This window comes from Carettochelys insculpta, chromosome 12 (genome assembly GCF_033958435.1).
Source record: "Carettochelys insculpta isolate YL-2023 chromosome 12, ASM3395843v1, whole genome shotgun sequence".
Classification (NCBI taxonomy): Eukaryota; Metazoa; Chordata; order Testudines; family Carettochelyidae; genus Carettochelys; species Carettochelys insculpta.
This window is the reverse complement of record NC_134148.1, coordinates 42075761-42356291: the sequence shown is the minus strand read 5'-3', so window position 1 is coordinate 42356291 and position 280531 is coordinate 42075761. Positions and strand designations below refer to the sequence as shown.

Here is a 280531-nt window from a genome sequence, read left to right as displayed (position 1 = left end):
GCCTCGTACCGCCAAGGCTGGGAGTCTGCTGCCCCCCTGCCAGAAGGAGACGCACAGTAGTGGTGGTTGGACACTCTTCTGAGGGGGACGGAGGCGCCCGTCTGTCGCCCGGACATCTCCTCTTGGGAGGTCTGCTGCCTGCCGGGCCCGTACCCGAGACGCTACGCAGGCATTGTCGAGGATTATCCGGCGCTCTGACTACTACGCCATGCTTCTCATCCATGTGGGCACCCATGGTACTGCGGGGTGTGACGCTGAGCAGCTCAAGAGTGACTTCCGGGCTCTGGGGGCACGGGTCAGGGAGCTTGGGGCGCAGGTGGTATTCTCTTCAATCCTGCCTGTCAGAGGTAGGGGCCCAGGCAGAGACAGGTGTATCCTGGAGGTGAATGCTTGGTTGCGTAGATGGTGTCGCCAGGAAGGCTTTGGTTTCTTTGACCACGGGATCCGTTTCCGGGAAGGACTGCTAGGCAGAGATGGCGTTCACCTTTCGAGGACGGGGAAAGACCATATTTGGACACAGGCTGGCTAACCTAGTGAGGAGGGCTTTAAACTAGGTTTGACGGGGGCAGGGGAGCAAAGCCTGCAGGTAAGTGGAGAGCATGGATACGTGGGAGATGAACTTGAAATGGGAGAGAGTATGGGCTACACTGGGAGAGTAAAAAGAGGGCCAGGGCAAAACTGGGAGGCAAGACCAAATCAGTGTCTGAGATGCCTATATACAAATGCAAGAAGAATTGGAAGTACTAATAAATGAATACGACTATGATATCGTTGGCATCACAGAAACTTGGTGGGATAATACTCATGATTGGAATGTTGGTATTGAAGGGTACAGCCTGCTTAGGAAGGACAGACAGGGAAAGAAGGGAGGAGGTGTTGCCTTGTATATTAAAAGTGTACACACTTGGACAGAGGTGGAGATGGACGAAGGAGATGGACGGGTTGAAAGCCTCTGGGTTAGACTCAGTAGTTAAAAACAAGGATGAGGTCCTACTAGGTGTCTACTACAGGCCCCCTAGCCAGGTGGCAGAGGTGGATGAGGTTTTCTTTAAACAGCTAACAAAATCATCCAGGGCCCAGAATTTGGTGGTGATGGGGGACTTCAACTATCCAGATGTACGTTGGGAAACCAATACAGCAAGGGGCAGACTGTCCAATAAATTCTTGGATTGCATTGCAGACAACTTTTTATTCCAAAAGGTTGAAAAAGCTACCAGGGGGAAAGCTGTTCTAGATTTAATTTTAACAAATAAGGAGGAAATTATTGAGAATTTGAAAGTGGAAGGATGCTTGGGTGAAAGCGATCATGAAATCATAGAGTTCACAATTCTAAGGAAGGGTAGAAGGGAAAACAGTACGGCTGCGTCTACACGTGCACGCTACTTCGAAGTAGCGGCAGTAACTTCGAAATAGCTCCCGTCACGTCTACACGTGTTGGGCGCTATTTCGAAGTTGAAATCGACGTTAGGCGGCGAGACGTCGAAGTCGCTAACCCCATGAGGGGATGGGAATAGCGCCCTACTTCGACGTTCAACATCGAAGTAGGGACGTGTAGACGATCCGCGTCCCGCAACATCGAAATAGCGGGGTCCTCCATGGCGGCCATCAGCTGGGGGGTTGAGAGATACTCTCTCTCCAGCCCTTGCGGGGCTCTGTGGTCACCGTGGGCAGCAGCCCTTAGCCCAGGGCTTCTGGCTGCTGCTGCTGCAGCTGGGGGTCCGTGCTGCATATACAGGGTCTGCAACTAGTTGTTGGCTCTGTGTATCTTGCACTGTTTAATGAAAGTGTGTCTGGGAGGGGCCCTTTAAGGGAGCGACTTGCTGTTGAGTCCGCCCCGTGACCCTGTCTGCAGCTGTGCCTGGCTCCCTTATTTCCATGTGTGCTACTTTGGCGTGTAGACGTTCCCTCGCTGTGCCTATTTCGATGTTGGGCTGAGCAACGTCGAAGTTGAACATCGACGTTGCCAGCCCTGGAGGACGTGTAGACGTTATTCGTCGAAATAGCCTATTTCGATGTCTCAACATCGAAATAAGCTATTTCGAAGTTGGGTGCACGTGTAGACGTAGCCTACAATAGAGATAATGGATTTCAGGAGCAAGATTAGAAAGGCTAAGGCACAAAATGACCTCAAGCTAGCTACAAGCATAAAGGGAAACAAGAAGGCTTTTTACAAATACATTGGTAACAAGAGGAGGACCAAGGAGAGGGTAGGGCCTTTGGTCAGTGACAAGGGAGAAACAGTAACAGGGAATTTGGAAATGGCAGAGATGTTTAATGATTTCTTTGTTTCGGTCTTCACTGAGAAATCTGAAGGAATGCCTGATATAGAGAATGCTAGTGAAAAAGGGGTAGGTTTAGAAGTTGAAATACGAAAAGAACAAATTAAAATTTACTTAGAAAAATTAGATGCCTGCAACTCACCCGGGCTGATGAAATGCATCCTAGAATCCTCGAGCTGATAGAAGAGATATCTGAGCCTTTAGCAATCATTTTTGGAAAATCATGGGAGACGGGAGAGATTCCAGAAGACTGGAAAAGGGCAAATGTACCCATTTATAAAAAGGGGAACAAGAATATCCCAGGAAACTACAGGCCAGTCAGCTTAACTTCTGTGCCAGGAAAGATAATGGAGCAGGTCATTAAAGAAATCATCTGCAAGCAATTGGAAGATGGTAAGGTGATAGGGAACGGCCAGCATGGTTTTGTTAAAAACAGATCATGTCAAACCAATCTAATAGCTTTCTTTGATAGAATAACGAGCCTTGTGGATAAGGGAGAAGCGGTGGATGTGGTGTACCTAGACTTCAGTAAAGCATTTGACACAGTCTCACATGATATACTTATCAATAAACTACTCAAATACAACTTAGATGGGGCTACTATAAGGTGGTGAACAACTGGCTGGATAACCGTACCCAGAGAGTAGTTATTAATGGTTTTCAATCCTGCTGGAAAAGTATAACTAGTGGGGTTCCACAGGGGTCTGTTTTAGGACCGGTTCTGTTCAATATCTTCATTAACGATTTAGATATTGACATAGAAAGTGCACTTATTAAGTTTGCAGATGATACCAAGCTGGGAGGGGTTGCAACTTCTTTGGAGGATAGGCTTATAATTCAAAAGGATCTGGATAAACTGGAGAAATGGGCTGAGGTAAACAGGATGAAGTTTAATAAGGACAAATGCAAAGTGCTCCACTTAGGAAGGAACAATCAGTGTCACACATACAGAATGGGAAAGGACTGCCTAGGAATGAGTACAGCAGAAAGGGATCTAGGGGTTATAGTGGACCACAAGTTAAATGAGTCAACAGTGTGATGCTGTTGCAAAAAAAGCAAACATGATTCTAGGATGCATAAACAGGTGTGTTGTGAACAAAACATGAGAAGTCATTCTCCCGCTCTACTCTGCGCTGGTTAGGCCTCAGCAGGAGTATTGTGTCCAGTTCTGGGCACCGCAGTTCAGGAAGGATGTGGAGAAATTGGAGAGGGTCCAGAGGAGAGCAACGAGAATGATCAAAGGTCTAGAGAACGTGACCTATGAAGGAAGGCTGAGAGAACTGGGCTTGTTTAGTTTGGAAAAGAGAAGACTGAGGGGGGACATGATAGCAGTTTTCACGTATCTAAAAGGGTGTCATAAGGCAGAGGGAGGGAACTTGTTCTTCCTTGCCTCTGAGGATAGAACAAGAGGCAATGGACTTAAATTGCAGCAGGGGAGGTTCAGGTTGGACATTAGGAAAAAGTTCCTAATTGTCAGGGTGATCAAACACTGGAACGAATTGCCAAGGGAAATGGTAGAATCTCCATCACTGGAGATATTTAAGAAGAGGTTAGATAGGTGGCTTTCAGGGATGGTCTAGAAAGTGCTTGGTCCTGCCATGGGGGCAGGGGGCTGGACTTGATGGCCTCTCGAGGTCCCTTCCAGTCCTACTATTCTATGATTCTATGATTCAAGGGTATGAGCTAAGAAGTGGGAGTGACTGAGACGGGCAGTGGTAATTCCCAGTTTGCAGTTCCAAAGGGGGGCAGTAAAATAAGCAACTCGCAGTTTCCCACAGGTCTCATCAGGTTCCCAGATTGTCATCTCTGCATTGCATGTGGTACGCTTCCCGCCCTGCAAGACTCCAGTCCACAGATGAAGGATCTTTCCTGGAATTCCTATGTATAGCTTCTCCACAAAAACAAGCTGACAGGGTCACTACTCACATGGACTTTTCCTTTGACCACCGAGAGTGAGGAAGGCATTTAGTTTAGCTTCTGATCATCACACACAAACAATCACTTGCGTTGAAATAATTTTTTTTCTGTAAAAGTTTTGCACGCTCCAAGGCTTCTTTTTCCTTTAATGGGTTATTTAGCTAGAGGGCGAAGCATAATTTTGAACTGGATATTGTAGTTTGAATACTGTGTTATAAGCAGGACTTTGTGACAGTATGCGCTGGTACACTGCAGCCTGAGCCCCGGGATCCCTGCAGCTGAGATCCCGGTGGGGCATGGAGCCCCACTGGCAACTCCAGCCCCCAGAACCTGGTTGGGGGAGCAGCAGTCCCTGACAGCCTTGCAGCAAGGAGCCAGCTGGGGTATAGAGCCCTGGCAGTAGCCCCAGCCAGTGAAACCGGAGCTGGGGTGGGAGGAGAGTCAGCTGCATACTGGCTCCCTTGTTGCGTACAAGAAAGCACTGGCTACAAGGTTTGTCTATACATATCTAATATGTCACCTTGAACTCCTTGTGATCTTTACCTGACAAAAAGAGATCAAAACTAGTGGTGGGAAAAGATCTGGAATAGACTGGTTGTAGCTGAGGGGTGGACAAAGTATGGACTGTGGGCTGGATTCAGCCCACTGTGATTCTCTGGGCTGTCAATGTCCCACAGGCCAGCAGGACCCTTGGGCAGGCTCCCCGCCTGCCACACTCTCACATGCTGCTCAAAGCGGCCCGCTGCTGGGGCCCTTGTGTGTATGCACTATGCAGCTCCTGCAAGGGGACTCAGTGCACTGGCCCATCCCCGTGTACAATCCTCATAACTCCCATTGGCCAGAACCTGGGTGTGGTTCACTTCACTGTCCCATGTAGTGACACCTAGACCACTTGCAGAGATAAAGAATGGGTCTCCTCTACAGCCATAGCTCAGAACCAGCTGGCTTTTAGCTCATGCTGTAGAGGCTCATGCACTAAGCTCCAGAGGTCCCAGGTCTGAGTCCACTTAATGATGGTCACTCTTGCAGGTGCAGGCAGCACATAAAACCCCACTCCTCTATATGGCACAGAGAAACACACAGCCCCCTCAGCCAGCTACTTTGAGTGGCATGTGGGGAAGTGGCATGCAGGGAGCCTACTTGCAGGCTTCTAGCCAGGAGCTGCATCTGGTAGGTGCCTATTGGCCAGAGTCTATCCCTGGCCCTTCTATGCTTCAGCTCCCTGCCCCAGGTCACAGCCCAAAACCTCTGAACCCCTCCTGCACCTCTGCCCTGGTCACAACTCCCTTCTAAACCTTGCACCCCCTCATGTACCCGTTGCCCCAGGTCAGAATTTACTCCTGCACCTTTACCCCTTCTGGACCTTGCTCATGGTCACAACCCCTCCTTCATCCAAACTCCCTCCCAGACCCTACAATCCCTCCTACACTCCACTCTGCTACCCAAAATTCCCTTCTGCACCTAGGCTCCAGCCCAGACTCCACACCTCTTCTGTTTATATAGAAGAGCGCATCCCTTGATGACTTACCAAATTCTTGGACTGCCCACCATCAACAATTATTGTCCTTCACCATTCTAGCTGATTGAGGGCTAACTGCTCCCTCAGAGCTTTTGAGTCCTTGAAGCTATATAAGCTCGGCTCACCTGCCAATTTGTTGCTGTCTGTCTTGGAGGCAGCCATGGTGAAGTTGCTTTGCATAGCATCACACCGGGCTCAGGATCAGTTCTCAGAACACCATATCCTGAAGACGGGAAGAAAATAGCATTATTAATATGACTGAAGCTATGTGTCTACACTTGCCCCAGACTTCGAAGGTGGCATGGTAATCAGGCTGATTGGAGAATCGTAATGAAGTGCTGCAAAGAATATGCAGCTCTTCATTAGGCTAATCCTCCCCACAGCAACTTTGAAGTGCCAGCATACCATGTAGCTGTGGGAACTTCAAAGTTTGACACTTTGAAGTTGCCACAGTGAGAATTATCCTAATGAAGTGTTGCATATTCATCGCAGCACTCCATTAGCAATCTCCCTCCACCTGATTACCATGCCCCCTTCAAAGTACAGGGCAAGTGTAGACATAGCCTGAGAGAACTGTACTTAAAAACTTACTTATCGATAGGTAACGTCCTGCAGATCACCTGCCTAAAAACAAGCCAGCCCTAAGCAACTGCAGATCCAGGACTCAACCTGCCCTCTTTCAGCCCTCTGATCCTGTTGATCTTTTGCCTAAGAGTAATAGAAAGCCAGGAACTGATTCATCATGAGCCAAGTCAACATGGGTCTATCTGCTGCTGTGACACACTTACCTGTGATGTATCAGTTATTTTATGATTTAGTTTGTTTTATTGTTACCAGTGGTTTTATTTAGGCCTGGTTTTCAGACCCCCTTTGTCAAACCATAGTAACAGAGAGTAAGCCGTGCTAGTCTATACACTATCAAAACACAAATCAGTCAAGTAGCACTTTAAAGACTAGCAAAATAGTTTATTAGGTGAGCTTTCGTGGGACAGACCCACTTCTTCACACCATAGCCAGACCAGAACAGACAATATCTAAGGCACAAAACATCAAAAATAGTAGTCAAGGTTGACAAATCAGAAAAAAATGATCAAGGTGAGCAAATCGGAGAGTAGAGAGGCAGAAGGCAGGGGGGAGAGTCAAGAATTAGATTAATCCAAGTATGCAAAAGAGCCCCATAATGATCCAGAAAATTCACATCCTGGTTCAAATCACGTGTTAATGTGTTGAATTTGAATATAAAAGAGAGTTCAGCAGCCTCTCTTTCAAGACTGTTGTGAAAATTCCTCTTCAGTAAGACACAAACTTTTAAGTCGTTAACAGAATGGCCCCCTCCATTAAAATGCTGGCAGATTTTGCAACAATTGTTTCACCCTAACCAAGGGGGTGAGGTGGAACAGTGTGTTATACATGATGTTAACTTCAAGTACAGCCCTTTTGACAACCACAAGCAGATGAACCATTAACAGAAGAAATGGCTCCTTATGCCAAAGTATTTAGCTTTTCTGACATATTTTGTATCTCTGCATCCTTCTACAGACAAAGCTGATACAGATCCATTATTTCTACATTTTGGGTTTCACATATACTGTACATAGACTTGACGATAAATGAAAAAAGCTTCCATCTTTAATATATGCTAAGAGCTGTTTATATGCAAATAATTTGGACTCCTCTCCCTCTCAGACTTCAGGGCTGGGATTCATGGACAAGAAAAGGCTTTGTCTACACACTGAGGATTTTCAGAGATTCTTGCATGGTTGCTCTTGAACTGATGCAGCTCCACTGGTAGTATTAACAATGGAACACTAATTTTAGACTAGCCGTCGATATTTTTACCTTCGTATCACTTAGACCTGTACTTTAGATATTGCAGTTGGCTTGTAAACAGAACTGGCCAAATTGGGGAAAAAATTGTTAAGTTTGAAAGGGTTTCCATTTCTCAGGGTTCAGAAATGGAACCATTTTTCTTCTGTTTTTCTTAGAAAAAATGAACTGTTTCTTCCCAAAACATCAGGTTTGAGAAACTTCCATTTTAAAATACTCAAAATCTTTAATGTTCATTCCCTTCCTTTTTTTTTTATTACCATAAAATGTCAAGCGCCCACTCTCACCCCTGACATTTTCATTTTGCTACTCCGAAACTTTTCTAAATTTCCTTAACTTTGTAAAAGTTAGAGCAGCAAAGTTAGTTTCATTTTTCATTTGCTACTCTATTTTTTCAACATTGAGGAAGCTGTGAAAATTTAGGTTTTGTTTCAATACACTTGGAAATTTTTAAAAAAACAAGTTTTCATGAAAATTATGGGCTACTTTTTAAAGTGAAAAGACTTTTCATCAAAATGTTTCAGACAACAAAAACTCCAAGCAACTGTAATTGTAAACATGTTTGTGCATAATAAAGTTGATTCTTGAAAACAACTTATGCTGGTTTTGAGTATCAATACAACTTCAGTGCGCTCCGTAAGAAACTGACTCATGAGTTTAATCAGCTGACACAATGCTGAAAATTGTGCTAATCTGTACTGATCACTAAGATATAGTCAGCATGTTGTCATCTGAGTCAGCGTGTTGAAAATCATATTCAGACAATATTTTCTAATGTAGATAAGCTCTTGAGTATATACAGCAGGTCAATCGGGCCAGCTGAGGTACGCAAGCAACCCCAAGGTTCTGCTCTGTGAGATGGGAGCAGTGCAGAGCTATATGGTCAGCACAGGGGACCTCTTGGCTCCCCTGCAGTGAGCACCAGGGTTCCTCTTTCCTGGAGGATGGATTCTCCTCCCACTCATGTCACTGTAAATCAGTAGTAACTCTACTGAAGTTAATGGACTGAGTTACAGTAGCAACTAGAGTTGATTTCCAACAGCTTATATAAAACCAGCAGTGCTAATTATACTGTAGTAATTACCTGAAAATTATATGTATGTTGTTTTTCCACCAGTCAATAGACCTTTGCTTTGTTCTCATGGATTTGGTGAAATCACGCTGTCTCTAAATGTTCTTCCAAGCTCACCATTAATACACATCATACCCAATACAGCCATTTCCTGAAAAAGGCGAGTTGCAGATTGTGCTGCTGTTTATTCAAGATCTTTTGTACTTGATTTCACTCTCCTCCTCAACACATGCTCAGCACTTCAATTTTGGAAACATTTATGTGAATAAAATATTTGTAACAAAAATTTGAGTCTGAACTGCATAGGATGCTAACTTGGCTAAGAGTCTAGACATGGCACCCAATGAGGATTTACTCCTGTTTGCCAGAAGATACATTTGCATCGCCGTCAATTATGTTCTGTTAATTGCCCCTTTCCTGCCAGCATTTTTTGGATAATAGAGAAGTCTCACTACTCTACTGTCATTTCAATGAGAAAAGAATTTTAAACAAGATTATTAAGCAAAGTGGAATGTCTGTCTTGACCAAACTTGCTTGGTATGATCCTGATCCTAATTCCAATAAAATGAATGTCTCCATTAACAGCAAGAATGATTGCAGTTTAGAAGGGTTGGCAGGCGGAGGGTTGTTTCTTTGTAGGTGAGAGTTATTGATGTTGTTATGATTTTTCAGTAGCAACCAGTAAAAGCAACTAACCACTAATGGCAAGCACTGGAAACACAGTCATCATAATGCTGTTCTGTAAAATGGGGATAAGTAATGTTATCACATTGAAAAGCAGCAAGTGATAATTCATTATTGTTTGGAAAAGGTTTTGAGGTTCTTGGAAGAAAGGTGACCAAATTGGAATGCCTGCAACATGAAAATAAATAGCAATAATTTTAACACGTATTGCATCTATCGTCTTTATCAATAAAATATTTATGCATTGAAATTATTCTTCCACAGCATAAATAACTCAATCTGCCTCCAGGGCAAAAACAATTATTTAAAGAAAACCTAAGTGACAACTCTGGTATCAAAGTGAAAAATCCCTGGTGGCACCATCCACAGAAGATCTACTTTGAACTAAGGATTATTGGTTTACACTTTTAATTAGCATAATTGGACCCTGGGCCCAATCCTGCACGACTGAGATCAGTGAGAGTTTTTATAATTGGCTTCAGGTAGAGCAAAATTAGGTTGTCAGTGAGGAAAACAAAGAACATTAGACTGTATCTTCGAGAACAACAAGAAGTCCTCTAACACCTTATAGACTAACAGATATTTTGGAGCATAAGCTTTCGTGGACAAAGACCCATTTCATCAGATGCATGAGCTGGGGGGGCAGTTTCAGAGGGGTAAGTCTAATGTCAGTACCAGGCAAATTAGTAGAAACAATAGTAAAGAATAAAATTGTCAGACACGTAGAGGAACATGATTTGTTGAGCAAAAGTCAACATGGTTTCTGCAAAGGGAAGTCGTGTCTTACTAATCTATTAGAGTTCTTTGAAGGGGTTAACAAGCATGCGGACAGGGGGGATCCAGTAGACATAGTATACTTAGCTTTCCAGAAAGCCTTTGGCATGGTCCCTCTCCAAAGGCTCTTATGTAAATTAGGTGGTCATGGGATAGGAGGAAAGATCCTTTCATGGATTGAGAACTGGTTAAAAGACAGGAAACAAAGAGTAGGAATAAATGGTAAATTTTCACAATGGAAGGGGGTAACTAGTGGCGTTCCCCAGGGTCAGTCCTGGGACCAATCTTGTTCAACTTATTCGTCAATGATCTAGAGAAAGGGGTAAGCAGTGAGGTGGCAAAGTTTGCAGATGACACCAAACTATTCAGGATAGTCAAAACCAAAGCAGACTGTGAAGAACTTCAAAAAGATCTCAGCAAACTGAGTGATTGGGCAGCAAAATGGCAAATGAAATTTAATGTGGGTAAGTGTAAGGTAATGCACATTGGGAAAAATAACCCTAATTATGTATATAATATGATGGGGGCAAATTTAGCTACAACAGATCAGGAAAGGGATCTTGGAATTATAGTGAATAGTTCTCTGAAAACATCCACGCAGTGTGCAGTGGCAGTCAATAAAGCAAATAGGAAGTTAGGAATAATTAAAAAAGGGATAGAAAATAAGACAAAGAATATCTTACTTCCCCTATATAAAACTATGGTACGCCCACATCTTGAGTACTGCATGCAGATGTGGTCTCCTCACCTCAAGAAAGATATATTGGCATTAGAAAAGGTTCAGAAAAGGGCAACTAAAATGATAAAGGGTTTGGAACGGGTCCCATATGATGAGAGGCTTGAGAGACTGGGACTTTTCAGTCTAGAAAAGAGGAGACTGAGGGGCGATATGATAGAGGTATATAAAATCATGAATGGTGTGGAGAAAGTGAATACAGAAAAGTTATTTACTTGTTCCCATAATATAAGAACTAGAGGACACCAAATGAAATTAATGGGTAGCAGGTTCAAAACTAATAAAAGAAAGTTTTTCTTCACACAGCGCACAGTCAACCTGTCCTTACCAGAGGACGCTGTGAAGGCCAGGACTCTAACAGAGTTTAAAAAAGAGCTCGATAAATATTTGGAGGTTAGGTCCATAGATGGCTATTAGCAAGGGGTAAGGTATGGTGCCTAGCCTTTTGTCGAAGGCGGGAGATGGATGGCAGGAGACAAATCGCTTGATCATTGTCTTCAGTTCACCTCCTCTGGGGCACCAGGCATTGGCTACTGTCGGCAGACAGGATACTGGGCTAGATGGACCTTTGGTCTGACCCAGTATGGCCATTCTTATGTTCTTATGTATTTAAAGAGTGGGATCCCAGTCAAAGGGAGGGCCAGAGCCGAGAATGTCTATTCAGTCAGGGTGGAAAAGGCCTATTATCAGTAGTATGTATGAAAAGAGAAAAAAAGCAAGTCAGGTAAGACAGGAAGGGATATGGCCCATTGTCAGTCTAACATGGAGATATTAACACGTAGGGCAGAGAAGCTCCTTTTGTAAGGTGCGAGCCACTCCCAGTCTCTGTTTAATCTATGGTTAATGGAGTCAAATTTGCAAATAAATTGCAGCTCAGAGACTTCTCTCTCCATTTGATTTTTGAAATTTCTTTGTTTTAGGACTGCTACTTTTAAACCTGGTACTGAGTGTCCAGGGAGACTGAAGTGCTCTCCCACCGTTTTCTGTACATGACCGTTCCTGATGTCTGATTTATGTCCATTTTCTCTTTTACGTAGAGATTGTCCAGTTAGGGCAATGTAAACTGCAGTGGGGCATTGCTGGCACATGATGTCATATATTATATTAGTGGATGTGCAGGTAAAGGAGCCCTGATGGTGTGGTTGATGTTTGATGAGGTATAGGTATGTGAGCAGAGTTGGCAGTGAGGTTTGTTGCAGGGATGAGTTCCAGGCTTAGAGTTACTGTTTTGTGATCTATAGTGGCTGGTGAGGATTTGTTTAAGGTTGGCAGGCTGTCTGTAGGTGAAGACAGGCCTGCCTCCCAAGGTCTGTGAGAGTGAAATATCATTATTCGGGATGGGTTGCAGATCACTGATGATGCATTGGAGAAGACTTAGGTGGGGGCTGTATGTGATGGGCCGTAGTATTCTCTTGTTTTCCTTGAGAGGCCTGTCTTGCAGCAGGTGGCTTCTGGGTAGACTGAGTGACCTGTACTACATTAGACTGAGTGATCTGTACTACAGAGTTTCATTGTATTGATGTGGGCTGGAATAAGGCAGCCTGGCTGCTGGACGGCTTCCATCAGGGAACCTAACAAATAGCAGATATCTAGTCTTGTGAAACAGTGAGCAACATTATGAATAAATACATATGCTTGTTGTGTCTATGAAATAATGAATCAGAGAAAACACTGCATGAGGGGCATTTTGGTGCCAGTGTTCAGAGTATTATGAAAAATTCCCCGATGCAAGCGTAGGATGACAGAGGTTAGAAATCATAACACAAAAGACGAACATTAAAACGGTTCTTGTAAGGAGCTTCATGCTGAGGGATTTCCTCTGAAATTCCATATTTCCACTTCCACTAAATGAAATGCACCATCTCTGCAGAATAACAAAGTCCGCCCATTTACCGAAGTGTTCATAGGAAACTAGACACTCAAAAATTATTTTAATCAATTTTAAACCACTAAAGTATGTGTATAGTACACAGACTGTGTTCCCACTAATTATTTCCATCCATGGGCAGAATAATTTTTGTTATGTGCACCACCAATACAGACACAGACTGCCCACTGCGAGTGCTCTGCTAGTGAGCTGGGTGGTACCGGAATCATTCCTGGGCTACCACCCACGGGCTCAGCTTCCAGGGAACACGGTCTGTGGCTGTTATTTTCTTTTGCTCCATATTCAACACATTTCTGTAGATCTTCTTTATGACAGAGACTACAATGACATGCTCCGACCGTGCTCCCAGCAAACAGCCCAGAATGCAATGGGCTATAAGATTTTACAAAAATCTGACTCGCTCCATGTACTCTGCAAGTCATTTTCGGCAGCAGTTTGGTGTTCAGTAGAATATTTTTTAAGCATGTTCTCAGTGATTGATAAGATGATCTTGCCAGAAGTGTCCTCAACAAAACCTAAACTATTCCCTAGCTTCTTCTGCCTTTTCGGCTGACTTTTCATCCGAGGAATATGTTTTGTACCTAGTCAGTTTCAAATGGTTGTTTCTCCGGAGTGAGCTGAAGGCCCTACAAAGACACTCATCAGAAATCAAATGTCCCAGCTCATCTACCGAACAGTGGCATGCAGGCTAAGCTTTGAGCTTGTTTGGATAGAAATCACATATTACCTCTCAAAAATCCTCCTATTGCCTCTGTTAACCAGAGGGTTTGGTCTCCTTCCAGCAATTTGGTTGAAGTGGGAGGGCAGGATGGGACTTTTGATTGTTTTTAGTTTTTTACACCTTTGCACTAACAACAATCCTTGCAGTTACTATACATAAACTACATATAACTGAAAATATTTTACAAACGTTAATTAAGCTCCACGACATCCCTGGAGGGCAGGCAAGTTTCCAATTAATTGTATATCTTATTATTGTTATGGCCCCAAAAGGCTGGCCTGTTTAAACTTGAGTACAGCCAACATGTGAACTGAAGACAAAGATTTTGTTCATAAATATGCCATTGCTACAGAATGTTTCAGATCAGAGTACATTTTAACTGCATGAACCAGAGTTAGATCTCAGGACAAACTGTCAAGAGAGCTGTCCCTCCACGTGCTCTAAGCGTAACCTTTTGCTTCTCATCTACCTCCACAGGTTCCTCGGTTTGCAAGTTTCAGCTCCCAACACAAAGAATTCTTTGTCCATAACTTCCCCAAACACCTAACCTGTGGCTATTCTTGACCATATGGTTTCAATGGACTGATGGGATTCCAAGCTATCAACAGGAGAGTCCAGCCCTGGTTACATGATTAGGATCACTGCAAATACTGTAGCAGCAAAAATTCACCACTGACACTGTTCCATTGGCAGACAGAATAGTAGACTCTGTGCAGCAGACAGGGCAACATTGGTTGAGCCTTGTCTATACTAAAGCCAGTGTTTTTGCTACCACTGCTGGTGCTGCATCTGTGGTGAATTCCAGCACTAAAACTTAGTAAATTAGCGAAAGCCCAGCACAGCTAATCGAAGAGAAGCTATACATTCTTTAATGTCACTAGCACTGATTTTATTACACCCTTTTTTGTCCCAGATTGACCCATCTTAAAAACAGTAGTTTCTCAAATGGACTCAATGATGCCAGTGCACACTACAGCTAAAACCATGCGAACAGCATACCAGGACATTCAGCGTAGCTAACTCACAATCCCCACAGGGTTCTTTGAGCAACACGGGTATTTTTCTAAGTCCTGTTACAGTAAAAAATAATAATACTCTTGTATAGCACATTTTCCATAGGCAGGGCTCAAAGCACTGAGACGATGGCCATGACAGTGTTATTGTCCCCAGTTCACAGACAGGGAAACTGAGGTACAGAGAGGGGGCGTGTTTTGCCCAAGGTCACCCAACAGGCGGGGGCAGAGCCAATTAATTGAGCCATTGCTCCCTGATTCCCAGGCCCTGTTGCCTAGCGCGTCTTAAACTACTTAGCTGGGTGGATTATAACATGACATTCACAATGGTCAGAAAGCCCTGTTGATGCCATACTCGTGGCTGAACTATTTGAACTCAGTAGCCTGGTGGACCAGAGCTTAAATTCTCAAAAGGGGTGTCCACTGAAGTCAGCCTTGTGCCTCACTCTTGTCAGGGTGCCCTTGGTTTCCCAGCAGAAAGTGTGATCTAGCACGGGTCGAGCACAGGTCCAGGCCCAAAGTCCTCTCTCTCATTGATTATTTCTTTCCCCTCATTTTATCACCTTGTATGGCATGATATAGCTTAGGTCACACTAAAGCAGGGGATTGGTTTAACCACAATAGCTCTCCAGCTGGTATCTTCCCACCTACCAATATAGAAGGGAGGGGGAAAAATACAGCTAGCCTTTGTGAGATTTTTCACTTTGCCAATGGATGCCTTCTTTCCTGGTTTGTATGTCCCCTAAGCTCATTTAAAACACGGGAGATATTTGGGGATGGTTGTTTTTCACCATCAATGCCCCATCTGCTTAACATGGAGTTGCGGTGAGATTTCGGAAGATGAACCTGAGCATCTCCCAGTGCTCCAGAGGGGCAATGCAAGGGGAAAGAATTTCTTATCTGCCATGCAACATGTTATCTAAGTCAGCCAGCTGCACTGGAGCACAAGAAGGCTGCGGGGGGATGGACAATGGAACAGTACAGGCAGACATACCAATCCAGGAGGAGAAGGTGCAGAAAAAGCCCTTTCCAAACTGCGTGTTATCTGCGTTTACAAGCTGTTCAGATCACAAGCCTGGGGGGGGCCACAGGATCAAAGCTGAACATAGTCACTCCGAAGTCACCAGCACCTCCTGACACTGACAATTCATCACCTTATTTTCAAATTGCATAGTCACATCCAACCCCGGGACTGCAGTCTCACATAAGCCTTCCAATCAAAGTCAACGGGATTACTGAATCATAGCGCTGGAAGGGCCCTTGAGAGGTCATCTAGTCCAGTCCCTCACTCAGGGCAGGACCAAGCACCATCTACACTATCCTTGACAGGTGTTTGTCCTGCTCCTAAAATTCTCCACCAACAGCGATTCACAACCCTCCCTGGGCAATTTATCCCATTCCTTCATCACCGTGACAGTTGCGAAGATCTTCTAATGTCCAACCTAAACTTCCAATGCTACAATTTTATGTCCTTCTTGTCCTGTCTTTAGAGATTAAGGCAATGGAAGACCAGGCCTGCTGATAGGGGAAGGTAAAAGCAGCAGTTGCCTCCAGGCCCCTTTGAACTGCTGTGGCAGTGCTGTTCCAGCGGCGCGTGGCTGTGAGGAAGTGAGGTGGGGGCTCAGCGCTGCAGTCCATTGGTACTGAGGGATTAATGCCCTGGGCCCTGCCCCTTCTGTCTTGGCCCTGCCCCTTCTGGGGCACAGAGCCAGGCATGTCTCCCACCTTGCCCCAGGGCCTGAAGTAGCTGTCGGTGCCGCTGCATAAGACTCAGGTAAACAGCTCTATAACAAACTCACACACTGGCATACTTGAAGACCCTATTCAGGTTTCGCATTCACAGTCACAGTGCAGCCACTCTAAAGACATATCCACTACTGAATAGGGAAAAACCTTCTGCCTGTGAGGCACCACTCCCAGCCTTCCATCAGACCAGATCCCATCCATCATTTCCTTAGGATTCCAGCACTTTAGTCCTTAACGCACGTCTTCCTCAGGTGGTGAAGCCAACGATTGCCAAACTAGCTCAGTGAGCTCTGAGTTCTTTAAATACAGAGACGGTTTTAAGAGGGCAATTTGATTAAAATCCCCTCAGTCTGAGTTCTATCACATCCCTTTGGAAGAGAGTCTTTTAGCTTCCATGAATGCTGCTGAATCAACAAGCCTGTTTGCAGTGAGAAAATTTATCCTGGAGGCTCTTTCAAACCACGTGCAGATCAGGCAAATGGAAGCTTGAATCTAATTTTCATAGAACTAATTTTGAAATAAATATTATATACACACCACCTTCTGTCAGCTGTTTTTGTCGCCCTGGGCTGTTGCTCCTATCCATGGTAGACACATAGTTTTCAAAAAGAAGCATGATGACAGTGGATCTTATAAATGCCTAATCCTTTCAGTGAGTTTGCTGAGGCAAAGAAACAGAGCCATGGGAAGAATTAGGATTAGACCTCAAAAGCAGAGTTGAGTGAATTCCTTCCCCCAGAAAATGCCACTTCAAACAAAAGAAAAAACACTGAAAAGAAAAAGCTTCCAAGGGCTCTAATCTGAAATAGGCTCTATTGTGTGTGGACACACTGTTTTGGAATGAGTTTTACTTATTTTGGGGCTTCCCTGCAGTGTAGATGCATTACTCCAGAATAATTACTCTGGAATAAACTGGTCTGGAATAACTCTGTAGTGTAGACATACCCTGGAAGTCCTGAACATCTCATCCTGTGTTCCCAGGTTAGCTTCCTCCAGCAACAAATACAGATATTCTTGAGGAAGCAGTGACACTATGGAGACCACTATTGGTGAATTTATGCCAAGCACAGATATTATGTATCTGCTAATATAAATGGGAGCCTGATATGTGAATTTGAGGACAAAATTTGGTCCTTTGCCTACTGAATCCTTGTGTGGGAATAAGGCAATTAGGAAAAATTGAGGCCAGGAAAATTCAGGACCAGGAAACAAACAAAAAGCAGGAGTAACAAAGATTTCTTTCAAGTTCAACAGCACAGTACTAGCATCTCAGGATATAGTGCTGTAGGTCTTGATTTAAGTACCTCAAGATCACAGTGTTCAGCACATAATGTTCTGCAACAAAGGGACATGAATTGTTACTGGTTAATTAGAGTCCGTTCTTTTTCAGTTCTGTGCAGTTACAGAACACACATTTATGAACAGATTCTGCTTTTATTTGAGCTAGTCAACAGTGAAGGCCTGTTACCAGCGCTGCAGCTGAACTATTACTACGCCACAGTACAAACCATAATCCCCCAAAGCCTGAGACTCATACAGGGCACAGGGGATATTAACTGATCTCCCTGCCTATTGTACACCCTGGGAGAACCTGGGGGTGGGGAGGCACGGGGGAATGAAATGCTGAAGATTATGGTCACGTGACCAGACTACTCCTCCAGGCTCAGGTCTCAAGGTTGAATTTTTGCCTTCCCTGAGCCACACATCATTTGGAAGAGTCCTTTCTATCTAACTTTTAAGTAAGATGGAGGTTGCCCACCGGTGAGGTAACACTGTCCATACAGTTGGAAATAGAAAAGGCCTATGCAGTTATTTACTCCACATCCCCACTTAAATTTCCAACAGTTAAGGCCTAGGTTCCACAACTCTTCCTCACACGGAGCTGGCTTTACTCACACAAGCAGTCCCGCTGCAGGAGTCTGTAAACACAGCCATCAAAGCACAGTATGATCTTTTTATTAGCCCCTCTGCTTTAGGCTGCAATGTCTTCTCTCTTGCCAACCATACAAGACATCAGCAGTTGAAGCTGCAACTCTGCTTACCTAATCTTATGGGAGGTCTTCCAGCTGCAATGATAACCAGAGGTAACCAGAGTTCCCTGTAAGCTGAGCAGTTGGTCATCCAAGCAAGAGAGATTCAAATGCCACCCAGCAGGATGTGTTTCAACTACAGGTTGAACCTTTCTAGTCCAGCACTCTCTGATCTGGCTACATCTGTGGCCTGGCATGATTTTAGTTAGCCGGATGTACAATTATCATAGGTGTGGCCAAGCTTCCCGGGGTCCCGTAAAGTTTGTTTACAGCCACCAGTCTTGGCTGTCAGTGTCCTGTGCTGTTATTCAGCTCTAATTTATCTCTAAATGTCTTGTAAGAGCCCCATCAGCAGTGGAAGTGTTGGTAATGCTGCCAGATAATATTGAGCTCCCGTGGCCTAGCAAAATCTCTCGTTTGGCCCAGTGAGGCCGCAAGTGCGCCAGACTCGAGAGTGTCAACCTGTAGTGGGCACATCTGCCCATCCTTTAGTGCACATAAGATTAAAAAGAAATCTTCAGCTGCTCTTCAGTTCTTTACGAGGCTCCGGGCTTTTAGGCACTCTTTCTGCTCAGAGAAGTCTTTGCCTGTGGACACTATTTTAGCCAGCTCCACTGGTTTTTCTAAAAATTGAACTCCTGAAAGCACTCAGGATATGGTTCCAATTGGCCACATCTGTTATTTTTGATGGCCCGTTTTACTGCACACAGATTCGCAAGTGGCGTTGCACAGCTTCGCATGGTATCACACCATTTGACGTGCTTCCACAATTAGAAGCACACATGGACACTCAAGCAATGCTTCTGCCCCACTTTCTTACGTCGTCCAGCCTAGCCAGCCTGGGAGGCAAAGATGAGCTGTAACTGTGGTTTTCTTGTTTTTTCCAGGAACTACATCGTCATTTATTAATTTCCAGGAAAAATAGTGGTGCACTGCCTCATGGATCGCTTCTGCATTTTTAACCCCCCCGTACGCTGTTGAACAAGAACCATTTTGCGATGCCAGCACAAGCAGACACATATCCGTGAGGTTGAGCCATCCATTTTATGTACACTAATGAGCTAATGCTAGTGAAATATGTTAACATTATAAACATGAATCTTAGCAGAAAAAACTTTCGTGCACGCAAAATCTTTTTAACAGATGCTATAAATAATGAATCACTATTGCTGCATGAAAATGAAATGTAACATTCTTGTGGACCTTCGCTAGTAGCAGCATGTTGCAAGGTCGTTCTTATAATAAGTGTTTTTCATCTTCTAAATGCTGTGCAAACACTCACTAATCCATCCTCATGGCCTCCTGTGAGGCAGCTGCAGAAATCTTAAGTTTTGCTTATAAAGGCAATAACACACTCGCAATCTGGAAAACAAGCTTTTCAGAGTCGGAGTCCAGAGAGCCAGACAGTCTAAGTGACAGTTTCATGCCAGATCAGCTGGTGAACTGACATAACTAGCAGAAGCTGATAAATATGGGCCCTTCTAAAAGCTTAGCAGCAAAGGGGCATACAGCAAATCAGAGATCTCTAGATCCCGGGTCATGTAAGGAGAGATCATGAAGAATCAGTAGCAGCTTCTATAAAAAATCCTGTGTGTGGAAAGATTGTGGAGAGTTCTGCGCGGCTTAGTTTATGGAGAGTTATTTTTGCATGGGGTCCATGTAGCCTTCATGACCGCAAGAGGCATTCCGCCTTCAGCCAGAGAGTGGAAGGCCAGACTTGGAGCTTGAAGGCAGTGATTGATAACCCAACCACTGATCAAGGGGCCCAACCCTGGAAGGAATCCAAAAAACCACCAGTAAGTGGGCCCATTCTGTGATTACATCAAGAAACAGATCTATAGCCTGAATCAAGACACCAGGATGGCACACTGCTTGCAGTGCATTGGGTGAAAGGATATGCTGGGCATTCCTACTCATTGTGCTAATCTAGGAACCCATTACCAGAATGAAGGAAGAGTGTGTATAATAAATGGACCCAAACGGAGAGCTCAGGACAAAAGCAATGCAGAGATCTCCTTAGAGAAGCTTCCAGTACCAAGCACGAGTGTAGGACAACAGAGAACGATACTGGTGAGCAACCAATGGCTACACCAATGTGGTAGAAGAGAGGGTTTGGGACTTGCGCTCTGTTGCCTTTAGCAATGAATGTTCACCTTTTAGGTTAGGGAGCAATCCAGTCTATCTTGCCATCCAGGGTTACACCCTCTTACCCACTACAGGGTCACGTTACATGAAAGATCACAACAATATTCAGGGTACTTCCAGCTCCAAAGGATAGTCAGGTCACATACTCAGATCTCAAACCAGAGAGAATGGTTGTAACCAACCCTGTCATCAGCTAACTAAAGAAAGTTGTTTGCAAGGCTAAAAAAAGGCAATATACACACACAAATGAGTCACTGTCTTAGAGTTCAAAAGATAATATAAGGTTCTATAATTAGCAGCTCTATATGTCCTTTAGCACAGAGTCAGGTCAAGCAACATAAGAATCTCTTCTTTAGGGTTAGGAATCTTTCCCCCTTTGGAAGCAAGAGCCCAGTTACTCCTTGTCATGGAGTTAATCCCCTCCTCACCCCTGAATTCGCACAGATGTGCAGATCTCACCTGCCTCGAGGAAGTGAGGAACAGAGTGAACAAGGTCTCAGTCCTTTGGTGCTACGCAATGCCTTGTTTGCCTTCAGTGGGGGCAGAGGTCCTGTGTTCAGGACAAGCACTTCATTCACTTTCATGCTGCTTTTCCTGTTTGGCCATTTACACAAGTTACAGAGGTTTCACTGCAAACACTGACTAATTTTATACCCTGGGTTACAGAGGTTATAAGTGAGATCAGTATATGCATAGGGTCATCCCTAGGAGGACGCAGGGCCTGGGACAACCACTCCTCTGCCTCAGACCCTGCCTCTTCCCACCCCTGCTCCACCCCTTCCACCAAGCTCCCCTCCTTTCCCATCCCTGCTTTACCCTCTCCCCCCTCCATTCAAACCCTTACCCGAAACCCCCCTGCCCCAACCCAGCAACCCAGGGGATTGCTGGGGGGGCCTAGGGTAGGTTGACAGCCTGGGTAGCCCCCCAGCCAACCCCACACTTACAACAGCAGTGGGAGCCATGGGAAGCAGAGTGACTCAGCAGCCTGCTCCACTCTGCTCCCCATTTCCCAGCTGGGTCACTCTGCTTCCCTGCGGCAGTGGGAAGAGATGGTCCATGGAGCAGAGCAGATTGCTTCCATCTGGGCCCTACCCAGCCCCCCAGATAATCCCCCAGGGCACCCTAGCTCCAACTTCATCCATGGAAAAAAATCTCAAAATGGGGGATCATGCTGTCCAAAGAATGGTTATGGTGGCCATGGTGTGACCCCCCCCCCCACAAAGTGCAGAACCCAGGGTGGCCACCCTGAACCACACAATGAACACAATGTCTCTATGTATGCAGCATCCTACACTAGTCCTAAGGTCTAGACACCAAACACGTTCTTGCAACTCTAATATTTATCTGTGGGTTAATGTTGTTAAACCAGACTGGTTTCCAGCTATGCATTTGTCAGCGTGTAGTGACTTTGCATGAGTTGCACCTGGTCTGCCAGCATCACAGGAACAAAGCTGCTAACTACAGTTTCATTAAAAACAGCTGTCCTACCAGAGGAGCGAATGTTAGACAATGTCATACCTATATTTTTTAAAAGGTGCTTGAGTGATCTGGGGAGCGCATGACTACAGAACTTTGCTGCTGTACCCAGTATACCCACTAAAAGAGACCATTTGAAATAGAATCATAAAATACTTCAATAAGCATGGTATGATCTAACCAGCATCATGGCTTCTGTGAAAAAAAAATCATGCCTCACTAATCTACTCAAATTCTTTGAACAGGGCATTAAAATACTGGGTAAATAAACAGGTTTATTTGGATGGTCAAAAAACCTTTCACAAAGTCCCACACAAAAGAATGCTCAGGAAACTAAATAGTTGTGGGGTAAGAGAAAGTATTGACAGCGATTAGAAGCTGGCTAAGAGACAAGGAACAAAGTAGAAACCTGTTTTCCTATGGCAAAGTTAACAGAGAAGATATAAATAAAAATGGATAAAGAGACACTGAATAAAGAGGACAAAGAGATAGACTTTCAGTCCCTTGTAATTCAAAAGCAAAGGGACATAAATAAAATTGAAAGTTGGCAAACTTAAAACTGGAAAACAGCACAAAATTAGCCAGTGGAAATAGGTGGCATGTGATGTAATTGAGATAGAGGAGAATCTGAGGAAAGGACTGGCCATTGCTATGGACAAGAAGATAACCCACAACAATAGTAGTAAGAATTAAAAGTAACCAAGAGTTTTGGGAATAGGAACCCTCATGCTTCTGGCATCAGCCAACCACTGACTAATGAGAGTCAGGAAGAAATCTTCCTTGCAAATAGATTATGCCTCAACTGCCTTTTGCATAGGTTCTTGAGCCTCCAAAGCAGGTATTGACTGTCAGGGACAGGAAAGATAACTGACTAGATGGACAATCTGGCAATCTGACAATCCCTTGTTTGACGAGTGTAATTCGGGCACAAGATTTAGTGTGGCCCAGGTCTGTCTTGCAAATAACGAGTAGTTCTTGTTAGCTGAGAAAGTAGTCTGGTTTCATAGAACAAATCTTTTTCATTTTCCTCCCAAGTTAAACAGCCAGCAATCTACCAAAGACTTTTCTTTACAAGTCGGTAGATAGTTTTAAAGGGCCTCCCCTGCACCAACAACCTCTGCTAGAAGAGAATCCCCAGAGGCCATTTTACTTTGTGACTGGAGAAACCAAGTCTGAATTGGATTAAGCTTTCTAGTTGAAGACTCGGGCTTATTAAGAGGTAATCTGACTTTCTTGTAGGTGAACCATTGAGCTCCCTGGAAATTTCCAGCTGGGCACCTCTAATGAAAAACCGCAAGCTCTCTCTCTTAGGTCAAATATTCTGCATGCAGTTTCTAATTTGGACCACTGCTCTGGAAAACTTGATCAGGGCTGTGAAAATGAGTTTTTATTAGGCAGGACTCAGTTATTTCCAAGATTTACTTTTCAAGGGAGTAGTGCTAATCCCATCAACAGTGCCAGGACTGTATTATTCTGGATGCCCTTGCACTGGTATATGGCAAATATGCAACCAAAGTCTGGCTTAACTTGCGGTGTTTGCTTTGGATGAGTTTGCAGTGCTGTGGCAACAAGTGCTCGCAAACTTGGTGCATGTATCATTCCACCTGGTTTCCTTTAATGTTTTTTGCACAGTTTACTCATTTATTTATTGCATTTCCCAAGCACTAAGACATGCACAGATAACCCAAACAGGAAGACACTGGATTGGCTCACAGCCACAAAGTACTCACCCACTCTTAAAAGCCAAAATAAATATGAAGCTCATGCCTGTCTGGACACTTTTCATGGAATGGTGGGGGTTCAGCTTTCGCTGGGGAATTCAGGGGTTTATACTGTGTAGTGACTCTCCAGAAAGGGTGTGAAGAGGGTATCAACCCCCACCCAAGACAGAGCAAGTTAAATTGGGTCAATTAATCTCAGAGCCTGTGCCTGGAGGGGAACCAGTAAAGCCTGGTAGAAGATGATGTTCACCTGGGAACCAGAAGGTTAGGGTTGTGTAAAGGGATGAAACTGAGAGCAGAAAGGGGATATAAGAAAAGGAGTCTATGATCATTCCCTGGGCTGGGAGATACAGGTTGAGCCTCTCTTGTCCAACACCTTCAGGACCTGACAGGTGACGCATGACAGAATTTGCCAGAAGTCGGGAGGTCAACAATTTCTAGCACATTACCGACACGTCCACTGTTTACTGGGCCCTTAGAAGACATTTAGGGGTAAATTACAGCTAAACAAAAGCACAAAACACTGAGAGCCAGGGCTGGTGGCTGTAAACAAAGTTTACAATACTGCAGGAAATCTGGCCACGTCTATGATCAATGGTCATCTAGGTAACTAAAATCATGATGGATTATGGAAGTTGCAGGATGAGAGAGTGCCCAATTGGAGTGGTTCAACCTGTAGGAGTTTTGTTTAGGGACTAGGGAGTTTGGCAAGAAATCAGCATGGGGATATTACTCTTTAGTTACTCCCTGCGAAAAGGGAGTATGAGAAGCAGAAGCTAGAGGTGGAGTCCAGGAAAATAGCAATATCAGCCAGTAGAAAAGTGGGCCAGCACCTGGCCTTGGACTGAAATGGCACAGGTAGCTGGTGCTATGAGATTTTAATACACCAGAGCAATGCACCTGCTCATCTTCTCCATCAATGTGTGTCATGAATGAATGCCTGTAAAGGGTTAATCCTAGAGAGCAGCCAGGTAAACCAATGGAAGAAGAGGGATTTGTGAATTGAAGCAGTAGTCTGCTGAGAGTCCTTTGTACTGGGCTGAAGCAGAAAGACACAAACAAGAGGCTTAAACCTTAAGGAGGATGAATAATCCAGTAAAAATCCTGGCCTTCTCATCATCAGCACAGAGATATGCAAATTAAGTAGAAAGGAAATGTTTAGTTAGATGCTATCAGGTTATTTTTATTTTGGATTTGGTGTGGGACTTCTTAGGCTGGTTGATCACTTCCCCCCCCGTACTCTGTAACATTGAAGCTGAATCCCAGGGAAGTAATTCTCTGTGCTCCAACTGCAATGTTTTGGGTTGTTTTATTATATCCAGCAACCAAGTAGGCTTATTTACTTTTTTGGTATTTTTCCATCTTTTGTTTTGTGAATAAATTACTTGTTTTAAGGCAATGATTTGATTCCTATGTCCTAGAGGTCTGTCTGTGTATATGCCTAGGCCAACCAGGTCAGTTAGCAGATTACAGCTTTTTGTTTCCAAGCTATCTCCTAAGGAAAGGGTGAAGCTTGGGGGTTATCCCACAGGGAGATATCCAACTGTGTCTTCCTGGGATTTAAGGGGGACTTTTCACTTGGTCTCCACCCAGCATCAGGGAATATGTGACTTAGGGAAGTTTTTTAAGCAGAGCCTGGAAGCAAGGTATTTTTAAGGCCCCACTTTCTGCACTTGGAGTGTCAGAGTGGGGAAGCAGCCCTGACAATGTGCAAAACTCTTTTTATGCACACCAACGCATGAGCGAACGCACACCACTAATAGAAACATAAAACTCACTTGTGGGTGCTCTGCTAATCAGCTGGATGGCATTGAATCCTGCCTGAGTGGCCACACATGTGCAGCTTACAGGGAACATTGCCCCAAAGACAGAGGGCGGTGCAGTGCCCTGGCTGGTGGGCTGAGTCACAGAGCATTGAAAGTCAGGGGGAGCAAAGTAGCCTGCAGTGTGAGCCCCTGCCAGAAGGGGGCATCAGATCCCAAGAGCACTAATCCCAAAATGGGCCACAAGACAGCACCCCAGCAGTGAGCCAATCCCTTGACAGCAAGAAGTCACAGACTAAAATAAACCAGGAATGCCTGGAGAAAGAACCTCTTAAAATGTGCTGTGTTTAACAGGCTTGTCAGTAAATGTAGTGCCCAGCAAGGGGATGAATTGGAAGTCATAGGGACTGAAGGCCTCTGCTTACCCCAGAACATGGACAAGCTTCCCCCAAACTGCCCCATCATTGTACTCTGGCCTGTCCTACAGAGGCCACTCTTGGGGAAAGGCTACTTGAGCCAGTCAGCCTCTGCTGCCAGATCCTTCAGGGAGCCAGCAGGTGCCAAGGTAGGTGGTGGTGATTAGGGCACGTGTCTATGGGGGTCCAAACCCAAATTTCCTTTTCTATCACCTGGGCCTAAAGAGAAACCCACCTAAATGTTGTCACCAGGAATGGCCTCCCTGTGGGAACTGTCAGCATGGAAACCTTGTGTGGATTCATAAGAACGTCCCTGGCATAAGAATGGCTGAGGTGCTGACTGCACCAGGCCCTTCCTGGTGCCACCAAGAGAACGACTGTTACCCACAATCGCATCCAAGAGAGACAACCAGCACCGGCAAAGTCATAGCGGAGAGCTGGACTGAAAGTAACCATGCTCCACTTAACCTCTTCAAGCCATCTCCTGTCAGCACCAGCACGAGATCTGGGCCCATGTACGTTTGAAGCAGCCGCCCCAAGAGCAGGCTGTCAGTGGGAGCGCATCAGAGCGATTCGTTCCCAGGGCTCCAAAAGCAATGTGCTGTGCAGGTTTCTCTGGGATAGGAAGTTCTGGGATCTGCTTATATTTTATCTGTGCTAGACCAAAGCAGGGGGCTTAGTGCAGGGTGTGGTTTGAAGGCTGAATCAGGGTTTGGATTGACACAACTGATGGTGTGGAGCCTTCTGAAGACTCTCCACTCAGACAAGCTGCCTCACTGTTGGCTCCCAGCTGGAACCTGCTTCCCACCTGCCAGCTGCGATCCCCAGGTCTCTCCCATAGCAGAAGCACCCTCATGCCACAGAGTCAGGTCCTCTGTCCCCTCCTGTGGTCTACTGCTGGCTGTCCCTACTTTCCCTTTTCTGTCTACCTCTTCTCATCCTCCCTCTCAGAGCCCAACAAGCCAGGTCTGTCTGGAAATATCAGAGACCCAGAAGTTGCCGTTGTGCTGGTATCATGTACAAAGCAGGCCCTTCTCAGTGGAAATGAAGGGTCCATAGAAGGGGCCTACAATCTGCCCATCCTTCAGGCCATATGCATCTGAGGTCGCTGTAGGCCCACTGGATTGATGAGAAACAGGTCTGCAGCCCTTAAAGAGCAAGCCCCATCAGGTGAGTGAATGCATACATAGGTTCCCAAACTAGGGGGCACAAGGCAACCCAGGCCCCCCCACCCATCAACCTCCCCCACCACAAGAGAGAGCCCCCACCGGCATTACCAGCTGCAAAAATGAAGGTAGTGGCAGCTTCCTAACTCTATGGGGGAGGGATAGCTCAGTGGTTTGAGCATTGGCCTACTAATCCTGGGGTTGTGAGCTCAATCCTTGGAGGCCCTTTAGGGATTGGGGCAAATAGATGTCAGGGATGATGCTTGGTCCTGCCAAGAGGGCAGGTGACTGGACTAGATGACCTCCCAAGGTCCCTTCCAGCTCTAGGAGATGTGTATCTCCAATTACTTAAAAAAAAAAAATTAAAGATTGTGGTGGTGTGGGGGAAAAGGCCACCAGCTGCACGCCAGAGCTGGCATCTCAGGAAGTGTGCGCTGCTTCCCGTCCCCAAACAACCAACACATTTCCTGATAAATGGGGTCTGCCCCCTACTGCTGCCTTCCTGCATGGTGGGCAGAGAGGGGGGATGGGAGTACCAGGTGCACACCAGCTCCCACTGCTCAGGCAACATGCACCCTGCTTCTTACTCCCCACAGCAGCCATGTGCAGCCGGAGCGGTGGGAGCTGGCACAGACCCAGGACTCCCTCGCCTCCCTGCCCCCGGCCCAGGAAGGCAGCAGGCAGAAAGAAATTGCTGGTGGGCAGCAGACCTGGCTTTTCAGGACATGCACCAGCTGTTTGGGGAGGGAAGTAGCTCATGCGCTTCCTGAGACCCCAGAGCTAGCACGCAACTGTGGGACCCCCAGGTACCAGCCAAGCTGCCCCCTCCCCTTGCCCAGACCCCCATGAGTACCCTCCTCAGGGTCCCATCTACCCCGCCAGCACCCTGTCCCCACTTCTACCTCCTGGCCAGATACCTACTCCCAGCTTGCACCTGTACCCTATTTTCCACCCAGATTCTGCATCCCATCCCTGTCCCACTCACAGGCAGCTCTGTGCCGCACACTAGATCCCATATTTTTGGCCCCACCTCAGAGTGTGGCAGGGTCCACAAATTCCACTAACCCTGGAACCCCAGGAGAGTTAATCTGGCCTGAGGTCTTGAACCTCAGTGGTACCTACCCTCCGTGGGGCTGGGGTGCCAGGGGAGGGAGGTGTGTCAGTTGGGGCTGCATCAGTAGGATTTGGTGGGGGAGCTTGGAGAAGTTTGGTTTTTTGTTTTTTGGGGTTTTTTTTGTGCCTACTGCCATTTTTCTGTGGGTCAGTAACCCCTGTCCTAAAACAGGTTCCCTACCCCCAAAGGAAGACAATGCCAAAACATTTGTTGGACAAATTTTCTTTAAAAATGAAGCCTGGCCAACAAGCCCCTTTCTGGGCACAGCATCGTAACACCTCTGTATCCCCTCCTGCCCCCCCACCCCACACACACACGCACCTCAGTCCTGAGCCTATCATACACCAGAACACCCTGTCCTGAGCCTCTCACAGCTGCAGTCTTCTGCCACAGCACTACTGCACAATCCGCACACTGCAAATCTGTGTCCTGAGCCCTTCATATATCCCAACCTGAACCCTCACGTCCACAAGCCTGTGGTTTGATCAGCACCCCAAGACACCACCTGACCCCAACACTCTCCAGCCTGGCACCCCCTCCCTGAGCCAGCAGCCCCTTCTCAACCTCCTCCTGCACCCCAATTCCCTCCCAAGCTTGCACCGTTCACCCCTTCCCACAACTAAATCCCACAGGCTGCATCCACACTCACTGCAGAAGATCGAATGCCTACGTTCGATCTTCTGGGTGTGAAATGGCACATTCCCGGGTCAATGTCAACCCAGGAACTTCTTTGGAGCAGTGTGGTATTAAGGGAGGTTGACACTAGGAGCGCTCCCATCGTCCTTCTGCTGTGAAGACAGGCACAGAAGTCGATGGCTGCAAAGTCGATTTTTGGTACGCAGTTGGCATACCAAAAATTGCATAGCACCCGTCGACCTGCCAGGTAAGCGTAGGCATAGCCTCATTCCCACCTGAGAGCCCATATCTCCTGTCTCAGCCCAGTGAGAGTGAGTAAGGGCTGGGGACAGCAAATGGTGGAGAGGAGGGGAATGGAGAGGGAGGGGCCTTAAAGGGCAGGCCCCAAGACCCTGCCCCTGACTTATAAGAGTGAGCTTGGGTGTAAAAAGATCGGAGACCACTGCTGTAAAAAATTTGTAAAATTTCAACCCACAAAATGTGATTGTTCCTTTTGATGTGTCAGGGTACAAATTAAATTTTTTTGTTAAAGGGGAGTTGGATGATGAGTGGATGAAGAGGTGGTGGGGTGCGTGAGGGTTTCTCAAAAATCAAAAAGGGGGAGCGATGTCGAAAAGTTCAGGAACCACTGCTGTAATAGGCCATAAGCATAAATACTTTCTGCATGGCAGTCATCATTTATAGCCTGCCTGGGCACAAGCTGGCTCTGGTGGACATCTGCCCCGCCTTCAGAGGCTTGTATGTCTGCACCTCCACCAACGTGCTATATGCCTTCATGTGCCAGCAATGCCCCTCTGCCATGTACATGGGACAAACCAGACAGCCTCTGCGCCAGAGGCTGAACTGAGATAAATCTGATGTCTGGAACTGGAACACACAAACCTGTAGGGGAAACTTGAACCTCCCTGGACATTCAAAAATGGATTTCAAAGTAGCCATTCTTCTACAAGAGAGTTTTACCACAAAATTATAGAGGGAGACATCCAAATTGGAATTCGTTTGCAAATGACATTTAATCTTGGGCTTAACAGGGCTCTGTTACCTCGTGCATTAGAAGGACAGGTATCAGGGGGTAGCCGAGTTGGTCTGTATCTTCAAAAACAACGTGACTCATGCATCCGACTACGCGGGTCTTTGCCCATGAAAGCTTATGGTCCAAAATATCTGGTAGTCTATAAGGTGCCACAGGACTTGTTATTACAAGGACAATTCCCCACCTTTGATATTTGCAGGAATGGGACACATCCTATTTCCCCTATTAGTTACAGGGGACCCTTTTGTCCTCCCTGCTATACAAACTCTGGATTCGGTTTTTCCTACTCCAATAATCTGAAGTGGGCCTTACCCACGAGAGTTCATGACCTAATAAATTTGTTTTCTCTAAGGATAGGTCTACAAAGCACAATTATTTCAAAATAGCAGCTGCTATTCAAGTGTCTACCCAAGGAAACCGCTATTTCAAAATAGTGGGTGCCTTATTTCTAAGTTGGTAACCCTCATCATATGAGAAATAGCACTAGTTTCCAAATAGGTATTTGGAACTAGAGGCTGTGTAGATATGGCTTATAGACTATTCCCTAGTGTATCCAATGGCTTTATTTTGAAATAGGCTTGGTGTGTGTAGCTGCTCTATTTCAAAATGCATTGTGTGTGTAGCTGTGCTATTTTGAAACAAACTATTTCAGAATAATGCAGCTGTGTTGACTGTATATGACTGCTTGTTATTTGGGATACAAGATGGGTTCATTTTGGAAGGAAAGCCCTCTAGTGGCTGATCTGAAAGATACAAAATGGGCTTCCATGGTGGGGACAGTAGTGGCTCCTTCTTAAATGTTTCAACCTTATTTTCCCCTGCCACACACTTGGACTTGACTTGTAAGTGATTTGTTCACTCAGCTCTTTTTGCCCTGTGTTATCACTAGCATGGGAACAGTCGAGCTTCTCGCTATAGCTGTGCTGGAAAGCCCAGAGACTCTTATTTCACACCCTATCCAACTACGGCTTTTCCCCCCAGATATTGCTAATTGATGCAATGTCCATCCAGTTACCGTACAGGACCAAGGCAGCAGGGGGAGCGTGGTCTAGCAGGTAGAGCAAGTCAATCCCTGGCAAAGGCCTTCAAGCAGCAAAAACAGCTATTTTGAATGAGTGATTTGACTGAGTACAGAAACGTGGCCCATGCCATAAGCTGTGCGGTTCTGTGCACTTGCGTAGCCAGCTGCATAACCAAATCCCAACATGCCACAGACCCAGCCCCACGCAGACTTGCACCAGTTTTACTAAACTGATGCAAACATCTGTCGGGGATGCTCTGGTTTCAGTTTAAATGCAGCTTCCTTCAGTTTAGCTTAAGCCTATGCCTCACCAGCCTAAGCAACATTGAAGCATGAGTGGCCAGGCTGCCTTCCACACAGATTTAACGCAACTGATTTAAAGCTGCAACTTAAATGCAGCCATTGTAACGCTGCCTATAGACTAACCCAGCCCCAGCATACACTCCTTCTACGACCCTGAGATGAGTTCTGTCACAGGAAGGTCCAAGCCCCAGGAAAACAGCCACTGGCATTTCTGCTGGATTAAGAGCAATCAATTAACAGATGCTTGTACATGTGTCAGAGCTGGAAGCTTTCGTCAAATTTCCAGTTGCTGTTCTCTACACTCTCCCTCCTTGGCTTTGCTTCTTGATGTGCCAGGTTTATTTGAACCCACTGAAGCTAAGGGGAGAATCAAAGTAAAGGCAGCAAATCTCATCAAGCTTTAGGGATCACAGGAGTTTTACCAGAGTGGAGGGACTGGAAAATCTAATATGTAACCAGCTGTTAGACAAGTTTCATTAGGAAGCCGAACCAAAGGGGAAAAAAGTCACAGCTCACTTGAGTCAGAGACAGCAAGTAGCTACTTATGCTGCACAGAAACTTTTCCAGAACTGCTCTGCTGGTTTCATTTCTACATCCAAACCCAAGCGGGCCAAGTTTCAGAACAGGTTTTCATTTGCAAATGTTGGCACTGCCAGTTGGAAATTTAAGGGGCTGGGGGAGTGCAAGGTAGCCATCTTGGTCCCAGAATTAGATGAACTTTTGAGCCAAGGAAAGTTCTGTAGTTCCACAGCCTCTCTCTCTCTCTCTCTCTCTCTCTCTCTCTCTCTCTCTCTCTCTCTCTCTCTCTCTCTCTCTCTCTGAGTGAAAGGTTATCCGATAAAGATATTACCTCACCGTGTGTGAGGGAGGGAGAGAGAGACCACAGTTCTGCCAACAACGTCCTATGCCCACAGATCGAGACGTGTAAATCAATATCATTCCAGCTACACTATTGTGTGTGCAAACTCCTTGGGACCAGTACCACCATTTTGTTCTCTTTGTACAACCACTAGCACACTGGGATCCCGGTGGTGGCTGGGGGCCCTAGCTGCTACCATCATACAAATAAGCCCACCACCATATGAAAGCTGCCCTACTTAGGACAAGGATCTGTCACCAGGATCTAAGCCCTCTACCCTGTAGCCTGCCTGTGAGAATACAGGATTGCTTCTCCTGCATGGACCATGGGACGGGGCACAGGGATGCTGGCACACTGGAGAAGGTGGGGCAGGGGAAGAACGTAGCACAACTTCCCCATTCTACTGCACATTGAACAAATGGTCACAAAACCCACAGCACTTCCTTCTCCTGAGCTGGCTTCCAGCACGTAAGCTTTTCAGGGGAAGCAGCACAGCCCTGTTTGTGCAGCATGATGCTAACCTGCCCTGTGTTCAGTACCGCTGGGAGAAGCCACATCCCTGCTTCCTAGGGACCAATGGCTCTCAGTCAGGCATCTCTGTCCCCCTCCCCTGAGGTGCCGCGAGCAGATTTCAGAGGGTCCATTGAGCACAGAGTAGTCCCGTCCGGAGGATGAACTGGGGCAGCTGCCCCAGGACCTGTGCCTTTGGGGGTTGCCCAGAGGCTACTCCAGCCATCCTGTGGATGAGGGGGGGGCTTTCCCAGGGCAGGGTGCGGCGCTGAATGGTGCCAGCAGCAGCAGGGGGTCACCTCCCCTCACAGGCTCCCAACCCCGGCACTCATGTGGGCAAGACAGGCAGAAGCCTGCTCTGCTCCACACCCCACCCCCCGAGCCCGACTCTCCATGGCAATGGGAAGCAGCCCCTGCTCTCCGCCACCAGGCGATGCAGGGCTGAGCAGGTCAGGAAGGTATGGTAGTTCTGACTCCACCACAGCTGACCTCTGAGAAAGAGAGGAGCCCCTGGGAGGGAGTGGATCTGTATCAGTCGCTCCCAACGCAGGTTACATGAACACGCTGCGTACACGATAACCCATTAATGCCCATGCGTCGGGAGCGACATACAGCTCCACTCCCTCTCGGGGTGTTCTCTGCTCTAGCGGGTCGCCCTCGGGGGGGTGGAGCAGAGCAGAGCAGAGCAGAGCAGAGCAGAGCAGGCTGCTGCTTGAGTCGCACACATGGTGAGTGCGGGGAGGCGAACCCCTACTGCTGCCACCACCCCGTCCCCCAGCTAATCCCCGGGCAGTTCAGGGAGGGGATAAGGGGGCAGCCAGGGTGGGGCCTGCAGTAGAGCTTCACCTCCCCCCACTCACCATGTGTGCAGCACGAGCCGCAACCTGCTCTGCTCCGCTCCTCTCCCCCTAGGGTTACCCTATACAGCAGAGAACACCCGAGAGGGGTGTCTACAGCCTGCAGTCAGAGGGGTGGGGGTTGCCCCAAGCCTGGGGAAATGGAGGTGGGGTTGCCCCAGGCCCTACCCTGCCCCTCAGGATGGCCCTGAGGAAGCAGGACCAGCATTAGAGTCACTGGGGCAAGGGCAGAAAACCAAAGCCCCACCACCTAGGTCTGAAGCGAGGGCCCTGAGCCCCACCCGGCCAGCACTGAAGCTGAACCCTGAGCAGTGTAGCTTTGTGGTGTGGGGGTGAGGGGCACATGTAGCAAGCAGGCAATTGCCTCCTTGATGCCTCCTATCGTAGCCTTTGCAAGCGGGAAGCCATCGGTGGCACAACCCAGCTGTGGAGTGTTTAGGGCCTGCAGTCGGAGGGGCTCAAAAAGGAAGTCTGAGAACCCCTGCTGGAGACTCAGGGAGAGGGAAGCTGGATTGTTCTGGCACAAAACCCCAGGCCCTCAGCTGTGGGACACTGGTTCGGGTTCCGGCTGAGGGCCTTCGCCTCGCGGACACAGTTTCTGGAATCACATCCCCGCCACTCACATACAGTTCACAGCTCAGAGCGCTGGTGCAGTCTGTTAAAACAAACTCCAAATAGCGAGCCTAGTACTCCCCATATGTGTGCCTGTCCGGGCTAGTTATAGCCCCCTCCCCTTTGCACACCAATGAAGAGAAATTCTTTCTAGCTAACACCACTGTGTGATTTTGGTTGACTCAGCTTTGCCCTCTGTCTTCCAGGAGCGCCACCAAAATCCCAAATTAAGGGTCAACTTTTCAAAAGTTCCCATGGGAATGAGGAACTCCAGGTCTGCTTTCAAAGTGACTTAAATGCCAAACTTTCACTGAGGCGCCTAAGTGCCTAAATCCCATTTTCAAATGGATTTATGAATCTAAAGTGACTGGGGCTCTTGAAAATATTACCCAAGACAATTTCATCTCACTAGCCAGCTGGAGCTAGTGTCACAATTGCTCCGGTTGCGAATTCTTAAAGTGATTGACTAGTGCTGACTCAGTAATCTGGGTCTAAAGTAGGCCAGATACATTCAAGGACTCAACAAAAGCAAACCACCACACAAAAAACAAACAAACAAACAAAACCAATTCCTCCAACACTTGGAAAAAAATCTCAAAGGCATTTAAAAAATGCTTACTTTCTTGAAAGGTTTTCTTGGGACACATTTGTCTTTAATCCCTTGGATTTTCCAAGGGATTTGTTTCTTGGCAACACAGCAGGTGGGAGCTGAAGAATTCCTAGAATAGAAAAGGAGGCTGTTAAAACGATATTGTCTTCATTTTTAACTTAGCCATGCACCTTGTACTTTAAGTGACTAGAGCACTATTTATTGGACGCATTTGTGTAATTACAGGAGCTGTTCAAGTAACAAGCAGACCTGGAGCACCTCAGAGACTAAAAAATCTTTGAGGTCATGAGCTCTGTTGGGTAAGACACTTCTTTGGATGATTAAGAAAAGCCGGGGTTTATATAGTGGGGGAGGGGAGGATCAAGGACAGAAGAAAGAAAAGGTTTACCTCTCACCTGTAGGACCAGTTGATGAAGCAAGTTAGTTAGGATGTGCCCACTTTTGATATTCACGGGAATGGAACACACCCTATTTAATTTGCTTCATCAACTGGTCCTACTAGTGACAGATAACCCTTTTCCTTCCTCCCTCCCCACACTATGTAAACCCTGGATTTTATTGCTAGGATGGCTTTGGTGTGTTGGGGTGGGGTGTCACCAGGGCCCCACTTTTTTTTTTTAAAAAAAAAAAGAAAAACTGAAAGGAGCCAGTACTCAGCCAGATCCCCACCCCACAGCCATTCCTGCACCTAGGGCTGCTGAAGTACCAGCACCAGCAAGTATGGGCACAAAAAAGAGCACTGGGTGTGAGGGGTTGCGGTATCGCCCGCCCGACTTCTGCGATGCTGTCACAGCATGTGGTTGGGGTGGCGGGTGCTGGCCGAGTGCCCAGCTCTGAAGGCAGCGCCCCACCAGCAGCAGCAGCACAAAGTAATGGAGGTAATACCATACCGTGCCGTGCTTAGTTCTGCACAGCTGCTGCAGATGGCGCTACCTTCAGAGCTGGGCTGCTGGAGAGCAGCAGCTGCTGCCTGAGGGCCAAGCTCTGCCTTCAGAGCTAAGCTGCTGGCCAGCAGCCACCCCTCTCCAGCTGCCCATGCCAGCAACATGCAGAACCAGTACTGCCATCTTCCCTACCACAGCCTTGCAAACCCCTCCCCGCAACGCCTTTTGTGGGTCAGGACCCACAGTGCTTGGAATTTCAGAATGAAATGGCTGAAATCCAGAGATTGTGTTTGAAATCCCATGACCACGAAATTGACCAAAATGGACCATGAATAGGGTAGGGTCCCACAGGTGGTTGAGCTTTTCATTGAAGCTTTGGGACCTGTCTCCGCCTGATGGACAGCAGGTGAAGTGCACCCAACCCTGCTGCTTGTTGTGTGGGAATTCAGTGAGCAGAGATGGCTACAGAGTCCAGGGAGGGGGGGGGACTATCCCCCATCCCCCATTTCTGCTGTCAGATCTACTTGGAGATCCTCTCCCTCATCCTCCCAGTGCCCACCCCAGCTGGCATCATTCTCATGCTATGCTCAGTGCCAGTGTGAGCCATTAAAACAATAGTTCCACCACCCAGTTTACCTCACTGGCCTCTCTGATGATGTTCGAAAGTCCCTTCCAAGGCAGCTGGGAGTTTTCCCACGGCACTGGAATGAGCATCAGCACTTGGTCCGACCAGACTCTTTTCTCCCCCAAGCGCCAATTAAATTCTCTCAGGTGAGGCCAGGAGTTCTGTGTGTTTCCCGGAAGCCCAAACCACTTCACCGCAAACCCATTGCTTCCCTCATTAGCACCAGGGCAGCCAACCCAGGGACCAGTTCAAGGGGTTACCCTGTGGACTCCTGAACAAACTCCCCATTGGCAAATGGCATGTACAACAAACATTTCTCCCAGTCACTGGGGCGTTGCTCCATGTCACCAGGTGACCTCACCACCTCCTGCTGGTCAAGGAGGGAATTGGCGCCTTCTCCAGTGTGGCTCCACCTTCTGGCTGGTTGTCATCTGCCGCCACTCCCTACTCTACCATATGCTCTCCTCGAAAGCCACAGCACTCCCAGCATCACCAGGTCCTCTTTGGGACACTGCCTTCCAGTGGTGGCCGCTACAGTCCCTTGCTCCCTAATGGGGTCCCAGCAGTCCTCGCCTACAGAACCCACCAACGTGGGCAGCTGCAGCCTTTACCTAGTCCCCTACTTCAGGGGCAAGCCACAGCCCATACTGACCGCAGTTGGCACCACCACCCCCTACTCTGAGTCCCAGCCCAGGGTCCCTCTGGCAGCAGCCTGGTCCTGCCCTCCTCTTCTCTCTGCTTCACTGCTTAATCCCTGAGCCACTTCCCCTGGGACCTCCTGCACCTCTCTATTGGGGCCCACAGCCCACAAGGCATCAGGCCAGAGTCACTCCCTAGCTCCTCTTAGCCTGCCCAGTACTGCTCTGCTGAGGCGTTTATTTATAGTAGGACCTGACCCTGCACCTTCCCTGGTCAGGCTCTAACTGATTCATCTCTGCTGGATTAGCTCCTTATATGCAAGGCGGCTCCAGCAAGCTGCCTTCTGATTGGCTCCTCTGCCAGAAGCCCTCCACTCATTTGCTGGTGGAGCTGCCCAGAATCCGTCCAGCTTGCTTAACCCCTTCCCTCGCAGTAGAGAGGCACTCACCTCACTACACTCCCCAAAAGCTTTCAATGTTTTTAAGGTGATTAAATCATTCACTTAGTCCACTAATGGGAGGATGGTAGAGAAGTGATGGGAAGTGTTGAATCCCACATGCAGGGCAGAGTTTCACCCCAATCAGTCAAACCACATGGGCAGGGAGGCGGGACCTGACCCAGCTGACTTTGGCTACTCTGCCTCCGTCCAGCATTGTGTCATATCTACTACAACCAGGAAACACTTTTCCCTGTCCAGGTGACATTGCTAAAGGACCCGACAATGACCACAGCTTCCTTTACAAGGGGATGGGGCAACCTTGCCCTAGCTCATCCTTTTCCCACACTTTGACTCAGGTCATGAGTTTCACAGTGTTTTCATACTGCGTCAAAATCCCGAGGCCTGTAGAAATTTCGGCAAGAGTGCTGAGAAGGGGGCGCAGGGGCCAGGTTTCGTAGCTCTGCCCCCTGGCTCAGCATTCCCAGAGAAACCTCTCCCAGCCTCTCCTCTCAGCAGGCTGCCATGACGTCTGGTGCAGCCCTAGGTTCTTCTCAAGAGGGGTCAGCCAGGTGCTCCAATCAGAAAGCCAAAGCGGGAACTGGGGGTCACGGCTCTGTCTGGTCAGTGGGGCCCACTCTCCTGGCCCCCTGCCAACACCAGCCTGGATATCCCTACACAGCCCAAGGAAGCAAGCCACCCAGAGTGTACCCAAATCGCTCTGCAGGCAGCAATGGGAGTTGTGACCAGGCCTGAGCTTGGGCTCTGAAGCCTCTGGAGGAGGCCCACACACGGCACTTGTGAGCAAATATAGGCAACACTGCCCATCGCTAGGAAGTCAGGGGCTAGCGGTAGCCCCCTGCAGGGCCAGGGGTCCATGATCCACACCTCCAAATCTAGAAGCAGAACTGGCCCTGGTGCTCCAACCAGTAACCCTGGCCCTGTCAGATCCCAAAGGGGAATTACTTAAACTTGGAGTGGGTGAGAGAGGGACACTGAGGCCCAAGAAAAGCTGGCATGCCCGACATTATTAGACCTCTTGAGAATCATCCCTGACGGACAGAGCAGTTCAGAGAATAAGAGAACCCCCCCGTCTAAGTCCAAGTGGCTCAGAGCCGTCCAAAATAGGGTGACAATGAAGGGACTACAGAGGCTGGGAACGCACCTCAATGACGTCCCATTGTCTGGCTGTCCTGCACTCAGGACACTTGCATAGCGACTCAGAGCCAAAAAGCAAAAGGAGCTTTGACCCTTCTCTCTGACCTTGCCTTGCAAAGCAGCTGGGGGTGGGGAGCCTGCCTGACAGCCTGAGTGCACAGCCTGGGTCCCAGTTTTTTTGGGATACACCCAGACAGCCCTTGGGCAGGAGCCCCCTAGCCTGGGCCGCCAGCCTGGAGCTTGTCGCACTCACACCAGGACACAAAAAAGAGCTGCTTTGCCCTTCTCAAAACCAAAAAGCCAGTGTGATTGTGTTTGCTCAAAGCTTCCTTTCCTTACATGTAAAAATATAACTGCTTGAAAATGAACTGAAGCCTAAGAGTTCATGGCCCCCAGCGCCCCTGGGCCTGGCAGTTCATGGCCCCCAGTGCCCCTGGGCCTGGCAGTTCATGGCCCCCAGCACCCCAGGCCTGGCAGTTCATGGCCCCCAGTGCCCCTGGGCCTGGCAGTTCATGGCCCCCAGTGCCCCTGGGCCTGGCAGTTCATGGCCCCCAGCACCCCGGGCCTGGCAGTTCATGGCCCCCAGTGCCCCTGGGCCTGGCAGTTCATGGCCTCCAGCGCCCCCGGGCCTGGCAGTTCATGGCCCCCAGCGCCCCCGGGCCTGGCAGTTCAGGGCCCCCAGCGCCCCTGGGCTTGGCACTTCATGGCCCCCAGTGCCCCTGGGCCTGGCAGTTCATGGCCCCCAGCGCCCCCGGGCCTGGCAGTTCAGGGCCCCCAGTGCCCCCGGGCCTGGCAGTTCAGGGCCCCCAGCGCCCCCGGGCCTGGCAGTTCATGGACCCCAGCGCCCCTGGGCCTGGCAGTTCAGGGCCCCCAGCACCCCTGGGCCTGGCAGTTCACGGCCCCCAGCGCCCCCGGGCCTGGCAGTTCACGGCCCCCAGCACCCCTGGGCCTGGCAGTTCATGGCCCCCAGCGCCCCCGGGCCTGGCAGTTCAGCTATGAAATTAAATGTTGCTTGAGCTCCTCTACACTTTCATCACAAACTACGCATGGCCTGTAATGGCCTGTTACTGCCCTCTATTGTCTGCTGCCCTCTGGCCAAGTCGCAGGCTAAATTCAATCGCTTTCCAGGGTGACCAGAGTCCAACTGAATCCAAACCTCCAAATCAGCAGGTGTTCTGCCCCTCTTCGGCTACGCCAAAGTTCCTTCCTCCCAGCCAGTTCCCCCCATGCCTCTCCGCAGGGTCCACTACATCTCCTCTGAATTTACAGGCTCTGTCTCAGCACCTGCTCCCTGAACGCCCTCTGCAGCTGCCTTCTCCAGGCCCCACTCAGAGGGAGAAACCAGCAAGGCCTTCTCGTCGCTCCCTCTGTCGGCCTCTTGGACCCTTGCGCAGCTCAGGTCACCAGTGGTAACTCAGATACAGAGAAACTGGGGCATAGCTGCTGCTCACCTTTAAGGGGCAGCTGGCCGGGGACAGGTGTGGGGAAGGTCAGCCTTTCTTCCCCAAGAGGACATTGTGAACCTGTGTTGAGAGAGAAGAAAACACAGCCTTAGCACAGGGACATGCATGGTACTGGAGAAGCTAATGGGCAGTTTGCCAGGAACCTGAGGGTTACACCTAATGGCAGAGAGCACCGCTGAACTTTATTTGTGATCTGGAGCTGCTGCCTCCAGACCTGTCTAGCATTCAAGGCTAAGTCTTGAGCCAAGCGGAGGGAGATCAGTCCAGCTCCACATGGGGACTTAGGCCTCTATCTTCTGTTGAATGCAATGAAAGTTGGGAGCCTAAATGATTTTGTGGGTCTGCGCCATAGTCGCGTCTGGTCTCCTTTCATTCTTTCCAGGCAGCAAACACCATGGTGTGCTGCCAGTGCTACAGGACACAGCCCTTGTGAATCCACCTTGATCACCCAACCCTAACTGAACTACTTCTCCCCTTTTGCCACCTGCCGACGTGCTGTGGTTGAGCTCCCAGAACTACACCCCCAAAGGTTTCTCATCAATGGTTCTAGGGTGCAGAATGTCCTAGGGCTGGAAATCAGGACGCAGGGCCTTGGCCCAGCAGCGTAGAGACACAATGGCCAAGACTCGCCAGTGTGGTCAGAGGATTCAATGAGTGAGGGGCTAATGATAATGCTTTACAGGGAGGGACCTTAAAAGCACTCAATCCATTTAGCACAGGAAAAAGGAAATTGGCAGGCGACTGGTTACTATGGACACCAGACTTGGCGGGAAGGCATGGTGCTATAGGACTCTGCAGGCCAGCAGAGGAAGGCATCACCACCACCAGCAACTCAAAGCTGAAGCCAGACCAGTGCCGAGAGGAAGTTAAGCAGGAGGATTGATTACCGGACCAAACTACCCAGGGAAGTGGGGGATCCTCCAACTTTTGGCTGCTTTCGTGGATGTGTTAGCCAAACACGAGGCTCAGGAATGACCCAGTCGTCCCTACTGGCATAATGCTGTGAGCCACTCGGTGGCACAGAGACTACAGCAAAAGAAGGGGAGGTGTTTAGAGCCTGATCTCCTCAGAACTCAGTGTGATCCTCACGTAAGTGCTCAGATACTGTGGGGCCAGGTGCATGAGAAAGATGACTGGTTCCCAGTTTTCCAACAGGCATATGCCTGGCCTCTGCTTTTGGCTGGTGCTTTGGTGCCTGAGAATAATTACAGGCATAACTCAATGCATTTACATAGCCATTAACCTGCCAGCACCCACCACAAGCAGATCAGATGGGGTGTCTAGTTTTCATGTTCTGTCAGCAGCAAAGTAATCTAACAACAGAGAGGAAGCCGTGCTAGTCTATACACTATCAAACCAAAAAGCAGTCAGCTAGCACTTTAAAGACTAGCAAAATGGTTTATTAGGTGAGCTTTCGTGGGACAGACCCACTTCTTCAGACCATAGCCAGACCAGACCAGACTCAATAGTTAAGACGCAGAGAACCAAAAACAGTAAGCAAGGAGGACAAATCAGAAAAAGATAATCAAGGTGAGCAAATCAGAGAGTGGAGGGGTGGGGGGGGAAGGTCAAGAATTAGACTGAGCCAAGTATGCAGACGAGCCCCTATAGTGACTCAGAAAGTTCCCATCACGATTTAAACCATGTGTTAACGTGCCGAATTTGAATATAAAAGTCAGCTCGTCCAATTCTCTTTCTAAAATTGTCGCACCGTTTTACAAAGAGAAGTGGACGAGCTGATTTTTATATTCAAATTTGGCACTCTAACACATGGTTTAAATCGTGATGGGAACTTTCTGAGTCACTATAGGGGCTCATCTGCATACTTGGCTCAGTCTAATTCGTGACCTTCCCCCCCAACCCCTCCACTCTCTGATTTGCTCACCTTGATTATATTTTTCTGATTTGTCCTCCTTGCTTACTGTTTTTGGTTCTCTGTGCCTTAAATATTGAGTCTGTTCTGGTCTGGCTATGGTCTGAAGAAGTGGGTCTGTCCCACGAAAGCTCACCTAATAAACTATTTTGCTAGTCTTTAAAGTGCTACTTGACTGCTTTTTGTTTTGATAGTGATCTAACAAGGCGTTTTCCCAGTTAAGTCCAAGACAGTCACAGCTCTGCCTCCGGGAGCTGTTACATACACTTCCCCCCGCCCCAAGCAAACAGCCATGCATACCATAGAGCAGTGGCCTTGGGAAGAAGTGTGGGTCAGACTGGAGGTATGGCATGAGGGACAGCTCACTAAAGCCATCCGCCATCTCCATCACTAACAGACCTTCAGCTTTCCATAGCCTAGTCTTCGCCCCGGATTCCAGTGCAAACCCTCCAGGGCATGTCTGGTTTAAATATTTAAAATCCCCAACTCGGGTTTAGTTTCAGAAACTATTGACCACATTCATCTATTTCAGAAGTCAAAAAAAAAACCTGAAGCCTTTCCTCCCTTCTCCTTCGAAAGTTTAATTCACTCTAATTATTTCATATTACATAGTCTATAATAGTTTCATAATTTCTAGTATATTAAGCACTTAATATGTTGTGTCATTTGAAGTCGCATATTAAATTCAGCAAAGTACATTTTAATGAGAGTTAAGTGGTGTGAAAGTATTAATACCACATAATAGTTCATTTCTGAGCCCATATTTGTTAAGTTTTACCACTAGATACAACTACCGATTAAAGAGGTGATTGTGTTGATTGGCTTGTGGTTTCCCTCTCCTGGTTCCCTGTTGCGGTGAAGGTAGAACACAGTCACAGGGGAGGAGGTGGGCATAGGATGGGGTCAGCGGCTTTTCCAAGGTGGAGCGCCCAAATTGGACCTTTCGACCTCGATGTACGGTCTGAGTGCCAAAATACAATAGACACCACCGACCCCCACCTATCTGTGCAGGGGGATACAAGACACACCCACCTCTCAAACTCCAGGGGAGGCACAGGGCAGGGCTGGGCCACTCCCCACCAAGGTCCCTCTTTGCCCAGTGCCCACCGCCCCGTGCAGAAACTTACTGGGCTGTAGGTCACCTTCCTGGGCCAGATGGGGTACCGTCAGGGCCTGGTCAGCCAGCCGGCTCCATGGGGAGGGTGCAGGGCTGGAGTGAGGGTGGTGACACAGGCACACAGCCCAGGTATGCGCCCCTCCACCAGCCAGCTCATGGGCAGGGCGTAGCTGGATCATGGGCAGGGCTCACCCATCCCACTCTCTGCTCCCCCGGCGCTGGGCTCCCTCCCCATGCAGTTGAAAAGCAGCTCACGGCATGCGAGCCGGGGTTGCTGGCCCCTGCTGTAGGGTTTATGGCTGATGGGGTGAGAGTAGCCTGAGAAAGTTCCAAGCAAGACAATCACTTTGTTTTGGCCTTTTCACTTCTTTCACGTGTGGCCTACTTCAGCCAAAGAGCTGCAGGCGCCGAGATCTTAATGAAGGACCATTAGGGTTCAACCTCTTCATCCACCCATCTCAACACGCTCTGTGAAGGTGGGGCAGGTGCATCCAGGTTTGATCTTCCAGCGGAGAGGAGGGAGGCGCAGAGAGAGCCACTGTCCTGCCTTAGGCCTGTGACAGGAGCAGACGTCCTCCCCCTCCATTTCTCCCAACAGCCAGCTCCAGGCTCAGATTCGTTCTGCCTCCACTGCCATTTCAGCTCAGGTCTAAGCTGCCTCTCATGCATCCCCAGATCAGGGCTGGCAGCTTCCTGGGTCGAAGCCCCATCTGAGCACATCACAGTGATGCAGAAAGGGGTGGCGATGACTCGAGCACTTTTCCCAGGATAAGGCTGAGCCAAAGCCCCAGCATGGCGCTATGGGGCAGTGTGCCAAGCCAGGTGCTCGCTGCCTCCGGAGATGCAAAAAGTCAGGCACTGGGCATTCAGCGCTCCAGAGTAGGGCTGTGAGCCCAGCCTTCTGGCCACGCTCCAATGCAGTTAATTACATTCTGCCTAGTGGAGGGCCCATCCGGAGGACACTAGCCAATGCCTCCCAGGCAAAGCAAGCCCCAGGAGGTCTGTGACGCCGGCTGCCCACAAGCTGACCTATCCAGAGACTGCTATGGGATGGAGGAGGAGAAACTCCGGCTGCTCCATCTCTGCACTCATGAGCTGCAGGTGCCAACCAGGAGGAGAGTTCACCTGACTGAGCCATCAGGCCTGGTGCCCTGCCTTTCCCAGCCCCAGCCTCAGCACAGCTGCTCACCAACCCTCCGGTGAGGCAAAGCCCACAGGCATTTCTATGGGCCGCAGGCTGGCGTGACGACCTGCGTGGCGTCCAGTGCAGAGTGCCCCATGCTTAGGAGCAGACCTGGAAGGTTCAGTGATCCTTCCCTGCCTCATGCCCTTCCTGACCACATTCAGACCTGTGCTGACAGACAGCTCCTTCCAGTCCCACGCTGCAACCGCTCCTGAGGCCATGGCGGGCGGCTCCTTCCAGCATGGTTTGGCGGGGGGGGGGGGGCGGGGGTCACTGAAATGTCTTGTGGGCCTGCCTGCTGCTTGTATCAGTCGGGGAATTGGGGAGGTCCACTGTCGTGGGCGGGGGGCAGGGCTGCAGGTCAAGTAAGGCCATCTCCATTGGCTCAGCAAAGAAGTGGTACAGCCCATCGACCAATCAGCAGGACTCTCAGTTCGATCAAGCGATGGCCGTTAGCAGGCACACACTTGGGCTATGCCTCTGGAGCCTCCTGGCTGGGGCAAACCATCACAGCTGGCCTCTGAGCCGCTGGGCAAGGCAAAGCAAACAGAGAACCATGGCTCCTGCACCTTCTGGTTAGGGCAGCCAATAACAGCAGATGGCTCCGAAGCTCTAGGAAGAGCAGGGCAAAGAGTCTCTGGCTGTGCACCCACCCCTGACGCAATAGCCACACCTACTGGCAAGTGCTGAACAGGGGCAGGGGATCCCAGGCCAAACCTACCCCAGCAGGTTCCAGCCCAGGGCCCTGTGAAGCCAGGAAGTCCCCAGTTAGGCATTTAAGCATCAGCTTCTAATACAGTCCCCGGCTCACCTCCTACCATAAGGCTCGTCTGGGCCCTCTCCTCAGCTGGCAGCAGCACAGCAGCCTTCTCCATCGTCATCTGCATCTGGCACATCCTTCCTCCTCCTCTAGCCCTTCCGCCTGGAGTGTGTACGGCGGGGGGCGGGGGGTGATCTCCTGGGCTCATATTGGTGCAGCCCCATGGACCTGGTGTGGGATTGGTGCACCCTGTAACAGGCTCCGAGCACTACCTACAGGTTCGTCTTATTCGCACAGCAGGTTAGCAAGGTCACTACTCAATTCATGTGGCTTATGGGCAAGAGAGGAGCTGCTCTCACAGTGAACAAGCCAATCTTTGAGCTTTCAGCGTGGGGCGGGGGGGGGGGGGCTTGATGACTTCCTGAGGTCTTGTCTGGCCCTATGATTCTATTGTTTTAACTTCATCATGTCTCACCCAGTCACAATGACTTCTCTGCAATGAGAGGCTGCACGAGAACTGGCCATGAATTCCTGCCCATGCCCCAACCTCTTCCTCCCTCAAAGCACAGCTGTTTACGCCGCTGGGGTTTTTTCCACCCCGTGGAAGCAGCAACAACACCCTTTGTGGGGAAACGTAGGTTCACCAACAGCCCCAGGGGGCAGCTTGTGAGCAAATGGGTCAGATGCTTCTCTTCTCAGAACGCTTAACAAAACTCCCGGGAGCTCGCCAGCTGCATTCAGCATGGGCAGCACTTCGCTAGCAAACAGAGCCAAGAGGAGCTGGTGATGGGTAGTTAGCTGCAGGGTGTGGCATTGCCCTCCAGGTCACTAACAGCGCAATATTGCCAGCCACAGCACTGTGAACTCATGAATCAGCCCCCTTCCTCCGAGGGCTTAGAACTTACATAATATGTTCGCATTTGTTTTCTTTCTCGCCTGGTGTTTGCCATTTGGGGCCTCACTCCCATTACGTCCACGAGTTTCTCTCCCCCCACACACAAACCAGAAACTTGCAGGCTTTTTTCTCAAAGAAAAGCTGAGGTTATTCGCCAGTCACTGGACTCCTGGAACCAGAACTTTAAGTAAAACTTCCAGACTGTGTTTTTATTGGGGGCGTCTCACAGGCTGGCAGCACCGCTGATGGAAAACCCAGGGAAAGGAGATGTGTTGGTGCCACAAAGAAAAGTGTCCATTTTTTAAATTATACGTTACCCAGTATTACATCCTACAAATGCAAAACCCCTTCTGAAGGAGTCCAAAGTGCTCTGAAAATCAGGAGGCCCTTTAAAAGCCACTGAAATGCTGCCGCCTTGCAGGTGGAGAGCAGTAGCTTTTTAAGCGCACGCTAACATTGCAAACCATCTAAACCCTGGGGCTGAAGCAGGCATTTGGTATTGGGCTAAAACTTTCAGGAGTGACCAACGTAGGCAGGACATAATTTCCACGCTGAGTCTTATGCTAAAACCTGTACTGTGAAAACCAGCCCAGGATCTTTGATAATCACAAAACAGTCTAGGTCTCTGGCTTATGATGCATCTAACAGTGCAGCCAGGCTAAGGCAACAGCTCAGTGCAAACAAAGAGACAAGTATCAGAGGGGTAGCTGAGTTAGTCTGCATCTTCGAAAACAACAAGTCCCGTAGCACCTTATAGACTAACAGATACTTTGGAGCATAAGCTTTCATGGGCAAGGACCCGCTTCGTCAGATGCATGAGTTCCAGAGGAGGGTCTAAATTTATAGGCTCATGAAAAGGCAGAAGTCCCAGTCAAGAGCAGGACCAGAGTTGACAAGGTCAGTCCAGTCATGGAAGATGTGGCCCATTATTAGCAGCTAACATGGAGTTGTAAACATCAAGAGAGGAGAAATCAGGTCAATTCAGTCAGGGAGGATGTGTACCATTAACAGTAGCTAAAGTGAATGTATGAACACCAAGAGAGGAGACACTGCTTTTGTAATTGTCCAGCCACTCCCAGTCTCTGGTCAATCCTTGGGTGATGATGTCAAATTTGCAAATGAATTGCAGCACTGCAGTTTCTCTTTGGCATCTGGCTTTTTGTTGTTGTTTTATTTTCCCCAAATGGCTACTTTTAACTCTGCTACTGAGTGTCCAGGGAGATTGAACTGTTCTCCCTCAGGTGTTGTATGTCACCCTTCCTGATGTTTGATTTGTGTCCATTTATTCTTTTATGCAGCGACTGTCCAGTTTGGCCCATGTACATTGCAGTGGGGAATTGCTGGCACACGGTAGCATCTGTGTTACATTAGTAGATGTGCCGGTGAATGAGCCCCTGATGGTGTGGTTAGGTCCTGTGATGAAGAAACAGTGCCACCTGCTGTGCATTAGCCACATGTGTGGAGCAAGTGACAAATCAACCTGCAGTGTTTGCGGATGATTCTCCAGAGGCTTTTACCTTGTACAGGCTGTTTGCAGCGGGTGCAAAGTACTACCTAGTCACCTTTGCAATCTCCCCAGAGAAGCAATGACATAAACATTGTTGGTGCGTTTTATTTCCAGATCATTGCCTATCTGTTCCCTTCTTACAAGGGAAAAGAATCCCTTCAAACAGGTAGGGCCTGATTCTCTGTTGTCCTCACTTTGAGCCATCAGTGAGCCCTGGGACAAATAAATGCAAAAGGTGAGCAGTTAAGATCAAGTGTTTGCTCCATGGTAAATGAATACACAGGGTACCAGGTAATGGAGCATCTGATCCTGATACAGCAGTTTACGCAGATAAAGCTATTCCCTTTGATGTACTGCACCTTCTCCTGCTGAGCCAATGCATTTTGAAACAGCAGCTGCATGTCCTTCCGCCTGTATACTCTCCCCTACATAGCCAAGACACTGGCTGTTCAGAAGCCAATGAGAAAGTGCAATCTAGAGGTCACCAATTACCATTACGTATTTCCTTAAAACGGCCCTTAATGTGGGATTGCATCCCTGAAGTATGATTGCAGTGCTTTTTTTACCTGTTAATGTTTACCTCTACTCGGAGGTGAAGTAAAGGGAAATAGCCCTGCAGAGGCTGGATTAGACGTCCACTTGGCCATCTGCTGCTCAACCTCATGGCGATTCAGCAGCAACTCCAAAGCTGCCAAATATTAACTGCCAGTTGCGCCTGCCAAGGAGCAAGATGCCCTGATTGGGTGGGGGGGGGTTGGTGATCAGCTGGGTCCTATGAAAAGGGAGATGATGAGCTGGAGGACTGTACATGGGCAGAAATGAAGCTTATGGGCCACGCAAGTGCTTTTAAACCCATCATTTAATTGTAGTGTTATAGGGACACTAATGGCTCAAAAAAATCAAAACTAAGACATGTTTATATGAGAACACGTCACAATTTATCATACAAAATAACCAATTTAATATACAAAGGAGTGTGTATTTATACATTTATATTTAGTATACAGGTTGAACCTCTCTAGTCTGACATCCTCGGGACCTAACCAGTGCCAAACGAGAGAATTTGCTGGACTACAGGAGGTCAGTATTGTCTAGCACATTACCAACACTTCCACTGCTTGCTGGGCTCTTAGAAGACAATAGGGGTAAATTACACGTAAATAACAGTGCAGGACACTAAGCCAGGACTGCAGGACACTTGGCCACATGCGTGATGTGGTCATTCGGCTAACTAAAATCATGCTGGGGTATGGATACTGTCAGACTAGAGCGGTTCAACCTGTATAACAATGCTATGGGATTTTAAATGAATGGCCTCCTACATCATTTGGATTGCAGTGCACCTCTGCCATGTGCTCTGATGCCATTGCACCAGTAGTGGGACAAGGTAGGTTGGAACCGAAGTATTTTTGGCTTATGAAATTTAATGTGAAATGCAATAGTCTTTGATGGCAGATCTGCTTCTTTGTTCGGTGCCAACAGAACTGTTGTAGGGTCGGTAACAGCTCATTAAAAAACCAGGCAGCAGCTCCTCTTCTCCGGAAGAAATATTCTGGCACCTGCAGTGTGATGTGCCACAGGATTTTTTCATGGGTGGGGGGAGGTTTGCACTCTACTAGGATGACTCCAATATTTGAGAGGACGGTGTTGAAATTATTTTGTTTCTTTTGCAATCAAGCTCTTCTCACCAAGCAGAGGAAAGGAGAAGTGCTCTCCTATGTGACAAAAATGGCATAAAGCCCTCCTACGCAACTGGCTTTCACAGGTGCTTGAATGCCTTGGAATCCTGAGCCTGGGCCCTACCTAGGGTGACAGGAGACCTACCTGCAGTTCCTATTTAAATTCACAAGGTGGCAGCCTTAGGACAAGAAATACATTTATTAAGGCCAGTAGGCTCCAGTTGCTGTTGTTAATAACACCCTGTTTCCCCTATTAATATTTCATTTTATTTAATTAGCATCTGCGAAGCTAATTAAAATAGATACCAGCACCCCACAATCAGCAATAAATTGTATAATTATCAATAATTGTGCACATACCACTAATTCCGCTCATAATGTCATTTTTTAAAAATAATGACAGCTCTTGAAACAGCTCTCATGGCCAGATCTCTCTGGTGGGGGGGGAGTGGGATGCTGAGCCAGGGCCTCTCCCTACTGACAGGTGAAGGTCACTGGGCTATACTAAAACTACACAGGCAAGAGATGCTGAAGCTGGGGCCAGGTTTGACCCACCCCTCTGAGTTTCAATCGCTCAACTGTTTGGTTGAATAAAGCACAGCTCAGTCCCTCTCCTATTGCACAAGGATTTGGGCTGGTGGCAGCAGCATGGGCCAGGTCACCTGGGGGCAGAGGCGGTTAAAAGCAGGGGTAAGAGAGACTTCCACTTCCTTACATGTACTGTCCTATCACAGCCTGGGTCCTCACCAGCTCGCTGCTGGTTTTGCTGCAGCGCAGGCAGCTCTTGCTGGAGCTGTGTACCAGGACACAGCCCATCCTCTCACCTCAGCTTATGCCCCTCAGCCCAGCAGCAGGGTGGAGGTTTGTTTAAGGTGAGGGGCCTGGGCGTGGCGAAATACCACTCCCACGTTTGCTGGAGGAGGGTTGTTTACGTCGGGCCTGCCTGAGCCCTGGCAGCTAGGCCCAGCCCGGGCGCGGGTGTTTTAAAGATGAGCATCTGGGAGAAACAGAAGGCTGGTGTTTGGGACAAGCATTAGACCAAACGCTGCTTCCAGGTCCCAGGGGAAGAGCCTGGGCCCTTCCTGAGGGTGCAGTTTTAGCCCCTCTCTCCTGTTAATAACCCAGCCCCACCAGGCCCTTTAGCGAGCTCCGCCCAGGCCTCCTCTTCAGGGATGGGCCACCAAACCTGCTGAGCTTGGAGCAGCTGGTGAAGGATGCTGGGGTGCCCCACGGAGCTCCGAGGTGCCAAGGCCCCTGCAGCCAGTGGGGTAAGGGGTGGACCAGCTGACTCTCTGCCTGGCTTGCAAGCTGAGCTGTGATTCTGCACCAGCTCCCCCTGGGCTCCGCTTCGGGGGCTGATGCTGGTCATTCTCCAGCACCGAGGGCAGCCAAGGGCCAGCCCGGGAGAGCCCCTCCCCCAACCTCCCCTTACAGCCGAGGGGCACCGGAGCCACTGGTGCATGGCGGGGACCGGTGGGGCACCCCACTTAGCCATTAAAGTGTTGCTGGGAGCCCAAGAGGGTGTGCAGCTCCCCGGTGCTACCAGGGTCACCCAGGTGCCCCACCGGGGCTCCCCCACTTCTGGCTGCCTCCTCCCCTTCTGCAGCCCCCAGAGCCCCCCCAAGCTCCCGGCGCCACAGGAAGGAAACTGCAAAGAAACACCCCTCGCCCCGGGCCCAGCCCTCAAGCCAGGCCGCCCTCCCGACAGCTGGCCCGTGGAGGGAAGCAGGCTCGCCCTCCCCACCCCGCCCCGTTCTCCGGCTCTCGGCCGCCGCGCTTGGGGGGAGCGGGCGCGCTGGGGCCTGGGCCGCCAGGGAAACGCCCTAGCTCCGCGATCGCACCTCGGGCCGGCTCGGCTGTGCGGCTGGCTCTGGGGCGGAGCGAGCGGCGGCGGCCAGGAACCCGCCCCAGGAGCTCTGCTTTCGGGGCTCCCGGGCCCAGGGCGGCCAGAGCCGGGCGCAGCGGCCCCTTTCCCCCTGCGCCCGGGGCTGGGCTCCCCCAGGCAGCCCCGGCTGAGCCCGGAGCGGCTGGGCGCGGCCGGTTGCTCCCGGCTGGTTCCATGAAAGACCCGGACACGCCTGGAGGTGTCTCCCCCACCGGGGCGGGGGTCGTTTAATGTCTCCTGGGGGGCCCCGGGATCGCGCCCCGCCCCATAAAGTGCTGTCGGGTCCCTCGCGTCCGGGGGGGGGGGTCCCTCGCCATCGGCAACGCACCAGCCAGCGCCCCAGAGCCCCGCGCGAAGCCCATCCATTGCACGCGGGCCCGGGCCCGGCCGGCGGCGGGGGCAGGTGGGGCGCGCCCGCTGCGTGTGCGGGGCTCGGGGGCGGCTCTCACTGGGGCAGCAAGGGCGGCTTGAAGGAGCAGGTCCCCGTGCAGTGGCGCGGCGTGAGCATCTTGCAGGAGAAGTGGTGCAGCGCGTCGTGGGCCTCTGCGAAGCGAACTCGTTAATGCGGAGCGGCGCGTTCACACTGCGCCAGCAACTACCCCCCCCCGCCGCCCCCCGTGTCCCCCCCACCTCGGACCTGGGGAGGTCACCCAGCCCAGTCCCTGGCAGGACCCAGCACCGTCCCTAAGGGACCGAGCCCCCAGGCCGGGGGTTAGCAGGGAGCTGCCCCTGCCCGGCGCATCCTTCTGGCAATCCATTTGCCTTTCCGCCCGCCCCTTCCCCCGGGCTGTCGCTTCTCCCCACCCCGCTGCGGCGCGGCCTTTGCAGCCGAAGGGGGAAAACGCGCCTGCCGCCGCCGCCCCAGGGCAGCCCCCTCCCGGCGTCGGGCCGATACCTTTCAGCTTCTGCTGGATGGCGTAGCGCGCTTTCCGCTCCTGGTCCAGCTCGTTACACAAGGTGTCTGCGGAGGAGCGCAGCGGGTCAGCGCTGCCGTCCCGCTGCGCGAAGGGGAGCAACCCCCGGCCCGGCGGCCGCCACCACCGGCGGGGGCCGGATTCGTTCGCTTTGCACCCCCCCCCCCAGCCCTTCCCCCGACGCGAGCGCGGGGAGCCCGGCCGAACGGGAGCGAAGGCGGCCGGAGCGTCCCGGGGAATTCCGCCGCGATTTTTTAATCGGGAGGCCCCGGGAAATGCAGCGGGACCTCCGAGTCGCTCCCCGGTAACGGCAGCTCCCGGCAGCAGCGCCCCGGCCGGGCAATCCGAGCGGGGCCGAGCAGATTCGATGCAAAACGAGAGTAAATTCCCGCCCCCCCCCCCAGGGTCCCGTGCAAACGGCTGCGCTCGCCTTGCCCGGCTCCTGCGTGCGCGGGGGCGCCCACCGACCTCGCACGATCTGCAGCTGTTGGACCATCTCCTCCCGGTAGGCCAGCTCCCTCTTCATCTGATCCTGGAAGTTGTCTGTGCGGGTGGCAGGCAGAGAGCAGTGAGACCCGGGCAGCCCCGCTCCCCCGCGCGCCTTGCTCCCGGAGCAGCGCGGCAGGGGAAAGCGCGTTTTAAAGTCCTTACAGAAACCGGGCTCTGGGCCAGGCGAAGCAGCGGCCAGGCCCGGCGGAGGGGTGGGGTGGGGGGGGCCCCGCAGGTACCTTTCAGGCTTTGGAATTCCCGTTCCAGTTTCTTCCTGAGCTCCATTTGCTCCAGCAGCAGTTTTTGCAAGTCGTCTGTTTAAAAATAGAGCCCGGCGTGAGACCCCCGCGCCCCCCGCTCGCCGTCCGGAGCGGGACCGGCGCGGGCTGTAATCGCATTAGGTGCCCATTCATCACAGGAGTTAATCACCTCCAGCCTAAGCAAAATGGGAAGGGGCGCACGGGGAGCAGGGAGAGCTGAGATCCGGGGGTGGCGGGTTTAGGAGCTGCGCGACTGTAGCAAGGGCAGGTACAGAGACCCCCGTGTTTTCCATCACCCGCCTTTGGAAGCTTTCAGCTCCTCGGAATGAATCAGGGGGAAGCTTTAAATCCCGGCCCATTAAGGACAATGCAAATTATCCTCCGGCTCCTTGATGTATGGGAAGTGACAACAGCAGGTGGAGGTGAATTAGCTCTCGCCCCCACCCCCCACCTGGTCCCTTTGCAGGGGCTCTGCGCGTCCTGGGCATCTCTGGTCAATTACAGCGCGGAGCTCCTGGTCTCCGAGAAAAGAACCGAGCCCTGCGCAGAGCTGGCACCAAGCGGGTCTTTGCCCACTGAAGGTTCTGCTCCAAAAAACCTGGTCGGGCCACGGCACTTCCCGCTGTCTCCTGCCACCCAGGTCTCTGCCCGGATCGCGGCTGCCTCCACAGCGCCCAGCCCCTAATCTTCCACGGGCCCCGCAGGGCTCCGGCTGCTTTCCCTGAAACTGACCAGCCCGGCAGCCCCTCTGGAGGTCGGCTTAGCGGCCACTGCTCAACCAGCCTCTGCGTCCAGCCTGAGCGGGAAGCGCACCCCCAGCCGGGGGGGTGGGTCTGTGCCAGGAGCTCCCGCGGGGGGGACGTGTCCGAGTCGTTGCCGGACACTCCCGCGCCCGCTTCCATTCCGCCCGCCGCGGCCTCGGAGCCTTAAAACGGGGCTCAGTCGCCCTCGGCGGCTGCGAGGCTGGAAACGTGCAGGGGCCGCTTTATAACGGGGGCTGCACCTTTCCGTGACCCTCCCCCCAATTCCTGCCTCCCCCGCCGCGCCCGGGGCTGCTGCGCGCCCAGGCCCGCCAGGCGCAGAGCGGTCGCCGGGGGGCCCGTGCCCCGAGGAAAGGAAGCGCTCGGGGGGCAGCGAACGGACCCGCCCGGGCAGGGCGCGGCCCCTCACCTCTCGCCAGGTTCTCGATGTCTTTTTCCACCAGCGGGGTCCCCAGGAAGTCGGTCCCGAGCGGTTCCTCGCCTGCGGGCAGAGCGCGCCGGGGCTGAGCTGGCCGGCGGGGCAGGCCGAGCCCAGCCCGCGTGTGAGCGCCTTGCTGGGGCCAGGGAGCGACCCGGGAGCGGAGCTCCCGCAGCCACCCGCCCGGAGCCGCGCCGGCCTCACCCTCCGCATCGCGCCGCGGGGGAACTGCCGAAAACGGGTCCGGCTCAGCTCGGCTCCCGGGGGAAGGGTCGGGCCGGGCCCCGCCATTGGAACGCAGCCGGGTACTGAACCGGCTGCGCCTACAGCTGCGGGCACCCAGCGCCTCTCCCCGGGCATGTAAACGAGCTCCCGGCGGGGGAGCGGCAGACGCGGCCGGGGGCCGGGGGGGCGGCGGCGGGCGGGGGTCCGGCTTCTCCCGCGGGGTCGCGGCCGGCCGGGCGCAGCGGCTCACCTCGCTCGGCACTGCCCGGGCTGGGCTGCGGGCCGCTCCTTTGCTCCTGGTAGGATTTGCTGCTTTCCAAATCCGCCGCCGGCGAGTGATTGTCCTCTTTGTCGGGCTCTGCGGGGCGGTAACCCGATTGCCGGCCGTAAGCCGGGAGCGCCGGAGCCTGAGCTCCCCTTAAGCCCCGATTTAGGGCCGCAGCGCTCCGTAAGCCGCCTCGCCCTAATCGCTTCCCGGCGGCCCCGGGAACCAGCTCTGCTCCGCCGGGGTCTCCCCGCCCGCTGCCGGGCAGCCGCGGAAAAGCGGCGGAGTTTGCGCGGGGCGCTGCGGGGAGCAAAGATCCGCCCGGCGGGGGGGGGGGGTCGGGTCGCCTCGCCCCGCGCGGGGAGGTGGTTACCGGTGGCCTCGGGGTTGCAGAGATACGGGGTCGCGGGCCCCAGCGCAGCCGCGGTCTTCAGCGCCGGCAGGTGCTCTCGGCGGTCCTGGGGGAAGGCCTTGGGAAGCAAGCGGGAGATTGAAGGCGGTTACCCGGGGGCGCCGCGCCCGGGGGGAAACGACCCCCAACGCCCCCGCCGGGCCGGGAGCCGGGCAGAGCCGGCCGGGCTGACGCGCCGGTGAGGGGGACGAGCCCCGGGCCCCGCGCGGCCGCAGCGCCCCACCTCGTAGCCGCCTCGGCTGCTGCTCCTCTGCGGGCTCCCCGGCGGCAGCGGCTGGGGCCCGTCCTGGGCCGGGGCTTTCTCCTCCGCCGGCGGCTCCTCAGCCTCCTCGGCCGCCGCCGCCTCCTCCTCCTCGTCCTCGGGGAAGCGGTTGGACTCCACGTCCACCTCGGGCTCGTCGGCCGTGTCGGCGCCGGGGGAGAGCGAGCGGTAGCTGGAGCTGCCCTCGCTGAGCAGGTCCGGGGAGAGGTACCCGGCCCGGCCCGGCGCGCCGTAGGCCTCCCGGGTGCCGTAGAGCTTGGCGATGCTCTCGGCGTCCTTCACCACGGGCCGGAAGGCGGAGAGGTAACTGCCCTTCCTGGGCAGCGGCAGCGCCAGCGGCAGCGCCAGCGGGCCCGGCAGCGCCTCGTCCCCCGAGCGCTCCTCCTCGGCGGCCGCCCTGGAGAGGGCGCTGGAGCAGCGCTCGCCCTCCGGCCCGGAGCCCTCCTGCGGGGTGGCGCTGCTGCGCCCGCTGCCCGACGGCTCCGAGCCCTCCAGCTCGCCCGGGCCGGCGGCGGTGGCGGTGGCTGCGGCGGCCGCGGCGGCAGCGGCCACCACCGCGGCGGTGGCGGCCGCCTTGGCCTGGCTCTGCGCCGGGTAGGGCGGCACGGGCAGGCTGCCGGCGGCCGGCCAGAACATGGGGAAGGGCGGGTAGACGCCGCCGTCCTTGGCGGCGGGGTGCGGCGGCGGCTGGGGCTGGGGCTGCGGCTGGGGCTGGGGCGGCGGGTGCGGGTGCCCCCAGAACATGCCCGGCGGCAGGGCGCCCCCCTTGCCCGCCTCGTCCTCCTGCTTCTTGGGGCAGAGGCCGAAGGCGGCGGCCGGGAAGCCGTAGGGGTGCGGGAAGAGGGGCGGCGGCAGCTTCTGCAGCACTCCGAAGCCCTTGCTGGGCACCGGGATGACCGGGTAGCTGCGCACCGCGCCCGCCCCGCCGTGCGCCCCGGCCAGGCTCAGCGCGCCGCGCTCCCCCGCCGCCTCCTCCCCGCCGCCGCCGCGGAGGCTCTTGTGCGCCGGGGCCAGCTCGGCTCCGGCGGGCGCCGGCGGGTGCAGGGCGGCCTTGGCGGCCGGGGAGGCGCCGCTGGCGGGCGCGCCGTGCAGGGAGAAGGTCCGCTTGCGGGTGCCGCCGTTGAACATGGCCTTGACGTCCTCCCACGCGTGGCTCAGCTCCTCCGTGGCCGTCTTGTCGCTCAGCTTGAGGTGGCGGCGCCAGGAGTTGAAGTTGGCGGCGTCGGGCTGCGTGTACTTGGCCTCGGGCGTGCGGTGCGAGTGGAAGATGAACTTGTTGGGCGAGAAGTACATGCTGCAGTAGGCGCACTTGATGCACTTGGCGCGGGAGCTGTTGTAGCGGGCGGGGATGAAGCTGCCCCGCGAGCCCCAGGCGCACTCGTGCACCACGTCGAAGGCGAAGTTCTCGGGCAGCTTGGGCGGCTTGTGCTCGCCCAGGAAGGACTTGCAGAGCCGCTCCGCCTCGCGCTTGGTGATCATGCCGCAGCGGCGCGAGGAGATGGGCATGGCCCCGGCGCGCCGCAGGATCTCCAGCTGCACCGGGGTGCACTGCACGCACGTGATGCCCAGCGCCACGCGCCGGTTGTGGATCTCGTTGTAGCTGTAGGTCTTGAGCAGCGTGTTGGAGATCTGCGCCAGGCACAGCCGCTCCTGGCCGTCGATCACCAGCGAGACGATGGGCACCCCGTACAGCGAGGTCTCGCCCACCTGGTTGGGCTTCAGGGCACTGGAGCCGGCGTAGGGCTGCAGCTCCTGCTTGGAGTGCGGGGAGGAGCCGGCCTCGCCCCCCGCGCCCAGCTGGCTGCCGATCGCCTCCATCGCCCCCGGAGGAGCCCTGCAAAACACAGCGCGGAAAGGCCGCCGTGAGCCGCCCGCCCGCGGCCCTGGCCTGGCTCGAGCGGGCTCCCCGCGCCGGGCGCAGCAGCGATCGGGGGGCTGCCGCTCCCCCGGGGCCGGGTTCCCCCCCCCCCAGCCCCGCCGCCTCGCACAGACGAGGGCCCGGAGTGCGCCCTGCGCGGCCGGGGCCTAGCTCCGCCCCGGCGCTCCGGCCGGCCCCGTTTGTGCCCCGCTTCCCCGGGGGCCCGCAGCCGGGCGCGGAGGGCAGCGACCGCGGCGCCCCCGCGGCGCTTGGCTCGTCCCCCTTTTCCCGCGGGGGTGTCCCAGGCCGGGTCCCCCTTACCGGGAGCAGCCGCCCCGGCTCGGCGCGCGGGAAGGCGGCAGAGCCCTTCGCCCGAGCGGGTCGGCCCCGCGCTGGTCCGGCTGCGGGTCCCTGCAAGGCCGGCGGGGTGAAGGAGCGCGGCGCGGGGCCGCGTTTACCGCCCGGCCGCCCCTCACCTGACCGCTCCCCGCTGGGGGCCGGAGGGGCCGCGCGAAAGGGAGCGACCGGGGCCCGGCCTGGGGCTGAACCAAGCCCCGGGGCGGGGAGAGCCAGAGCCGGAGCCGGAGCCGAGCCGAGCCCCGCCAATTAGCTTATCCCCGGGCTCGGCGCACTAAGCCGCTTTCCGCCCAGCGCTGCCCTCCCCAGCCGGGAGCCGGGGTCCGCGGGCCCGGCCGGGGCAGCCGGCGCAGGGGCTGGGCGCGCCGCGAACGAATTCAGCCGCTGGAAGCGGCGCCGAGCAGCGGCGGCAGCAGCCGGGCCAGAGGCGCGGCCGCCGGGCAGCCGCGGGAGGGAGCAGCCGCCGATCCCCGCGCTGGGCCGGGGCTTTTCGTTGTCCCCCCTCCCCGCCGGCCGGCGGCTCCTTACCTGGCGCGGGGCGATCCCCGGCGCGGCGCGCTGGGAAGTGCTGGCCGGAGAGTCCCGGGCGCTTCCCCCTCGCTCGGCTCCGCCCGCGCCCGCGCCCGCCTCCCCGGCCGGAGCGGCTCATGAGCGGGGCCGGGCGCTCGCCCTCCGCCAGGCTCCTCCGGCGCGGAGCTGCAGCCGGGCGAGTGACCGCATGGCGAGTCCGAGGGAGGACCCCGAGCCGTCGCCCGAGACGCGGCACGTGGCGCCAGTGACAGCTGGGCGCCGGGGATGGCAACACCCCCTTCGCGGCGCGCCGCGCCTCGCCATTCGCCGCCCGCGGCCCCGGGCGGGCCGCCGTCAATCACGGGCGGGGGGAGGCGGGGAGAGGCGCGCAGCAGCCAGTGGCGAGCGCCGCCGGCCGGGCCCAGGTAAGCGCTTGGAGATCCCCGGCCGGGCCCCCCCCCAGCCCGGGCAGGGCGCGGGCACCGATCGGCCGCTGCGCTCCGGCGCGCAAGGGGAACCCGGCCCGCTCTATCCGCGCAACGAAATCGCGCCGCCGCCCTTCCCCGCAGTCCCCGGCGGGCGCGGGGCGCGGATCCCTGCGGGGCCCCCGCCGGCCTGGGGGGCTGCGGATTGAACCGGCCGAGCCCGCGCGGCTCATTCGTTACTTCACGTGCCCCGAGCGGGGCTGGGCGGCCGCCGCGTCCCGCAGCGCTGCGGGGAGGGGAGGGGGCCCCGCTGCTCTCAGGCCCGGGCCTCTGGGGCCGCAGCGGGGGGCTCCAGGCGGGGTCCCGCTCGCGTTACAAAACCGGCCCCAGCCGCTGCGGGAAACACCCGCGGCCATCCCGCTCGCCGGACAAAATGATCCCGCCCGGGGGCCGCTCCCGCCGCTGAGCGCCCTTAATGGCCGCGTTAATTGAACTGTAATTAATCCTCCTGCCCGGGCCCGCTCCGAGCAATGACACTCATCGGACACGCGTTAGGAACGGCCGCGCCCGCCGCCCCATGCGGAGCCGGGCAGCCACGCGTCCTGCCACGGCCTGAGCGCCCCACCGCGCGGAGCCCGCTGGTCCCCGGACGGGCCCCCGGCGGCCCTCTCCAAACGCCGCCCAGGCGCGGGGCAGGGGCGCTCGCGGGCTCTGCGCTCGGGTCCCCCAGCCCGGCTGGATGCGGGGTTTCTACCGAGCCGCGCAGCCGCTGCCCCGGCCGCGGAGAGGCCCCGGCGATAATTCCGCTTCGCCTTTTAATTATGTCAAGCAGCCGGGGCGCGGCGCTGCAGAGAGGGGCCGGTCGGTCCCGGCTGCGGTGCCAGCGCCCCCACCGCTGCAGTTAACGAGGCTTTGCCGCGGGCCTCTCAGCCCAGCCCCGGCCGCCCGGGCACGTTTGCGGAGGACAGAGGCTGCGGCCCGGGCTGGGAGCGCTCCCCGGGGCTCAGGCCGCTCCCACCCCGGCGGGTCTAAGGCCGCCCTTGCTCTGCGCCACGGGCCGCGCGGCTGGGGCGTAAACTCCGCGCTGCGGAGCGGGCAGGGATGGGGGGCGCGCAGGAACCGGCGGCACCTGGGGGATCACCCGGGGGGGCTCTGGCTGCAGCCAACCCCACGGCTGGCCCCCCCCCAAGACCGGGGCCCCGGGACTGCCAGGGCGGGCTGAGCCCCCGGGCCATTCTCGGGGAGGGGCCCAAGCCCTGCGCCAGCCACGGCCTGCGGCCCCCTCGCCCCAGCGCCGGGCGGGCAAGGGACGGGGCCAGCCGCTGCAGCCCGGCACACGCGCGTTGCACTGAGCGCCCCGCGCGGCCTTTGCTCCGTTACAGCACCGGGCCCAGCAGCCAGCGGGGCTGGGGCTCCCCTGAGTGGGGCCGGGCCGGGCCGGGCCGCTGGGGAGCCTGGCTCGCTGTCCCGCCCGCGCAGGCAGAGGTCCGCGGACGCCGGCTCCGGGCTTGGTCCCGGTCCCCGGGGGACGCGGCCCGGCCCGGCCCGGCCCGGCCCCTGCCTGCAGCAGCCGCCGCGCAAGTCCGGCTCGTGGCAGCTTTTGGCAGTTAATGAGGTTTAATTTGCATAATTAGTGCCGTCTACAGCGTACTGGGGCTAATCAGGAGGCGCGGCTCGCTCGCTGTGTAAACACGGGCTCGGAATTAGAACGCAGCTGTAATTAAGGCGCGGGGGCGCCGCGTTCCATTGTAATGAATTTCTAATTAACGCTCAACGCGCGCCCGGGGCGGGAGCCGGAACCGCGGGGGCTTTTCGCCGGCCCGAGGCGATCGGCTGGGCCCGGCGCACAGACCGGCCGTGTGCAGCGCCGAGCTCCGGGCCGGGCTGGGAACGGGGGGAAGGAGGCGAGTTGCGGCCCAGGCACAGTGGCTGGGGCCACTGGGAGCTCAGGGCTCCAGAGCGCCCGGACTAACCCCGCGGGCCTGACCCTGACCCTGACCCTGACCCTGACCCCGGCCCCGGGGCGGCCCGGCGTGGGGGCAGGGGCAGAGGCCCAGGCAGCGGTGAGCGAACGGGGCTGGGGTGGGTGACCCCTTCCCAGCCCCAGGGGCGCGCCCGGGACCGGCCGAGGCAGCGGCTCTGAGCCCGAGTACTGCGCCCCGCCGGGCGGCTCGTTTCCAGGGCCAGCGCTGACCCCGCGCCCGACACCCGGGAGCCCCTAACCCCGGCTGTGCCCGGGGCGCCGCTTCTCCCGGCCCAGCGCAGGCGGGAAAGCTGCGCGCTAGCTCCGCCTGGCCGCTCGCGCCGGTGGGGGGCCCAGCCGGGAGGCCGCTTGGCCGTGAGCCCCCCCGAGCGCACCCGCGCAACTCCCGCGGGTTCGGCTTCAACCTCCGGCTCCAGGCGCGGCGCGCCCCCTCCCTGGCGGCGGGCTCGGGCCCGGGCTAAGCAGCGCTGCGGGGTCCGCGGGGGGGTCCCGCTTCCCAGCTGCCGCGGCCGCCCGGACCCCGACCCCGACCTCATCGATCGCGGGCCGGGGAAAATCGCCTTCGATCGGCCGCGGCGCGGGGGCCGCGCTTTAATCACCGGCCGCTGCCACCGGGACGCGCCGCCCGGCCCGGCCCGGCCCTGCCCTGCCCGGCGCGGGAGCTCGGGGCTGGTTCTCCTGCCCCCCGGCCCCGCCCCGCCCGAGCCTGGGCCCCCCGCGCCGCCCCCAGAGCGGCCGCTGCTGCCGCGGAAGGAGCCGCAGCCGGGCCGGGGGCAGGAGACCCAACCCGAGCGATTCACCTCCGGGCTGCGCCGGGCGGGGAGCTGAGCGGCGCAGCCGGGGGCGAGAGGCAGGGAGACCGGGGGGCGCTGGCCCGGCCCCGCTTCCCCCCACGCCCAGCCCCGGGGCAGAGTCACTCACCGCAGCCGCAGCTCCGCCGGCGGGTTTGGGCTCAGCCGCGGAGCAGCTTTTCTCAAAGGCCCCGAACATCCATTTCCCATTAAAGATCTCCCGGGCTGGGCTGGGCTGGGCTGGGCAGGGCCTTACCAACCTTGACCTCTCCCGCAGGGTGGCTCAGCTGCCGTAGGACGGGCTGGGATGAAGCTGCAGCGCCTCTCTCAGCCCTAAGGCCCAATCCATAAATCCTGTTCTCCCAGCACGCGGTAGTTTATGGCTGGACCCTCTGCTGAAGGTAACCCCCCCCCCCCCCCCGTTAGTACAAATCTCCAGCGGCTGTGCAGGCCGAGGCCAGATGCAGTAGCCTAGGGATAAGGAGGTGGATCTGAGCCGAGATGCTTTGGCTTTTCTAAAAGGACACCACCTATTCTGGGCCATGGGAAGATTTCCTCCAAAATAAATCAGCCTTGCTTAAGAGCTGCCCCTGGTTTGTATTTCCTCAGCACCCTTGGCCAACACTGAGCCAATGGCATTCTGAAGAAGAGGCCCCGCACCCGTTCCGCATTGCTATGGGGCAGGACGTACGTAAGTCATAACTGAATTCCCATTCCAGGCCTGATTTGGGTTCCCATTCTGCAGGGGGACATCTCTGGGCACAGGTGGAATTATCCTACAACTGCTGCAGCCATTCCAAGAAAGGGGTCTGATTTCCATACAAGTTCAGTGTGGAACACAAGCCTCAGGATTATTAGTTTTGGGTTGGTTGCTGTGTTCTAACACCTATCCTCCAAGTCCTCTGGGCTCCCCCAGCGTTGCTGGAAAGCCCCTCGTCCCCTCTGCTCCAGGATGGCAAGAATTAACTAACAGCCCCAGGGAATGGCCCCCTGGGTAACTCACTGGGATGGATGAGTAGGCCAGGGTGGAGAGCAATGGCTCAGTCAGGGGATGCTGAGATTGGGACTTAAATCCCTTTGTTTCATTTGTTTCTGGCCGCAGGAATCCTGGGGTGGCAGAAGGACCAGACAAGCAGAATGCAGAAGGAGTTAGGGCTGGGAGTTTAGATGCTTGGAGGTGGAAAAGGAGAGGGTTGGTGTACAAGAGTCAAGGGGCATAGAGGTCATCACCCCTGCAGAAAGGCCCCAGCAACTTCCCAGCTCACAGCTGTCTAGAAGCAGGGCCTTAACTTCAGCCCAGTGCTTGGACTGGCACTTCAGTAGTGGGGAGATGTCACTCATGCAGCAAGATCCCTGATGCCTCGGCCAACCCTAAGCTCCCTGCAACAGCCTCCTGCCCTGACCCCCTACCCCACTTCCTGGCCCCCTGCCCTGACCCATGCACCTCTCCCTCTGCATCCTCAGCCTCCTGCCCTGAGTCCTCGCAAGTCCATCCTGCATTTCAGTTTCTTACAGGTACTGTCCCGCCACAATTGGTCAACCCCTGCCCTGGCACCTCTCAATGGGGAGGTTGCAATAGAACAGTACCTAGAAGAAATGTAAATCACTTTCACCCTTGTTCTTCCATCACAAAGAACCAAAAGTTCTCACAACCAGTTTCTTTTCCTTGGTGGGTTCCAGGTGACCTCTCCCTGGAGGAAGGCTATGGGACATCACTCAGAACACAGGTAGAGTTGAAAACGAGAATCAGTTTTCCAGTTTGTTTAAAGCAGTGTTTAATGTCAGAGCGCATGCTCAGCCTGAACAGCTCTGCAGTGATTTTTTGTTTAAGTGACTACTCAGTTATTAATGCTGCCACATTATTGGTCATTACTTCTCACGTAAGAGAAACTAAGTTTCGGAAGTAGAAGAGAGGTATTTCTCTGGCATGTGGAGTTCCTGCATTTGTGTATTTTGGTGGCATTCCCCAATTCTGTTTTCTCTGTCAAGGAACGCACATGGAGGTTTGCAAGCTATTAGCGAGCAAACACAGAATGACATTTTGCCATTGGAAAACTGACAGCAGGACAGAATTTGTTAAAGAATACAAGAGACTAAAGTATTTTCTAATTTTGTACTGCAAATACCAATGCATTTGAGATAAAAATAATGCTGGTTTCCCTCAGAGGGTTTCCTTGGACTGGTAACGGCTACAGCTAGTCGGGAAAACTTACCCCACTTGAAAATCTGACAAAGAATAAAACTTTCTACTCTTTTTTTTTAATTGACTTTTTGATGGATTTATAAACTCTCACTTTCAATGGTTCTAACAGAAAAAAGCTTTTGAATGGAATGGTAAATTGGTGTTAAGACAGGGATATGTGAGTCATATATACTGAGTAAAACTGAGGCAAGTTTTCTGTTGAAATCCTAATGAAGTCATTTTGTGGGATAACCACCTAGGTGCCATCTTCTTTCTTCCTAGGGTTGTGTGAGAACCAGTGCATGCATGCCCTAGGCTTTACTCTAAACATTTGTGATGGACTCTTTTGGTACCTTCTGAGCAGAAGGATGGCTTGCTGGAGGTGGTGAGAGTGTTGACCTTGTTCCCAGTGTTTGTTTTCACATAACATCTCTTATGATTTTGAACTCTTGGTCACTATCCAGGTTTCATAAACCTATGTACGATAGCAATGATCTAGATGGGAAATCCCAGGCTGACATGCTTAATGCAATTAAGCCTTTACCCTTTAAAGCATCCAATAGTTCAAAACCTGCCTGATAGGGTTGCCATCAGTGATCGCACGCTCTTTCCATAAGAGTGGAGGGAGAGATGACATTAGATGGAAGTTTTGAAGGCATTGCTGCTTTGGGTGAATTTGCTTAGCAGCAAGAATATCCAAGTCATTTCTAATTACGTATGTGTGAGAAGTGGCAGAGACTGGATTCCATTCTCTGTTTACTAGAACAAATGTAGCAGCGGCCCTGATTTCCCTCAGCGCTGAGAACATGCCTCGTTCCTTCTGTCTAGGTGGCTTACATGAGTGCTTCACAATCTCTACTGGATTTATCCACCTTTAATGTCTGCCTCTTCACAACAGGGAGAGGGAAAAACTGTTCTCCCCAGTGGTTACTGGTGAGGAACCAAAGCACAGAGACAATAAGGCCTGGTCTGCATTTAAAACTTAGATTGGCCTAGGTTGTGAAAAATTTTGCACCCTGAGCATGACAGTTAGGGCACATCTATGCTTATGGGAAGATCAACAGCAGCTGATCTTCTCAGGTTTGATAGAGCATGCCTAGCGGGGAGGAGCAAAATGGAACGGTCATGGTGCTGCTATCGACCTTGGTACTCCTGGCTGTTGCGAGGAGTAAGGGAAGTCAATGGGAGAGTTTCTCCCATCTATCTCCCACTGTGGGGATAGCAGCAAAAATCGATTTTTAGATAGGTTGACTCCAGCTACGTGCTTCTGATAGCTGGAGTTGTGTATCTTAAATCGATTTTATCCCCTAGTGTAGACCTGGCCTTACATTGACCTACTAGCTGACTCAACCACTGCTGAGTGGGTGGAAGGCATCATCTGTTGGTTGACCGAGCACCTCTTGCGGAGATGGATTAATTACAGCAGTGGAACCCTGCTGCAGGAAGCATTAAGGGGTGTTACAGCTGCAGCGGCTGTAGTGCAGATGTGTCTTGAGTACTTGCTGAGTGCCATGAAGCCTAAGGTATGGCAGAGAGTAGAACTTGGGCCCTTGCGTTCTAGCTGATCCTGTAACCATCAGACTTTACTTCCTCGGTGGAGGGCCCTCGGTTGAGGTGAGAAGGGAATCCGCTCCCTGTGTCAATTCAGCCTGGGGAAACTGGGCGGAGATCAGTTGCGGTGGTGTCTTGTGAGGTGGACGTGCGTTTCTGAGACCTTCTTTCACATGTGCCACCTAAAAGCCATTGGACGGGAACATCCTTAGCCACTCACCCCGGTGGGTCCTCCAGGAAGCAGTATTTCACAAGTGAGTGATTCCACATTCCATCACCAATCCCTGGGACTTCCTCTACTCTTGTGGCGTCCCATACGTTTGGCACTCACCACCTGTGGCGAACAGGACACTGTGTTGTGGCAATTCCAGGCTCTGGTGCCGCGTGCCACTCTTGGAGCCTTTAAATGCTGCTCCTCAGAGCCACGCATGTGAAAGCCCTCCGCTCGCTCCCCGCATGTGCCCCATCACTTGCTGGGACAAGTGCATGGTGGTGGTGATGGCACAGGGGCTGGGGGTGTCTGGCTCTGGGGGCAGGGAGGGCATTGTTAGAAGGGGGGGCTCCTGGCTCTGGGGGAGGGCATTGTTACAGCAGGAGGGGCTGGGGTGCCCAGGTCCTGGGGAGGGCATTGTTAGAGGGGAGAGGCCTGGGGGGGCCTGGCTCTGGGTGGGGAGGGCATTGTTACAGATGGGGGTGGAGGCTGTGGCGAATGAGGAAGGACAACAACCAAAAGTGTAGCAATCCTTGAATTACTATTGACCCCCCTGCTGTAGTCCCACAACTTAGCGTAGAAGCACTGAATTCAAGGATCTGGAGAGGGCAAGAAGACAGAGGGCAAAAATTTCCCCAAGTCTTATTGGGTTGACTAAGTCTAATCACACAGGCCAAACCCCAAAGAAATGTAACACTACTGGTCAGTGTGTTAACAACAAGGCTTTTTGAAGTTTCCTGATTTGGCATCAGGAATGAAATGCAATTAATTCCATGAGCTGGCATCAGAAGTATGAATCTGCAAGTTGAAACCCGCAGCCCCAGAAGAAACCACAAGACAGACTCGTTTTTACTAACTTTTTAACTAAATCAGAGAGAGAGACTTTTTATCCAGAGCAAGCTAATGCAAACTGTTAGGGAGACAAATAAATGAAAGAGCTGCCTATAGGCTGGTTGGCTCAAAGGAAAGAAATTTGTCTCACTTTAGAAAAAGGACCTGAAGGTATTGGTCACATTGACTCATTCATTGTACTCTTATCTGCCAGGGAGGTTGTGACACACGGAGCAATTAAGACAAACTTTAGTCTATAAGTTCATGCCTGCAATCTCTATACTTCAAAACAAGATAAATGATACCTCCAAGGGAGGAAATAAAGTATTTTCCAGACTACCTCCCAAGTAACATTTAGGATTTGCAATCGTTCAGCAGAAATTTTTCACTACAAGGGGCTTCTGGGGTGCCCATATATTATTATCCACTTCAGTTCTTTTAGTGACATTTTAGTTTGAACACACGAAAACTCCAGCTTACGTTAATTTACTGGAATAAAACCGATCTTTCACTCTGTGCCCTTTTAAGAGCGTCGTTTATGCATTAATATGAACAGTGTGTGTCTTTTATAACTAGTGTTTTAATATAAAGATTGATTAAAGATGAGCCACTCTGTTAACATGTAAACTGCAACCATAGTCCAAAGAAGCACATACTATCTGTGCAGTAATTATTCAGCTTTCCTTGGAGATAAGTCAATTGGATAGCTTTTGTTCTTTAAATAGGAGTAATGAAAAATTAGGACACAATATACCCATATTTTCAGCAGGTGGATACCAGGGGGTCTGCAAATTGTGGTTCCAGGGCCTCATGCGGCTCTTTAAGGACTACTTTGTGGCTCCTAGCAGAGAGGTCACCGTGTTAGTCTGTATCTTTGAGAACAAGAAGTCCTGTGGCACCTGATGGACTAACATATTTTGGAGCATAAGCTTTCGTGGGCAAAGATGCATGTGACGAAGTGGGTCTTTGCCTACGAAAGCTTATGCTCCAAAATATCTGTCAGTCTATAAGGTGCTCCAGGGCTTTTTGTGGCTCCTGGCGCTATAATTGCAAAGTAAAAATAACTCCTCCCGATTACTTTCGATAAGCGGTGAATGTCTAAAAGCCCAACAACAAACAACTTGTATGTAAATAGCAAACTATATGTGATCTCGAAACTCTGACTAATTCCCCCTTTAATCTGTGCAGTGAATTGTGGGATATGATCTTGTGTCTATGTTTTCATCACATTGCTAATAAAGTCTGATAAGGAAACTTGCAGCATTCCTGCTGTGAAGGGCAACATGCATTTTAAGAAAGAAAATGGAAATTAAAGATGACGTAGAATTGGCAGAATTAAAGCAGGGTTGGAATGGCTTCAAAAAAGAGGAATATTAACAATGAAAATAAGGAATTTCAAACTGAATGGATCCGATCCTATCCTTCACTTTAATATCGAGTTTGTCTGGGCTCCCTTTGTCTCATTTGCAACAAGAAATTCACCACCAAAAAGTGTAATTAAAAAAAAAGCCTCTAATTTTTCCAAACAGCGTCCCAGCTGGAGATACCAGAAAAAAAGCCGAGCAGGCGCTACTAGGCAAAGCAGAGCCAAGTAAGCACACATTCGCTAAATGGCTGAAATCACCAGGTTCGTAACTGTGGCTAGTTCTGTGGCAACTCAAGAGATTGTGAAATGAGGAAAGCCATGCACAGATGGCGCATATATAAAAGAGGGCTTTAGCACAGTATCAGAGCAGCTGTAGAGTGATTTCAAAAGCAGCAATGAAATTGTTCAGAATCTAGTGTCCTCCCGAGAGAGAGAGAAGTAGTAGTAGTTCAGGACTGAAAGTCAGGATGACAATGATACAACTACACATGTAAAGTGTGAGGAAATAGAATATATAAAAACTTCGTGAAGGTCCTGCAGTAAACATGTATTACGTTACAAATCACACGCACCCTTCTTAAAATAAGGGTTACAAAAAGTATAGTTTAACATTATTTGGTAAGGACCACCTCGTATTCACATGCATTGCAGCTCTTGTATTACTGAGTAGTTTTTTTTTTTTGTTTTTTGTTTGTTTTTTTACCAAATTTGAAAAAATGGCTCTTCTTGCTATTTTGGTTGCCAATCCCTGGTCTGTACAGACTGCTGAGTGAACATTTAACAATGAACTTAACCGTTCAATGACGGACAGACATATGGCAATCTCAAGATACTGCTTACTATTTGGGTTGGAAGGGTTAGATTACCATTGGTAAATGCTGACAAATGTACAATTACATTTGTACATTTGTACATTTGTATTTGTACACAAATACACACAGTAACCAAAGAAAATGCATATGCACTGATAGAAATTTAGAGCTTTGCAAAGTAAGACAAATACTGCTTGAAAAGTCTGTGGAGTGTGATTTCAGGCTATTTCCTTTGTATTTTTTGTGAGGTGATGTTCACAATTTGTGATTTAACTGTTACGAAGTTTTAAACTTTTTGAATTTCAGCAACTATGGTCATTTAGTAATTATTTTCACATACCCCTGCCCCCTGGGGTTTGACAACTCATGATATAGTGTAATGGTGAAGATTTACATCCATCAAAATAGGAAAAAATGCTTACAAAGATCAATATATGTCAAAATTACACACAAATAAAAATTGAATTCTGGCCAGCATCATTAGCATTATGTAAAACTCCAAGTAACTAATTTTAATATCTTGTAGACCCAGCCACCATGGTGCTGTTGGATTTTGTCAGAAATCTAGGTTCTTAGCTCGCTGGGGCAGAGCCTGTGTGGTCATCACTTTTTTGTATGGTGCCCAACACAGCTGGGCAGAGGAGCTACTTTGATAAAAGGATCACACCATTCAAATGCTGCAGTTTTGGTAAAGGGCTGAGTAAAGGGAATGCCAAAAATATTTTTAAAAGCAAAATGGCATCACGTTAGGAGGCGCCTGAGTGGCACTGACTTCCCTGAGTTCACATCAAGCAGCTTGTGTGTTGTCAATCACACCAAAGAGTTCATGCACCATTTTGGGATGTTAAAGCGGTGAAGCATGAACTATTTTAACTTGGCGCCTGCTGCCAGGTGCCATTGCTGCAGCTGGATAACCAGTTAGCCTCGTGCTTGCCAGGATGCTCGCCAATTAATGGTCCTGTGACACCCAACCAGGTCTGAAGCGGTAGCCACTATAGCAAACTAGCCACGTTATTCTGAAAATATATTTATTGTTCAAGTCAAGTAGCCACATGATACTGTGTTGGACACCCTGGGCTTAACTGTTTAATATCCTTCGTAGGATTCCCAGCTTACACTCTGGTTTACATACCACCAACCCTCATGAAATAATCTATTTGCTTATATTTATTCACAAGGTCTCCCAGGAATCTTCTGTAAAACTGGCAGACCTTAGTTGTCAGCAGGTGGGACCGAACTCACAGCCTTAAGGGCTAAAGCGGCATGTCTCTATAGCATGAGCTAAAAGCCACCTGCCTCTTAGCTCAAGCTTTAGAGCAGAGACTTGTCAGTGGCCTCGGTGCCTCTGGGTTACACTTAAAATACAGACACATCATACGTAAAGGCAATTTTGTTTCCCAATTTTTAGCCTGTTAGAACAATGCCAACGTATCATGGACTGTTCTAATCCAAACAATCACATCGTATTTATATAGTCTAGAAGATGGTGATAGAAGGCTCATAGAACCCCTTTGTCTCTATCCCCCTGAGGCAGGATTGTTTGGGATTCTTCCCAATGGTTTGATGAGCTTAGTATTAAATGCCCTAACAGATCTATTAGTGGGAGACAATTCTGCAAGGGTACTCCACCTCCCTCAGCACCACATGCCTTCAGACACCCCCTCCACACTCCTCTGAAAGCTCTGTTCCCACCTTCCCAGGCAAACACTTCCCAACAGACTCTGCCCCTCCCTTCCTAGAGCACAACCCTGATCCTTTTACCACTCATTGCAAACTCCCTCTCCACTTCTGGACAAAGACTGCAGATGCAGGGTTGGGGGGATACTGATCTGATGTGGGGGGTGGAGTTGAAAAGGTTGGGGACAAGCAGAGTTCCCTGTAAGCAGGCCGCCCGCATGGCCGCCTAGGAGAGAGTCAAAGGCTGCCCAGCTGATTGGCACCATGGCTTCCCACAAGCCAGCAGCATGTACTTCCATTGGTGATGCACATCTGCACATGCAATTTATTCCACCCATGGATGGAAAAATTAGAGGGAACATTGGAAATACGTATAAAGAAACTGGGAAGGAGATTAGCAGGGTTGCAAAGAAGACAGTGTTTGGATTGTGTGTGCATCAGGAATAGAATGGCATGGACCTTCCCAAGAGAGATGGCCAAAACCCTATAACTTGGGACATTTAAGACTAGACTGGGCAGATTACTAGAGCCCTGCACAGATACAAAATTGGGAACTGCATCTAGAAAAATGATCCACAGATATCTGCATCCACATCTGCAGTTGCAGATACCCATGGGTTTGCTTTACAGATTACTAGAAACGGCACTGCAGAGAGCTTGCATGGGAACTGTGTAAAAAACCAGCTCAGTTTGCCCTGGGACATGTGTATGGTTCCTATTGCCTTTAAAGGCGGGATTTGATCCTTGTCTGGAGCTTTTCCTTGCAGTAACCACAAATAAAATCCATGACATTTACACAGCATGACTGTTAATATAATTGCAGCATTTTTATTTTTCCAAGATGACACCTTCGCCTCTCGTAAGGATGGTGACTGCCAGCTTGTGTTGTATTAAACAAATACAATTAAAACCCCACTAACACATCCTCAATGTCTGCGGCCAAAGACAGTCTACACTTGCTTAGCAACGTCTGTGTACAGTCAATGGGTCATTTTTACAATAGCAAAAGACTAAAAGCTAAAAAATACTCTGGAGCCGAGAAATATACAGTACACTCAATAACAAAATATATATATATATATATGTACTAGAGATGCTTTAAGGCTGTGTACAGTTTGACTGAAGACAATGTGAGGACCTTAAATCAGTCAGCAATGAAGGAAATGTGTGGGGAAAAAATGCCCTAAAGTCAGAAAAAGCAGCAGCAAATGTCCAGAAAGGCTTTCTTGATGCTTCTAAAGAATAGTTTTTCAGTGAAATACACCCTCTCTCTTGACAGTGCGATGTGGGGCTGATTTCCCTTTTGCTCATCTTGGTTTCTCTGTCCCCTCACCCCTGTGGTGCTTCGTTGCTGCTCACTGAAGTCCTTGGTGAGTCCGCCTCTCCTCCAGCATTCTGCACACCCACATGGAGACAACTTCAGCATTCCCATCGTTGTACTGCATGATGAATGGGTGGCCCTAGGAAACGGGAGAGAAGCAGATTTAGCTGTAATAGTCGAGTCTTTTTTAAAGAAAACTTTTCTTTTCCTTTTTCCCCCCCTTCTTCAAATTTCCTGAAAAATAAATCGGAATCTCGTTAGGTTCTCAGTTTTGGAAATGTTCCTAACACAATATAAACACACCCTGGGAACTCGCAGCTTTCTCCAGTCACATCTAATGAAGAGACGCTGCTAATGCATGTCCCATCTTTTCTCCTGATGTCTGGATGGAAGCACTGCCTGATTATTTTTCGTTGGTTCTGACAGCCTCTTGTCATGCTGTGGGACAGTATATATACACTTGTAGAAGGGAGAGGGGTTCTCAGTTTATTATTTTTTAACAATTATAATGCCGTGGGGCCTTGATGCCTCCTCTAGATGGGCCCCACTGTGCTCCGCAGAGCCCTTGTGGATACAAAATTTGTATCCATAGTTGCAAAAATGAGGCGTGGATATCTGCACTGAGCCGCGGATGTGGCTACAACGCGGATATCCGCAGATTTGCAGGACTCTAATGTGCGGCATGATACAGATATATGCTAAATGACCGCCTCTGCCACAAAGAGCCTACAGTCTAAAAGATAAAACAGAACAATCTTAACAATAGGCAAAGGGGAAGGAGATATCAAGGATGGGATACTACAGACCATCTGTTTGCCCAGTTCATAGCTGGTCAGCATCAACAACCACACCGTGTTTGCCTATAGTTTCGTAGTCCCTTAAAATCACCCACGTTGGAAACTCCAGCCAACCGCCATCTACCATAGAGCAATGCTCCTGCTTTCACCGGGCCATGGCCTAGTCTACTAACTGGTTTGTTAATCTGTAGTAGAAAACTTAATTTTATTTGCAAAACAAGACTCCCAGCATGTTAACAGATCTGTGCAAGTTCCGTCCTTTCTTTATTGCCCCGACCCCAACTGCAGACTGTAACAAGGGTTGCTTAGAGAGCACTGGCCAAAAAGATCAAAACCCTAAATCTCATCAGAGAAGGAAAAAAAAAAACCTGCAGCATTTTGCAAAGGTGGATCTCTGCTGCCAGCTATGAGTGGGAGGAATGTGCTCTTCTTCTCCAATTCAAAGCAAACCGAGAGCTCGTTGCAGTGGTCTCAGCTCGACGCAGTGCAGGCAGCCGCCGGACAGTCTCAGTCAATACAGACCAGTCTTAAATATTGGCACCTTTAGCATCCTTGGGGCCTGGGCTGAGCACAGGCTGCTTGTTGGTCGGGGGAGGAGGACATCACCAAATTCCTGTCAATTACCATCTGAGACGGGAGATGAGCTCGGGTGCCCAAAGAGGAAGGTTGCCCCTTAGCCATACACGCTCCCAGTCTCCCAGCGTCAAATGATTTCACTGTGCCAGGCAGGGAGAACTGCAGGAGGCACAGAGGGAACCAAATGGACCACAAACCGGCTGGGAAACCCCTCTGGAACGGCAGGCACAGGAAGTAGCTCTCAGGCATACATGGTGCTGCATGTTGCAGATATCTAACCACAGTTTTCACTGGTGAGGATCCAGGCAGATGACCATTTGTAGGCATCTTCCTTCTGAGGTGAATTCCCATGGCCACGTTAGGGAGTTGTGTGTATAACACAGTGCACATTGACACAACAATGTAGAATAGCCTTACAGGCATAAGCAGAATAAAAACGAAGTGACAAGCTGTGACGAAGTGGGGTGTGTGGGGACTTTATTCCTCAGGTTAGTTTGCATGTGTTTCCTGATGCCCTCTAGTAAAACCAGGTGCGTGCCTCAGTTTCCCTAAGTTTCCTTTGGCACAGCATCAGTGCATAGTGGTAATGGAAGTTCCAGTGTGATGATGTCTCACACGTAGACAATGGACATGTTTGACCTTTGTCACACGGTGAAAACCTTTGTTCCCTGGCAAACAGGACAAAGGAGGGAGGAGGGGCTTGGGTGGTTTGAATTGGAACTGGACAGTTGGAAGGCAGTCTCTCTGGGCTCAAGAGGGACAAAGGAGACCCCCTGCCCTGGCCTTTGGGCCCCTCTTCCCAAAACTGATTGTACTGACTGGTTCTAGTTTCTCTGCTGACAAGTCTGTTCTATGCTTTGTTTCTGTTGACTAATAAACCTTCTCTTCTCCCAGCTGAATCAGAGAGTCATGTATGACTGCGGATGGGGTGCAGGGCCTGGGGACCCCCACACTCTGTGACACAAGCAAACACACTTCCTTTTGGCTAAACAACTCCCATACACGTTGATACAGGAGAGTAAGGAGCTGAGGAACGCTACTACTAAAGCCAGGGCTTGGATTTAGTCATCCTTGGAAAAACTGAATTATATCCTATTAGCGCCTCACGGTATTTCTCAGCTCCTCTCTGTGACAACGTACATTACTTATGGTTCGGGCCTATGACCATCTGTTCCACCTTTTAAATAGTCATTTGTACAAAGAAATTTTCCCTCAAGTGCTGATGCAGTTGACTCGCCTGAAGGTTTGGTCGGCGATGTCTTGTTTTTAAATGAACTATAGCATCTTCCCTGCCTCGTGCAGTTCTCATTTATCGATAGGCAATCTCCTTAGTCCAACCACAATCAGAAAAAAGCAGCTCTGTTCACACTCTGAACTACTGTGTCTATTGGCAGAGACCATCACTTCTGCCACAGGATGTTGTGGTTTTAACATGGGGCCACAAAGCCATGAGAGAGGACCACAGCATTCCTTTGCCTGTGCCCTTGCCCTACAGGTGTGGAAGGCTGTCGCTGTAACTCACTGCGTGACCCAGTCCCTGGGTCACATGCTAGCTCAGAGTGCTGTGCAAATTCCCCAGACAATGAAAATAGCTCCAGAACGTTGAGTTTTCATTCTGACTTGCTCAGCGAGTCCCCAGGTCCAACACACCAGGGATCAAAGGCCACAGGCACACACAGAATGACTGTTTGCAGAATACGATGTAGGCGCTGAGGGCTGAATGCAAACACAAAAACGTACTGAAGGCAGTGGCGACTGGTGCAGAGGTTCTGGGGAGGGGGGAGGCAGCCCACTGGCCACATGCTCCTGCCCTGGTCCCTCTCAGCCCATGCCCTACCCCATCCTGCCTATACCTTTCCCCTCTTGCCCCTGTTCTGCCCAGGCCCCACCTTCTCCCTGCATCTGCTCCACTCCCTCCTCCTGCTCCGTCCCCACAGGCCTCTTTCTGCCGAAGCTCTGCACTGCTTCCGGTGAGTGCGGAGATGGTGTGGCCCAAAAGTAACATGAGCCAGGAAGCTTGCGCTGCTCTTAGGTCATGCCACTCTGAGGGAGAGGTGGGATCACCCCCACCCAAAACTAGGGGTGCATGCAGACCACTGTGCACCCTGACACGTTGCCCCCCAATGAAGGCGAGCGAGCTGCTGCCAAAGGAATGAAAACCTTGTACAAGAGTAAGTAAGAAACGCCAAATGTACCAGCTCTCATTTTTATCAGAGGCAACTGGAGCGGGTGAAGGAAGATCTTACATCCATAGCGCAGGCCAACCTGTGACTTGGGCAGCTACTTCATTTCAGCTTCCCTAGATTCAATCCTTCAGCGCCTGAAGTGCAAGAGCCCTTCCGGAGGAAACAGAAACGTGGACTACAGGTTCAGCCAGCCGGCTGCGCAGCTCCCAATCTAGGATGTTTCTGGAAGTGGCAGGAGGCCATCGTCCTCCACATCTCCAATGAATTAAAGCCCATAGAAATCCAGTACCCCAAATGTACAAATGATAGAGAGAACCATGGCCAGACAAGACTGCCAGAAAAACCTCTGCACAGAACTGCTCAAAGGCAGCCCAGTTCTCACCACACCAGTCCAAGAAACAGCAACTCCCTCGTCCAGAGATACATATCCTGAAATCTGCAAGTATGGAGAAACACTTGTGGCCCTCATCAGTGTAGACAGACAACGTCAAGCAGAGCCCGGAAGAGAGTGACTTAATGGCAGTGAGGCAGGCGGGGAACTAGAAAGGATCCACTCTGAGCATTTTGGAAAGCAACTTGGGTTACGATGGCACCAGATGGAATGTTAAGGAAGCTCTGGGGTAAACAGAATGCTGCTAAAGCTAACAGCACCAGCCGAAGCAATAAAACACTCCAGGGCCAGCAACATCAAAACTCCACAAATAAAACATACTCAGTATCTACAGAAAATGTGGTGGCTCAGTAATACGCCGCTGCTCGTCAGAGCAGTTTTGAGGCTGATGGAAAGCTGGGCTGATCTTACCAAACAAAGCATGAGCTGTGCAGAGAGCCCTTTGAGCAGTTCCCAGGTGCCAGCCGCCTTCCCAATCAAGCCATTTTGGATGGGTCTGAAGAGCCTCTTGGCTTAAAGAAATTGGGCACTTCAGGAAAGTGAGTGACTAGACTGAGCCTGGCCTGGGGACGGGGATATGGGACTGTGATGTAAGTGCCAACCCCAAAGAGCTACAGCCAGTTTGTTTCCCTGAGGTGAATGTTTAGTGCCGGTGAGAGCATTGCCCGACTGACAGCCTTAGAGATGGAGCTTCTGTGGTCCTACACGGCATGGGCCAAGCTCGGATTTGGGAAAGACACAGGAGGAAACACAGCTCCTGTTGGACAGACTTGCAGTGTGGACACCACAGCCAATCATGTTCCAGCAGCTCCACGGGGCGGGGGACCAGGGAAAAGGGGGCAGCGAAACAGCTGGCACGACCCAAGTCCTGAATGTGAAGAGCAGCTCTCCCTTCACAAAGAGTGCGATATTCCAGTTCAAAGCAGGGATGGGTCCTCAGGGTACTGTTGGAGAGAGGCAGGCAACATATCAGGACAGCAGCAGCATGGTTCAACTTGGGGATGCTGTCACATTACTGTCAGGATCAGATCAGGTTCTACTGAACTCAGGGACCTTTGAACCAGCCTCGCACGCTGGCTGAAGAAAATGTACCAGGAGTGCATAGGCCACCGCTGCAGCTGGGGAACCAACGAAGTTCACAGCTCAATCCCCGGGCAGTTCTGTACAGGACCGGATGCATGCTCCCAAAGGCGGGGAAGCCAGCACCCTCCTGGACCTGCATTTCTGAAGAGGGCTTGCTGTTTCAGTGTTGCTGTACAGTTCTGGTGGAAAAGCGTGAAACAGCAGAGCAAGAGGAAGACAAAGACACTGAATAATCAAGCTAACCTCATCAATAGTCAGTGGGGAACCAGCTTTTATTTCCTTCATTCTCAGAGGCCCCATTTCCACTTAAAATGGTGAAGGTTGAAGTAACATGGTCCACAAACTCCTCAACAGAAGGCGGAGGTGTAACAGGGAAGGGGGAAAGGACCGGAGCAGCAGGCACAGGTGGACACAAAATGGGACAAGCAGGTGGGGGCCAGGAGAGAGCCATGATGCCCACCATCTAAAAATGAACAGGTAGGAGAAAGTTAACAAAAAGGAGACTTAAAGACACAGCCCCACAGGTATGAAAATGCAGCACATTTCGGGACTAGTGAGGAGGTAATTTTGCCGGTCCACCTAGCAACATCCACATCAGCTTCTGCAGACAGATATTCTATAACCAACTGTCGGTGTCCCCATACCCAGGGAGACCAGATGTAGTAGGAAGTTTTATCATTGACAATCACATGCACTGCCTCCTGTAAACGATTCTCTCTTCTCTGGTTTTCCAAACTTCAGGTCCTTCCTGGTAGAATGCCTAGTTCACTACAGCCAGGGCTGGACTGACTCTTTGGGGGGCATGGGGCTATAAGATTTTGTGGGGTCCCTGGGCTCTGGGCTGGGGCCAAAAATGAGGGTATCAGAGTGTGGGCAGAGGCAGGGGGTTGGGTGTGTGAGGGGACTACAAGCAGGAGGTAGGGGGTTGGGAAAGAGTGAGTGTGGAAGGGGGCTTAGGGTGGGAGGTCAGAATGGAGCGTGGGGCCTGGGGGCGGGGTTAGAGCATGGGAAGAAATTCAGGGCTAAGGCACAGGCTGAGGTCCGAGGTCTGAGTGGCTTGGGGTCGGAGAGGGAGCTCAGGGCTGGGGGGCAGGGCATGGTGTCTGGATGTGAGTTAGGGTGCAGGAAGGAACTGAGGGCTGGAGCATGGGATTGGGGTTAGTGGTGATGACCTCGGGTAGTTACTGTTTGGTAGCACAGCCTCCAGGAAGGCAATAGGCAGGTGGCTCTGCACACTGCCCTGCTCCCACCGGCAGGCACCACCCCCACAGATCCCATTGGCTACAATTGCTGCCCATGGGAGCTGTGGGGGCAGAGCCTGCCATCGAGGGAACTGCGCAGGCAGAGATTCAGGCAATTGCAACTTCAGCCTGGAGAGAGAGAGAGAGAGAGAGAGAGAGAGAGGTGTGTGTGTGTGTGTGTGTGTGTGTGTGTGTGTGAATGGCAGTGACAGAGCTGCGCCCCTGCTCCGTCAGGCTGGGCCACAATACATAGGCTTTAGTGGCTGCTGCCCAAGGCTATGGGCCAGGGTGCCCCACAGCAGGAGCTGCATTTGTAGCTTCTTTTTGTGGGGTCCTGGGCTGCAGCTCCTAAAACCCCTTTTTCAACCTGGCCCTGACCACAGCCAGTCAGGCCAAGATGGAGCTTTTAAATCCGCAGTTTCCTCGCCAGGTGTGAAAATCCCGTTCTCCAGCTCATTGCTCATGGGCGGATAATGGCCCACATGGCTGAAGGAATTTTTTTCAAAGATTTGAAACAATATTCGCTTCTGAGCTCCACAAAACTTCTGCCACGGCAGCTCACAAAGGTACAGTGAGGAAAAGAAAAGCGCATTAATACTTTGCACCTCTACAGCATTTTCTGGGGCTCTTCACAAACGTGAAGTAACTGAACGTTCTCCTCTGAGCCAGGGAAGCCTTACACCCTTTCTTCACAGGCGATGGCACTACAGCCTCTGGCCCAAAATAAACACAGAATGAAAGTCATCTGCATGTGGAGGGCAACACCATGCCTAGCCTCTAGCCAACACTTAAGACCCATTTCCCTTGCAATGAAGCTGAGGTGAAACAGAACCCGGGTATCCTGGTTCATCCCTTTGTTCTACTTTCTAGTTAATGTTCTTGTGAGGGAGTGGAGGTGGGAGGGCCTGGTGTCCCAGGGCTTAAAGAAAGCCTCTAGGCCCAGGCAGCTCCGCCCTGCTTTACCTGCAACCAATGCCAGGCCTGCTGGGAGGAGAAAAGGAAGGTGCTTGGCTCAGGTTGAGGTCGACTAGCAAGGTAGCAGGAGCCGGTTCAGCAATTGAAGGGCATGAACCAGAGCCGGTCTGCCCAGTAGCCAAGGGAGCAAGTAAGCTCACACCCTACCCCTCTGGGAAAAGGGGGGAACCTATTGGGAAGTCCCAAATAAAGGGAATCTGGACTCTCGGGGCCATGCCCCAAACTTAAGGACTTGATTAGGGACTGGTTGGGAATTCCTGGGCCAGGAGCACAGAGGACAGGGGACCAGCACCCCCCCTTTTCTACCTGCCTACTCAGTGACCCAGCCACTAGGCCACTCAGCTGCCTGGGACCTGGCCACAGTTCTCCTTCACCTAGAGAATTTAGAACTAAAGTGCCTGCAATCAAACTTGCTTTCCACTGCTTTTCACAGGGGTCTAAAGGGCAAGTCCTTCATTTTATTTGAGGGCCCTGGAAATGCTACCTGCCATTTCAATCTTCCTGAGTTTATTCTTCCCAAATGCTGCACGAATAGCTGTCCCCCCATTTCAATTACCAACACAAAACTGCTGTCCTCTAGCCATTCTAGATTGTGCACAGCTGCCTACACTGGTCAAGCAGCTATCCATCTTTCACCTGTGCAGAGTAGAGAAACTGGTCAGAAAATGGCCCATTGAGACAAGAGACTATGTCTAGACTCTTGAGTAATTCATTCTAGACCTTTCAGTTGCCTCTTTTGGCCATGGTGGCTCGTAGTTCAAAGCTAGGGAAAGTCTAGAGCATTGGTGTCCAACATGCTAGCCGCTAGCCACACGTGGCTATTTGGCCGGTTGAGTGTGGCTACCTGGCTTCAACAATAAATATATTTTCAGAATAATGCGGCTAGCTTGGTAGGACAGTACCGTTTGCGATAGCTACTGCTTCAGCATTGTTTGGACACCACGGTCTAGAGAAAGAGATGGCAACATTTTAGCACTTGACTGCTCAAGGCATCATTCATACGGATGGTTTCTTTTTCTTTCAGCCCCCAGCTGTTAGAAATACATTTGTTCTGGAGTTGACAATGTGTGATCAGCACTGAGCTAAAGAGAGCGTGCATCCCTTTCCCTGTGTTATATGCTGCGTCCAAACACTGAACATATCTTGCATAATTGAGTTTGACCTGAACATTTGCAGAACTATTTAAAAATAACTATTTTTTTCCCCATCTTTTTTTAATTTGAGGCTAATCAGGGAAGAGCATGAGCAGGAGGCAGGAGACTTTGCTTCTGGCTTTTCATTCCCAGCTCTGTTGTGCCCATTTCTACGTGACCTTCACAAAGTCACTTAATCTCTCTGTGCCTTATGTGTAAAATGGGGATAATTATTTGACCCTATCTCACAAGCACATTACAATGTTGAATTCATTAATGCTGGTAAAACACTCTGAGATTCTTGCCTGGAACCTACAAGAAAAGGGTGAAATCTCATTATACACTTAACCTGAATGTACCTTCCCTGCCTTTTAAACAAACCAACCACAAATAAAGTAACAAAACAGAAGTCAAGGACTTGAGTGAGACCTAGGGGGAAAAGCCAAGAACCCATCGCCATGGAACAGCACACACATTGGTCCAATAAAAAAGAAGCTATTAAGCAAAGAATCAGCTTCTTCCATGAATCTCTTTGATGAGAGACAGGCTCCCTGCAGAGGAAGACATCTCAAATCGATGGTACTCTTGCAGTTAAAGCTACCTACTCTGTGCAGTGGAAACCAGCACGGTAGGCAGAGTTTAAATCATCCGCTGTGATGTTTTTCAGATATGTCCTTATGTGGAGGCTGTTCCATATTGCAGAATCTTAACATGTTTCAACAACAGTAGATCAAAGTGCTCTATGGAACTTTTACTACACTGCCGTAGGGCCCACACAGACACCTAGCATGTGGTTGGCTAGTTATAACGCAGCAGACACTGCACATTATTTCACTGTATAGACCAGTCCATAAACCCTACATTTTCATACTGCTTTGCATCCCAAGAATAACCTGAACTTGAAATTATCTAGCCTGCAATGTTTAGAATTTTTTAAATGACAATATTCTATCCTGGATTTTCCTTAAGCTGTAGGGATATTTTTAACTCAACCCTTAATTTTATTGGGTGTGAGAATTTCTTCTAGTTTGTGCTATTATTTGTTTTTTAATTTCAAACTTATTGACAGCATAGCCTTGGAAATGCTTCACTGGTCAGTCCAGGGCTTTGAAACTTTATGTTGGTCAGTCTCTGCTTCCAGTGAGAAAAAACTTGAAGTTGTAGCCTATCAGGCTAACCTGCTTGCTTGTTTACAGATACACCTATTATCTTATGGTTTAATTACTTGTTTCAGTGTAGTGGGTTTATAGGCCTGTATTACAGTAATTTGGCTGTAATGCAAGCAACCTATGGGTCATATGTCAATTTAAAGGCAAAGTCAGTATTTTTGTCTGGGACCTTTCACTCATATAGCATAGTTAGCGGACACGTCTGGGAACTTTCACCCACACAGCAAAGACAACCTGCATATATCTGGAACCTTTCACCTGGATAGATGGCAGTCAAATAGCGAGACTTTTCATGGCATCGCTTCCAAGAATAGCTTCAAATGTAACAAGTACACCACAAGAAGAACAGAAATAACATTGGTCAGAAAGATGTAATATCATTAATATGTGCGTATATGTCATCAATAGGTACAAACATGTCATATTCATCCAGCCTATGGAGTAAATGTATCCTGATATTTTGTGGATGAGGAAGTTAAATTTGGGCATAGAAAGAGCGCCCCAGCACCTAAGCATGTAAAACAAGTGCCCGGAGCGTTTAGTAGGTTGGAGAGGGAGAAGTTAGGGAAAAGAAGCAGAGGAGAAAGGAAGAAGAGGAGGTGGAGTTAGGGTTTAAGATTAGTCTCTAAACTTTTGCCTTTCTTAATTCAATCTAGATTTAGGTCAGCCAGTTAGATAAACTAAGTTAGCTTCAATAAGCTCTTAGCATTAGATTCTGCACCATCCACTTGAGACCTGAGAAACCTGTATCGGAACTGTCGGGGCACACTGCAGGCAAGGCTCATCCTTCATCTTGTATCCAGTGTATCAAGAACGGGTGTGAATATATTAACCACCACTTACAGAAATCACACCCTCTATATCTTAGACTAATAATACTGCATTTGTAACTCATTCATTTTACCACTCAAATGGCTATTTGATTTCTATTCCATATATTTTAATATAGTTTTAAAACTATTTTGTCTCTGTGTAAACATCCCATCATACCCCGCAAAGGTCCTCTGCATATTCTGTGCAGCCTGATTTTGGGACTAGAACCTTCTGTTCTGATCAGTTCAATGGATGAGCTTACAACCCAAATTATCCCAATTCATAATATTTATCTTCCTTAAATATTATGGAAACAGCCAGCCAGCCATGCCAACTCAATCATAACCTTTTTGTTGGGGTTGGCTACATTAGCTGGGGAGAAAGGGAGGGATGGATTTGAAACGCTGTGAGACATACAACTGTACACTAACACACAGTGTAGTAATCTATCAAAGACAGCCTCTGCCTACTCAGGGACATGCATGGAGTACAGGTGAAATACAAAATAAGCAAAAGCACCTGAATTTAACTGATCAGCCAAAGACTCATCAGGGAAAACATTTTAAAATTCCTAACCCCTCCCCCACCCACCACCCCAAAGCGACTGCAGTCGCGTTCTAATATACTATTTGCAATAATGTTTTCATAAAGTCACCTTCAACATTTTGCTGCTACTCCTATATCCAACCTCCTGTTTCCTTGTCTTTAGATAGCAAGGGACCGAGGAGAACATCCTCATAATCCAAAATGGGTGGCCCGGGGATTATCATGTCAGTCAATGAAGCCTTGAATCAGGAAAGAACTTAAGCAAGTGCTGACATCCGATCAATGCACTCTCATAAACTAAGACCTTCAACAGGAGACTTTGTTGTAAAGTGGAGATAAAGACCAAGAATGGATTGCATAAATTAAACTGAAAATTACTACCTCAGAAATGTAGCTACAGTGCCGGCAGTCTATGAGGTTCTGAACGAGCCCCATGTTGTTTGAAAGAGATGGGTTTCATTTGTTCCTCTTCACTATCATTTCAAGAAAAACTAAAAACCACCACTGAAAGTGTGCTGTTAAAGAATTCTGGTCACTGAGCAATTCAGCAACAAACAAAAACCACCAGCATCAACATAGACCACTTTAGCATGGAGGAATATGTTCCAAAACAAACCAACCCAACCTGCTGTACTTAAATATTCGGTTATTGGTTTATTCTGTTTCTCAAGGTAACGGTGAAGAAAACTAAATGTACAGAAGCTTGAAATGTGTTTTTAGTGCAGTGAACAGTTTTGCCTTTACATAATGACCTGGAGTTATCCGCGTGGGGGCATTTGGTAACTCTTTTGCCACAACTGCTCTGTTTATGACACTAAGAAACCAGCCTTGGTACACTGTGGTTACAAGGCTTCCATTCTGCAACTGGAGTCATGTAGACTAACCATTGAACTTGTATGGATCCAACTCCAACTGGCCTAGGCTATAATTCTCCATCCACATGATAAAGTGGGCAGAGAACAGAACCTGGTTAATTGGCACTAGTGTCTGAGACCACCCACCGCTTGGCAATCAGCAAAAAGGGGACCAGTCTAAAACCTCCCTCACTCCTGCATGCTTTGTTCATGGACGGTTAATGGGAGACTGACTAACACCAGTGACAATAGTCACTGTCCAGAATAATCTTTTAAGGAAAAAAATGGGTGGAGTGGAGAGTCTTGTACCACGAGCCCTTCATCCAACACTGAAGGAACTAATCAAGGGATACGCCAAACTGGAGGTGCTCAGAAGATGGGGCTGTAAAGTACTATAATGAGTCTGCTCCTGTTTTCACTTCACTGTGTAGTTAGGTTTCTATGCACGTTCATTGAAAAGGAGAACAATGTCCTTGTCAATCCTTCAGTGTGGAATTGTAAAACAGGCCACTCCTGTAAGCCCCTTTCAATCAGTAATTCATACATCCCCAAACAGCTAAGCAGCAAAAAATACACAGGTTGCACCTCCTTGGTCCAGCACCCTTAGGACCTGAATGGTCCCGAACCAGGGATTTTGCTGGACCAGGGAAGGTCAATGTTCCCCTGCTATCTGCCGGTCTGCTCTGGGGTTCCGCTCTGGGTCGTTGGCCCACTCCTGGCTGCCAGCAAGACTCCTGCTCCCAGCTATTACTGGCTTCCCACCACAGCAGCTCCCCAGCTCTTGGCCACCTGGCTACTGCGGCCTGCCCCGCTGTCTTCCTGGACCTCCCCAGCTTCTCACCTAGCCTGCAGCTGTCTGGCCCCAGATGGGACTTCCAGCAATGTGACTCACAGCTGGCACCCATTCCTGAGCACTGGGGACCTCTGGTCTGGCAACATCCATGGTCAGGCAGGATTCCAGAGTCCTGGATTTCAGATGTTGTACTTAAATCCCCTCAGAGCCTTCCCATTTGCAACGGCTCAGGAAAATAATTGGGCACTGCATTTGCCAGGGAGCTTTTGCCCATCAGCTTAAATTTGGATCAGAATCTGGTCCAATATGACAAGATCTGTGGCAAAACAACTAAAGCATTCAATGGGAAGTGGGATTTTTTTTGAGTGCAAAGCGTTCTGTACTGAAAAAGGTCAGGCAGGACAGGCCAGGGCTGGCCAGAGAGTGAATGTCAGCCAGCCTAATTTTCTGTGTCAATGCTGAAAATTAGATAAACAATGACAAACCAGGATTTTAAATGGACCTGTCTCATCTGATTTTCTTGATAAAAGGTTCATTTTTCTGCACCTCAACAGATAGGTTAAGTCTTTAAAAGTAAGCACTATTAGACAATGCTGGAAATGGTTTACACATCTGACATGAAAATGAAACAGCACAGAGAGCTTAACTGCAGAACCTTGACAACCAGAGGCAGCTGTACCTGAAACGTCAACAATTTAGCCTGACCAATTAAACAGCTGTTATTCAAGGGAACAGTTCCATAATCGTATTAATCTTTAAATTCACAGATTTGTGGTCATGCCACTCTCCTCCTATCTATACACACAGTGTAAAGATGGCTGTCATGCAAATCATTTGGCTTGCCCAACCAGACAGGGTCCCTTTACCTTCTACTCACTCGGGCAGAGGCCTTTTTATTGTCCGTATGCACTTAGCACAAAGGGGAGCTGGTCCACGGCTGGTACAAATACCTAGAACATAACACCCGGATATTAAGAGTTTGGTGAAATCTCTTTTCTGGAGAACTTCATCACCAAACGCAAGTTACATTTCCTTGCGCAGTCTGACATTGTGTGCAAATGTCCTTACAACAGCCATCTCTTCAGACTGGTACAGCCACAGGCAGATGAAAAGTTAGTTAAAGCCTGTTACGCCTGCTGCCGTGTAGGGCAGCAACAAAGGTCCTCCACTTGTGTCTGTCTGTCTGTCTTTGGCCATTTTCTCCAGTGTGTCCCAGTTGTAGTTCATTCTCTTCATGTCCACCTCAATAGTACGCGACCATGTTGTCCTGGGCCTCCCATGTTTCCATCCTTCAGGTGTCCAGTGAAGTTGTATCTTCACAATGGTGTCTGCCCTATCCATCTCCAGCATCTTCTCATGATGACAGTGGTCATATACTCCTGGTGGCATCGGAGGAACTGGTTGTGGTTGGATACTGTCTTTGGCCAAAAGATCCAAAGTATCTTGCGAAGGCTAGTGGAATGAAAGGACAAGGGCTTAGCAAGGTTGCACTCTGAGCTGTACAGTATTGTTGATATGACACAGCTCTGGTACAGCTTAAGCTTGGTGTGGACACTGTACTGTGTAGATCTTCATACACTGTTCATACTACTGAGGACATTTCTGGCCTTGCTTAGTCTGCTCTGGATGTTGTTCTTGGTGCCTCCATCATGGCGGATGCTGCTGCCTAGGTATATAAAGCTGTCTGTGCTGGTTAAGTCTGCATCATCTACCTAGATTTGGTGCTGGTGAATCTATGTTGAGAATCATAAACCTCTTTTTTTTCTTTTTTTTTTAATTCTTAATCCAACCTAGCATCCAAAGGTGCATAGGCATTGTATCTTCTCCTGCATGTATCAATGGGTGTGGGAAAGCAACGCAAGGTCATCTGCAAAATCAAGATCTTCCAATATGGAAAAGGGTGTCCATCTGATACCCCTTGATGCATCTGCTGTTGTTCTCTGCATCCCCCAGTCAATCGCCATGTTGAAAAGTAGTGCAGATATGACACATCCCTGTCTGATCCCCGTCTTGACTTCGAAAGACAGATAACAGTACCTCAGGCTGCATGTGAAGTTGGTATAAAAACTCTCGATGAGCTAGACCACTTGTAGAGGGATTCTGTAGGCTCTCAGAATGAACCAAAGGCTTTCTCTGTGTATTCTGTCAAAAGCCTTCTCAAAGTCAACAAAGATTTTATGTCCAAATGTCTCTGCCACTCTGTGCACTGCTCTATGTTTTTAAGGGTGAAAATCTATAAAGCTATACATCCCCTTCCCTTGCGAAATTCAGCATGTTCATTCCTCAGAGACTTGTTGACAGCATCTGAGTAATGCTGGATGATGAACTTGGCTAGGATCTTGCTGGGTACAGACAGAAGGGTGATTCCACGCCAATTGTTGCAGTTGCTGAGTGCTCCTTTCTGGGATTCTTGACGGTGACTTCTTTGGTCCAGTCCTTGGGTATCTGATGTCCTTCCAAATTGCTGTAAACAGTGGTTGGAGAATGGTGGCTGCATGTTCTGGGTCTGCTTTAAACAACTCCGCGCTCAGGTTGTCAAGTCCTAGAGCTTTGCTGTTTTTTAGGCGTTTGATGACTGCACTGATTTCTTCTTTCTCCGGTGGAACAATGTTACTATCAAAGTCCTCCTCAGCCTCCTGGATGTCCGCTTCTTGTTCAAGTGGTGGTCTATTCGGAACTTCTCTGAAATGTTCTGTCCAGCGTGTTTCTTGCTTTCTCCATTGTCAATAACTGCCCTCATTTGTCCTTGATGGAAGCACTTATCCTGGCACGATACTTGCCACAAACAAGCTTGGTGATTCTGTACGTGTTTTCTTGTTCCCCTCAATTAGCTGCATCTTCAGCTTTTGTTGCTAGGTCCTCCACGAAAGCTCGTTTGTCTGCCCTCACTAGCTTCTTCACTTTTCGGTTTGCCTCTTTCTAATTCTGCTTGTATGTTTCTTGAATTCTGGCTGATTTAGTGTCTACCAGTCTCTTCTTTATCTCCTGTCTCTTTCCACGTACCAGGCTTAATCCCCTTCTTCCTAGCCTTGAAACCCAGACAAGCCTCGCTGCTCTTTGTGTAGACTGATGCAATCTGTTCCCATACCATGTTGATATTATCTATGATACTATTAGGTACATCATCCTGTATATCTGGCAAAGCTTGGAATCTGTTCCTCAGCTGAATGGTGAAAGCAGTCTTCGTGGTGACATCTCTTAGTTTTTCGACATTGAAGCAGGTTTCTTTGTATGGGTGTCTTAATGCCTGTTCTTCACAGTTTGAGTTTCACAAGTGTCATCACTAGGTGGTGATCACTACCAACGTCTGCTCCTCTCCTCACTTCCACATCTTGCAAGCAGCATCTCCATGTACCGTTGATCATCAGATGGTTGATCTGGTTCTTATCTCTGCCATTTGGTGAACACCAAGTCAGTTTGTGAATGTCGCAGTGTGGGAAGAGAGTTCCTCCGATGACCAGATTGCCGATGGAACAAAACCCTACAAATCTCTCACTGTTGCCATTCATAGTGCCACACTCATGTCTGCCCATGGCCCTGTCTTACTGTGTGTTGTCATTTCCCTCTTTGGCATTCAGATCACCCATAATGATAGCAAGGTCATGGTGTGATGTAGACTCCATTTCTGCCTGAAGCTGCTCATAGAAGGTGTCTTTAATTTCTTCATCATTGTCTTTGGTTGGGGTATAAACCTGGATCAGGGTGATGTTCACTTTTGTTCCTTCCAGTCTAACCCTCACAGGTGTGCTGCTGACAGGTTTCCACTCTAGCACCTTTCGCGCCTGGAGAGGTACTCCAGCATCGCTTAACAGCGTTGAACCAACACGGGAGGTAACAGATACTGGTTATAAGCTCTTGCTCGATTGGCGTAGAGAACGAGCACCAGGGGTTGCCTTCGACAGTGGGAGAAATTGTCGCATCTCACTGGACAGTCATTGCCTGCCTCAAGCTGGGCAGCCCCCAGCCAGAAGGGCACTGTCCCACCACAGTTCACCTGCCTCACTGGGTGCGTGAGGCTTAAGGTTCCCAAACCTCACAAGTGACTGAAATTTGAGCACCAGGCAAACCAATAAAAAAATAAAAAAGAAAAGGAACCCATCGAAGTTTTAAGCTTGCTTGCTGGTCTGTGGGGACCATGCTGACCGGTTTGACTGAAGATCTTCAGGACATCAGCGACACCCGAAAGACCACTGTCATCAATGAGGAACTGAAGAGGCTCCAAGTTGACATTGCTGCTCTGCAAGAGACGCAACTCGCAGATTTGGGATCTCTAAAGGAGAAGGGCTACACCTTTTTCTGGCAGGGTAAAGCCCAACAAGAACCCAGGGAGCATGGTGTTGGCTTTGCCATCAGAAACACCCTTCTACAAATGGTGGAATTTAGTCATGGGCGGATCAGAAAGACTCCTTCAGGTCATACTTCAAACTTGCACCGGTCCTGTCCACCTGATCAGTGCTTATTCTCCAACCCTGTAAGCCGCACCAGAAGTAAAAGGCAAGTTCTATGACGTGCTTAGTGCTGCCATAGCACAAATACCTGCTCGCGAACAACTGTACCTTTTGGGTGACTTCAATGCAAGAGTTGGAGCCAATCGTGACTCATGGCCTTCCTGCTTAGGCCACTTTGATGTGGGAAAAATGAATGAAAACGGACAGCGTCTTCTCGAACTTTGCACGTACCACAGTCTGTGCATCACAAAACACATTTTTCCAAACCAACCCACAGCACAGAGTGTCATGGAGACACCCACACTCAAAACACTGGCATCAACTAGACGTGGTCATCGCTAGACGTGATAACCTCAAAAATGTCCTTCTGACACGCAGCTATCATAGTGCTGACTGTGATACAGATCACTCGCTAGTTTGCTCCAAACTCAAGGTGATTCCCAAGAAGCTGTACCACTCTAAACCAACTGGAAGGCCCCGCATTGATGCCAGAAAGACAGCAAACTCAGAGAGAGCTGAAAAGTTCAGAGAGACCCTTGAGGAGAATCTGTGCAGCAGCCCTGGGGGTGCCAATGTGACATCCAGATGGCAGCATCTGAGGGATACAATTTACAACACGGCCTTGTCAGTGTTTGGAAGAAGAGCCAGAAACACAAATGACTGGTTCGAAGCTAACGCCGATGAGATGATTCCAGCCATTGAAAAGAAGTGCCGCTGCACTCCTGCAGTACAAACGCTCACCAAGCCAGAGTACCCTGCAAGCACTCAGAGCAGCCAAAAAACCAGTACAGCAGACGGCCAGGCGCTGTGCCAACAACTACTGGCTTGAGCTATGCAGCAGCATCCAGACCAGTGCTGACTTTGGTAATCTCAGGGGAATGTACGAGGGCATAAAGAAGGCATTAGGACCCACCCAGAACAAGATGGCACCTCTGAAATCCAAATCTGGTGAAGTCATTGCTGACAAAGCCAAACAGATGGAACGCTGGGTCGAGCACTACTCCGAGCTGTACTCACGCGAGAACATTGTGGTTGATACAGCCCTCGATGCCACCGAGCTCCTACCAGTAATGGACGAACTGGACCAGGAACCAACTGTGGATGAACTGAAGAAAGCCATTGACAGCATTGCAGCAGGAAAGGCCCCAGGCCAGGATGGCATACCACCAGAGGTAATCAAGTGTGCCACGGACACCCTCCTGGAACCCCTACATGAGCTACTGTGCCTGTGCTAGATAGAGGGAGAGGTTCCACAGGATATGCGCGACTCTAACATTGTAACCTTGTAAAAAACAAAGGAGACAGAAGCGACTGCAACAATTACCGTGGAATCTCCCTCCTAAGCATCACTGGTAAACTGTTCGCTCACGTCATCCTCAGCAGACTCCAGAAGATTGCTGAGAGGGTGTATCCTGAATCATAGTGCGGATTCCGCGCAGAGAGATCTACCGTTGACATGGTCTTCTCTCTGAGGCAGCTGCAGGAGAAACGCAAGGAGCAGAGGAAGCCACTCTACATAGCCTGCATCGACCTGACCAAGGCCTTCAACTTAGTCAGCAGGGATGGACTGTTCAAACTGCTCCACAAGATAGGCTGTCCGCCACAGTTACTCAAGATGATCCAGTCTTTCCACGAAGACATGAGAGGAACCATCCACTATGACGGCACATTATTGGATGTTTTTAGCATCAGGAGTGGCGTCAAACAAGGACGCGTCCTTGCTCCGACATTGTTTGGGATCTTCTTCGCACTCCTCCTCAAGCACGCCTTTGGATCTTCAACATAGGGCATCTTTTTGTACACAAGATCTGATGGGAAAAACTGTTTAATCTTGCAAGGCTGAAAGCTAAATCCAAGGTGCAAGAAGTCCTCATCAGAGATTTGCTGTTCGCAGATGATGTTGCTGTAGTGTCACACACAGAAGACCAGCTTCAGAAACTGCTGGATCGGTTCTCCAAAGCATGCAAGGACTTCAGGCTCTCCATCAGCCTAAAGAAGACAAATGTACTTGCTCAGGATGTTGCTGACCCTCCATCAATCAGCACTGACAACTATTCGTTAGAGGTCGTCCACGAGTTTGTTTACCTCAGGTCCACCATCACTGACACCCTGTCATTGGAGTCTGAGCTAAATAGGAGGATCAGAAAAGCAGCCACAACTCTGTCCAGACTCAGCGAGAGAGTGTGGAATAACATCAAGTTATACACCCACACCAAAATGCAAGTCTACAGAGCCTGCATCCTCAGCACCCCACTTTACGGCAGCGAGTCTTGGACCCTGTACGCCCGCCAGGAAAAGAGGCTGAACGTCTTCCACTTGCGCTGCCTCAGGCACATCCTTGGAATATGTGGAAGGACAGAGTGTCCAACACCGCCGTCCTTGAACAAGCTGGAATCCCAGCCATGCACACCCTCCTCAGGCAGCAGCAGCTCTGCTGGCTTGGCCACGTCCACAGGATGAATGATGAAAGGATCCCAAAAGACATCCTGTATGGCGAGCTAGCCTCTGGCAAAAGACCACCTGGACACCCCCAGTTGCGCTACAAAGATGTTTGCAAGAGGGACCTCAGGGAGGTAGACATCGAGCCGGACAGTTGGGAGGAGCTGGCAGACGACCGCAGCAGATGGAGGCAGGAACTACACAAGGGCCTTCAGAAGAGTGAGATGAGGATCAGACAGCTAGCAGAGGAGAAGCGAGCCCACAGAAAGCACAGTAAGGACCTGCCAGACACCCATTACACATGCAACAGATGCAGCAAGGACTGTCACTCTCACGTGGGCCTTTGCAGTCACAGTCGATGCTGCAAATGATGATCCCAAATGGAACTACGAAGGGCGCGATCCATAGTCTACGTAGACTGAAGGATGCTGCTACTACTACTACTACTACTACCACTCCTGCTCCTCCTCCTCTAGCAAGAACTTCTCAATCCCCTTATTAAGGCAGATGGAAAGTCAGACATTAATATAAAGCCTAATAAATTAAAAAAACACCCTCCCTCTTATTAGGGGGATTGCATTAGTAGGAGTATTGCCAACCGATCGAAGGAAGTGATTATTCCCCTCTATTCAGCCCCAATGAAGCCACAACTTGGGAATACTGTGTCCAATTTTGGGCCCCCTCCACTACAGAAATGATGTGGTTATACCAGAGAGAGAGAATTTTCCAGACCTGAAGTGGATCCGTCCCATGAAAGCTCATCACCTAATAAATACTTTTTTTTAGACTTGAAGGTCCTATAAGACTGCTTTTTTGTTTTGTGGAAATACTGGAGGTAGTCCAGTGGAGGGCAACAAAAAATCATTCGGGGGCTGCAGCACATAACTTACAAGGAGAAGCTGAAGGATTTGGGTTTATTTAGTCTGCAGAACAGAAGTGTGTGGGCGGGTAGAAGGATTTGATAGCAGCCTTCAACTATCTGAAGGGGGTTCCAAAGAGGATGGAGAGAGGCTGCTCTCAGTGGTGACAGATGAGAGAACAACGAGCAAAGATCTTCAGTTGTGGTGGGCGAGGTCTAGGCTGGATATGAGGAAAAACTCTTTCACTAGGAGGGTGGTGAAATCTCCATTCTTTGAGGTTTTTAAGGCCAGGCTTGACAAAGTCCTGGTTGGGATGATTTCATTGGGGTTGGTCGTGCACTGAGCAGGGGGCTGAACTCCTGAAGTCTCTTCCAACCACAATCTATGATTGTGGTTTATGTTAATGACTGGCTGATATGCAGCACAATAGAAATAACATGACACATCCAAAATGTATGCCAGGCATTTTTTGGCAAAAGAACCACTGGTGCTGGTGTTTACTACTCTGTCACTCGTCTAAAACTCTCTCTGGAAAGACCTTGCAGGACTGGGCCAGGCTCCATTTCTTACAAGCACACTGTCAAAAGATGTATTTTTATTTAAAAATCTGAATTCAGCATAACTAAAAGAGGTCATAAAAGATCCCAACTGTTGCCCTGGTACACAGATTACATAGACGATAGTGCCTATAGACAGCATTTCAAATACAGTTTATTAGTGTGTGATCTGAAAAGGGTATTTTTATCGCATGATATAATGCAATGGGACCTTGGGCACTCGGCAGAAAGACCTTGCACTCAGAAGTGTAATGAACCCCTAGTCCAAAAAACATTATACTGTACATTAACCTATCATTAATGGCACATTAGGGCTGGGGGCATTGCATGCTTGCTGGTCAGGGCTCCATCAGGACAGTATCGAGAAAACCACACAACCTTCACAGGCTTAAAACAAATAGAGAAAGTAAATATTACTGATAGCTACAGGCTGCCTTAAAGGAAGTTCACTCCCCACTTAACATGCAATTTTGATTTTTTTTTTAAAGGAGGAAGAAAACAAAACAGTGCAGCGGCTTATTAAGCAGTAATAGAAATGGTGTTTAAATGCTTTAAAACAATAAGTCAAAGTCGCCACGCTGCATTAACATGGAGATTTCCCTGTTCGGAACATACAAAGAACTGTAGCATCTTTTTAAAAACTCCCCCTTTTCTTTAGCTCATTCCTTATTCACTTTATACTCTTTGGTGTCGGACCATCGCACCTGGCCTGGCCGGGGATTCAGGCAGTACCACCTTTGTCTTCATACACCAGCAAGGGTGCTGTGATTTACACATTATAAAACCACTACGATGTGTTATATTTTTCAAATGATCTTGGACAGATGGGATTTTCCAGTCCTTTTGCAAACCCCTGGAGGCCATCCTGCCCAAATAGCAACCGCTGTCAGGCAAAGGCCAATGAAATCAGTCACCTCTCCAACCCTCTGGCCATATGCTGAGAAAACCTGGTGGAGCCTTCCCTAACTGGATAGCCTAGGAGCAGGACAGACACTTCTCCATGCAACAGCCTGTAGTGAAAGGGCACATGCACTGTGAGTAGAAAGACCCTAAGTCCTAAGACCCAGCTCTTCCTGTGCCTGCTGTTAGTAATTCTGTGCCATTTGTAACCTTCACTATTAACCAAGGCCTCAGACTGTGCGGCATGTAATTATCATTCACATCTTTTGCAAATAGAATAGAAATTGCATACGGCCACTTCAAACCCAGCTGGAAACAGAAATCAGATCTCTAATCGATGCAAATCAATTATCCAGCCACTTGGCTATTCAGAAGGCACAGGCTAAATCAGGTGCTTGTGTAACAAGTTTTTACAGGTTGGCTCTGCATCACCCTCCAGTGGCAAAATCAAGTATAGAAGTTTTGCGTCTGTTACCACTCTCAGCGGTAAAGGTGGTTGCTTGTTACATCCTTATTCAGTTCTGACAGATGACCAAACAGCCAAATTGTTCAGATTGGCTGTGACCATATTCTGCTCTTACAGCCAGGAATAGGCACCAGGAACCCCGATGTCTAGCATTCTCTTGTATTACACACACCTGCGTAAATCACTGGCAAAATGTGTATGTTGCTTTCCTCCATAGGCTGCGCTGCACAGATGGGAACAGACTGTTTCCTGCCATTGCTTCCTTCTGTGGCTTAAAGATCATGTGCTTACATGCTGGTGGTGCCCCATGTGGACTATGGAGTATATAAATCAGTGCAAAGGTTTTGGAGTAATTGTTGGAATTCTTTTGTATTGCAAAATATTATATTTGAAAGTGAATTTAGATATTTTATTAGTATCTGACCTGTATACCTCCCCATATCACAATCACACACCATGTTGGTATCTGACCTGTATACCTCCCCACATCACAATCACACACCGTGTTGGTATCTGATGTGCACACCTCCCCATATTACAATCACACATTGTGTTAACATCTGACGCATATACCTCCCCATATTACAATCACACACTGTCTTAGTATCTGATGTGTAGATCTCCCCATAGTACAATCACACATTCACTTATGCCATACACATATCCTATGTCTAGATGAACCTCATTTTGTTTAATTTTCAGAAAGATCAGTATTTGATTTAACAGACACAAATCTTTCCAAAAAGGAAGCCTCACTCTTTAGAGGATAACATTAACATTGAAGATGTAAAATATTAGGGCCTTGCTAAGGAGCCCCTCATCTATAGCTCACCAGTTTGAATCCAGCCATGCTGAGTACAGCTTAAAAACTGTTCCCATGGTTGGTGGCTCCTTTATGAAGTCAGTTTGGTATGTCTCAGTTCTCAAGTCGTACCTCCGAATGTCAGGGCCATGCTGTATGCTGGACTTAAAGCTATTTGGAGCAGGGGCAGTTTCTTACTGTGTATTTATACAGTATCTAGCACAATGATTGCTATTGCAAGAGCCAGAAGTACATCATGATAAATTTGTGAGAGTTGCCAACACTATCATTGTCACTCACTATTTGAGGGGAAAGGGAGAGTTCATAAAAGAGAAGGAGAACACATACCATCCACACACACTGCCAACCTTGTGCAAAACAAACAAAACATAAGACTTTTTGCCCCAAAACACCTGTAGTTTCTGCTGGCTTCTAGAGGAAACAAGAATGTATTTTATTTACAGACTGGTACATACAGGGAGATTATAAAGCACAATAGCTCAGAGGCATTTCCTGGATACATGGTAAAGCAGGTACATGAGCATGTACATGCCAAATACCAAATGCTGTTGGTCTGCTTAAAGTATCCATACTGCTTCTGCATCCGTTTATTTAGAACAGCTAAATAAACAGCCCTATTCTTCCAGGTGTATATTAAAATGCTGAATTTGTTTGTTGCATGGCCTTCCCAACATACACTGTAATTAAAATGTTGGTTATTAAATGGTTTAAATATATGACAGACAATGCAGTTAAAGCCTACAGTTAGGTCAATATGTGATTTAGATTTGCCATTTAAAAACCCTCATTTAAATTTTGCATACATTAATCACTACCATACTTCAATGTTCTGATATCCACCTGACTACACTATTCAAATAAAACTTGCTGCCCCAGGGAAATCCTACTTATTCTTAATTGTTTCGAGGCTTTGATGGGCTTTTAATCTAAGATTAATTTATGCAATTTTAAATAACTCTTCTTATGATTAATAAGCTTGAAAATTAAAAAGAGTCTAAAGCAATTATAATGAGCATTTGGTCATAACCTCATTAGGAGAAGGAGTGAAGGATACAGCTCTGAAATTCTTACAAGACTACAATTTAAGGTTACTTTCAGGGAAGTCAAACATAGTTCTTGAAATTGCAAAAGCAGATTAGCCTAGGTCAGTGTCAGCACTATGGTCATCCAGATTACCATACTAATGATTTCGTCTCAATGGTGTCAGATAAGATGTTGAAAAGAGGTACCAAACCCGCCCCACCCCCCAGCAAATGAACAATGCTGCAGAGTACTTAAGCCCTTGGAGCTATGTTTTCTATTATCTGTAGTTAGATATCATATGGACTTTCAGAAGTGCCCTGGTCATTTCTTGGTGTTTGTAACTATATGAATCAGCATCTTGCAGAGAGGGTTTGCTTTTCATATGATATAACTAGGTGTCACTAATTTTCCATTGGCCTACGCTTGTCCATGCTCCAACTCATAGAGATTGCTCTAGTTGGCAGAATTTGCCTTTGGAATTGGAAGTGCATCAGCACAACAGATGGTCCTAAAACGGAAGACTTCTTACCTCATAATTCTGCTTTTCTGAAGATCATCATCATGCAGGACACTCCTCAGTCGCATGCCTCCAGGGCAAATCTCATGGAAACCTCCCCTGGATCCTAACATTTTTGATCCTTGTCTACATTGCAAAACCTACTCCCCATGGCAGAGACACACCGACCTGGCCTACACTAGGGGGCAATGTTGACCTAAGAAATGCCACTCCAGCTGCGTGAATAGTATAACTATGCCTTTGGTCAAGTTGCCACAGCATCCCCACTATGGGGAGTCAATGGGAGAAAGTCTTCCATTAATTCCTCTTACTTTTTTTGCTCTGGTGGAGTACTGCAGTCCACACTATCATGAACAGTGGTCGATTTAGCAGGTCTTTCCTCAACCTGCAAAATCAGCCCCCACGAGATTGAGTTCTGCGATGTGGGTCTCACGGTAAGTGAAGACAAGGCCTCAGAGCCTGGGTCAGCTGACTAGATTCACCCCACAGGGCTAAAAATAGCAGCATAGATGTTCCACGGGGGCTGCAGCCTGAACTCTGCAACCTGGTGATAGGAGAGGATCTTGGCTCCTGCCTGAGCCTCTACTTTTAGCCCCATAGTGAGAATCCCATGAACCTAAATCAATTGACTCAAGCTCTGAGACTTGCTGCTGAATGCTTTTTTTTGGTCGGGGGGAGGAGGGAGAATACATATGTACCCAAGACAGCATTAGGTCTCTGTAGAGGCTTCTGAGACTGAGGTAGCCCTGAAAGCACATTGATCTCTTCAGCTGACCTGTATCTGCCTCAGAGGTCAACAAGTCTGAGTTAAAGAAATTTCTTACGTGACTTTCTGGAGAGACAAAATCCAGCAGCAAAAACCATATTGATGGCACCTTGAAAGAATGAGTCCGTTATCCATTTAGATGGGTGACAACTCTAGTTACTTTCACAAAAGAAAAAAGCTTCTATAGTCATGTAGATTGTTTATTTTGATTTCTAATATACATTATTTAAACTTAATTGGCACCTTAGTTAAGAATGGATTCAGTTAGCCATTTTTGATACTGCAGAAGCATAATTTAGAGAGTCCTGACATTTATTTGGCAATGTGGAGCTCATGCCTTGCACAGTAACTTCACTTGGGTAATTTGCTGAAACATCAACTGCCTTCAGCAACCCCTTTGGTGCTTAACTAACAAGCCAGGTGTTAATTGCAGGTAATGACATTTTTCCCAGGGTTTATTGCTTCTTAAAAGACCCAGGCAGCAGAACTACAAGGAGATTAATATGCCAACACTTGATCTGAGCTTCTGCAGACGGTGCAGAGGCTAGAAAGAGTACTGCATAGGAAAAAGAATAGTGGCGTGTAATCCCAGGTAAGGCCCTGATTCAGGATGACACTTCAGGATGCATTGTATTTCTAGTATCTGTCTAGTCCCAAGAGAACTACTTAGGTATCTAAAATTCAGAAGGTGCTTTAGTAAATGATAATGTCTACTGTTAATGGATACATTTCATGAAAAAAAGAAACCCTCTCAACTCATTCCATGATTAGAACAGTTTGACTGGATTTAAAAAAAATCTCTCAAAAGCTTTTGCCATCCAGCTTCAATGAGAAATACAGAACTGCCCAGAAACAAAACTGAAATTAATTAGCCTTTTGTCATGTGCCACAGTGAATGTAATGAAAATAGGAAATAAGTCAGGTTTTTGAAAGCCAGGTTTAATTAGGGAACTGTACATCAGCTTACATCGGCCTAACTGTACTGATTACGCCTCAGCTGGAGTACTGTGTCCAGTTCTGGGTCCCACATTTTGGGAAAGATGTTAAACTGGAGAGGGTCCAGAGAAGAGCAACTAAAATGATGAAAGTTCTAGAAAATATGACCTCTGAGAGAAGATTAAGAGAACTGGGTTTGTTTAGTTTGGAAAAAGAGAAGGCTGAACGGGGACAAGATATTCACTTTCAAGTACCTAAGAGGGCAGTACAATGGGGAGGGAGAAAAGTTGTTCTCCTTGGCCTCTGAAAATAGGACAAGAAGCAATGGCTGAAATTGTAGCAAGGGAGGTTTAGATTGGACATCAGGAAAAATTTCCTACCTGTCAGGGTGGTTAATTACTGAAATAAATTGTTTAGGGTGGATGTAGAATCTCCATCATTGGAGATATTTAAGAACAGGTTATGATCTAGATGGGGCTTGGTCCTGCCATGAGGGCAGTGGACTGAACTCAGTGACCTCTTGAGGTCCCTTCCAGTTCTAGTGTTCTATGATTCTGTGAACTCACTACATGGGTACACTGCAGCATTGGTCCTGGCCATGTAAATCCCCCACTGCACCACAAGAGGCAGAGCACCGAGGCTGACATAGTTAGGGCAGTGCACCATAGACACTGAGTTATTTTTACATCACCCCTCAATGCCACGCAGAACTAGGACCTCAGCACCTGGTACTGAGTGCCCAAGCTGTGAGGGCCAGGAAGGTGGGTACCAGCTGGGGGTTCCATGTGGAGCTGTCTCCCCTGGTTCTCAGCCTTATGTAAATCAGCATAAGTGCTTGTGGTGAGGATAGGCACTGCTGGCAGGATGGTAATGTGGATATGAAACACCACAGCAATTACTGCAGTGGTTGGAGGTCAGTCTAACATAGGTCGACTTAGAGGTGACTGGTGCAGGGATTTCAGCGGGGCACCAGCCACGTACCCCTACCCTGTCCCTGCCTATCTCCCTCCCTGCCGCCGCTGCTCTGCCCATGGATTCTCCCCTCCAGAACTCCGCCCTCTCCCTGCCTTTGCCTGCCTCTTCCTCTGGAAGCACAGATGGGGTGGGGTTGGGGGAAGACACTGAGGGTGCATGTAGCACCTTGTGCAACCCCCACATCACCTATGGGTTGACTTAATTATGTACACTAGACCAGGCCAAAGTCTTTCTATTCTAATAACACAGAGTAAAATTAGTAACCTGGAAGAATATTTGTTTTAAAAATCAGAAACATTCTTAATCTGACACTCTGATGAATGTATATAAGTGCTTGTGGGAATACAAAGTAATACAAGTAAGTATTAAATGGTTCACAGTGAAGACAATGACAAATCATAGTATAGGCAACAGATATAGAATGTGCAATTCAAATGGCTTGAGTAAAGCTACACAGAAATGTGTAGTTTTAGAAGAACCACAGAGCAATGCTACCAATAAAATATCACCACTAGCAACACCAAATGTAACATTTTCCTTTAAAACTACATGAGGCCATTGAAATGACCATTCAGATACTCCTGCGGTAACAAATGAGCAAGGCCATCAAAACGATTTCCATTCTCAGTCCTGCATTTTTGCAGCCGGCTTTTCAAACCAGGCTGCCTGCACAAGAAGCAACACACTCTTTAAAATTAGCGGGCCAGATTGTCAATTGGTGTAAAGAGACACCAGTGGAGCTCTGCTGATTTACAGGAGCCGAGGCTTTAGCTGCACAGCTCCAATTAACTTGTAAATAGGCAGATGCACATTTATGAGACAATGTACTTTTCCATAAAAGTCGCTTGTAGGGCTTTGCTATTACTGCCTTGCTAAACCTGCACATCCTAGTGCTGAAGCATCTGTCTCCACTGGGAGTTAAAGTGGAGAGTTCTGGAGGAAAGGCACACAGCTTAAAAAAATCATCTTTAATTTAAAAATTAGAAACTGGAGCAGGCTGTGAGCACAGAGGTTGATTGAAACAAAATTTAAATTCCTGTCAAGCCCATTTAAACACAGGGGCCCTTCATAGACAATTAGCTGCTCCCTGTGAATGCTGAATAAACTCAGGCCTGGTCACTGTTAGAAGAGAGTCGACCTACTGCGAGGAGTGGGGAAAAAAATTAACTAAAATCAGACTGTATCAAATATTTAGCCTCCCAGTTTGTCACAGGGGTTTGGAAGTGTAAACAAGACAAAAATCGATTCCTTGGTGCCCTCAAATCAATCCCCCAAAATGGTTAGGGCATCTGTTTCTTCTAAATTTTGTTTACTCTGGCAGATTTGCCTTAATTGCAGTTGTTTATCTCTCATTGTCCCCGGGGCCCTAATCTCCCGATTACTAATACTTAACACTCATTTCACATCTAAAGCTACTTCTAATCCTCAACAGGTTTCTGGGGCTCTTAAAATTATTGAAACCGTGGAGACAGGAGACACAGCCTCTTTGTGAAAGGAACATTTTCTTATCTACTACCAGCTGGGTCCAATCATCACCAGGGATGGCTACAACAAAGGTGCTAAAAGGCTCTTTCACAATCACTGCTGCTCTACAGGGAATTCCGTGGATAAAAAAGAGCTTTGATGGAAAAAAAATCTGAACAAGAGGGCTATAACAGTCCAGCCAAATAAAGTTACTGTCATAATCAAATGCTGTCAATCACCATGCAAATCCAATTAAAAAATGCTTCAGCGCAGGACTCAAGTAGAAAAATCTCTTATTTATAGGCATTTTTGTCCACTGTACAAATTAAAATGTGATATTAACTGATTTTTTTTAAAAACAACTTTAGGCCTCGATTCTGCAACTAGATTTGTGCGCAACAATCTGCTGGCATGGCTCCAATTGCAAGATTGGGGACATAATGTATACAGGTCAACAGGAAGTCTTCAGAGGCATAGCCCCATCTTCTGCTTTGTGTATAATATAGAGACACAGACAGATATTGTTTAATTGAATGTTTTAAAGACAGTTATACAAGGTACAAGTTAAAAACAAGGGCACTCTGAATCCAGGGCCAGGTGTGAATTGTGCAGAAATACAGGGTTAGTTTACACAGTTAGGATAAATAACAAACACAAAAAACTGCAGAGAAACTTAGAAATAATTGCAATTAGGTCCAGTCTACTTTTAAAATTTAGATCAACTGACATAACCCTGTAAATTAGTAACAAAGAGAAAGCCGTGCTAGTCTATATACTATCAAAACAAAAAAGCAGTCAAGTAACACTTTAAAGACTAACAAAATAGTTTATGAGGTGAGCTTTCATGGGACAGACCCGCTTCTTCAGATCATAGCCATACCAGAACAGACTGGTCTGGCTATGGTCTGAAGAAGTGGGTCTGTCCCATGAAAGCTCACCTCATAAATTATTTTGTTAGTCTTTAAAGTGCTACTTGTCTGCTTTTTTGTTTTAACATAACTCTGGGTACAGATGTGACCATGGCAATGGAAGAATTCTTCCTCTGATCTAGCTTTTACTGCTCAGGGAGGCGAATTACCTAAGTGGATGGAAAAAAAGCACTTCTGGCAACGTAGGAGGAATCTAACAGCACAGTGGCTGTGCTATTGTAGTGTTTGTAAAGTGGACATTGCCTTTTTCTAAAGCATCCATACAAGGTGCTTGCCCGTCAGACTAAACAAACTCAAGTCCTTGGCTGTTAGTTGTCCAACTCATTTTACTAGAAATATTTACTGAGCCATTTTTGCTTCTTGCCAATTCATTTCTCTCTGTTTCTCAGATTTTTATGCACATCAAAGTCTTGTCTGAGCTACTCCTTTTCGCATTCCGTCAGCAAGTACTAGCCTATTTGGAAGCTATGTGCCATACTAGAAAGAGAAAGATAGAGCCTTGTGTTTTCTGCAGATCTAACAGTCATGCTAACAATGCTGGCAAGTTAACTGTCCCACAAGCTTAGCTCTTCTGTAATTGCTGGATTCAGTGCACTCCTGGAATATACTTCCAGATTTTGATAGGTAATTTCTCAAGTGATTAACAGCGACAGATTTATTTATTGAAGTAGACTAGGGAAGTAGTTGAGGCATACAACCACTTGAAATAATACACAGTTCCCCCACAAGTATGAGCTACATTGGTCAATGAAAATGACAAATGCACAATAAATGACAAAAAGATGTTAAACACAGGGGATTAAATGCTGAAGTTTCACCACTGACTTCAGTAGAGCCAGGATTTCATCCGGAACCTCTAGTCCACAAATGATGAAGCCTGATATCTTAAAAATGTATCATCTTTGTCTAGACTACAATGCCTATACCTGTCCCATTTCCTTAGGAAATTTGAAGATAGGCCGATCACATCTTAAATATGTTTGGTGTCTGCCAGAACTTCTTTGTCATGGTCTGAACTAGGATCATTGTGACAGAATACAGACTAAATGCTTGAAAGCAAAGCCATTTATCACAAATTCAAGCATCAACAATTTTACACAGGACCAATCATCACTGATAAGAGATTCCTGTATTGCCTGATTTCGCACTACAATAAGTTGTTTGTAAGGGGCCAAGAAATGAAAACTCCAGGATCACTGTGATCAGGAGAAGACAGGTACATTTTCTCTCTCCCTGTAATACTCTCTTCAAAAGGTTTACTGGACAGGTTTGTGGAAAACAAAGTTTGTTTGCCAATGTTACACAGCTCTCTGTCCTTTCACAAGTATGAATTTGTCATCAAAAAGAGAAATTACAACTGTCTCAAGCACTGAGCAGATGCTTCCATTGTTATATTTCTGTGCAATTAAAGAGCTAAAGTAAAACTACTTGCTGGTGAATTCCTATTTACAAATATGCCCAATCGATTCCTGTTTTGGCTTTTACTTTGAGAAATTTTAACAGGAAAGCCATATATAATTATATTATTTATTCTCTCAATTTTTAAAGTGAACTTAAAAACTTCACTGAATACCAAGTTCAGAATAATTTGTTCACTATTATTGGTATTTTATATGATCCATGGTTAATACACTTATATTTTTCAGTCTACTTTTTTGGGGCAAAATAAGAAAAAGCTGCATCTGCTCCAAAGATTTTACATTTAATGACTTTAAGAAAACAATGAAATACAAAAGCAAATGATCAATATGAAAAATATTAACTGCAGTTAAGGAGACCAGGCAGTCAGTTCTGGTTGCTACCTGGAAACTGACAGAGAAACGGTTTATGAAACAAAACTGTGCTAAGGCTTCCAACATTTCAAGAAAATGATTTTCAATAGTTAATATTTTATTTAAACTAAATATACAATTTACCACAAAATCCTACTAATCAGGTATCAGCATATCAAATAATCAGAAATGATTCGACAATCTATATTGCGTGGACAGGTTTTACAAAAGCAGCAAAAAAGGAACAGATGAGAATTTTAACTAAAAGACCTGAACAAAAATAATATATTTATGTAAAATTAATTCAATGTAAAGATTTAAATGGACATTGCAGCAACAGCTGATTGCTCCTGGCCAAAATCTCTGCACCTGTCTACCAGACCCCTCCCCCGCCTTTTTTTTTTTTTTTTTTGGGAGGAATCTGAACTCCATCCTCAGGGGTAAGCACTTTTATGCACCCGAAATAAAATGAAAACAATTAACTGCTACACGCATACCTCTTGGTATCTCAAATCCCATTCTATTAAGTAAAATCACTTACATTCAAAAATAGTCATATGAGGCATAGCATAATTCCAGAGTGCAACAGTGGTAAACCCAACAAAGATATTCTACACTTCTTTTCGCACGTTTTGAAAACTGCACGGAATCTGCAAAACACCGGGCCACCCTTGCAACCAAAGAAGAGAAGGATTTTAAACAATCGCTAAAGCAGAATACTGATATCATAAAGACAATTTCTGCGCTAGCTTGTTTTCTGAAACTCTCTTTGCCACTGAACAGCTAGAACAGATAATAACTATTAGTAAATCAAACTCCTGCAATATCCAGCTGTGTCTCACACATTTACATACAGATAGAATGGGTATATGTTTTTAATATGTATGCGATACGTACTTTTACCACAGCTGAAGTGCATGCTACAAAGGAGGAGGAGAATGGGAATGGAATCAGCATGAGATAATAAAGTGGCCTAGATAAAGTATTAGCCGGCGATTGATCTCAAACAGGGGATGCTGCTTCTCTCTGACCTGATTACTTGCTATGCATAGATTCCATTAAATAGAGCTTAGAAATGGAAAGCTTCTGAAAAATACCGTAAATGCACAGACAGCTTCCTGAGCCAAATCAGTGAGTGAATACACACCCACACATATGTACATGTAAGCCATTCTAACTATACCTGCATAACCTCATCTGACTGTCTTATGAGATAAGCTTGCATCCATTCTAGACAGAGACAGCCTTGAAACCCTAGACAGAGTTGTAAAGGGGAGGAAAAAAAACAAATCAAGCAAATCTACCGTTTTATTGAAACTAGCCTCTCTTTTCTTTCCTTGAACAGATGTGTTTTATTTACTCTGACTCTGTCTCTGTAGCTGTATATGGATTCACATACATGCAAAGCCACATCACATCTCAGAGCTGGAAGGGACCTTGGGAGTCCACTGAGTCTAGTCCCCTACCCTCTTGGCAGGACCAAGCCCCCCTGCCCCCTCCCCTTTTTTTTAAATCCATTTGCCCCAAATCCCTAAATGAACTCCTGAAGGACTGAGCTCAGAACCCTGGGTTTAGCAGGCTAATGCTCAAACCACTGTTATCCCTCTCCCCCAAAAATGTATGTGGAGATACACATCTCATAGAACTGGAAGGGACCTTGGGTGGTCACTGAGTCCAGTCCCCTGCCCTCTTGGCAGAAGCAAGCACCATCCCAGACAGGTGTTTTTTTTAAAATCTATTTGCCCCAGACTCCTAAATGGCCTCTTCAAGGACTGAACTAACAAGCCTGGGTTTAGCAGGCCCATGTGTGAACCACTGAGCTACCCCCACCCCCCAAAGAAAGGTTGGTAGAGCTAAAAGAACAGTCCATGTAACAATAGGGCTGAGAATACCCACTGGTAAATTATAAAGATCATTCTTTTCTTGGAAGGAAGATGTTTCTCATTGCTCACTGGAATGACTTTTTTCCCCTCCATGAGAAATTTTTAAATTTGAAATACTTTAAAATAATTAAATCATTGCAGATGTTTCTGCAGAAACTGATGCCACAAATTCAAGGAAAAAAATGTTTTTGTTTGTTGGGTGGATTAAAGAAAAGGCACACTGATTGAGCTTAACCACAGGACACTGATTTATGTTAGCTGCTTGTTAGAGAAAGTCAGTGTTTGTTTATGCAAGTATATATATAGTACTGAAACATCTGATTTTTGTATAAGAATTTCATGCAGCCTCTACCTTGGCTTGACATTTTCCAAGAAATTTGAAAAATAAAATACTCCACGCAACCTGACAAACTAGGTCTAAGTCACTCTTAGTGTAACTCCACTGACTTCAGCAGAGTTGTTCTGGATTGGATTTCACACACAAGATGCTGTTAGTTGGCTTTTGAAATGCATCTAACAATTTAGAACTCAGCTCTTGTTTTGCATTCAGCCTTTAATTAGACTAAATTGGCAGCAAAATGCTGATATTCAGCACAGCTCATGTGTATACAGTACACAGTATCAACTCAGATTTTGCCTGGTGCTAAGGTTGCTTACATTTTACACCTTCCATTCTGGTGAGAACATTTCATCTCAAAATGGTCTACGGGCTGAAATCCTGGCCCCACTGAGTTCAACTGGATCAAAATTTCATCCATATTCTCCACATCACTTACCCTACCACTGTGGTGTAACAAACTGTATTAACATGTACACCACCCCTAACAGTTTAGCTGAGGAAGTGAAGATTACCAACTTATGCTACCACGGGAATTTCAGGTGAGTAGAATGAGAATTTGGAGAAGACACAAGGAACCAAAACCTCTTCAACTCTAGTGAAGCATATGACAGGGATATTTAACGAGTGCATGCCAGAACTTTAGGGCTCAGGTTCCATATAAAAAGAATTCACTTCAAAGTTATAACTGAATTAACAAGATTATTAGGTATGATTGTGAAAGAACAATTTTGTTCTAGCACTAAATTGTTCTTCTCGTAGGAGGACAACCACTGAATTGCCAGAATTCAAGCCACACGTGCAGTTCTAGACTGCTCGACTGCACTGGTCCACAATAGGTGAAGCAGCTGCTCTGATAAGGTCTTGATTGGCAGCAAGACATCCCAAGGTATTTTTCTACATAACTTTCCAAACTCCCCAAGTCTAAATGCATCCACTTTGTAAATCACAGTGCTCACAGGACAAGAAGGCAGGGAAAGAAATGGAGTCTTCAGCCTGTTGGTACTTTCTCAGGGGGTGGCAGATCCCCACTGAAGAATCCAACAATCTGCTGTTCTAGAATGCTTAGGTAAAACAAATGGAAGAGAAGAACAATGGCAGGAGAAAGAGAAAGAAAACAGAACACGGTGGTCAAGGAAAGATCCAAAATTTGAAGGCTGTGTTGATAAAAGATGGTGTATGCATATGTAACAGTGGGAGGGTTCCATGGGCCACTCAAATGTCTACACTGCAGCCAAGGAGACCCAGAGCCTGAGTCCAGGGGACTAAGTCAGCTGACAGTGTAGGCACACCCAGTGAAACACTATTACTTGGCATATCATCTTCTTCATTGTGGTTCTTTCCCCAGTCCTTGTCCATCACCATCAAGGAGTTAAATGGGGGAGCTCTAGTGTATATTATAGGATGTTCTTCATTTCTCCAGCTGATAAGAAACACGATTAGCCAGCCATACAGCACCCCGAAATGACAGGTTCTCTGGTCGTTATGGTGATATAGGTTCCCACATGCAACAACAGCTCGTCACCTGGATTTTGCGGAGGGGACGAGCAAAATAAGGCAGAAGAGATAATTAAAAAAAAAATTGGACCCAGTGTCCCAACAGGAGAAAAATTGAGGAAAAAGGCATAGACATCATGTGAAATTACTTCCAATTGTGCTTGACAGAGAATTGTATTGTTTCCTTTGGGATATCCAAGACAGCGCAACAGTAGGTCCCTAAACGGGGGGGAGGTTCTAGTGCCTGAACTGTGGCCCACCATCACACTGCCCCTTACCCATCAAGGCCCTGTGCCCTCCCTTCCTCTGAGGCCCCACTCTACACACCCCCTCCTATCCCATGCTCACTCCTACCCACCCTCTCCCCCTCATCACTTCCCCCTACAGCTGGTACAAAGTGATGGAGCCATGATTCCCCCTGGTCCCTGCAATACTTGAGAATGCCTGAGAATCACTGCTGTATATTCAGTTGCACATGAAGAGAACCCTCTAATGGACCCCCCGGATGGGCTGAGGCACTACCATGGAGAATCTCTTTGCACATTGATTATGGCTTAAAGAAGCAATCTGACTCCAGATGAGCAGTTCCAAGCCACACATATAAAATCTTATGATTGTATCACCATTAGCATGATTTTTCAGAAGCAGTTTTTGATTGGCACCCATAAATCATTACCAACATGACTTGGCCTTTGTTCAGGCAATCGTCTGGAATATAAACATCTACATGTTACACAAGGGTTCCGCACCTACTTGCAAGTTTAGAAGTAGGGGACAAGATCGTAGGCCAAATGGAAGGTGCATTCAGAGTCATTAACTTCTCTTGTGTCAGTGTCAATAAAAGATCGGTATTTTCCTCAAAAAATCTTCTGTTTTACTTCACTTAAAATAACATACTATACATACTGGATCTGCTGACCTACCGTTTGAACCCAATACTCTTTGGATATCCTACACCTCAGATTAAGGTATGGGTGTAGCCTGGGTAATTACCCATGCCAGCTTTAATTAAGCTGGTCTCGGGCACAGGGGTAGTGAGGATGTGGCAGAGCATGCTAGCTACCCCAGTACAATGCCAGCAAAGGTCCTAGGAACATATTTTGATTGCAGGCCTGTGCTGATCCCTGCAGCTAGATTAAAGGTGGGCAGTTTATCTGCCCAGCAATCGCATCTTCATCTGTGGTGTAAACACATCGTTTGTCTACACCAACAGGCTGCAGGACATTATTCTACCTCACAGAGAGGAGATTTTTTGGTGAATCCTTAAACAAAAATAATCTTGAAAACTGATGTCTTGCTTACAAAGCCTGTCTTCCTCCAGCCCAACCCAAGAAACTTCATAGCATGCAGGCACTCTGTATTCCTCTGGGCCAGGTAAAGGAGGCAGTATGGTGGACGTTTTCTGAAGATCTGGGGTCAAATGCTGCTCACTTTACTCAAGCAAACAGTCCTAGTGACTTCAATTCCTTAATCTTAATGGGATGACTCTCTTGTGTAAGGCAAGAAAGATATAGGCTTTAAGCTCTAATGCTAGTAATGTTACTTTGTCCCCATACTAGTTACTCTCCTCTGTATCCCTATCCTTCCTATTTCTTTTCCAACAGCCCTCCAAAAATGCTGTATTATGCTAGACTGTCTTTCAGCCCCAAAGGCTGGATGTGACTTGCTCTTGAGAGTCGTTACCAAGCTGGTGTCAGAACATGCTGCAGACTAGCAGGGGCAGCTCTCAGTCCTGCCAAGGTAGGAGTGGAGAAGGAAGCTGACTCACAAATACTATTTTCCAGGTGGCAGGCTCTTTTTCCCAACCACCAGGCCACCTCTGTGTATAGTGTACTTAATGGCTATATGTCCATTTCCAATTAAACAGAAAACAGTTTGGGGGGCGAGTACTAAAATATTGTTTTTAAGTAGTAAGTTATTTTCCACAATAGCTACTCTTCTAAAATTATTTTAAAAATACCATCTTAAAAGAGGAACAGCATACTCCAGGGCATGTAGTTGTAAAGATATATATATGTACTTCCCCACTACGATAGGCACTCACCCTTTGGCCTCATTTTTATGACTCTACACCCTGGAGTGGTGTTATTGCTTACAAATACGTACATATATACTTATGGGTGTACGTGAGCTCAGCAGATGTTTTATTTATAAGTGGCAGGCCTTATTGCATCATTGAAACATGCATTTACAAACAGATATAGGCTTTATGAAACCCCATTCTGTTGTTTTAATAGCTAAGCTATCCAGCCATAGCATAATAATGCACAAGGTAAATGTGTCTCCATCTCTAGAACCTGTTCCAAGTTTTCTCAGATGTGACTAACTGCAAGAATTTTCCAACCATCAAAAGTTAATAAAAAAAAAAAAAGGGGGGACAAAATAAGGCAGTCTAAATCCTTGGTAGCAAACACATATTGATGCAAAGCTTTTGGTGAACTTTAAGGCCCTAACTGAGCAAGGTATTTAAGCACGTGCCTAAGTTAAGCATGTGAATAGATCCATTGAAGTTAATATGGTTAAAAATTAGGTACGCAGTTAAATGCTTATTGAGAAGGGCCCACATTGAGACAAGTCTGAATTCTGACATAATTGCCTCTAAGGGTAATTTTAGAGGTAAGTTTCTAACTGGAGAACAGCTTGCAATGCTACCAGTTCACAGCATGTAAGAAAGAAAGAAGGGAAGTTACACGTGTATTTTGTTATCTTGTTACTGTCACTTAGAATTATCAGTATGCAATGCAAAGAAAGAGAAAATATCATTCATATGAATTATAAAAAACTTCTGGCAGATTTATAAGCAGTGTAATAACACTTTAAAGACAGGGAACCGTGTTTGAAACATTAGCTGGAGAGGACTCTAATTATTGTTTACTAATGCTAGATACTACCATCATTCTAACAGCTTGTGCATTGTCATATCAACATTCAACACTAAACAAACGACCATTTGGGAATTGTTTGGGAACAGTTCTCCTATTACTGCTTGACTAAAAATGCCATTTACAAGCAAAAAAAGCTGCCTCTGAACCAAAAACAGAACACTGGAAGCCTTTCCGAAGACAGACCAAAGATACATATGAACTTGATCCTCCATAGCCAATCTCATTTCATTCAACATGAGTATAAACGAAAACAGTGACAACAGGAATTTCTTGTAGGATTTCATTAACACTGTAAGACATTGAACATACCCTCTGTTTTCAATCTTCAGGTTTGGAAAGGTTATGAGCAGCAAATGATGACAAAAAATGACTGACATTAAACTGTAATCCCTGATCAGGCAAACTGAAAGCTCTGTGCATTTTGCTTCACAATGGTTTTGACTGAAATTGATAGCGGCACGCTAGTCCGAAGAAAAGATCAAGTGAGATCCTGACTCCACTCGAGTTAATGTGAGTTTTGCCACTGACATCAATGGAGCCTAGAGTCCTTCCACCAAATGCAGAAGAGTTGGTAATTCTCAGAGGGAAATCCTGGGCCCACCCCAACTGAACATTAGTGGAGTTTTGCCTTCAGCAGAGCCAGGATTCCATTCCTATTTCTATGTGTGCTTTGCACATATATTTTTGCTGCACAACATAGACACAAAGCTTATATTTAACTTTGCACGTACCAGTGAGAAAAAACAGATATGCTTCCATATACATTAGGGATTTCCACTTACCATTAAGTCTTCAGGTGCTGGTCTTTCCTTTGGTTGCTTTTTCATGCTATGTATCATAAAAGTGAAATGGTTATATATAAACAACTGTTCATTTATTCCATATACTTAAATACTTACGATGTCTTCCTTTGACTCAGGGAGATCTTGCCTACCACTTTAACATATACTTCTTAACTTTACCTAGTACAAATCAAAGACCTGGCTCAAAATAGTGCCCAAAATGCTAATTAATTTCTCTTTCCTTTTTTTGGCTTTTGATTCCATACAGTGTTGCTGCATCCTTAATAAAACAGTTATGTATTCACCTGCTGATGAGAAGTTTCTGTAGAATATGGACTGATTTTCTACTTGTTCTTTGTGCCTGATCATTAAGACGCTAACGCAATAAGTCACTTCTATCATTTTTAAAATGTGGTCATAGCTACCACAAACTTCCAAAGAATGTTCACTTACCATGTCTAGAACCAATCATATTCTAAATTAAATTTGGAGTCCTTGTTATTGGGGATTCCTTTAAGGACAGTGATCAACACAAACAAGTTACCTGAGAAATCTCAGTCAATTTGTTCTCATTTTGACATTATTTCATAGAATCCTAGGGCTGGAAGGGACCTCAGGAGGTCGTCTAGTCCAGCCCCCTGCTTCAAGCAGGATCAACTCAAACTAAGTCATCCCCACAGTTGGACAGAAAGAGAGTACAAATAGGTGGAAAATTTAATGTTTAACCCTAAATAGCTACAGGGTAGCACATAGTGCCTCCGAGTGTCTCCACACTTCTTTTCACTGCTCTGCAAGCTGACAGTTCATTATGGAGCATTATGCAGTTTGAGATTATGCATCTCATCCAAATAAACTTTGTTTTCTAGGCAACAGGTGCAATTAGCATTTGTAGACTGAGTTTAGCTGCACGAAGGACCACTATAACATGGCACTGAGGTGAACAGGAGCTGCCTCTTGACTAACTGGATTACATCCAAACAGCCAGAGTTTATGGTGTAACTGGCATAAAGTCAAAGTCTGATGTGCTGTTCACTTGACGTGTCTAACACATAGAGGAAGCAACTGCTAACATGGTGCACAAAGCAATTTTGTGGACAATAATTCCTCATGTTGTAATAAGATGCATAGTGTACAGGTTAATACTACACTATGGGCTTGTCTACACTGCCATCTTCCTTCGAAGGAAGGATGGTAATTAGGGTGTTGGGAGTTTACTAATGAAGTGCTGCTGTGCATAGGGAGCACTTCATTAAGCAAATGCCCCCCATGGCAACTTTGAAGTTTTAAACTTCGAAGTATCGGCACGCGTCTAGCCGCGGCGCACCCGCTGGTACTTCGAAGCACTCAAAAGACTTCGAAGTTGCCGCGGGGGGGAATTTGCTTAATGAAGTGCTCCCTGTGCACGGCAGCACTTCATTAGTAAACTCCCAACACCCTAATTACCATCCTTCCTTCGAAGGAAGGTGGTAGCGTAGACAAGCCCTATATCTCAACAAATTCAAACATTCTTGAAATAAATAAGAGCTGTAGCGTCACTAATGAGTCAAAGGACAACTTGCCATCCCTATATAGAACCATGTGCATTTCAAATAATGCACACGGTAGCAAGTACAGTAAACCCTCGCTTTTATGGACCCCGATTTTAGCAGACTTCGGGAACAATGGATGTCCATCAGAACCCCATTGTTCCCCAAGCTCACTTAATCAGGGCTGTAACATCCTAAATTTCCCCCAACTCCCCCCCCACCCCCCAAAAAAAAAAAAGAAAAAGGACTTACACCAGCTGCCGGAGCCACTGCTGCCTGGACAAATGCAGCTGCCCAAGCCGCCACACGCTCCTCCCACCGGGGTGTGGTGTGTACGTGGGACATGGCACTCGTGCATGCCCCCACCCCGGAGGAGGTGTGTGGGTGGCTCCAGTAATGGGGGCAGCTCCTGTAGCCATGTGGCGGGCTCTGGAAGTTCCACCAGCGAAGCGTGGGGTCCCCTGCAGCTGCGCGGCATGGGGGTAGCTCCAGCTGTGAGCAGCATTGGGCTCCAGTTCCTCAAGCAGCAGGTGAGTAGTGGGCATTTTTTTTTAGGGGGGGAGGGGTGCACTGGGGCTGGGGAAGCCTAGCGGTGGGTGGGTCTCAGTAAAACCTCTGATTTAATGGATATTTGGATTTAACAGACACCTCTTTCCGTTAAATCGAGGGGTTACTGTAATGCAAGCTGTCTGAATAGTGGGTGGGTAACAGTCTAATCTGGTATTCCAAAGCAGCTGTATCTCTTGGGAAAACCAGGCTATTACCCTCCATCATTTATGCTTCTTGACAACTGTGGAAATTTTAACACAGGTTAACTCTCCTCCTTTCGCCATATCATTTTTTATCCAATATCTAATTCATGTTTTTGGAAAGGGCTAAAAAAGTGCAGTCTACTGCACAGTGGTTAGTTGTGCTGTAAAATTACAGAACATTGTGCCCTGCTGTAAATTTTATCCATCACGAATGAGGCCTTTATTTCATGCACACAAATTGTGTATTTTTTGTTTTAATTAACTGATATATCATACTATAGATACTTTATTTTCAATACCATTTGCTACCCACTATGGGAATCTTGAGAGAGTGTTTCTTGGAACTGTTTCATACATAATGCATTAAATTATCTGAATATTCATTTTATTTGAATACTTGTTGGTTCATTGGCCCTAATATGTGCTAGAGAACTTGGAATATCTTAAAGGACAATCTACCCCATCTTAGAAAGCTATGGGTCTTATCCTGTGTGGGGCTAAGTGCCTTTAACTTTACTGGCAACACTGGGAAAGCTTCCCTAAATCACTCCTCTCCTAAATACCGCTCCAGGACCAGATTCTCGGCTGGCATAAACTGGCATAGTTCCACTGATTACACTGACTTCACTGGCTTGGCCAATTTATGCCAGCTGGGCAGCCAGCCCAGAAAATGCATTTTAACAAATGGGAACATGTCTTATTCAAAACCATCACATTTATACTAAGTTCAATCTCAGTTATTCTGCCTCAGTTTATTACTGAAATGGCTGCTTCCTTTGTGAATGAAACATTAAAAAGATAAGCATTTCCTCTCTCCTGTCGGGCACAATAAGTTACACTTAGCTCTTCAACCTTCTGTTGCTTATGAAATTCATTCTTTCCACAATATTTTCTCCCCTCTCTCTGAAATTCAGGTGCCTTCCCCATAACCATTCAGTTTGGAAGAACGAATGTATGCCCTATGGTGCATTTTAAAATATGACTCTGAATAAAAAATTACTTACTGGAAAGCCAATGAATTAATCAAGGACATTGTTTACCTTCCTAAACGTTGAGACAGTTTTATGAGTAATAATACAAGTGGCCCCGAATAATGAAGTTATAAATATGATTCTCTCTTCCCCCACTAACCCTCCCAATTGAATTCTTAAAATAGCCTCAGTGCGCGAGAACGCACCCAGATTCATAGTGGTTTATTAAAACAGGAAAAACCCTCTTAAGTACTTTTACGACCCTTTGTGTAAATAACGTTTACATAATTTAAACAGTTTGCTCAGCTTTGCTTCCCCATCTGCCCAAGGCCCCCGAGTCCCTCTCGCCTCAGAATGGATGCAAGGGAAGCCATAAGGTCTCATGGAGCTGCAGAGTTAATGGCATGTATCATTTACATTGAGGGCATGGCATGTTTGCAAACTGAGCTTACCATTGAGTGATGAAGTGTACAAATGGCTCAGAGAACTCCCCAACCGGAAGGACTGGCGATTCCTGTGATGGGTTGGATATTTGGGGAAAGGGAGGGGGCAAAGGAGGAAGAAAGAGTCAGAAAAAGGGAGGACAATTTTTTAAAAGGGAAGCAATATAAGATTAAAAATGGAGTAAGCAACAATGCCCCTTCTTGCTCAGAAAGATAGAGGAAGAGGTAAAAATTCTTCTAAACATCTGTTATTAAACACTGAATTTAAAGTAATGAGTATTATACAATGGGTAGAAGCATGTGCAAAGACACTGAAGGGAGGTGAAAAAAGGACAATGATAGCCACAGGGTAGAAAGGAAGGTAGGGAAAGTGTAAATGAGAAATTAATGATTATTTAAGTAACACACAAATGGTCTTGTAATTAACAAAGAGCTGTGAAATTATTCTTGCGCTGACCTTTGTTTCTTTCACTGAATTCACTTTTTATTTACACTCATGTTTATTTACACTTATTCATTTCAGAGCTGTCCTAATATGCACAGCACTTGCTAGATTAAAAAGAAAAACCCTTACAAGAAGTAAAAGAAATTATAATGGAAGATTTGCCAGCCTAGTTAAACTAACCACCCAATATTTATGAAAGCAAATAAATTAAGAGCATAAGAAAAAAAAATTACCCAGAGTGCAAACAACATTACCATTTGCAAAGGAGGGCTTTACAAATTTAGGAGTTTTTCCAAGAATGACAGAGAGCTCCACTGTGTTTATAGTGTAACAGCTCAGGATGTAATGAAATTACACTGCAGAGTACTTTAACAGTGTCATCTCATTAGACCTACAGTTGGAACAAGAGAGCCACATAAAACAGGCAGCTGCAAATGACTCCATTCTCATCTATTCTCATTTGCTATTAAAAATACCTTTCGGCAGCTTTTTTCCTTCCTGACATCCCTACACAAAGTACCCTGCAAAGTATGATACATGCACCTATTTAAATTAACAAAGGAATGACTTATTTTAATCTCACTGTGCTTTGGAGTGCTTTGGCCATTTGGATGAGCAATATATCATTACATACAACCTTCCAGCGCTGCAGGCAAGAAACTGTGAGCGTGCAGCATTTGGTGGGAGCCAAACAATTTCTCTAGCACACAACTGTGTCAAATGCATGCATGTATTCATTACTGAGGATGTGTGGAAATAGCTTTGATGTAGTGGAAAAAAGATGATGATAAAAGCACCTCTGCAATGTGTGTGTCATTATCAATAGTGGCAGATAGATATAACTGCAGAGCCTCCTGTGTGATTAGTAAATATACATATAATTGCTGTGGCCAATTATCAGAAAAATGAGATAGGTAATTACAAGACAGAAAATTAACTAGAACTCTTATTAAGGTTTCGTTTCCAATTCAAACAATTGGAAACTGCTGGAAAATACAATTAAATCAAAAGTAAATGAAGAGTAAAAGGAGGAGCCAAAATTGCTTTCCAATTTTCAGAGCATTCTCTTTGACATCACCCGACTTAGTTCTTTTTGAACTTGTTCTAGAAGAGGGAAATATTAGCATTTCTAACCCTAAACACGACATCAATATAAGAAGGTTTCCAGTGGATGGCAGAAGCAGCATAAGTACACAAACTACGCTTTTAAACTTTTCCAAGTTCTGAGAATCACATGCAGAAGTTACTCATACGTAAGATGAAAAATTAAGGGCAAAAATTCAGGTTCACTTGTGCTGAGTGGAGACAGGCTGACTTACATATTTCCATAGGTTTGTGCTGTGCAGGCGACATCTCCCTATATTAATTTCTGAGTTTAGAAATGGCAACTGCTCACTCTGCCAAGTGGGATGAGCAGATCAAACAGAATAAATCCACATAACACACCACGAAAGGCTTGCTGGATATATTTCATACAACTCTTTGAACTCTGGAAGCTGGAGCTATCCCAACAGAGCCCTCTGGGGAGGTAGCTCTGCATGGGGAGCACTCCTTTACAGAAAAGAACGCAGCCAATGCCACCTGGGCACAAGTGAGGGGGCTCCTAAAATGCTCATCTTCTGAGAATTGCAAATGTGGAACAATTTATGCCAGAGTGGCGGCGGAGGGGCATGCAGCATTAACACTTATTTGGTAGGTGATAATTTCTGCAGACGCAAAGGGGTTAAAACCCCAGAATCTGCCTATACCAGAGTGAAACCACATTATGGAAAGCGAAGTGAAAATGAATTGAATTGCATGATGCAATCGGAGACTGACTACTTCACTGGAACTCGAGTTCCCATGTTCCCCCCGTACAGGAATAAACAGAACTGTAAGAAACAGCCTGCTAAATAACTGGAAGGAACTCAGCAACATAACTTCATTAATGCCTTTGTTATGCAACTCCTTACACAGAGCACAGCAAGTAGCACAAGGTTGTTGCGCTCCTGTCAAGCAAGAGAGGTGCTTCACCTGAATGGAGGTAAATTTGAAGACCTAGGCACAGTGGTCCACAATGAGTGGCAATTTCTAGCTCACTGCCTGCGTGGGGCTGCTAGGACACCAGTCACAGCAGTTTCAAGGTATAGACCCGTGGTGTCCCATAGGCTTGCTGTTCACCACATGTGGCAAACTGGACACCGTGGTATGGCCAAGTGGCTCGTTAGAGCCACACACATGGCGGCAGCAGTGGAAGCAGCTCCTCCTGCGGCTCTTGCAGCCCTTTGTGGCTCATGGTGTGGCGGTGGTTGCAGCCACAGGGCAGGTCGTGGGGTGGTGGTGGCAGCTCCGGTGAGTCATCAGCAGTTTGTGCGGGAGGGTGGGGGGGAGGGATGCTTGGCTGGGGTGTGTGTGTGGCTGTGGCAATTGTTAAATTTCTTTTGGACACCACTGGTGTAGTCTACGCTCAGAAGTTTACAACAGAAAAGAGACAGGGGCTGGAGGTGGAGGACCAACCTACATGGTTCTCAGCATGTGAAGTGCGTTCTTAGCTCTAGTCTTTCCGTTGAGTTCCATAGGCTTCAGGTGCAGCCCTAATGGCTCACTTCTGCTAATAAGCAAGGATGAATAACTTAGCAACTGTATGGCAGCACACCTATCAACGCTGACCTCCATCTAGATCTTTTATTTTGCAGTTATGTCACAGAATCACAGGGCTGGAAGGGACCTCAGGAGGTCATCTAGTCCAGCCCCCTGCTTCAAGCAGGATCAACCCCCACTAGGTCATCCCAGCCAGGACCTTGTCCAGCCGGGACTTAAAAACCTCAAGGGATGGAGAATCCACCACCTCTCTAGGCAACACACTCCAATGCTTCACCACCCGCCTGGTGAAGTAGTTTTTCCTGATATCTAACCTACACCTCTCCCTCTTCAACTTCAGACCATTGCTCCTTGTTCTGCCATCTGACACCAACCAATGTCAGCAATACTCTGCAACCACAATGTGCAAAAGCAGGCCCAAAGTGACATCCACCCCTAGATGGACAGATGGCAAATATCACCATGAAATAATAATATTCCAAGTGAATACGGTAATTTAAACCATACTAATATAGTGCAGTAGTAGTGATGTTCTGTGAACCATTCTGAAAAGGTATGTCCTGGTTACTGAAAACTCAACAACCTAGAGGTTAGGGAAGAAAAATACTGACACCCCATTTGCGACAAAAAAGGATGTGACATCTGGAAATTATTCTTTTAGGTAAGTCAAAGGACACTTTTTTTTGAGAAGAGGTTTATTAACAATATTCAAATACTGCTAAGGGATTTAATACAGATTCTTATATAAAACATATGAGGAGCTAATACCTCATTACAAAGTATGATATAAAGTAGTTCAATGAATTGCCAACCAGGCAACTTGATTAAAGCTGTCATTTTATTGTCCCTGGGATACCAAACAAGCAAAAGTGGTACCTAGACAAGGAGAATGAATTTAAGACATGATATTCTAGTCTATTAAATTGCACATAAATGCACCAAAGTCTGCTAATTTCCTCAAATGAATGCCTTAATTTCATTTCTGAAATACCTACTGAAATCTACAGGCATGCAGGAGACGGACCGAGAGGAAGCACATCGTAGCCTCTGTCAGAAAGAGCTGAAATAGGTACTATTCCTCTTGCAATGAGGTTTACCAATTCTGACAAAGCATCTGCTGTTTCGGAATTATTTCAAAATAGTGGTTGTATTATGTAGACGCTCACACAATTATTTTGAAATAGTGGCTGCTACTTTGAAATAACTTTGCTGTGTAGAAGCACCTCATGAGCTTGCTCACATACACAGAATTTTTGAAATGAAAGTACCTGGAGATGGAACACACAAATTAGGTAACAGTAAAACCCTGAGGTAAGTGAGGGTTGTGTTCCTGTAACCCTCGCGTAACTCAAATTTTCACACAAGTCAGGGTGGGCTGCCACTTGGTTCCCAGCTCCCTGCTGCTTGCAGGACCTGGGAAACTGACCAGCCCACCAGGGCTGGTCAGTTTCCTGGCAGCTTCTCCCTGACTTCCCCCAGCAGCACACTGACAGCTGCATGGCTGTGGGAATGCATGGAGAAGCAGCCAGGAAACTGACCTCTGGGCAGCTAGGCAGGCTGACAGCCGCACAGCAGCTTCAAGTTGTGCTTAACCCATGTTAAAATGAGTTACACACAACATGAAGCTGCATCTTTTGGGAGTTTACTGTATTGTATCCATCCTCATCACTCAATTAATATTAATAATTTTATTTAGAGATTGAGTTTGTTGTATGGGCTCAGTTACAGATTTATTTATACTCTCTACACGAACCTACTCCTGACAGGCAGGAGGAGGAGGTAGGAGTGACAAGGGTGGCACTTGCCCCAGAGCCCAGCAATAGGAAAGGGCTCAGAGCTCCTGACTGCTGCCCTGGGACCTTTAACTTGCTGCTGGATTGCTGCACAGTGTTCTCTGGACGGCACCGAGGGCTCTCTGCTTGAGGCCCCTGCATTTTCAGGAGCCCAGAGCAGGTCCACTCCTCCCCTCCCCATGTCTTGCTCAGGGGCCCAGTGAGGCTGTTGGCCCCACTGCTGAGACGTAAAATGTTGCTTTTGGTTCTCGCTGAAATGTGAGTAGCCACGATATTGTTACACATGAAACAAAGAGTGAAACAAAATCTAAGCAAAATAAATACGTTTTACATTGTGTCCTGAAGTTCACTAGGCTGACCTGCTGGTGGACTGTCAAGGGGATGAAAATACGATAAAACAAAAGCCTCCCAAATCCCTGACAGGTCTCCATGCTACATAATTTGCACACTTTGCATCATAAAAGATTGTCACACACGTGGAGTAGTGTTAGTGAATCGTCCACGAGATCTAACGGCCCAGCATATTTCATTCTACTCTTTATTCTATACAAAGTCAAAAACGCAGTGTTTATAATTTTAAAGTGGGTGGGGAAGAGGTATGTACTTATTTAATTCCAAACAAATAACAAAATAGACTCTCCAGCTTTCAGTAAAAATTGGCATCTCTATCAATATATCAGAGTTTTAAGCCAGGGTTCTGAATTTTTATTTCTAAATTACTGACTTCTAAGACAAATGGCTTATTAGTGGAAAGGTTGCTACAGCCTTAATAATAGAGCTTTAGAACTTTACAAGCCATTTTTTCCTCTACATCTTGCTTCCAAACACAGTGTACTGTCACAAGTAGCAAAACAACACTTTTGAGAGACTGAACACAGAAAAGGACAATGTTTAAGTCTCTGAAGCTTCTGAAGCGCTTGGTCAGACTAATTCTCAAAAACAACTGTAATGTGCATGTACAGTGAGTGCAGAGAAGGGCAGTGGGGGGGAAAAAGTTTGAGTGATGTCTGTGCCTTGTGAATAATGAACAGTTCAGGAAGGTCAACCCATTACAACTGAAACCGTTTAATTATTAATTATGCACAATCTATGAGCGAAAGGACAAGTTCAGAATGTTTAATGTGTGGTAACTCCAACTGGACCCTCTCTTGGCATCTTGTTATTAGCACTTGTCAGCAAGGTGCTCAGGCATAAAGAAAAAAGCACAGCAGCAGAAAATCTGAGCTGGAGAGAGGTGGGAGGGCTTCAAACTTCAAACACTGATCATGATATTTAATTTATAAAGTGACAACTTGCTGGGATAAAGCTTATCGATTTTCACAGCATTTAGGTAAGTTGCATTATCTAAATGAAGACCTGGGAATATTTACATTTAGAGAATCTCTTTCAAAACCCGTTCCCTAAAGAGGGAGACTGGCTTTGGAGGAATGAACATTGTCTCCAAAATTAAAATGCTCTGGGTATTATCCTTATTCCTCATTCAAACCCAGAGCCCCACTCATTCCTTCTACTCTGGGACAAAGGGCTTGGGTGTGAAAAGCACCGAGCAATCTATCTTCTGGGGGAACTGGAGTACCACTGAGCACCTTAGTCATATAAACCAGTCCCAAAAGTTAAAAGAAAGAGGGGAGCAAAAATGTAGATGCCACTACATTGAACCCATGAATCTGGGGTGTACGTGTGCATGTGCGTTTGGGGTGCACCTGATCACTTGGGAAGGAACAGATTGAGGAGCTGCGGCAGTAGGTTGCATGTTGTTCCTGGAAACATTCGCAAGATAATAATGATCAAGACTCACAACACACTTGAGACAATGACACCAACTTTCAACCTACAACCTCCTCCCACCAACATGTTATAGCAGCATGTGCCCCAAGGTGGCTCCAGGAACCAGACCAATCCCAAGTGCCCTTCCACCTGAAAGGCAGAGGCCAGATCTGGCACAACCTCACTGACCCTACGCACAGCTGCTAACCCTTCCTTTGTGACATTTTGTCAAAGCCAGTGGGACTGCCAGCCTTGTCAGCACCCTGGACAAGCTGTGTGAAGGACCCTGCCCTGGCCCCCTGAAGGTGTGGGGCCTAGGATGGAAGAGGTCAAGGTTGGACGGCTGCAAGCTCTTAGCACCGCCTAGACCACAGTGTCTTCCCTCCCAGCCCTGAGCTGCTGGAGCATACTATGCGGCGCTCTGGCAGCAATTTCAAGGGGCCAGGGGTCTGGCTACCACTACTACTGCAGTAACAGCATCATCATCTGGGATATCCAGGTCCTTCTGCATCATCAGGCCTGGGCAACTGCCTCCTGTGCCCCCTCCCTCAGCAGGCATTTCCACAGCTCCAGAGCTACTGCTATATTAGACAAGATTTTTGTGCGTGCCTGTTCAGAAGATAAGGCCCTCTGGCTTTATGGCCAAGAGAAGAGAATTAATGTCAGAGCAAACCAAACGCAAGTTATTCCCATCACTGAGTTACCCCAGCGTATCCTGGCTCTGAGCTGCAGCATTGTCTAGGCAGAGATTCTTGTATGTTACGAGGCACGTGTGCAGTGCTTAACAAATCACTCTCGTAAGCAGAGTTTTGAAATACCAGACCAACATGAACAGGGCCACAGAAATTTTAGGCACTATTGTCTCCTGTTTCTCTTTTACTGCTTATCAAATTTAACATGAGCTTTCAAAGCATACCTTTATTTTTACACTGTACCAAACATTTAATTATGAGAAAGACAGCTCTAGATAAAAACTCAATCTGGATTCAGAAGCACTACATTTTACACTAACCAGAAACAAACCCAGTGCAGTTATGTGTAATAAACATACTGTAGTTACAAATGTACTTAAATGTGACTAATAGATTCACTTACTGATCACGTTCAGCTGTATTCCATAAAAACACAATATTCCTTACAAACCAGGCTGCTGAGGCCTTACTAAACCTGTTTTAAGATTTCTCCAGAAGTCTGATTACAGGCGATTCCTTAAGAGTAACAAAGTTTGCAGAATACCACAGAGGCTGAAAGACAGTCAGATACCCAGGGTTTTAAGACTGTCCCAATTTTACTGCCAACCCTGAGTTGGAAGGTGAAAGATGGCTACACGTCTACATTGGGTCAGTTCTTGCTGTTTCCTTAGCGGTAGGTGCCAGGGGTGACAAATTACTTGTGGCAGCATTTTGGTGTGAAAGCCTGTCTACTGAGACTGGAGTGTCAGCAGTAAACTCATTTATTTCAGGATCTCCAGATGGACTGGAAACAAGGTTGAAAGGCCACTGTTTTATTCACCAAAACACGGAGATGACCCTCAACACCTCAAATCAAGCCAAAACTAGCAGTTTACCGGGCTATCATTATCTACTACCCATGTTCTTGGAGAGGTGGAGCAGGGGATTTATATATGTAGTTCTGTGCATAAATATATATCATCTCACCTATAATCACACTCTAGATATTTCAAGCTATGCAGTCATTTTTGTTCTTTGGCATTTGTTACTGTAAAATGTTTTCCAGAATTTGGCATAGGCAAGAAAGATGAACAATATAAATAACCTTAGGAATAACCTACAATGTATATTATGTCATTTTTTACCTTTTGCCAAGCTTTGTACATGTTAATATGGCTCTCTGAAGGCTTTTTTAAAATCCTTTGCAGATAAGTATATAGGTAGCTGGAAAACAGGTTAATCTTTTAACCGTAACTGTAATTGCTTTCTCTCTAAAAACAAACACAAGAATTTTTTCTTCTCATTGCTGGTCTCTTGTCGATCATAAGCTACCAGAGCACAGCAATGTTTGGGAAGATACACGGATATGCACACTCTTTTCAAATAGCTAAGGCACAGCACCATGAAACACAGCCTCTTCCTGTTCCCACCAAGGGGACTTCACTTGAAAAGCTAAAACCATTTATTTGTTGCCTTTTTCCTCTCTATACTCCCAATGCATTTTTATTGCTTTTTTTTTTTTTTTTTTTTTTTATAAAACTGTGCAAATAATCAAGCATGACCATTGACATCCACAAGATTGAGTTTTAGGAACCATTAAATGAGCTCACCCTCTTGGGAAAGTTCTTGCTCAGGTTGGTCTAAAGGTAATTATTCAGCAATTCCTACCTGTGGTTTTACCTTGTTCCTATAAGTCTTTGAATCTCATACACCAGTAAGGTCACAGTCTCAATAAAAGTACAGCCAAAAACAATTAGGCTAGAACATAAATTATGATGAACTATATTATTCTTAGTTTTTATGTGCGTATGTCTATTTATAAAGCATATACTTGCAATAATTTATGTGCATATATTGTGATACTTGACTTTCTTCCCTCACCAGAAACATAATACAAAAGTTTTCAGGATTAATAAACAAACATACGTAAAGTCTACATATTGCCTTCTGAAGGCAACATGGAAAAATTCTATAAAAAGATTCATAAAGAAAAAGTCAGGTTCTGTTTAATACTCATTTTATGCAGTCTGCCATTCTATACTGTATAGTGTAGCAAAACCAAATACTGGTGCATAATTAAGTTTGAGAAATTAAACACTCAAAAGCCCATTGTCTCTCTTGCAACATTAATTTGATCATGTTGCACATACTGTATATTTTTGTAGATATGCCACAGCAGCAAATGAAAGGTTACATTTGATCAGGAGAATAGGAATAGAAACTACTACAGAGTATGCGCTCTATGGCAAATTAATTTTGCAGAAGTCTTACATATGGGCACATGTTGACATCTGAGGGCTTGATGTCTGAATACTAACACTGCAGTAATCTTATTTTTGCTTTTAAATTTCCCAGCATCATGAAAGAAACACATCCTGAATTCTTCAGTTTGTGGAGCTTGTAAACTCCCTCAATCTGAGCTAAATTGCAGTCCTGTGAAGCTTAGCTTCTCTGTGGGGGAGGGGTGAATTAACAAAGAGATTTGAAAAAAACAAACAGAAACCAAAAATAAAAGAGATGTTCTCATATGTCAACATCTAAATTTAAGCTTTCATGACTAAAAATAATAAAATTATTTTATTCAAACTAGGACTGTTTTAAAGTCCTAAAAACTGCAAAATATGCAGTAACACCAATGCTGTAATCCCTTACTCACAAAAGCAGTTTGTGTATCTGCTAGTAGTCTCATTCAGGTCCATATGCTAAATCTGAAGTTTCCAATGGTCAGCACACAGGACCAAGGATGGATAGGACTATGGAGTTTGTTTCAACACAGTCGATTAAGGATAATTTATTTTATTCACCTTAGTGCTTCACTGCTACTAGAATCATAGTGCACACTTTAGCAAGCAAAATTACTAGAGAGTAATGTATAAAAAAAGGAAGTAAAAGGCACTTGGAATGCTTATGCCCCTTCTTCCACGAGGAGTAAGGCAAGAACGCTACATTTATTAAAAAGACAATATAAAAACAGCTAGCACGTGCTTTGTAAAACAAGCCTCCTACACACCACCTATACAGAGTCCTGCCAGTTGCTGCTTTGCTTTCGACAGCCTATTGCTCGCCCCCACCTGCTGATCAGACAGGCAGGGAACAAGATGGGATTAGATCCTGTTTTGGTCCAGCCAACGATCCCTCACAGAGTGGTAGTGCAGAGAAAAACCCAGGGTTACAGTGAAGTGCCTTCAAAGCATCTTTTAACGTGTCACAGGTTTTATCCGCATCCTCTGCCTTGTCTGCAACTGCTTCCAAGAGGCTGAGGAACATCCACCCCCAGCCCTACAGTATCTGTTGGCTGAAAAAGTGGTTATTGCATCCTCCATGTAATCCGCAATCCTTTGTGACTGCAGGAGCTGCCCCGTATCGCACCCCACAGGGGGAGCCACCAAAAACTCTGCCCTAACGATAGGATTCCACTGGGAGGTGGCTGGCCATACCAGTAGCCTATCTGGAAAACAATCCCTGCTTCCGTTTTACTCCACACTACCTGCTATCCCTCTTCCTCACTCGAATCCATAATCCTGTCTGTCCTTGGCCCTGTGAGATGACACTAGCGTCACTGATTCAAGTTATGCACATACCAAAAATTCAATTAGAACAAAATAAAAAGAATTTGCATCCCCCACCCACCATGGATGTAGCTGAGAACAGCTGAATTTTTTAAAAAACAAATAAAATCACCTTTGTGCTGAGACCAGCAAGGAAAACTTTCAGCCAAGAATGAATCGCTTCGAGAAGGCTATGAAAACCAAGGAGTTAGAAGCTGGAAGTCAAGTTTAACTACAGTGCTTGCTTCCACAAATGGTATGGTGCAATGAAACCTGGTTTAAAGCAGTCATCCACCCATGGAAGCAACAACAACTGGTTTCTTAGTAAGGGTATCTTAACTAAATAAAAGAAAAAACAAATAGCCCTGGAAAGCTCAGGGGATAATTCCCAGTTGTTTAAGACGAGTGCACTGCCCACTGGATGTGGTCCATAGCCCAAGTTTCATCGCTCTGTGCATCTCTGGACTTGTAACTGACACCCTTAAAGCCTACAGACATGGTTGGAAGGTTGACACACCTACAAGCCAAGATCTCTCACGTTTAGCCTCTTGGGTAGTGTAGCTGTAGGTATGACACTTAAGAGCAATGCAATTTCTTGTTTTGAAGAAACAAGGAGGGCACAAAAATGCACCATGACTTCAGCTCCATGCACTCTATGACCAACTGAACGTAAATTCCAGACCCTGCTGCAGAGTCTGCTGCACTGGGTAGCAGACTGGAAATTCAAGGCAGTCTCATTTAAATATTAAATAGAAGATTTTTAATAAACTAAATGTCTCTCTACAGTTAATACACAGCCATGTCAAAAAAGCAGTTAGAAGGGAAGTTGGAAATTTTGGTGGCTGGGGAGGGAACAGCCGGGTTGCGACATTGGGGAATTTGGGAGCGTGGCTTGTACCGAAAGCATGGAAACACAACAGTAGATTTTTAAACTGTAATTTTCAAGTTTAAGAGTCTACCTATTGAGATGAATGGGGCAGACTACACCTTTAAGAGCACTTGCACAAGGAATTGGCAGGCAACTTTGCACAGATTTACTCTTGTGCCACACGTCTCCAAATTATCTTCACTGCCAAAAAGAGGAGGAATAATTTTATGGAAAAAAAATGAAACTATAGGCCTAGACACCAAATTCTGCAGTTGAGCAATTGTGGAACAATTGGGCCACAAGCCAGACACCTCTCAAGCTAGCCACTAAACTTCTGTTTTCAGCACAACTCCGTGCTACTGGGTAGACTACCTTCATAGCAGCTGGTGTACATCCTTCCCTGTAGTGATTAACCGTCGCTGCTCAGCATTCCCCCATAACGTTTCTGAAGAGTCAGAGATGAACACAGTTGATGGTGTAATTTGATATTCTAGCGCCGTACTCAGGATGTGCTGTTGGATGAACTGATGTTAACACTACAGGTTGAACCTCTATCCTCTGGCACCCTCGGGACCTGACCGGTATCATATCACAGAATTTGCCACACCACAGGAGGTCAACGTTGACTAGCACATTACCAACGCTTCCACTGCTCACTGGGCTATTAGAAGACATTTAGAGGGAAATTAGAGTTAAGTAACAGCACAGAACATTGACAGCCAGGACTGGTGGCTACAAACAAATGTTATGGGACCAAGAGAAACTTGACTATACCCATGATAAGTGGAAATCCGGCTAACTAAAATCATATGGGACCATGGATGCTGCTGAACCAGAAAGTGCCAGACTAGACAGGTTCAACCTATATGATATCCTCATTTGTGGACCACCAAGCATAAGTTCCATCATGGAAGGGAAAGAAACTATGACAAGATTGTTGTTTAAATTGGCATATCCTATTGATAGCTGGATCAAAAAGAACCTGTCAGATGAGGGTCCCACTCATATACTACTCCTCACTCAGCTGCAGCAACAAATAATAATTCAATAACAACTATGGCTAGATAGAAAACAAGAATTCTATGTCATGAAAAATCTGAAGGGCTCCAAATTCAGTGCTTTTCTTGTGCCCGCACTTGCTGATACTGAGTATTGGCACCTCAGCAGCCCCAGCCACGCAATTGTTTGGGGTAGGGGAAGGGATGGAGAGCTGGCTGAATACCATCTCCTCTCAGTTGTAATATGGGAGATCCAAGTTCAAGCCCATGCACCAAATCAGGGAGAGGCAGGATTTGAACCTGCACTTCCCAAATTGACCTGGATTGAACCTGAACCGTCTACATTTCAAATGAGTGCCCTGGCAGACCGGCTATTCTGGGTGCGTCCTTAAAATCCTTCCTGAAGTGTGTTTTGTTGATATGTTTTCACAAAAAGTTGCACTTATGAATGGCATTTTCTGATCAGAAAAAAGTGAAAAAATTCCTGACCATCTTTATTAATAATAAAGACCTTTAAAAAAAATGACACTACAGTTTACAATTACCTCTCAAATTACTTGCTAAACATTTGGAATTTCTGCAGAGAAATGTCACCCCTAACTCATGCAAAGAACCACTTCTCTCTTGATCTGCAATAGTTAAGGAGTCTTATAACTTGTTTTTGCTAGGCTAAAAAATAAAATAAAATTCAGTTTAAAAATCAGCCTTAAAATAACTCTTCTATGATTCTGAATTTTTCAGCCATGGGTTTAAAAACAAACAACATCAAAGACTAAATTTTCGAGACAACAACATATATTTCTAAATAAGAGTTTTTCTTATGGAATGTGTCACTTTACATACAGGGTTTGTTAACAATCCAGAATACCTATGTAATACAAGAACAACTTCTTACTCATCGATACATCATATGAATTAAATATAATTATCAATGAACAGAACATTAACTTTTTGAATTACTTTCTGTTTTGCTGGAATGAATAACAACAGTCCTAGAGACATAATGATTGCCAATAGAACAAATGATTGTTAGAAAGAATCAAGATCTTTATGCTAATTCAGCATTACTATCATTAAAAAAAACAATCAAGCGGTATTAATTTCAACATATTGCACTTGTGTTCCATGTACGCTAAGCACTTGGGCAACCAGCAAGAGAGATTCAGGTGGTGCCCAGCTGATTAGCAGAACATCCACAGTGCTCAGAGTGGGCAGTGTGTGTTTCTATTGGTGGTTCACATCTGCACGTGCCTTGGGGTGCACATAAAATTTATTCCACATACAGATGGAGAAAATAGTGAGAACACTGCTCCCCCATTAGATCACCCTGAGCCAACTTGGAAGACCTGGTTTATGACTCCCTTTGGAGTTCCTCCTGGAGCTCATCTACGTGAGTTGAGTCAAGCAGAGACGTCAGAATGAAGTTCCATCCCACGTTAGGCGCAAGATCACTGAACAGAAGCACCAAGGTCCTGAGTTCAGAGCACCTGCAGCAGCATGGTTGGGCACAGAACTGCCACTCGACACCCACATTCAGGGAAATTTCTTTAAAACAACTCTGTGTTACTCATATTTTTAGGAAGAAAGGACCCAAATTATCCTGTTTCACGTAGAAGGGTCACAGCTAAAGTCAAGAAAAGGACCAGGAGTTTAAACTTACGACGACTCCAGTTCACTACCGTCTGGGCTCAGTGGGGAGGAAATATGGACTCCCAGCTCTTTGGGAGCTTGTGGAACTCTGGTCCCGTCCTCACAATCCTACAACACCCACATGGAAAGGCAGTTGCTCTCAGCTGTTTTTCCCCACACCCAGGGCAGTAGTATGACTCATTCAGGAGCCGAGTGCTGCTCGTGGTCCACTGCTGTGCACTACCGGTTCCAAGGGAGAGAGAAGCCACAGATCATCACTTCTAGCTGTTATGATCCTCATTAAGCTAGGTGGGGAATTCAGCGTCAATATCTGCGGGTTCCTGAGAAAGCATGCTGTGCTGAGCAGCTGCAAACCGAAGGGGAGCGGCAGAGCTCTGTTTCCCCCCTCCTGTGAGTTTTAGGACCCCTCAGCCCCTGTCTCCCCTCTATCTACTCGACAGCAGAGGGGAGCATTTGGCCCAAGATAATCAGTCTTACAACACTAAACATTTCTAATCGCTAATACCCACGTTAGCAAGAACTTACTGAAAACAGCAGCAGCTGTACAATACCAGATAATAAACAGACGGGCTCTCACGAGGTCCTTATGTAGAAAGAGTAGTACACATTAGCACCGTAAGTGGGTCCCATTATTGTTCCCCAACACGGGCAAAGAGCTGAGGGAGAGGGAATAGGAGGAGCAGGGAAAAAAGCAAGTGAAGAATAAAGAAAACAAGATTAACATTAGTGCACATGGGGTGGAGGTAGGGGCTCCAGAATGCCTTACAAAGCACAAAGAAAGGAGAAATACAATGGCTGTTAAGGACAATACAACCCATGACCTAGAACACAATAACCCATGCAATAAATGCCCACCCAGACACTATCCTGCCAAGAGTCAGCACCTGCAGGTGATGCAACCATTAATTTAAGCTCCATATATCGTATTAAAATACCCTCTAACAATGCAGACCTGCCAAGCAAACACTACAGATCCAATTCACTCAGCTACTTCCCACAAACTGGAAGTGTTCTTGACATGAACCCTCTCCCTTTTGCAAGTGAGCACGGTACCAAGTCAACTGCACTTATACAGCTTAAAATTGAGTTGCACATGGAAAACAAAAATCCTAACGTGCCCCCAAGGACACTGCACTCCATCACTAGCGCAGGCAAATGTCATCTCAGTGGCATATTACAGAACGTAAAGTAAATGCTGAAACATCTCCATTGCTCGCTCGCTCTCTCCATGCCCAGCAATGTTTATGGAACACACCAAGATTCCTGGCCAGAGAGTTCTTAAGGTGAGACAGCTTGGAGAAAAAAGAAAAAAATGTGACAGCTGCAAGCAGCTTCAGCACATCATGTAGTTGCGTTCCACAGAGCGGAGCTTAGATTTGGGAACTGCAATGTTACCAAGTCACTAAAGGCAAGTCACCTACCAGCCACATCCTAGGCATAAGTATAGGAATGTATTACAACTTCTTTGGGACAGTCTTTTCACTCCATGTATGTACAGCACCTAGAACAGTGGGGTCTACTCTGTAATCAGGACCTCTAAGGCTCTGCCAAAATAGTAATAATGAATGGAGGTAATGGGAAATCTGAGAAGCTCAAAGACCCAAATGAGCATTAGTCTAATACCTCCTAATGCCTGTGTTCATATCTGCAAGCATGTCGTCACCAGCGTGCCTTCTCATTTTTTCCATTCATGGTTAGAATAAATTTTGTTATGTGCACGAAGGCATGTACAGATGTACCCATCAACAGAAACAAGTGCTGCTGGCTGTGGGCACTCTGCTAATCAGCTGTGTAGCATCTGAAACTCAGCTGAGTCAATATGGTAGTTTTCTGACCAAAATATTACAAAATCCACTGCAGGTGACTGCAGTACAAAAGGAATGTTCAACAGCTAATAGAGGCAGCATCGATCAATAAAGGAGCCCTGGGGCAAAAATTGAGGGCCACAGGCATCACATTTTTGAGCTTAAATCACGCTAAGTGAGTGCAATATAAAGAGTAGGTTGGAATGATGAGCATAGTGAATTTAGAAGTGACAAACCTGTCCCACTACCACAGCCTGATCCGAACATCATTGAAATTTTGCTAATTTAAAAAAAAAAATCTTTAGGATGCTTTTGTGAAAGTCTTCTAATCAGCATCATGCATTACAAACCTGTAAAAAAAAGGCAACCTAAAAACAAAACAAAATTTACAAGACATGTCCTCGAAAGAGGTACCTGATTGCTCCCTAGTTTCAAGGAACATCACAAACTTCCTACCAAAAGTGAACTCTACAGAGGCAAAAGAATGTTCTCAAGATGCTGAGTGTATAAATAAGTACCTGTACCCCCTTTTATATGTGTGTATGAGATTCTACAAACTACCCACACCTCAGTACCTGCAAAATCAAACTACACATTAGCACAGTAAGTGGGTCCCATTACAGACTTACAGAGAAAGTTTTTCTGGTCAAGAAAATCATAGTCACCTGCTCACTTCTAAAATTTCTAAGCCTTAAATTTTGTTGCTCTCCTTTGGCTGAATTAAAATCTTCAGACAACAGTCAAATTCACTCTTGTCTACATTTCAGCTTTAAAAGACCTCTTTCGCTTATCTAAACTGCATTAAATATGCTTGATATGAAGCAACGATACCACATTAATTTCTGTGCTCCATACCATCTGGCAAAGTAGAGGATCAATTTACATGACCAGGTTCAGGTTTTAGGGCCTACATAGCCATAAGGACCTGCCTCTGACACAGCCTCATTTTGCAAGGATTCAACATTAAGAGTCAGACAGCAGTATAAAATGGGACAAGGCCAGTTCATGTTCTACAGCTGCAAGCTGTACAAGGCAACTCGTGCTCTGAGGATGTTGGGCATTGTGCTTCATTAGGAAACAAAATATAAGCTTTCCACTCCATTAGGAATGACTTTAGGAGTGAAAGCACATAAGACGACGACTCACCTCATCAACAATGCACTGCAATAACTGGAGAGGCTGCTATGGAAAGGAGAAAGGGAAAAAGTATTAGCCTATATGCAATATCTTTACAGTGGAGTGGAAAGAAAAAATCATTAATGCAATAAAATATAGCAAGATTAATCAACAGCAGCAAACTCTTATAAAAACATTGATGCTCAGGATGTTCTATTATTTCTAATGGTACCTAATCTAATACAGGCAGTTAAAGGTTTGCATTTTCTTCAAAATGCAATTTGCTAAGTTTAAAACAAAGCATTCAAGCATGCAAAGGAAGCAGCCATCAGGAAAAAGAAAAGTGAATTTTTTTCTGAACTCATAAAGCTTACCATTAAAGATCCCTGGTTTTTCTGAATCTGAAAAAAGGCAATATGTAATTAGCATGTCATAATCAAAATGACTCACTTGGACACATTATGATCACTGAGAGAAAATTATTGCATCGCTGGTGGCAATTTGTGGGCATGTGTTAACACAATTTACATAATGAAAATACACAAATGTTAATAGCTCGCTTCTCATTTATAGGCGAAAGTCAGCAGAATGTTAATTTCACACAACACTTTTTAGTACCCTCCAGGTTGTATTAGAGTAGGGAGAAAAACCATAATCCATTTCAAAAGGCTGTTTACGATTCAGATATAAATAATGTTTTATATTGCTAGATTGTGAACACTGGGCTTAATGTTGCAATCATTGCTAATGTTATGAAGCTTACTCTTTTTAAATTAAAAACCGATTTATTTAAAATTGAAATTAAATCATAGTCAGAAATTAGAATTTTGGATTACTGCCAGTGTCTGCTCACAATCCCTTTTTTGTGAAGAAAACTTTAATTATGTGGTTGAACTATCTGCCTCTGCTCAGGAAAGGCTTTAATACTCCACTTCTATCTAAGTTTTTTGTGTGTTTCAAAACAGTTTTACTTTGACTGTAAGTAGAATGATGCCATCTGTATGCCGGGAGAGTTTGGAGAACTTTGTACTGTTTTTAAATCACAAAGGAAAGACTCCAAATCAATGTGTCCAATCTTTTCTAAATTTTAAATCAGCATTTTGAAGAGTTGTTTATTTGCGACTCAGGAGCAAAACAATTTGTAACAAGTTATGAAAAATGTTAGGCCACATTAACAAACATTACAAAAATATTAATAATTACAATAATTAAAACAGTTTGTAATGTGAATAGCTATATACAAGTATGGTTCAGGTTACTAACACAGGCACAATCTGGAATGAAATGCTTAGAAACCCAAGTATCTGTATTTGGGCCACAACACCTCCAGTGCGTACATTGCTTAATTACAACTTTTCACAGGCAGGTAAAAAAACTTTATGGACCCATTTTTAATCACAAAACAAGTGGCAAAGAGCTGTCTATTTTACAAGGCACTATGTAGTGAAAATACTGTTTTAGGCTCCAACACATTTCACTTGCTTTGCCCCTTCCATTCAATATTCTCAGTTGCATAGTGCCAGAATGATAAATGCTATAGTGCTGCCATCAGCTCTGGACCCTCTCCCCCACAGTGTCCAGCCAGAGGCATGATCCTTTAGTAATACTGTACAAGTAGTAAAAGGCAACAGAAAAGAGAGAAAAGGAGGTTGAAAACAAATACCAACAATGGAGCAGGTATTATAGTACCCAGGCATAGTTCTATTTTTTTTTTTTTTTTTTAAGGAAAAAAGGGGAAATATATATATAGGTAGAAACATCTATCTGTATTTTTAATGAGCAATTTGAATTAGCAAAATATTTAGTGAATATAAAAAGATCCTTTCATAATTGGCTATTAAGAAACAAATTTAGGCTGATTCAGTTTCTTAGATGTGAAATACTTCTTAGTTTCCTTATAAAATGTTTAAATGCAATGAATAAACACTTTGTTTCCCATCAAAATATGCAGTGCGGAAGTCTCATGTATGTATGCATTTGGAAAATACAGGTTTAATACCAAAACAACCCCAGCATAATTATCAACAGTTCTTAAACTGAACACAGATGATATCACGTCTGCTCTTAGAATGGGATTCAAAAGCATTTCAAATAAAAGCTTTTACTGCTTCTATGAAAGCAACAAGGAAACAGATAAGAACATTACAGAATTCTTTTTAAGTTGTTTTAACTGTGTGCTATGGTAGCAGGGACAGTTTCTAAGAGAGAGATACCCATTCATTGTTACCAGATTTTATTACACAGTTTTGATAGCAACATATTATTTGAGATCATCTTCATAAATTTTGCATTAAGGTAGCTGTGCCAGTACCTGGAATTGATTCAAAACACTTAAGACACTCAATTACTTTTTAACACTGCTACCCAATGTAATGACATATTTGCTATTTCACTAGCGTTTGATGATGCAACATCATTGTAATTGATTCATTTTCTCAATTAAATAAAGCTATTGTGCTTTTCTCTGTGTGAATGCCACAGACTCCTGAGTTAGATGTATTACCTATTTTCTCTGGCTCAGATATATCGCTTGTGAGGCTGCACTGTGCGCCTCTGTTAACTCTACTAGAAAATGTAATGGTACAGTCATATTTTTCAAGTTCTGAACAGTGATGCGCTTAGCTGTATTTATATTAGGCATATTTTTCACTGTTAAAACTATCTTGTTTACCTTTTCCAAGATCACATTATTGCATAGTCTCTGCAAGGATAAAACAAACCTAGCTAAGGAGAACTTCACAGGTGGTGCTTCTGCTTTTGCACACAGTTCAAGGAAAGTGAAGCACTCAGCTTTACAGCATAGTAAACCAGTTTTAAAAATATTCAACATAAAATATTTTATCTTTCTGTTTTCCCTTTTTTAGCCTAGAATCTGTTTTTTATACACTGTTGGGTGACAAAAGTTTGGGGGAGTGTGATAATTCTGAACAGGCTGCATATCAGCACATACAGCAAGTTATTTTTAACTATTTCAGGGAAAGCATTAAGAATTTGCTTAAGTGACCGGTTTAAGGGTAAACAGAATATCATCATACCACCACACAAGATTTTAATTGCCAGTACGTTACGTTTTGTTCATCACTCCCTAGAACTTTAAATATTGATATGGAAATACATATTATGATGGATGATACTGAAAGCCCTGATAAAGGCTGGCAAACATATTAGATAGATTAAAACAGTATTAATGTTTAGATTCCTGAATTATCCAAACATTTTCATTTGAGATGTCTGAGAGTTTAAACATTTTCCCAGGAACATGCTTTTATGCTGAGCAGAGAAGAGGTATGTGTATTTAAATGCAGATGCATGACCTGCTCCCAGGGGCATCACTGAGAGACCCAGTAGGCCAGGGATGGCCAGCCAGTTAGACGTGAAGAGCCGAAGTAGCGGTCGACAGAGTGCAAAAAGCCACATATATATTTATTAATATTTATGTTTTATATATATAGAAAGAAAAATAGATTGATGTATAGCCATATAAAATAGATATGTAATATGTGTCTGAATGCCCTCCCTCTCCCCCACAGCCAGGCCCCCTCAGGTCCCCCCATTCTAATTCGATGCCCGCGACTCACAAGAGCTGCCGCTGTTGCCACATCCTTCTCCCACCAGGTGGTGGGGCGGATGCACAGAGCATTGGACAGCACTCCCAGCATTTGTTTCTGAGTAGCTGCCTTTAATGGCTCAAAGAGCCACAGGTTGGCCAACCCTGACATAGGCCATAAGATTTTATACATATTTCACTTATATTTGGATTTCTGTGAATTTGCAGATTTTAACAGATCTTGAATATTTTTGAAATTATGTTTTCCTTATGATCCTTAAGCAGCATTTGAAACATGACAGTTAATAAAAGAAGGAGGAGGGAGAACTACGACACTACATTTACTTAAAATAAAATAAATCCACAGTATGTTCCTCAGATTATGGAAAAAGCCACTGGTAGTTGGATAAACTACTCCGTAAATGGCTTTCTCCAAATGTCATTTTTAGGGTGGCTACAAATGCAAAAGTTTTCCTCCTGACTCATCTACTATTTAATCAATGCCTCTGGTTACAAAAAGCAACTTTTGACAGAGCATCAAGTTATAGCTCTGTCGCCATGGAGATAGCATTGACGGGAGGTGGCTGAGAGGACCTCGTCCATTCTCTTTCACATTATAGTCACAAGCACAATCAGAAAACTCAAATGAAACCACCCTGTGTAACTTGGAGAATTTGTTGGCTGTATCCTTCATCTTCTCTTTTACTCTCCGGAATTAGTACTTGTCCTGCAGCTCTTGTTTGAGAGATTTGTGAGTGACCTAGGTTAGATCGTCTCATATCAGTCTCACAAATTTACTCTTCAACGATATGCTACTTTTTTAAGCCAGTGAGTTTTTAAATAGAAAGAGGTATATCCTAACAAATGTTAGGAGCTACAGAAGTAAGACATTCGTTTTCATAATTGCTGTAGTTCTGGATTCTAATACTGCACTTGGCTTATTTTTAAAGAAAATGACAAACATCCTTAAAGACTAAACTTTTTGGACTATATGTAACCACAAATATTGACAAATGACATACACTCTCTCTGCCTCAATATATGAAAAATAAATGTTCTTTGTGTGCGCGATCTGCACTATGTTTCCTCTTTCTCTTCAAATTATTCTTAACACCAACTCAGGAGGTTTGCGGGAATTCTCAGAAAAACTCCAAAGTGGAATTTTGAAAAAGTTGAGTCAATTGGGACTTGTGCTCCTAAAAATTATACTTCTGAAAATCCCACTGGCTGTCATTAATCTTGCAACTGACAAACTCCAATCTGCAAACCTGGGAATGCTGGACAGAGTAAAGACAGCACTATTGAAAGAATTATTCCGAAAAAGCCTGAAAACAAAGATTGCTCCCAATGATCTTTTATATTAAATACACACTTACAGTTATATAGGTCTTGTTTTCCCAGAGCTGTGCAAATATAAAGCAAGTATACATAGGGATTGTTTCATTCACCACTGGACTGTAGCTATCTCTCACAGGAACCTATTTACCAGAGTACAGTAACACAATCCAATAATTTAAAATAGGATGCGAGGGGAAAAAAAGATTGAAATTGCAGAAGGAATTTAGGAGCGAGTGGTGACTGCCCATGTTGGGCTACAAACAGGCTCTAGAAGAAACACTGCTTTTGCAAAAAGGAATTATGGGATTTTTAATATTTATAACCCATTCATAACAGCAGAGTAGTTATTATGCAACTCGTGCCAAAACAGTTAATTCGGATTGATTTGGAACAAGTTGTGTCCAGAGAAATCACGAGATGCTGCACTTGATAGGAGGAACCAATTCTTCAGCATCATTCCTAATATTAAGTGGATCTGTGGTCTGAAGATGCAAAAACTCTCTTCCCATTAAATGCACTGTCAAATGTTCCTTATTTTTATTTTCCAGTAGTTTTCTGTAAAAATTACAAATTTATAGAAAGACAAAGTTTAAAAATATTTTCCATACTTAATTTATTTTGCATTTTTTTATAAAAATGTTTTTTAAGCTTTAAGGAAGGACAGTCCTTTTTTTGAACAATATTGTCCTTTCTATTTTTGTACAAAAGAACAACACTAATAATCTTTCTTTCAGCTGTTACATTGATGTTTTGTTTTTGTTATACTTTATTATAGGGTGCTAACCACCCTCATATTCAAAGGATACTATCTGTTCATTTAGATGATTTTCCTCATTATTTTTTGTTCTTTGTAAAATAACACACCTAAAAAACCCTAATAAAATCAACTTTTGAGAATTATATGTGGCAATTTTTCAGTATGAACGCCCCACTTTCCCTCCCGCCCCCAACCAGCATCTGTGCGTTCTGTCAACATATTCCAAGCCCAAAAGTGTTCCGTGGCCAAATCAGTTTGTGAAACGTTGATGTAGAATGTGCACAATATGAGAGGGGATTTACTAATTATTATTTCATATTAGCATCTGTCCATGAAAATTCAGTGAAACTTAGTAAATGTTGGTACCACACTAATGGAAACTAAGACCCTAGACAGGTTTCATCACTCCTGTGATGTCAGTCCACAGAACTCCCCAAAACTTTCCTGTGCATCAGTTGTTTGATGCAGCTTTCTCTGTGTAGGGGTTCTGATGCCCAGCCCTAGGACTCTCTGCCGAAGATTATTTATAACCAGTCAACCATCTTTACTCCTCAGGAGAACCCCACTAGACATAGCAGTTGTTTGCAATTAAGCAACTAGAGGGGAGAACTTCACCCCTCTCTCTCCATTTCTAGCCATCTGCTAGACCAGGGCTGAGCAAAATATGGCCCAGGGGCCAGATCTGGCCTGTCAAGCTGCCAGTTCCAGCCTGTGGATGCAGCAGGGAGCCTCAGGCAGGCTCCCCGCCTCCGTCCAGCCCCTCTGCGCACTGCTCAGAAAAGAGGCTTTGGGCCTGCTTGCCTTTTAACAGCTGTGAGCCCATGGGGAGGGGGAAGAGGATTCACATACTGCCCTCACTCCCAGCACAATCCCACTGGCTGGTTTCTGGCCAATAGGAGCTGCCTGTTTGAAGCACAGGCAGAGCACAAAGCATCCCGCCCCTTTCCTTTTCCCCTCAGACTCATAGCTATTCACAGATGCACCTGGCCCACAGCCTGCCTGAGAAACCTGCTGGACAGTTGGCCAGGTAAGTCTCCTGGCCCAAGCCTGCCTCTAGCACTCCAGACCCTGCACTTCAACCTTCTGTCCGTCCCACTCCTACCCCTCAACCCACATAACTCAAATCTTATGAGTCCCTTCTGCCTCCCTACCCCACCTAACTCAAACCCTCTGTCCCTCTCCTGCACACATACCCCTCCCAAACCCTGCCTCAGGTCACCACCACATCCCGCACCTTAACTCCCTCCCAGGCCTCACATCCACTCCTGCACCGCAATTCCTTACATCAAGCTCCCTTCTGCACTCAACCTCCACTCCAGACCCCAATACTCCACTGAGAATGACAAGACTAAGGTAAGGAAAGTGTCTCCTGTTAAACCAGTGAGGTGTAGATACTGCAGTAAGTTGACCCAAATCATGTTCATTCCACCTGTGTTATTCACATAGATGGAGTCACACAACTTAGGTCGACTTACTGTGGTACTGCAGATATAACCTGAGATAAAATACGCCATGGTATTAGAAAAGCAGATCCTGCAAGATCAATGTGATCTTCAGGAAGATTACTGCATTTCCTTTGTCTCAACACATCAGTTGATCTTCTTTACCTGCATTTCAGTAAGGTATCTGATACAGTTCCATATGTGAAGTTATGAGCTAAATTGGAGAAGATGGGGCTTCTTATGAGTACTGGAAGGTGGACAAGGAACAGGTTAAAGGGGAGAATACCATAGGTCATACTGAAAAGTGAACTGTCAGGGTGGAGGTTACTGGTGGACTGGTCTTGGGACCAATCTTCTTTAACATTTTTATTATTTAACTTGGCACAAAAAGTGAGTTTGTTCTAATAAAATCTCTGGATGACACGAAGTTGGAAGGTAGTGCCAATATAGAGGAGAATATGTATGGAATATCATACAAGAAAGTTTGGACGACCTTGAAAACTGGATTAATAAAAATGGGATGAAATTTAATAATTTAAATTATAATTAAATTATGGGATGAAATTTAATAATGCAAAGTCATCCACTTAAAGTTTAACAACAAGAATTTTTGCAATAGGCTGTGGATGTAACAGTTGTATGTGACATATGAGGAGAAAGACCTGGCTGTATTGGTTGATCACAGTGGCTAAGTCTACTCTAGCATTCCTCTTTCAAAAGAGGCACGCAAATGAGGGAAATCAAAAATGCAAATGAGGTGCCAGATATGTAAATCTGCACCTCATTTGCATTTTTGATTTCCCTCATTTGCATGCCTCTTTCGAAAGAGGAATGCTAGCGTAGACACAGCCAGTATGACCATGAGGCATCAATGCAGTGCCACTGTGGAAAAAAGCCTAATGCAGACCCAGGATGCATCAGATGAGGTATTTCTAATAGAGACAGGGAAGTGTTAGTACCATTATATAAGGCCCTGGTAAGACCTCATCTGGAATACTGTGTGCTATTCTGCTCTCCCTGGCTTAAGATCAATTCAAACTTGAATAGGTAGAGAGAAAAGCTAGTAGGATCATCCAAGAAAAACCTACCTCATGAGAGGAGACTGAAAGAGCTTGGCTTGTTTAGGCTAAACAAAGAAAGCTGAAGGGAGCTAGGATTCCTCTTTATAAATGCATCAGAGGGATAAATACCAAGAAGGAGAGGAGTTATTCAAGCTGAACACCAACATGGACACAAGAACAACAGAATGTAACTGGCCATTAATGAACGTAGTCTCGAAATCAGGCAAAGATTGGTAACCCTGAGAGGAGTGAAGTTCTGAACAACCTTCCAAGAAGAGCAGTACTGGCGAAAAAACCAACTGGCTTCAAGACTGATCTTGATAGGCTAATAGAGGAGATGGTGTGATTGGACTGTGTACAATGGCATGTGGTCCACAGGCACATGCCAGGAGCAAAAATCCCACAACAGCCAGAGATGGAACGCGGTGGGGGGGCGGGGGGCTTCAAGCTGCTATAGAGAGTTCTCTCTCAGACATGTGGAAAAAAGGTGGGTCGTGCTCATATGCTCAGAGCAACTGAACACTGTGTCTGGGACCAAGAAGGAATTTTGCTGTAGGTCAGATTGGCTGAGACCCTGGGACTTTTTCACCTTCCTCTGTGGCATGGGCATGGATCACTTGCAGGTTTAAACTAGCATAAACTGTGAAGCCTCTGTAACTTGAAGTCTTAAAACCTTGATTTAAGGGCTTCATTAACTCAGCCAGAGACTAGGAGTCAATTACAGGAGTGAGTGGGTGAGGTTCTGTGACCTGAAATGTGTAGGAAGCCAGACTACATGATCTCAATGGCATTTCTGACCTTAATGTCTCTGAGTCATACCAGGCAACCTCTACATAAGGAAAAAGATGTAGGAACGGTCACCCTTAAGCCCTACAAAACTTCAAGATGGTAGAATGTCAGATCCCATCCACAAATCACTGGGCTCCTCACCCAAAATAACAACGTTGGATGATGGCAACAGCAAAAATAATAAAAATAACAACAACTATAATATTGCATGTAAATCATTAGCCATTTAACAGGAAGCATGACCCTTACTCCTAAACACAAAGATAGTCAGCCTGATTGATTAGCTCTCATGAGTATCACTCTCCTGCAGGGTTGGCATTTTGGTGAATTTGTTCTGTAGATCAAACATGTTGCTCATGATGTCGAAGTAATTCTGTAAATAGCAATTTATGCGAGGAATGTTGGAAAATCCTAGGGATTTAGTTCTATGCATTCCAATGATCTACGCAGCCTCAGCTTTATTGGAAATTTCCTCAGTTTTATTTAAATCCTAATAAATATGCAATTGTTGAGATCTAAATATTACTTTATGCTTCCGGTAACCTAAAGGCTGCAGAATAGCGCTACAGAGGGAGAACAAGGTAGTGAAATCAATTTTGGAAAAAGATTAATTATTCTTATTTATTCTCACTATACAAGATGCATGAAGTGAAAGAAAAAAAAATGTCTCTAGGACCCATTGTTTCAAAGGGGCCCAGACCTCCAGCTGCTGCTGCTACTTTGGCAGTGGCAGCGGCCACAGCACCAGACTGCTTTGAAGTGCTGTGGCAGCACTGCTGCGGTCCAGGCAGAGCTAAGGGCTGAATGCCCTAGGCCACACCCCTTCTGCGGTGCAGATCTAGGATCCCTTACCACCTTCCCCTGGGGAGCTGTGGTGGCTGTTGCTTTGCTGGCCGTGGGGCCACAATTTTTCAACCCATTTTAAGTAATTACCCCACCATGCCCACGGACAGGAGTGTCACGTGCACTACCTGCTCATGCAGGAGAATCTGAGAATGTCTGGCACTCAGTCTCTTGCACAGGCTATGTGAATCACCAGCCTGTGTGGAAGGGGCAAAGCAAGCTCCAAGGGCTGTTACTTCCCTTAAATCCAAGTAGGCAGAGACTTGCCTTCTGCTGGTTGCCCCAAGGAGTTGGGCAGCAGAGCCAAGCTGGCAAAAAAAGGGCAAGTAACATGACAACGATCTGATGAGCTCAGTCACAGCTCCTTCCTGGAACATCACAGCTCTGCCCATCACAGACAAACAGATAACACAGAGCAAAGAGTTGCTCCATATGCAGACAGCTGGTTTCTGTGCATTTCAAACCCTGTAATGATGTTCCCAAATTTAATTAGCTGGGCTAGAATTAGTCCCTCACTTTAGTCCCAGATAACCAGGATCACAAAGAAGGCTGGAAAAAGACATTAATTTCAGTTAACCCAGCACATTTTGATGCTTTATAAATGGCTATATGGAAAAAAAATCCAACTAACTTCCCATTTATCAGTTACCATTTATGCCACTTTGTCCACTGAGGCTGCAGAGGTCAAACGATCACAGCAAATCAGATGTCATCTCTGACTAGACCTATGCAACCTGCCGCATAAAGTCCATGTCTTGCTTACGGACACAAAATCATCTGTGTGCTGAGACCAAGTTTAGTACCTATCAAACTTGCATATTGCCTATACTGCTGTTCAGGTCAGAAAACTGGACTGTCTCACAGGCAGCCTAGGTGTAGGTGGAGACGCTGCATATGTACTGCCAGCAGCAATTCTCAGCATAAAGTGGTTTAAGTTTGTGCAAAAACCCATAACGTCACAGATATGTGGTCTTCCTCCAACTGCTCATTATACATTCAAAAGTGACATTGCACACTATTCCGCTCTGTCGTGAGGAGGAACAAAAATACCCCAGCACTTTGTGCTGTTAAGCCCTCCATTCAACGGGAAAAGGAATGCACGCCTTTACCTCAACCAGCATGACCCTGGGGCTGCCCCCGGAGAATTTGGGAACCTCACTCTTCCACATGATCAGCTGTGGTTGCACTGGAGGATGCAACAATCCCCAGCAAACTGTGTGTGTTTGCTTACTTGCCGTTATACCAGTGAGAGTTTGACCTTACTGTTCGTGAGTTCTAATTCAAATATTTAGCTATTCATATAACAGGCTCTATTCATGGTGATGCACTTGCATTCATTAAGAATAGTGAATAGTCTCAAAGGGGTTGCTGTGTCAGCCGGTAGCTTCACACACACAAAAAAAGCATCTTACCCATAAAAGCTCATTATCTAATAAATAAATTTGTTAGATTTTAAGGTGCTACAGGACTGCTTATTTTTTGTGATAATAGCGAAGGAAGGATAATTTCTTCTAGAACAAGCACATGCAAAGGATGCGTGCACAGTTCTGAAGTTGCCCTGAAATAAATTTAAGTATCACCTGTTTCATGTTTCCTTCGATAAAGAATTTATGCTTTATGGCAAATGTTATCTCAATGGAGGATCTTGGCTCATTTAGGTAACCAAAAGGTTGAAAAAGGCTTAGCCCTGCATTCAAAGACCAGGATACTGGCCTCATGTAATATAACATGAGCTATGGTACTTAAACACAACTTTCTCATTCACAGACAAAAAACTCAGAGGTTAAGTGGCAGTGGCAAAGCTCCTAACCATGTAACACTGAGGTCCTGACCCTGCAAACACTATGACTGTGCTTATCTTTATACTTTGAAATTGTAAAGTTGACATCAATGAGAGTACATATATGCTTGAAGACATGCATATGTATAGATGTTTGCAGGATCAGGACTTTCAGTACTACTGGAAAACCTGGGGAATAAATTTGTACAGTAAAAATGATCTGTAATAGGTTTAGAACATAACACTAGAATCCCAGCCCGAAGCTGGTAAAATGAAAAGAAAAAAAAAACAGCAGACATAATGGTTTTAAATGTTGCTTGTAATTATTATAGTTAAAAAGAAATAATAATTAAATATTACAAATTAACAATCCATCCAAATAAATATATTAGAGATTAGGGTCTACTTTTTTCCTCAATTTTCAATCAAGATGTTTTTATAAAAGATATATTCATATTCTCATGCATATTTAATACTTTCAGCAGTTTCCAACTAATTCATAGAAAATGCATGCTAACCAACAGTAGTTCTAAATTTCTACATGAGAAAAAAAATCTGTAGGCATATTAACACTGTATCTTAACTACAAAATATATTCCCCAAAGATAAATCTATTTTAGCTACAAATGTATGACTTCTAGTTGAGTTAAAAAAAATTCAGGTTATCAGATTAGGTAATGATAAATACAGGGAAACCTATACTAAGAAATCAGTTTAGATCTTAAAATAGAAGATTACCACTCACTCTTTCTACCAAGTTAATATGGAAAACACCACTATTTTGTCATTACCATTTAAACAGTGTTTAATGTCTTTTAAATGATTCAATATTATGATGCAAGTGGAAGATAACAGATTTCATTCTTACCAGGAAACATGCTTTAACCAACCTTCAGTTTATTCATAGAAAATAAATGAATGTTTAAATGATGCTTCTGTCAACTGAAAAAAAAAACAAACCAACAGTAAAATAGCTACTTTATGTGCCAAGCTAAACTATTTTTTTTCTTGACAACCTGCTCATATTTAAATGAAACTAGGCCAAATTTGGTCTATGGTATGAATTACGCATAAAAAAAGAACCTTAGACCATGCCCATTTAGGGACCAGAAAGCAGTAACTTCAATTAAAAGAAAAAAAAAAATCACACAATTATTAGGCTAACTTTAAGATGCAAAGAAATTAATCTATTTTAAATACAAGTGGTGAGATGAGTAGCTTTTTGACCTTCAATTAAACCTCACTAGCTGAAAACACAATGAGGGAAGAATTTGTTCAAGCAAAGCCAAAACAAAAATCTTATTTAAAATGGCTTTGGTATAAGTAATCAAGAAACATTTGTTAAATCTATTCACACTGACATGGGGCCAGATCCTTTGCAGCTGTAAACCAGCATATCCGCACTGACCTCAGCGGAACCATAGTGATTTACTCCAGGTGAGGTCTGATCGACAATGCGTTCATATAAGACAGCATCTTTCTAATATTTTTATGCACAGAAGAGCACAAATCTTTCATTAAGACCCAACAAAAAAAGAGGATCTGTTTTACTAACTGTCTGGTGTTTTTTTTTTTTTTTTAAAAACTTCTATACCTTCTTATGAAAAGAACCAATTGCAAGGCTCTGGCTTTAAAATTTTCTATTATCCACTTATGTTTTCCTTGCAGTGGGATTTAAGAATGCCTCTGCATTGAGACAAGTAATATGTCATCATTTTGTTGAGCTAACAGGCCTGACAATCTTGTCTCTTTGAGTTAAGGACACTCCAGCTCCATTTCTCATATTATTGGGAAAATCAAGGTGGAAGAGACTGGCAGAAAAAGAAAAAGGGAGATGGCCAACTGGCAGTAAGTTCTTTAACAATACTACCTTTTCATTATTATTAATTATTATTAATTATTATTAACTATTATTATTAACCAGTGATAAATTTATTTTGTCATAAAATTGTCAAATACCAAAAAACAACCTCAAATAAGATCTCTCACTTTCACTGCATTGTGTAACAACATATTTGAATGCATATCTTTTGTATTTTAACAAACATCTCCTCTATTCACCATTTCTCTTGTCTTTTTGATCTTTTTTTCTACTTATCATGTTCTTTATTTGAAACAGATTTTTAACAGATAATCTTGATCGTTATAACAATATCTTGCTTGCATTTTATTCAAATAATTCTTAAAAACAGCTTAAAAAGCCGTTTGGAATAACATCAAGCTTGCCATCAATCAAATGAAAAAATTCCGCTGGCGGTTGTATAAACATCAGATCAACTCTGATGTCTTCAAGGATTTCAGAGTGAACCATAAAAAACTCCATTAACTTCTGACAAAGAATGCAAATTAATCACAACATGGGGTGAAATGAAATTAAAGGCTCTTTTCTAATCAATGACAAGGCAGGATGAAATATTTGTTACTCTCTGGCTCTGCACTCAGGCTGCCTAAATGTTTGCACATTCCCACCAAAGACCCAAATGCAAGGTGTGAGCACAGATTCACCCACAGTTGCTGGTTAGCCCTCCCCACCCCCAGAGCTATCTGCTTACAAGTCGCTGAGATCCACAAAACACACTAATCATCCGAATCTCAGGTGCATCCAATTTGTTATTCACACTCTCCCATGCCAGTGAAAAGCCTGGCGCAGACAGATGCACCAGGAACCTTAAATGACAGTTTTGGCCTCCGGAAGTGCGATCGCTACAGCAAAATCTAGTACAGCCTCCAGGTGAAATGTCTGGAGCTCCATATGGAGCAGGGAAAATTAACAACAAGATGAAAATCGCTGCAGCAGCAGGGAGTCTGAATTTTTTGAAAAAAAAAATGAAATTTAAAGATGAAGAGAGAGAAGTAATAAATTAATGGGGTGTGAAAACATTCAAAGCTTTACAATACCAGGGGCACTATTTGCTCAGAATTTTTTGGGGGGAGGGTGCAGGGGAAAGACATGACAGGGAAGAAGGGCCTTCTTTTTTCTTTTCTTTTTTCCAAACTTCAGGTCATTTTGAAGTCATTTTTTAACTAAGGTCTGGAACTGTAGCCAAAAGGAAGGAAAACGGTTTTATACATACAATAGTACTTTAAATAATTTGTTGTAATCTATACTTTCCAGTGGTTTATTAAATCCTAGCTATTAGAGTTGCCTGTTTCTTTAGAATGTTTCCCTAATGGATGCATCATCCTTTTAATACACAGCATCCCCATAAAATGGTATGAGTAGAAGCTGAGAATATTTAGCAGCGATTCTTTTCATTTCTCCTAAATTGCATTATCATTAAACATCCCATTGCCCTCTATCATGTTTTTATTTAATCTACTGAATGTGGATCTACATGATTAACTATGTCTCTCAGTTTCTCAAGACACTGCAAAAACTCAGAGTTTCAACTTTAAATTTAATTTAATCAAATAATAAAAGTGAAAATGCTGTGGAGTTCCATAACCTGTTTTCTACACTTCCTTGTACACAGATACATAAATTGCTCTTCTAATCACATTAAATTATGGCTAAACTTTTAAAAGAAATCTAAAACTTAGTTACCCCGAGCCATCTTCAGTTATCTAAAATGCTGACAGTATACACTAAGTACTGCATTAGACAGAAGGGATTTTGATTTCATTTTTAAATGTTTACATATGAAAGGATTTTGATTCCAAAGAGTCTGTTTTTCCTCTCTGTGTGTGCACAATTCCCATTAGCGTTAATAGAGTTATGCAAACACATCAGGGGAAGAATATACCCTTAAGTGCTTATGTTTACATCCAGAGAAAATCCTATGAGCGTCATAGTCTGCTTCTTCCAAAAGGAATTTTACATTACAGCAAATAGTGCATCACAATAATGTGCCTCGAAAAAAACATGAAGCAATTCAAAGTTACTGGATTTTTCACTAACTAGCTTGCTTGTATAAAGTTTTTGTAACAGCAGGGTCTGCTCTACTTAGCAATGTTTTCTTAAATAAAATTACATCTTTGAAAGACAACTAGAAACACAAACCATAGAATTCCATCCTCTGAACACTTAAGTACATGGACTACTTCACCGACACTAGTGCCTAAATGCTCATAAAGCACTCTAAGTGGAAAGTCCTAAACTGCCATCAAAACATTCAAAAGAGGCATGAAAATACATCCTTTGCTCTCGCTGGTATATAGGTAAGAGGGAAAGTTAACCGCCTTTCTGACTATCTTGACTATGTTTTTTTCATACAATCATAAAACTTACATTATAAGCACAAAATAAGCTAATTTATTTGAGGGTATTTTTGTTTTCTGTTTTTTAAAAAAGGAGAGGAGCAGCAATTCTTTTAGTTATAACTGTAAAAATACATTAATTTGTCTGAGTATAGGGATGATTCTGTAAACTTATTTTGCTAACAATTCCAGGGTATTTAAGGACAATTTCTGTGCACACTTATACATATCATAACTTTAGTGAAGTAAAGTCTTAGAGGAACAGCTGTGTTAATCTGTAGCTTCACAAAGAACAAGTAGTTCTGTAGCACCTTAAAGAGCATCGTTTTTATTTATTAGGTAATGAGCTTTCATAATCAGCCTCACTGAACTGAGCAGGACCTGTAAGTAAGTGTTTGTGGAACTGGCCACTTATGATGTAAATATACCTATTCAGGCAACTGAAAAAATACACAGTATTCACCAGAGTGCAATGCATCTTTAGGGCTATTATGAACAACTATGAAAGTATATATTTAAGATGTACATGACTCATGGAAAAATATTCATTTTTATTTACCAGCCACATTTCAAAGTCTCTACTTTTCAGATATTTTCTATGTTAAAAGCTATTTTAATGTCACTTTAATTAGAAGACCAGAAAAGCACTTTCAACTGCAAATCATGTTTTGCTCCTAATATGAAAATATATTCACAATGTTTTTGAAAATATATAAGCAGCAGACATAATAAAATTCAACACATATGCAGACTTGAAATAACCAACCAATCTACCCAATGATTCTGTGATGGAAGTTGCACCTATAGTAAATTTTTAGGTAGTTACGTACCGTGATATATACTAGGTATAATTTTTTCAAAATAACAAGATGTGACTATTAGAGAGACAAGGTGGGTGAGGTAAAATCTTTTATTGAATTAGAGTGATATGACTAAGTCACTCTAAAAATGATGTTTCGCACAACTCTAAAAAAATCTGAAAAGAGGAGTTAGTTTAAAAATATAGATTAAAACTCTGAACTACGTTCTGCTAATACATTAAAACTACTTCTCTCAGTCAGTAAATATTTTTTATCTACAGCAGGTACAAAATGAAAAGACTGGTGTATATGCAGAATATACTTATGCAGAATCTTCAGAAATCCATGAAAGGGTCAGGAGGATTTGCTTAAAACAATTTACAAAAATAGGAAAGAGAACGAGTCCCATCCTATTATTCAATAACTATATGTTCGTGAGGCATCTGCAAAATCTAACCATGCATAAATTAGTGTGTGTAATACAACTGTTATTTGCATAATAATAGCAAGTTAATCGATGCTTAAAGAGCACAAACCAACACCACCTTTAAACCAGACATGCCTCCAGGCACTCCGGCCCATATAGACCAAAATACTTGGGAAACAGTGATCATAAAACATATGAAAATATAAACAATTTCAAATAATTCCTTGCATCACTTGAACTTTTTTATTTTTTTCCCTTGGAAAGAAGAATAATTTTAAGAATGACACCACAGCTTTTTACTTTGGATTTTGTCATCCATCTTGCAACATTTTTAGAACTCAGAACTCTAATTGGTCACTATTTTTGGAGACAGGATTTTTAGGAATAAGCATATAGGTAAAAGCCAAATCCTCCATTGATGGTATTTTTCACAAAAGTCCAGTATGGGTCTCATCTGCCCTCATTGAAGTTACCTGGAGTTTTAACACGGAAGGGAGCAGAATCAGACCAAAACTGAACTTGATAATTGCACCTGGTATGTAAAATATTTGGCATTTTATGACTCTCTCAAGTGAGAGCACTGCCAGGGGGGGGGGGGGACACCAAAGCAACCACATCATATATTTAACTCCTCAGGGTCTTAAAATATTTCCCCAAAATTAATCATTTGAATTAAAAACAAAAAGAGAAGCTACTTTCATCTTGCTATATGAGTATTACCGAAGTAATTAAAAATCCTTTAATTTCATACTAAAACAATCATCACTCTCATCAGCATTCTTCCATTCTCCTAAGTGAAAAAAGAAACAGCATTTGCAAAAATAAAATTAAAAAAAAAATCAGAGATATACTTCAAAATGACTCCTTAAAGGTACCAGTTTTCAATTTAACGGGACAGATTTATTTGTATGTGGCTCAAGTGTTCACAGTTGCTCTCTGCACCTTCATACATAGGAATGAATGTCACAGTGGCAAACAGCAGTAATGAACAATCTTACCTGAGGATATGGAAACCTCCCAAGAGCAAGCTGGGAAAGAAAATAATATTTGTCTAGTTATATAGATTTGCATGGAAAGCATATTTTCTTAAAGAGAGAAAAGTATTCATCTCTCACTATTGAGCAAACTGCAAAAGATATATGTGAGCAAAGTAAGAGCTGTATTTAGAATGGAGTCATTCTCAATGATTTTGCTTTATTTACAAACAAAATGAAGGTTTTGTTATAAAGTATGCACACTTTTTATTTAGACTTACTCAACAAAAAATGTCTTTCCCATCAGCAAGCATGTGCCATGTCCCAGTTTTCTAAGAGTTCCCTAAGAGAAACTGTCAAGTCTCAATAGCAAGGCCAATGACACTGATTTTTACTAATTGTATCTGCAATGCATGGGTATCCCCACAGCATTCACTGAACTCCCTAAAACTTGGTTAAGCAAACACTGGGCTCAAGGTAAAAGGTGGGCTGGATCAGAAGTCAACCTTCTCCTGGGCTGTTTCAAAGTCTTTGGCCATGAATTTTGGATGAAGGTGGAGCATGGAATCCACATCACCACACCCTGAATCTTCTTTCATTATATGTTAGGATATATGCAAAATAGATTTAACATATTACCAAACACTGTTTTGAATATCAATTAATACATTATTACAATGCCTGCTACTGCTGATACAGAATAAGGTCTATTATTTCCAATATGGATTCCTGTTTTGTCCCAGTAACAAACAGTACTTCTTTAAAAGGGCTTTTCCCGCCCCCGCCCCCAAAAAGCTGTTTTGGTCATTTCTGAGCAATCATACAAGAAAGGATCTGTAATAGCCAGAAGTCTCTTGTGCCACTGACTTACCATATAACCATGGGCAAGTCACTAATCCTTTTCAGTTCACACTTACAGGCCAAAACTACAAAGTTCATTTCCTCTACTCAGACAAATAGCTCATGAGAGGCCAACATGAGCTCTGCCTAAGCACATGACAGAGGGTATGACAAAAAACAGGGATAAGTGTTGGTGTGAGGCTTAACAACATCTGTAAAATTTGAGATACTCAGAGGAAAAAGCATTGAAGAAGCAGTGTTACCAATTGTCATCAGGCAAGGTCTGGAAGCATTTGTATAAAAGGCATATGTGACAGACCACAAAAAAGTGAGCTTTTCTGCGATCAGATAACCCAAAGAGAGAGACTTTGCTGGATTTAGTTATTATTGTTAATGAATTTCTGCAGACATGCAAACATACTGAGCTATAAAAGGCAGGTATGTGCAGTAACTTTCTTGTATATGTATTTATTACTTATAGTATGGGAGTTGCACATAGTAATCTCCATGCATCATTCAGATTCACCCCAATCTCTTTCAGACACCAGTGGGAGTTTGAACAGTGATCGAGGAGGAGCTGTTTTAGTTCATCATCTTAACAATGTGATGTTTAAGGGTCCCTACTAACACTGACATGACACAAGTGTCACAGTAAAACAGTGGGGTATTGGATCATTCATCATTTTCAGACTCTGATTCAGATTTTCTTATAAACCCCAAAGGAAATTACCTCTCCAAAAATTAATGCTGAGGGCTTCATTTAAAAAATCACAAAAGAGAGGAAATGAAAAATTAAGACGTCCACAGATCCCTTAATTCACCCTTGGAAAAGGGGTTGTAGCAGCCATAACACGCATCATTCTACCCTCATGTCACTAAAATTGCTCCTATAATCTCTCTTCTGCCATGCACCTCCCAACACTAACCCCAATCGTAAGCTGTGCTAACTTTACACCAGAGGTGCAATAAGGGAAGCCAGAACTTCCACCCTGTCCTCACCACCCTAGCTGGGGGCTCCCCTCCCCAGCATCCGGCCCATAGTGGGTGGAGGTTGTGGAGCCCTGAGTCTCACAGGCCACTCAAGCAAGCCAGGGATGGATACAGCCCATAGGTTCTGCCTGACGGGAGCAGGAAGCTGCTCTGCCTCCATCGCTGCTCCTCCTTCCCCAGCTGGGGGAATAATAGTGCAAGGCTGCCTGGAGAGGCTTCCCCTGTTGCTCTGATTGGCTGGAATTCTGGTCAATCAGAGCAGTGGGGGCTGTGGTGTGTGTAGGGCCTGGAAGTGGTGGGAGAAGGAGGGAGGGCTTTACTCTGCGCTGCTGTTCCCCCCCCAGCTGGGGGAGGGGTGGCACTGGCAGCATGCAGAGCTAAGTGCCCTCACTCCCAGCCTGCTCCTGCACCCTCCTCCTGCCCAGATCGCCAACCTCAGCCTGTTCCTGTACCCTCCCGTACCTCACCCCACCCATCCCTCCTGCTCAGACCCCCCCAATGCCCACCCTGCTCCTGCACTCTCCTCCCACCCAAGCCCCTTCCCCCACCCGTTCCTGCACCCCCCACCCAAACCCCCACCCCAGCCTGTTCCTATACCCTTCCTTCTTCCCATCCCAACCTCCCACACCCACTATGCTCCTGCCACCCTCCCTCCCACACAGACACCCCCAAGCCCACTCCGCTCCTGCCACTCCCCCTCCCACCCAGATTCACACCCTCAGCATGTTCCTGAGCCCTCCCTCCTTCCCAGACTCCACACCCTCTCCCCAGCAGCCCCCTCCCACACAAACTCTGAAACCCCCAGTTTTGGTCCCAACCCAGGCCTCCAGAAGAGCTAACCTGGCCTGGGGAGCAGCACCGAACCTCAGTCCCCCCTTCTCTACCCACTACCCATGGTGCTGGAGCGTGAGGGGAGTGAGGTGTCTCGGGGCCACATCATTGAGGGGTTTGTGGTTATATATATTTGCCTCTCACTTTTATGTAGCCCCCCCAACTGATTTTTCTGTGAGTCAGTGGCCCCCACAACCCAAAAAAGGTTCACCACCCCTGCTCTAAAGAAAAGAAATCTAAGCTAGTGTCTTCCTCTGGGTCTCTTCTGTGTCTGTATTTCTGCAGACTCTTCGGGGGCAAAAACTATCCCTAATTTTTATTTCTGGACGCAGCACTGAGATCTATGCTGCCATTCAGCAGCATACGCTCAGCATCAACAGCTCCACCAAGGAAAGGACAATAAATGAGCTGAGGGCTACATCTGTACATCTCTTCTGTCTGCCTCACAGCCTTCAGCCTTCTTGCCTGCTCAAACCTGGTGAGGTAGGGCCCACTGTGAACAACACAATCCCCTCCTTCTTGTAGAGCTCAGTGTATAGCTTGGTGACATGCTTAACAGCTGCTGACCTAAGGACTGTAAATTATTACCAGGCAGCACAGACACCTGAATATTTTAGGCACAATGCAGTGAGCATAAGCAAAAGGAATCCCAAATGTTCTTACTTTTGGGCACTTAATTATTACCATTATATACTATGTTACCACACACAGAAACCTATATTACCGCATGACACAGCAGGGCTACGTCTACACGTGCACACTACATCGAAATAGTCTATTTCGATGAATAACGTCTACACGTCCTCCAAGGCTGGCAACGTCGACGTTGGGCAGCACATTGAAATAGGCGCTGCGAGGGAACGTCTACACGCACACATCGAAATAAGGATGCCAGGAACAGCTGCAGATAGGGTCACAGGGCGGACTCAACAGCAAGCCGCTCCCTTAAAGGGCCCCTCCCAGACACACTTGCACTAAACACCACAAGATCCACAGGGCCGACAACTGGTTGCAGACCTTGTGCATGCAGTATGGATCCCCAGCTGCCGCAGCAGCAGCCAGAAGCCCTGGGCTAAGGGCTGCTGCACACGGTAACTATAGAGCCCCGCAGGGGCTGTAGCGAGCGTGTCTCTCAAACCCTCAGCCGATGGCTGCCATGGCGGACCCTGCTATTTTGATGTTGCGGGATGCGGATCGTCTACACATGCCCTACCTCGACGTTCAACTTCGAAGTAGGGCGCTATTCCATCCCCTTATGGGGTTAGCGACTTCGACATCTGGCCGCCTAACGTCGATTTCAACTTTGAAATAGCGCCCAGCACGTGTAGCCGTGACGGGCACTATTTTGAAGTTGGCGCCGCTACTTCGAAGTAGCGTGCACATGTAGACGCGGCCCAGGAGGAAAGGTATAGGTACGCACACAGGGTTGAACTCTGTAGTCATTATTTGGTAGGTACCCAGGCAAAACCTTCACTGACTTCAATTTTGAGTCCCAAACTCTTGAGTCCCAAGTGCCAGTGCCTTTCCCCGGTTGATAAGTTTAATGGAAGAGTTGCCTACATGAGGACTTTGGGCTCCATCCCTAAACATAGCAGAATAATTGTGGAGCTAATATTCTGTCAAATACAAATACAAATAGGTAAGGGAGCTTTGAAAAGACAAGAGTAGAAGAAGAATGTTATAGCCTTTCAAGAGGCCACACCTATTGTCTCAAAGACTTGCCCCCACTCAGTCCAACCTCTCCCCCGCCATCACTTGCTCTCCCCTATCCTCACCCACTTTCACCAGGCTGGGGCAGGGAGTTGGGCTGGAAGCTCTAGAAGGGAGTTTGGGTGCAGCATGCTACCTGGGGCAGAGGTGCAGGTGAGGATCTAGGGAGGGGGTTGGTGTTCACTGGGGGCAGCTCCTAAAAATGACCAGCACACCAATCCAGCAACAGCTTCTAGGTGGGGCCAGGGCTCTCCGCATGCAGCTGCTCACAGGCACTGCCACTGCAGCTCCCACTGACTGCAGTTCTTGGCCAATGGGAGCCGCAGAGTTGGTGGTTGTGGACAGGGCAGCACACGGTGGCCCCCAGGGGCTGCAGGGACAGCACTGGCTGCTTTTGGGAGCAGCTCAGAGTGAGGATGGGCAGGACACCTGTCTTAGCCCCACTGCACTGCCAGTGGCTACTGGGACTTTTTAAACTAAAAAAAATCAAAACAAGACAGATTTCCTCAACTGACAACTGGAAAACAATACAAGAACAAAGCAGAATATGACAGTTCTGTGCCTCCTAGAATCATTATTGTGTTGATGTAGTCAGAGGGCTCCCCCTCCCCATCAAAAATTGTCAAGGTATTATAAATTAAGAAACTTACCAAAGAGTATGTAATCTTCCCTGAAATAGCCTGCAGATATGTCACTGTACTAAATGTGTTTCAGATTTAATGAAGCTTTAATGTCCTTTTTAATTTTGCCTGTTTCTATATCACCAGGGGTCGAGCAAGGCAATCAGCACTCAAGAGGGTGGTTTGGTTTAAAACTAGGAAAAACTCATTTGCTTATGAGTTGCACTGTATTTTCTTAATTAAATTTACTGAGTAAAATGGTTTAAGTTCAGCCAACCAATGACCTCTAGACGCAGATTTAGATTTATAAACAGGGTAACAGTTAAAGGGAAAAAACAACCAAAACCAAACAAATTAGAGCTATGCCAACAGGAGTTTTGTACCCTTTATCATCTTTACTAAAGAACTGATTTAAACACAAGCAGCAAAAGCCCAATGAAAAATGCAAAAGATATCAAATACAGAAGCAGAAGCAATCTATCAAGAATCTCTCCCATCCTCTACGTGTACATGAGGGAATTTAATAAAAATTAAAAAAAAAATCCTACTGGGTTTAAAACAAAACCTTTTAATTCTGAACACTTAGGATCGGGGAAGTGCTGAGCATTGTGCATGGTCTTCAATAGTAATGAAGAGAGAGGAATACTCAAACTCTGAGGGCCTGCTTCTAATTTAGAAGTATTAAAGAATTAAAAAAAAAGTGTAATGTATAACGCCAAAATGGTACAAAATGGCTTACACATAAATGGGAATTAAATCCTGAAAGGATCTATCAGCCAGGTTTATTTAAAAAACAAAACAAAACAATGTTTTTCTACTATTTTACTGTGAAACAACCATGTTTCAGTCCCAAGGCTTAACGATCTTCCATTTTCCACATGCTCCTCACAAGTGTCAGAACACAGCACCTTACTTTCCTATAAAATTATCATTGTAGAGAAACAAAATTTTGATGTTGCACTGTTATTAACCAAAGTTATGGCTTTACAAACTGACTGACACTGATGTAAGTACCTCTTAGGGGAGTACCCCCACTGAGCTCCACAGAACTATTCATGGGAACAAGAGATTCAGAATCAAGTCCTCAATATTAGATACAAATAATCTCAAATGCCTATGATAGTAGTAATATTTTGAGATCTTTGGTTGACCACCACCATACTAAGTTGCAAAATGTTTTAGAGAATAGGAGATTTTCAAAAGCAGAAATCCTAGATCCCATTAATGGTTCTGAAAACCTTCCCTACCTGAGGTTTATAAAGTTTTTTTGTTTTGTTTTAAATACACAGAAAAACTGAGCTAGACAGAGCTCAAAGAACTTATCAAAGTTACCCAGAGAGTTAGTCTGGGGCTAGAAATAGATTCAGCAGTCCTTGCCAGCAAATCTCTTGCTCTAACCACTGTACAAAGTTGCTTCTTTCCAAAGATAGGAATTGCCACTTGATTAACAAGTTGCAAACAGTTGTATTGCTAGTACGAATTGCTACAGTCACTGAGCAAGTCTAGAAGAACGACCCCTGTGATGATCAGAAAAGGAGGATCAAAACGGTTTTTGGGACAGTCAAGCTAGAAAGTTTCCTATTTAGATTATTTTCTATGTTGTGCAAGTTGTTTTTAATTTACAGTTATGCTGAAAAGCATGGGATGTTTTATTCTTAATTTAGACACATTCCATGTTTCTCAGCATAACTGCAAATTGAAAATAAGCATTTGCAATATCGCTAGTGATGTAGCTGAAGGAGGACTTTATCGTCTGAAATGTTCTAAAATTTGTTCTTAATTACCTTGTGCACATTTTACACAATTAAATTTCCATCCAAGGATTTTGCATTTAGATTGTGCACTGCAGTTAAAACCTCATTTTATGGAAAGGAAGCCACCACTTTGGAGCATTCAGACAGGAAACTTTAAAGATCAGACTTAACTACTGGATTACATAAAATTCCCTAGGTGAGATTTCATTCCAAAATCAATTTATGCATTCCTAGACAGATGGCTTAAAATCATCTGAAACTCTTCTGGTGAGGACCTTAATAAATATTAAATACCTCAAAAACTACTAAGATTTTTTGATTTGTCTTTCCCTCTCATATCAATTTTACACTCCTCGTACTGCTCAGTTAAAAAAAAAATCCAAAGGATATAACAGCAATTTACCAGTGTTAAAGTGCTTCTAAGGTTAAACTGACAACAGAGAAGAACAGAAACACAAAGCATGTTGAAGTAGGGTTTCAATTAAATGTTCAGGATTTAGTAATGCAGGACAAAGAAAAAGAGTTACAAATTAATTTAATTTTCTGTGTACCGTTTGCAGCTGTACTCCAAAGTGTCTGGGGCTTAAGAACAAAGCCTTGAAAGGTCTCAGAGTAAGGAAAGCTTCAATTTTTAATGTATAATGCCATTAGTAGATAACTTGTGGAATCTGCAACCCCTGCGGAGGGGCATAAGTGCGAGTAACAGAGACTGATGAAGTGACATATTTGTTCATGTCTAGAACTATGAGGAAGAAGCTTATTACTAACACCATCAGGCCCAACAGAAATATACCCTAATAACCGTTGCGACATTTCCTGGTTCAGCATCTCTCCATAAAAACGTATTAAAGAGTCAAGCCTAATTCACCTTAATTAAGCATAATTAGTTTCACTTTTGCTTTTTAAAAACATGCATTATAATAAATAAATTGTAAACTAAAGATCACCACTGAACTGCATGTTTCTCCCAATCTGCAAATCCTCAGAATTATGTCTAATTTCATATATCAGGGTCTGCAAAGGTGTTGATTCAGAACAGTGTCATTTCTTATCCTTACATGTCTAATTTACAGATATTATTGTTTTCTTTATCCCTAAGGAGAGAAAAATATCTATGACAAAGGCATGTACACCTCCCTACCTCAATCCCTAATCTTGCAAACATAGGTATAACACACATGGATTGTCCACAGAACTCCATGAGACTAATAAATTACATGGGTAAAATGACTCATCTTCCAAGTAGATGCTCTAACCACTGCTGTACCTAGTCATTCACATTTGCTCTCTCTGGCACAAAGACTATTTGAACATTTATACACAGCAGAATAGTCTTTGGGTCAGGGAGACAGAAAGGCTATGTATCCCCAAATAGCTGCCTGAATCTATGCAAAAGTGCCTGTTGTCTTGAAACAGTTTTTGAGATTATGGGCATAGTATTCCGGCACCCCTGTACACCTTACCACATGAGGAGTATAGGGATGCCTCAAAATAGGGCTTAATTTCAGTATGTGGCACCATACAGAGAGTGCCATGTGCCAAAATAGCCTATTTTTAAATCCAATCGAAATAAATTATGCAATTTGTGTAGTGCAAATGGAATAGCTTATTTCATGGCTTACGGTGCCATGTAAACAAAGCCAAAGGGTCCTGTAGTCCAATGGTTAGGAGGTGGGAGACCCGGGGGCCAGTTCTCTAGCTTCAGCCACTCTTTCATTATTTATCCTTAATGCGGCTGCTTCAACACGAAAGCTTGAGTGGACCCATATCCCGTCTCAGTGCTTCAGCCAGCAGGGCTGTCAGCCACTGTCAGCTTGGGGGCTAGGAGTGGGAAGGCCCCACTCCACACTCCAGAAAGGGGCAGAGCCTGGGGTGGGGCTGATGATAGTCAGCCGTTAGTGCAGCACAACTCTAAATCACAGCTTCAATATGACAGTTTATCAGGTATGAACAAGGCTACAACAAACACACCACACTCTCATTGAGAATCTACAGGCTCAGATTTCCAGGTCAGTTACACTGGTGCAAATCCAGAGAAATATATCAGACCTACAGGACTGGAAGGAGCCCTGACAGGTCATCAAGTCCAGTTCTATGCAATAACTGAGCTGCTCTGGATTTAAATCAGTGTGAAGATCAGATTTTGGCCCACTGCCTCCTCCATAGCAAACCATTAATAACATAGAAAAGCAAACACTGCTGATAAAGATCTCCAATATTTTGTTATTTTTACAACAGAAGATTGGTTGATCACAGCAGGTACTTCTATGAAGAAAACGCCACATTAAAATAAATTTTATGTATTACAGCACAGAGAAACACAATGCTATTCCCATCTAGCTGTTCAGGGGCTTAATTACTTTATTTATTTCACTGTTAGAAAGCCTGCCCATGGTGGCTTAGCTTCGAATGCTGAAAAACATGATACATTGAGGTCTCAACCTGGGCAAACTGTACCTAAACTTACACTTTATTGCAGCTTAGTTCACAATCTTCACCTAATATAGGGTTACATCCCAGTGCAGCAAGCGGATAAATCATCTTGGAATATTACTCTGGCTAAGTTTAGCTGTGAGTGGAGCATATGTGCTTCCAAGTCACTGAAGCAAAGGCCCATAAAATACACTAATTACTGGAAGTTATGGTCACTGAGTGATTGATAGCGCTCTGCAAGGCAACTTCCCCATTTTCAGCTATTCTGACGGGCCTCCACCGCCACAGAGCAATTATTAATTCATGACCCAACCCTCAGGCACTGATACCTTTACTTCTAATTCTGCAACCACAGAAGTACTGCTATGGCTGGACACTGTCTTCCTTCATCCTGATGGCTGGGTAAAGATGATGAAAGTGTAGTGCAGTGTTGGTTAGATAAGTGACACAAAAATAACATAGAAAAACAGACTATTTTTGTTCTAAATGCCGATTTCTAAAATATTTGGCTTTACACAGCTAACAAAATATGCCTAAACAATATAGGTAGCAGGATTAAAAACAATTTTACTTCAAGTCATCATGAGACTAGTAGTGCTCACCTTACCCATAACGAGTCCCAGTGACTTCACCTGGCCTACTTGCACAAGGGAGTCAATAAATGATTACCTGCTGTATGAGCAAAAGATATTGTATTATCATTTGTTAACAGTATAGCTCGAGCCCTGAGGAATGTGTATCGTTGGGGGTGCTCAGAAGTCTTCTAGGGGGACACCAACTCATTTACATATTTGCCTAGCTTGACAACAGGCTACATTAAAAAGCTAAGTCAGTACAAACTGACATATAATAGGCTCCGTATACGATACACTGAAATGTAAATACAGTAAGTATATTGCAACTGATTTATATGGTTAAATGAGAAAGACAGCATTTTTTCAATAATAGTGTGCTGTCACATTTTTGTATTTGTATTTCTGATTTTGTAAGTTTTAGTGGAATAAAACTTAGGGGCACATGAGACAAATCAGACTCTTGAAAGAGGTACAGTAGTCTGGAAAGGTCGAGAGACACTGCTACAACAATTTAAATAACTTGAGAAAACTAATTTCAAAAAGGGAGGAAAGGTGTCATTTCTTTCAGAGCTGCCAGCACAGACCACTGGATGTGTGTCTGCTTCTCAGAAACATCACTGCAATTTTTAACGGTCAGGCCAAAGATTCAAGATCCAGTTCTGCTCCCAGTTACCATAAGAAAAGAGGAATATAAAAGTGGTCTGGAAACTGAATTACCTTCTCAGTGACAGAGCTGGTCCCATTAAGTTAAGTTTCTGGCACACTGGTGAGGTAATGCTGGGAATCCTGTACTGCTTCTCTTATATGGCCAAAGAATATCAGTTTTCTGGATTTTCTATCCAGTATTTTTTAAGATACACTCTGTCTGTGGTTACACTACAGTACTCTTGACAAAAGTCATGGTTGTAAGAGATTTCCCAGCAAAACTTGTGTCCACAGAGTTTGGCCACACACAAAAGCCTATCAGAAGAGCACTCTGCTCTGTCAATAGAGCGGCCAGACTGCTTGGCCACTCTCTCGACAAAACAGGCTCCTGGAAGCACAGCAGACAGACCTGCCCATTGTTGTGGACGCCCTGTCTGTACAGAAGGTCCCCTCTGCACCCTGAGTGTCCACACGGCTTTTTTATTGGCAGAACCCGTCGACTGCAGTGTTATGCCTCACGGCTGACAAACCTAACGTGGCTGGTGAAAAGTGCTGGGGTTTCGTCTGCAAAACTCGCTAATGTAACCCTGGCCTAAGTGTATTTTATCATTGTTATGGACCAATGTGCAACCACTTTACTGCCCATTGTACTCAAGCATTGCTGGGTATTTGGGTAGCTGGTTATAGAAGCAATGGTGATCTTTATTAGTTTAAATTGATGCAGTAAGAAAAAAAAGCAATTTAAAACACATCATATTGTAGCTACTGAAATGTGCTCAGATTGATCTAATACATTCAATTAATTTAACAATTACTTGCTTCCTCTATGTCAGAGTTAAGAAATAATACTCCTGTAGCATGTTTATTTACTGCCGAGCTTGTGTCTTCTGGTAGCAGGTGTTCTTAATGAATACAGTGACATCAGTCAGCCCTGACATGATTCATACTCTGCAGTTTAAACCTTCCTTTTTTAGAGGACTCCAATAAAACTCATTTGGGTTGCGCATCAGTGGGCTGAGCTGCAAACTGGGAGACCACAGCTCAGCACTGAGAGAAATGTTTATTACAAAATTAAATAAAATTTGCTTTTGACAGAATTTAGGACACTGTGAATTTTTTTTTTGGATACTTTCTGCGCATTTACTTTTGACACTCTGAATTTACAGGCCTGACATAAGAATAGCCACCCAGGGTCAGACCAACGGCCCACCCAGATTTAAATCTTGCTGTCCTACAGTGACCAGTGCCAGGTGCTTCGGAGAGAATGGACAGAACAGTGATTTAGTGATCCATCCCCTGTGGTGCACTGCCAACTCCTGGGAGTCAGAGGCTAGGGACACCCAGAACATGGGGTTGCATTGCTGACCACCTTGGCTAACAGCAATCCTCTGAACTTCTCTAATTCTACTTGAACACAGTTATACTGTTGACATTCACAGCAGCCAGCAAAACAATTGTGTGGAGAAGCTGCCTATTAATTTCGTCAGGTGACCACTTGTTCTTGTGTTATGTAGAAGTATAAGTAATACTTCCCTATTAACTTTCTTCATAACATTCGTGATTTTTCATATCCTGCCTTCCTGGTCACTGTTACAAGCTGAAAAGTCTCAGGTTAAGCCTCTTTGGTGTTTTCTTGTAAAATACAGAAAATGCCGTACAAAGATTTCACGACTTTTTTTTTTTTTTTAAACTGGATTACCTGATCATAATGATATGCATTACATGGCTATAATTCATAATTCCAGAACACTGCTGGGACAGCACATATTAAAATTTATATACACTCTTTGAATTAGGGGCCAGAAGACATAAGCATATAACACTTCTGCTTCATGCTCCACGCTATCATCTAACTTTTGGTGTGATTGAACAGGTAGGTTATTAATGAAGCCACAAATGAACAAGCTCTAGCTGTACAATGTCCACCTATCTCCAATGCCCTGTCAGAATAGCTGCTGTGCATAAGAATGCTTTTGCTGCCTGTCTGGAGACCTGCATTCACAGGAACAGGTGCTGAAGAATTCTCTGTAGTCTGTGGCTTTGACACTTGCTTCTCCTAACAGGACTAGCTAAAATCTGTGTTTGGAGGCTTCTGGAAAGTAGTTTTAATTTGTGTTAAGCCCGGAATTTTCAGTCACATGGCATTTGCCATTCAACAGGCAGCAGGAACAGTAAGTAGTCCTTTGAAAATTTATTGCAATATGATCCAGATACCAAGGTGATAGATATCTAAGAAGTCTGGGTAATCAAGTAAATCTTACAAGCTCTGGAAATTCATGTCTGGATTTTTCCCATCAGGACTGGCACATGGATTTGCATGTAACTCCAGAGGATATCAACAGCTACCAGGAGGCTTCCAGGACCCTTCCCCTTTCCATTTAAATTACACGCTCACAAAGTACAAACAGTACAATAACTTAAAATTCTGTTGCCATTTGTCAAAAGTCAGGTAATTTCTGGTAAAAAGACTGCCTCTCTATCTGACACCTCTTGGTTGGCCTACTCTTCTGGTATACCTGGTATGTAAAATCACATATGAAACTGAGGCCCTGCTTTTCACAGGACTGAAGTGTAATTCTCATTTGCCTTTTCATCTTGACCTTTGTCATCATCCTAACTGCCTATTTTAATTAATGTTACTGCTACTTCTTCTCTGTGCAGCCTTTTGACACCAGGATCATTTCATGCTCCTAGATTGCCTCCAGGAGTCACACTGACATGCATCAAAACATTCATGGTTACCTCCTGCCACTGTTCTACATCTATCAAACTGCTCTCACTCCGTCTCTAATGCTACACCAAAACTCAGCTGTAAGGAATTGTCTCAGTTCTCTCTTTTCCCTACTCATGACAAAACTGACCCCTCTGCAAACATCCCTCTTAGATCTTCAAAACAGGGTTTAAGTAGGATCCAAGTGGTGCTGCGGATGAATTTGACTCTCACGCTCAGCTAAGAATCCAACTCAATCTCCAAATGTAACCTTAACCACTTCTACAGATGATATTCACCTCAACACTCATTCTGAACTCTCTACACAGATTCCTCCCTGTCAATTACCTCTCCTTTTCCTGACTATATATACTTGTGGCTTTATGTCAGCTTCCTACAGCTAAACAGCTCAACAACTGAAATGATTCTCTTGCTCAAGAAGAGCATCCTCAAGCAGAACTTCATTCTCTTCTAGCACCCTCTTCAGACTCAGATCTTCTATTTGCCTCTGCTACCTGAAAGCTGGGTATTATCTGCGACCCTGAAGTCTCATCTCAACACTTCTACATATGCACTCTCTGTGCTGCCCCAATACTGTGTTAGCTACCCAAATATGCTCAAGAATCAGTACATAAAAATCCCTTACGATTACATATTCATTTTAGTTTATTTATCTGGAAAATAAATTTGTAAGTGAGCCTGAAACACACACGTCACAAACATGCACTATATAGTTAATGGCTCAGTTATGGTCTCCACATATTGCAGTACTTGAGTAATTACTGAAAACACACAACAGCCTAATAATCTGCAACAATTCTTAAAAGTCCTTGTTAACTTGACTGACATGTAGAGTTACTGAGTCACTAAAGCTCCACTAAATACATAGATAAAAGAAAACAGACAATTTACTGTAGATATTCAAAGGAAGGTTCAATCTTATAGGACTGCAAAGAATATTCATATTATTACTAATGTGCAAGGGTATTTCTTTCCTGTACAAGATAACACTGATTTGCTTTGCAAGGGTAGTCTTTTTAAAGATGGGGATTGGAAGGAAAGAAGACTGTTTTTGTGACTGAAGAACGGAAGAGTATTGAGATTGTGAAGGACGCAAAGAGAGATGTGAAATGGGAAGCACACTATTAGTGTATAAAGGAAGTCAAGTCACCCATGTCCACATCCCTGCTCTAACACTCATTCAACTCTGCAGCTTGGGCAAACCATTTCACCTTTTTTGAGAACCAATTTATAATAAAAAATAATGCTTCTTTTTGTACATACAAGATGGGCCCTAATCCACAAACTGGATCTGCTAACATGAGCTTGTGTGTTGCCAATCGATAGGCTCCATGCTAGTGAATCTGATTGCAAGACCAGGGCTAATGATTTTAAATGATTTGGTCAGTGACCAAAGTTATTTTACAAATCTGTACGGTGCCTAGCACACTGCTGGCATTACATAATCAAAGAAAAAATGTCCAATTTGTAAAACAAGGTCAATAATATTTACCTATCTCAGAGGAGCATTAATTGAGAATGTGTTCAGTTTCTTGTAAATATTAAGTCCAATATAAGCAGTAGGTATTATATGCAGAAAAATCATGCTTCAGAAACAAAAACCTCAGCTTTTACACATTTCCCCTTAAATTTATTAATTAGAGCATACCATAGATTAATATGTTGCAAAGCTCACCTTCAAGTTTTTTTTGCATAACACCTCTAAAAAGCATCTCAAGACAAGAGTGCTCATTATTAAAAAAAAATCAACAAAGTAAATTTTATTTTCATTAGGCAGCACTGCTGTTCCCTTTCAGACAGTAACGGAGTATAGTAGGCATGGAATCTTACTCATTAGGGCATTAAAAAGAGCTATCAGACCATTCAAACTATCCTCTTCCATGTTCTCAGCAGTTGTCTGAAGAACACTGATTGCAAACTGCACTTCAGTTTAGCCCAAGCTGCCTGTCGTTTATTTTGTGATTGAGTTATATACCCCAAAAAACAGTGTTTATAATGAAAGTGCTGACACAGCCTTCAGTGCAATGACAGCAATGCCACTGGTTTAAAATGAACTTGCTTTGTCAACCAAAAAGCACTTAAATAAAACTACAGCTAAAAACCTCATGAAAATACACAAATTATTTGCTATGAAATAGCCAAAGAGAGGTTTATGGATTACACACTGAATTAATGCGCCTTTTAAAAAGAAATAAAACCCAAATTCCACAAGAATAAGCAAATAACGTTTCCTTTCCTCTGGAAAGAGGCTGATCCTGTGAGATGCTAACTGTCCTCAAGCTCATTTCAATGGGAATTGCAGGTGCCCATTTTCTAACAAGATGGGCTCATCCCGGTTAACTTGCTACATTCCCCCACTTTTTAAACCCAGCTTGCAGACACCGAGGAAAGCAGACAAACTTTAAAAGTAAAGAGTTTCTAATTACCCACAGCACGCTCGCAAAAAAATTCCACATATTTCTGAGGTTTAGATTAAATACTATTAGAAGATCTGCTATAACAACTGAAACATCAAAACAGCCCTCAATATTTTGGTCCAATATACTATTTCTTGTTAATCAATGTGCTCTAACTGCTAGCTTAAGGGCATAAGAGTTCAGATATTAGAAAAAAAAATAAAGAAGTGAGTTAAGACAACTGTAAAATCCAAGAATAAACTCTGACTGCCCTCTCTGCTTCACGAGCAGGAGCCTGGAATACTGTACCACCAATCCCCATGTCAATAGATAGTGTTACTTTAATGACAGTGACCTTGCGTGGCTCTTTGAGCATCTTCTTCACCTTCTTGAGACATTTTTCTAAGCCACTGTCCTTGCTTTCATCATTTAACACATCACTCAAACCACTCCAATAAAACAGTGATCATGTTGAAGAGAGGTCTCAAAGGACCAGATGACATACCAATTAACAAAGAACACAGAGCCAAATTGTTCTGCGCATCTGACACACTGAAGGAGAGAGAAAAGCAGGTTAGAGAAGGCTTGATTGAAGAAGAGAGTTAATATAGACCCAAAATGTCCCCTCAATACTGGCTGATATTATGCAAAAATCAGCATTAAAAAGACAAGCTGTAAACTGGCTTCTACTAATCCTCCATGCAAAATCACAGATCAAATAAAATTCAGAATTTTGGTTTACTAAGGAATTATTTGCATTTTAGGGTCTGTTATTGCTGTCATGAGTTGAGTTAAAACCACATTTAGAACACTAGATGTAAATAAACCTTTTAATTAACATAACTCTAAATATAAGGCCCCTCCACCACCACTTTAACCGGAGTGGAATATTCTTTTGGTTAGGGGTGCGAGAGGCTTGGAACAGAGAATTCACACAAACTGAGGTCAGAGAGGCTGAAGGAACAGACCAAAGCATGATGGCTGATCCTGAAAGAAATCTGGGATGAGGATTTTGGGATAGGGATGAAGGCTAGAAGAGTGCTCTTGGTACTGTGAGCAAAAGAAGTGGTTTCCTCATGTACAGAAACGCAAAATTCCTCAGGTCCCTTCCAGCCCTATGATTCTATGACTTTGTACATTTTTTGTAAATAAACAGGAGTATTTCGAAGAAATACTTATAACTAATATCTGCTCCCAGAAGGTCCACAGGGACTGAAATTTCAACTAGTTGTTCAGGTTGAAATGGGACAACACCGCACTCCTGTCCATGGGCACGTATTGTTGTATATACTTCACATTAAATTAATGTACTGGTAAATACATGCTGTAGATAATTTACATCACAATAGAACTGAACCAAGACCCAACCCTGTTCAAATATGAATTCATTACAATTTCACTTTAGTCCCCTTCTGTTAACTGTACTCACTCACAGAGAGCGCAGCGTGATGACATGAATAAATTTTCTATCTCTTCCAAAATTCTAAGAGATCTCCAATGATGTAATCATTGAAAATAGCGGCTTCCAACTGCAGTAAATGAATTAACAGCACTACCTCCCTTGTGATGCATTAGCATATGCCATTATTGTACATTCAGAGTTAATTTTAATCAGCCTTGGAAAAAAGATTGACAAGCTCTGAATGCAATAATTCAAAGTTAAACACGCAACACATGATGCTCATATTTTCAGTGTGGTTAAGTTTAATGATGTGTTTGGTGACAAATTACACACACACACACACACACACACACACACCTGCATGCACGAGAAAGTCTTAGTTAACTTCCAGATTTCTATGGGTGAAATTCACCCAGATGTAGAGGGCTAGCACAAAAAGTCTGTGTCCCATTTAAGCCCGTAGTTGTGCTGGGCTTCAGCACAAGTCCACTGGTTATCTGTACAGGAAGGAATTTCACTCTAAGTTAATATTGTTTTACATCTACCAAAAGAGAATGTTTTATTCCTCTCACTTCTGAGTTAGCCTATACTAAAATGAGAGAAACTATTTACACCAAGGTTGCCGTCACTGTTACTACATTAGTCAGCCATTAGAAGTGCCTTTGATATGCTGTGGTCATGCTGTCATAAGGCAGTTCTCCTCACAGACTATTACTACATTTTAAACATTCTAATGAATGTTCTAAAAACAGTCACACCTGCTCTCTACCAGCTCTTTATTGAAGAGTCTTGGGTAATCCTTAACACAATGACTAGTTCTGATGCCAGATCAGTCATGTTTCCCTTTTTCCTGACTCAGGCCAAACTGATTTCACTTGACCTGTTAACTCCTCCTCAAATTACGGGCAGTTCTAGTTACTGGAAGCCCTCTAGCTCCTCTGTTGTTTACAACAACAGAGAATGCTCACCTATGTAAAGCACTTAGTGCTTTGAAGAACTTCAGATGTGCACTTAGCAGCAATACCAGGCTACTTACATTTTCCCTGGATCAGAAGTTACCATACTGTGAATGAAGATTACCAATATTGCATATGCAGAATTGTACCTATATCTGCCATTACAGTATTTCCACCTGACCACATTTGCCTTGCTCAGCTTTGTTTCAGAGACACACTTTAGGTGTGAAACAACAAATGTAAATGAAAATTTGATCTTGGGGTGAATATCCAACACAAAGAGTATCCTCAAATCACAAGTGAGGATTCCATTCCTCTGACACAAAGCCCTTTGACAAGGAACTCCAATGGGGCATGGGGATGATAGTTCAACCTCTGCATCTCCACAGCCCCCTGTGAGACCCAGCCTTAGTGAGCCAGTCTGCACTGGCCTATTCAGACCTCTTTCAGAACAACTCCACCCCTAATCGTATGCAGAGAGCATAGAGATGCCCTCCCAATCCTGTTCCACATCTCACTGCATGGCACTAACAAAGTGTTTAACTGGTATGTACAGGCCCTCCACACTAGGTGGAGTTGATCACTGAGAATAAATCCATTCTAGATACAGCTAAGAAACCTAGCAATGATTAAGTTTTTACACACACACACACACACACACACACACGGAGCTTCGCTTAAATCTAAGATTTAAATTAGTTTTACATTTCCCTGTAACACATAGTTCAGTTCTTTCAATGTGCTCATGTGAATAAGTGTATACATATATATTTACATACCTCCATGAAGGAAATCCCTAAACTCCATACATCAGAATGAATCCCATATTGTTCTCCTGAAATTCGTTCAGGCTGAAAGAAAAGAGGGAAAATATCTTGAGCCTTAAAAAAAAACCCAAAAGTGCATGCAGTTCTCTTGAAGGGTAGCCCTGGGCAGATAAGCTAGCTCAGAATTTTGCAGGAATCTTAACATTCAATTGGTCTAATCTGGAAAACAATGAAGATACGAGGTTATTCATAAACATGCCACACTTTATTTTTACCTCAGTTCTGCAATTGGGCAAGGGGATGTGTCCCACCCAGATATGCCACTCTGCATGGCCACGTATCTAATAATGCATTTGTGCCAGGACTATTTTATTTTACAAAAAACAGCAAATGTGCACCTGCAGATTCTAACACTTCATCAGCGCAACAGATTTACTTCTAGTCCAGAGTGAGAGGTAAGGTACACCATTTACAAAAATTTTGAATAAAAGAATCGAATAGAGGCGCGGGGAGCTTTAAAAAAAAACAAACAAACAAAAAAAAACAATGAGACTGAATTAAACCAAGGTAACCTTTCACAATTAGTAAGCTAATGCTTCAAAAGGGAGTGACACACTTGGCAATCTTCTTTAAAAACTCTTCAATTAATACATTAAACCATAAAATAACACGTGAAACTTAACAGCCCATTTACAGAACTACAAGAACACTGTAAAATGAAACAGTTTTTATCTGAAAGCTACAATTCACGCTTCCCAAGGTCAAGTACAGTGTGAAATGCAACAATAAAAGGCTCCATGAGACTTCTCTCCCCACTGTGCTATTAATTCACCTGTCTAGCCAACTACCTACAAACCACTAGCTGTATTTCTAGTCTCTAATAATCCAGAGACCTTTTCAGGACGCACACTCCCAAATTAGTGCCAGTCCAACGTGTTTCAGGATGTTTACTCTGCATGACTAATCCCAGGTTGAAGGCTTTTATCACAGCATGACTTTTAAGTAAAAGAAACTCAAAACTGTCTCTGGTACCTTTGTGGATCACCATTCTAAATAGTTTTCCAGAATTACAATACCAAAAAAAAAAAAAAAAAATCAGCTTGTGTCAGAACACTTAGTTTTTACTGAGCTACAACTTGTGAAAGACAAGGATCTTTATTACTGTGGCCACTAAGACAAACATTCCTAAATTCCATTATCCTAGTTCAGGTTAAGATACTATAAAGAAAGCTTTACAGTATGATAATGTGGATTGTGTGTGTGTGATCTTTTTATGCTATTTTTATATGAGCAAAAGCCCTAGCATGAACAAAATTATATTGGCCAAAACATGCTTTAGCCATTATAATTTATTTAGTTTAGGGAACAAGTTATAAACTATACTTGCAAAAGGGTCTATTTGCTGGTAAAGCTGCCTCTGTGCTAGGAGGGTTTGCCAATAAGGTTACACCAGCATAACTATATAAGTACGTCTTTTCTAGAACAGAACCTAGCCTCCATTTAACAGCTACATACTTCAATGTGGCCATTTTAAAATTATTTACTTCCTTTTTATAACAAGTAAAGATTTAAGATAGTAAAACTGTTCACATTTAGAAATACAAACAGGGCCATAGCAAACAAGTATGCAGACCTTCAAAAATTTAAAAAAAAAAACAAAACCCAAACTTATCACATCCATGAATTACAAATTTAAATCCCTCTGTTAAAATACAGAACAACTATAGGAAGTAAGCTGAAAATAAAAAATGGAAGGTACAAGCAATAAAAACATAAAAGGTGGAATACGAAGAAGAATTCTGAGCAAGGGAAGTGGAAATGATGGTTGTCTTCGAAATTATTAGCGGTGACCAAAATTTTTTCGAACTTCTCTTCCAAATTTGCCTCTGCCATCCCAAACCAAAGTGTCTCTCAGAAAATTTATTTCAGTAGGAAGATTTCATGTTTCACAAAAAAAAAAAATCACAGAAGAAAATATTTTTGTATATTTGTTCTGATGGCAAAAATCCCACTCTTACTTTTTTACTTGCTGGTCCCTCCTTACCCCATCCCACGGCAAAAAGGCGATGATTGGGAATGAGGAGTGAATAATATAATGAATCTATCTCCCCACCCACGAAAACCTATAAGAAACTTTTAGAAATTTTTTACTGAAAAATTAAGTTTTGTGTGAAATAAAATGTATTTCTTGAAAATTTTCATGTAACATATTCACCTAACTCAATCACCTCCAGAAAATTACCCTTCTAATACACTCAACCAGATCAAACTTCTTGGTTTGGGTATTTGTCCATGGAGTCATAGAATGGAAAGCTATGTTAGCTAACGAGCTCTATGCAGGTTTCATAAGATGGCTGTCATTTGACCACTGTTTACCATCCAAGTGAAACACTCTTATGACCAGTGCTCCCTGTAAGCCTTTTGCTTGTGCAGCCGCTCAGGAGGGATGCAAATGCTCCCCAGGAGATCAGCAGAGCGCCCACAGCTAGGTTTTTGTTTTAACTGGGAGTGCACATTTGCACATGCCTCAGTACACATGGAAATTTTTTTTTCAGCAAACAGATGGAAAAGATTATTGCTTATGACTCAAGGGAAACAAAAACACTGAAAAATTCTGCTATTTCTTGATATTGTGAGGTAGCATTTCTAAGCCACTTTCAGACTTGGAGCGAATGCGGTTTGCCACAAGACAAGTGGAGCATCACTCATGACAACCTGAGAGAGACATCTTGCAGCAGGATGTGTGAAGCAAAGGTTTCTCTTCTCAAACATAACGGATACTACAAATGCTGAAAGTTAGCCAATAATAAAATTCTAATAATCAATAATAAATAATAATAAATAGTAAAATTCTAATTTAATAAGAAACTATTAGCAAAGGAAATGAGAAAATCTTAAATAAGAATAATAGTGTATTTAAATAGAATAAATCAAATGTAGTTATTTCAATGGAATAATTGAACAATACCCTCAGAAGCAGTGCTTAGGGATAATTTAAGAGCTACAGACTAGTAAATCAGCAACACAAGAAAGCACTACTCCAACCAACAGGATACAGGAACAGAGGTTCAGAGACATGTCTCCATGCAGACCTAATATGTTTCTCACTTTTTAGGCCTCTCTCTTTCTGCTACTTTGTAAGTTTTGCAAATGTTCAATGCAATGGCCATAGCAGTAGTGTCCTCTGTAGACAACACTGAGGATGGACCTGGCCCATCTAAATCAAGATAAAAAGTTCTACCCTGGCTGCCATCCAGACTAGATAAAAAGTTGAGGCTAGCTACATGTTAGGTACCCTTGACCTAAGTCATGAGTCTACGCATCTCCCCATTGAGCCCCATTCAGGGGCTCGGGGCTGCAGTAGGCGACAGATATCTCTTGCCAAGCCTTGAAGCTGCTGTGGCCCCCCTGCCAGCCCCAGCATGGAGCTTCCAACGACTAAGGGCCTCCCTTCACCATCCCCAGCAGAGAGCTGCCAAGTAAACCTGAGCCCCAACCACCTACCACACCTTGAGAACCCTTCAGCATCTCAAAGCACTCATGCCCAGCCCACAGCCTGTACCCCCTCCTCCACACTGACCCCTAATCATGAGCCCCTCCCAATACCAGGAGCCCCCTCCTACACCTCAAAACCCTCATGCCTAGAACCACCCAAGAGCCTGCACCCCCAACCAGAGCTCTTGCATCCCAGCCCTAAACCCCCTCCGACACTCGGAACTCCTTGGCCACACTCCCATCACATAAATTTTGTTATGTGCACCAATATGAAGGCGATACGGCATAAATCCCTCTGCGTCGCACATCACCTCCACATCGGGCATGTAAGACAATTCATTCTGCTCAGGGGTGGGATAAATTAGAGGGAATATTGCCTTTGTCTAGTTTTTCTGGTCTAGATACCCTTCTGCTTAGCAGTTAAAGAGGAGTTAATATTTCATTAAACATTCCAGAGCCCTCATGCCATGTGTAAAATCAGTTACTAGTTGGGGAAAAAATACAAAATTACAGGCTGACCCTCTCCAATTTGGAACTCCCTCGTCTGACAAACTCCATAAGCTGGCATGATTTCAGTTAGCCAGACAACCACTTATCAGTGTAGCCAAGTTTCCTGTGGCCCCATAAAGTTTGTTTACAGCCATCAGTCCTGGCTCTCAGTGTTCTGTGCTGTTATTCAGCTGTAATTTACCCTGAAATTCTTCTAAGAGCCCAGCAAGCAGTGGAAGTGTTGGTAATGTGCTAGACAATATTGACCTCCTGTGGTCCAGCAAATTCTCTCGTTTGGCACCAGTCAGGTTCCCAGGGTGCCAGATGAGAGAGGTACAACTTGTATCGACTTATTCCTACATCCTCAGAAATGTTCAAAAATATGAAAAGAACAATACTTAAACTGAAGATATTAACTACTAACGCAATCAGCAATGAATTAAACTACGGAAATATCTTTCGTAGCATCAACAGCTCAACAACTGTGGTCACGAGAGTTCAAAATTCACACAGTGATGCTATATATGGCTCAGTACATAAAAATGTTAGAGTTTTTTGCAATAAAATAGATGGTGAGTTTTCAAAGAGATGGTGTGGTTCATATCTGTCCATAATGCACACTTCTTCAAATAATCTACGTGATGTACAAAATTCTTAATTAAATACACACATATTATATTCTTGTATTTTACATGTGTTTCAATAAATGTTCAAATTTCAAATACAGATTTATTTTGAGAGAGAGAGAAAGAGTGTGATTGATTCTGTGTCCTTAACCAAGAACAAAAGCTTTGGTATTAAAATAGGACTACAAAACAAACCAGTGTATGTGTGTGTGTGCAGGCATGCATACAGGCGAATGTCCACATTTTCTATTGTGTATGTTACACTGAGTACTCAAAAACACCACCACCACCAGAGCAGAGGCGTAAAATAGTTATATCTGCCCATCTATTCCCATGTTTTGAAGTGTTACATAACACGACTATTTTGCAATCTTATTTTCCTCACAAAGATTTCTGTTCTTGCTTTCTGGTACAAAGCATAAATTTTCAAACTATCTGTTGAAGACTCAGGTATAAATCTGATGACTGGCAACTTAAGAAGCAAAGCACTTTTGATACATGAAATCTGATTCAATATTTTATAGTTTGATTCCTCTCCTTTTCAATTAACAGATGGACACATCACGTTCATCTATAAACAATAAGAAAAAAGTAATTTCTTTAACGCACACCTGGGAAGAACAACTATAATCTGGATTTGTTTATTAAACAACTAATACAATTTAATTATTAGATCTGTTTAAAGCTCCTTTAGCAATAAGAGGTGAGTTAGAGAAGTGGAGTCAGTTGAAGATTTTTTTTTCCTCCCAATCACAATATTTCAGTTCTTTTAGAGATTGGAACTGTAGCAGTCAGGAGGCCTGGGTATCAAAAATGATAAATTTGACATGTTTTACATTTTTGCCATATCTAATATTCTGATCACACATTGTGGTTTAAGCCTTGTTAGGATGGTGACATGATTGTTTCAAAGGCTGAATGATGTGCACTTCTTGGCTAGAAAAACACTTAGAAAATAAATGGACTCCCTGCTCGTTATCTGCTAACAAGGACATAAGAAAAAATATATAAAAGCAATTAAAGGTCACAGATTTCTCCCCCTCCTCCTCCTCTTCCCTTCCATCTTCTGGAGTTTGAAAGGACAAAGGCCAGGCATTTTGTACTACAGTATTGTTTGCACATTGTCCTTTACCAAGTGTAGGATCTATTTTTCTCATTTATTTTTTTTACACAGAATGGGAAATTTCCTGCCAAAACTATGTTTTAAACACGATACAAAAGACTCCACATTAATTCTACATTCTCAGCTGATGTAGTGAAGTTTTCACACTCTACAAAACGGATAACTGAAATCATTCATGTTAACCTTGACAAAGACAAATATGCCTTTGGTATAGTGTCTCAATATTATTTATTCCATCACTTTATTTATTTCAATTTAAATCTACTGTTTTCAAAGGACCTGGAGTCACTTGCCTGGTAAAACGGCAGAATCTGTCTAATCTATGACAGAAGTCCCCAGAAACAGAAATTGTAAAAGTTTGTTAATCTGATTTAACAGGAATGGAAATATATATTTTACTCTGTAGATAGAACATACAAGTAATCAAATGCAAATTTTTGTGGTAACATTTCTAAGTAATAGATGAAACATATGAATAAAATGGATAAACATACGAACGTGACAAACACTAAAAACATGCAAGCTATTGGTTTACGGGTCTCATATTTTGTTTTCTAATGATTTCCTGTATGACAAAACAATGTACGTCACTGAGATTAACTACAGTGGCTGCTCCAGTTCTGCGTTTTCACCCGAACATATTTTGCAAACATTTTCAAATTGAACTGTGACTAGATCTGGCAGAAAGGCAAGCAAAGGCAAGCACAGATCTTAAGCTCATGTATGGGTACGCTGAAGTAAATGGGACTTAAGCATGCGCTTAAATGTTTACTTCACAGTGATGCCCGAGAACAGTAGTTCCCAAACTGTGAGCAACAATGGAAAATGGTGATCCATCAAGTGCATACTGGCTAGCCATAGAGAGCTAGCTGCTTACATTACGTTGGCTCTCCCCTTTATTCCTAGCCTTTATTCCGCATTCAAATCTATTATAAATGTATTAAAGAAATATTTTCCCAGGATTACTTTTTCAAATCAGCTGTTGCTGTCACAGATATGCTCCCCATGAGTAGGAGGGGAACTAGCCTGTGTGATGGTGAATGGGACCAGTTTTCATGGGACTTACTGTGTTAAGATGCAGATAGGAAGAAACTTGAGAAAACCCCTGATTTAAAATACTTCCTACATCACATAGAACAAAGTAATATACAAAGACTTCAGCTGAAATGTTATTTCTGTGTAAATTTACTTACCGCCATATAAGCATTTGTTCCAACATACGTCTTGGCTATAGAATTCACCAGCTATCAGACAAAACAGTCTGTTAGAACAATATAAAGATAATGTGGAAATAAAATGGGCAATTATTCCTCATTCAACCTACAATAATCATTTCTATAAATCAACTAAAAATGATGTAAAAGGGAACAAATTTATCTACAAAGGCATTACAAATGATTGAATCCATCTTTTCTTTTGAACGTAAGTTCCAATTTAAAACAAGAACCGCGTTACAGTTTATAGCAGATAACCTTAAACAATTCTGTTAAACAGGATGCCTATAGCTTTAGCACTAGTCTTATATAAAGAGTCAATTTGAAGTCGGATTGAACACACTCATTTTTCAGTCAGCTGGCTCAAGATGTGAATAAAGCCATATTCATTACTAGGACGCAACGAGCACTAAATACGCTAGAGGGACAACAGACTTTGACAACTTATAATACAACGCTGACCTTCTCTTTGGTCCTCATGTTTGGAGGAGAGAAAAGGTGGCTGCAATTCAAATCAACATCACAGCAAGCTCATGGGTCACTATCTCAGAGGTTCTCCAGGGAGGCCCAAAATGGAAATTAATTAAAATTTGTGCTGCACATTGTAAAGGCCCACCACTATTGTTGCCACCAATATTAATTTTTATTGTGGGCCAGTTGGGCTCCCCAGGCACATCTCCCAGTCTGCCCTCCCTTTTGTCTGGCCAAAACGCTTTCGCATCGAAGCTGCATATCAATGAAGTTTGCTATTCGTAAGTAGTAATTACAATATCAGCAGTTTTTACTGTCATTAAACAATGAACAATCATATTCTGATGAAGGAAAGTCGCTTGGAGAGTACAAATGAATAACGCTCTCCCAGCAGAGGCGAGTTTGCTGTGGGCTTGTTTGTCTGGTAGCCAGGTGATTTCTTTTTTAGAAAAAAAAGGCAGGCAAATTTCTAAGGGAGGGGATACCTGTGTGCTAACCCCAAAGTCGCACAGCTTCACCTGTCCTCGTGTGTTCACCAACATATTGGAGGGTTTCACATCTGTCAAAGAGGGACAAAAGAGGGCTTTCACATAATTATTCCATATATGCAGTTTCTATATAAAGATACATATGTATATTGTCATCATAGGGTTTTAACAGCAAATATTTCCAGTAGACATTTAAAATTCAATCTGTTTGATCAGCAACACTTTCCAGCATTACTTTATTTCTTCACCGAGGTTGGATTCCAGGAATTTAAACCTACATTCTATTCTAACCCTACTCAAAACCCTATACTGATCTTTTCGAAATAGTCCCTTTAACTGCTTGGACTTCAGTAGTGGTAACAAGATGTTTTGTTTTGTTTTTTTAATTTATCATGTACACACGATACACCCTAACAAGATCACATAGGCATACATATACACACTAACACACACTCCAAATACACTCTCACAATCTAGCTCCAATTCTGCCTCCCCATCTACACAAGGCAAACTGTGTGCCTGCAAAGAGCACATCAATATGGTTCTACCTGCATGACTGTTACTACAGTTGGCACACCCCTCCCACAATTTCAACGCTGTCATGTAAGTGAACTTCCACAATCATATGGAAATGAACTGCTAATCCCAATCTAATAAATACACCAATGACCATCATAAAATAAGAACCCCTCAGTGCAGAATTATAATGTTGACACTCTATGACATGAAATAGAAGTAGGTAAAGATTATGTTTCATACTCTACATTCTACCTGTAGACAGATTTCTAATTGTTTCCTGTGACTGATCACAGGTAATGCAGATCTTTCCATTCCAGGGATGCTGGCCAGAACACGTTATCAACTACTTAATGCAGATCTGACCAAAAATTTGCAGAGACTAGAGTATGGTGGATGGGTCTGATCGCTGCTTTCTCATGGCATTATGAATTAAAAGAAGTAGCTTGTCTTTGCCTTCTTTAAAAGTAAACAGTACTTGGGTGCAGATGGATGAAAACCAACTATGAGAGAACCTAATTTTGTTTCATCATTAAGTTTGGCTTTGTTTAGCAGATGTTTTCTGGGTATCACAGTAGCTTGGTTAATTTGTCTTTGTAATGTAAAGTATATAACTTCAATTAACAAGCTGATTAAATGCTCTGATGTCTGGGACAAGAAGAAAGCTAGTTATTTTAAAAGGCAGGGGGTGCCTTCAATAATTTGTCTTCTCTATGTTATAACACTAGTGTATGTGTAATCTCTCTCCTTGGTACCCAACATACCAAATCACCATCATGTATCTCCCTTATGTCACAGCTTTAAAGGCCCAGTGCTTATGTCACATAATCCTTGTATCAACTGTAGAGAGTCAATTTGCCTGAAACACACTTAGTGATCTCTCACTGACCTCATCAGTATGTGAGACAAAACACTCATTTGAAAACTGTCCATGCAGTTGGAATAACCTCAGTGTTCTACCAACCAATGCTTTTAAATACTGTACATTTTTTTTTCTAATTCAAATATTGGAAAGACTCAAGTATTGTCTGGTTGTAACAATCCATTAAACTCTGTACAATTTCTACTGCAGGGTGGCCATTCTTAATTTAACTAAACCTGGAGTGTCACCAGCATGTTTCCATTACAAGTGTTTAAGAAGAACAGTACAGCAGCCATAGGCTGCAAATAATCTTATTCATAATGTTTAATTGTCTTCTGAAAATATGTCAGCAGATACATCTACCTAGTTATTATGGCTGCACTGCATTCTAATAAGCGAAACAGCAGGTACAATTAAATATGCAAAATATGCTGACATTTTGCATTACAAATTAATCTGTTTACAGAAGGAATGCATTTAAAGGAAAACCACAGTGAAACATGGAGTCCTTACATCTGACTGCAGCGTAAAACCAATTGATCCAAAAAGTTGTAGCTATTTCAGGAAGAATAATTAACCAACAAACATGCACAGTGACCATCTTAACAAGTTCAGACTGAGCCAGAATTCTTCCATAGTTCAGAGTTTGGTGACATACACATGATTTTAACTGGCCAGCCAGCCAGCCACCTGTTACTGATGGACCTTAAATTCACAGTACTCCTCTTTCCTCAGATCTGACACTTGCACAATAGGAACTAGGAGATAGGTCAGAGGGCAGATGTCAGACATATGCAAGAGTCATGCTGGAGAAAGTGTGGCCCATATGATTATGCAACAGTCCTGAAATTCTGGAGGCTCTCAGGCCATCAGTCTCAATCTGCCCACATATACTTTACATAATGTACCACAAAGATTGGGGTTGTAACACAGCAGTGGTTTAATGATAAGAGCATTCATGTATTTTACACACAGAGGGCCCAACCCTTGGGTCTCTCCAATATTACTGGCAAATTTCCCATTGATTTCAATGGGACTGGGATTTGGCTTTTAGACTGAACTTCAGCATAGTCAGGAGAAGGAAGTCATTAACCCTCCTCACCTTTCTGTATTCACAGCAGGTAGCTAGTTTGCAAGGTACTGAAAATGCTGCCCTTCTCTGCTCAGGAGCCTCCTTCAGGCATTTGGGTTATACCTGGCAAGGAGGAGGCACAGCGGAGCTCTTTCTGCCAGGAACCTGTCCCATAATGTGAGGGAGATATTATGTTCTTAAGACAGTATCCAGACAGCTATGTTCTTCAACAGCGTTTGACTGCAGATGTGCCATGGGTCTAGAATAAGGGACAATGAGGTGTTATGCAGCCGATCAGGAGGTAGACTCCTGACTCAGTCACATTCTCCCTCCCAGTTCCTCTTACTACATCCCCTCCTGAGGGAATTGCGCTGGGTCTACAACACATGCAGCACTATTTCCAGTGCACCAGGGCTGGACAGGCCACTTGGGATCCAAAGCCAAGCTTCCACCCAGTCCATACCATGGTTCAGTCATCGGCATGAGTGTAGAGTTCTGCACAGCCCACTTTCCCGTCCCATGCTGCTACCTGTGATGTAGCCCTATGAAATGTTAAATATTAACAGCTGCTGTTAAGCACTGGATCCTGAGGTCTTTCTGCAGGTAAAACTCAAACAGACAGGGAACCGTCATTCTCAGCACTGAAGGATCATGCTCTTAGTAGGTCAGAGACTGTTGCAGTCAAACTCGACAACTATTGCCCTTCAAATGGCTATTTAAAGGCTACATCAGTATTTAGACAAAAAATTGTCATAAAGCTCACTGGGTCCAGAGCTCTCCCAAGAATCTTGGCAGAGAATTTCATTTTATAAGATATCACATATCAAAGAGGGGGAGAGTGTGCTGCGGGGGGGAGAGGGAGAAGGGTTGCCAACCCACAGAAATTTCATTTACGGACAAAATGAGAAAAATTTACAGACAGACAAATTTTTTATACTATGTTAAGATGACATAAAGGACCAGAAGTAAATCACTTCCATTCATACATCACAAGAACAATATGCTATTTAACTCACTTTCATTGTTACTCATGCTGCCAATGTGCTGCCACTAACTTGGAGGGATAACATAGATGATAACACTTATATCACTTCAACCATTGAGCCAAATAAACAACTAAAACTAGGTGACCATATTTCCCCTGGCCAAATATAGGATGGTGGGGAATAACACCGTCCTGGCCAAAACAGGATGGATGGTCACCTTGTGTCAGAGTGAGATGGTGGCTGCCCTGTGGGGCTGCCACCCTGCTGGGGGAAGGGGGTACTCGCCTGCTGCAGGGGGCAGTTACAGCTCTTGGGCGCCCCATGACTTAGGGTGCTGGGAACAGGGCTGCCACCCCACCAAGCAAAGCTCCTGGGTTCCCCTTCAACTGTAGGAAGCCAGATGGCAGCCGTGCTGGTCTGGTTCCCAGCTCCTCCAGCTGGGGGGAGCCAGGCAGCAGCCACGCCACCATGCCAGGCTCTTGGCTCCCCTAGTTGTGTGGGAAAGGTGGAATACAGGGCAATTAGCCTTTTCAACAAAATAAATCAGAACGCCAGGATGGTGTCAGTAATATGGGGCTGTCCTGCCCAAAACGGGACAGATGGTCACAGAAGCTTAAATGTCCAGTTTCCACTACTCTGCAGTAAAATGGCTGAAGCAGCACAGAAGAAATTTACTTGCTGTAGAATAATTGCTGGTTTTTGAAATTTTATTGCACTTTTATGAAATTTACAGACACCTACATTTTTTATTTGCTTTATGCACATGTCCAATTTCAGCTAATTTTCTATGGGCTGTCCATAAATGTACTGACGGTTGGCAACCTTGGGGAAAGGAGGGATGGGAAAAAAAAAAAATCACACAATCTTTTAATATTTTTAAACCAATTTAGTTAGTAGGTTAAATTTTGATTTTAGAAAAAACAAATGTGCATAAATAATGCTATCATGCATCATCTGCTTGTTATTAATATTACTGGTTAGAAGTGGAAGAATTTAAACCAGAGACAAAAAGGGTCATTATGTTCCCATAACTAGTGCTTGCTCAATACGTATGATTCCTACAAACCGTCATTATGGAGAATGAATAAGTTATATTTATGCTCTCTCTGCCTAAGTTGTTTCACCTTTCTGCAGATAAATGGGACAAATGTGCTCTTACCTACCCGTTAATAGAACTGTCAGACACTCAGGAATCTGAATACTGAACATTTAGTCATCTTATTCAAAAGCAAACAATTATTTTTAATAAAATGGATTTGTAAAAAAACAGTATCTTGACTTTTATTGCCTTTGACAAACACAATACTCTAAGTTCAAGGAAGATGAGAGGTGCAAAAACATCATTTTGGCTATGGACAGCTCTGAAAACATTACTTTTAACAACAATAAAGCAGATGAGACAACAGAAATATTCTTACTGTCGACCTTATCAGCCTACTTGCTTCAGAGGCAACTGTTTTTTCTTAAACTTGAGTGAGATGTGAGAGAGGATATTTGTACTTGATATCTCTCTCAGGCATCGTTGTGCATGGTAACAGAACCATTTAATTTATCTAAGATGGCAAAAGAAAAAACCAAAAAACCAAAACCACAACACTCCAATGTGCATAATACCCTAAAGTAGGCAACAGCCTCTATTCTGCCAGAGGTGCTAGTTCCTTTGGCAATGCCGAGCCAAAATTCATGTAACCACTGGATGATGTAATCTGTCACCATGCATAGTGTTAGAGTTACTGCACTAGTGACTGGCAACATTTGGAGTTTGGTATTGTTCAGTTTCCAAATGTAGGTAAGTAACTCAATACATTTTTATTTTATATCTTGTTACAAAGAAATGTACATGTTCCCTGGAAAGAGTGATCTCAAGATACACCAGCTGGCTCCTATGGACTTGGTATACACCACGGGAGGCCAAACCTATCGACCCTCCAAGCTGGCCACATACAAAGGTCTCCAAAAGTTCAAGAGCTAAGGTGCACCTGATGGGACTTGGGGCTTGAACCCCACTCCTGCTCATGCCCCAAGCACCAAAAGGCATGCCCTGTGGAGCTGAAGACCCAGCCCTCCCCAACCACCCTCCGCTGGGGAGAAACCCCTATCCTACCACCGCCCTGCAAGGCAGAGTTCCCGAGCTCCACTCCAGTAGGTGGAAAAAGTGTGTGTGTGGGGAGGATGAGAATCTGTCTTAGCAAGCCACACTAACAGCAAAAGAGCCCCAGTCTGTTCATCTCTGGTACACACCCAATTTCTAGGCTCACATATCCAGATTTTACTGCCCAATTTATTTACATGTGTGCTATTTACAAAAATGTTGCGCCATTAGATGTAAGTGGTAGAATTTACCACATGAAAGTTCTACAACACTGATCTTCTGGGAACTGCAAAAAGCCTCATATGTAGAGCTGAGCAAGTGTGTACAGAGAGCAATGAGTTTCCTCATAAAGTCACCTCTGGTAGGAGGAGTTAAACGTGTGTGCAAAGGCCACTGGCCTAGAGAAGAGGATGCATCCTAATGAATGATCTTCCGCAAAGGGTCAAAACTTGCAGAGGCAGGGGAAAAAAAAAGACAAATTATGAAATAGTGCTTGATGATGTACAGATGTCAGACTACAAGGGAATCTCAGTTATCTGCTAATAACTCATTATCTCTGATAACTCTTGTTGTGCAATGGTACTATTCCACAAGAGAACAAGGAAAACCCAGTGAAAGCCTCCAACACTTCAATAAATTTCACATGCAGGTTGGACTGAAACACAAAACCCAAAGTCTTGTAACAACACTAGAGATATAAAGCAGCTCCGTGTATCATCGCCAAGCACGATAACATTTATTACAGAGCCTGTCATCTAATGAGTTCAAGGATTTTAAATGACAAATTCAACTTTATCCCAGTAAAGATACACATCATACCTACTGTATGTACAGGTAAGCTGAGGCACAAACAAGCTAAGAAATTTGTCCATACTCACGCTGAATCGCTAAAGGAATCAGAAACAAAAAACAGGATTCCTAATCACATCTTTTTACTACTACAGCATTCTGCATAAGGTCTTCAAATGGACTTTATTTTCAAAAGTGACAAAATCACTGAGGCCCAGTTAGAAATGTATTTAATGTGTCCAGATTAAGGATTTGTAATGAGTGTGCCAACTGGAAGGTCTTGCTCTCCTTCCAGACAACATCGTAATGCTACAGTCGAAGGGATATAGCAATCAGACACATTATGCTGTTTGTACAGAAAAAGCATGTGCATGAAATATATATACACCCCAAAACATACTCATACAAATTTTATTATGCCTACTTCTCATTAATGAGCATGCTTTAGCAGAGAAAATAAGATCTATCATCAGGATATAATGTATACTCTGTACTTTATTCTTGAACTGAATGGACTTGATTTCCTATTTCTGCAAACTTTGACTTGGTGCAATATTAGACCAGTTTGATTGCTAATTTTGTGTTAAATCTAAGTTCATTTCTCATTACCCTTCTGCTTCTATTCTTTATCCTGAGGGGAAGATAGAGCAGTTATCATTGGGCCATTCTCACATCTTCCAAAGAAGTGGTATAGGTGTTAATCTTTTGTTTACGTTTGATGTGTGTAATGACGACTATGACTACAGCTTTAGGCTTATTAATATGCATGACTACAGCCTCATTAATCACAAGGTATGTTTTGAAGCTAAGCTGCAATATTTGCTGAAATGTCTGATCTGGAATAAAAGACTTGCACATTATTTGTTTCCTTTGCTTTTATCCATCCTCTAGTCAGAAACTGCCTCATTTGCCATATGCTATTATGCATTTTTTCCCATGCAGACCACTTCTCCACCTTGATTATCACCATTGTGGCGTTTTTTTGACTTTTTAGTCTATAAGAGCCTTCTATGCAGTACATTTTACACATGATCGCAAAGAAGTCAAGGTTAATTTTTCTTCCATTTTCCTAATGCATTAAATCCTATAAACAGCTCATGAGTACTGAGAAATGAATATGTATTCTGACTTGTACTTTACTGCTCTGTATCCAGCTACATGGATATAGGGCATGTGCATCCACTTGCATGCATGTGTTTATTTAAAACCAAAGGCTCTTGAGAGAAGACTGCCAAACCCTAGGCTGTTATTTATCCTCCCATGTGGTGTTTTATAGGTTGGTCTTCACTTGGAGCAAACTAGGAACAGATCAACCCAGCAAAATCTAAAGTGAGAAAAAGAATGAGTTAGTATGTGTCAATCTAGACCAGATATGCATTCCTGAAGCACTATGGCACTTTCCATTCCAAGTAAACTACCAAGATTTAACCAATAATCAGGACACCTTTTAGGCAGTCTGATGAAAATTCTGGAACATAATGTTGGAAGTGTCACAGTTAACTGGGCAGGAAAAAAATCTGATCCAGCTTCTAAACACACAGAAGGAGAAGTAATAAAAATATTATATTGACAGTGTTTGTATAGACTATCAACTTTACTGGTTATCTAAAAGACTACCAGAAATTCATAAAGCAGACGCCTCATTTTAAAATGAATAGTTAAAATGATATTTTGGAAGACGCTAAGGAGTGGTGTCTCACCAACTGGCCATTATGGCAAGGGTTCTAATGTAAGTGAACTGGCATTGTTTTGTATATCGACAACATCATATTTTCATTTGTATACGGCAGTTTTTGTATCTTTTCCATTCACCCTTTGTTCTTGAAGGACAACTTGTTAATTCTATGTCTCTGAAGAACCTCAGAATGAAGGGTAAATCTTGTAAATAACTATCCAGAAATAAATCAGCCTCAGTAAACTGTATCAAATGTAAACATGACAACAGATGCCTCATTTCCTCCAGGAAGAAGATAAGTAAATTATAAAATGCCCAACCCCCTTAGGTACCTTTGAAAATTCTGACCAGTCTTTTAGTATTCAAAGGCACTTTTCCACTTGTAGGTACTAAAACACACATTACACTGTTCTCCCAGCAGCACGCTATTACCATCTTCTTTCTTATACACCAGTGACTGATAAAGCAGGACCTTTTTGCAAGGATGGCACAGGAAAAACACTAATTGAGATTTAGGAATGCAACTCTGATTAATAATAATAAGAGCTGAAAATTCACAAATTCTAAGAACTGGGCTGGATTTTTATTATTTCTATTGCATCTCAGAGTGCTAAGCAAATAGAATAGCCCTGTCCAAAATAGTTTACAATCTGAATTCAAAGTTCCTGTTTAAAGCAGAAACTCTGAATTTAGATTATGCATTTCGACCTTAGTTGATACTCTCTTTTATCCTCCCTTTAATCACAAACAATGTTTGCTACTGTACCCTCCAACTGTGCACAAGGACTGAGTGAGCAGATGGGTTAAATTAAACAGGATTGTGAGCAACATTAAGATCTGTAGCTGTTACTTTCCGACACTTGAGGAGTTTTCTGTTGTTGTTGCTGTTTGCCAAAATGCTTGTTACTTAACCCTTTCCTTGTACTCTAGCAGGTATAAACTAACCATTTGCCACTGTTTGGCAGGTGATGCTGTTTTCGAAAACACTGGCACATAGTCATATGATGGCTAAATTTATCAATAAGAAAATTTGAAAGTCACAAGTAGGTGAACATTGAAGAAAAATAAAAATTAACTTGAGGAATGAGGAAAGCCTTTTATACGGAGAATGGTTTCAACTTTGCTTAGGTAGATTTAAAGTTATACATCCCTGTCCTTCAAAACAATAGTGTAGAGGCAATGGGCCAAATATGTCTGTGCCTAAAGATGCAGGTGCGTAACTAGTCCAAATGTCAAAAATTTATAACTAGATTAGGCAACTAAATCCTATTGGATTCAACAGGAGTTAAGCGCCCAACTTGCTTAGGCAGTTTTGAAAATTCCACTAGGTATCTCTCAGCCTTTTTAGGCACCTAAATATACCTTTTTTTTTTTTTTTTGTTTGGGATGGAGAGAAATAGCAGAAGCCGACAAAAAAATCCATAACCAGAGAACATGAAAGGCTACTGAGTAAAATTAATCCCTGGGATAACTCCAGAGATGTCAGCAGCAACACATTAGTGTGTTGTGTCCCATTGTCTATGTAAAAAGCTGCAGTGAACAAGGTAGTATGATATTCACTTAGAAAAAACCAAAGCTGTCACTCACCTCTGTGTAAAATCTTCAAACTCCATAAATAGGTAAGGCCTTTAACAACCTGCATGCAAGAGAAATGAAACATAGTAAAAATTTCTAATAAGGGAACTATATGGATCCGAGTTGGATTTTATTTTTGGGGATCTGTGTTACAAGTGCAAGAAGCAAGACTGAAATATAGTTCCATTCCGGTTTACTCCATATTTTTATGGTTCTCTTAGCTGCATTGTCCAGTAATCACCCTGAAGACCAAGTTCAACTTTAGCTCTTGGTTTAGTAAGAATATTTTTATTAATTCTTGGGTGTTATTGCTTTCACATGAAGGAGTTTGTTACTGTTTTAGCTGAAATAAGCATGAGCAATGTTTCAGACTATTCAGTCTTCAGAGCATATTTTCAGGGACTAAATTTGCCTCAACTAGTAAACATAGATCTTCACCAATCCTTTAAATCAAGTACTGTTTGTTTGCTTTAAAGGAAGAGGATGGAAATTTTCTTCATACAACTATTCTAAGCAGAACACTGAATGCATGTCCTGTTATTTAGCTGTAGAATTAATTCACTTAAAATAGTATTCCTGTTAGGCCCATTATCTCTTTTTGTTAAAGCCATATCCAGAATTTTTTAAAGTAAAAATGCCCCTTTCAGGCCCATGAGTTTTCAAAGCTGCTCCAATTATTTCAGGGAGAGATACTGGTGGTTCAAACTATTAACAATACATCATCAAGAAACAGGTTTATTTTCTGTTCATTTGTTCCCATTTCTGTAGCCAACAGCTGGACATTGGTTTAAATTTATTGAGCAAAAATAATATGTAAATAGCATAAAAAGGGTGGTAGAGCATGTAGCCTTGCTTTTTCTTTCTTTGTAAATGAAAATTGTTGGCTCCTTCCATTAATGTTCTATGATGCTCAGGGTCTATAACACCAACTTTTAAAAAAAATCAGAAATCAAGATGAAAACCCGGTGTAACCTTGTAAGGTGTGAAATAAAGCTGAGTTTGATTTGAATCCACTTTTTTTGTCAAATGAGAAAACCCAAAAAAATAAACTCTGAACAGACTCAAAATCCCTTTTCTTTAACTTGAAACATCTGTAAGATAATGTAACAAACCTGATTCACATGTATCTTCTCTGGAACATTTCTGCTACATTGGCCAATTATTTTTATAGCAAAACTTTCCTATAAAATTTGCTATCTACAATGACAATTCCACTTGTTTTCTTGACCACGGTAAGTCTTTTTTTTTGTCAAGCATTTCCCTGAATAACAGGCCATTTTAGGTGGATTGGAAAGTGACAGGAGCGTTTCAAGCAGAACAATGAAAATTCTTTTTGGCCTTTGTGGAGGTGGAAATAAAATTAAATTGTTTCTGCTACAGTGAATGACTCAAACTGTACAAAAGTCAAAATTGTTACACGCCAAGTAAAGGCATAAGAATATATTAATTTTTAGCCTTCCTATTGGATTAGAAGATCATTCTGAAATCTCCAGTCAGTCAGTAAGCAAAATAATGGAAGTGGAACCTGAGCCTCTTTTGTATACTGAATAATGATTTTGGATCCCTGCTAAAATGCTCTAGATGGCACCTTCAGAGTGCTAAACTCGAATGCCTAGTTCCAAGTGCCTCGTGGCCTCAGATGGTAATTACCCATCACAAAGAGCTTTAATCATATTCCATATATATTCCCCTCAGTGTGGCCTTGTTCACTTTAGCCTTTCAAAGAGCAAAGCAGGGGAATTCTATTTACACATTGTTTCAAAAATTGCCAGAATTATAGCAATACTTAAAAAAAAAAAAAAAAAAAATCGCATTTCAGGCATTCTTCCACTTCCCAAACGAAAATAGTTTTGGATATTGTGAGTTATTCTCTTCATTAAACACATATTCAGATGATTTTAAATTAAAAAAAAATAACAATTTACATAATGAATTTTGAACATTTATCATATAGGAATAAAGTAAACATTTGCTAGAAGAAAAAAATCAACAGCTATGGGTTGTTATACATCTCTGTACAAAGGCACATAAGCAGGTTATAAAAGCTTGCTGATTAAACAAATTGTCACATTCACATTATCTGTGCATAGTACATGAAAATTCAAGCAGCATTTTTAAAATGCCAGCTATACTTTAAAGCTACAGAATAAAAACATGAGAATAAATTCTTGGCATTCAGTGAAACACTAACACATACATTAAAAGAGATGCCATTTTCCTATTAAGAATGGACATTTCGGTATTAAGCATTATTCAAAAAAAATGCTAGCATAGAGTATCTTTTGATTGAACATCTAGGAGGTATTATTGGTATTCAGTAAAGTAGATTTTGCAACAATGACTTGACAAAGCCTTGACACAAAAAGTACTTCTACCTGCTGTCAATCAATCACTCTCTTGACAGTTCAAGTGCACATCCTTTCAGGGAGAACTTCAAATCAACATTAGCACTAAAAATACAGTGCACGATGTCACTAATTCAGAAATGGAAGTGGAAATAAATTTGTGAAGTGGCAAGCAAAGGTAGAATAGTATCAACCATAGAGATGCCCAAATGTATATACACTGTAGTAGGAAATTGTTTAGCAAGACTGAATACAGACTGCCTCTTGCAGAGTTCTCAAATTTTTCCTTTCCCACGGAAAATCCACTAGTCATTCACTGAATAACGTGAATAATGCGGTAAACAGAAAAAGGCTCTTCTTCTCACCAAGGCCACACTGGGCAGAACGATACAGAATTTTGTGATGTCATCAGGGACAGCGCTATTCCCCTTCAAGCTGACTTCTGGCAGCTTCCTCCATCTTTCTCACTACTTTCCTCCCACTAAACCTGGTCTCCTCCATGAGACATCTCTGTTTAGTCAAGTCTTTATTCAGATTCCTGTCAGCAACCTGCCCCTCTTCCACCACTTGCTCATCCTTATTATCTTATTGCATCCACCGAAAATAACCGTTCTTGTAAAAAGCCCAGTATTTAGCAAGGCAGAAAGTCCCTAGGAAAGCAAAGAATGGACTAGATAAACTTTTACAGGATCAGTTTGAATCATAGGAGTCATGCACCTCCGTTCTCCCTGAACAGTGTAACATGATGTTTGGATGGCTGGCCAGGAATAAGGATGAAAGAACTGTAGATGTTATACAATAACATATGTACTTCATCTGAATATAAGTGCAAAGGTTTGATGTCTAGTCTACTTCTCAGTGAATAAATGTCCACACCAGAAAAAGTACCACTGGAACCAGCGTCAATCAGCCTCATCTGGTAATAGTTGGCTGTCTTAGCAGGCTATTCTCTAAGCTGTACAGATGACCATGCCAAGTCAGGGATTAGTCACATCAGAAGGAGGCAGACACTAAATTCATTTTTTAAAAAGGAACAAATGTATATCCCACCATGGTAGGACTGGCATAGCAAAACACAAGACTCAGGGCTTGCCTCTGCTTAAAATGCTACAGTGACAGCCGTGCCACTGTCGTGCTTCGGTGTAGATACGACCTACGTAGATGGGAGAGATTTTTCCACTTTCCCAAAAGGCAGCAGCTATTTCAATGGAAGAATTCCTCCACTGAGCCAGTGCTGTCTGCTTGGAGACTTATGTCAGATTATCCACAACACCCATGGGTGTGGATTTTTCATACCCCAGATCAATGTAGTTAAACCAACCTAATTTTCTAAAGTACAGTAGGCCTTAGTCGATCTATGTACTGTATTGGGTGCTCTTGGAAAGGCTTAACTTAAACAGGAATCATTTACTAACTTTGAAAAAGCTTCTAATTAACTGAAGTGTACGAGTCACTTTTTTGTTTTTCCCTCAAACTGTGCAGCCTACTGAATTTTCATGGCTCTTGCTACTATAAAGGACAATCACCCTGCACTTATTGTGCATGGAAGATGAAAAGATTTATTGATTCAAAAAAAAGGCTCATTTTCCACAGACAAAATCTAAGACCCTTGTACTAAGTAAAATAGATAATTTGTGACATTTGTATTTTGTCCTGTCCAAATCTCTAGCCTTTGCTTTTTCATTTTCCCTCTCATTACATGCACAGGGATGTAAATACCATGTTAGCAAATGCCGGGACCTTTGGAAAACAATCATAAGCTCTTTGGGGCAAGGACTGCACATGTGTTCCGGTGTACACCTATTCAGTGACTGTACAATGAGGTCCTGATGTGTGACTGGGATTCTAGGTGCTATCATAATTCAAATAATACAGAACAACAAGTTGCAGCAGCTGCTGCCCAGAGCAATTGCAGGATACACTGCTGTTGCAGAACGGCTATTCCACACACAGGAGTTTCTGTTTCCCTCTGACTGTTCTCAAGCAAATGCAGTGAACTAGCAAGGGAGGCCGAGACAGCTACCAAACTCCATCCTCACTGCAGGATGTGACCATTGTGGCTTATGAGTGAGAAAATGAGATCAAGCTGCTTCTTTCAATCTGCCCCCTTCCTGTCCCATTACCAGTTCCTAAAGTGGCCATGATACAAACAGATGTAGGACCAATACACGTCAGGTGTCAACCACCTGTCCTTCGAGGTGACTAGCAGGGAGCGTTTGCCAACAATGATTTGGTAAGAGGTCAGGCTAAACAATGAGTAGATGTGAAGCTACTTAAGAGAAAATGTCATCAGAAAAGGATGCTCATTATTCTGGGCAGAGAATAGAGAGAAAGTAGAGCTGTGAATTACAATGAACAGAGACTAAATAGCTGCCTGTGTAGGATTAAAGGATTTAAATTATCAGCTTGATGTATAATGAATGTGAAAACCCAGCACTTAATTAAATGGCACATGATAGAATAACTTTGTTATGCTTTAAACTGCTTAAGTTATCAAAGTATTTCTCAGATTTAGCAATTGTTTAGCAGTATCCCTCACCCCCATGATGTTCGCTAAGATGTTGTTCAATTAGCCTCGGTTCAAGCTTTGAAAGCAGATTATAGAAAAAAAAAAGTCCCTCCATATTTTGCAAACACCATTAGCAAAATCACAGGAACAACGTGCTTGTACTGTGAAGCCCGCAGATGCTGCTGTGACGCAAGAAAGTGCTGGAGGGGGCTCTCTGCAGCCCCTCCTCAAAATTCTGCCCCATACTGAACGGAGAAGGTGCTGATATCCCTGCTGAAGGCAAGATTCACTACCACCCTCCCTTGGGATTAGCACCAAATCACCCCCACCAAAGATACTTGTATGAAGGATCACAGAAATGGACTGGGAATGCAACATACCCCACAGACGTGTTTGTCTGGACTCACTCTTCTAGGAGAGCAACTAACTTCAGTCTCCAGCTTGTTGTTTTAGGAAACAGATCAACAGCGGGGAAAAAACTGCACCATACAAGCGATTAAACTACAGTGTCAAGGCACCTTGAGAACAGTCTATGTACAGTCCACAAACAGTCCACGTACAAGGAATGCACAGCAGAAAAGAGCAAGCTTTGTTCATTTCCAACAGGTTTAGTCACAACTTTTTGACCTGAGGAGCAGATCTGAATGATTCACCTGCCTTTTATCGGAGGGGTAGCCATGTTAGTCTGGATCTGTAAAAGCAACGAAGAGTCCTGTGGCACCTTATAGACTAACAGAAAAGTAACAGAGAGGAAGCCGTGCTAGTCTATACACTATCAAAACAAAAAGCAGTCAAGTAGCACTTTAAAGACTAGCAACATAGCTAGTCTGTTCTGGTCTGGCTATGGTCTGAAGAAGTGGGTCTGTCCCACGAAAGCTCACCTAATAAACTATTTTCCTAGTCTTTAAAGTGCTACTTGACTGTTTTTTGTTTTGATACTAACAAAAGTTTTGAGCATGAGCTTTCGTGAGCACAGACTCACTTCATCAGCCACACCATCGTGGGTTCATTCAGCTGCACATCTACCAATATAATTTATGCCATCATGTGCCGGCAATGCCCCTCTGCTATATACATTGGACAAACTGGACAGTCTCTACGTAAAAGAATAAACGCACACAAATCAGATATCAGAAATGGCAATATACAAAAACCCGTAGGAGAGCACTTCAATCTCCCAGGACATGCAGTAGCAGACTTAAAAGTAGCTATCCTACAGCAAAGAAATTTCAGGACCAGACTCCAAAGAGAAATTTCTGAGCTACAATTCAGCTGCAAATTCGACGCCCTCAGCTCAGGCTTAAACAAAGACTGCGAATGGCTGGCTAAATACAGAAGCAGCTTCCCCTCCCTGGGTGTTCACACCTCCAGATCAACTGCTGGTAGTAAGCCTCACTCTTGCTGACTGAGCTAACCTTGTTATCCCCACCCTTGCTCTGGCTTATTTATACCTGGCCCTGCAGATTTCCATGACCAGCATCTGATGAAGTGAGTCTGTGCTCACAAAAGCTCATGCTCAAAACTTTTCTGTTAGTCTATAAGGTGCCACAGGACCCTTCGTTGCTGTTACCTGCCTTTTGTGCACAGAGAGAAGCCGAAAAGCTGAAATGCACAAATCAGTCACTGGCAGTCCAGCAGAAGGTCCCACTGTCACATGGTTTTAATGTTACTTATCAAGCCTTTAAAAGGGCACAGAGAGGATGGGAATTCTGACAATGGTCCAGTCAGAGGATAATTCATACAAACAAATCTAAGACTGGATACACCAAGGACACAACCATCAAAGACTTACAGCTACTGCTATTCTTCCTAGTACATGCTCCGGAATTTTTCTGTAAACATCCAAAGAGCCACCTGTAGGAACAGACAGACAAAAAGTGTGATTACTTAATATAAAATCAAATACTACCCTAGATATAAAGTTATCTAGCCCAGAGGTGCAAAAAGCAGGGTGTGAGCCCCTTGCAGGGGAAGCCATGAAATTTCCTAAGGAGGGCGCAGCACATTCGAATGCTGGGTCTCAGGTTCATCCATCTCAATAAAAATGGTGAAATATGTTCCTGTTTTTGTGTGTATTCACATTAATATGCCAATTAATAAAGTATTTACATTCTACATTCTTATTTTCTTACACATGCCAAAAGTTTTTTTTTTTTCTTTCCATAGGAACATAACTGAAATTTCCATTGGTTTGGGTTGCATTAGACAGGTTGAAGGGGCCCTGCTAATTGCAGAGATGAAAAATGGGGTCCAATATAAAAACTTTGCTCACTCCAATCTAGTCCACTGGTTATTATTAAAAGTGCCATAAACAACTTCAGCGTAATAATGTCAGAAGTAACCAACCTTAAACATTAAATCTCTGAACATACATAGGACACAGCTCTCAACATCTCTTCTCTGCCCATGTTTGCAAAGATGTTACTAAAGCCATTTCTGAGTACCTCTCTCTTGCAGGTTAGAAAGCAAAAAAAACTGACTTTATTCTAGAGAACTGAACAAGGTTTGGTGCACTTTAATTTATTTCTGAGTAATATAAAGACTTCAGAAGAATTACAAGAGATTACAAAGTCAAAACCATCATTAACACCTTGTCACAAAAAGCCTCATACAACTGATGCTATCAACAACTATCGGTACCTATCACTATGAAGTCAACTTTCCCTGCAGATCAAACGCTACAGGACTGCTTACACCTGTAAGTCATAACCCTGAACTAAGAGATGTTTGGAGGTGCAACTGAAAGAGCTTCTGGGCACATAGAGAAAGCTTCTGCTAGTATATTCCTTCATGGAGTACTACTGAGTACCCACTCAGAGTTCAGAATGGCCAAACACCATTTGTGGAGGACTCTGGTTCCGAATGGCATGCCAGGCAGCCCCACAACATTGAGAAGCATGGAGCAAGTCTACACTAGACCTGAGAGATGATTCTAGATATGCAATTCCAGTCATGACAATTGTGTGGTTGGAATCAACTTATCTAGGATTGACTTTTCTTGACATCCTTACTAAAGGAGGTTGACAGGAGAAACTCTCCCACCCACGTCTCTTACTGGTCGCGATAATGCAGAGTACAAGGAGTTGACTGTTGAGCCTGATAATCTGATTTGGCGCATCACTAATAGGCGTGCGAAATCAAACCCGGAAGACTGACCCTGATCAGGTCAATCTCCTGACAAGTGTAGATGTACCCACAGTTTGCACTTGTCTACTTTTTATTAGACTATTTATACCAGAAGTTCATGCCCAACTGATGGAAAAAAAACATTTTAAAATATTAACATTTGTTTGGGAAAACAAATTTAAAATTGAGGATGTAAAATAGATGACCACCACCTACGGTGTGCTAGCTCTGATTTCTTGGCTTGTGAGGGTATAAATCAAAGCATAACACTGATGGAGAGAGGAATTTTCAGATTTGCTAGGGGCAGCACCCATCAAAATCAATGTGATTTTACGAAAGACATTTTACCAGAGACTCCAGCTTGAGCAGACACTGCGACATTTTGAAACTCCCACCCTTTGCCTTTGTTTATGGTAAGAGACATTCTGTAATGAAGAAATCCAGAGAACAATCATAAGCTTCTTACCCCATTTCTGGACTCCTGTTCCATTCTGCAACGATTAGTCATGTGACTAATAGTTATTCTAAAGAGCAGCTCCATTTTCTGCCCATTACACCATCTTGGCAAATACAGTACAGTAAACCCTTGATTTAATGCACACCGATATAACAGGCTTTGAAAGTAATGGGAAGCTGTCCGTCAGCCCCCACCTCCACCTCAGTAAAAGCCACTGACTCACCAGAGCCACCAGGGCTGGAGGAGCGGCTGCCACAGTGGGGCCTGAGGAGCCACCAGGGAAGGTTGGGGGGAAGGGAAGAGGGGGGCAGAGGGCAGGACTGAATGATGGGCTGGGAAGATCAGTGAACTGTCATACAGTGTAACCATTCGGATTTAACAGACTTTCAGCATTAATGAACACACCTTCCCCCACTAGTCTGTTAATCAAGGGTTTACGGTATTTGTGCCAGCCTCCATTAACACTGCTCTACCTCATGTCCTTCAGCAGTCAAGGTGGGTGAGATAATACCTTGAAACATAGCAAAAGCACAAAAGCTAATCTCTCTCAGCAACAGAAGTTGGAGCACCAAATAATTTTACCTCACCTACACCATTTCTCTAATATTGTGGGACCAACGTGGCCACAGCATTGTTTTCTGAAAATAATTTTTAATAGCGCACTGAGGTTTGTTTTCAAATGTGGAGTACCTATGTTCAAGGCATTAGACTATGCTCAATTTTATAGTGAAATTAGGTGGGCTTTTGTACTGTGTGATGAGACATAGCACAGCCTTACAAGTCTATTAACACCAAAGAAGGTCAAGAGTCAGGACAGTCAGGTGACTGGTGGCTTGAACTGGAGCTGGAATGGGGACAAAGTCTGTCAGAACTACCAGACAGCAGGGGACACGCCATTTAGGTGTGACACTGTATGTACATAAGCAAGCCTCTTCTACATCTTGGAGCATAGGCCATTGATGACCATTCGCCAGCATTCCTGTCCTGGGCTACCCTTTTCCGTTCTGACCAGGTGTATCGCATCTTTTTAGTGTCTGCCTTCAGGTTTCCACACCAGGTGTTTCTTAGGTGCCCTTTCCCTTTTTTCCTTGTGTGTTCCAACTTAAGGTTGGCCTTGTGATGTTGATGGTTGGTTTCCTAAGGGTATATCTAATCCATCACCATCTTCTCTTCTTGATTTCTTCCTCAGCAGGAAGTTGATTAGTCAGTTGCCACGGGATCTGGTTGTTGATGGTGTATGCCAGTGGATCTGGAGGGTTTTTTGGAGGCATTATTGATAAATGTCTGGAGTTTTTTTTGACAGTCCTCTTTGTTGTTCTCCAAGTTTCTGTTTCACATAAGAAGACTGATTTGACATTGGAGTTGAACAGTCTGAGTTCTGTTCTGTTTACAATTCCAGATATTTTTCATGAGAAGAAAAGCTGTTCTTGCTTTCCCATTCCTTGACTAGACTTGAATGGCTGTTTCAATAGGAGCTTATATACCTGCCAGGGGGAGGGTGGTCCCAGGTTAGACCCTCACTTGTGGACTGACTGGCTGACGCCTCAGATAATTCTTTCAAATGACACATCAGCTCAGAGCACTCAAACAACACTGTCTCGGGGTCATTCATCAGACATAGAACTCTCATCACATAAGAAGACAGCTCACAGACGCAGGTCATTCTTGTTCAGGAGCTTACTAAGCCGTGTACGTTTACCTCTTGTGCTCAAAAAATGAATAGTTTGACTATACACAGAACAGTGGAAGAAAGCAAAGAACACTGATCTTAGTATGCCCAGACATATTTGCCGTGCAAAGTACACAGTGGACATAAATTGTGGTAAGTTTTCAAAACTGGGAATCTAAAGTTAGGCTTCTAAATCCACATGAAGGCACCTAAACAAACACAGCCTGATCTACAAAGGTGTTGAAAACTTGCAGATTTCATCGACTTTAACGCAATTTGTCAGTACTCTGCACTTCCAAAGAGAAGACAGCAATAATAAAAATCCAACAATCTATTTCACCATCTTTATTTGGTAAAATTGCATTTTTATTACATATGTAAAAGTGAAACAGCAAATGAGCCTTGTTTTATGCTCTCGTTGATCAAGGAGATGAATTGGCAGGTGCTGGGAGGAGATCACAATTCATATAGTTTCCTTGACTCTCAAGTCCACCAAATGAGAACCAATATAATACTGCTGTGTGTGTTTTTAGTCCATATCCCCTTAATACATACATCTTTCCAAACATACAGATGCAAAGAGATGGGCTAACTTTAGAGATTCCTTTGCAATTAGCTACTCCACAGAGATGATACAGGTTGAACCTCTCTTGTCTAGCACCATTGGGACATGACTGGTCCCAAACCCAAGAATTTGCCCAACCACAGGAGGTCAATATGGTCTTCCACTGCTCTCTGAGCTCCTAGAAGACATTTAGGTGTAAATTAGAGGTGAATAACAGCACAGAACACTGAGAGATAGGACTGGTGTCTATAAACAGATTTTACGTAATTATGGGCAACTTGACCACACCCATGATAAGTGGACATCTGGCAAACAAAAATCATACTGTACCAGGGATGTTGACAGACCAGAGAGTACTGGACTAGGGAGGTTTAACATGTACTTGTTCACACAGCCATCCATGGAATTCACTCTCTTAGGATGCTTGTGAGCCTGAGTTCAATGGGATTTTTTTTTTTTTTTTAAAGAGGAGACTGGATACAACCACTGGATATAAACAACCACTCTAACTCTGTGTCACAGACTCACAGGGCTGGAAGGGACCTCAGGTGGTCATCTAGTCAAGCCTCCTGCTTCAAGCAGGATCAACCCCCACTAAGTCAGCCCAGCCAGGACCTTGTCCAGCCGGGACTTAAAAACCTCAAGGGATGGAGAATCTACCACCTCTCTAGGCAACGGATTCCAATGCTTCACCACCCACCTGGTGAAGTAGTTTTTCCTAATATCTAACCTACACCTTTCCCTCTTCAACTTCTGACCATTACTCCTTGTTCTGCCACCTGACACCCCTGAGAACAGTTTCTCACCCTCCTTTTTAGAGTTCCCCATCAGGAAGTTGAAGGCTGCTATTAAATCACCTCTAAGTCTTCTCTTCTGTAAACTAAACAAGCCCAAATCCCTCAGCCTATCCTCATAGGTCTTGTGCTCCAGACCCTTAATCATTTTTGTTGCCCTTCACTGAACCTGATCCAGCAAATCCACATCCCTTTTTATACTGGGGGGTCCAAAACTGGACACAATATTCCAGATGTGGCCTCACCAGTGCCAAAGAAAGAGGAATAATTACTTTTCTAGATCTGCTCGAAATACTCCTCCTAATGCACCCTAGTATGCCGTTAGCCTTCTTGGCTACAAGGGCACACTGTTTACTCATATCCAGCCTTTCATCCACCATAACCCCTAGGTCCCTTTCCATTGTATTGCTGCTGAGCCAGTCGGTCTCCAGCCTGTAACAATGTTTGGGATTCTTCCGCCCCAGGTGCAGGACTCTACACTTCTCCTTATTGAAACGCATCAGATTTCTTTTGGCCCAGTCCTCCAATTTATCCAGGTCCCTCTGGATTCTCTCTCTACTCTCCAACGAATCTGCTTCTCCCCCTAGTTTTGTGTCATTCGCAAACTTGCTGAGGGTGTAATCCAGTCCCTCATCCAGGTCATTAATGAAGATATTGAATAACACCGGCCCCAGAACCAAGCCTTGCGGCACTCCGCTTGAAACAGACCGCCAGCCAGTACTGAGCTATAGACCACTACCCGTTGGGCCCGACCATCAAGCCAGCTTTCTAGCCATCTTATAATCCAAGGCTCCAATCCATATTTCCTTAACTTATGGACAAGAATGTTGTGGGAGATTGTATCAAAAGCCTTGCTGAAGTCAAAGTATATCACATCCACTGACTTCCCCATGTCCACAGAGCTTGTTACATCGTCATAGAAGCTAATCAGATTGGTCAAGCAGGACTTGCCCCTGGTGAATCCATGTTGGCTACTTTTGATCATTTTCCCCTCTTCCAAGTGCTCCAAAATGAATTCCTTGAGGATTCTCTCCATTATCTTCCCAGGGACTGAGGTAAGGCTGACGAGTCTATAGTTCCCTGGGTTGTCCTTCTTTCCTTTTTTAAAGATGGGCACTACATTTGCCTTCTTCCAGTCATCTGGTATCTCCCCCCGATCTCCAAGAGTCTTCAAGGATAATGGCCAAGGTTCCGCAATGACCTCTGCCAATTCCCTCAGTACCCTGGGGTGCATTAAATCCAGACCCATGGACTTGTGCACATCTAGTTTTTCTAGATAGCTCAGAACTTGTTCCTTCCCCACAGATGGCTGCCCATACTACATCGTCTAGGACCCGAAGGGGCACATTAATGAGTAAGTTCAAAGGATGCTAATGAGGCATTGCAATGAATATGCAGCGCCTCATTAGCACAATTGAGGCCACGGCAATTTGAAAGTGCAACTTTTCGAATCACGCACTGCTCATGGAGACGGGACCTTCCGAAAGGACCCCCCCAGTTTTCGAAAGCCCCCTCTTCCTAACAGATAGAAGGAAAGGGCCTTTGAAAATGTGGGGGGGTCCTTTCAGAAGGTCCCGTCTCCATGGGCAGCACGCGATTTGAAAAGCTGCACTTTCGAATCGCATGATCACCTTTATGCTAATGAAGTGCCGCATATTCATTGCAGCGCCTCATTAGCATCTTTTGAACCCACTCATTAAAGTGTAGACCCACCCTAAGGCAGCATGCTGAAAAAAAAATGGTCACAAGTGGTTAAAAAGTGTCATGCCTAAGGACTCTTCACTTGCAAGGGATTAGGGGATAAATGTTTCTATTCTTTATTTACTGCCTTACACATCCAGAAAAAAGTTCTGAACAAAAGTTTTGGCAAGGTTATGTCATGTAAGTTTTGGTCTTTCTTGATATTACTGTCCTAGATCATCGCCAGAGGGATTGCACACTGCAGAAGATGAACCAGAATTCTTCTCCAAAATTAGATTTTGCATGGTCAATAAATACCAGTGCTGTGTACATTTCATGATGTTCCATATCTTAGAGGGTTAACTGTTTTTATACAAGAACTAAGAACAGCAAAGACTTACAATTAAGTACCTCTGTTACTTTTTAATTGCATTTGAATTTGCCTGACCGCTTATAGACTCTGATCTTCAGATTGTAGGCAGATGCATAATGTAGCATTTTCAAACATCTCCCTACTTGGTATACCCATCATGTGACATGCACACGTAAATATAAATTTGTAAACAAATTTCCAGCACCATGTTCTGAACTCCTGAGTACGTTAAGGAGAATACAAATATTGAAAAGGAGATCCATTGGAACATCTTTGTATAGTAAAGAACATCAATGAATTGGACTGTAAAACAGATTACTCTAATAAGTAGATATGTACAAAAAATTCTGAAGGACTTTGTGATCCTCAATGGAAAACAGAAAAAAAGATTGATACCATATAACTCATGTAAATTTCCTATGAGAAAACTACCTCTGTATTATTTATATTATGAATTATTTTGAAAGACTTCTATTTCTTCATACCCAACTTAACTGCACCTTTGTAAAAACCTGGCCAGAAAATGCTGGCTCATGAGAAATTCACAGTGTGTGTCATGGATTATTGCTTCAGCAATATCATGACAACGTAAAACTAAGACTAGAACGCTGGAAAATATTTGAGTTCTCATGCACCAGACCCTGTAAGACTGCACCTGTCATTCAAGAGACTCTAGACTTGATAGACAGAGGATCGCAATGATTATAAATCGCTTTAATAAGATTAGTTTGCTTGTTGAAAGTGCCTTTTATCCAAGGATGTCAAAAGCACAACATTTTAATGTAAAGGTGCTAATAAATCTCCAGAATGACCCTGGAACCAGATAACAGGGTAGGGAGTACTACAGACCTGAAAGAGAGTGATACGGGGGGGTGGGGGTGGGGGTGGGGGAGGGAAAGGTTACACTCTCAAGGAAACTTAGTACACCAAAAGTGAAACAGCTGTGGTGGAAAATAATTCGTTATCTTGCAATTAAGAACCAATTTTCACAGAAAACACACAGGACATTGGGTTAATAGATTTCTTTAAAAGAAAATCTGTTTTGGCTATTGAAACATTAAAAGAAAAGAACACCTGTTTTGTCAGTGAAGACAGATTGCATGGAAGAATCAACTATCAAAACACAGATTAAACTAGCATTTATTTCTGTTCTATTTAAATTTTCAATAAAAATAAATGAAATTACATACAGGAAAATATTGTGTATAATGAAATATTTAATATGAAATGGCAATTCTAACATCCTCTTTAAAATGATCATATTCTATACATAGCAAGTAAATATCTTTATATATTTTAACAATTACACGTTTTGTTTTGTTTTGTTTTTTTTTTTACAATGAAGAGTACATAAAATACTCGACTCACCATCCATGAATTCTGTACATAGTGAAATTCTGTTTTCTACAAAAAAAGCGCCATAAAATCCTATGATATAAGATGAGTCGCACTGGAAAAGGAAAGGAAAAACCTCTTCAGAAACCCTGCTGCATAAAGACTATAGACAAACATAATTTTGAGTGCAATAAAAAGAATACCTTATAAAGGATTTCTAATTCCGACATAATCTGCTTCTGAAGTTCCAGTGTAATATCTAAAGGTATGAGCTAAAAATATAAATATTAGAAACATTATCTGTTCTGAAATAAAATACAGCAAATGATATAGAATTAAAACCAACATCATACATTGATAGTGTATTTGTGAAAGAAAAGAAGGAAGCCAGAAACGGCAGAGAAAAGTAACTAGAGCCCAAAGGATAAAATTATAGTAAGCTCTTGAGAAGCACAATTTCGATCTGCGCTTAACTCGCATCAACACAAGTTAAGTGTAAATCGAAACCAGGCCCCTTCCCCCCCGCCCACAGCCCCTGGCTCCCTCAATTGGGAGAACCTGGAAGGCACACAGCTGGGAGAAGCCAGGGGCTGCATGGCTTCCCCTCTGACCCCAATTCCCCCAGTTGGGGGAAGCCGGCAGCTAAAGCGGCTAGAACAGCGGTGGAGCACTGCTGCTTCCTGGCTTCCCCCAGGTGGGAAAAACCAGGGAGCAGCAGAGCTCTGCCAAGGCTTCAGCTTCCTACTCCCCCAGCCAGGGGCATTTCAGGGATCTCCCCCAACACCACCCCCCAATTCACGCAAAATCTGATTTACACAGAAGTTGCTCAGGATGCAACCTCCATGTAAATCGAGGGATTACTGTACTTCCTTTTAAAAGTTAGTCACAAGCTCAACTCCTATTTTGGCCACACAAGTTCCATAAGGAGCAGAAGGAATAATTTACCCTAACAGTAACACGCAGTGCATTCAGTGCTTTTTTTGTGCTGGCACTGCAGGATTGGCTGTTGGTTGGGGGCGGGGAGCCGGCTGAGTACTGGCTCCTTCTATTTTATTTTATTTTTTTTAAATACACAGAAAAAGCTGTGGTAGCACACCTAACACTTTGAACTTATAAAGGCATCTTCAAATCAAGGATACTACAGCACGTTTACAACTATTCAAACACACCTAAAAAGACAGCCTCATTTTACAGACAGGGGAGCTAGAGCACAGAAAAACAATGTTAATCAACTCTGCAGCAGTGCACAAACAGAACTCAGGTCAACTAGTGTTAACACCTCGGACTGAAGCTTCCCTTCTGTCAATCCCCGCCACCAAAATGACGTAATGTAATTTTCTTAAAATATCCTACTGTAAGTCTCCCAGATTACATTCATAGCCACTGGTGAATTGATGCTGATTCCAGGAGACTTCAGGGCCATCTTGGAGGGTTGGCAACTCAAATTCCCACCATGGCATGAGCACCTTTAACCTGCTGATGGCACGGCAAAACATCTAAAACTCTAGGACCATGATAAACTTTGCAGAATGCAGCCAGAATACTTTTCACATTCTAAGTGAATGCTGCAGCATTTGAATGAATTTTCCAGAGCAAGTCAGCATGGATACAACGTGGACCAAGTATTCTGAATAGTGGCTTATGTAGGGGGCTATGCATGTGTCTTGTGCCTTCTTGGGCTCTGATATAAAGAATAAAGGACAAGGACTCTCCCTCTGGTCCCTCATAATTTAAAGACCATGCTGCCAAGGACCCCTGAAAAAGAAGAGCTGGAGGACTGGCCACGGGATCTGCACTGACCACAACATCTCAAAGACCCACAGTTATCGTAGGGTGTGAAACCATTGTCCTCAAGTTTGTATAACTATGGAGCCCTCTGTATGGGACTGGCCAACGGTATCCCTTCTGGACAGTGAGAATGAGGAATGCCAGCTGCTTTCAACTGCTAACGATTGAAGGACTGACCCCCTGAATCTGGCATCAGCACTAAGTGCCATGAGTAGAGTGCAATCTTTGACAAAAGTCAGTGATTTGCTCCACTTTGCTGTTTGCAAATCTCTGACACTGCTACGTGTTTGAAGTGGGTCAACTCCACTGCATGCACCTCAAAGGAGTATGCTCTGATGTCCGGAGGAAGAGGTTTGCCAGCTAACTGGTAACAGGAGATGTACAGAGTGATCCACCTAAATATTATTTCTGAGGAGATGATGTGTCTTTTCAACCAGGTGGATACAGACAGAAAAATATGGGGAGAAAGACTAAATGTCTTGGCCTTGTGATAACAAAGCAAGACTCTGGAAATGTCCAGGGTAGACTCTTTTCTGCTGGTGTTGACTGTAACGTTAGGAAGAAAATTAGTAGGTTAAATGACTGCTTCAGGTGAAATTCCAAGACGACCTCAGGGATGAATATAGCACGTGGCCTCAGAGCTATCTTGTTCCTGTGAAAGGATACACAGGGAGGCCTGGACATAATGGCCAGGAGTTTGCAGACTCTCCACACTGAAGTGATGATACCCAGAAACTGTCACAAGGATAAAGTGATGAATTAAACAATCCAATAATGGCTGAAAGACTCCATGAATGGTCAGAGAACAATGCTGCAATTACATGTAGGGGGTGGATCAGTAAACAGAAGTCCTTAAGATCTCAATATTGTTGGATGGGAGAAGTATGAAGATATTGGAGCCTGGCATGCTGAAATAGCTGTAAGATGGAGTCTGAAAGGACTAAGTGCTAGTGCAGCTTGTTTCAAATACAGCTTGTAGCTGAGGATGCTGAGTATCAAAGCTTCAGATGGCTCCAGATTATGCTGGAGTGTTCACGTGGAGACCCATTTCCATTTGGATGAGTGGATCTTCCGTAGTGGTTTGTTGCTCCATAGGAGGATTTCTTGAATTTGTTGGGAACAATCTGTCAGCCGTGTGCAATCAGCCAACATCTACGCTGTCAGGTCAATGGTCTGAGTACAATATCTTTCAGTGGTTTTAAGATATCACATCCTGACAGGATGGAAGATAAATACGAGGCTGAATAAGCATGAGCAAAAGCTGAGAGCCAAAATTGCCTTAGTGAGATGGGAAGTTTTTAGGATCAATTATCTGACTTTTGCTGTCACCCTGAAGAATAGGGATGTCAGGAAAGAGATGTATAGGTGGCTCAGAGATCACAATCACAGAAAACCATCTGCTACATAAAGCAGGCTCATGCCTCCCCCGGAACAGAAGTTTGGGCACTTGCAATGTCCTCTCTGGCAAATCACATCCATCATGTATCAGAGGGATAGCTGTGTTAATATGTATCTGCAAAAACAAGGAGAAGTCCTGTGGCACTTTATAGACTAAACAGATTTTTTGAAGCATAAGCTTTTGTGGGCAAAGACCCACTTCATCAGATGCATTAGAGTGGAAGTTCTAGAGGCAGGTCTAATTATACAGGTTGATGAAAAGAAGGGCGTGCTAATCAAGAAGAAGGCCAGAGTTGACGAGGTCAATTCAGTCAGGCAGAATGCAGCCCTCGAAAAGGACCCCATGTAAACAAGCTGCACATGATCAAAAGTGGCACTTTCGAAGTGCCGTGGCCGCTATTATGCTAATGAGGTGCTGCAAGGTGCCTATCACCAGCCCTCAACCCCATCTGGGCTTGCCAGTTTTATTCTCAGGATAATCATTCTTTGTGGGAAGATGCTGAGCTCTCCCTGGAGTGCCTGACTCTCCATCTGAAGCAGCCTCTCTTGTGTCAGCATAAGGTACTGGAGGTGTGCCCACCAGCAATGGTGGGTTCAACTTTGGGGCCATTGCTACGTCTCATCTTGATGCTGCCTCATTTGTGCTGATCTTTGGGGCTGCTTGATAAAGTGGGAGCATTCATTATCAGCCCTCTGGAGCCAGTCTCTGCAGGATCTGACAAACTTTCAGATATTACTCGAGACTATCGCACTTCAGCCACAGGTCTCACAATCTATACATTCTTGAGAAGAATGAAAGGCAATGCCCATGCTCAGTGCACAGGACTCTCCTAAGGAGAGGAGGTGCAGCTGCTCCCATCTTTCAATTAAATTAGTCCATTGCAGAAGGGGTAGAGCTTGAAACCCAGAGGTTTCAAATCTGCCCTACTAAGTGGGCCAGTACAGGGGGGGTCTGACCTGTAAACATTCAGTCCAGATGGTTTGATACTCACAGAAGTCATGTGTCAATGGGTCAGAAGAGTTCTGGAGGTTTTCTTGAAGAGTTTGAGAAATTTAGCCAAATCTAGGAATTACTGCGTCAGACAATCACCAGCTTCCTTTTTGCAACCACAGCTGGTAACAGGGACCCAAAAGAGGACCATGGCAGAACCACCCATTATGCCTTTGTATAAGTAGCACAGGTTACATGCACAGCCCCAAATGGCAATGCTATTCAAAAGACTATCTTCTGCATGTGTGCACCTATAGCAGAAGCCACACTCTTACATACTCCAAGTATAATACAAATTTACATCAGATGCCAAGCTTATGCCTGGAGTAATAGCCTAACAGACATAAAATTGAAAGCTTTCCTGGCTCTTGCAAGTTCATTGACAGCTGCATTCTGGAAACAGTCTCCCTCTCTATTTTGTTTCATCAGCAGGGTACGCAACACACAATTAGTGTTCTGTGAATTCTGCTAAGGTACTGCCTTTGCTCTAGAATTCTAGGTTGGTTCAGGAATTTAAGCAAGATCGTGATAATCTAAATCAGGGGTGGCCAACACATGGCCCTCAGCCCAGAATCCAGCCCACGGAGCCTTTCTATGTGGCCTGTGGAGCCAGCTGCAGTGCCATTTTGAAAGCCTGGTTGGGGGGCTCCAAGCCACTGGTGGCTCTTTAAGGAGCCATTTGCAGCTCCAGGCGCTGCCACCACTCACCTGTCCTCTGGCTCCCTGCCCTGCTGCACTGAAAGAGTAGAACTCAATTTAATTGGTTTAACAGCCAGAGGAAGGATCTGGCCATTAAACCAATTAAACTGAGTCCCATTATTTCAGCGCGGCAGGGTACAGAGCCACACGCCGTATGTGGGGAAGGGAGTAGGAGCGCTGTGGGGAGCTGAAGCTGCAGCGAGGAGGAGAATGAGGCCCAGTGAAGGTGCAGCAGGGGGCAGGAGCACACGGAGCTACTGTGTGTGGTAAGTTAATCCTGGGTTTGAGGCTGCAAGGGGTTGAGCTTGGGGGTGTGCAGTTTGGGGCTGAGAGGGGTTAAGCCTGGAGATGGGAGGGGCACGGCCCCCGGAACTTGTAAGGAATTGCCATGTAGCCCTGATGGAAAAAGGTTGGCTATCCCCATCTAAATTAAGCTTAGCACTGAAGATAGTGGAGAATGATTGGATATCACAGATGTTAACACAATCATTATATGTTCCTGACTTCCTCATTTAATGTGTAATATCTTCAAAATTATAAAAAAGCAGCTGCAGCTAAGGGATATGTTTATGACTCTCCATTTTCAAACAGCCAGGTCAGATATGCTGAAGATTTGCAGTGCTGTTTACTATTTTGTAGCTTTGATTATCTTTGGAGAAATAAATAGCTATCTTCAATCCTGGCACAACAGTCTTTTGCACCATTGGTTCAAAAATTAGAATAGCTGGTATGTAACATTAATAGGCCATTTATATAGGCATTATCTTGATTTGCCTCAGCATCAGCAAAAACCAGGAAAGAACTGTGCAAAGTTAATTTTCTTTGAGTCCTAAATGGGTCAACTTATTGGCAGCTTTTGTCATTTCATTTTATTTATTATTTTATGGGAGAGTTTTAAACATATATTTTAAATTTAAGAGATAAGTTGAAGCTGGTTTTTGTCCCCCTCTGGCATTGTAATGATTTAAATATTTGAGGGTTGTGGTTAATTAGTAAGACGTTACACTAATAAATTTGAAATTGATTGGCATGAAATGCATGTTATCCTTAGTCTTACTTTCTCCACCCATATGCTATCTTAGAGTGAGAACTACAGAGCAACAGCAGTGCTTCTGCAAAATTAATAGAACCCAAATTATGTGTTGCATATATTGCTGATGAAACAAAATAAAGAGAAAGACCATTTCCAAACATAAATTTTACAGTATTGATGCCTGTCTAAAAGAAAAAAGCATAACTAGTTTCTATCAAGAGTTTGCTTTAGGGTTGTTTATAAAAGCTTGCACTAAACTAAATTGTAACTGTAATATAGGGCTGCCAAGAAACATTTAACACACTTCTACAGATCAATAGTCAATTGCTAGCAATAGTCACTTACATTTTTCAGTCTGAAAAACTTAAAATAATTTGCTGAACCACTATACCACTTCTGCCAATTAACATATTAATGTAGTTTAATCCTACTTAAAAAATATACAGATTAATCATGTTTTATTAAAGACCACTGACAATAAAATGTTTCCCTGCTCACTTCACTGAAGACTTCACTGAACAAAACACTGACTAGTTATAGCATGGTCAGTGTCAAATACAGGACCAGTATCCAATCACCCAATTGCCATGAAGAAAAGTCTCCCATGGTTTTGAACTAAACTATAATTACATACAGGTTCCGCATTCTAATGTTAAAGATGACTTACAGAGGGGTAACCCTACAACTTCTGCATGTGTGTCAGCCCCATGTGCTCCAAATAAATAAATGAAAAATGGGGAAACTAAAGGAAAAAATTACAGTCACATGCCAGCTCTGCAGAGCCAGGAAACCTCAGAATAGCTCCTATGTATTATCTGCCTAAAGTAAAAGTTGCATTTTCCACATTATTAGAGAAACCATCTCTAACGGTACACAAACATGTGTATATGGCTCTAGGTTCAATTGTGTCTGAGCTGGAGCTTGTTGCCATAAGTTCAGAAGGGCATATGTTTAACCATAACGTATCAGCTGACTAACCCCATGTTATTTAGGACTTTCAACACTGCAGTTGGGCCAGTAGGTGGGGAAAAAAATCTGCATATCCTCCCCTAAATTTGAGCATGCTTTTTGTCTGTTCACATGCTCCTTTTTTGCCTAGTTTCTTTGCAACAATGGGGTTTTGCTTGCAGATAGACCTCTTGCACCTCAAAATATGCTATGTGGGACAGGACAGTGCTTAACAGACCAAGAGGACATAATTCCTTAAGCCCATTACTACTGACACCCAAGCAATAAAAAAGGACCAGGCACCACCCTTCACAACTTGAAGCACATGGCTTGAATGTACTGAAAGAAAATAAAATGTAAACTCCGCACAAAGCCAATAAACATTGCAATGTCTCTGAAAGGACCTGTGAGGGAAAGAAAGGATAACTGGGATCTGCTACTGGACATATTGAGAGCAGAAAGAGGTTAACTTCATCAAGTATTCATTAACTTGCAGTGAATTTGCTCAGCACTGTTCAGCATCTACAGGAGCAGAACACACAAACCAACTGCCAGGAATGAGATGCTGGTCAATCTTTAAAACATAGAAGGGTTGGCTGTTTCCTGGGGAAAACCAGTGTTGGACAAGCCACTGGTAAATATCGGCTTAAACCTGGTTTAACCTGTGAAACAGGGTAAAATAATTGCATCCACGTTCAGCAAGTTCATCAAGCATGGAAAGGATCTTTTCAGTTTTGGGATACATCCCTTCAAATCTGAGGAATCAACTCAGTCTATCCACGATATAAAATGGACTTCTGCAGAACGCTGCATGGCAAAACACACCTGGACTTGTATCTGCATCTGCATGCTTAAGCAACTACAAATAATACAGCATGCATCCACAAAACAGAAAATACCTTAAACTGGGAATAACTAATTTTTCCTGGGGCATAATATCCCTGCTCTTACACCCGCCCCCCACGATTTAGCACTAAGCCATTACTCACAAATGGGGAAAAACTCAGATGTTAATTGCAGCTATTAACATTCTAGGAAAGCCAGAGTGGAGATTGTGGATGAGAAGCGTTTGACCCAAGTGCAGTGCCCCCAAAACTAGCGGAGATGATGATTCACAAGTGGAGCTACAGGGAAAAATTCTGGGAATGGGGCAGGATCATAAATTGTATTTAATGACATTTCTATGCTCTCAGCAGTGAAGTATCTCAGCACCTCATAAGCATGAGTAAATTCTGTCTCATGCTACTCCATGGTAGGAAAGCAGTCACCCCAACTTATGGATGAGAAATTGAGGTACAAACAGGCACCGTGAACACACCAAGAGAACCAGAACACTGAATTCAGGGAGCAAGGACCAGGAAAAAACAGGAACAGGGAGCTACAAGCAGAAAGGCAACACTCCCCTTCTTCTCCTCTGCTGTACCTGGAACCTGCCTACGCTGCAGCTTCACAGCTCTGTGGCCCAAACCAACTGATATGGGTCAGTCACAGGTGCTGATCTACAATGCAGACATACCCTAAGTGAGTTGCCTACAGTCAGACAGCTACCCTGTAAAATCTGCACTGAGATCAGATCCCCATTTACCAGTCTTGGACCTTGAACTACATCACACTGCTTCTATGGAACGAAGGAATGCCACAATGATGATACGATATTAGGAATATCAGCTCTCCTGCTCAGAGTAAACCAACCATCTATAAACAAGCTAAGCAGCTTAAAACATATGAGAATTTGAACACTTAACATTTCAAATGGGAAGGGTTAAATCTAGACGAGAAATACCTGGGCACATTTCCTCCGCTCCCTACTACACCTCCAGGACAAATAAGGATGAGTTGTCAAGTTAAATACAAGCAGTCAAGTGACTGAATTATAATTTACTCTGTGCTCAATTTAAATTAGTGTGAAGCTATTAAAATATCCAGTATAAATACGGCAATTCATCACAAGCTGTCATGGATGACTTCATCTATTTGCTGGAGTGGCATACGTTCCACTAAAGGGAACGAGAGCAAAATCACAGGTCAAATTAAGCTGCTATTCTGTTTTAATTCACTTATTTAATCTGTGGCGACATAATTGTCTTTTACAGTATGTACAACTCAAAGGAAATTTGGGAGTATTATAGTCAGTATACAAATGATTAATCAAATGGTCCATTTAAATGCTAGTTTAAGAATGGCAAAAACTAGAGCAGCTGAGGAATGGCAATCAGGCACAGTACACAATGCTAGGATTGTTCATACTCTCTTACATGGATTTTTCCCCAGTTAGAAAATAACTAATATTAGGAAATCTATCTAATCCTCCACACACAATCTACTAGAAAAGTTTTTATGGAAGACTAAATGGCATAAAGGGCTTCAATCTGCAACATGTAAAATATTTTTTTTCTGCTCAATCTACTCGCAATTTTCAAGTCTATCCACAAGCACAAAGCAGGTTATCAACAGGTTTTGCAAGTGTTCACCATGGTGGTCAAACCGTATTATATTATGCTTACATTTAATAACAATATACTCTTATAAGAATGACTGCACACATATGTACCCCCTTTCATTGACAGAGATCACAGTGGCTTCTATTACTTGTCTACTTTACAATGACCAAACCTCACAACATTCTTATCAACACAAAGGTCTTAATAATTTCCCATCTAAAAATGAGGGTGAGCTTAAGCAACTTGCTCAGAATGAGAGAGCAAATTATTGACAAGATGGGGACAGAGATGCAGGTTTCCTGATTCCTACTTTTGTGACCATGAAAAATAGGGACCAATCCTGAAAGTTCTCCTTGAATGGACCAACCACTAAAGTGAGAGTTCCCTACATAGAATCTTACGGCTCAGGCCTGTAACCAGAAGCTGCATTTACTCCAGTTCACACAAGCTAACTGTGGCATGGTTCCTTTCAAAAAGCAAGGCTGCAAATACACCCTGCCCCAGCAAAAAAAGTCAACACAACTCCTCAGTGATATTAGAGAAACCATTGGTTAGAGCAGGGTGGGCTGTAATTCTTGAGAGGGGAGGAGATTCCAAGATTTTGGCAAGTGGTCAAGAGCTGCACTTTTCTATGGAAGGAATGAAGGTCTGCGATGGACCAGCCAACTGGAGCAGATTGTGCTGGGGGTAGGGGCAGCGTGTGAAGCCACTCCCACCTGCATCTTCCACTGTGCAGCACAGAGAGGCACATGGAGCAGCCAGCTGCTTTGAGAGGTCTAGAGCTGCTTCATGCCGGAGGATCCCAGTGGGGAGGCCACAGGACACATTCAAAGGCTTGATGGGATGGATCTGGCCCCTGGGCCAGATCTTGCTTGCCCCTGGGTTAGATATTGGATGAGCAGAAAGAGACACCAAATGAAAACCTTACTTGTACATACATTTCTAAATAATTATCCCATAAATTAAAGTAAACCTTAGGGTTTTTAGTGACCTATATTGCCAAACCATTAAAAAGTGCTAAAAGGCCAATTTCTCCTTGCATTCTGGGGGCTGTTTAAGTTTTAGTGGTATTGCAAAAAAAAAAAAAAAAAATCTATGTTTAGAGCTTGGTTGAGAAGGAGGAATTTATTTTCAAATATTTTGTTTTAAACTATAAGTTGTATTTGTTATTCAACTTGTCATACACTGAACTGGTACAGTGGCATCAGAAACAGTTTTTGCTATTTGTTAATCAGAGCCTTCAGTTAAACTTAATTCTAGATTGTCACTTATCTTAATAAATAATACTAAATGCAATAGGAACTTTCACCAGAGGTTCTAAAAATGCTGACACAGAGAAACCCACAAAATTGGATAAAGTGATCAATGGAAAATTTAGGAAGACTGAAGACAACTTTTAGAACAGAAAAATGTCTCAGAAAGCAGAATAATCTCTCAAGGGAAATAATCATCTCACATAGCTCATGAGAACGTACTCTCTGGAATGCTTCTACATCAGCAGAGGAAGAGACAGGATGAACAAGGTGACCTTTCTACCACTTAGTCCTGTAATTCTAGGATTCAGGTGGTAAAGCAAAATGATTGCCAACTGGTTTGATCCCAATGGCACACACCACCGCTATTCTGAGATCTACCCACTTAACCTAAATGGGGGGGGGGAAATATAGCGGTGCCTGAAGCACAATGAAGAATAATCCCCCACCTACCACTGTGTGAATCTGGTCACCTGGGAGCTCTGTGGCCATTTTGACTTGTTAGATTATGCAGTGGGATTTCCCTACACTAAGTGCTGTGGCTTTTTAAAGCAATAAAGCAAATTAAGGTCTGATCATTACAGCAGGGAGATGAAAGAAAACAAAGTCAAGATAAAAAACAAAACAAAACAGAAAATTAGTACAATATCTTACCTTTACCGCCAGTATTTTTCCACTAGGGACATGATACGCTCTGCATGAGGACAAAAAAAAAAATTAAAAGAAAACAAAAAACTTGAGATCATACAAAATTACCTTTATACATACATGCAACCCATACAAACTAATTTCACACAGAAATGAATTAGTGAAAACACACTTTTAGTGCAAACTGGTCTCCACATAATATTTCCAAACAGCAAAAGCATTTCAAGGTATCTGTGTTTAAAAGTAACTAACCAGAAAAATGAATTTATGTGCAATTACACTTTTTCGATAATCCACCATGTTCTACACTATGTTTATGCATGTTTTGTAGATAAACACATGGATAAGGGAATTTTATACTGAACAGTAATATGAACATGAAAAAACTGGCTGTCAGAGTTTCTTGCAAAGTAATGTAAATATGATATAAACCTTTTACGTACTCTTTATATAAAATTAGCTTTGTAGCACAAACTAACCCTCACTAATCCTACAACTATTTTAAGAGTTAAGACAAACAGGACACCCTGCTGTATCAATTGAAGTGTTAAACCCAGTGGTGATTGATTATTCATAGTAATCAAAAGACCAACCAGAATATTAGTGAAATTAACATTCTGCCTCTATAGTTATAGTATGATTGATATACATATTATAAGAGTGCAGTTAAACCTTAATGGCTATGTGTTCTTAAAAGGACTTTGTATAATAATCCAAATGCAATTTGTGTCAATTTGTCCCACAAGCTATTTAAAACTGGATGTTGTAAAATGAATATAATCTTACCTTTATCATTCCAAGAATTTAAACAAAGAGTAGGAGAAATAAAAAGTCTACATTTTAGATACAAACAGGGGAGAGATACCTCAGTGGCTTGAGCATTGGCCTGCTAAACCCAGGGTTCTGAGTTCAGCCCTTGAGAGGGGCCATTTATGGATCTGGGGTAAATACATTAAAAAAAACAAAATCTGAGAGAGATGGTGATAGGTCCTGCTGAGAGCGCAGGGGACTGGACTCGATGACCTCTGAAGGTCCCTTCCAGTTTTATGAGATTGGTATATCTCCATATACACAAACAACCACTTAAGCTTATTTTATTCAATACTCTTATTATCTAGTACTGGTTTATTATACTAGCTACAATATTGTCATATACATAGCATTAACTTTAATGAATTACAATAGTTTAGCACTGCGTACCGCTAGCAATTATCTCTGAAGAAAACTTTAATACTTTTCTTCCCATGCAAAATTATACATAACACAGGACAAGAATATCATTTACTTTTACTTATATTTTTAATTATTTGTATAATTTCTGTTAATGGCTTGGGAGCTTAAAAAGCTCATTTTAAATATTTTAAATCAACACTTTATGAGATGATACTGATAAATATATGAATAGTCAGTAGGGACTGACCGTATTTTGTATAATATACATCAAAACCAGTATTGTTTTAATGTCAGTATAAGATGCAGAGCACCAGATTGTAAAATGAAGCTATAAGAGAGAGACTGACAATTGAATGCATAATACATGGATCAGGTGGAATAAAAGAACTGCTCTGTAACTATGGATGAAGCAACAGTGGCAAAACATTTTGACTTTAAGATCAGCAAAAATGATAAGAAAATGAACAGGTTGAGATAGCATGCTTAACGTCTGTTAGTTTAATATGTACTGTGCTGGACAGTTTGGCAACTTAATTAGCTTGTCAAGTAAGCTGATCTTTTTTCCATAAGAGAGGTCTCCGATTTCCAAGTGAATTAAAAGGGAAGACTTGATTATTTAATTATGATGAACGCTAATTCATCCGTGGAAGTTTGGGTTAAATTTCCAGCAAAGGACAGATACCTGGTTTGGTTTACAGAGCACTGACAGTACCAATTTAACATTTAATTATTATTGAGAACTGGACCACAAATATGACACCATGCCCATGGATACAGCGTGTCCCGGACTTTGCAAATGGCATGCTACCTGGGAGAAAGGGAATTTGTTTACTTCAGACTGATACAGCATCTCAATTGTCTTGACCTTCCTCAACACAATAACTGTAAAGTGATTAATGAAGTCTGAATAGGAGCTTTGGTTACCCCAAAACACAATGGTACATCTTGGCGAGGTTTTAATTAACAGCTAACACTTCAAATTAGTCTGCACTTGCTACAGTAATTACCTGTTACAGTGAGCGTGCAGAGAAAATATTTTTGTTCAATATTAGATAGAACAGCAATCTGGAATTAAGCATTCTGGCTAGTGTCTGCCTGAGTAACATAGGAAGATTTAGTACTTTTAGGATGCTGCAGGATCTGTAAAAAACTTACAGTCATGTGCTGTGTCTGAAGGTTTGGTTTTGTTTTGTTTTTAATGTTTTTCAAACATAGCCACCACCCAATCCATAGGTTAATACTTAGAGATTAAAGCAGAACCATTCCCAGAGAGAGAGAGGTCTTTACACATCTTACCATCACCCAAATTATAAAGCAATGAGTAAAGGAGCCTCCCTATGCTTGAATGTGGCATGAGGGACCATATAAGGTAGTAATTTCAATACAGTACACTCCCATAGCTCAATCCTACAAGGTGCTACAGCTTGATGGCGTTCAGCAGTTGGCAGAATCTGGTCTTGGGTTGGCACAGATACTTCAAAGGAACGTCTTCGATGGAAAAGATTTAAACTAAGTAAAGCAAAGGCGACAGTTGTTGCTCAATAGGGACAGTTCTGATGGAAATTCTGATGGCTGAGGATGCATTTGAACAATATGAAAGAGCTAATTTAGCCAGTCATGTCAAACACATGAAACTCTAAGAGCTGAAACAACTTACTTAAAAAAAATAGAAAAACACATGAAAACAAAATGTAGCAAATAATCAATTTTATTCCATATATTTTACATAGTGCAGACGTTTTTTAGTTGGCTTTTGCACTTAAGGCAAAAATTTTCTATAGTAAAATAAATAGCTCTGTAGCTCTCATTGACATAGATAAAAATAGCTTGTGCAGAATCTAAGGCAGAGTGCGCCCCAAAATGAGGACAGTAGATTAATCAGTACAGAGGATTCTACACTAAGTGGGACTGCTGCACAGTGTATTACTAAAAACTGTTTTACTATTTAATATTTTATGCATCAGGAAGCTTCACTTAACTAATCACAGGTTCCCTCAAAACTGTGTCAAAACTTTTCCTCTGAAAAGAGATTTTTTGAAAAATGTATTTTGCAGGTTTTGAAACTACCATCAAATTTGTGTGCAGTTCGGCAAAAAAAAAAAAAAAAAAAAAAAAAAGCTATACAACAATGAAAATCCTTACTTTCTATATTTTATTTTGAAATCAAGATTTTTAATTTCAAGCAATTTCAAAAAATTTGGTTTTGAGTCTTCGTTACAAAGAGTCATGTGACTTTTAACTTTGGCCGATTTAAAAAAACAAAGCAAAACACAACAAAACACTGTTTTGAGTTGACCTAAAATGTTTTGGTGGACTGGACATGAAAGTATTCACTCAGCTCTAGTCACTAATGCTCAGTGCAGCTGAGGCCAGGTCTTAATTGTTTTACCTTCACTTCTAACTTGTGTTCCTCATATTTTACCAACTACATTTTGCTTCCACAGTTTGATACACAAGCACTAACTTAATGACCAAAGAACTTCTCTATGCTCAACTGCTCTACTGTGCTAAAGTCAATCCTGATCGACCAAAGGAAATAAGAACATTTCAAAATCCAAAACAGCACCATGCACAATATTCCAAGGAAGTCACATTTTGAATTTATAAAAGTTCACACCTTACAGAAACCAGCCATGGAAGAGCAAGTCCATTTCTTATTATTTTTGTGTTCTGGCTTTATTTTTGCTCTGCAAATGAACCACTGACAAAACTACAACCCATATGATTGTGAGGAGACAGCTATAAATCATTTACTGTTAAGGAAAACTTCAACAGGCAGCATTATACTTGGGTGAGCCAAGTTCGGCAACAAGAAGTTTAAAAGGCTATTTTGAACATGAGGCAAATGTAAACCACTCACAAATCCAAAGTTATTACTGAAGTCTTGTTTCAGTTTAGAACTGCACAGATCCTTTTGATTTCTCCCCATTTCCGTACTTTATTTACACTGTACATTTATAATAAATGTCATGTAATGCACTGTTCACATTTCCTCTCAGCAAAGGCATTACCTAACAATCACTGTGGCAAATTGAAAAAAATTCATGTTCCCTTTTTCAGCTACTGTGTATCATTAGTTGCTGGACCCAGGTCTGACTGAAGTTAGTGAGATTCTTTCCACTGCTTTAGAAGTTTTCCAGATAAGAACGTACCGGCCTTAAAAAAAAAAAAAAAAAAAAAAAAAAAACTAGAGCATTTTATCCTATCAACCTGCCAATGCATTTATGGTGAACAAGATGTTGAACTGACTAAATTTTTCCCAACTCCTGCTGACCCAAAGCTCACTAATAGTATTACTGGCTAGGATTTTAGTTAGGAAATTCTACCCAAATAAATAAATAAATAATATTCTAATTTGAGGACGTCACCAAATCCCAGTTTTCTTGATCACAATTTTAGCTTTTTCATAAATTGCAATACTAAAATCCTGAAACAGGAATAAATCAATGCCAGCTAAGCTATTATTTCAGAAACAGTTTTATTAAAGAAATTTAATTGGTAAATTTTTGTTCTGGCCTAGGAATATTTTAAGTGAAACATAAGAAATACAAAATTCAGTTATTCATGTTTGGGGACCAACCCTGTGAGATGCTGCAGCCCCCTTCAAATTCATTGAAGCCAAAGCTCTAGATTCTCATTAACTGAAGTAGATGCTCGCAGTTAACATATGGCACTAATGTCTGCAGAGGGCGAGCTGAAAGGTAATGGATTTGAAGAGTATTTCCTAGGCACAGAATACAGTATTATAGGCCACGGGAGAATTCATACTAACACAATGATATTGCCTAGATGCTGAAAACACTATTCAAAGAGTATGATTGCTGTAATGACATCTAACAGTGCATTTTGAATGCCACCAAAGAATGCGAGCTCTACTCTGAGGGCTTCTTACAGACTAGTATTGGACACAACACCAGGATAATGCCACAATAGGGAAGGGCAGGAGAAGTGGCCACATCAATAAGATTAATCAATTACTCAATAAAATGATGAGTTAAAAAAAACACAAAAGGTATATTTGATTATATTAAATGGTTAGAATAATCAGCAGAGGATTTATTCAATAGGTTCTTATAAGCCTCACAGAAGACAGAAGGCTTCAGGAGGGCTGCAGCAGAGACAATAGCAGCTTTGCAGCCCAGCTCAGATAGGCCATTTTATGAATAAGAGGTGGCATGAAAGGATAGCAATGGTGATGGAAGAAGTGGACAAATAGACTCATGAAACAGCTGGCCCCTACAGAATCATAGAACAGTAGAACTGGAAGGGACCTCAAGAGGTGATCGAGTGCACTCCTCTGCCCTCACAACAGGACCAAGCACCATCTAGATCATCCCCGATAGGTGTCTGTCTAACCTGCTCTTAAATATCTCCAGTGATGGAGATTCCACAACCGCCCTAGGTAATTTACTCCAGTGTTTAACCACCCTGACAGTTAGGAAGTTTTTCCTAATATCTAATCTAAACCTCCCTTGCTGCAGTTTACACCCATTGCTCCTTGTCCTATCCTCAGATGCCAAGGAGAGCAATTTTTCTCCCTCCTCCTTGTAACCCTCCTTGAAGTATCTGAAACCACTATCATGACCCCTTTAAATCTTCTCTTTTCTAAACTAAACAAGCCCAGTTCTTTCAGTTTTCCCTCATCGCTCATGTTCTCTAGACCTTTAATCATTCTTGTTGCTCTTCTCTGGACCTTTTCCAATTTCTCCACAACCTTCTTGAAATGTGGTGTCCAGAACTGGACACAATACTCCAACTGAGGCCTAATGGGCACCGAGTAGAGCGGAAGAATGACTCCTCGTGTCTTGCTCACAACACTGCTGTTAATATATCCCAGAATCATGTTTGCTTTTTTGGTAACAGCATCACACTGTTGATTCATATTTAGCTTGTTGTCCACTATGATCCCTAAGTCCCTTTCCACGGTATGCCTTCCAAGACAGTCACTTCCCATTCTGTGGTGAAGAACAGTTACGTAGGGCCTTGAACCTTGCCTTGGTGTCCTGTGTTAGAAGCCGTAGGAGAATTCAAATCAAAGTGACCTACCGGATTGCCTAGCAACTGAAAATGGAGATGAAAGAAGGGGCTGATGTTTCTGTTTTGGGAAGTTCTAGTAGTGAAAAGGTACAGAAGTCAGAGAGGGCTGCTTAAAGCAACACTACACTATGGCTATGTCTACACTAGCCACCGCCTTTCGAAAGGGCGATGCTAATGAGACACTTTGGCAGATGTTAATGAGGTGCTGCCATGAATATGCACTGCCTTATTAGCATAAGGCCAGCCGCAGCAATTCAAAAGTGCCGCTTTCAAATCGCGTGGTGCCCGTGTAGACAGGAGCCTTTCAAAAGGACCCGCCCCCAGTCTCTGAAAGCCCCTTCTTCCTAAAACCAAAGAGGAATAAAGAGCTTTTGAAGACTGCGAGGTCTTTTTTGAAAGGCCCTCAACACAGGCGGCACGTGATTCAAAAGGGGCACTTTCGAATTGCCGCAGCTGTCATTATGCTAATAAGACACTGCATATTCACGGCAGCACCTCACTAGCATCTGCCGAAATGTCTCATTAGCATCCCCCTTTCGAAAGGTATGGGACTAGTGTAGACATAGCCTATATAACTATGGGAAAACCAACTCCAACTCCTCCTGATCTTGGAACATATGCACTGCAGAAGGAAAACTGAAATCTCTTTGTTCACATTTCCATCAGCATTCATTATTTTAAGCCCTGCACATCCACTACAGTCAACAGCTTCTAAGCAAGACTGGCACAGTTGCATCAAATATTTCATTAACCTTTGCTCTTAACTATGTCCCTAGACATTTAGAGTCCTGAAGGGCCCAGTGCAAGCCAAGTACTTCAGCATAACTTTTGTCTTCTCTCCTCTGAAAGCAAAGGCTCACCCAGGGAGCCCTACTAAGGCAGTATGCCCAGGTCTGTAGGTGGAAAGTGGTTATTCTGGGTAAACTAGGAAAGATGGTCAAACAGTGCCCTCCAGCTAACATCAGATACATTCTGATCAACAATACGAAGTCTTGTGGCACCTTATAGACTAACAGATGTTTTGGAGCATAAGCTTTTGTGGGCGAAGACCCGCTTCATCAGATGCATCAGGTCTGATGAAGCGGGTCTTCGCCCACAAAAGCTTATGGTCCAAAATATCTGTTACTCTATAAGGTGCCACGAGACTTCTTGTTCTCAAAGCTACAGACTAACACGACTACCTCTCTGATTCTGATCAATTTGACTCAGAAGAGAAATAATCAATACAACATAGATTTGAGGGGATTCTTTGGGAAGAATTCCAGGTGACTCCTCACAATGTTAAAATAAAACTAAAGGAAATTTTGCACTGTAAAGAGCACAAGAAAGTAAAGAGCTGAGATTTAACAGTGACATATGGATTTACATTAAATATAAAAACCTACTTTCCCCCATCAGTCTCTTCTGCTACTTGGTTAGTTATGCCTGAAGGTCTAAACCAAAAAACAACCCCCCACACCCCGCCTAAAAATAAAAATCGAAGGAAAAAAAAAATCAAAGGAAAAGCTAATCATGGTTTGCATTCTTATTCACAAAATAATCTGGAGTTCATTAGATCTTTCCTGATACAGATCTAAAACTTGCACACATTTAATGAAGACATTAAATTACTACAGCACCTTATATAAACCCCTCAGTGTTCAAAAAAGCTATTTTTCAGAACAAAAAGAACAGACACAAACTACAAATAAATATATCACAAATGTCAAAGTAATTGGGTTTTTTTTTTGGTTTGGTTGTTTTGGGTGCTTTTTAAGCCTGACAAGCCCAGAGGCAGCAGTTCTATGTTTCTCTTGCAAAAGTTAGGGATTTGTTAATACCTAAATGAAGAGCAAAGAGCTATATTCCTTCTAGAGTTATTCAGGAGTTTGTGATATCATTTATTTTAGGAAAAGCCAAGAATGCTAAACTTGGGTTCTGCGATATCAGAAAAACAGAAATATTTTTCAGTTTATGTCTACACTAGCCCCCCGCCTTTTGCGAGAGAGATGCTCATGAGACACTTTGGCAGATGCTAATGAGATGCTACCGTGAATATGCAGTGTCTGATTAGCATAATGCCAGCTGTGGCAATTTGAAAGCGCCCCTTTCGAATCGCGTGCCACCTGTGTAGACGGGGGCCTTTTAAAAAGACTTTGCAGTCTTCAAAAGCCCTTTATTCCTCTTTGGTTTTAGGAAGAAGGGGCTTTCAAAGACTGGGGAGGTCCTTTTGAAAGGCCCCTGTCTACATGGGTGCTGCACGATTCGAAAGCGGCACTTTTGAATTGCTCCGGCCAGCATTATGCTAATAAGGCAGCGCATATTCATAGCAGCAGCATCATTGCAGTGTATATAAGCTTATGCCCATGCGTTAATGATTTGATTTAGGAATGGCACGTTAAAGTGCATAGATTAGACATATCATATTTCTTAAACTTTTAACATATACGTAAGTAAAAAGCATAATTGATCACTTTTCATCTAATATAATCATAGTATTAAAAAAACTTGGCATTTATCAGCAATTTAAATGTTACCTAGCTCATAGACCTGAAGATTTACTGATGTTATGTCCACAGCACTAGAGATGGGACAACTAATGCACACAAGGTTAAATAACTTACACAGTGTCACAGAAGGAGACAGTGTCAGACTCAAAGTCAGGGTTAGAATTCAGGAATTCCTGCTTCACATTCCTAAATTCTGTCTGGCAAAGTATTTTTCCCAAACAATAATGGAAACAACTAATTAATAAGGAACTCACTGCATAAGACTGAACCAATTCAAGGACAAGACACAGCCTGCATATTACACTATACTAACAAGTCAGTCCCAATCCATTGCCCTAAACATAACTGATGTTTGAAACACTGACAAACTGATGTAATGCTACATTGTGAATTCATTACTGACATGGCCCTGAGCAGAAGGTAAATGGTGTTCTATGTTTGCACAGGTTCCTGAAAGAACCTCCTGGGTAATCACATGTATATGATTAGTCAACGTGTAATGTGCTTCAGGTGGCACGTGACCAGGATACACCACCAAATTTGGTCCACTGGTTGGATCTTTAGCTTTCTCAGACCGGGCCAGGTACTGACAAGGAGTGTAACATGAATACTGATCCTTCTAATAGATGACAAAATGACTAAAACACTGACAGGACAACATATTCCCTGTGAAGAAAACATGGTACAGGTTGAACCTCTCTAATCCGGCACACTCTCATTCAGCAACATATGTAGTCTGCCATGATTTGTTAGCCAGATGTCCACTTAGATCATTGGTGTGACCAAGTTTCCTGCAGTCCCATAAAGTTTGTTTGCAGCTACCAGTCCTGGCTCTCAGTGGTCTGTGCTGTTATTTAGCTGTAATTTACCTCTAAATGTCTTCTAAGAGCCCAGTAAGCAGTGGAAGTGTTGGTAATGCTGCTAGACCTCCCATGGTTCAGCAAATTCTCTCATCCAGCACCAGTCAGGTCTTGAGGGTGACAGACGAGAGAGGTTCGACCTATACTTCCTTCAGAAACTCTGTCAAGTGAGAACTGTTGGTTTAAGTATTTCTTGCCAAATAATATACATCAGGGATACCTATGAAAGGAATAGAAGCAAATATTCTCTTTTAAATTATTTGACAATCCTACCAATTCCTAGGAGTTTTTCCTGGATGAGTAGACTTTGAATTCAGGCATGCTACTGGAACTCTGCCAATAAAAATGTAGTCTCCAATTTCAGATGGGAAATTCCACAATACCACAATAAATAATCTACTTCCTTAACACAAGCAAATAGCTCTATAACAATTTAAAAACTACTTAAATTTTCTTTTTCTTGAACATTTACTTATTATGATAAACTTCAGATGGAAATTTAGATACTATATTTTTCTCCTTAAAACTGGAATTGGGCCTTCAACATTGCAGTGTCCTTATTTCATAAACTCCATTGACTAAGCCAAAAATAAGTTTTCTAAGAGTTTGGGAGTAGGGAAAATTGCTTCTCCAAAGTTTTAAGCTCGAGTAGATAGACAGGATGTAGAAAATCTTTCATCCACTAGGTTCTACTTTCCAAAATGAGAAGAGAGAGCATCTGCCCTTAGAGGTGCACATGTTTCTACCAAGGTAATAACATCCACTTGTTCCTAAAATAGAACATAGTGTAATCATTTTTTAATCAGGATATCTGAAAAGTAACCTTTCTGGGTCACCTCTTATGTAGCACACATCTGTCTTTCTCCTGCCTCCCTTACCATTTGTCCACCAGATACTTTGTTAAAGAAAAATACATTTTTTCATTCAACAAAAGCTACAAACACTATTCAGCCATACCCTGTTCTTTAGCAGCCTACCTAAGGATAGGCTCCAGAAAAACATCATGTTATCCTTATTGACAAACAATCACAACACAACTATTGGGAAGGACACGACTCATGAGCACCTTCAAGATGTAGGTACTGAAGAACCAATGGAAATAGAGATGACTACAGAAGTGTCTCACTTAATGTTTACTCAATAATCAGCAATTCATTTGGTAACACGCAGCATCAGCAAACTGTTCCTCATACACAAGAACACTGAAGAGATTGAAACATGCTGAACATTTTCTTGTCCTATGAGAAATAACCTATAGCAAAACAATTCTGTCACAGCACTGTGTAAGATGAATAAAATAATTGTTGCAGATTGTAGAATAACATGTTGGTCACCAGCTGCAAACTACATGCGGCAAATCACCCACAGATCTGATTTACTGCTTTTGCGTGCATGTGTGTGGCTTTATCGCTGTGTTTCATGCTAATGGTCAAACACTGGGAATTTTAATGATAGTGTTGTCACACACTAAAGTGGCCATCTAAAATACAGATTCAAAATTGTTTTTACAAAATAAACACTTTGACAGTTGTTGTTGCCTTCTGTAATAGACAAACACATTAGCCTGGCTCTCTGGCTGTTAAAACCAGAAACACAAAGTGAACAGCAGTTGTAAAAAGAAGTGTTTATGGGGACTCTGCTAGTTCAAAAAGCAATCTATGCCAACTTTCCTTCTGTCTAAAAATCCCATTATGGATGCTTGAATATTGATTGCTAAATCTGATTTGTTGTTAAAACACAGAACCCTGAAAATGCTTGCATCTAAAATCTAAACTACTCAAAAGAATAAAACCACCACCAGAAACTGTACAAAGTGAATGTACAATGCTCAGTTTCCCTTATGGAGGAGGATGAGGACCAATGTATGAATGTGTAAAATTAAGTGGCGTCTACTCTTCATTTATTCAAGCGACATCTCTACTGTTGTCATTTTCACCATTTCCCACTTTCCTTAAGATTCCTGTCCCCCTCCGCATCCCCCACAAAGACTAAAAATCTGGAAGTCACCCTTTACACAAATTGCCTCTCTCCCTCATCTCCCTCATGTATTCCTATCACCCTAGCTATCAAAGGGCCTTGACCCTGCAAAAAGATCGGAATGAACAAAGAGGTCTATCCATAAGCTCCCTTTCTGGGGTTGGTACCTTAGTCCTCACCTTGATGTGGCCTCTGGTCAAATACATCTTGATGTCCTAATCACAGAATGACAATTATTTAAGGAGCTCAGTGATTTTGTTCAGTAATTCCTAGGCCTAGAAAATATAACCATATGGCAACAAACAAAATCATTCTGGCATTCCCTACAGCAGCTGGAATTGGTGATTCCATTTAATCTCTGCTCTGTTCCACACAGAAAGTTTAGACTAAAAATTTAATTCAAAACTAGGTTCACAATACATGTATTTTTTTTTCAAACTTGCTGCAAGTACATTTGAGATGATCCTTGCTATTCTCCCCATTCTTTGCTTTGTACCTGTCTTTCTCAAAAGCTTCACTTGCAAAGTTACTGAGTGCCAATGTTTAAAAGCCTATAATATCAACGTAGGTAGATGATATACTTGAACTTGATATCGAACTATGTGGCTAATTTTAATACACCAGAATAACCATTGGACGTCTCCCCTCAGGAAGTTCAGGGGAAAGAAATGGAAAACCAGCAACCTTGCTATTAATGATGTTACTGTTGACTTTTCTGTTCACCTCACTGTTCTTTAGAAAAAAAATCTAAGTGAGAATAAGAACACGGCATTGGTAGATTCTCACAATAAGTGGTTCTAACACAATTTATGTCAAATGGACCTTCCACTGTGCCCATATCAGACTACCTCAGCTTTTATAAAGGATGATTAAATGAAGTTCTCTCTCCTAAGAGAATACCTGTCTATCACTTTAAGCTTTGGCTCAAGAAAGTCCCACAACTGATTTAGTAAACAGACTGTAACTTCTAACCACTAGAGGGCTGTTCTAAGGTTGTGTGTATATTATGTGGAAGATTGACCTGGTCAGGGTTGATCTTCTGAAGTTTGATTTTGTGCTCTTGGTAGAGACGGACGAAATTGAACTATCTGGGGTCAGCAGTCGACCCCTGTACTCCTCAATATTACGGGGAGTAAGAGAAGTCAACAGCAGAATTTCTCCTGTCAACCTATCTCTGTGCAGACCAACAAGAAAGTTGACTGCAGATAAGTTGATTCTAGCTACACAAATACCTTAGCTTGAATTGCGTATCTGCAATCAACTTACCTGACTAGGTAGACCAGACCTAAGGCAAGGGAATCTACTGAAAAAGCCACGCTGCATTTAAACAATACCTAACAAGAGCACCTTAAGTTTCTGGTCACTTAATCTTCTAGAACATGGGTATATACAGTGCAAACAAAACTACTTTAATTTAAGAATCATCCCATTTCTAATTAAACGGCCAGAGGCAGCTGGTTGGATAAGTTTTAATCAGTTTCAATAACCTATTGATTGGTACACTGGAGCTTAAAAAATTAAAAGTAGAAGATGATTGGGGAATTGTCCCATCTCAGAACAACAATAGAACCCTCTGTAAATAACTCCTCTTTTAACCATCAGCTAAATGAACATTTCAATACCATAGTACAAAGTCTTCTGCAAAATTACTTTAACTAACAAGCAGAAATTTATCAGCTTCAGCCAAAATCAATGCTGAAATCAATTTGAACACTGGTTGTGTCTAAAGGGGCTCATTGGCAATTTAGGGAAATTACACCATGTAAATGCCTGTGCTTTAATTGAACAGTTTCATCAACTAGGCTGTGATTGCTGTCCATTCATTTATTTACTTTCACTGCAACTACCATTCTGCAAAGGAATGGTTTTTGTCAGACTTGAAGGAGGCACTTTATCTTCATTTTATGCACTTTTGTGCATAACAGATTTTATGAGGCAGGCAAGCAATGGCTAGGGTCAAAAGAAACAAATGAACAGCAATCACTGGTCAGTCTTGTTTAAACTGTAAGGATAACAGCAAGAAAATTCCATGGGGCATTTTTAACATACTTCAGCTATTATTGTTACAGTGGTTTTCAGCAGGATTAAAAATAGGGTGTAAAATAGCCACAAGAAATGGAAAAAAATACAGCAGAATGGTTAAGAGTAGAGTTAGAGTACGTGATTAGCAGATCTGACTTCTAGGCCTACCAGTCCCGTAGACTTCTAAAGTTCTCTGTGCCTAAATTTTCACTACCTTAATTTTCTGCATTTAATTAAATAACAGCACAGACCACTGGAAGCCAGGACTGTTGGCTGTAAACAAACTTCATGGGCCCGCAGAAAACTTGGCCAGCATTCTTCTGTGAGCATAACTTCATGAACACATGCAAAGTGCTTTGAGATCCTCGGATGGAAATTGCTAAAGAAGGACAATTTACCACAGTTTATTGAGACAGAAAAAGAGCAATGGATGGCAGGAAAGGATGGTGAGAAAGTCTCCTGACAAACACTAGGGAGAGGTGGATTCTCTACTATGCCAACACTACCATTAAAATTGGAAGAGGACACTGAAAGAACTTACTATTTCTGAAGAACATATCTGCACTAATTCACTAATGACATTGTCCCTTCACAATGATAGATGCATCGCTGTCCTTGATTGCTTGATGAGAGAAATACTTTGAGATAAGCAACAAAAGCAAACCTACTAAAGCCATAATTACATAAGGAAATGGCAAAAATCTCAAATACATTGTCACCAGTGTGGCTTCTCGAGATTGGATAATCTCGAACTCCTCCACCCTAGAAGGGAGCTTCCCCAGTCATCTTACAGAGGATGATGTATTATAATCAAATAGCACTGCTTGTGCATGCTGCTTTCAGAAGGGAAACACTCAAACATTGAGACAACAACCTTCCAGATGCCTTGCCATTCCTTGTGTGTAACATGACGATGGCACATATCACTACCACCTTGAGATATGCCCAATGGGCATATACTGAAGTCAGCACGCAACTCAAGTGAACAATGAAACTGCTCAAGTGAATTGCTAGTGCATACTAAAAGTACACAGTGTCCACAAATAAACACGAAACTCCCTTATGTTCTTATCCACATATTTTTCTAGCTTGTGCTTCAGCCACCTTTCTATAGACCCCCTATAACTATAAAAATAATAACAAAGATGTCCGATTTAACAAAATTTTGGTGGATATCATGACTATTACATTTTATTCCCAGAGTTTTACCGTACAATTTATTATCTTTTAATAAGGACTTTCTGTTTACTGAATAATTACTTTACTATGCCATACTGCTACAGTAAACCAAGCTAGTAAAATCAAGGAATCATATACTATACACAATACATAGTTTTAATGTCAAACATTTTAAAGTGCTATGCTGATTGCAAGTTGAAATAAAATTAGAATTCTTTTTAAGAATTTACATTTACTTGTATTTAAAAACAAAATAACATGTCATATGATTTTGTTTTAGCATACAGTAGATCTACTAAATTTTAAGAGTACAATGCAGGTGAAAAATACTCGAGAATAATTATCTGCCAGGGACAAACACCATTTTCATTTAAAATTTACATTCTAAATACAGGCTGACACAGTATTTTGGTTCTAACTAATTTAATGCAACTAATGCTCAGCCTCAGTGGCAGAGTGTAAACATTACATTGTGAATCAAAATGTTAACATATTTCACTAAAGTAAGGAAGCAATCTTACAAAAACATAGTATCTTAGGGCTCAATAACCAATGATAGAATTAAGAACATAACAGAAAGACACACGCTTTAAATGCCTTTTGGACTTTCCAGTGAATTATTTTTCAAAAAAGCAATTTAAGTAAATACCCTAGATGCAGTAGTACACAAATATTTTCTTCTGCTGTGCAGCAGCCAAGAACCTGTACACTCCATCATATCAGCTTTTACAAAATAGTTGAGAAAAATTAGAAAGCTTATTATAAAAACTGAAAGGTTAATAAATCTAACACCATAACCATATCAGATGCCAGCCTGCATCTCAACTCTCACTAAAATCAATGGCAGCTACGGACGCACGAGACCTCAAAGAGCTATGTCTAAAATTATTGAATACAAAGAGCAAATCCAAGCGGCTTAATGATGAATACAGACTAGAATGGTGGAAGGGTTATCATGTATTTTGAACACCCAAATTCCTTTTCAAAACATACTTCCACAAAGTACTAGAGCTACATACTGTATGTAGTATCCTGTGTGGATACCATATACAGTATCATGACATCCTATTTTGATCTTGTTTATAACTTACACATTTTAACTTTGATAGTAACATTTTTTTAAAAAGTGTTAGAAACCACAATAATTTATTTTTAGTTAGCTGCCAATTTTGTGAAGCTCCTGCTTTCTGTCTGCTAATATCAGTTTTAATGTGACTTTGGGGATCATTATCAGAGAAGATCCATATTTGTTATGAATCTTAACGGATTTCCAAAATCAAGTCAGCCTGGTACATGGAATGTACTACAGACTAGAATGGTGGAATAGACTACAGACTAGAATGGTGGAAGGGTTATCATGTATTTTGAACATCCAAATTCCTTTTCAAAACATACTTCCACAAAGTACTAGAGCTACATACTGTATGTAGTATCCTGTGTGGATACGAAATTTGTATCCTTATCTGCATCCGCATCCGCAAAATGAGCCACAGATGCCTCTGAATATAAAGCATATTTCTGGGGATTTGCAGGGCTCTAAATACATGCATGAAAAAATGCAAGAACACCGAATCGTGTTTGTGGTGATTTAACTCTGTAGATGCTTATCATTCCTTAATTAAGAAAAGAGTATATCAGAAAGCAGACAAAATAATTCTAAAAGGAAGTCAAGTAATTATAAAATCATTTTTCTTTAAAGAAAAGAAAGGACATTCAGATTCAGCAAGTTCTCAGTAGAAATACTGCAATAAAGTATTGATTTTTGCCGGACTCAATTGACTGAAAAGTTGTTTGTATAGCAATATTGGCCAAGCCAATATACTGGAACAATTTTGCTACACACAGTAATCAAGTGCATTTCTGACATATAATTATACTGTCATAAAAATAAACCCAAGCTACCTCTTCACCAAGCAATAAAACAGTGGAGGCCGTAAAAAAACCTAAATAAATGAAATATATATTTTCTAATGAAACACAGTGTCTCCTAAAGAGAACAAAAACACCTCCTTTCTCTTCCCTTAAGCCAAGGTTAGTATGAAAAGTGATCAATACTTCAATCTCAATAAACTATTTCAATAATAGTTAATTCACATGGAAACAGAGGCTGAAAATTTCTGCTCAGCGAGCTGCAACATGCTATCTTGTTTGCTGAATGCTGATAATATATCATTGCCATAATGGATACAACTTAGTATGAAGTGATAGAAAGAAAAAAATTGTAAAAGGAAAATGTATCCACATATACTCACTCATTCTTTACATTCAAATCAATACCATCTAAGCTGCCTTGTGAAACAAACCCATAGCATGGAATGCTGGTAGACTGAAAGACTCAAACATTTGTAATTAATTTTATTTGACAAATTCTCATTGATCTCCTGGAATAAGAATAATGTGGGCTGCTATCCATTACTGTAGTGAAATCCAGCCACCTGTAATGTATTTTATTTTGCAATTTCTTATTGGCTCATATAACACATATGGTTCTTTGGTAAGGAAGAACCAATTCTCCCTACTATAGACAGTCAAATGGGGGAGAGGAGGACAGAAAAGATAGCTCAGTGGCTAGCTCACTGGCCTTGTAAACCGAGGGCTATGAGGTCAATCCCTGAGGGGGCCCTTCAAGGGTCTGCGGCAGGTCATGTTTTAAAAAAAAAAAATCTCTCAGGGATGGTGATAGGTCCTGCTGTGAGTGCAAGGGAATGGACTCGATCTCTCGGGGTCCCTTCCACTTCTAAGACAGATGTATGTATATCTCCATGCTTCTACACAGATACAGGAACATTTTACTGGCTTTTAAACTGAACATGTCACAGGACCACAGGCAAACATCCCAAAATACACATCCAAACAACACTGATATTCACATTGTCAATCTTCATGACTTTGAAAGGCTATCAAAATTTTTCATTTTGAAGAGTTTGGGCCAGGTTTAGATCAAACTCTGTACAAACATGGGGAGTTCACTATGCTGACTTATTATGACCGCAGTGGCTGGTAACTCCCTCAGAATGAAAGAGTTAAATGGGGGCAGGTTGGAGCAAATGCAGAGTGATTCTAGGGGAAGAAATACTTTAGCAACTGTTAGATCTGGGGAGAAAACTTGGCCTGAGGTAGATGCTCTATTCTCAACTGAGCATGCAACAAAAAAGAAAGCTCAGGAATGGTAAACCTGATCTCACACTCCCTGGGCAGACATTCTCTAGAGCAGGATGGAATTCCATCAGCTCATGAGAAAACCAGCTACAGTTGACATTTTTCCATATTTTAAAACACACATGTGCGCACCCACAAAGAAATCAGAAAAGCAAGTCCCAGACCAAGCGTCATGTTTTTGACACCCAAAAACCCATCCTTCTTTTGGAATGTCAGCTCGTATCAAACCAAGATGGTCCAAAAGCTTTCTTAAGACAGACTCTGGCATCATCACAGCCCACTCAAGAACTAACATGTGAAGGAGCTGCCAGAAGTGCCCCCTTTCATGTCATTATTGCATTAAGTGTCCATTGGTGACCTCCTTCTCATGTATATTACTGTTAGTTTAAAAAGAAAGATCTTCCTATCACATTAAACAAAAGCAGAAGCTTAACTGTATTATCCTTTAGAAGAGTAAAAAACATTAAGGGTGTGCAAGGCAGGATTGATGCCACCAAGCACTTTATCCATGTTTCCTGTATAGATTCTAGGGACTCTGTGGAGCATATGTTGGATATAAAGCAATATCATACACATATTGTATGAAGAAGTGTATACAGAAGCTGCTACCTTCAGGGATGTCGCACAACGTTTTATAAATTATATACATACACTGGGCCTAAAATGGAGCTCTCTTTCAGGAGCAGGGCAGCAATGAAGTACACCCTTAGGTCCTGATGCAAAGCCCACTAAAGTCAACTTCAGCTGGTTATGGATCAGGTCTTTAACACATAGCTATACTGCATTCTGACCTACTTTGGCCCATTTTTACCGTCTCCTCTTTCAATATTTCCATAACTTCGTTCACTTCTCACGCTTTATTAAGCCTCTCTCCTTCCCTTTCACTTCCATTGATACTACCCATTTTTCTTCCATCACTATCTTGGTCTTATTTCAGTCTCTTTAATCAATTTCCATAACAAATTTTGTCAGTTGATTCACAAAGAGCTTGCATGTGAAGGACTTGGCACAACCAAGGTATATGTCTAACATACATATAAGGTATCTGTGTGTGACAAATGCACCCCTTATTCAATGTTAAGGCTCTAGATGCAAGAGAGGGAGAGACATACATGCCTATATTCCTGAAACTACATTAAGCAAACAGGGTGAGATCAGCACAGCTCTGCATTTGGTTAACAAGGCCATGCATGGAGGCGTCATTTAGCAATTTTGTACCATGCAACAATCCTTTCAATTTGTAGTAGATAATAGTGCTGAGGGATAGCTCAGAGAAGGATGATGATTACCACCACCCTTTTACTTGTGCTTTTATTGATGTGGGGGGCAGTTCCTTCTTTTGAGATGTTTTCGTAAGTTTTATGTCCCTTTAGGGTTTTGTATTTTTAAATCTTTTTATATATGTTCATATTTTTAAAAAAATTTGTAAGCTGCCACGAATATTTTAAAAATGACAGGGGGTAAAAATATTTTAAATAAATAAATAAATCCTTTATCTTGCATTATGCTAGGAATAGCACCTCCTGGCAATATCTCTTTGCTTGTCCCTCATTAAATCCACTTGTCTCTCAAGAAAACAATGAAAGATGTGGTTTTAATAACTAGGACTTGCATGCTAAGATTCTTCCTCTTTAAAATGGGCCTCTGTGCCCTTCACAGGCAACAAAACATGAGATTTTTCCCTTCACTAAGTCAGGTCCTGACTTCAAAGGTCTAATTCTGCTCTCCAACACACTTCATCCTCTCTCTCTTTGTAAGAGCAATCCTCACTCCAGAATGAGCTGTGGTCTCATCCGCCATATGAGGAAAAAAAAGAGAAGCAACTCTCTCCAAAGCAGCAGACTGATCTGTAAAGTGCAACAACCCATGATCTCTTTGTCCAATATAAAGAAAAAAGCATATAATTACTATAAAATACACGTGTGAAATCTACAAGTCTAGAGAATAACTAATATCCAAAAGACAAACAAGAGAATATGACAGGCCTTCGTATCACATTCCATGTACCAGGCTGACTTGATTTTGGAAATCCGTTAAGATTCATAACAAATATGGATCTTCTCTGATAATGATCCCCAAAGTCACATTAAAACTGATATTAGCAGACAGAAAGCAGGAGCTTCACAAAATTGGCAGCTAACTAAAAATAAATTATTGTGGTTTCTAACACTTTTTAAAAAAATGTTACTATCAAAGTTAAAATGTGTAAGTTATAAACAAGATCAAAATAGGATGTCATGATACTGTATATGGTAAACAGCTCTCTGGAAGAAGTCTTTATTACTCCCTCAGGGCTTTCTTACAAAGTATGGATTTTTAATTCCTAGCAGAATATTTTTCATACACCAGTGCAGACTATTAAGTACCAGATATTACATTATGTAGTTTAAACTTTGCAGTACACATGACAAAGTCTTTCCTGTTGAGAAAACTATTTCTTTGCTATTATAATCTTTACAATGTTAAAATTAAAATTGTCTTCAGGGTAGAAGCATCACTATCAAACTCTGGGGGAGTTTATAACTTAACATATTCATCAGTCCGTGTGGAGAGAAGTAGATACAACAAGAAGGGGAGGTTTACTAATTTTGTAGTGCTGCATAAAGGTAGAGGAATGGTATCATCATAGCTTTACTTCCAATTGGTGTAACTGCAAAGCAATGACCTAGTAACGGATATGGTAAGCAAGCAAGAACGGTATTAAAAAGAGGGAAGGAAAAATGAATTATGCTTCAGGCCAGATAAACTTGCACTTGTGGTCCATTAACTTGACACCCAGGAGAGATTGAACTCTAAATATTAAGATGATAATAAAAATGCATCAGTCCTCATAGCACCGAGAAACTAATACTGTGAAAGCTCTGGAAGATAAATGTGAAAAGAGAAGTTTTAGAAAAGCCTAAATTACGTATATTTTCTTGTATGTCAGCAAAGGCCATCCAATAGTATATTGAACATCTTTGGGAGAAAGATTTGCTAAATTTTGTCTTCAGGAAGTTTAGGCAAAATGCAACACTCACTTGTAGACGGTGCCTCCATTGCCATGACCGAGGACGTCTCGATACTGTATGTCTTGTTCATTCATCTCCACGAGAAAGAAAGAAAAACAAGAAAGATGTCATGCAGTGGATGGAAATGTCAAGGAAAAGCAACTCTAGCCCATAAACAACTAGCAGTCTGGGTCATTTCAAGTTCAGCTGCAAGAACGAGAAGATCAATACAACATTTGCTGTCCAATTTATAAAAGACGATACCAAGGGACAAAGTGATGGAAAGTTTAATGACAATTTGTTTGCCTGGGTCATTTCATTAAAGTTTGATAAAAGGTGTCAAAATGGAATGATATAACATAGCTCAGGAGGGTCAGGTCACAGATACTGATAAGAAAGAGGTCTCCTGCACGGCACATAGCCAAAGTTGTGATGGGGAGGAAGCAAACTCTGCCATCTTAAGTCTGGCCAGGAAAGTTTACTTGGGGCCATTTAGAATTTAGTTTAGAATCAGTATAATTGACAGTCATTGGATGATACATTTGTATCAGTAGAATTGCTAGAATTTATATACAAACGCTTAGTTATGGGCATAATCCTGCAACAAATAAAATTTCAGATTTAATTAGTACTGAATAAACACAATTTTCTTTGAGTTGTATGATAAAATACTACCTAAAAACACTCAGTGTTTCCTGGGAGAAGTTTCTAATGAAGGTGGTGGGCAGAGTCTACGAACATCCTAGAAGCCACCAAGAGCTTTAGTGTCTGCTCATCCCTGACACCAGCAAATTTTGTAAATTCTGAACCTGGGAATTTTGGTTGTTTTACAGAAGTGTAGCTTGTTTTTGATTGTTTGCTTCCTGGTTCAGATCTAAAACCAGAAACCTCAGTTCCTCTATACAAGAGTGAATATTACACTGAACATCAGAAACAAGGCAAGTTATTACTCAAAACTACAAAAGACATTTTTATAGTAATGCATGTCTATTTCAAAGTAGCTCTTTCAAGCATAATAAATTTTGGTCCATAGTAATGTTTCCTAAACACAGGCAAGCTAAATTTACTAATACTTACAGAAATAATCAAGACGGATAGTTTCAGATTTTAAATGACACCGTTAGTAATCTACCATGGACTCTTAAACAATTCATTTCTTGGATTATTTATTCTCTATCAATTTTGGGAAAATTTCATCCAGCTGTTAAAAACTTCCTGCCTATGTTATTTACCATGGAGATACTCCAAAACATTGAACTAACTCAGAAACACAAGTTATGCAGAAAATCAAATAGGACTCGTGTTCTTATGTCACATAACGGTGGCTTGCTTTGTGTGGGCTGGAACACCCAGGTCTAAGCCACTCTTGATTCAATAACAGGCCTCAAACGGGAAGGAATCAGGCAATTCCTATGTAAAAGGATCCAGGTTTAAGCAGGGATAAAATCCAGCAGCGGAAAGAGCAGGAGGGATGTTTCTATAAAAGGTAAGAAGTTCAGGGTTGGAAGGGGGAATGAAAAGGGAGACCCGCCCCAAGAAATTAACACCATATCTGCAGTGACTGCAGGGAGGAAGAAGGCTTCTGCAGGAGAGGAGGCCTAGGAGAGACTCTGATCACACAGGAAGGAGGCTGAGGAACAGCTCAAGTGAAGACAGCAGGTTCTGTTTCTGTGGTAAAACTTTTTAGAGGAATTATCAGTTTGAACAAGTGGGACCCCAGAAGGGGCAGACTAAAGCCTGTGACCTACGCAGAGGGCTGAGTCACTGACAGAGAAACCACCATAGGACCAGAGTGACCATGAGCAGAAATAGGTGCTTTCTCTGTCAACGATGTCAGGCCTATTGAGAGCGGTGACATAGTACGTGGTCACAAGGGGCACATAGCCATGAGTGGCCCTCACCTACTAGTCACTTCAGAGCTCTTGCAAATCCCACTCTAAGTGCCCTAAACTACATTACTGAAGATGGCCTTACGTGCTACATGTAGGAAAACACCCAAAAAGTCAACTTACAGCAAGTTTCAACTGCAGGAAATGGAGTTTTTAACTGATTAAAAATAATCTGTTTATGAGCTGCTAACACTGAAACTTTAAATATTTTTTTCTGCTCTTCAATCAACTGAATTAAAACCAGTGCTCACATATTAAGGGAAATATTTATTCTTCTATATAATTTCCAAGGTTGAAAATCCTGTGAAATGTGAGGCCTGGTCTACACCAGTGAACAAAATTGATCCCAGATACGCAGTTCTAGCTGCTATGCCATTAGTGGAGCTAGGAATTGATGTATCAGAACAAGCTTTCTTCCCTGGTGTAGACAGGGGCTTTTCAGGCTCGTGACAACATAGCGATAGCATGAAGTTCCACTGTTGAGAGTTCCGCCCAGAGAGACAGATATTGCTGCATCTTCACATATGTGGCAAAATCAATCCCTGGAAGATTGATCGTGGTGCATTGACACCCTCCCCCCCCGTAAGTATACACATACACTGAGGTAATTGGAAATAACACTGTAGCAGAAGTTAAGTCCTCACAAATTCTGATAATTATATTTTACCAGAAAATGCAAATCAAGGGGAAAAAACCTGCAATGAATCCTACCTTCTTAAAATATTGGATTGGCACCTCATTTGGAGCAATGCAATCGGCAAGAAGGTGTTAAGTGATAAAGGCCTAATGGCAGGCCCCTCCACAGAAGTGAGTTTTAGTTAGAGCATGCAACTCATCAACTCAGAACACATGCACACAGTGAAGTGTTTTTTGCCCCCAAACTACACAACTCTTCACTTTACTGACTTTGCAACAACAGAATAAAACTCATCTTTAAACTCTGATGTAAACAAAGATCTGTGAGAAACACTGAAAACGCACATAGCCATAACTAAACTCACATCATTAACTATACATTAGCTCTCTGGGAGGTTTTTTTTTTTTCCTTTTAACTATAAAAGCTTATTCCACTAAGAACAGCTAAGGGTTATTTTATACCAGTGTTTTTTCTTTTCTACTGAATTTGGCTAACAACTAAAAGGTGAATAATTTTAGCCACATTACCACCCACAAGCTGGTGACAGTCACAGTTCTTTACATGCCTCTTTCACTGCCAGTTTGGTACCGTTCCTTGTTAATTATGCATAAAAGATCAGCACAGAACTCATGATGAAACAGATATTAGGATGGAGCAAAAATATGCCAGAAAACCTTACAGAGATGAAGTTTGATTTACTGAACCAAAGAAAGATGCCGAAAAATATGTGGTGATGTATATATTTTACAGGGAGAACTGAATCCTCAATCACAGAACGAAAACATAAAAACAATAACACTACAGCAAGGACTGGAAAATTATACTTTTAAAGCCAACTTGATCGGATGCCAATATTAACAGAATGAATGAAAAAGTGAAACAAAATTCAATTATGAGTCAGTAAACAAAACAGTCTTTGCTTATACCTGTTGTCTCTGAAAGACTATCTATTCTCTTGTAAATCATTAAAAGCAAAATGCTCAATTAATCCTTATTTTATATGTAAAGCTCTGACAGAAGCCAAGTCCTGTAGCTGCACCTTTGCTTTACAAATCGAAGTAGTAATAGTTTCAGAAAGCAGTCACACTCTATGAGCAGACAATTGAAGAGATTTAGTAAATTCCACTTTATAGAGCAGAGACTAATCGGAAAACACAAGCCAGTCAAATGTTTCTTATGAACTGTTGACACTATATCAATGCTGAATCAATTGGTGGCATTTACTCTGAGTGACAGAAAAGAAATAAATATTTATATCACATAACCTATATCAATGAACCTAGGCAGAAAGCTATTTCTAACCTGTCAATATTTGATTATCTTGAAGAATCATGTCCCCTTCTTTTAATGATTAATATGAATTCCTTATTAAACCTAAGTGGAGGTTAGTGGAAAGGATAAAGCTTGAAAACATAAATGACACAAAAACTATGTTAAAATAATGCTAAGTGTCACAAACTCCAACAAGGAAAGAAAGTTCAAAGTTAAAACAAAAATCTGCCCCAGGCTGCATAACTGGGCCTATTTACTGAATAATAAAAAAAAAGTGTGCAATATAACAGAAGATGTCTTCCTCTTTGGAGATTTGTTATCTAGTAGCTTAATAGAGCATGGTGAATTAAAGGTAGTATCAGAACACTAATTCTGAATTTCTTTTCTTTGATGGGTATAAGTCAAATCTTTAGTATCATTAACAGGCTATGGTTACACTATGGCAATCTGTCTACAGAAGTTACTGTTGGAAGAAATGCACCTACAAAACTTATGGTGACAAATCGCATGTACACATAAAAGATCTTTTGACCTGTTCTGTCGACAAAAGGACCCCCTGGACCATCTACACAGCTTTTTTGTCACTAGAACCTGTTAACAAAATGCATTTTGTGTGTAGATGCTCTGTGAGTTTTCTCTACAAAAAACTCACTAGTGTAACCGTAGCTACAGAGTTTAGCTTTTTTTCCCCCTTAAATAAGAGAATTAAAAAAAAAAAATCCAACCTTTAATTTTCTAATACATGTTTACTTCGTTCATTTCTATTTCTTTGAACAAGTCAAAATGGCAAATTCGGGTTATTCATCTATTCATGATAATGTGACCTTACTCACGTTCAGTTATTTCATTTTCTAAAAATTATCCCTGAATGGCTTTTTCTCACGTTATGGATTAGTATTTGCTAAATTTCAATAATAAGCTCAAAACATGTTTGTGGCACTGCCAAGTGATCTGTTTGGCTATTTTATATATATATTAAAATATCTGAACAGAATTTCCTGGCAAGAGTCAGTGTGTTAAAATATGGCTTTGTGTTAGGAATGCTGACAAGCTTAAAATACATTCAAAGCTTTATTCAAAGGATTCAGTGCCAAATAAGCAAGGCTGCGGGACTGCTGCTGTTTGAATCACCTTTTAAAGAGGCACTCTCATTTACTAGATCACAGTGTTACAGGTGATACTGAAGGACAAGCACGAGAACCAGCCTTTATCTTCTTGACATGCTCAACTACAACTACTTGATTCATGAAATGCCAATGAGACTTGGAGAGGTCACTGTGTGAAGGCACTGAATACGCATCTGAGATAATTAAGATTTCAGCCTTCGAAACCAGGGAGGGGAAGTGAACAACAGTTAAGAAAATCAATAAGAGTCTTTTATTTGCAGTGACACAGATGTCTCAGTCAATAGAGCCTAATAGGCAAGCTTGATGGCAGTGGACAAGTGCCTGCCTCCAAGGCTATCAAGGGGGTTTCACTATGACAAACATTAAAACTTATTTATATTGCTTCTGAGGAATCTGGCATTCTTTTAGGTAGCTTAATTTAGCAGTGTATATTTAAAGTCATTATATGACTGTGGATCTGCCTGTCTCTTTTAATCAAAATTGGTGAGAAATGATTGCCCTAAAGGGTCCATTTGTTCATCCATTGAAAGTATACACTATTCAGGCTGGGATGCCAGAATCTGGATGTCTGGAAGGGATATGAATAGATGATAAGGAAGTCTTCTACAACTTTGCTCTTATAATGGAGCATATGATACAGTGCCAAACAATATAAGAAGGAATTTTCTCTCTTGACAGAAGCCTACTAAATACTTATGTACCTACTGCCCTGAAAATACAAAAGGTCATTCTAGTAACTGAGCAGCCCATTTAGTTATTCAAAGCTGATTAACCTTCTTCCCCTAAATTGTGGCTTCAGTGCAATGTGCAAGGTGCTTCAATCTATTCAGAGCTAAAAATGATTCTTACATTTTGAGAAATGGGAAGCAAATTGCTTTGCCAATCAAGGTAAATCATGACACATAATTCATTCATATTATGAAGGTTTTCATAGTCTCCCAACATCAGCATTAAAAGAAAACATTACAGTTAAAGGCATTTTTCCACTTACACACAGTATGCTAATCACTATGTTATACAGTAACAAGTCATACATGTTCCTCAGACTGAATTTAATGTACCTACCTGCCCATTAGCTAATATTTTCTTCAGTTCTGCAGAAGACTTCTTTAAGCTGAAAAATACAAAACAATTATTTTCCATGATAACAGATTCAGTCCACTAAATGGAGCTAAAACCATATCCCCCACCAATACAGCACCTTTGCTTATGGTTTGACATGGTGGTTATATTTTACTTATGTAATACGGGCCGAGACTGCTATTTCTCAAACAGGATGTGCCAGAAATCCAGAAAGAATGCAAATTCGGGATTAAGATTTATTTCATTATTACAAAATAGTTTAGATAATGAAAGACAATTGACCATCCTAGTCTTCAAGACACAGCTTAACATTTGTGAGTAAAACAAAGCTACCCTCACCAGCAAGCATTTTATTACAAAGTACAGGCTGAACCCCTCTAGTTCAGCACCTGACCAGCACCAAACAAAAGAATTTGTCAAACCACAGGAGGTCAATATTGTCTAACATATTAACAACACTTCCATTGCTTGCTGGGCTCTTAGAAGACATTTAGCAGTGAATTAGAGCTAAATAACAGCTCAGAACACGGAGGCCTGATGTACACTAGGGAACAAAGTCGATCCCAGATACACAATTCTATCCGCGCTATTAGTGTAGCTGGACTTGATGTATCAAGATTGACTTTGTTTCCTGGTGTAGTTCAGGGCTCTTTGGGCTCATGCCGATGTCCCTTATTCCACGTGGCAGCATGAAAGTACCAGGGTCAACAGCTGAGCCCAGAGAGATCAATTTTGCTGCGTGTTTACTGACACAGCAAAATTGATCTCTGGAAGATCAATCATAGCACATCAACCCCCCCTCCCCCGTACGTATAGATATACCCTGAGAGCCAGGACAGGTGGTTGTAACCAAACTTTATGGCAATGGTTCTCAACCAGTGTGCCATGAGAATTGTTCAAGTATGCTGTGAAATTTCATCAATTTCCCCTTCCCGTGCTCTTTGCAGACCCACAATGGACAGAAGAGGGGAGAGAAATTGATGACCCTGTGCCAGCTGGGGATCAAGCAGCAAGGTTGCCTGAGTCCCAGCTGGCATGGCGATGGTTAATTTCCCCAGTGGTGGCTCTTTGCAGAGCCACTGAGAGGGGAAATCCCTACCCTGCAGGAGACCATTTGTGCCAGGAGGCAGCTGAAATGCTGCTTCCTAGCCTGAACAGCTGGCAAGGAGCCCACCCCCCATGGCTGTGGCAAGCAGGGGAGGGAGGGTGGGTGCCTGTTGGAGCTGAGACATGGTTTAAATGCTGAATCCAGGGTCCATCAGGCTGGCAGGGAGGGAATTCAACAATTTCCACCCCACCATCAATCCCAGCCTTGACCCTTCTATACAAGAGATCCATCTCCTGTACACTGCAGCACAAATCAACAAAGGTCACATTAATTTCACCCTATCTGGGAAACCCACTGACTGCTATTCTTACCTACATGCCTCCAGCTTACATCCCAGACACATCACAGAATTCATTATTCACAGCCAAGCCCTAAGATACAAATGCATCTGCGCCAATCCTACCTACAGAGACAAAAAACTACTAGATCTTTATCAAGCATTCGTAAAACTTACCCACAGGGGGGAGGAAAGAAACAGACTGACAGAGCCAGTCGAGTACCCAGAAGTCACATAGTTAGCAATAGGCCCAACAATAAAAATAACGCAGCACCACTTGTCATCACCTATACCCCTCATCTTAAACCCCTCCAGCGCATCACTGGCAACCTATAACCTAATCTGACACATGATTCCTCTCTTTCCAAGGCCTTGGGTGACAGGCCTGTCCTCTCCTACAGACAGCCACCCACAGAAACACTAGGCCAGGAACCTAACCTTGCAATAAATCCCGTTACCAACTCTGTCCTCACTAGTGATGCTACAACTGGACGTAACAACATCAGCCACACATAAGAGGCTCATATACTTGCATATCCACTAATGTGATATATTCCATCATGTGCCAGCAATGCCCCTCTGCCATGTACATTGGCCAAACCACAGCAGTCTCTGTGCCAAAGGATGAGTGGAGATAAATCCGATATCTGGAATTGGAATACAGATAAGCCTATAGTATAGGGGAACTCTTAAACCTCCTTGGACATTCAATTAAGGATTTAAAAGTCACCATTCTTCGACAAAAGGATTTTACCACAAGGGCCATGTCTACACTAGCCCCAAACTTCGAAATGGCCATGTAAATGGCCATTTCCAAGTTTACTAATGAAGCGCTGAAATACATGTTCAGTGCCTCATTAGCATGCGGGCAGCCACAGCACTTCGACTAAATTGACACGGCTCATCCCGACGGGGCTCCTTTTCGAAAGGACCCCGCCTACTTTGAAGTCCCCTTATTCCCATCTGCTCATAGGAATACGGGGACTTCAAAGTAGGCGGGGTGCTTTTGAAAAGGAGCCCCGTCGGGACGAGCCACGCGGTGGCAAGCTGTGTCAATTTCGAAGCGCCGCAGCCGCCCGCATGCTAATGAAGTGCTGAATATGCATTTCAGTGCTTCATTAGTAAACTTCGAAATGGCCATTTGCGTGGCCATTTCGAAGTCTGGGGCTAGTGTAGACACAGCCAAGATTACAGTGGGAGACATCTGAATTGGAATTCATTTGCAAATTTGATACTTCTGAATTCACAGGGATCTCAATTACCTTTTGCATTACAGGGCATTTTCCCCACCTTTGATATTCACAGGAATGGCACACATCCTACTTAACTTAATTTTCTTTTTCTATTAATCCTATTAGTGATAGGTAACCTCCTTTTCTTCCTCTCCTTCCTTCCCCCCACCTCTCTCCCTGCTACATAAACTCTGGATTCTGTCTACTCCAAAATACGATGAGGTGGGTCTCACCCACGAAAGCTCATTACCTAAGAAATAAATCTGCTAGTCTTCAAGGTACTACAGGACTACTTGCTCTCTTATATGTATGTACAACTGGACCGCAACAGTGGCTGGAGTCTCTTGGCACCACTGCAACATAAAGTAAGTGCTACAGGTTGAACCTTTCTAGTCCAGCACCCTCAGGACCTGACCCGTGCTGAACCAGAGAATTTGCTGAACCACAGGAGGTCAATATTGTCTAGAGGCATTACCAACTCCTCCACTGCTTACTGGCCTCACAGAAGTTACTTAGGAGTAAATTACAGTTAAATAAAAGCATAGAACACTGAAGGTCAGGACAGGTGGCTGTAAACACGTTATGGGATCTATTATACCAGGGTTTACAGTTTGGCTGAATGTCTCTCCCTGCTCCAATAAAAACTGTTCCCGCGCTCCATGTACAGGTGTAGTAGGAAGATATTTGTTTCCACTTCAAATTATTTTTGTACCTTTCCCTTTTCGGCAGAAGTGCTCTATGTACCAGCCAATCTGGATTAGGGATACTAAAATGGTTAACCAGTGAAAATGATAATGCTTAACCAGTTAAAACTTTTAACCTAAGCCCCACCCCTCCCTCTGTCACGGCCTGCCAGTAGCTGTGGGGTCCCACTGACTGGCCCAACAGCTCTGCTGCAGTCAGGGCTGCTCCATCTGAGGATGGCTGGCCACTGGATCAGTCAGCCTCATGCTTACTAGTAAGCATGCCAGTATGTTTACCGATTATCATCCCAACTGTGGATCAGATGTAGTAAGTGGCATTATGCTTCTATTGGGATATTTACAACTACCTGCTGCAGGTGTCTCAGAGAGGTAGCTATGTTAGCCCTTGTCTTCCCAAAACAAAAAAGCAATCCTGTAGTACTTTAAAGACTAACAATATAATTAGTTGATGAGCTTTTGTGGTCCACACCCACTTCCTCAGATCTTGAAGACCTGATGAACAATAACTGATAAGTGAGACAAAGAGAATTTAACAGAGATAGAAAAAATGAAATATAAATTGATGAATCAGCTAGATAGGACAGAAGGTGGGGGAAATGGGAAGAAGAAAAATGGGAAGAAGAAAATAGGGAAGAAGAAAAATAGTTTTTCCAAGTGTCCATTAAGTTATGTGGGCTGCCTGGGATCACTACGAATATGGAAACTGTCCTTGTAATGCATAAGATAATTGATATTTTTGTTGAGACCGAGGTGAAAGTGTCAAACTTGAGAATGAACTCCAATTCAGATGTCTCCCTTTGTGATCTGCTGCTAAAGTCTCTTTGTTTTAGAATGCACACTTTGTTTTAGAATGTACACTTTCAAATATTGGATGCTATGACCTGTTAGACTGAAATGCTCACTGACAGGTTTATGTGTATTCAGATTCCTAGTGTCTGATTTGTGTCCATTCATTCTTTGGCAAACTGATTGTTCGGTTTGTCCAATATACATACCAGAGGGGCATTGCTTCAGCTGTATTTGTGAATTTGGTAACTGAAGATTATACTACAGAAGTGAATTATGCATTGCTGTCATTGGTTCCAAGGTAATTTTCTCTCCCAAAATATCAATGCCTCCCTCTGGTTTCCCAACAACCTGATCTCCTCATCCTCCCACACAACAGTACCAACAGAAAAATTCTCTCATACAGGCTAATGAACTTTTAAAAAAACCAGAATATATTTTTGAAAGGTCCAAGGGTCTTGATCACAGATCACTACTAACAAGAACAGTGAAAATAGGAACTTCACATTTGGTGGCTTTGTTCTTCAATAGGCCTTTCATTCCCAGACTACTTTAAAGAAAGATTGTTTTCCAAAGAAAATCAAGTTGATCTTGTCATTTCTCATGACTAACAATTTGTGAACATTAAACAAAGAGAGACTTGCAATTACTTCAAAAACACAACTCTTAGCACATGCGGTTTTGGAAAAGGAATGACAATCAAGACATAAGGGTTATGTCTACACTAGCCCCCACCTTTCGAAAGGGGGATGCTAAAGAGACATTTGGGATATGCTAATGAGGTGCTGCAATGAATATGCAGCATTTCATTAGCATAACAGCTGCAGCACAGCTTCGATTGCGCGTGGCTCCTCTACACGGGGTCCTTTTCTAAAGGACCCTGCACACTTATTCCTATAACCAAACAGGAGGCCAGTGTAGACATAGCCAAGATGATGATGCAATCTTCTACAAGACTCATTTTCAGTACACTTTGAGGACTAGCTCAAAGTACATAGCATGCTGAAAACTGCTGAATGCTAAGGAGAAGACAAGCGTCTACTTATTTAGTGTACAACACAGGCTAGTGAAGAAGCAAGTAAATATTTATGTCCAAAGGATGTGGATAGCATCTTCTCAACCGAGAAATAATCAAACATCTCTGACTTTACTGGAGCCAAGATTTCTCTAAGGCAGACTTGCTTTAATTGCTAGACTTCTCTTTTGTTAAGGTCTCTAGTAGTGCTCATTGACTGGGGCAACTTAAGTGGTGTTCGTGCTTGCAAAGTCTGGCTTTATACTGAATCATGATCTTGGATAATTAGGTGACATCACAAATATCAAACAATTAGGACTGCAAAGTTAGCATGCATCACAGAAAATTACTTGCACTCAAGTTTGACTGGATCATATCTTAACATGCTTGTATTGGCCTATGTTACCTTGTTTAAAAGATGGTTTTAAAAGAGTGAAGGAGACACATTTAGTGCATGTTTACATAGACAGGGCCCATACAAAATATAAATGCCAATTCAACTATTGAGATTTTGTACTATAATGCTGTATTGTGGTGCAGATGAAGCTAACTTTTCAATATTACACAGTTCTCTCATAGTCACAGGCATTAGGAATTAATATTAGATCCACAGCTAAAATTCTAAAGGAAATCTAATGCACCACCAAAATCCAATGCAATTTGGCTGCTTAAAACCCTTAGGCTCCTTCCGAAATACATGTTAGCAAGACAACTAAACTGAATATCAAATTTAATAGGACCAAATTTTTTAGCAAAATCACTTTGAACTACATAACCAATGAATGACTAACTCTGGTACTAACTGCAAACCCTGTGATGGACAATGATTATTAGACCAATTCAAATAAATGATCTTCTGGCTCACCATATGCAGTATGTCAATGTCATACCAAGGATGAAGGTATCTGGAATATTCTGTGAAGGCAGAGTTCTAGTGGCACAGAATAGGTTTACTGAATACCTGTAATAGGAGTGTAACAAGTCCTAGCAGACAGGTTAATTTTTTTTCTCTCTCCCATTGTATCATTTTTTTTCCCCAGCAGTCATAATGATAACGTATCGGACATCTCAAGTTTGCTACTATTAATTACTACACACCATCACTTCTCAGGTTCCATTTTGTTTTAATAAAAAATACACATCTACTTCTGAGTCTTACCTATTGCTTGGAAGGGAATCCGAGACTGCTGAGCTGCTGTTATTAGCAGACCCTGCTCGTGTATTTACCTGCAGGCAGGGAAAAAATCTCTATCAGTCGTTTGTGTTCAGAGGACACCATTCTAATTAACCTGTAATTTGCCATGAATTTCTCATTTCACTATGATGCTTAATTAGCTTGTTGCTAGGCATGCCCATCACTAAGGTTTTGTCTCTATGTAGGTTAGCACACTACACAACTGATGGGTTCCTTATATTTTAATCCTTAATTAAATAATACAGAAAAACAGATATACACAATCAGCCTGCCATTTTATTCCCCTTTCAGATAGCCATTAAGAGATACAGTCATTTTATATGATTTATCCAATAGTTTTCTGCAATTCAGAACTGAGAACATATGTACGATGACAGTAGCAAGTTACTAAGTATATACGAATGAACAGAACAAATGCCATGAAAAGATTTTATTGCAACTGGGTTGTGTCCTTAACAGGTTATATAAATTAATTAGATCAAATGAATATGGCGTTTCTCCCTTCAAAAGATCCCTTTGCAAATTAGTACTAACAGCAGTGTTAATATTTAAGATCCTTCTTAACAAAGGGAAGTAACAAAATGCATTTCAGTTTTTAATACAGCTGTCTACAACACTCAGATACTGCAGTCAATACCACACAGATGAATCTTTCTCCAACACTCATAAAATATCTGCTTGTCAGAATTCAAAAAGTGCAGTTTTATTTGACATTTCAATAACTGGAACACAGCATTACAAATCCATCTAACTTTACTGAAACAATTATTGAAATGCATACCTTCAGGCCATGTATGTTCCGTTTCCCAGGAGGCTTGCAAGCTGAAACAGTAATTGACTAAATTGTAGAACACATCAGGGCCATTTACAAATTTGCTCAAAATGAATCTTTTAGAAAGAAATGAGGGTGACACCAAAATTAGCAGAAAGAAATGATTGAAAAGTGCCTGCTAAGACCCAGAGAGGGAATTGTAAGCAAAGATTTTTAACTTGCAGGGACTGAGCATTTATAAATGCTAAGAGCTTTCTGAAATTGGCTAATATAAATTATAACTTCTGCTTAAAACACATCAAAATCAAGATAACAAGCCCAAAACAATTAAGAGTAATTCCTTAATTCAACTGCCTTCAGTATCTTCTTTTGTTTTTCTACAGGTTGTTTCTTCTTCTGCAGTTAACTAAATTATTTTAGAGAGGTTTTTTTAAGACATGTTGACAAACAGGCCACTGTCTGTTTTAATGTGGGATAACCTGGTTGGGGAACAATGATGGAAGACCAAGGAAGCAGAAGACTGAATGCATTAAATATATAAGAAGATACATTTGTTTGTTTACATGCACATCCTGGCATCTTTTTATGAAGCTATACTCAGAAGGTATTTTCTTTAAGCCTTTTAAACAATGTACTACCATGATTTTCCTATTCATTGGCTGTGCCGTTGTCAAACGTTAAACCCATATAGGCTTCTAGCTACATGTTACTGACAGCTCCCATTTTAAAACTACAGTGCCCTACAAATTGTATGTTAAAGGGCCTGTCAGTTTTGATTGATTGTCTTGGAAGGGATGAATTTGATTTCTCTCTCTCTCTCAGATGTACATGTATTTGACTCCATTTTTGACAGCAGGATACAGAGCTATTTATTAGTCAAAGGGACACAGATGATAGTTATTAAACACATCAGTTAGGTCAGTCTGTGTGCATTAGAAATTACTATGATATTCTTAAAGAAGCTAAACGTTATTTCACCAAGGATTAGGAAGGAAGAAAATGGATACATTTTTAGGATAATTTTAAAGTTTACCAGCCATTTTAGTTTAAGTTTCTTCAGAAATTAAATATGGAAATTAGCGTTTTTAACAAACAGTAAAAGACATACTAAAGGTCATTTGTCCAGATGCCTGTAACAAAATGCTTTGATAACCAAATTCATGGTGTCTGAATACAGAGTGCATTGTCCATAAACAGTGTAATAAGTGGTTTGTTTGCCAGGAACTAAAGAATGGGTAGTAGTCATTTAAAATATTTTTCTCCTGGACTAATAAAACTAAGATATCTATTCTGAAAGGCTGAAGCATTTTTCAAAGAAATCCTTTATCCTAGGTTTTTGCTAAAAAAGTGATCGCACCCCTGGAAACACAAACATATGTAATCAGTGGGGATAATGGAAAATGTAGCTTTCAGAGCTGTTTATGAAAAAAAAAACCCACCCAAAAGCAAAAACACACATATTTTGATCAGTTTGAAAAAAAATCCTGCAATTATTATTTATGTAGCATTTTACAGTATAGGTAAAATACACTAAATACAAATGTGTTACCTCCAAGAGCTTATTGTATCAAACAGGTACAGCACAGTTAAGACAACAATGTGTATACATGCACTAGATACGATACTAGCCTGATTTCCCGCTCTTACAATGAGTTTGATTGCAAATGTAGCTATAAAGAGGCAAAAGTAAGTGAATGTGTATGGTTTATACATTACACATATATAGTCACACACATAGTAATAGTGTGGAAGTAATTTAGTGATGCACGAGCTCTTTCCATGGCTAGCATCTACCAGAATCCCTCTGATATTTCAGCTCTGGTTAGGCTGAGACGTAAAAGTCTAAAGATTTCTCCTTTACGTGCCTTCCCATAGCGGCTCACTACCCTGCCAGCACAGATACCAGCCTTCTTTTGAGAGCGTAATAGCATGTGTTAGAAAGGCCTGTTTAGTTGCCCATTTATAGGGTGACCATATCTCCCTGTCCCAAATAAGGGACAGGGAGATATGTGGGGAGGGGCAGCTCCTCCCAGCTCCACCAAGCCCTGGGGAGCCAAGAAGGAGGCAGCAGCTGCCGAGCCACCCAACAGCCCAGGAAAGTGGCAGCCGCCAGCCCTCCCCGGGAGCCCAGGGAAGCAGCAGCCGCCAGTGCTCCCCATGCACCCTAGGGAAGCAGCAGCTGCTGAGAGCCCCAGGGAAGAAGCAGCCGCCGGCACTCCCTGGGCCCCGGGGAAGCGGCAAGGCTGCAGCAGCCGCCCACGCTCCCCTGCTTTCCCAAGCCTTGGGGAAGCACCTCCCACCGGCAGCTGCGCCTGTGCAGCTGCAGGCAGAAGAGGTCAGTGGGGGAGGGTTCAAATACAGAGACAATTAGTCCCTTTTAAAAATAAGTCGGGATGCCTTTTTGGCATCCCAAATGTGGGACCGAGGGTCATCCTACCCATTTAAAACTTCTGACAGTTATGATATCATGAAAGTCTAGAATATTTAATTGGGAAACATACGATTATTTGTAGATTTTCAGTTAATAGAGAAGACTGTAATTCTTAATTATTTAAATTAATTTATTGCTGGAACACTTACTTGGAGAATTTAAACCTTAACCATTTAATCAATTAAGAACCACAGGTGCAATGACGGGATACTGAGAAGATTTGAATGAATTGAAAAGGCCTATGTAATATGGTACACTTTTAAATCACTCAGTTCGCAGACAGGTACATAAAAATGGCCGTACTGGATCAAACCCAAGTTCCATCCAGCCCAGTATCCTGTCTGCCGACAGTGGTCAAAACGAGCTGTCCCAGAAGGAGCGGACCAAACAGGTAACAATCAAACGATCTCTCTCCTGTAATTCGTCTCCAGCTTCCGACCAGCAGAGGCTAGGGACCCCATTCCTTACCCAACCTGGCTAATAGCCATCAATGGACCTAACCTCCATGACTTTATCTTGCTCTTTTTTCAACCCTGTCATAGTCCTAGACTTCACAGCCTCCTCTAGCAAGGAGTTCCACAGGTGCACTGTGTGAAGAACTTATTTGTTTTAAACTTGCTGCCCATTAATTTCATTTGGTGTCCTCTAACTGTGGTATTATGGGAACAAGTAAATAATTTGTCCTTGTTCACTTTCTCCACACCACTCATAACTTTATCATACTCCCGCCCTTAGTCTCCTCTCTTCTAAGCAGAAAACCTTAAGGGTGCAAAGGCCTTAAGCATTCAAAACTTGAATTATTGAACTGCTTTGGCTTTGGCTACACACAAACTACATCACCCATTATCTTTTAAATGTACATAAATGCACACTATGCAGCCTAAGTCTTGTTAGTCTAATTTACTATAAGTAGTAAGCTAGTTTATCTGTGTTAACCGTAGTTTTCACTTCAGTCCTGATGATGTCAATTTACTCTAAATTAAGACATAAATTTCATGTTATGTGTATGTGAACCTGAAAGCATAACTGCTTAACTGCTAATGAAACATCTTACTGATAAACCATTGTTGATTAGAATTTGTTAAGTATTACCTCTTGGATATATTTGCAGGGGTTCTATTAACTGTCCATTTACTTGCTGTTCCATTACAGTGGTATAATACTGCAAAGAGATTACAGAGGAGATTATTCAATAAGGTATGAATAGTAGTAATAGTGCTATCAGTTTGTTGAACACACCTTATTTTTTACAGTTGAAAAATTTGGTGTTACGCATATCAGCTTTCAAAATACAGTTGTACTAGCCACACAACAAAACAACTATGAAGGAATGTTAAGCAAAAGATAATGATAACCAGTAATATATTGACTCCAGGGGAGCAGTCAACTACAGTACCATAAGCATCATAGATTCAGGCTTATTTGACATTCACCTTATTATGAAATGCAAAGAACCTTAACAAAATTCACAGAAGTAAATTAATTGGGAGTAGCCAAGAGAGGTTAAACACAGACAAAAGAAACCAAGAGATTCAAGTGGGAAAGATACCAACTACTACTACACCTGTGGGTAATAAAAGTCAACATTCAAAATTCAATAATTCAGAAATAGTCAGCGGGGATGAGAAACCTGGAAAGTAGTAATTCTGAAAGAGCTCAATGGATTAACAACTGAAATTTAGCCATGAATTGCCAATACAATATGACAGAAACAGTAAATGTGGCTTTGGGTTGCATATCCACAAGGTATCATGTCACACACATCAGAGCAACAGTATAGTCCCAGTAAGTGGGGTACCAGTACAATATAATATTCACAGATCTTAGTACTGCCTTACCAGAAAGACACTATCAAATTATAGTGACCACAGTCCATATTCATTAATAGCTGGCAAGCGTAGCTGAGAAAAACAATCTACCGTAGATACATAAATATATGTTTGAAGAAAAGATTACAACAAGGGGACATAATAGTCTGCAAATCTTTGAAAGGTGTGAACATTAAGTATGAAAAGAAAATAGCATGGGCTAAGAAGAGTTACTGAGTAATGGATGAAATGAGAAAAGGGCATATTTAGTCTGGAAATATCTACAGAAAAAATTTCCCCAGAGAAATGTGTGAAGCTCCATTACATGCGACATTGAAGAAAACCACTAGGCAGGATATCAGAACATGTACTATAGGAAACAGTGCTGCTATGGAAAGGAGACAGGCCTCAGTGGTTTTTGCCCTGCTTACAGTGCATCTCTGTTTAGGAAGTGTTGAGAATTCAAAGCACAATATGGAGCATGCTATTTAATTATCTTACAAACAAAAATGTTGACTGTGAATCAGATATTCAGCCCATGTAAATGAGCATAACACCATTGATTTTTAGGCTTATTTTCACCACCTGAAGATCTGACCCAAAGATAGTGTTTAAGACAAATATTTTATGTTGCTGTTACCTATACAGATGCTACTTAACCTAAATGAAGCATAGTGTATATCTGTCTGATGTCAAGTAGGAGTGTTCTTCATCACAGCATAAAACCAACTTTCTTTAATCTTGTTATGGAATGTTACAAAATTACATATACAAATGACAAAACTGCACAAACATAGTAAGCACAGACTGTAGGACAGGTTGTTAAGAGTGCTTTAGTGCACACTACATGAATCATACATGTATTCACAAAACAGAATTCCGGAAGCTTCATTTTCTAGCTTCGCTTTGTGTCGCAGATTCCTTTACAACTGATTACAAACTTGATACTGTTCTCAATGGGGCTCTGTGTAAACACAGAACCGGGATCCTATTTCAATATATTTCTAACCTGCTAAGAAAGAGAAGGCCTTCGCTATCACCACATTTCTCATATACAAAAACAGAAAGGAAGAACAGTCCTCCTGTAAAGTGTTAGTAGGGCAAAAAGCTACTGGGGATGTTGGGCTCTCGTTAGCTCCATCAATGGCATGTTTGAAAGGCTACCAGGGTCATGATTACTGCACCCTTCCCTTAAATAATCCCACTATACATGATCCCGCTGTACTTACATAGAATAAAGCTATTACTCACAAAAATATGCTATTTAAAAATGATCAATAGATTTTTGCGGAAGAAGGGGATCTATCCCTGTAGGCTTATTTTATATCATGGTGTAATAAATAACGAGTTGATCTCTTTGCCCAAAATCAGAAAAAATAAACAAAGAAGGCAGCAAGCATCTAATAGCTATTGGCTATAAAAGAATGCCCTGTTTTCTAGAATATCCAAAGCTGTAAAGAGAATGTGTTTCCTTACTGTTAGTGATGTGCCACGACCCCAAGACACATACATACAGTATAAGCAAATACTACATGCTCTCCGGAATAATAAACTAAAGCAACTGCTCAAGCGACTATGTTTCTTTAGAAAAAATAGTAATATGGGCCTCTCCATTACCCAGTGATGACAAGTAAATGAAATATCAATCATGTCAGCTGTCAACCTTTTGGGACAGCAATAACTGTTAACAAGTAGTCTGGAAAAATTCTCCCAAAATGATTTGTCTTCCACATACAAGTATTTCAGTTTCCATGGAAAATTAAGATGCCAGTGGCTATTTGGAACATTGTTCTAGTATTTTTAAATGGAAAATTTGCCAGTTATTGATCCAGAGCGTGTACCCCTTGCTTCCAGAAGGCTGCAAGCAACTTTCCAATCAGTGGCTGTCAAAAAAATTACTGCCTTTTTATACTGATACAAGACAACAGTGGCAGTGCAGCTCCACTGCTACTTAATGTCTTTCTTTAATTAACTGTTATGTATAATATGAAAATAATTTCAATTACCAGCTTACGGTATTTTCCATAAATATAATACAAAATCTCATTGTGTATTAAAAAGCAAATTAGTTAGAGCTGATTGAAAACTGTGTTGATGATCAGGTTCACAAACAAATAACCTCAAAGATAAAAGGTTTATAACAGATACAAAGCATCTTTTCCTACCACAAAACCTTGCATGCATGGACAGGACCTGTATTCTAATTTCCTCATTTAATTGTAATTATAAAAAAATTCACTTACTTTCCTATTGAAAAAACATTATTGCTTTGACATTAGCATCTTCCCAAACCCACAAACATTCACTATCAAGCCCAGCCACTACCATGAGTAGCTTGAATGTTAGCTTTGAATATATGCCATATAACAGGCTCACTCATTACAGGCCATTCTTCCATCATACAATTTACAGGAACTCTCACAGTCTCTGTATTGTAGTGCAGAACAAGACCCGTTGACAACAGGCCAGTAGATGCTATAGTCAATTGGAACATGGGGCTCTGAAGGCACAGAGGCCAAGGCAACCTTTTGCACACTGTGCCCTAAGGCCAGGCCTGTTTTAGGGTAGCTAAATCAGCCCCAGAGATAACGATGGCCAGCAGCGACTCTAACCATCATTTCTGGTTTTGTTTTTGAGAAGGTTTTTTTTTTCCCCCGCTTTGATTGCTTTTCTTTCACTGAATTATGTTTTGACAAAAAGCTAGAAAGCTGGGCAAAAAGATCATCCCCAAGTCTGATGGGAAGGCAGCTGGATGTCTACAGAGTTATAAAAACCTCATTTCCAGGAACAAAAACAAGTCATGTTATTGTCTCCAATATTTTCTTCAAGATTAGGGCAGATTCAGTCCCATTCTTGGTGACTAAAAAGCTCTAGGATTTTTTAAGCCACCAAACAATAGACAAGACTGCTAGAATGAGAAACCATCATGTGCATCATTGAACGAGCAAACTGATATAGAAGACCAGACATAAAAGGAGGTAGAGATGAAGTGGCTCAGACTGAAACAAGGTTATTTATAGGCATCCCATAAATCTTAAAGCGTATGGGAGGGCAGAAGAACTGAGCACTTACAATTGCTAACATGCTGAAATTTCAACAATAGGCCTGGATTCATGCCAAAAGAACAAGATTGCAAAGTAGCAATTTGTATACCTGTTATGGAAAAACAATCCAAGCATCTTTATCATATCATGTCAATAAACAGATTGCCAGGGGATCATCAATGAATACACTGGTTATAGACAGATTCCATGAGAAAGTCTCATTGTTGAGCCAGCAAAATAATAAAGAAAATACTATAGAGTCTAAAATTTTTATCCTACTGCATATTAAAATTCCTCTAATACCAGATTTGCAAGAAGATGGCTTCTTCAGAATGGAAAGGCAAGTGAGGGAAAGTTTGGGTAAAGGGTTAATTGATCATCTCCTTAGAAGATGTGAATCTTACAAGATAGCTGAATCAGCATCTTGAACCTGAAATTCCTTTACTTTCCTGGCTTATGTCATCAACATTAAGAATAACATCTCACAGTTAAACTGGAACGCATGGTATTTAGTAGCAGAAGGAATGCCTAACATGGAACACGCAGTAGAATTTCGAAGGCAGTAATCTCCTCAGATATCAAAAGACCATGGCCTAGCAAACAAATGCTTCTGCAAGTTACCAAAAGGAAGAACAAGGCAATGAATGCTTCTGTATGAAGTCTATAACCCACAGGGAGACAGGCACAAGAACATGACTTATGTTGACAAGCTCTACATCAGATGTTCTCACAGTCCTTAAATTGTAAATTCCTTAAATTATAATTAGAAATGATTGAAGAGATTTTCAAAAACTGTTATGAGCCAACAATTTTAGAGCAAGATTCCAAGGGAACACAATGAAGAAGACTGCATTCCAAAGGGTGACAAGTAAAAACTATTTTTCTAGTGCTGAAACCGTGCTGGCTTGCTGACTGCCTGTGACTATGGGAACTACATCCAGCTATCATCAATCTGACAATACTTGGAAACTCCAGTGTCATCAGCCATTCAGGATCAAAGCTACAATGCCAGTGCAACACCACCCATTCGAAAAGTTTCTTACTTCTAGGCTTTGTCTACACTAGCGAGTATTTTTGAAAAAGCTAAGGCTCTTTTGAAAAATCCCCTGGAGTGTTTACACATAAAATGCATTCTTCTGCTGTTAAATTGGAAAAATACAGCACTTTTTCCAGCAGCCCTCTTCCTCTCCCAGGGCCCTTTTCCAAAAGATTCTTTTGGAAAAAAACATATGTAGATGCCCCGGTAGGCCTTATTTTGAAAGGGCAGTCTTCATGGCACCTGATTTTTCAATCCCTGGCCCTTCCTTTCAAAAGAGTGGGGGGCTTTGTGGACACTCTCGAAAGAGCAGATGGATTTTTTCGATCTGCTTTTTTATGCATGGATGCGATCTTATGAAAGAGGTGTTTTCGGAAGAGCTCTTCCAGAAGAACTTCATTGAAGAACTGCTGTAGGGTAGACGTAGCCTTATTGTATTCAAACATCTTTAGATAAATTAGGATGAACAATGATTCTGCTACCCATTCATCACTCTGCGTGCAACTCCTAATGCTGTATTATATTCTTGCTGGCTTACATTCAGCAAGAAACACAGATAAAGAAAACACATCAGTGTTTTTGATCAATGATGAAAAGCTAAGTAGACAGGAAGCGAGATGTTCTTAAAGCTTCTTGGAGAATACTACAATTCAACAGTGGAAAAGGCCATTTTAAATCACAATGGCTATATCCAAAGAATGTTTTACATTGCTCTTCATTTAATTAGCAACATTCAGAATATGTAGCTTTGCAACACGTTTCCTTACAATAAAATAAATCATAACTTTAATAAAAAATTTACATCTGAGAAAAAACCATCGTTCCACTGGCATCCTAAAAGTAGGTTTAAAAAAACTACTATTAAAACAGAACGTTAACAGACATTCAGAAAACAGCTATCACAATAGCATTTGGCACATCATCTGACTGCAGAACTCCTTCAGTACAAGTTTCTGTGGCAACAAAATAATTACTTTTTTTACATGACAGTTTATTACAATTTATTTTCTATGTATTTCTATGTATTTTCTATGTATGCACACACAGAATGGGAAAGGACTGCCTAGGAATGAGTACAGCAGAAAGGGATCTAGGGGTTATAGTGGACCACAAGTTAAATATGAGTCAACAGTGTGATGCTGTTGCAAAAAAAGCAAACATGATTCTAGGATGCATTAACAGGTGTGTTGTGAACAAAACATGAGAAGTCATTCTCCCGCTCTACTCTGCACTGGTTAGGCCTCAGCTGGAGTATTGTGTCCAGTTCTGGGCACCGCAGTTCAGGAAGGATGTGGAGAAATTGGAGAGGGTCCAGAGGAGAGCAACGAGAATGATCAAAGGTCTAGAGAACGTGACCTATGAAGAAAGGCTGAAAGAATTGGGCTTGTTTAGTTTGGAAAAGAGAAGACTGAGGGGGGACATGATAGCAGTTTTCGGGTATTTAAAAGGGTGTCATAAGGCAGAGGGAGGGAACTTGTTCTTCCTTGTCTCTGAGGATAGAACAAGAGGCAATGGACTTAAATTGCAGCAGGGGAGGTTCAGGTTGGACATTAGGAAAAAGTTCCTAACTGTCAGGGTGATCAAACACTGGAACGAATTGCCAAGGGAGGTGGTAGAATGTCCATCACTGGAGCTATTTAAGAAGAGGTTAGATAGATGGCTTTCAGGGATGGTCTAGAAAGTGCTTGGTCCTGCCATGAGGGCAGGGGGCTGGACTCAATGGCCTCTCGAGGTCCCTTCCAGTCCTACTCTTCTATGATTCTATTTTGCTGTGGTTTTGTTCACTAAAAATACACAAAGTGAACAAAGAGTTCAAAAAACACAGAGTGGACCCATGGTAGCATAGTATCTTCTACACTTACCTGTATAATAATTTCTGTGACAGAACTGGTACACTGGATAGCCTTCATTTCACATTCAGCATATGGATATGCACCCTTAGAAGCCTAGGGTTGCCCAGAATTTGAACTACTGATAAGATTTCTATTATTTAAAAAAAAAAAGTTTTCCATTCTAATACATTTGTTTGATAAAAATGAACAATGGTTTTGAAACTTTGCCAGAAAACATCGAGATGTCAACAAGTAACAGGATATTTCTACCTTCATTTAAGCCTTTGAGGCTGACATTCTCAACTTTTGTTATACTTGTTTGGTCTAGGAAAAAAATGTACATGACCTTCTTAGCCATTAAATGCAAGTGTAAATATATCTGCTGTACTGCAGTTCTTCATTGATTTCAGTCAAAATACATATAAGCAATTGTTCTCTCTCTGTCCTCCCCAAACTGCTTGTTGTACACCTACAATAAGCTGACATCATACACACCTTAATATTGAGCTATGCCATTCAAAAGACAGCAGCAAAGAGAAAAGCAGTAAAGGAAATGAGAGATGAAGAGGGACTCCAGGTCATTTTACCCATAAGCACAATACTGAGCTGTTCTGTGAAAGATAAAAGTGAAATCATTCTGATTTTTTTTGTTTATGAAAAAGAAGGCACCTCTTTGCCACCAAGGAGTGTGTCACCATCTGCTAGCAACAAGTGATAAGGCAGATGATATTTCTCTCTTGCTCTTGCTATGACCAGATTCAATTGGGAGAATGCAGGATTGCAAAATGACTACTCTGGGGTTTACAGTGAAAAAGCAATAAACACTAGTTAAGAGATCCCTACTGTAGGGCATTAATCCAGATGGAACATATGGGCCAAAAGTGCTGATACAATCCATTCACTGTCCATATTAAAGAGCATTATGTGAGGTTCAGGGTGTGGCAGAGAGAGAGAGACCTGTGAGAAGATGTTCATTGAGAAGGGTGTTGTTATAGGCTATTGTGGCATCTTTTGACCTTTTGCATACTTTCTTACAGCTGAACTCACAATTAACGTAACCTGGGCTGCTCCATTACACTGTGAGGTATCCATAAATGTTGTCATATTATCTTAAAAGAGAAGTTCTCATTTTGTGGGTCAGGACCCTGTTTTAATGGAGGTCAGTAGGTTGGCGATTGATTTGCTGTGACCTGAGGTTGAAGCTGAAGCCCAAACCCTGCAGCCAGGGCCAAAATCCTACAGCTTCAGCCCTGAGTGGTGGAGGTCAATTTACGGGCTCTCATCCAGGAAAGCAGGGCTTGGACTCCAGCTTTGGCCCCTGCTTTGACCCCTCCCCTGTCTGGGGCAGTGGGGCATAGGGAGCTCAGGCTCTGATCCCCTCTCCCGGGGTTGTGTATTAACTTTTGTTGTCAGAAGGGCATTGCAGTGTAATAAAGTTGTAGAACACTGGTAGTAAAAAAATAATCCCCAAACCTGCAGTTGTCGTAACAATGAAACAATGTGCTATCGTGGAGCATACATGAGCATTTCTTTCACTTTATCAGAGAGACACAACGGCATTTTCAAATAATCAGGAAATTTGAAAAACAAAATGTCTAGATATGCTTATTTAGTCTATATTAAATTGTATGATGTGTGACCGCACATCAGAGACCAAACATGCAGTTTTTCAATTCAGCAGCATACATATCTGGTAAAAGTACTTTTAAAAGTACTTACCTACAAAAATTTTTCCATTGCATTTTTGTATCTAATTATTAACATGTCCTAGCCCCCGTAATTATATCAGGCATACGTATTTAGAACACTCATCAGCCAATCAGATTCTTCCTACAAAGCCAATCAAGCAGTACTTGCAATCCCCAGAAGTTCTGGGCAGGGAAGGTCTAAAGGATCAGGTCTTTAAAAACATTTTCCTTTTTAAATTTTTGCTACTCTATGCTCAGAAACAAGTAAAAACATCCAAACACTGCCTACCAGGTGCTGCCATTTTATTACCATGACTCCGCAGCTCTAGCTACACATACGCACATGCTATATGAAAATATGTGGATTCATGTGCACACATACACATGTGCAATGATTTAAAAACACAGCCAGTCACAAAATCCAGTCTGTGGAAACACATAGGTACCTTAAAACCTTCAGAAAAAATAATTTACTTAGCTCCTATCTATTGTATAGTAGCAACACAAAAGACATAGCACCTAGGCATGGTAGAAATAGTTTGCCTGCTAAAATAATCCTTGATGACAAAATAAAACTATGTATATTTTTGATGATCAAGTCCAAACTAAACTAAATTATTATATCCCACATGAAAGGCACTTGTTGTCAGAGGTCTCATACTTCAGTGGCGTATGGTAGTTAATTTTGCAACAAAGCTCACAAATGAAGAAATAAAATCTTTTGCCAAAAAGTGAATTTTAGCTCTTAAAAGATCCATAAAAATATTGGTTATTTTCTGTTCATCCATTTCATCTCAAAGTCTTAAATAGAAATTTTCACTAAAATTTTCGTGAAAGATACATGTAGATAAAAATGAGTTAAAATAATTCAGATTCAACAAGTTACCATTTTTGTTTTTAGTTTTTTTCTACATATTAAAAACAGAAATACATCTTTAAATCTTCTATGCACATTGAGCCTGCAGCTACAATGTAACTCTTATGTTAAGAGGGGTGAAACAGTCTCCAGATGAAAGTAGATTTTGAAAAAATTTTAGAGCCCAGGGGTTCATTTTTAATGAGCCGTTACTTTAAGTACTGCATAAAAAATACAAGAAATTGATAGTCCATTTAGCCTGCACTATACCTAATGCAAAAGTCATTAAGATGCATTATTCTTAATGTTCATCATATGATCTGTAAGTGTACAACTCTTTTGAAAACTGTCAAGCATTCCCACAACTCCAAGTGATTTTCAAACAACCAAAACAAAAACACTACCTCCACATAATGCAGGAATGTATTATGATCACTGTAGTTTGTTTTTAATACTTCAACACAAGCAAAACAATGGATAAGACAACAAGAAAATTGAAAAGCATGGAAAACATTCCCCACTTGTTACAAAATACCTACATAGGATAGCATGGCTTTCATTTCTTCATCACTTCTAACCGTAATCCGATCGCCGTCCTCATCTTCATCTGATAAAAAAGTATTACATTCATTAAGTGAAAAGCCATTTACAGGTCTGAATAAATCAATTATGCCTGCTTACCCGAACAACAGGATTTCTGCAAACAAATGAAAACACACAGAACGAATCCACCAATTATATAGAAAAAAAAACTGGAATCCTGAAAGGGTAGTTGACATCATCGACTAAGGTATATACATGTGATGTGGAAGAAATAAGTCAGGAAAAGAAGACCAACCAGCTGAAGGTCTTGAGAGGTAAGAGCGCTAAAGGAGGACAGAAGATCAGTCTCCAAATGCACATGCCAAAGCAATCCCAAAAGCACATAAGCAGGGGCTATGATTACATTTTAAAAGCAGGGACAAGAACGAAGCACTTGAAATTTTGCTCTCACAATTTAACAATGTTCCCTGTGGAATTCCAGTCTATGCACAGTATATTACTCCTTATGCAAAGCCATTAAGGCATTCTGGTGACACTGTAAACTCAGAGTGAAGACTGAGTGGTTCCTTAATGGGTCTACATCTCCCATGATGGAATTAAGTTTATTCCGTTTTTTTGAAAGAAAAAAAATATGAAAACTTGAACTGTCTTCTTATCACTAGAGCCTTCTGATTTTAAATTCTTCATTTCTTACAGGTATTTTTCCCTGTCTCATGCTGATCTGCCTCACTATGCTTACCCCTCCTGATATTTGTCTTACAGGAAATACAAGTTTCTACCCTACCAAAAACAACAGTAGTTTTACCCTTAAAAAATATTAAACCAGCAAACAGTCATTTGTTTGTATGCCCACAAATACACACATCAAATTAGACTAGTGTGCATGCATTTGTGTGGGAGGATTTAAGCACAATGTAACTGTGGGAGGAGAGTGTGAATGGTTCCTGAACAGTGCAATACAATCATACCTTTGTGACGAGAGCTACGGTACAGGCATGCATGCACGCACCTAGCACTGCATACCCTGTGACAGAAAAAAAGATGCTGCTATAGTACTGGAGGAAGAGAAAAGAAACAAGATTCAGAAGACATATGCAGAGCAAGGCATTTTAAAATGCACTTGAAACTCCTTAATCTGCGTGTGAGAGATCTGGGAACACCCCTGGTCTGGAACCCCCATGGCTGGTGCCCCAGTGCCAGCTCCCTGATGCGGGGAGAGGGAACCCTGAGTGTTGTGGGCCTGATACAGGCAAAATGCAGGCTGGAACCAGCCCGCAGCCTCTGGCAGGCAGGAGTAGGAGGAAGCAGCTGCATGGGCTGTGGCTCCCCCTCCCACCTCTCTCCTCCCCCGCCCCCCCAGCTGGAGAATGGTAGAGCAGCTCAGCACTTTCCCACGGCTACTCCCATGGGCTATGAATTGCAGCCAATGGGACCAGCAGGGAACACGGAGTCACATGTGCCCCCAGAAGTGGGGTATCAGATAAGTGCCTCACCCCAACCCCTCATGCACAGATCCTGCACTTCCACCCCCTCACAGACCCTCCCCACAGACTCTGCACCCCAACTCCCAGCATTCTGCTGTTTAAATACAGTGCATTAAGGATTTATCTTATGGCACATTATACGTGTACAGTGCTCCACAATGTTTGTACCGACAAAAGCTTTAGTAGCAGACTGTTTACCTTTCCTTATGGCAAACACCCATGGTATGGAAAATTCCACAATCCAGCACAGCCTATTTCCCAAGGTTGTCGGATTAAAGAGGTTCGAGTTTATATGTATTTTAAATCTAATATCGGAATAAAAAAGTTTTGTAAAGACATAAGACCAGATTGTAATTAACTATGTGGTGCTCAAAACACCCTTATGAGAGAAAATGCACAAGTGACCAGATAGCTCTATCAGAACTCCACTCTCAGTCTGTAGCAAAATATTATTTTTACCAATTTGCCTTTTTATTGATTTGTTTTCCATTTTTGCCTGCCCCGATCTAACATTCGTCCTTCTTTCTTTCTGAAGTTTGTGCAATTTGGACGCACTATTCCTTTAACATTTATGTTTCCCCAGATCTGAAGATTGGATTTTCCTCTGAGTACATCTACAGTATGACTCTGGGGCGTGATTTACCTGCTCATATGTATTTGAGTCAGTACAAGCTTAAATAGTAGTATAATCAGTACAGCTGCAGGTAGTGGCAGCAGAGGCATGGCTGAGCTCCACTGTACTGAGTATGTACAAGCGCACCAGAAACTAGTGGGTTTGTATCACGGTGATGCTGCTGTTTATACTCATGCTAGCTCAACGAGCACTAGCAAAGGATGTGTATTTGAGCAGGGGAGTCATGCGCCTAGCTCAGGGACCTCAAACTCACGGCTCGCAGGCCATTTATGGCCCAAGCAGATCCACAATCATCTAGACCATGCACCACTGCCAGCATGCAAGTCCCTGCAACCCAGAGGATTGTGTCCATACTCTTCCCCCCACATTGTACCCCTTCCTCTCAAGCCCCTTCCACCAGAGATCTGGATTCAGGGATTATTGAGGTGCCTAACATGGGGCAGCAGCAGGGGGCAGCCCCCTTCCGGCACTCTCTGTGGTGGTGGGAGCAGCAGGGAAGTGGAGTGATACAGCAGCCTATGCTCTGCTACACTGCCACCTCCCAGGCCAACCTGTTCACTCTATTCTGCACACACATCCACCAGGCCGTGGCATGGAGCTAAGAGACAGAAGCCACTCTAGCCAGCAGGAGCCCCTAGGGGGGTTTTAATCACTTGGGGAGCAGCAGGTGGAACTGGGGGATGCAAGCAATGCGATGAGACCGGGGGCAAGAGAACATACAGAAACCTCCTTCCAATCCTTGCTGGGGGCGGTGGTGTTTGCTCACTAGGCGGATTTGAGGACTTGCACTAAGGTAAATTGAGTTTGAGACCCCGACTTAGCTCATCACGTACTCAGAGCCTCAGACAGTGGTCCTTCTAAACTGATTTCTGCAAGACAGCGAAAATGTTATGCTCAAAAGTATGGCAGTACTAAATACATGTATATTTGTAGGCTGTGCTGAATCAATGACACATGCTTTTGAGGCTGGGATTTTCAAAGAGACCTAGGCACCCAATTCTTATTGGAACCTGATGAGATATGGCACCCGACTCTCTTAAGACTCTTTAAAAAACAAAATAAAATCACAGCCTTTGCACAGAATATGTGAATATTTCCCTGGGTGAAAATTAACATCTACTCATAATTACACTCATTAGTTCAGCAACAGATCTAAATTAGTTGGGCAAAGGAATGTGTCCATTCTTTTTTGAAAATCTACCAAAAAAACTCCAAAGTAGTAATAAAAAAAAAGAGCAAAAAGAGCTGTGAAGGAAATAAACAACAGTTTAGAAGTGTGTAACTGAAAATACTTAGAAAGCTAGAGGTTATAAATTGACAGGAGGAGAATCACAACAGACTGGAAAGATAGCTACAAATAGAGAAGTGGATGGCACAGTTAATTTCTGCAATAGTCTTTGAAGATATTTGGAAATTTAAGTGGTAAATTGTTGCAAGGTTGCTAAAAATGTTTTCTAGGACAGTGTTTCTTAAACTTTTTGAAACAATGGAACACCAAACAATAATATTTTTAATGGGAACACCTAGGAAAATATCCTGCAAAAAAAACCTCAGACATAAAAAATCCCACAAATATACAGCAAAAAAACCAGTAATTTAGTCAAGCATCATAGCAATGAAGAAGTAACTATGTATCTGGTTATCATAGTAAAATGGTTATTTATTGTAAAACTTTTAATTATTTTTCCAAATGCTTGCTGCTCACCTGGGAGTTGTTCACAGAACACCAATTTTCCGCAGATCATAGTTTAAGAAACACTGCTCTAGAGTTACCAACCAGTAGCAAGTCAAAGACTATGAGAAGCTTTGGAAGTGTTAATGACTTGAAACTGAAAGCTTCCTCGCCTGAAAGCACACAGGAAAGGGAAGAAAGGTTTGTAAAACTACAACTTTAGCTGAAAATAACGCTAATCTAGCATGAGTATGAGAAAACTGAAGAATACTGTAATTAGAATAGGGATTGCAATGGAAGTGCTGTAAGCAGAAAGGGGATCAAAAGCAAAAGGAGAAGAGGGAACAAAACATATTTAAAAGAGATAGAAAGGACAGAGTTGCTAAACAAGTCTGACTCAAGGGGAATTAAAAAAAACACCCTGAAGCTAGAAACACACAGGTTTGTTGGTGATGAACTCACACATCCCACTAGAAAAATATCCTCAAATATCCTGGGTGATATAGGATTCGATTCTAAATATATGGAAAAGGCTCCAGATAACTCAGATCTGTGAAAATGTCATTTGACTGCATGAAGATTACAGGAAAGACATACACATACTGATGAATGACAGCTGGTATTAAAAGTCAGCAAGTCTAAAGTAATCAATGCAATTTTTTAAATCAGATTCATCTGCCATCCTATCAAAAAAGTATAAGTGGGTATAGCCCCAAAACTAGCTATGGAGGATGCACTGATTCAGAGAGAAGAATTCCAAGCTTGTCTACTTGCCTAGAGCACAACAATGTGATTTTCCAGCACATTAAGGAAGCAAAAGTAGAACCAAAAAGCCTATGTATTGGCTGGATTTTGCTAATGTCACTTAAAATGGAGGAAAAAAATCCTAGCAAGATACCAAATAGAGTGCAGCAGATGGTAAACAAATATTATGAAGCAATCTTCACAAAATCTGCAGTGTGTCACAAATACACAAAATGGCAGAGTTTGGATAAAAGGATCATAACAGGCCATATGCTGTTAGTAATTTTATTTGTAGCAATGTGTAATACAATGGTGAAATCCACATAAAGGGCCAATGGTAGAAGACATGCAGCCCCAGGTAGAAGCTGCAACCAATGACACACTGTAGATAACAATAACTAAACAAACAGTAGAGGAGTCTAGTAGCTGGCAATTATCTGTGTCTGAGAAAGTAATCAAGCAGGTGAGAATGACACTTATGCCAGTAGAATCTAGGCATTTGAGATGGATAGAGTAACCAGGAAATCAAGCATCAACATACATAACATATTTTAGATGCCAGTTAAATAGCAGGGAAAATAGTTTTGTGCAGATGTAAATGACAGACTAGAGACAGGTACGGAAAGCACGGCAGCAGATGTTAGAAGACACAATGAAATAAGTGTTTCCTGGAAAGTTCTACACATGACATTAATATGGGCTATTGCTCTGATTTCAGGGCCTCTTATTGGTGCATGAAGTTGAAAAAAAGCTAACGCGATATGGGAAATAGGTAACAAAAATCAACACATCATAAAAAAAATGGTAAGGTCTGGAGCCTGGTTTTGCTCAGGTCCCTATAGCAAGTCCTAGTTTTTACAACAGGGCAGGGTGCACGTCCCAGATTCAGGGGAAATTACATTTACAAAGCAGTTCTTATCTACAGGATTTGGAAAGCACACATACAGGCAAAAAAGCAAAAAAAGCACTCTAAGACTCACAAAACAATTATTTCCTTAAATTTTCTATGCCTGTGATTATCCATCAAGCAAAAAACAGCCAAGTACTCTTATCTGTTATCACCTCCAGCATCAATATACCAAATACAGATTCATAAACCAGATGTGACATCCTAGGGCTCTTTTTGTAACCTCTTCCCTACGGGGAAAGGCCTTTCATGGAAAATTGGTGACTCCTTTCCTCTAGCACAGACTCTTGGCACCCATAATAGATATATTAGAAGGGAGCAGCATTTCTACTGCTACCCTATCTATTCTTAGGGTTTGTGTAGACTACGTGGAAGATCAACCCAGTCAGGGTGGATCTTCCAGAATTCAGTTTTGCATGCTTGGTAGAACTATCTGGGGTTGGCAGTCAACCCCTGTACTCCTCAATATCATGAGGAGTATGGGAAATTGAAGGGAGAGCTTCTCTCTCAATCTCCCTCTGTGAGGACAGCCAGGTAAGTTGATATTAACTATGCAATTGCTGTAGCTAGAACTGAGTATCTATAATCGACTAACCTACCTAGTGTAGACCAAGCCTCAAACAGGACACAGAGAATGCAAAATATTACAAAAAGACAGACAACAAGCAAGGGGGTACAAATCCCAAATCTGCATGAATGGAGAAAATGAGTAATATTGCTACAGACATCATTTAAAACTGGATGATGGACTATTTATAGAGCCCTGTGAATGTTTTATTTTTTGCAATGTTTCTTTGTTTTAAAAAAAATTCTTGCTATTACATTTTATCCATAAACATGTTTTTACTTCTTTTTACATTTACATTAATAAACCCCGGTTTATTTAGACTACATCATTTTCGTAGGCATTACTGCATTGTATTAAAAGCAACCACAGAACAGAACCCCTGCCAGTCCCTGTAAGGCTGAGCCTTGTTCCCTGGTCCAGGTTTTGCAACCTGGAGCATGAGATCTTAGCACTGCTCAAGTTTGGCTTGGCTACCTCTCCATCAATGTAACAAAGAAAAGAAAATGGAAAAATATCGATAAGTTGGCCAACATCTTCAACTTATAGAGGAAGGAAGAAAAAACTAAGGACGTGGCATGTCATGAGCATCCTTCTAATGGAAAGAAATTGCTACCTCCTCCCACAGGCTGGGAAGATACAGACTTCAGATTTCCATCATCACAGAAACCAATTAAAAACAAAACCCAGCCTCTCCCTGTAACTGGGGGGATATTTGGCCTTTGATACCTGTGCCCTAACCATCAAATCCAGCCTTTGGAAGGTGATCCTCCTAGATCCTAAGAAATAATTGCTCTCTAGGTGGTAGAGATGGTCACCCCATAACAATCCATGCACTGTACCTCACTGTCATGTTATTGCCACATGTGAGAAAAGAGATCAGCTCCCCATATAAGAGAATAAGGATAAGATTTCAGCAATCATTACTCTTTTACTGCCTCAGCAGCCTGCAGCAGATGTAGTATGCAGAGAGCTTTTTATCTAGTAAAAACCAGGGATTCATCCTCCACAGGGTCAGTTTCCACTGAATTAAAAAGGAAAGGTCCCAAACCTAGCCAAGCTGAGGTTTCAATGAAGCAATTGCTACGCTCCCATGCCTGATATTAGTCTATATTTTGTGGCATATTTCTTTGAAAAGCTGCACTGTGCAGCTCTTTCGTTTTTTAAACTGAGAATTAAATTTTCAAATTACAATCATAGATCTACAGGTACTTTATACTTTTCATTTAATTCAAGCCATATAATTGCTGTGAGGAGTAAGAGCATGAGAAGGTCACGTTGGTAATTAAAGCTATATTGTAGAGATATGCTCATTCAAGATGTAATTAAATAATAAAATATTACTTAGCTTAGTATCATCATTAAACTTGCATTAATGTATAAATATTTAACTATAACATACAATGAACATAAACATTATTTAAAAAACGACAGCTACGTAATGCGAGTGGAGGAGTCCACCCTAGACATACTGCAGACAGAAGTTAAATAAGCTGTACTTACATTCAAATGCTGTTGTTGTCGCATCAGGCAAAACCTGTCCAATGACGTCCTAAATAATGATACAAGACAGAATAAGCCATATTTCTGACAGAATAAGCACTCAGCACACATTAAACTTAACTGCTGCTCTATCACAGAGAAAAGAGATTCGAAACCCCTTGCCCCCAAATTTGTAGCATACACTTCAAAGCAGTTTCAATCAGGCTTTCCCCTCCTCCTCTCTATGTCACCTACAGGGCATAACTGTATTTAAATCACTTGATCATAACTTCAGAACAAATATTTCATTTTGCTTTTTCTTGCAATGTAAAGAGTTTATTTTGTCCTTAGGGTATGAAAAATGCATGTGGAACTCTTCGAGGCAAGTCATATAAATAGTAGTTTATAAATCATTTCTGCACTTGAAAAGGAGCGCTCTCTCTCTAGAGTCTTGCCACCCCAGACCATCCTAACTGTTGGGGTGGGAGTGGTCCAATACTTTATAACTTGTTCATCTTCCATTTTCTGATCCTTCTCCCCGCTGCACCAGGGGTCACTTCTGTGTCTCTCTCTGCACCCACCTGGATCAGAACAGAAGTGCTGGAATAACTCTTATTGGGATGGAGGATGCTGATGCTGAGAGCCATTGAACCAAACCATAACCCTGTATGTGATGAGAACTACTTCAAACCACTCAACACCAGCATCTACGGATTGAACAGCAACAGGGACAACAACTAAAGCCTTGTTGATTTCATGCTGTTACTGCACAGGAAAGCTTTAAAGAATAGGGATTCAGTTGAGATGCCTGTTGCAGGCTCATAAAGCTCTGGTTTCCATTTGGAAGATTCTCTCTGCAACCAAACGAGCTATAAAGTTTTTTGTATTATTTTAATTGAAGTCTAAATTCTGCATAAATACAAGTAGACTGATAGTTGGGCTGAAGTAATAAACACACTGGTTGTTCAGTAAGAATTGTAGACTCAGAGAACTAGAAGGGCTTTGACGAAGTATTTTCTATAGCACAGGTGAGCAAACTTTTTACCTTGGGCCCCAGATTTCACCCCTGAAATTAGCACCTCCCACAAACTGTCTATGGGAAGAGCTGCCCCGAAGAAGGCCACATCCCACCCCCACCCAGACCACCTACTCCAACCCTGCCCTCCTTTCAGAGCCCACACCCAATACCCGGCTCCTGCACTTCAAGCCCCGGTCCTGAACGTCCACCCAGAGCCAGCACCCGAAACCCCCTCCTGAACCCTAACATTCTGCCCCAGTTCAGAGCTGCCTCCAGCACCTATACTTCCTTCCAGAGCGTGCATCCCTTATCCCTCCTACGCCCCAACCCCTGACCCAGGCTCACCCTATGCTCCCTCCCACACTGCAAACCCCTCTGCCCCAGCCCAGAGCCCCTCCGAAACCCGAACCCCTGCACCTGTCCCTGGAAGGTGGGTGAGGGACTGCCTGTGATCGGGATGGGGTGAGGGAGAGAACAGAGCAGGGCCTCTAGGGTGGGACAGGACAGATTCAGCTTACCCTTAAATTCAAAAAGGGATCTTGGGCATGTGGAGACCACTGATCTGGACTATCCCTGACAGGTGTTTGTCTAATCTACTCTTAAAAATCTCCCTGTGCAATAAGGAAGTTTTTCCTAATATCAACCTGAACCTCCCTTGCTGCATTTTAAGTCCATTTCTTCCTGTCCTGTCCTTAGAGGTTAAATGTAAATATGTCACATCTTCAAACTGGGCAGCATATTTTTAGAAGTCTTTTTGTCTCTGCCTTAACTACTTCCACAACAATTTCCTATGGACAGAATCAAACTGTGCGCACCAGAAAGCCCAAAAATACAGAATTTCTGTGTACGTTACACATTTCTTCACCAAATGGCACATTTTAAGCCTACTATTTTAAACACATTTTCTAGGCAAAAGCTTTTGTTAAAGGTCGAAAAAGGAGAGACTCTTTTTACCCTGGGTGTACGAAAGTTACTCAAAATTCAGTGCCAGGTCAATTCATGCAGGCCTTCTAGTCACAATCTGTCATCATGCAACAGAGAGTCTGCAATATGTCACGTGGGGCATGACATAAATGCATACACACCATGACTTTTTCTTTCTGCTATGTGCTCTCTCATGTCATGCAACTTTTCACTGACAATGTTACAAAATGGTCAGGAATAAAGGACTAAAGCTATTTGTTTCAGGTAAATGTTATGTATCTTAGAGTGCTCAAAATTCCACATTACTGGATCCTCAGAAATCACTGTGCCGTTATTTTTTTATTTTATTCCTCTTTTTTCCCCCCTCTCTGAATAAAACAAAAAAATGACATGTGACGTGCAATAGTAAAATAGGATAATGAATACAATGTAAAAGCAGCAAGTAACAGAAAAGAGTTAACTGGGCCAAATTATACATACAGAACTATTTCCTGTTTTTTCATTTTACATGTGTTAAAATAAATTATATATTACTGTTTAAATGACAAAGGATATGCAACACAGATGACGACAATTCCCTGAAAACTTTGCACAGTCAAAAATCACAAAAAATTAGGCAACTCAAAGCTCAATGCAATGTTGAGAGAATTCTTTATGTTTATTTCTAGAGACCAGTGGATGTTCTACAGAACCCTGACGATATAATACCAGTCTGCAAGTGGTTACTGTACAAATCCAGTACAAAGAACTGCCGTCTTGTCTACACACAAAACTTGCACTGTTTTAACCAGAAATTGTTTTTTAAATTGAGATACTTAAGCCAGGCAAATCTCTGCACAGACACATTTCTACTGAGCCACTAAAAACTGTATTTAATTAAACAATCACAAGCTGTGGTCATATATGTGTGGAGAGGGTTATGAACTGTAAGGAAGGCCCATACCCAATGGCTCAATGAAGTGCAACTCCAAAAATAACCATTTACTATCAGCCTCTGGTTACTCCCCTGATTTATATTTTCACTTTAAAGTTCACATTTATGTTACATTACTATTTGAAAAAAAAAAAAAGTCCCTGAAAAATCCAAATCCATTAATTTACAGTCAGTAGGTGTCAAGCAGACCTTCCCATGTCTAGGAAGCAGTATGGCTGAAAGGGATCTAGGGGTTATAGTGGACCAGAAGTTAAATATGAGTCAACAGCATGATGCTGTTGCAAAAAAAGCAAACATGATTCTAGGATGTATTAAACAGATGTGTTGTGAACGAGACATGAGAAGTCATTCTTCCGCTCTACCCTGTGCTGGATAGGCCTCAGTTGGAGTATTGTGTCCAGTTCTGGGCACCGCATTTCAAGATTATGGGGGGATGCAATAATGGTTTTCAGGTATCTAAAAGGGTGTCATAAGGAACAGGGAGAAAACTTGTTCTTCTTGGACTCAGAGGATAGAACATGAAGCAATGGGCTTAAACTGCAGCAAGGTAGGATTAGGTTGGAGGAAAAAGTTCCTAATTGTCAGGGTGGTCAAACACTGGAATAAATTGCCTAGGGAGGTTGTGGAATCTCCATCTCTGGAGATATTTAAGAACAGGTTAGATAAATGTCTGTCAGGGATGGTCTAGACAGTACTTGGTCTTGCCATGAGGGCAGAGGGCTGGACTTGATGACTTCTCAAAGTCCCTTCCAGTCCTAGCATTCTATGATTCTATAAACCTGTCTCATAGGATACGTCCACCCAGCAGCCTAAACTCAAAATAAGTTATGCAATTTGCAAAATGTATATTGAATGTAGTTCAAAACAGACTATTTGGGCATTTGGCACTATCTAAACAGCACTAAATGTTGAGATACTGCACTATTTCAAGGCATCCCTTACTCCTCCTGCAACAAGGAATAGGGGGATGCCAAAACAGCACATCAGTGGTTTCAAAAACTATTTCGAAATGAGGGGTGCATGTTAAAGGCACAGAGAAGCTATTTCAGGATACCTTTGATATCTCGAAACAGCTCTGCTGTGAAGACGTAGTCATAGTGAATTACTGGTAAGGTATCTTTACTGTCCTCTGTGTCCCACCTTGCTACTAAGTGAATGAACCTAATGAAACACTGAAATTTAAAACATGCAAAATTTTGACCTTGGGTTAAGAACATAACCTTTTCACCGTTACAATCTAACATTGTGGAACTTTCCCATTGATCCAAAATCACAATATCCTAATTTTCAGCAGGCAACCAACAGTGATATAATGAAGGATTACCACAGTTCACACACAATAAAATCCTGTAACTCTCACAGACCAATGTTCAAGCAACCAGTGTACAGAGCAACTGGTGTTTTGTCCAATAAAATGTAAGGCCACTAATTACAAGGAGAAAAAAAAATGAGATATTGGCAGACTAAACAAGAAATCTGTCAAAACTCTTCTGAGGAGGACTGCAAAACTATTTACACCTGTAAGGACTGAAAACTGAACATTAAAACCTATTGCTGTAGAAGGGTTTGCATGACTGTTAAGATATCCTGGGCCTCATTCTCCTCACATTTAAACAACTTTTACACCAGTGTAATTAACATCAATGTAAGAGAGAAAATAAGACTTAGTTCCTCAAGGTGTCCAGACTCCATGGCGACAGGCACAGAATAATGAAAAGCAACAACAACAACCACCACCAGAGCATTGTAACCCACTTAGCAGTGAAAAAACTTTAAACAAATTTGTTTACTTTTAACTTCAAAGACTGCAAACCTGATATAGACAGAAATTCATTAGAAGTGGAGTTCTAAACGGTAGCCCTTCAGTCCCAATTCAGCAAGATACTTAAGTATGAGTAGGGCCCTACCAAATTCAGGGTCCATTATAGCCAATTTCATGGCCCCAGGATCTGAAAATTGGTAAAATTTACATTTGCAGCTCTTTAAACCTGAAATTTCACAACGTTGTAACTGCAGGATCCTGACCCAAAAGGAGATGGGGTGTGGGAAATCACAAACCTGCAGTGGGGGGGCGGGGGTCACGGGATTGCCACCTCACTGCTGTGATTTCTTCAGAGCTGGACTCTGAAGGCAGCAATCACAGGAGGCACCAAGAGGCAGAAGTGGGTCTGATCTCACCTGTGCTCCTAGATACTGGCCCTGGCCAGCTTGGGAAGGACAATACTTGTTCTCCCTCTGCACAGCTGCAGAAAGCCCTACACCACACTCAGCTACTGCTTAGTCTCAGACAGCATCCTGCAGCTGGGAGAAGCAACTGCTTGTGGGTCTGTCTGGTCTCACGTCACCCCTGCCAGCTATGCAGGAGATGGATAAGTCCTGTCTCTTCATGGACCAGTCAGAGCTAGGAATCCCTTTTTGCTGGGGCACTCCCAGAAGCACAGGGAAGACATGATCCAGCTCCACAAGTCTAATGCAGCTGTAAGAGACTCAGGCTGCTACCCAGCCCCAAAGATCATCCCACTGCAGGGGAAAGCACCCAGAGATGGGTTCTGGTCTTGTCCCCTCCCCTCACGCTGCCAGACAGTTTGCAGGGGGGACAAGTCCTGTCTTTCCCCTGCCCAGATGCAGCTAGGAAGCCCCCTTTGATGTGTCACCCCTAGGAACAAAGCAACATTAGATTTCATAGGAAAGGCTTATTTCACTGATTCAGTTTTCACACCAATTAAATTGGTAGGGCCCTAGGTATGAGTCTAATTTTCAACATGTGAGTAGTCCCAGTTCCGTGGGATGACTTAAGTACTGAAAGACAGGCAGCTACTTAAGTACCATTTTGAATGTAGGCCCAAAGGATTAATAGTCTAAGCAAACATATCTGTACCAATCATCTAATTATCAGTGCAGGAATACAACAACTGAACATTGAATTTAATGAGGATATTAAGTAATGTTTGGTACATCACACTCGGTATAGGGACTCAGATTTTTGAAGATATTAAGTTATTGCTGAGCTCTGCACTGCATAAATGCCAAAATGATTTAAGAGCTTAAATCTCATTTTTAAATAGGGATTTAGGCATTAAGAAGCTAGCTTTGTATTTCTAGGTGCAGTCTGTTTGTATCACAGCCAGCACATTCATGATGCACACTAAATTAATAGTTTTCAGATTTTATAGTGGGGGGGTGCTGAGACTACACATTTGCAGCACCGTCTCAGAAAGCGTCCCTATAAATGTTGTTATTACTACTCCTAAATGTGTGTACCACACCACTTAATTGCAGTTCATTGGGGGCTTGTTTATGAGTAAAAGTTGTACCACTTTAACCATAACGATACAGTTAAAGCAATACACCTTCTGCAGCGTTGATATAAGTACATAAGAACATAAGAATGGCCATACTGGGTCAGACCAAAGGTCCATCCAGCCCAGCATCCCATCTGCTGACGGTGGCCAATGCCAGGTGCCCCAGAGAAGGAGAACAGAAGACAATGATCAAGTGATTTATCTCCTGCCATCCATCTCCTGCCCTTGTTCTGAAGGCTAGGGCACCATACTTTATCCCTGGCTAATAGCCATTTATGGACCTAACCTGCAAAAATTTATCAAGCTCTTTTTTAAACCCTAATAGAGTCCTGGCCTTCACAGCCTCCTCGGGCAAGGAGTTCCACAGGTTGACTGTGCGCTGTGTGAAGAAAAATTTCCTTTTATTAGTTTTGAACCTACTACCCATCAATTTCATTTGGTGTCCCCTAGTTCTTGTATTATGGGAAAAGGTAAATAATTTTTCTATATTCACTTTCTCCACACCATTCATGATTTTATATACCTCTATCATATCGCCCCTCAATCGCCTCTTTTCCAAACTGAAAAGTCCCAGTCTCTCTAGCCTCTCCCCATATGGGACCCGTTCCAAGCCCCTAATCATCTTAGTTGCCCTTTTCTGAACCTTTTCTAATGCCAATATATCTTTTTTGAGGTGAGGAGACCACATCTGCACGCAGTACTCAAGATGTGGGCGTACCATAGTTTTATATAGGGGAAGTATGATATCTTTTGTCTTATTATCAATCCCTTTTTCAATAATTCCTAACATCCTATTTGCCTTACTAACTGCCACTGCACACTGCGTGGATGTCTTCAGAGAACTATCCACTATAACTCCAAGATCCCTTTCCTGATCTGTCGTAGCTAACTGTATATAAGCATACTGTTATAAAAGCGCTTACATGACTTATTCCAGTATGGCCAGGTGCATAAATGATACTGATATAACATATCCTTATACAAATATCCACTCCAGGGTTTTTTCTGGTAGAACTATTTTGGTTTAAAAAAACATACCCCTAAAAAGTTATATCTGTATTGACAAATATATGTTCACTACCATATAAATATATAGATTGTACATATCATATACACATATTAATATCCATTAAGCACAATCATCCATAAGCACAAATACTGTAACAGTGACACTACCTAAATTGCCATGCACCATAATTCTAGTCATGCTAAATACCCCATGACACCTTGCCTTCACCGAAGTAAGTATATGGCATAAGCAGACATGAAACTTATCAAAATGAAAATACATTCATTCTATGTCTTAGTACAAGGCAGAGAAATGCCTTAATGGACCAATTCCTGAAATACTAGTATACAAAACAAAAATAAGGGTCAAAACAAAAAAGCAGTAAAGTGCCACTTTAAAGACTAACAAAATAATTTATTAAGTGAGCTTTTGTGGGACAGACCCACTTCTTCAGACCATAGCCATACAACAGAACAAGAAATTAGGGAACTGGAACAAACTGACAGGCTGAATTTTAGTAGTGTGTAAAGAAACATGTGACTTGTAAAATATAAATAGTGAACGGCTTGGTCATGTGAGAAGAATGGGTGATGAAGGTCTTCCCAAAGAAATCCTGCTTGGCGAACTGTCACATGGGTTGAGAACAAGAGGGAGACCCAAGTTAAAAATTCAAGGATACATGCAAAAATGCCATGAAAAAAATCAACATCGATCCAAAATCCTGGGAATCTACATCACCAGATCGAAATAAGTGGTGACGACTGCTATGACAGGGCACATCATCTTTTGATAGTATATGTGCAAGCCATGTAAAAGAACTTTGTTTTAGAAGGAAAAGCTCTCAGACTCAAGAATTCGGAAACAGACTGATATGCGGTTATTGCAATCGACTGTACAAATCCAGTATTGGATGGATAAGCCATGAGAGAAGCTGCAATTCATACCCTGCCCATAGATCTTCACCATCACTAACCACCATCTCTCAGACAAAAAGGGGCCATCTATAATCTGCATACGGTGAATGTAACATTGTTGCACGGGAACGCTCTTTGGAGACTATCATATAGAAACTTTCCTGTGCCATATAAATAAATCTGCCAGAAACTGGTTATTTGGTCTCCTGAGTATTTTTCATACAAAAACACCAAACCAAAGTGTGATCAAGCAATTGAATATACCATTTATCAACAACAGTAAAACTTCAAAGTACAGACCAGGCCTCAGAAAGCCCCACCCTTGAAAAGACCCCTCCCTCCCCGTTTGGCTTCAGCAGCACGTCTGTCTAGAATAGATGACGGTGTCCAAACAGTTCCAAAGCAGTAGCCACTATAGCTACTGCTTCAGAACTGGCCAGCCACCACAGAAACAGAGGAACAGGGGATGAAAGACTATAGATTATATCACGACTGCTATAGTGAACTAGCCAAATTAATCTGAAAATACACTTATTGTTCAAGCCAACTAGCCACATGTTTAGAAACTGGCTTACATTACAGCAATTTGATTGAAGAGACATGTAGAATTACTGTAAATACTGCTGGATGCAGTTTTGTAACTGTGTCCCTTCCAGACTCCAGTATATTAGAGGGACAAGGTGAGTGAAATACTGTAAATACCGTCTATTTTATTTCCATTTGTCACATCCTGCTTGTCCCACTTAATGCAGCTTCCAGGTCACTATTCCTCCAATTGAGAGATAAAATCCCTTTAGATTAACAAAGAATCTTTTAGCTACTGCACCCAAACTTGTCACCCTAATTTTCCTACACATAATTTTCATATACTGGGGTGGTGGGGAGGGTTAGCCACAGTACAGCCCTGCTTGCTGATGCTAAGGGTTTTTACATTTTAGTGCAGTGGTTTTCAACCTTATTTCACTTGCTGCTCACTAAAAAATTTCTAATAGAGCTGCAGATCAATTTGGAAATCTTAAACATTGTCTGTGGACCCCCCCCCAGAGATGGGGAGACAACAGGTTGAAAATCACTACTTTGGTGCCTTGGAAGAAGAGAAAGACAGGTACAACTGCAGATCCCATTTCCACCAGAGTACCCCCACGAGAGATGGGGAAGCCTAGCACCTTGGTCCAGAACCCTGGGGGGGGGGGGGCGGGGAAAGACGGACACCCCAAGGGAGGGGAAAGAAGAAGTCAGGTACGCCGAGGGGGAGGATAAAATAAGTGCAAGTCGGGCACCCCAGGGCAGGGGACCTGGAATTATTTTTATAATAGGAATGCAGAGAGCCATTGAACCAAATGGTAAATCCTGTTTACCACAGAAACCACTTCAAGCCAGGGGGTGCTACAGCACCCACACCCCTGAACGCCTAGGACCAGCACCTAGGATCCAGCAGAAAGGAAAGTGGAAGCCAGGCAACAGGAGTGGGGTGGGGAAAGATGAGAGCCAGGCACCCTGGAGACAGGGATAGCCAGGAACGGGGGGCGGGGGCAAGATGGGAGCTGGGCGGCCGGGGGGGAGATGGGAGAAGGATGAGGTGGGCGCCCCAGGGAGGATATGGGGGGTTAGGCACCCCTGGGAGGAGGAAGAAGGAAGCCGGACACCCCCGGGGGTCGGAAAGCTGCGCGCCCCAGGGGGCAGTTGGAAAGGACAAGGTAAGCCACGCGTGCCAGGGGCAACTGGGACGGGGAGGGACAGGAGAGCCGGGCACCCCGGGGAGCCGGACACAGTTGGGAGGGGGAGGGGGCCGGGCACCCCGGGGTGAGTGGGGGCCACTCACCAGCACGTCCCTGAAGAGCAGCTGCGGCACGGTGTGGACGGTCCAGTCCACGGCGCCGCCGTCCGGGATGGTGATGCGGATGACGAGCGGCGGGGTCTCCATGGCGCGGGGCGGGCCGCCGCCGGGTACGAGCATCCCCCCAAGGCGGCTCACATGCCGGGCCCCGCGCCCGGCCCGCAGCAGCGCTCGCCGGGAGTCCCGCCGGGGTCCAGGCGCCGCGGGCACAGCCGCCTCCTCCCCTCCCCGAGTGGTGGCCCGGCCTGCCCCGGAACCACACCGCGGGAGCCGGAAAGGCGGGAGGAGGGGCGGCCCGGCCCACGGCACAGCTCCAGCCGGCCTGCGAGAGCGGAGATCCCGCCCCGCCCCCAGTGCTCCCCTCCCCCTTGGCCCCTGGGCTCCCCAGCCCCCCCGGTTCTCCGCAGAGCCCGATCCCGTCCCCCGGACAGCTCAGCATCCCAAAGGCCGCCCGTGTTGCGGAGTCCGCCCAGCCCAGAGACTCCTCCCGCCATGCGGTGTGGTCCCCTGCCGCCGGGCCCGGCGCCCCAGCCCACCCACTGCTGGTGTCGCGTGTTGGGCAGCGTCCTCCCTCCCGGCCCCACAAGGGAGAGGCCTCGATGGTGGCCCCTCAGAGTTCAGAACATTCCCCGTGGTTTCCTTGTCCTCAGGGGTCCCGCAGCAAAACCGCTCAGGGTTGCACCCCAAAATCATGTATTAAAAGTTTGGGAGAGTGGCCCCATCATCTGCTTCTTAAATGCCCCATGCTCAGCCCCAGGGGGTGCATGTGACAACTACCCTGTGAATTGCGGACTACACCCCTCCTCCCATAGCAAGGATAATAATCTAGAATTTGCTCTCTAGTACAAAACACTGGTATGTAAGAGAGATGGAAGGTGGGACACTCTTCACTAATTCATACAGGTGCTATCTACCCTCACTGAGGAACAAGAGTGCCCGAAGAGTTGAGCTCAGGATTCAAACTGTTAACTGCAAGTAAAAGACAAGGTATTTTATCATCAATATCCTAAGGTGGGGACATTACACCATGGAGGATGAAACTTGCTTTATGGTAAGATATCAAAACAAAAAAGCAGTCATGCAGCACTTTAAAGACTAACAGAATAATTTATTAGGTGTTTAAATCAAGTTCTGACCATTTTGAACCTTCCCAAGTCAAATACATCTGCTGTCCGCATGCAGGAGCATATTCTCCCACAATCACTTCCAACTCAAGCACATTCTCAAGATAATGTCTACACTAAAAAAAAGACCATTCCTAACTTAAGTTAGCTAATCGGTGTTAGTCAATTTGGGTTACACCAATATGAAGAAACAGCCATTTGGGTTTTAACTAAGGTAAGGAACTTGAGTTAAAACCTGCAGAGCAGCCTCCAGTTAAAAACCTATTTGCCATGTCTTCGCTACTGTTTTAATCCAAATTAGCTAATGCAGGTTAGCTAATCCAAGTTAAGAGCATACCTGTTTCAGTGTAGACATACCCTTAAGTCTAGCACATGCTGTTTAAAGAGTAAAATATATTAATGCAATATAAAATCAGTTCAACAATTACCTCGAGAGAGAGAGAGAGAGTGTGTGTGTGTGTGTATTATATAGTCACGTGACTGGATTTTTATATTGGATATGGGAACCATTTTATATGTCCCCTGTATCTGTTGGCACCAAATATTGTGCCAAGGGGGCTGTGTGAGGTGTCTGATGAAAGCCAAGGATGCCCTGAATCTATGTATGCCACTTGTATGTCTGCGTCGTGTTTGTATGTGAAGTTATAGATTTTAACTCTGTAGCTCTATTAGAAATGTTTTATTACTAAGATTTGCAATTGGAGACGATTATCACCCCAGCCAGGATGATGGACTATAAGCAAAGGCTCAGACGTCAAAGCCACATCTCAGAAATTTGGGTCTTGTCAATGGAATGCAGCCCACTGGGCTGAGCAAAGCAATTGAAATCAGATGCCCAGACACTCATTCCACCTGCCATGTAAATGACTGGGCCATGCTAGCAAAACCCAGCAACCAATGGCATTTTGCCCCAGCAGCTCATCCAGGTCAGATGATATTCACCCTCAAAGGCTTATGGGAAGAAGAAAGGTTTTCTCCCTTCACAGGAGAAAACTATAAAAGGGGCCTAGCAGCATCCATCTTCGAGAGTCTTTGTCTTTTGTTCCAGTTTCTGTTCCAAGGATCCATGTTCCAGCATGTTGACTCCAGCTGGCCAGGTCTCCAATTCTGCTGGTATCATACCCACTATGGTGTGGACTTTCAAGAATCAGCATCAGCATAGAACATTGCTGGCCTGCATCAATAACTATAACTGATGTATGTACAGTATTGCTTTGACAATTTTTCTCTCTAACCCTGTTCTGTCTGGCTTTGTAAATAAACATTTACATGTTTAGATCTGAAGGGTTTGGGTATTTGCATGTTGTTTGGGTAAGATCCATGTGTATATTGACTGGGGACTGTGGCTGGACCCTTTGGGGCACAGGAGGACCAATGTGGTATTGGTGAAATAGGTTTTAAAAACCTCTCACCTCAGTTGGGGGTTGTTCTGGGCTGGTATAGCAGCTGGGAACTCTGTGAGTTTGCTTGTGTGGCTTCTGGCTAGTCAGTGGGATGGGCAGAGATACTTTTAGGGGTGATTGGATTTGCCTTAGTGAGAAGGAAATCCTAGCCTAGGGCTGTAAGTAGCCTGGATTTAAGCAAAGATATCCTGGATTCATTTCCTTGGCTGTGCCCAGAAACTTCATCATATTACATATATAGTGTTTTTTTGTGCCATCGGACTGGCTGGTGGGAGAGACGGTGGGGAACCATCTGACTACTGGCCCCTCTTTTTTTCTTCTTTACACAAAAAAGACACCGCATACATGTATTTTTAATTTTAACCCTTTGTAAACTATCACCAGGACAGGATCCCACAACTTTCAGACTTCACTTACAGAAGCAACTGGTACAGGGGAAATCATGGTACTATCCTCTTGGTGGAGATACACCACCTACATTGCCAGTGGGTTACAGCACAACTATTTGGACTACTTTGGATTCATTCTGGGTTTCCCCCTTGGCTCCAGGAGCAGACAGTGGGTCTAGAAGTTAAAAGCAGCACAGCCAGATGAAACTATGCTCCATTTGTGTAGTCTTTGGGAAATGAATGTAGGACCTCAGCATACAGAAGCATGAGTCTCAAGCACTTGAGCTCAAAGAATCAGATTTCTTTGGGGAGTAGGAACAGCAATAGTCACAGCTGCACTATCCTCCCTTTCGTACAAAAAACAACAACGGCAGATCAGTAGTCCTCACACATCATACTCGGCTATCCAAAAGGAACCTTACAACACATCTCTGCTTATTTCTCATTGAATTGATGATCCAATGCTGTCTATGCTGCAGAACTGTGGTACACAAAACTTTCCCAATGACATCTGTGGGGGCTGTGCCTGAAGAACTGGATATTGTCCTCGATAACCTGATCATACCCTGGGTCACAGACCTGTGCTGTCCTACAGACAACTGCTAACCTCAGGAAAATTGTCACTAGGAACCACATGCCATAGTACAGAAATACTAATCCTGGAACTTTTCCTTGCAAACAAACCACGTTGCCAAATTTGCCCCCATATTTACTCCGGAGACATCAGGGCTTTTTTCCAGTGGAACGCGGAGGACCTGTGTTCCGCCACACTTTTTTTCCTGGTGCCGTTTTTAAAAGGCACCACTTCGCCTCTGGCTCCCTGCTTGCAGAGGAGAAATCAGGACTCAATTTAATTGGTTTAACAGCCTGCCACACCATTAAAATAATTAAATTGACTCCTGCTCTTTCAGCACACAGGTCAGGGAGCTGCTCCTGTGGCTGTACATGGGGGAGAGCCGCGCACCCAGGGAGGCAGCAGGCACACGTGGAGCTCCTTTTGAAATGTAAGCCCTGGGTTTGGGGGCAGGCAGTTGAGGAGGGTTAAGCCTGGTGGTGGGTTAGGGCTGTGGAAGTTAAAAGAAGGGGCTGCATGGCTGTACAGGGGGTTGAGACAGGGCTGCAGCCGTACAGGGGGTTGAGCGGGGCCATGTGGGCATGGACTGAGTACGGGGTGGGCTGAACAGAGGAAGTGGGGTTGGGTGGAGTGTTGAGCCAGGGCCACGTGGCTGCATGGGGGGTGGGTTGAGCGGGGAGTGGCTTGAGCCAGGGCCACTGGGGAAGAGGCTGGGGTGGGTAGTGTTGAGATGGGGCCACGCAGGGGGTTTTCTCGGGGTGTGTGTTGAGCTGGGGCTGGATGGGTGGGTTGAGTGGGGGTGGGACTGTAGCGGGGTGCGGTTTGTGACTTGAATTCCAGCAACTTTTTGTGTAGGAAAAGCACTGGGAGACACCATCACTGGATCTGACCATGTCACTTACACAATGAGGGGATCATATTCCTCTACCTCCACTAATGTTACATATGCCATCATGTGCCAGCAATGCCCCTCTGCTATGTATATTGCACAGACTGGACAAGCACTTCGCTAAAGAATGGACACAAACATCTGTTTGATCTGAAAACAGGCTGACACCATAAAACTGAAGGTCCTGGATCTCTCTCTCTCCCCCGGGGCTCACTCAATAACGAGTAAGACATCTTCATGTCACTCTTCCTATTTGTGAGTCTGTTGATGGCTAATCAGCCCAATTGTAGAGCCACTGATCTTATCACAGAAGAGGCAGGTGTTAGTAGCTGTTGAAGGGGCGCAGGGCAGTTTTTTAAGCTCTTTTCTTCTTCTCTGCCTGTCCTCATCTGCACTGTGGCAGGCCCTCTCATATTGCGCCACCCTCTCATAAATTACTGTTCTCCACTGGAGATGGTCTTGGGTAAGGTTCTTCGAGGGGTCAACCCGGATGCTGCACTTCTTTACATGTGTGCCTTCAGCATTTCCTTATATCGCTTCCACTGGCCCCCAATGCTCCTGTGTCCTTCCTTCAGTTTGGAAAACAGAATCTGTTTTGGGAGGCACTGATCAGACATCCAAACCATACGACCAGTCCAATTAAGTTGTTGATGAATTATTATGACTTCAATGCTGGTCGTGTTCGACTCTTCCAGGATGCTAGTGTTCATGAATCTATTCTCCCAAGAGATATTTAGGATCCTCCTGAGGCAGCTTTGATGATATCGTTTAAGTGCCTTCAAATGACGCTTGTATGTTATCCAGGTTTCACATGCATATTGTACCGTTGGAGCAATCACTGGGAGTTATACAAGGAGTTTTGTCTTGGGGTATCTGTCTTAGTTCTCAAAGACCCTTTGTCTCAGGTGGGCAAAAGCAGAGCTTGCACAGCTCAGGCGATGCTGGATTTCTGCATCAATGTCAACTTCAGTGGAAAGATGACTGCCAAGGTATGGGAAATGCTCCACATTTTCCAGCAGTTCTCTGACTTCAATAGAAGCTTCATGAGATTGTCCTGTCAGTGAAGGTTGGTGAAACGCCTTGGTCTTTTTGATGTTCAGAGTGAGGCCAAGATTCTCTTATGCCTCAGCAAAGGTACTTAAGATGGTCTGAAGGGCTATGGGAGAGAGAGCAACAGTCGTACTGTCATCCA

General features: G+C 43.6%; 2 protein-coding genes across 3 annotated transcripts; both read right to left on the bottom strand.

The window, feature by feature from the left end:
• Nucleotides 1–50997: 50997 nt before the first annotated feature.
• SKOR1 (SKI family transcriptional corepressor 1) lies at nt 50998–56376 on the bottom strand. Its single transcript, XM_075007059.1, has 8 exons — nt 54520–56376; nt 54258–54354; nt 53870–53977; nt 53386–53457; nt 52195–52269; nt 51935–52009; nt 51448–51513; nt 50998–51095 (listed from the first exon to the last, which is right to left on the bottom strand). The coding sequence occupies exons 1-8, from the start codon at nt 56374–56376 to the stop codon at nt 50998–51000; spliced, it is 2448 nt and encodes an 815-aa protein (XP_074863160.1).
• Nucleotides 56377–69922: 13546 nt separating this feature from the next.
• On the bottom strand, nt 69923–275193 carry MAP2K5 (mitogen-activated protein kinase kinase 5). Of its 2 annotated transcripts, XM_075007039.1 has the most exons (22): nt 274946–275193; nt 265044–265092; nt 257531–257598; nt 247820–247889; nt 244306–244346; nt 243489–243556; nt 237190–237238; nt 231230–231294; nt 210320–210359; nt 199318–199386; nt 199148–199229; nt 190908–190969; nt 184274–184322; nt 174692–174765; nt 173715–173765; nt 166801–166872; nt 148163–148192; nt 130558–130584; nt 130214–130249; nt 112952–113013; nt 109251–109296; nt 69923–70573 (listed from the first exon to the last, which is right to left on the bottom strand). In XM_075007039.1, exons 1-22 carry the CDS (start codon nt 275078–275080, stop codon nt 70469–70471), a joined length of 1350 nt encoding a protein of 449 aa, XP_074863140.1. In that variant the 5' UTR covers nt 275081–275193; the 3' UTR covers nt 69923–70468. The 2 variants fall into 2 exon arrangements, with proteins under 2 accessions (XP_074863140.1, XP_074863141.1); XM_075007040.1 differs by lacking the exons at nt 109251–109296; nt 112952–113013.
• Between the last annotated feature and the right edge of the window lie 5338 nt (nt 275194–280531).

Excerpts from the sequence above, each read along its gene's own strand:
- SKOR1 (XM_075007059.1), bottom strand. The coding sequence starts at position 56,376 with ATGGAGGCGATCGGCAGCCAGCTGGGCGCGGGGGGCGAGGCCGGCTCC. Across the intron at positions 54,355-54,519 it reads GCAGCCGAGGCGGCTACGAG|GCCTTCCCCCAGGACCGCCG; the intron begins GTGGGGCGCTGC and ends TTGCTTCCCAAG. Across the intron at positions 53,978-54,257 it reads CTGCAACCCCGAGGCCACCG|AGCCCGACAAAGAGGACAAT; the intron begins GTAACCACCTCC and ends ACCGCCCCGCAG.
- MAP2K5 (XM_075007039.1), bottom strand. The coding sequence starts at position 275,080 with ATGCTCGTACCCGGCGGCGGCCCGCCCCGCGCCATGGAGACCCCGCCG. Across the intron at positions 148,193-166,800 it reads TAGGGATTTCCTTCATGGAG|CTTGCTCTTGGGAGGTTTCC; the intron begins GTATGTAAATAT and ends TTTCTTTCCCAG. Across the intron at positions 109,297-112,951 it reads GTACACTTCATCACTCAATG|CATGAAAAAGCAACCAAAGG; the intron begins GTAAGCTCAGTT and ends TATGATACATAG.